The sequence below is a fragment of the Anolis carolinensis genome, chromosome 6 (assembly GCF_035594765.1).
Source record: "Anolis carolinensis isolate JA03-04 chromosome 6, rAnoCar3.1.pri, whole genome shotgun sequence".
NCBI classification, from domain to species: domain Eukaryota; kingdom Metazoa; phylum Chordata; class Lepidosauria; order Squamata; family Dactyloidae; genus Anolis; species Anolis carolinensis.
This window is the reverse complement of record NC_085846.1, coordinates 45,209,857-45,498,214: the sequence shown is the minus strand read 5'-3', so window position 1 is coordinate 45,498,214 and position 288,358 is coordinate 45,209,857. Positions and strand designations below refer to the sequence as shown.

Sequence of the window (288,358 nt, the reverse complement as noted above, 5' to 3'; positions counted from 1 at the left end):
TCCACTGGCCCAAAGTCAGGGGATATTCTAAATCAGTAGTTCTCAACCTTCCTAATGCTGTGACCCCTTAATACAGTTTCTTATGTTGTGGTGACCCTCAACCATAACATTATTTTTGTTGCTACTGCATAACTATTATTTTGCTACTGTTATGAATCGTGGTGTAAATATCTAAAAAGCAGAATGTATTTTCATTTACTGTACCGAATTTGGCACAAATACCTGATACACCCAAATTTGAATACTGGTGGGGTTGGGGGAGATTGATTTTGTCATTTGGGAGTTGTAGTTGCTGGGATTTATAGTTCACCTGCAATCAAAGAGCACGCTGAACTCCAGCAACGATGGAATTGAACCAACCTTAGCACACAAAACTCGCACAACCAACAGAAAATACTGGAGGGGTTTGGTGGCCATGGATCTTGAATTTTGGAGTTGTAGTTCACCTACATCCAAAGAGCACTGTGGACTCAAACAATGATGGATATTGACCAGACTTGCCACGAATGCTCAATATGCTCAAATTTGAACACCGGTGGAGTTTGGGGGAAATAGATCTTGACATTTGGGAGTTTTAGTTGCTGGGATTTATAGTTCATCTACAACCAAAGTGCCCCTTGAACCCTGCCAACAGTAGGTCCCACATAGAACCTCCATGACCAACAGAAAATACTGGAAGGATTTAGGAGGAATTGAAAGTAATTTAGGGGAAATGTAGTTCAACTACATCCAGAGACCACTGTGAACCCCAAAAATGATGGATGTGGACCACATTTGGCAGAAATATCTGATAAGAGGAATCTTGAATAGTGGTGGGATGGGTGGGATTGATTTGTCATTTGCAAGTTGTAGTTTCCGATGTGTACACTTGCATCCACCGCAACATGTAGATTTTGAACCATTTTAAGCCATTGCTCAGATGTCCTCGGAAGTGTTCAGATATATGACTCAGCTAACTGTGTACACTCAACCAAGCCTGCTCATTCCGGGGGGGGGGGGGGGGGCACTATCTGGCTGTAGCTGGCTCGCTGCTGCTTGTGCTAAAAGAAGGGAGAGAAGAGAGAAGGAATAGCAATATTGGGAGAGGGATTTTAGGAGAGACGGAAAAAGAAGAAAGGGAGAAAGCTGGGTTGATGTGAGTTTTCCAGGCTGGAGAGAAAGAGAAAGAGTTGCAAAAGCAATCTCCTTTTTTGGGGGGCAAGTAGTGGAAGGGGCTCTGTTTGTGCTAATCTAGGGCTGGGCGTTTGTCTTTTGTCTTTTTAATTTGAAATACAAATTATTGGCGGTGGATTTGTAGTTTGTGGAAATCAATATATCAATAAAATCTGTGTTTGGATAAATTAAAACGTCTTTTGTTAGTTTGCTTTCTCTATTATTATTACCTTTTTGTTTTGAAACACTATTCCAACTCTGCAGGGCCCCAAGCAAGAGCCCTACTCTTGTTAGAATTTCCTTCCCTTCCTTTCATATTACAGTAGAGTTCCGGTTATCCGACTTCCGCTTATCCGACACACCATATTATCTGATGTGCTGGCTTCTTGCCCCTCCCCATGGGTGTCCGGCACCAAAATTATGGAAGATTGAAATGAATGTTTTGCCTAAAATGATATACAGTAGAGTTCCGACATAAAGGGGCGGGCCAAATGACGGATAACCGGAACTGTTGGACACTAGGGAGGTCCTATTATCCAAGCCGGGGGCTTGGCAAGGAGAGAAGGGACTTTTGCACACCATGCATGGAGGAAACCCTCCAGGGGGTGCAGAGGGGGAAGTCAAACTCGAGAAGCACCATTTCAGCAACTTCTGAAACTTCTCTCTCCTGAGGCAGTGGGCAGGTGCCTCAAGGGAGGCAGGCTCCGAAGGAGAACTCAATGGAAATTTTATTCTCCCCGCACCTCACTTGCTCACCTTTGAGGAGCTCGGAGTCTCCCACCAGCTGCTCTGAGGCGGCAGACAGATCCCCGGCCTTCCCATCATCATCATAACCACATTCTTGAGAAGACAATCACAGTAATGAAATTCTAACTAAATTTGACCTGTGATTCATACGCTGCCTTTATACATGGAAGTACCATTTAGTTGTTGTTATTATAGTGTGCCTTTAGGCCATTATGGACACCTTATTAATTTTAAATCAATGACTATTGCTTTATTTTATTTTTGTCAATTTTATATGTCTGGTTTTAAATATGTTATTGTACTTTTTAATGTAGATATACTGAATTTTATATGTGGTGTGGCACCATGTGTGCCATTTGTAAGCTGCCTCGAGTCACTATGGGAGATGGTGGCAGGGTATGAATAAAATATTGTTGTTGTTGTTGTTGTTGTTGTTGTTGTTATTATTATTATTATTGGAAACACAACAAGATGAATCCACAGCAGACACTCTACTGCCTGTTGTATTAGATCACATGTTGGACACTTCCCATGTGTCTAGGACTGTGTGATGTATCAGCGAATAATGCGTGCAGATCCTAGTAAGGTGGCCTTCTGCAGCTGGCAGGTGGTTATTATTATTATTATTATTATTATTATTATTTTCTTGTTCAGAGGTGTGTTGCCATGCTTTTTCCCCTGAGTCTAAGGGTGCTTCCAGACAGGCCTCAAAATGTGGGGCTCGTTGGGCTTTTACTGGAGGTGTCCAAACAACATCTCCAGTAAAAGTGAATTAATTCGGAACAAAGCAGGTAACCCCTGAATTTTTTTCTGAATTGATTAAGATACTCCATTAGATCCAGGCCTTCCTGAAAGGCCCAGGTCTAATGGGATATTGGGCTTGTGGGGACTTACTCCTAGGTAGTCCTGGAACTACCTGGGGATGAGTGCCCATTGTCATCTCACTTCTTCTGGCTTCCAAAAGCCCAGAGGAGCGAGATGGCGGCCATCCTTTCTGCCAAAAACCTCCAAAACAGCCCTAAAAACTTGTAAAAGCGTACCGGGCTGCCAGTATCGTGGTCCTGGAGTCCACCTGGCATGTCATTTCTATGCGTCAGGACCACCGTAATGGCAGCCTGGTAAGTTTTTACAAGTTTTTAGGGCTGTTTTGATGGGGTTTTTTTGAGGTGGCCTTGCCACAAAATATAATATGCAGATTTGATAAATGTGGATTTAGTACATGTGGGTATGAATGAACTGTATGGAAGGGAATGAATGAGAGCTAATTTTGGAGACCCCAGTCTAAAATATTAAGTCCTGCAATGACCAACTGCCTGCTTGCTGAACTGTAATTAAAAGCTGCCGACTGTGATAAGAACTGTGACAGTGCTAAGAGAAATGTTTACATCTGTTTACATCTATCAACATTTGCTGACTTGCAAACCTTTACGGCAGAGACAATTGTTCTTTTCAGTTAAGGAAATGTTTACAACTGTTAAGAAGGAAGTCAACACAAGGCCAACACTAATCAAGAAGAATCAACATCTGGTCCAGGAAACTGAGATGGAGCCAGGATCATTTACAATTTTGGAACAACATCAGCAAAATATTGCTATATAAGTGACTTTATGGCAATCCAAAAATTGTGGCAGACCAGAGGACTCAACTTCACCCACCATGCTCAGTGGAAATGGTGTATGAGAAAGTGGCAGATGTGCAATGGAATGTAGTCTGGTCTGGTCACTCTGGGACTCTTTTTGTTAAGCGAAGAGGAAGGAGTGCATTTTGGCATCATGATACGTGTTTCAGGGAGTCAGTCCTGCTGTATGGAAAACAGGGGTCTGATCCTTGGCATGGTTACTAGGGGAAAAAGATGGTGTTTTGGAGTTCTGGAAATATTGATCCATTGGCAGACTTCAGGGAAAGCAGGGCCTGGCCTAAGCAGGTGCTTCTCCAAGGAGGGAGAAAGGATATGATAATATTTGGATGGATGCATAAAGATGAATGCCTGTACATGTGTGTGAATGCTGAGTAAAAATATAAATTGGGTTGCTTGTGAATCCAATGTAGTTGCATAGAATCTGTATGTCTAAATGTTCTAAAAGTTCTGATATATCCTCTCACACTGAAATTGCAATAAAAAGAACCTATGCTTTAAAGTTATTGAAAGGTTATACATAATAGCCTCATGGTATGGGGATACCCCACCGAAAAAGTCTATTTTCTTTTTTTTTTGGACGGACATGTGAATTTAAACTCACGTTTCAACGTGGGTTTGAGCCACGTCTGAAAGAGCCCTGAGAGGATGTGACTTGCTGAAGGCAACCTATTGGGTTTCCATGGTTAAGTAGGGATTTGAACCCTGGCCTTCAGACTAGTATCCCACACTGGCTCTCAAGTTTCACTTGAGATATGATGCCTAATACGGAGTGATAAATCTGAAACGTGAATCTCACAAATCTACTCAAGATACTGCTTGAGGAAGCAGCCCTTTCTTCATTTTTGTGGAAGTAAAATTCATAAGCTTACCATGCTCTGATAAAGAATTTATGTTCAGACACAGTAATGAAAAATAATTAAGCCCTTTCCTAATTTTCTTACATGTAATTGAATTTCATGGTACATGGAGCATTGTGAAGTTGCCTAACCGGGATTTTAGTAAGCTCAGGAAGAAATTTGAGGTAGGCTTTTTATAATGTTGCAATGGGAAGTCAAAGAAGTCACTAATAGCCAAGATACTTTTTTGAAAAGGGAGGGAGGTAGGGTTCTAAAGAATCTTCCCTAGTTTGTTTTCAACAAACCATTTGCAGGTTTGCACAAATCCCCTTTTTGGAATGATGCCTCACCCAATATCTTTAGTTTGCTGAAAATAAAAATAGCAGAAAAAATACTGTCAATTTGACTTCTTTAGCACTACTGACATTCCATTTACAGCTTGTGTCATCAGCAAATGATAATTCTTGTGGGATTTACATGCCCTTCACTTGGCAAGTCATCAAAATTGCATCCATTCTCAAGGAGCCACTTAAAAGCTGCCCAGGAAGTGATTTATATACACATAGGAACAATCTACATTTTCTCCCCCAAAATCTGAAGTGAGGCTTCACCTTCTGTTTTTATGAGGCATTTTAAGTACACTGATAAAATTTATGATTTTAAAGGAATTTTCAGGGGATCTCAATGTAACAACTTCAAAGCTAGCAAAGATATAAAATGTGATAGCTGCTTCCTTGGATTCCCTGACTTTCAGCTCTCTTGCTATGAAAATCAAAGTTTTACAGCCGAAGCTTCATCTTTCTTTTGACTCTGACAAAAATGACCTTGAATGTGGGCAATAAAGCAAGAGCCACAGGCTTTGGTACCCATCTATACGTTGATGACCTTTTGAAGTCCTTAGTAATTCAGTTTGGGTAGGCATAATATATTTTTACAGAACAAGACAGCCAACTGCAGTGTGATGAATATGGCCCCATAGCTGATTGTGATACTCACATGTGCAATGTCAAGTCCTGAGCTTTCCAAACATTTCGTGTGGGTGACACACGTTTCAAACATGCATCATATCTTATAATACCACAGAACAGGGATTAAAACTAATTTTATTCTTGGATATCCACACATTGACCAGGACATCTACACACTTTACACACTCACAAATAGTCTGCTACAAAACTGAGATCCCTATGTGATTGAGCAATCCTCATTCTTTCCCTCTTCTTCCTTCTTATAACTTTTAAATAAATTTCTCACGACCAGTTAAAATAAAAAGAATGAACACAGACTCTAAAATAAGAATCCCATAATATCCAACCGCATAAACCCCCATTCCTACCAACTGAGGGTAACAAATAAACTCTATCTCTTATTTTTTATAAAGATTAAACAATAAACACAGGCCTCAACATGGACAACCCCTCTGGTTGAAGTAGCTCCACTGCCTACAATTCAAAGTGCTTGTTATGACCTTTAAAGCTCTAGACCAGGCATGGGCAAACCTTTTTGCCTTTGGGCTACAAGGGCTGGGCCAGAAGTGTGGGTGGGGCCAGGAGGGGTGGAGTCGGGGGCTGAAAGGGGTGGGACTGGGGCTGGAAGGGCGAGGATAAGGCCTTGGAGAGGCTTGGACTGTGAAAGGCAAGGGGCGGGTCTGTGTCCAGGGAGACAAACACACTGTTGCCAATTGGTAATGCCATGTTTCTTTCCCTCGCTCTTTTGGGCCCCAGGAAAGCAATGGCCTGCCTTCCCCAGGTCCAGAAGAGAAAAAAAAACATGCCAATGTCAAGCGGTGGCAGCGTGTTTTTCTTCCCGGTTATTTTCTGGGTCCCAGGAAGGCAGTGGCCTTCCTTCCTGGGGCTCAGAGAAGGGAGAGAAACATGCTGGTATCAAGCATGCTTGGCAGCGGCATGTTTCTCTCCCTGAATGTTCTCTGGGCCCCAGGAAGACCCACCTTCTTGGGACTCAGAGAAGGGATAGAAACACACTGCTGTCAAGCATGCTTGGCAGCTGCGTGTTTTTTCCCTGGTTGTTATCTGGGCCCCAGGAAGGCAGAGGCTCACCTTCCTTGGGTTCAGATGAGGGAGAGAAACACCACTTTCTGAGACGGAGAAAAGGGGGAGGGGAAGAGGGGACAGGCTGTTGCTGGAGATCTTTCTGGCAGTGGCCTGTCTTTTTCTCTGCACTCTTCTCCGCCTAGGGAGAGGGCGGTCCAATACTTTCCCAGGCAGAGGAGGAGGAGGGGACAAGCCAAAGTATCCCCCTTGGCACTCTTCTCCGCCTGGGGAGATGGCAGCCTGCCTATTTCCCAGGCAGAGAAGAGGAAGAGGAAGGGACAAGCCATTGCATTCCCTTCTGCACTCTTCTCCACCTGGGGTGATGGTGGCCCACCACTTTCCAGGAGGGGAGAAGGAGAAGACACATGGCTGGTGAGAACTCAGGAGAGCACTCACCAGCCACATGTTTCTTCCTCAGCCTTCCTCTCAGTCTGGAGATGTGGACCACCTCTTTCACATGCTGAGAGGAGGGCTCAGGCAGACAGGGGCCAGACCTGAGACCCCAATGGGCCACATCCGGCCTGTGGGCCTGGGTTTTCCTGTGCCTGCCCTAGACGATCCTGGTCCAGCCTGTTTGGCCAACCCCTTGTATGAACCTGCCCTGGCCCTGAGATCTTCAGGAGTTGCCCTTCTCTCGGTCCCATCTCCATATCAAGTTGACTTGCTGAGAATGAGAGAGAGGGCCTTCTCGGTGGCTGCCCCTCGACTGGAACTGAATGGCTGCCTCCCTGCTGACCTTCAGGCAACAGGTTAAACCCTTTTTATTCAGGCAGGATTTTAAAGAAAAAGGTTTTGAAGATCTACAGGGGTTGCTGTGATTTTATATGCTTTTAATCATGTTTAATACAGTTTTTCTACTTGTATATTTTAAGTTGTATTGCAATGCTTTGCCTTCTTTGTTGTTGTAAGTTTAAAATTCCTTGCACTATTGATATTTCATTTTCTTTGGGGCAGAGACAATATTTTTCCCATTCATGTTGGAATGTTTATTAAGGTTAGAGATTAAAACCGATGCTATAATTCACACGACTGTTGAGAAATGGAATTGAACAATAATTTACAACTTGATGCAGTGCTAAGAATAGCTGCATTTGACTGTGGGCTCATTGCTTTGTGGCCTCCAAGTTATCAGTGAAAATGGTGAATGATGTTACAAGTCCTGAATTGCTGGGGATTTCTTTAGATGAATTACCAGCCATCAAGATCATCAACGCCTTTATCATCAATCAATCTTTCTCAAGTAAACCAGGTATTCATTATCTACTTATATATATTTATGTGTTTATTCCACATCCAAGCCAGAAGTCAACAACTCTTGCTTTATTCAGATATCTGCAGTGTTTTTCCTTCCTAATTAGACTATTATTTTAAAAAGAAAATATGGGATTTCCAGGGAACAGTGTATTAGGAGGCACTGTTACCACACAGTGGGCGTTTGTTTCATTAGCAACTCCAAAAGTAGCCTTTTGGTCATTTTTATGTTGCTCTTTTCTAATTGTTTAACTTGGCACTAACTACAAATCTCACAATCTGATAACAGAATAGTGAGAATTGCAATCCTAGAGATTTTGATACTACTCATTTGAGGAAGGCTGTCCTAAAGTATGGAATCTGACAACCCATTGAATTAAATTTGTTCTGTGATCTACAACCCCATCTACACTGCCATATAATATAGTTTGAAACTTCATTATATGATCAGTATAGACTCATATAATAAGGTTCAGTGCAGTTAAACTGCATTATATGAGTTTACACTGACCATACAATGCAGTTCCAAACTGTATTATATGGCAATGTAGATGGGGCCTATATCTCTCCTTTCTATCCCCATCAAGATATATGCGGCTCACTTACTTAAAGGGATTTACTTTTGAGTAGACATACATGTGGCTGTGTTACACTTTTTCAGAGGATGTGTATTGTATTAATCAAATCAAATTCACATATAAATCTGCAGAAATTAAGCTCACACTTGTAGAGGGCTGACTGTTTTTATCTCATGCATTTTTATTTGGAAACTAGAGATAACGTACCAGGTGAAGCTTTAGCAATCAAAGGGAGACTGCCCAATTTGAACCCTCTTTTGCAGAAGGAAGACTGAGTCAATAATAAGATAAATATTTAATGTCATGTGACAAATTGTGTTCAGCACATTACTACTATACCCCCACAAAGCAAAACCATAATGAATTAAAAGCAACAAATTACTTCTAAATGAACTATGACCAAGCTCCATCGTGGTTCATGCAGAAAGCCTCCATGCATAGAAGAGGCTGTCCATCTCAGACTGATGTTCTCCACATTAAGTGAAAGGCATCAGTGAGGGCAGCACCTTCCCTACTTTTTCTGTATTTACTTCAAGCAGATCAGAATGCTGGAATTGGGCTCTAATAGAATAGCAACGTTTTTCCCCAATTCTTTCCTTGTTGCCTAGCAACTTCTCCACCTCCTTTCCTGCATCTCCACACAGTTCCATTGCCATCCTTATCTTGACATGCCTCACTAAGCTAAGGAGGCTTTTTGAAATAGTAAATTTCTCCTCACCCCACTGGTTTACAAATAATGCTGGTTTACAAATTATTTGTACCGCATGTTTTTACCCTTTTAACAACAGACTGCTACTTTTGTCAAAGGGCTCATTATAGCATTAGTCCTTGGCAGGATAACTATTTTTCCTTGAGGAAAAGAACCTCTGCTACCATGCTTAATTTTTAGTAGACTGAAGGCAGCAATCTGCTGCTTCTTCACCATTTTTATTATTGCTTTTTTCCTCCCTGGTATTTGACTGCCCTCCAATCACAAAAACATTGATGTATATATAATTTCCTGAAATGTATTGACACTATTAATTAATTCAACTTGACACTACTTTAACTGCAATGGCTCAATGTTATGGAATCATGTGAGTTGTAGTTTTACAAGGTCTTTCAATGGGATGGGATGTTCTTCCAAGCCCCTCCGCTATGCCAAGACTGCCCCCAACTCCCATTTGGAAGCATCAGTTTGTACAATAAAGGGTTCAGAAAAATCAGGAGCAGTCAATACTGGAGCCTGGCATAGTTTGTCCTTCAATCCCTGAAATGCCTGCTCCTCTCGATTCCCCCAACTGATTTTTTTTTTGGACACCTCTTCTTAATCAAATCAGTAAAAAAAGCAGCGAGACTGGCAAAATGCGGAACAAATTATGATAATATCCTGCCAGCCCCAAAAACTGCTGGACCTCCCTTTTTGTTTGAGGTCTAGGCCAATGAACTACCTGATCAACCTTCTCTGGCACTGGTCGGATTTGTCCCCCTCCTACAATATAATCTATGTAAGGCAACTCAGTTCATGCCACCTTAAACTTCTTGGGATTAGCAGTAAGACCAGCTTGCCTAAGAATATCTAGAACTCTTTGTAAATGGACCAGGTGATCTTCCCAAGATGAACTAAAAATAGTGATATCATCGATATAGGCAGTAGCACAATCCTGTACTGGTCTTAACACAATGTCCATTAGCCTCTGAAAAGTAGCTGTGGCTCCATGTAACCCAAAGGGCATGAAGGTAAACTGGTAGAGCCCACTGGGAGTGGCAAAAGCTGTCTTATCTCGGGAGTCCTTTGTTAAAGGAATCTGCCAATAACCTTTAGTTAAATCTAAGGAAGTGACATGTTGTGCATTTCCCAGCTTGCTCAATAATTCATCGACTCTGGGCATAGGGTAGGCATCAAACTTAGAAATTTCATTTAGCCAACGAAAATCAATACAAAAACGTACACTACCATCTGGTTTGGATACTAGCACTGGCTGACTGCGCCACGGACTGTGGGACTCCTCAATGACCCCTAGTTTCAACATGGCCTTTACCTCCTTATTGATGACCTCTTTTAACTTTTGTGGCCATACTCTTCCTGGACACCTTACTATTTTCCCTGAGGTTGTGGATATGTGATGTTGTGCTAACTCAGTTTGCCCTGGCCTTGAGGAAAAAACGTCAGAGTAGGCTTTCTCCAGGTTTCTCAACTGTATGACCTGTTTGGGGTTCATCTGTTCTCCCAGATTAATGGAAGTGGTTTGTTCTACTTCTTCTACAGCTGGACCAAACTCCTCTTCCTCCAGTTCCACCACCAAGCTTTCTTGCTCCCTCCATTCCTTTAGCAAATTAAGATGAAAGATTTGAGTCCCACGCCTCTTCCCTTCTAGCCTGATCTCATAGTCTACAGGGCCCACTCTCCTAACCACTTCAAAGGGTCCTTGCCATTGGGCAAATAACTTAGCCTCTGAAAAGGGCAATAAAAGTAGAACCCTCTGACCTGGCTGAAACACCCACAACCTTGCCCTTTGATCATAGCAGGTTTTTTTGGACATCTTGGGCCTTTTCTAAATGGTCTTTCGCACATGCTGCAATATCAAACGAGTGGAAGAGGTTTCTTCTACCCAACCCTCTTTGACTACGTCTAAAATTCCTCTGGGTTGTCTCCCAAATAATAACTCAAAGGGTGAAAATCCCGATGAAGCCTGAGGTACCTCACTAATGGCAAACAATAAAGAAGGTAGCAATTTGTGCCATTCCCTAGGTTTAGTGCCCACTAAATTCCGGAGCATGTGTTTCAAGGTGCGATTAAACCTTTCTACCAAACCATTAGTCTGAGGATGATATACAGAGGTCCTTCTCGGTTTGATCCTTAATGTTTCCCAAATTTGATTCATAACCTGACTCACAAAATTAGTTCCCTGATCGGTCAAGATCTCTTTAGGGAATCCACCTTGAGCAAATATGGGTAATAGTTCTTTTACAATAGCCTGAGAGGTGGTGGATCTTAAGGGAACTTCCTTGGGATATCTGGTTGCATAATCTATTAACACCAGGATGTGAGTATGACTTCCGCTTGACTTCTCCAGAGGTCCCACCAAGTCTAAAGCAATTCTCGTGAAAGGCACTGCTACCACTGGTAGTGGCACCAGTGGGGCAGGAGCCCGGCAAACTGCCGCATTTTCTGACACTCCGGACAGGATTCACAGTACCGCTGAACCTCCTTATAGACACCCGGCCAAAAGAATCTTTGCAGTATTCTTTCTAGGGTCTTTTCCTTGGCCAAGTGTCCTGCACTAGGGATATCATGACCCAAACTCATTATTTCTAGACACAGAGCTTGGGGAATCACTAACTGCCTCCTTTCTTCACCTACTCCTTCCCTTTTAACCACTCGATACAGTAGATCTCCCTGCATCTCAAATCGGGGATAGATGGAATCTGCTGTTCCAGGGACCCTAGCCTGATTTCAATGCATAAGTTAAAGATGAGTCATCCAAGCCACTAATTGTGATCTGCGTACATTAGCCACATCCCCCACGAAAAAATTGTCATCCTCCAAACCCTTTCTCTCTTCTGCTAAACAAGAAAGCTCATTTTTATTACGGAATGGAATTAGACTGAACTCTCTTCTTCTAAACACTTCCCAGTGTAATCTGATGAAGTCCTATGTGTGAATGAATTGTCCTGAGCGTACTGTCTCTTGTTGTTTGTTTACCTCCTTTCTGTGTTATTGTGTGATTTATCTATCTGTTGTGGGAAGGTTATAGAGTAAAGTAGAATGAGCTATCATCATCAACTTGTCTCCACAGAAAGTACAAGTACAAGGAAGCCAGCCTCTATTTTTTTTCCTTCCAGAGAAAAGAGAATTATCCCACTCTCCCTGATCTACACAGCTCCCCTTCCTGCTTTCCTTGCTCTCTGTAGTTATGGCAACAGCTCATTAGAAAGATAAAGACAACTTTCTTGGCAGGGCTTCTTTGTCCAGCCCCTTGTAACTAATAGCAACCACTCATTAAGTCAAACCCACCTTCCTTGTGAAGACTGAAAGAAGAAAAATGGGCCATTTTTTAAAGGATTCAAACTGTTGGGGAAAAGTTCCCTCCTTTCACAAACTGGCAAGACACTGAAGCAAATCAGGATGACTATAAAGTAGGCTCCCTGAATTAGTAATAATAGTAAAACTTTATTTATAGGAATTACAATTCCTATAGTGTCATGGTTTGCAAAGGCACTGTGCTGTGTGTGTTAACTTGAAAATGAAGTGCATGAAGCCAATTGGCTGAGCCTGCAAAGATCTGGGGATTGATTTGATACTGTTTTTGTTCTGCTGCTGCAGAACCAGTTTGGACAAGTTTTCAGTTGCTGACTGAGTACTGCTTGGGTAGAGAACAGTGTGTACTCTGAGAGACCTTGCTATTTTGAGGCCTGTTTACTGCTGAGAAAAGAGGGATTAGAACCAGGACTGTATCATTCTCTGAAGCAGATTTGTGGACTGAGAAAGGACTATTTATGACTGTGGACTTCTGTAAGTGATCAGAGGGACCATTGTAAATACTACTATTTTTTTATCTCTTGGAATCAGTAAATTTCTATATTTTTGTTCTGTAAACCTGAGTGGCATGTTATTGTTCTGTGGCTGACTCTGGATCAGTTTGCCTATGCAGTCAGTGGTTCCCTTGATGTATGGTAAGAACACCTTTCCTCTTGGTGGATCTTTGTCTTTACTCTCATGGCTTGTTCTTGGCTTTACAGCTCTTCTGATGTCCATGGTGGAGTATCCATTGGCCTGTAGAGCCCAGTTTAGGTGGTTTAGTTCACCTTGGAGGAGGTGAGGTTTGCAGATTCTTTGTGCACGGCCTGTCAGGGCTTTGATTGTTCTTTTTTGACTGCATAGGCAAACTGATGAAGAAACACAACCTACAAACTATCTACATACCTACTAAGAAAATCCAACAAATGCTACGGTCAGCGAAGGACAAGAGGGATCCTCTCACCTCTGCAGGAGTCTACCGTATACCATGCAGCTATGGACAAATCTACATAGGGATCACCAAACACAGCGCCCAAACACGAGTCAAAGAACATGAAAGGCACTGCAAACTAACTCAACCAGAGAAATCAGCCATAGCAGAGCACTTGATGAACCAACCTGGACACAGTATATTATTTGAGAACACAGAAATGCTGGACTGCTCCAACAACTATCATGCCAGACTACACAGAGAAGCCAGTGAAATCCACAAGCATGTGGACAAATTCAACAGAAAGGAGGATGAAACCATGAAAATGATTAAAATCTGGCCACCAGTATTTAAAAACTCCAAGATCAGAACAGTAAATAAGGAGCAGCACTCTGAAAACAGGAATCAATCAGGGACAGCTAACGACTCTGAAGAAAGGACTCCCCCAGGCCAGGATGCAAGGCTGGGAAGGCCATTTAATGGTAACAAAGTTGATTTAATTACAACATTCACACTGGCCTCTAACAGACAAGAGTTCCTCCCCCCACCCAGGAACTTCTACAGATATATAAACCTTCCTTGCTTAGTTTCTCCATACCTCACAACCTCTGAGGATGCCTGCCATAGATGTGGGCGAAACGTCAGGAGAGAATACTTCTGGAACATGGCCATACAGCCCGAAAAACATACAACAACCCTGTGATCCCGGCCATGAAAGCCTTTGACAACACATTTATCACTCTTTGCCTATCAAGTTTCATAACATTTCACCCATCCACTGATTATTTGGGAATTTTCAAAGTTTTTTAAAACAACATTTTTTTAAATAGACTACAAGAATGATGTCTTCACCTCCCCCTCCCTCCTCCGTCAGCCCTGATTGGCTGAGAGGCACACCAATAGGTCCAGCTTCACCTCTCAGCAGGGCTTGGTCACAGTTACATCTGAAGACATCAGAGACTTAAGAATCGAAGGCGCATTTTGATTCAAATTCTTAATATTGGGAGGGGGGGTGAGCAGGTGGGTTGGAACTTGCTTCAAAAGTGCTAAACTTCCGAATTAGATCTGAATTTAAAGAAATGCTGAGCCAAATGCACAACCCTAACACATATATGCATATAAACATTCACTTTTATTATATATCTATATACAGTAGAGTCTCACTTATCCAACATTCTGGATTATCCAACGCATTTTTGTAGTCAATGTTTTCATCGTGATATTTTGGTGCTAAATTTGTAAATACAGTAATTACTACATGTAATGAAGTATGCGTTTTGTATTCATGTTTGTTGCGTTTAACTATGTGCTTGTGGTTTGCTTGGGTAGGAGACGGCGGCAGCCATTTAGTGGCTCTCCTCTGAGGCAGTTGCCATGGAGATGTGGGTGGAGCCATCTGCCGAGGGGAGGAGAAGTGAAGAGGTTTTTTAAAAGTGAAACCTCAGTCTGTGCTCTGATGAGGCACAGGGAAGATTGATTCCAGGTTGATGGGATCAAGGAGACTCAATTGTTCATTTTTAGTAGGTTTTAAATAAGTTTGGTGACTTATTTAATGTAGTCTGTGTCCTGGAAAGGCACAGAGAATCTGTGATAGTATATCACAGGGGTGACTGTGGTTTGAAGTCACTGGATAGTCCAAGTTTCAGACTTTGGGATCCAATCCCAGCTGTACTCACAGAGATCCATTGAAATAACAGTTTAAAAGAAGATAGAGGAAGAGGTTTTAACTAATTTAAGTAAAAGAAGTGATACTTTAGAGAGTTTGATTCATCTCATTCTAGTATTGTAACTGTTAATAAGAATACCTCTAAGTGAAACATCTTTTGTAACCACCAAGCTTGTGCCTGAATAAACTTGATATTGTTCTTTTTACATCAAAGCTTCTGTTGTCTATAGACTCCCTCAGCACAATTGCGCTACCATTTTAACACCGAATAAAGTAAAAGGCTTCCTCTGAGCTATTGGGTGGTTGAGCACTTTTATAATCTAAAGGTGGTGGCTGCATTTCCACTAGTCGGTGGCAGTTATCTTTTATTATTTGGGACATCTATTCGTTATTAATTGGGTCTTCTAGGCTACCCTCCCTTTACACTACATAGCATTACTGCGTATTGAACTACTTTTTCTGTCAAATTTGTTGTATACATGATGTTTTGGTGCTTAATTTGTAAAATCATAACCTAATTTGATGTTTAATAGGCTTTTTCTTAATCCCTCCTTATTATCCAACATATTTGCTTATCCAACATTCTGCTGGCCCGTTTAGGTTGGATAAATGAGAGACTACTATATATAGATATATAGATAAATATAGATTTAAGCAAAACGTATTTCACAAGCTAATTATATGAATATTGCTATTGGTTTTCTGTCCAAGTGAATGTATTATGAATTAAATCAATGGACATGTTCTAATGCAGCTTTTATTTTTCAAAACTCTACAGATTTGAGTTCCTTATATAAACCAATATATCAATTATCTCAGCAATCCTTAACATTAGTTCTGTAAGGTAAGTTGATATTATTATGCACATATTACAAATATGGGGCTGAGGCTAATAAAAGGTGCCATGCCACTTAGTTGTATTCAAGTTAGGAAATAATGCATTAGATTTCATTGATATTTCTGACAATGACCACAATGATAATTTTGTAATATTTAACTTAATGGGGACTGTCATTTTCCCCACAACATTAATTAATTTTGGTTTATTAACATTATGCCTGTTCATTATCTCCAGAAGGAGAGATTAATAGGAGGAAAGGATATAACAGAATTTGGATATTGCATCATCAATTACTTGTGTCTCAGGTCTGTGTTATTGGGGGAGACAAAATGAAGGCAGTGTCCCCAGATAAGAATTCTGTCCCCCAATAATTTTTCCTTCATTCCCCAATTTTCTAGTATTGCAGAGAGTGAATCAATGAAAATAATTCATGCCTAGAATTCTGATATTTGCTGTGCTTACATTTCCTTAGTAATTTATCTGTCACTTTTCTTTGCATATCTAAACTGTATTTGTAAGTGTACAGCTGAAGTTTTAAGTAACTGCAGTGCTGTCCACTTAGAGACCAAAGAAACATTTCTGGGATGGAATTATTATTAGAGGCAGTGATTTAATTTTTCTCTCACATTGTTATATCCCTGTTGACACTCCCAACACATTCATGCTCTTTGGCAACAACAGCCCAATGGCATTAAGCCCAACATCAGGTCTGAACAAAATGGCGAACTCCAAATGAATATTTGGTAAAGGCTATAAAGCTGAACACGAGATTTAAAACAAGATGGACACCTCCCAATATAATTGCAAGATTTAAACCCTAACATGAAGCCTGAAACAAAAGAGCCCCCCCCCCCCAAATACAATTAAAATTAACTCCAAGCATGAAGCATGCAATAAAATGTAAGACTCAGTATGTGATGACACAGTTAATGAGTGAAATTGCCTGTGCCTTCCTGGGGATGAGAGAGTATGACACCATCCAGACAATAATTCATTAATCATTATTTTAAAGGAAGTAGTTGTCTGCAACCTTGCTCTGTGGCTTTGCAATCATGACTAGAGGCTTGAGGAAAGAGTGTGACTCACTCAGGCAACAATTTATTAAGAGCTTATTCTAAGGCAGGGGGAGGGAGAGCAAACCTCTGCAACAAAATGTGCCTTCCTTGAGGTAGCTCAGGAGGGTAACTTGGCTTAGTGTAGCCACCCAAAACTCCAACCCAGCACTTATGCTCTGCTGGAAAATCCCTGCCAATAATTGCTAAGGGCAGAATCTGCCCAAATTGTAGGGTGTCTCCATGGGGCAAAGGCATAGCAATGGGAAAAGGGGAGGGGAGGGAAAGTAAGGAAAATCTCATTCCTCATTAGGAACCTGCCTTCTACCTCATGCTGAAGCAAAGAGCACAGCAAGCTGGCAGAGCAGTCTTAAGTAGCCTGCAGCTCCAGCCCTGTCAGCTGCCCCCACCAAGTCTGGTCTCCATCATGAGTGCCTTCAAATCCTCCCCACACTCCTTGGGCTTTGCCTGCCAGTTATGGGTGGTCCAATTTGGTTGCTTCCACTATATCGGCTTTTGCTGCAAGTAATGACAGAGTGAATAAATTGTCAAAATTTGCTTGAGTGGGAAGTGGGCAATATGCATAGTAATAGTAACTGCAAAACATGTGAGTGTATTGATGGGGTGACAAATTGAGTAGAGGACAAATGTGATTAGGAATCCATCTACATAGGTCTCACAAACTGGAGCCCTGGATTCTGCCCGCATTGCCTCGGATTCTGTGGAAATGGCAAAAGTCGTATCTTTGCCTTCTATGCCAAATTGTGCTGGTGACTTACCAAACTACAACTCCCATGATTCTGTAGCATTGAAGTATGACAGTTAAATTGGTATCAAACTGCATTCATTCTAGTGTAGATGCACCCATAAGAATACTGCATCCTATTTTCCAAAGGGTGGTTTATTTGGTTAAAAAAACTATAGAATGAAGATTTCTGCCTAAGAAAACTTAATATTAGTAAAAAAATTGTTGAAAGATAAATTCTTTAGATGGAGCAATGCCCCTGGGTTGTGTGAATAATATTCACTATCTTCTTGAACATTTTTGAAGAACAATTGTTTCCCACAAATATTGATTTTGGAGCACCATTTTCCCCAGTTTCTTTCTCCCTTCTTTCTGAATTAGGATCCTATTCAGTTAGGAGTCACACTGTGAAAAGTATTGTGTCATGGTTATGTATTATATAATTACATTATCAAATGTCAGTGTATAATATCACTAGCAGTCAAATGTGGGTATTTCACAATCCCAATGATATCTTTAACTACTTCCATATTTCCATGTTTGTCATTCACCGAATGCCTCCTTAAATAACCAGGTCTTAAGTTGTTTTCTAAAAGCTAGGAGGGAGGGGGCCAACCTGATTTCTCTGGGGAGGGAGTTCCACAGCTGAGGGGCCACTACCAAGAAGGCTCTGTCCCTTGTTCCTGCCAATCCCTCCTATAAAGGCGGTGGGGTGGGACCAAGAGCAGGGCCTCACCGGTAGATCTTAGTAATCTAGCTGGCTCATGGGGAGAGTTGTGTTTGGACAGGTAAGCTGGATCTGAACCATTTAGGGATTTATAGGCCAAAGCCAACACTTTGAATTCTGCTTGGTAGCAGACTGGCAGCCAGTGGAGCTGATGCAACAAGAGGATTGTATGCTCCCTTTACGTCACTTCGGTGAGCAACCGGGCTGCCGCCCGTTGGACTACTTCCTTCCGAGCAGTCTTCAAAAGCAACCCTATATAGGGTGTGTTGCAGTAGTCTAAACAAGATGTGATGAGAGCATGGATCACCATGGCCAAGTCTGGCTTCTCAAGGTAAAGGTGCAGCTGATGCACAAGTTTTAATTGTGTGAAGGAACCCCTGGCCATGACCAAAACCTGAGGTTCCAGGCTCAGTGATGATTTCGGGAAAATTCCCAAGCTGTGAACCTGTGTCTTCAGGAGGGAGTGCAACCCCGTCTAGCACAGGCTGTAACCATATACCCTGTTCGGCCTTACGACTGACCAGGAGTACCTTTGTCTTGTCTGGATTCAATTTCAATTTGTTCACGCTCATCCAGACCATCTTAGCTGCCAAGCACTGGCTCAGGACTTGAACAGTCTCCTTAGCAGCAGGTGGAAAAGAGTAATAAAGTTGAATCTGCATACAGGTGACATTGAAATCCAATCTCTGGATGATCTCTCTCATCAGATTCATGTAGCTATTAAACAACATGGGAGACAATATTGAACCCTGTGGGACTCCACAGGATAATGATTGTGGGGCCGAGTATGTGTTCCCCAACAACACCTCCTGGGAACAATCTCCTGGGAAGGACTGGAGCCACTGGCAATGGAGCGATGGTCAGCTTCTCCACACTGTCACTTTCATCCCCTCTGTGGCAGAAAACCAAGTCTAGTGTTTGCCCATCTCTGTGCATGGGATCAGATACTAATTAGGACAGACCCATGGTGGCCATGGTGGCCATAAAGTCCTGAGCTGCTCCCAACAGGGCAGCCTCTGCATGGACATTGAAGTCCCCCAGTACTGTGAGATGCTAGGACTCCAATGCCAGGCTCAAGATCACCCCAGCTAGCTCAGACAGGGAGACTGTAGTGCAGTGAGGTGGTTAGTACACTAACAGAATCCCTATTCTGCCCCGGTCATCTACTCTCAGACACACTTGAATGAGGTTGACTGTGGGATGGGGCACCTGTTCAGGCAACTGGAATCTCTATAGACCACTATGACCCCGCCTCCCCACCCTCCAGATCTCGGCTGGTAGTGCACGGAGTAGCCTGGTAGACAAAGCTGGAGAGGTTGACTCTCCCAGGCTTATTCAACCAGGTCTCTGTGATGCATGCCAGGTCTGCACACTCATCAAGAACTTAATCCTGGATGATAGCTGTCTTTCCACTTAAAGACCTGGCGTTAAACAGCACCACCCCAATCTAGAGTGATCGCTATCCTGGGTACCCAAGTTTACCATTCCAGGACTCAGTTTTCGGACTAAAGCATCCTCTCTCTTTCCCTACGCTGAATTAATTGTTTTGATCTCCCTTTCCCTCATCTCCCTTTCCCCAGAATTGTTTCTATGGGGGGGGGGGGGTGACCATCAGAACTCCCTCTTCCTACAGTAAAATCTCTCTTCCTACTCTTGGCCAATAGGCCAGCACTGGTTTTTTGCCTTAACAGCTCATCTCCAGTGTCCAAGTAATCTTCCCATTTCCCTGCCCTGTGACTTTGGAATTCAATGCCCCTTCCCTGGTTGGCTCGGCTAGGGTATAAAAGCCCTTGTTGGCTTAGTCAGTGTTGGGCTATCTGTCTTTCCTGAGATTATTATAGGGACTCTCTTAAAAGTAGTAGGAAGGAATCATAAATATCATTTGAAAACTATTCTAATAACTCTTCCATCAGATTTAAACATTGGGGGGGGGTATTTGTTGATGGCTCACTGGATATGTTGGAGAATTATGGAGGGGGGGGTAGTTGAATTTTTTTGGTGGTTGTAACATGTCTTCCTTGGGGCTTGAATGATGACGGGTTAGGTGTGGGCTTCTTTTGATTACTGTGGGAACCTCATGGATGTTCACAAGAAAAAAGAAGCAGATGAGTTTTGATACTCCATCCTGCTCCAAACATGAATTTCTTCTGATGTTTGAAGATAACTTCTGAATACAGTGTATATTGGATGGCTAACATTTTTGTAACCTTTATTGCATACTAAGAGAATTCATCTGTTAAGACTGCCAGACTCTCAGAAATGCCACTGAGCAGCTGCTGAATGCCCCCTGGCATAGTAACAGGAAGAAGCGATCAGAGGAACTAAATAGGTCAAGTATTTTTAGGTTTAAACCTATTGTTTCTCAAGAGGTGCTTCTAATAATAATTCTAAAAGCCTATCTGCATGCAATCTGAGGTAGCTAAAAGCCTCTTGGAATCCATACATCAGTTTCTATGATTGCGGCAGCCAGAAATTTGCAGATTTTAAATTCTCTTTAGGAACAGACATTTCAAATGAAACCAGGTGTTGCAAAAAGACCAGCTGCCAATTTTGATACCTTTATTTATTTATTTGATATGATCATCCTCAAGGAAGCTAACAATCACCAAGCCTAAAATCTCAGTTCTGAAGTAATGGAACACCTTGCATTAAAATGCAATACTTAAAACATATTCATAAAAATAGCAAAAAGCTGAGAATTATACTTTCACTGCCAACTCCTTTGGTTGTACAGTAGGCATTAAAATAAGACACCAAGATCTTCCAAGCAAGGCCGTCCCCAATGGAGTGGCTTAGGGGTTCAAACTACCCTTGAAATTTTTAGGTTAAAAAAACTGGTTTACGCATGAATTTTAACTGCTTAACCAAATTCCCATACTACATCTATGAGAAGCAAAAATTAGAATACCTCTGGATAGAGAGACCAGTCTGCTCCCTCCATTTTGGGGAAGGAACAGGCCAAAGTTACTTTTCTGCCTGGGTGGAATCCTGTCTGCCAACCACAAGAAGTGCCTTGTGTATAGTTTAAGTGCGATAACTCCCATCATTCCCTAACAGCTCTCTGGATAAAGAGACTGGTCTGCTCTGCTCTGGGTGATAAATGTCATTTCCTAATTGTTTTTGTCATAAAAACATTGGGAAATTTTATTACACTGCCAAAACTTTGTCTTTGCGCAAAGGACATTGTCCTATAAATAACACATTTTGGTTTGTTGAGTCTCTCTCCACCAATTTAACAAAGTTTCTACCACAAAATCAAAGTTTCTGGAGTAGAAGAACAATTTTCAAAATAAAGATAACCCAATGAAACAGGAAAAAACACTTTCAAACCAGGAACAGATTTTTGTTATTAAAAATGTTTTTTTAATAACAATTTTGAAAATTCTCCAAAAATCTGAGAATAAGTCAAACATGAGCTAATAGTGGTAAATGTGTTCTACCACTGTAGCAAATTTCATTAGGATAGCTAAAAAATGAGAGAGAGAGAAGTCCCTCAATTTTCCCCTTTAATGATAATGTTTTCCTTCATGCGCATGCGCATCTGCCATTAATGAGGTACATATGAAGAATTGGAAGTTTTGGAAAGTTTTGAACGTTTTGCCTTCAAAATTCGGAAATGACTTTAGAAACAAAGCGCCAGCACCCCCTACTTTCGAAGCGAGTTTGGAACCATTTTTTTTCATGGATCGCACATGCCTAATGTCCACCATTAATGCTTACAAATACTTACAAATATTCAGAAGTTTCAGAAAGTTTCGAACTTTTTGCCTTCAAAATACGGAAATTACTTTAGAAACTAAGTGCCAGCACCCCCTACTTTCGAACAGAGTTCAGAACCATTTTTTCCTGGATCACACATGCCTACTCTCTACATCCAACTCTGGGGGTTGGTGCTCATCTCCATTTCTAAGCTAAAGAGCCAGCATTGTCTGTAGACACTTCCAAGGGTCATGTGGCTGGTATGACTGCATGGAGCACCATTATCTTCCTGCCGAAGTGGTACCTATTAATCTACTTACACATGTTTTCGAACTGCTAGGTTGGTAGAAGCTGGGGCTAACAGCAGGAGCTCACCCCGCTCCCTGGATTCGAACTGCCGACCTTTCAGTCAGCAAGTTCAGCAGCTCAGCAGTTTAACCCACTGCGCCACCACAGTTATGTTTTGGGTAATGTTGTGATAAAGTCTATCACAACATAAATACACAAATCCTTTGGAACTGAAATATGTAAGAGTTGTGTTAGCCATGACTAGCATGTTGAGATCAGCAGAAGCTCAGAAATTACTTCTGCATACTTCTGTGCAATTTGATAGGTAGTTTTCAATAGTCCTCCAAAAGCAAAGCTGTGGGGATTTTCATCTGATAAGTGTAAATAGTATTCCAGGCCTCTATAAAAAACATTTATTTATTTGAAAATATATAAGAGGAGCAAAATAATGAGAAAATACATTTTTCGGCAATTGCTGGGACAGCAACAGGAAAAAGTAAAATATTTGCTAGGTTTATAGTTCAGAAGCATTTTATCTGTAATTTAATGATCAGTCCGGGATAATTTAACTTGAATATTATTAAGGAGACTTTTCTAAAGTCAACATAATTTGTTGATGATCGTAGTATTAAACATACACTTTTTACACTGGAGCATTATGTTATAATTGCAAGCTGGGTTGCAATTCTGGATCATTCACTGCTTAAGAAATGTTTTCAAACTGGCTATTTTATTCTGACATTCAGTGCAAATTATCACACTTTCATACTGTGCAATCTTCCCATTCACATTTACTCTGGATGGGTTTTCTAGCACTGACCATACACAGCTGTTCTTTGATCCTAAAGGGCATTCAGGGAGTGATTACCCAGCTGTTCATCCTTACCTATCCTTACTCTAACAGCCGGCGGATAGCAACATAAGGGAATTTGTCTTAAATAATCTACCAAAAATGTGGGAACACAAACAGCAGCTGCCATGATTAGTGCTCCTGATCCCACTTTATGCAATGGGATTTGGATTCAGTCTGGAATTTGTGAGGATCCCTGTATAACATTAAGTTTGTTTTGCAAAAAAAAACCTGTACTAGTGAGATGGGTGATTAATAATACACCTCTAGAGTACTGTAGAATCGTAAAGCCAATCCATATATCTATTTCATTGGCATTCTTGGGCTTCAAATGGAGTACAGGATATCCCCAAGTTACAAACAAGTTAAGTTCTGTAGGTTTGTTCTTAAGTTGAATTTTTATGTAACAGGTATGGGAACAGGTACATTTTTAAAGTGTAAATACAGTCTCTCTCTCTCTCTCTCTCTCTCTCTCTCTCTCTCTCTCTCTCTCTCACACACACACACACACACACACACAAGCTTTGGAATGGATAGCATAGGGAAAGCTTCAATGGGGACACCTTTTCCCCATGATAACGCTTTCAGGAGTGAATTTCCCTTCCTAGGGGTAGATTTCTCTCATTTCCTGTTGTCTCGCCCCCATTCTTAAAGATGAGTTGATTGTAAGTCGGATGTATGCAACTTGGGGACTGCCTGTAGTTCCAAACATGAAAAGACATAGATTGCATGAGGTGCCTCTTCTGGTACAATTGAGTTACAGTAGTCTCACTTATCCAAGCCTCGCTTATCCAAGCCTCTGGATAATCCAAGCCATTTTTGTTGTCAATGTTTTCAGTATATCGTGATATTTTGGTGCTAAATTTGTAAATACAGTAATTACAACATAACATTACTGCGTATTGAACTACTTTTTCTGTCAAATTTGTTGTTAAACATGAAGTTTTGGTGCTTAATTTGTAAAATCATAACCTAATTTGATGTTTAATAGGCTTTTCCTTAATGCCTCCTTATTATCCAACATAGTCGCTTATCCAACATTCTGCCGGCCCATTTATGTTGGATAAGTGAGACTCTACTGTACTGTATTTACCACTAAATATCACAATGAATTGAAAACACTGACTACAAAAACATTGATTATGAAAAGGCCGACTGCGTTGGATAATCCAGAACATTGTATAAGCGAATGTTGGATGAGATTCTGTTTTCCCTTCCTGGATGTTTCTAATTTCTAATATTTGCAATCTATGATTGATTTGTTCTATTGGTTGCATTTTATTCTCACCTGGTTTCACCACACTCTGTATATATCCTCTTACCTAGGTCTTCTGTCGCTTGCTGTTTTAATATTCAAGTCCTTCTTCTTCTCTTCTGTATGAACTTTGTCTTCTTTTGGCTGGAATTTGTTTCCTGGAACTCTTTTATCTGGATATATCTCACCTGTTTACCAATTTGTCTTCTCTTGATTCTCCCTTTATATTAGCCTAATTTTGTCTTTACCTTCTGTTTGGGTTTTTACTTCTGTGTTCTATAATTTTGCAGCTCTATATTGTCCTTTCTGCAAGTCTCACTCTTGCATTCCTTTCCCCTTCAAATCTCATTTGACTCTTTGTACAAGTTTTGCATTGTCTTACATTCTCTAAGCACTCTCTTGCTATCTTGGGGGTATTCTGGAAGCATCCCCCTCCTCTTCATGCCTTTCTCCTTATCAGATCTAACAGCTTTGTTTACAGGAGTTTCTGGAAGACAAAGCAATCTCAAGTTCAGCCCAGTTTTTTCTCTCTTCTATCCTTTTTCTTGTTTGAAGTGGTGGATTTTTGACTTTTTAATTTAGTTTAGTTTAATTTGTTTTCTTTTGCTAATCTTCTAGTGGTCTGAAGCCTCCAGATAAATCCAAATATTGTAATTGGATTTAAAGTCGTGTTCCATCCCATCTTCCCTTTGGATAGGGTCAGTTGTATTTAATCTATTTCTTTGCTTATTTTTGAGGAGCCTTTCCCCGATTTTCAAAGAAAATAGAGTCAACAGAATCCAAGAAAAGTAAGTGATACAAAAAAAAAATCTTTTGATTATCGGAAAATGTTTTAATAAAAAGAAAAACACCATATTATTTGCTTGAAGTCTCTTGATACTCTATAAATCTTTGGGGGGGGGGGGCTGCCGCATCTCAACAACAATGAGATAGCCTGTCTCTTCAAAAAAAGATGAAAATGTTTGTTTTGAACCAAAATTTTTAGTATACTCTCTTGATGTCCTGTTTTCTTCTTTTTGCATATTTCGTATGGTTAATTTCTAAATGAAAAGCTTTTTTGAGGAAAAAAAAACTTCTGCATGAAACAGGCCATCCTTGTTACAAAATGATGTGTTTTGAACATTTGCTATGGCTGTTTGATATCTCTTCCTGCCTTCTTTCAGTTCTTTCCTATAATCTCCCTTTCTTTTTCTTTGAAGCATTGTTAAATGATCTTAAAATTCTAGTGGGTTAAATAGATTTTGCTGTGAACTTAAGAATAGAAAAACCCTCTAACCAGAGAATAACAATGAAGTTTGATAATGGAATAATAGAGTTGGAAGAGACCACATGGGCCATCTAGTGCAACCCCCAGCCATGCAGAAAAAGCATAATCAAAGTATGCCTGACAAATGGCCATCCAGCCTCTGTTTAAAAGCTTCCAAGGAAGGAGCTTCCATCACACTCAGAGGCAGAGAGTTCCACTGCTAAATAGCTCTTACAGACAGGAAGTTCTTCCTAATATTCTAATGGAATTTCCTTTCCTATAATTTGAACCCATTGCTCTGAGTCCTAGTTTCCAGGGCAGAAGAAAATAAGCCTGCTCCCTCTTCATTATGACATCCCTTCACATATTTATGTATGGTTTTCATGTCTCTTTTTAACCTTCTCTTATGTAGGCTAAATATAACCAGTTTTTAAAGATGCTCCTCATAGTTCATAGTCTCCAGACCTTTGATCATTTTAGTTGCCCACCTCTGGGCACCTTTCAGATTGTAAATATGTTTAGTTACTGCTCTGCTCTGTAAAAGAATAGAAAAGGGCAAAGGGAGAGGTTGTGGGTGGGCTCATGCAAATTCCACACCAATGGAGAGAAAAAGGAGCACTGGTGTGCCTGCATATGGTGGAGAAAACACATATAATCTAGGATAAAATAGTCCCCAAATGAAAGCATTCCTTGGGTGGTGGGACGTAGTGTTTGGGGAAGACATTGGCAGGGTTTGGGCTACATGTTCATGGCAGTCACTATAACCTGCAATGTCAGTAGGAGCGCCTTTGGAGGCTTCTCAGCACTTGGAACTATAACTGTTTGTGGAGGCAGGAGGCTGTGTGTGTAAGTAGACACCTCTGCCACATACACACATACAGATTTTCACTTTTATTATGTGTATAAATTGAAGGTAGGAATATGGAAGGATTTTACTCCAAAACACCCTGGAGCTGAAATGTGTATTATGTCAATACCTGTAGGATCTACTGATAGGATCATCTGTTGTTTCCACTGATTGATGTAAATAATTTTAATGCATGTGTTTGGCTCATTGTTTCCCCATGGCTATTTGCAAAATGACAGATTTCCCCCACACTGAACATATGTATTGCATTCTGTCAATGCATATCTTCAACCATTGGCTGTGAATAAAGGGGAGGAAGAGGAGGAAAATCCTGTTTACATTAAAATAAAAGCTGATAGAGGTTTTCATAAACATGCATAATGGGACCCAGGCTGCGTGAGAAGAAATAGTGTTGCTAGAATGGATATGGTCATGAGACAGGGCTTCTGTAATTTTAATCCTTAACAGGTCATGGAGCAGATTGAGGGGCTTAGAAGTTCCATGAAGCAGGACAAATGTAACCATTCGCTCTCACTTTCCAAATGCCAATTTTCAACTTCGCTGGCGGAAGTGGGGAAGTGTGTGTGGCAATAGCTTTGTGGGTGACTCCTTTCTATAGATTCATACATCGCTAGTTGGAAGATGAAAGTCAGACTCTTTGATAGGTTGTTTCATAGACGAAGTCAGATAGACAAAGGAAGCTGAATGACACAGTGTTGAACAGAGTGGAAATTATATAGGAGTAAGAATTACAGTAGAGTCTCACTTATCCAACACTCACTTATCCAACGTTCTGGATTATCCAACGCATTTTTGTAGTCAATGTTTTCAATATATCATGATATTTTGGTGCTAAATTCGTGAATACAGTAATTACTACATAGCATTAATGTGTAATGAACTACTTTTTCTTTCAAATTTGTTGTATAACATGATGTTTTGGTGCTTAATTTATAAAATCATAACCTACTTTGATGTTTAATAGGCTTTTTCTTAATCTCTCCTTATTATCCAACATATTCACTTATCCAACATTCTGCTGGCCCGTTTATGTTGGATAAGTGAGACTCTACTGTATATATCCCCAAGATGATGACATTCGTATTTCACCCTCACAACCTCTGAGGATGCCTGCCATAGATGTGGGCGAAATGTCAGGAGAGAATACTTCTGGAACATGGCCATACAGCCCGGAAAACATACAACAACCCTGTGATCTGGCCATGAAAGCCTTTGACAACACAAATTCATATTTGGTTATGATCTTAAGGAGACAATGTATAGAATGTTTTATCATCAGTATTTAACTCCATAAAAATTGGCCAAAGTGCATGAAAGGGTTTCTAATGTGTGTTGGAAATGTGGAAGGGATGTTGTATTGTTTGTGTGGGACTGGTGAGAAAGCTAAGAAATACTAAAATCAAAAAAACTGTATTGTTGAAGGCGTTCATGGCTGGAATTACTGGAGTGTTGTGTAGTTTCCAGGTTGTATGGTTGTGTTCTAAGAGCATTTTCCCCTGACATTCCACCTGCATCTCTGGCTGGCACCCTCTGAAGATGCCAGTCACAGGTGCAGGAGAAACACCAGGAGAAAATGCTGCTAGAACACGGGTATACAACCCAGAAACCACACAACACTCCATCAAATACATTGTTGGATACCAAAGATTCTGAAGATTAATATTCAATTGAGATCTGAGCTGTCATTACTGAGAATAAAAGGTAAAGGTTTCCCCTGATGTTAAGTCCAGTCATGTCTGACTCTGGGAGTTGGTGCTCATCTCCATTTCTAAGCCGAAGAGCCGGCGTCGTCCGTAGACACCTCCAAGGTCATGTGGCCGGCATGACTGCATGGAGTGCCGTTACCTTACCGCTGGAGCGGTATTGAACTACTCATATTGGCATGTTTTCGAACTGCTAGGTTGGCATAAGCTGGAGCTAACAGCGGCTGCTCACACCGCTCCCGGGGTTTTAACCTGGGACCTATCGGTCTGCAAGTTCAGCAGCTCAGTGCTTTAACACACTTCGCCACCGGGGCTCCTTTTACTGAGACTAATGAAAGACCAAATGGGGAAGAAATGCAGAATTTGGAGAGGTTATATGATGTAGTAAGATATGGCCCCTTTTAAGGCCCCTTTATATACAGAAAGTAAAGACTTTCTGTATATGTTTTAGATGTCAATATTAATGTCTAAAATACGTAGGATGATTTTACATACGATTTGTTCTACAGTAGAACAGTAAAAACAAATATCACCTAAGTAAAATAAACATTAAATATTAAATAAACCCCCCCCCCCCAAAAAAAAAAGTAAGGTGTAAACACTAAACTAATCTGGGAATGTGTTATTACAACACATCCAATAAAGTGATTTAAAACCAGTATAAAAAGATTAGGACTAAGTACATTCTATTTATCTGGGAAAGGATAAATTCATATAAGACAGAGCCAACAATGGTAAGATGACTTGGTAAGATGGTTGTGTATTTCTCTCACATCAAAGGAATATGCTGTTGATGAGTCAAGGGTGCTGTGGTTTTAGATCTGAATCAGTTTTAAGGATTTTATTTTTAATAAACATTAACGTTATTAAATTATATGTAAATGCTTGTATATTTTTGGGTTTTTAATTGTATTTAATTTATTGTAAGCCACTTTTGAGTCATTTGTAGAGAGAAAAAGTGGGGTATAAATAAGCATCATCATCATCAGATGAAGAAATGGGTATCACATGGGATATACTTTATTGTCTGAAGATCATGCTGTTTGAGGCCCCTTCTACACAGCCATATAATCCAGATTATCAAAGCAGATAATCCACATTATCATCTTTGAACTGGATTATATTTGTCTACACTGCCATATAATCCAGTTCAAAGCAAATAATCTGGATTTTATATAGCAGTGTAGAAGGGGCCTTATACTTGTTTTTTGTTTCACCTGGACAGCACTGATCTTTTGTTCTAAACTTCAAAAAATAGGATTTTAACAGGAATACATAACCTAAAATGAGAATACTATAACTTTTCCTGCATGGGGGGTTGGACTAGATAGCCCATGTGATCTCTTCCAACTCCATTATTCTATAATTTTATAACTGATCCAGAGGTTTGGCCTAAAAATAATGATGAGGCATTTAGTTGTGATATTGTAGTGCCTGTCTGAAATAAGATATGGACATATGGTAGTTGCTAGAGCTGAATGAGAAAAAAAAACCTGCCCAAATTAGTAGTGTTTTGTATTGCTCAAAATGATCCCATCTTTTCCCAGCATGGGTTTCAGCTCATATGCATACAAAAATAATGTTAGCATTTTTGCATTTGGTAAAATACAGACATGTTATGTTTTTCTTACCATATAAAGTCTGTGATAGCACATAGAACATTCCCATACCTAGTAGCTGTGTATTTTGTTTTTATTGCTCACCACTAACATAGGGCATGTTTGGCCTGCAAACATGCCTTGTCAGATTTGCATAAATGTCACATTTATGATCAGATAATTAATGGAATTGAGATGACTGATAAGGCAATGAACCAGAGTAGTGAGGGTGAAGCACCTGTCAAAATGATTTATAGCATTTTGATTGGTCCTCCTCCTAACAAGGATCCATCACTATATTGATGGAGTGGATGAGGCAGGGCAAAAACTAATAAAGAAAGTAGAGGCAGATTTTCCATACCTTGCACATTTATAATCTAGAAAGCTAAATCCATTCTTGGTGAGTATTTGAAAATATTTTTTCTAACTTAAGAAAACAAGTAAACACCTGATACTTTAAAAATGTGTTGTAAACTTTTAAGTCATTAAATTGAATTATTGAATTAAGTACATTCTCATGGAATCAACAAGATTACTTGTATATCCATGGACTCTCACACACACCATTTCAAACAAAGTACCATTTGTTCATTTATCATGTGTTCATATGCCAGGATAAGGTAAAGGATTTCCTCTGAAAGTAAGTCTGGGGTCAGTGCTCACCTCCATTTCTAAGCTGAAGAGTCGCTGCTGTCTGTAGACACCCCCAAGGTCATGTGGCCGGCATGACTGCATGGAACACCGTTACCTTTCCACTGAAGCAGTACCTATTGATGTACTCACATTTGCATGTTTTCAAACTGCTAGTTTGGCAGAAGCTGGGGCTAACAACGAAAGCTCACCCTGCTCCCCAGATTCAAACTGCCTACCTTTTGGTCAGCAAGTTCAGTAGCTCAGTGGTTTAACCTGCTGTGCTATTGGGGCTCCTTTATATACCAGGATACTCAGTAAATATATTTTAATATTTTCCTAGGCCTATGGATCATTTATATTACTCTGCCTCAATAACACTATGTAACAAAAATTGAAAAAATGTATGTTCCTGGTTTGAAAGTGTTATTTCCTGTTTAATTGTGTGTTACTTATTTTGCAAGTACAGTAGAGTCTCACTTATCCAACATTCGCTTATCCAACATTCTGGATTATCCAACACAGTTTGCCTTTTAGTAATCAGTGTTTTTGTAGTCAATGTTCTCAATACATTGTGATGTTTTGGTGCTAAATTCGTAAATACAGTAATTACTAAGCTTGAGCGATCCATGAAAAAATTGATTCTAAACTTGCTTCAAAAGTAGGGGGCGCTAGCGTTTCGTTTCTGATGTCATTTCTGAATTTTGTCTTCAAAAATTTCAAAATTTAACAAAAATTTGTTAGTTTCAAAAGTAATTCGTTAATGGCGGATGCGCATGCACAGTGGCAAAAAAAAAAAAAAAAACAGCACCGGGGGGGACTTTACAGGACAGGACCATGCTAATTTTTTGAGCGATCTTCTTCAATCTTGGTACAGTGGTAGAATACATTTAACACTGCTAGCTCACCAAAACGTTTCCCTTATCTTCTGATTTTTGGCAAATTTTCATAGCTTTTATAATAAACCATTTCTTAATAATTGCAGAAATCTGTTCCTGGTTTGAAAGTCTTATTTCCTGTTTCATTGGGTTGTCTTTACTTTGAAAGTCATTGTTCTACTTCAAAAACTTTGTTTTTGTGGCTGAAACTTTGTTAAACTGATGGACTCAGGAAACCATAATGTGCTCCATGTCCCTTGCACAAAGACAAAGTTCAGGCAGTGTCATAAATTTTGCCATGTTTCTATGACAGAACCAATTAGGAAATGACATTTATCACCCAGGTACACCATCAAGTCATTCCTGACAGATGGACATCGGCCTCTAAATAAGGAAATCAGTTCCTGGTTTAAAAGTGCTATTTCCTGTTTCATTGTTTTCTGGAGCTGAGAGTGTGCGACTTGCCCAAGTGGGTGGCTGAGTGGGGAATCAAGCCACAATCGGAGTCCAACACTCAAATCTCTCCCTCCCTCCCTCCCTCTCTCTCTTTAAACTTCTCATACCTTCCAAGAATTCACATACCGTATGAAAGTTTGGTCAAGATGGTCAGAGGAGGGCAACTAAAATGATCTACGGTCTGGAGAACAAGCCCTATGAGGAGCGGCTTAAAGAACTGGGCATGTTTAGCCTGCAGAAGAGAAGGCTGAGAGGAGACATGATGTATAAATATGTGAGGGGAAGTCATAGGGAGGAGGGAGCAAGCTTGTTTTCTGCTACCCTGCAGACTAGGACGCAATGGAACAATGGCTTCAAACTACAGGAAAGGAGATTTCACCTGAACATTAGGAAGAACTTCCTCACTGTGAGAGCTGTTCAGCTGTGGAACTCTCTGCCGCGGAGTGTGGAGGAGGCTCCTTCTTTGGAGGCTTTTAAGCAGAGGCTGGATGGCCATCTGTTGGGGTGCTTTGAATGCGATTTCCTGCTTCTTGGCAGAATGGTTGGACTGGATGGCCCATGAGGTCTCTTTTGAAACAACATTTTTCTAAGCTAACAGAACGATGGCCACGCCTCTGCCTCCCTCCCTCTCCCACTCTGATTGGCTTAGCGCAAGGCTTCTGGGAAATGGAGTTTTATCCAGGCTGCTGCTTGCTTCATTTCCACTTAAATAAATGGAGAAAATTCAGAGGCTTTGTTCTCCTGCTTTTTGAAAGCTTTTGGGATATAATTTGCCTCAATCAAAGCAAACATTCACCAATCTTTGCCTATCAAGTTTCATAATGTTTGACCCATCCACTGATTTTTGTGGCATTGTGAAACAACATTTTTTTAAAACACTAGCAGAATGATGGCCATGTCTCTCCCTCCCTCTTCCTTCCGCTCTGATTGGTTGAGAGGTATGCCAACATGGCTTCTCCTCTCAGAGGGGCTACAGCTACATCCGAAGACATCAGAAACAGACAAAAAAGGTACTTTTTGATTCAAATTCGTAATATTAGGAAGGCAGTGAGCAGATGTTTCAAAAATCACTTCAAACATGCTTTTGAGCCGAATTTTAAACAAATTTAACAGACTAACGAAAAATTTGCTCAACCCGAGTAATTACTACATAACGTTGCCATGTATTGAACTGCTTTTTCTGTCAGTTTGTTGTAAAACATGATGTTTTGTTGCTTAATTTGCAAAATTATAACATAATTTGGTGTTTAATAGGCTTTTCCTTAATCTCTCCTTATTATCCAACATTTTCATTTATCCAACATTCTACCAGCCCATTTATGTTGGATAAGTGAGACTCTACTGTAGCTGTTATACACCAGAAACTTTATTTTTGTGGTTGCCAAAAACCATGTTGTATTGGTTGAAGCTCTATGAGATATTCATTGAAAATCTATAGCAAAATGTGCTGTAAGATGTCCCACAAAAACATAGGTTTTGCATTTTAATAAACCTTTCCCATGTTTTTATGACAGAACCAATTAGGAAATTATATTTATAACCCAGGAACAAAAATTGTGTTACATAGTGTAATCTATGTAAGGCTTTAAAGATGTTTCCTTAAATGAATTGTCCTTTCAATGGTTGTTATTCCAAATGGCTAAGCACTCCACTATTCCATTTGCATTGACAACATGATTGTTAAAATAAAGAGTAGACCATTTACATATTTGCATCTAAGGTAGAAGTTGAGTAAATCATTCTAGCTGTTGAACAGGAGGGAATGAGACTTAAACTGGTAACCACAATTGCTCTTATGACCTGCTCTCAGCTTGGTTTTCCTCCTGGTTGTCCCAGGGACATTCCTCCAGTTCTGGCACTATGGAGTTTAGCCACATGCTAGGAAAAGTCAGGGGATACTCTGGAGTTTTTCTGAACCTTCAAAATAACCCAGCAGCTTTGGGGCAATGTGGACTGTAGCAAAGGGCTCCATTTAGAACAGTCTTATATTGTCTAGCCTACATGGAGCTTCACTGCCATTCCCTTTTCCCTCAGATCACCAAAGAAATCAAGAATCATGTCCATGTTGCTGCCACTCATCGTTTAAAATTAAATCTACATAAATATTGAAGAATCACACTAATCAATTCATAGCCATTAAAAGGAAACACTATCTGATGCTACACACTACAATTTTAATTTAATGAAAGGCTTATTTATGGCCGGCTTAAACATTCATTCAACCTGACCAATGAACTTCATAAACTTGTGGTTGTCTCGATATTTGGAGATATTGTCTGGGTTCCAGGTGACATCCATCCAGGCAAGGATAATCCTTGGATCTATAATGGCCATAAAAAAGTCCAAGTACCTTCGATAGACTCGATTCATCCACTGCCAGATATTCTCCTCCCTCTGTGTCTTCTCTTGTTCTTCCAATATACTTTTGATCCAGTCTAGAGTATCTTGGATCTTCTGGATCTTCTTCAGTGTTCGCTTTCTCTTATATTTGGTGTGATGTTCAATCATCTTCAAAGCTTTGGGCTGTACTTCCTTTAGAAGGACATTAGTTTCCTCATCATAATCCCATATACAGGCTAAGGCAAGGTCCTCAGCAGCTTCCTCCCAGTGGCCCAAAAGCATATGTGCTTTTCCTCTCCATTTGTAGGCCTGGGCATCGTCAGGGTTGAGCTCTGAGGCCTTATTGCAGTCTCTAATGGCAGCATTGGGCTTTTGCATTTTGATAAAGGTGCTGGCTCGGTTGACATACAAGGTTGAGGAGTGTGGATTCAGCTTGATAGCCTCAGTAAGCAGATCAATAGCATTCTGTAAATTTCCTGCCTCTAAGGCTGAACGAGCCTCTTCTGTCTTCTGGTCAGCCTTGCCTTGCATTTCATTTGTCACGTCCAGGTCTTCATTTCCCATTTCTTGAGGATCATCTTCATCTGGTTTAATCACCCCATCTTCATCAATCTCTAAATCACTCTCATCACTGGTATGTTGCTCTGATAGCTTCTCTTCCTCTTTACCATGTCTCAAAGGAAAGGCTTCAATTCTCTGGAAGCCTGAAATAGTGTCTCCCATGCTTTCCAATGAATCTCTCAGGAAGCTAAGTTGTTTTGCTCTAAGGAGCGTTGGGTCCTGTTTGTAAAGATCAAGCAAGGCTTGAAGATCACCAACACTTTTAGGATCCATGATACCCTTTTGAAGCTAAAAGCTCCCTAAGAATATAGGAAAGAGAAGACTCACAAACAGTAGATGAATTACAACCCCTTCTATCACAGTAGGGGAAAGGGTTGCATCTCACATGTGTCACCCCATGTGGTCCTGGTGCTGTACCTAGCTAAAGTTGCAGAACATTAAAAACATCCATAACTATGACAGTTTGGTTTATGTCAAGGGTTCTGTTGATGTCATGCATTGTGACATCACTTCAGTGCTGGAGTTGAATTTCCAGATATTGATAATGTCATGACTTTTGATAAATTGTTGCATTAGAATGTAACCCTCTGCACATCTTTAACTGGTAATGGAATAAGTGTTTTAGAAGAAGTTGACATAGAACTTTATCATCTGTTTGAAACAGAGCTGCAGCAAATTTTAATTGGCTCAGTCAATAGATGATGCAGTGAAGGCTTCAGCTCATTGCTTTTTCTATATTCCCTAGAAGCTTATTAAAATTCCTCAGTGTGAAATCCAGCAATTCGGGGAAATACTAGTGAAAGGTAACTTGCCTGCCAATACCAATATTTTCTTAAAACACACAATGGGAGGACAGTATTATGTATTTTTTTTCAGAATGGACTCAGTCTTCGTTTATGAAGGAGTCCCAGGAAGCCCAAGAAAAATAATCACTATGAATTGAAACTCCATAATAGGAGTGGGAGGGTGCCACTCATTAGCTCCTAGCATACATTTTACATTTTTAGAAGCACCAGATATTTTCAGTTAACACTTACGGTAATCACATTGAGTAGGAATGTGACAAATGTTTGTTTACAAATATATGTATCATGCAGATACAACTGCCAGGCAGTTGTGATATCTGAAGTTCCCTCTGGAGAATACAACAAGAAGCAAATTCAGTTTCACAATATGCAAAATGGCCAAAGCTATTGTACCTGGAAATATATCTGCCTATAATCAGATTTCTTTCCAAGGCTTCTTGGCCTGCCAGTCTCAATATGAAATTACATGTCTCTCTGAAATATCCACATGCAAGCATGTTTCTTCTCAGCAAAAACCATCCTTCAGGAACAAATTCATAAATAACAAGCTCTTATTTTGAATATATTAGAGCACTGCAGAATTTGCTCTGCATTTTCTTGGACTTTTGTCATTTAGTGAACTTGGTGGCCATTTTTCCTTGTGCAATGACAATGACATGATGTCCTCATACAGAGATATGCCAGAGGGATTCTTTAAAGGTTTTCTTAATGTATCCAGCAACCACTGCTGAGTGAATAAAAACAAAAGGACGGGAAGAACATATAGCTCCTTTCCAACATTCATGAAGTCTTTTGAATTTCCAACTTTTGTCTTAAAAAATAACTGACTTTTCTGCAGATAAAGCATTATCTCAGTTCTACAATTTTCTCTTTTATGGTAACTTTTTTTTTAGATTGTATTTCTCTTTGGTCATTGGCGGTGCCCATATTTCTCTCCCAATAATGCCTCTGGGATTGAAATTACTTCATTAGGTAGTGTTGTCCATATTCAAATGTTCTTCAGCAAATGAGGAAAGGCACCAGACTGCAGCTTGCAGCTCTGACAATTCCCAAATAAGCTATTAGGGATGCTTGAGGAATTGAATCTTTTTGAATTCAGATACAAAGTGACTTGATCTGAGCCTCATGCACAATTGACTGGATCCGAAAATAGTTATCCTTCAGTTTTAGCACTTCTTCATCATATTTTGCAATGCAGTGCTGGGCTCAAAAGCAATCCCTCTCATATTTTGAGAGGAAATGTGTTTGGAATGGTGTACTTAAGAAAGGGAATGGTCACATGTCAAAAAGGCATGAAACTGAAACTCACAGCCCCAGAAGCAGAAAACCAGTTAACAAAAGCAAAATTGTTCAAGTCCCTATCATTCTGCCATCTTTTGCCAAGTCAATCCTGTAAATAAAAGCTTGACCTCTTCTGCACAAGATAAGGAGATTGTAATGATGTCTCCACCCTCCCCACTCCCATATTGAGACATCAGAAAAGAGAATAAGGGATGGACTGTAAGGAACACAGTTTGAGCTGTCACAATCTTCTTCAAATTCATTTATTTACAGTATTTATATTCCGCCCTTCTCACCCTGAAGGGGACTCAGGGCGGATCACATTATATACATATAGGGCAAACATTCAATGCCCATAAACACATCGAACCGAGACAGAGACAGACAGACAGACAGACGCAGAGGCAATTTAACCTTCTCCTGAGGGGATGTTCGATTCTGGCCACAGGTGGGAGCAGCTGCTTCATCATCCACTCTGACGGCACTTCCTCACTTCCTCATTCCAGTGTTGAAATTAGTTAAACTTGCCTCCCCACTTTTATAAGTGGTACCTTATTTCCTAATTGATAGATGCAACTATCTTTCGGGTCAGCAACGAGCAGGGGTTATATTTTATTTTTAATTGACTGGTGCTCGCCCCGCCACGAGCTGGCCTCGAACTCATGACCTCATGGTCAGAGTGATTTATTGCAGCAGCTGCTCACCAGCCTGCACCACAGCCCTTTCCCTCCCTCCCTCTGAATTTCCTTAAGTAAGGCAGCAAAACAGGGAATAGATAAACGTAGTGAGATAGTGGTGGCAACTTCCATTTGAAAAAAATACTGTTTTCATTTACAGAAATAGCCCTGATAATCTATGTAGAAAGAACAAAAAAGCAGTCCCCTGAGACTAACTCAATAGCACAAGCATTTGTGGGTACCAACCTACTTTCTCAAATGCAATGGCTGAGGAAGCGCTTTGATATCCACATAAACTCATGCTAAAATAGAAATCAGCCTATTTTTCTTTTTTCCTTTGCTCTCAAATATGAGTTACAGTTTTCCTTCTTCATCATCTTTTTTTCCCATCTGAATGGTGAGTCCAAGGGAGATGTTCAAGAGTTGGGAGGGTATTACCCAATGCTCATATTGTAGAGTTTCTATTTGACCAGGCTGACCAGATTGAATCCAGATTCTATGCATCCTTTCAGGTACCTGTAATTTGGGCCTAATTTTATAGGGGTTTTTTGATGGGAAGACATAGATTGGGTGACTATGTCTTTTGTGGCCAAATTTGGTGTGATTTGGTCCAGAGGTTTTGTTGTTTACACAATGGGAATTACGCACATTATATCAACATCATTGTGAATCTGGGCAGCAGGTGGTTGGTAACAGAGGAATCCAGAAGCCCCAGCCACCAGCTGATGCTTTGCCATCCCATGTAGTAAAGTGTAGCTGCATGACTTGAGTCTACCGAAGCCCTGTTGTTCCTTATGGAACATGAGGAGGCTTCCGTGTTGACATTGACAGTGTTCTATCATGCTGCCACCCTAGCTCACCCATGGATTCCCACTGAAAGTCACCCTATATCATCTGATGGGTGGCATGGGGCTCCATGGGTAAACTGGGGAAGAAGCGCTCTAGGACGCTTTTTTGTCCTGTGTGATAAGGCTGTAAGACAGAGCAAAGTTGGGTTAAGAACAAAAAACATGTTTACTCTCCAGAAGCTCCCATGTATAATGAAGACTGATGGCTAAGGTTTTGGAGTCAGTATGTTTTTTCCCTTCTAGTATAGACATGACCCTCAAGTGCACGAATATGTATTTAATTAGTGAATTATGTGCTTGCCAGTTAAATGTATAACTTTAAAAAATGTTTCTTTTTGCTAAATATTATTAGAAGAGTAAGCTTTCATTTATGTTATTCTCAATAATTTCATAACTAATTTTATAAAAGAAAGGAAAATATAAAAACACCTTCCTTTCTAAGTACAAGTTTATTTAGTCACAAGGAACTACTAGCTACCTTTCAAGTTAAGGCTTGTGGGTTAACTTAACTAACATGCTTTTCTTTTGGTATTTGTTGATGTTTACTGGATTCCAAATCACATCCAGGAATGCTATCATTACCCTGGGATCTAAAAGGATAAGAAAGGGTTTGAGATGTTTCTGACCTGTTCTGGCCATTTCATCCCAGGCATTCTGCTCTCTCTGGGTTCTCTCTGGGTCCTCTCCTTGACCTTTTCTAGCTGTACTTGTATACTCTTGAATTCTAGCTTTTGCTCATATTTGTGACATTTCTCCTTGAACCTCTGAAATTTAAGTAGCACAATTTGAAGCAAAGCATCCGTTTTCTCATCATAATCAAGTTTGCAAGCCATTGTGAAGTCTTCAGCAGCTTTCTCCCAAGATCCCAAGAGCATGTAGGCCTTCCCACGCCATTTGTATGGTTTGCTGAATTGTGGTTGAGCTTAAAAGCATTGTTATAGTCTCTGATGACAGCATTAGGTCTCTTCATTTTCACAAAGACATTTGTTCTGTTCACATAAGTGACACTAGATTTAGGGTTCAACTTGATGGCATCAGTGAGCAATTCAACAGCTTTTTAGAGATTGCCTATATCAATGGCCTCAAATGCATCCTCTCTCTTTTCATCTGCCTGATCCATCATTTCACTAGTCAGTCTCACATTTTCATCTCCTATTTCCTGGAAAATATCTTGGTCTGTTTCAATGATCTCATCACCTTAATTAATTTCAAAATTACGTTTATCATCATTCTTGCTGACCTTCTTTTCTTCTTAAGTGCTTTTCTCCCAGCAGGATCTAGGTAAGTGTGTAATATATTTTCCACATGACTCCTCAACAAAGACATCTGTTGGGATTCCCACAAGCCCAGGATCTTGGCTGTAGGCATTGACCAAAGCCTGAAGATTTTTCACTCTCTTGAGATCCGTGAGTGAAAGAGTGAATCTGGTAACATTTCCCATTAACAGTAATGTTTTCCTTAATGTGCATGCGTGACCGCCATTAACGAGGTACTTACAAAGATTCAGAAGTTTCATAAAGTTTCAAAATTTTTAACCCCAAAATTCAGAAAGGACTATAGAAATGAAGCGCTAGCACCCCCTACTTTTGAACAAAGTTTAGAACTTTTGGGAGGGAATCACACATGCCTATAGCCTAGCCCACATTTTACTAGTCTATTTGCAAGATGACGTGAAAATATAGATGCAATTTAAACTAATTATAGTTATTTATGGATGTATGGATGCATTTATTTAAAAATGGATATCCTGTTCTATAACATGAGATCACTGAACATGCAGATCTTCGTTTCATTCTGCATATCTCAGAGTAGGAAAAATCATTTTTGAACTGCAGTTCCTAGAGTCCCCTCAGTCAACTGACTGTGGGATCTGGGGCTTGTAGTCAACAAATAAATTTTTTAAGCACTAATAGAAATGTAAATAATGGGATGGGTATGTGTCCATGCAGGCCCCACCAGACTAGTGAGATTTGCTTCTGTGTACACTATTGTTTACCTATTGTGTGTTCTTTTTGTTCGCCTTCAAATGTTGCAATCAATGATAACACAGTCCAACTAAAGTAATCTCGGAGTGTTGTTGTATGTCTTTCGGGCTGTGTGGCCATGTTCCAGAAGTATTCTCTCCTGACATTTCGCCCACATCTATGGCAGGCATCCTCAGAGGTTGTGAGGCGTGGATAAACTAGGCAAGGAAGGAAAAAATATATATCTGTGGAGAGTCCAGGGTGTGACAAGAGTCCTTTGTCAGTTGGAAGCCAGCGTTAATGTTTCAGTTAATCGCCCTAATTAGCATTGAAGGGGTTTGTCTCTTGCCTGGGGGGCATCCTTTGTTCGGAGTCATTAGCCGTCCTTGGGGCTCCTCTGCCTTCAGAGTGTTGCTTCCCATCTACTTGAGAACACAGAAATGCTCGACCACTCCAACAGCTATCATGTCAGACTACACAGAGAAGCCATTGAAATTCACAAGCATGTGGACAACTTCAACAGAAAGGAGGAAACCATGAAAATGAACAAAATCTGGCTACCAGTATTAAAAAACTCAAAAATCAAAACAGTAGATGGGAAGCATCACTCTGCAGGCAGAGGAGCCCAGACAGCTAATGACTCTGAATAAAGGATGCCCCCCAGGCAAGAGGCAAACCTTTCCAATGCTAATTAGGGTGATTAACTGAAACATTAACGCTGGCTTCCAACTGACAAAGGAATCTTGTCACACCCTGGACTATCCACAGATATATATTTTTTCCTTCCTTGCCTAGTTTCTCCATGCCTCACAACCTCTGAGGATGCCTGCCATAGATGTGGGCGAAACGTCAGGAGAGAATACTTCTGGAACATAGCCACACAGCCCGAAAGACATACAACAAGCCTGTGATCCCGGCCATGAAAGCCTTCGACAACACATTAATCTCGGAGTCTTGATTTTAAAATGTTTTTGGGGTTATTTGGGGCACTAATTCAGAAAATTGCATTGAATAGATCACATACACTCTGGTTATATCATATTTTCTATGGGAGAACAGATGGCAACTGGTAGATAGTATATGTTTTGTATCTCAAAAGCTAGAACTGACAGGGGAAAACTGATGCCATTTTTGCAATCGGCAAGTCAAATATACTCAGAAACAGGGCTAACATTTGAGGCATCAAAATGTGTCTTGGACAGTGAAATGGGTAGGATCTTAGAGGAGGGCACAGCCAAATGGATAGCATTCTGAAGTGTTAGTACATGAAGAATTGTTGCAAGCATTTTTTTTACATTTTCAGTTCTATTGCTCTGCAGAAAATACAAATTTATAATCCTTTCTTCAAGAGGAACTTGTGGATACAATTTCACATAGCTATTACAGCATTCATAATCCACTTCAACAACATTTTTGTTCTTCTTTACCAATCTACTGCTGACCTGAAAAGTATAGTTCTTTGGAAAAAGAGTTTCCAAGGGAATGTCTTACATGAACTTGCTAGATCAGAATTTATCAGTAAGATTGATTTTTTATTCATTTAGTAATCAGTCAACTCTAGTTTATCTCTCCCATGACAGGTGTTAAATCACTGTCTTACAATGTTTACAATGTAACATTGCATAGAAATGTCACAGATGTTCCATATCCCTTGCATTTCATAGACATGTCACTCCACTAAATGTATTTTTCCTCTGCATACCTATGTGTGTTGTTTATCTGTCTATGTAGCTATTTAGTGACCTTCTATCAAATGAGGACAACACATCATATATCTGGTGGGAGTGAATTACTGGGTTTTTCTACAATAAATCTGCTTATGGGGCCTCACAACAAGGCCCATTTTTGTATTTAATATTTCAGGAAAACATATTATTGAACTATGAAAAAACTCATTGGTTAAAATTGATTAAACTGTTACACGTTGATTGAATACATGAGTTCAAATTTTCATTCAGCCAAGGAACTTGTACCATGAAACTGATAATTATCTTTCAGCCAATAATTATGCCTTCATCTAACCAACTTCACATAGTTATTATGGCAAATATACAACCCTTTCCATATATTTAGATTTCAGCATCCAGACATTCTTTGTACTTATCCTCATTCAAGCACCAATTAAGATTTAGTGTACCTTTCATTCTATTGCCTTCAGGCCTGCAAACAAAGAGAACAGGATGCTAAACAAAACAAAAAACATAAGACTGGGAGTTAGATGTTCCCAAGGACATTCTAAAACCTTAGTTTATGAAATTAACATGTTTGGCTCTATTATAATGTAGAAAATAAATCATAGAATCCGGTGAGCAGCATAGTTGTTTCAAAGAAAAAACATGATGTGTAAGTGAATGCCAAATGAAAAATATTTATTTTGCAATAACATGACTATGGATGTGAAGAAATACATCAATATTTACAACCTTGGCGAGGGGAAGAAAGTCCAAATAGTCCAAATATGGGATCCAATTACTGGTCCTGACCCTTTGAGGTTCATTTCTCAACCATAAAGGTTCTGTTAGACTACACACCCTGTACTACCAGACATCCATGTTTTCAGACCCCTTTCTCAAATTTGTAGTTCTGAATGGGTGTATCACTGGAGAAATCTTGTGGATAACACAAAACACTGGGAACATTTACGACGTTGGAATGAGGAAGTGCTGTCACAGTGGATGATGAAGCAGCTGCTCCCCCCTGTGGCCAGAATCTAACATCCCCTCAGGAGAATGTTAAATTGCCTCTGTGTCTGTCTCTGTCTCAGTTCTATGTGTATATGGGCATTGAATGTTTGCCCTATATGTATATATAATGTGATCCGCCCCGAGTCCCCTTCGGGGTGAGAAGGGCGGAATATAAATACTATAAATAAATAAATAAATAAATACGTATACTGTTCATGCTACCTTGTGGAGGTTGAGTAGAAGCTAGGCAGGCTGATTTATATTTGAAATTTATGCTGCTGGGACACTTCTGTGCTAAGACCGGGCTATAGCGCAACTGGTTAGTAGCCAGCTGCAGTAAATCACTACTGACCGAGAGGTCATGAGTTCAAGGTAGCCCGGGTCGGAGTAAGCTCCTGACCATTTTATAGTCTAGCTTGCTGTTAACCTATGCAGCCAAAAGAAAGTTGCATCTGTCAAGTAGGAAATTAAGTACCACTTTATGTGGGGAGACTGATTTACAATGCCATAAAATCTCCAGCAGCATGCGGAAGAATGAGGAAGTACTCCATCAAGGACTCGGTGTCACAAGTGAACAGTGAAGGGCTGCTCCCCCTGTGGCCAGAATCGAGCATACCCTTATGAGGCCAGAAGCTGGAATGTCAAATTGCCTCTGTGTCTGTCTATATATGTTGTATGTCTAATGGCATTGAATATTTGCCATGTATATGTGCATTGTGATCCATCCTAAGTCCCCTTCAGCATTAGAAGGGCAGAATATAAATACTGTAAACAAACAAACAAATAAATAAATAAATATTGTTCTCTCTTACTAAGAAACAAGCTACACTGCCCACATATGCCAATAATAAACCAAGCAGGGTACTCTGGATCAAAGCTGCCAAGTGTCCTGCAACTTTAAAAAAAAATAAGGCAAGGCTGCATTTCTCAGCCCTGGAAGGGCTGGAAGGCAAATGACCCCCATGCATCATGTGGATTCACTCCCACCCTGATTCACTTGGCCCATGAAGATGAAGTTAAAGTTAAAGTTTTGAAAGACCATTGCCAGGCTATGGAACTCCTTTTTCATTCTTTCACTCCCACACATTTTTATACAGGTATTTATTTTGGTTTCTATATTGGGTTATGCCAGAAGATGCTAAGAGCTGAGTTTATGTCATTTTTCTGTGGGATGCACTATGAACATGTCACCTGAGGATAGTGCATACATGGAACAAACTATGGACACTTCACCTAATGTGATGAGTAATGAATTATATAGGTTTCAAGGCAACTACACATGTCCAAAAGGATTATAATAGTCAGCAAATTCCATCGTTATTTAGCTCTCTTAGTTGTTTAAAATTCTATAATAATAATAATAATAATAATAATAATAATAATAATAATAATAATAATAATAATATAATAATAATAATAATAATAATAATAATAATAATAACTTTATTTATACCCCGCCACCATCTCCCCAATGGGGACTCGGGGCGGCTAACATGGGGCCATGCCCAGAGCAATACAACATAATAAAATATAGAAACAACATATCATAACACCATTTAAAAGACAATAAATAATAATAAACAGAACATCAAGAAATCAAAAAACAATAAAGCAAGGGCAGGCCGCGTGAACACAGAGATAAAACCCGGAGTGAGAGGGACAGAGGAGTACTCCACTATGGGCAGGGACATTTGGAAGGGGTAATCTAGAGGATAGATGTTCGGAGGGGAGTAATACGGAGATATATGACAGAAATTACTCACCGAAAGCACAGCGGAAGAGCCATGTTTTCAATTCTTTCCTAAAAGCTAACAGAGTGGGAGCTTGCCTTATTTCAGTAGGTAGTGAGTTCCACAGTCGGGGGGCCACAGCAGAGAAGGCCCTCTCCCTTGTACTTACAAGGCGAGCCTGGGATATAGGCAATGGTGATAACAGGGCCTCCCCGGATGATCGCAAAGAACGGGCAGGTTTATGGAAGGAGATATATAAACTGGAAAGCCATTACAGGCAAGGGATGGCAATGTGTTTTCTTGGTATGAGCTAACATTGTCCACTTGTAAACTATCTTTAAGACAACTTCTTCTGTCAGTCTGCTTTCTTCACCTGCATCCAAATGAAATTCCACAACACCACTGCAGTTAGAAAAGCAATTCTCATGTCTACCCTCTCTATTCTTTCACACAGCATTCTTGCTTTCACTTGTTACTATCACTTGTAAAAAAAAAAAAAAAAAAAAAGATAAGCCGGTGCCTGCCTAGCGCATCCCAGCAAGTCAGGGTCACTTGAAGAAAATATGAAATGCTTAGTAATAGAGAGCCAATCAAAATATATTGGGTAAGCATAGGTAAAGGTAAAGGTTTCTCCTGACATTAAGTCCAGTCATGTCTGACTCTGAGGGTTGGTGCTCATCTCCATTTCTAAGCCGAAGAGCCGGCGTTGTCTGTAGATACCTCCAAGGTCATGTGGCCGGCATGACTGCATGGAGCGCCGGTATCTTCCCGCCGGAGCAGTATCTATTGATCTCACATTGGCATGTTTTCGAACTGCTAGGTTGGCAGGAGCTGGGGCTAACAGCAGGCGCTCATTCCGCTCCCGGGATTTGAACCTGGGACCTTTTGGTCCGCAAGTTCAGCAGCTCAGTGCTTTAACACACTTCACCACTAGGGCTCCCATAAGCATAAGCATAGACCAATTAAATGGATAATGTGTTAACACCCATTAAAATGTGCTTTTTGGATTTCCGTAAAACAATAAAAGTTTGTGGCCCCATCTTGGGGGCACAGCAGTACTTTTCATGCCTAGAGTGCAACTGCTGCCATTTTCTTGGCCAGCACATAACACTTTCTTCAGAGAGATTAAACTCTTGGTGTGTTCCTTCCATGCCACCCTCCTGAGACAGAAGGGGACTTCTGAGAATGTACAAAGTGCATACCCCTTTAATATAATTCAGATTATCAAAGCAGATAATCTGGATTTTATCTGATAGTGTAGATGAGGCCCTAGTCAAGAACTCAAATCACTACACCATGTTGGCTTCCACTTCCAATCATTTCTTTTTATCTAATTTATTAAGATAATATCTAACATGCCATATTAGACATGACATTATATGGCTGGAATTTATTTACTCACAGCTAGAGTATATAACTAAAACAACTGTTGAATGATGTGACAACAGACAAGTTAATCCAAATGATTCAATGGTTCTATTCTAGTCAACTGTGAAAAACATCATAAATAAAATGATGGTAATGGTGATGATGATGATTCTCTCTTAAAGAGAATTAAAATATATACCAATATTTTTAAACATCTATTATGGAGAAAAAGACTGAAATCTCTCCTGGCCCTACTAAATTACTGGTCCTGGCTGACAGTCTGCACTCAGACCTTGACATGATTAAAATGTAATAATTTTGTTTTGAACAGATAAAATATGAGTAATGGTTTTTCTGAGCTAAATCTAGATACTCCACGTTGACATATTCTATACAGAAAAATGTATTATTTGCTTCACCATAAGCCTCATATTTAATTGTACATTGATCGAAGTTTGGCAAGCACTAATAATGAAGTGTGTTGCATTCCTTTAGTGGACTAAAGGATTTGTTTAATTCTGCAAGCTTTGTGTCAAGATCAATATTTATTGCATGTTTGTGGGTCCAAAAGAAAATAATTTCCTTTTAAAATTCAATTAAAAATACCCATAAAGTACTGTGAGGAGATAACCACTGACTTTAGTAATTGACTTCAAGATAAGTGTTGTAGAAGAACTGTAAAGCAAGATAATACCATTTTTCTTTGATAAAATTTAGTCTTTAATTTGTTCTGTGAAATGGATGATAAGGTCCTCTGAGATTATGTTGATTTTTAAAATGCATTGACTGGAAGGTAATGAAAGTCTTTTATTTATTTTGATCTAAATTCTAAAGGCAAGTCCCCAATGCCCCATTGGCGTCCTCCCTCTGCCTCCTTCTCTGAATTTCTTCATTTGCTTCTGATCACATTCCACTCTCCCAGCGAGGATGAGCCATTCTTCCAATATTTCTGGATTATTTCTTTGTAGCCCCCATTCCTGCAGATCAGCATGCAAGACCATTCTGAAATATTCCAGTTTACTCGATTCCAGCCAATCTCAAATCTTCCCAGCTATTGCTTTGAACTCAAAGCAATATTCTGAAACTAGCCAGGGCCCCTGGTGCAGCTTTCTGAGCTGTCCCTTGGATTTCATCGCAGCTAGTGTGTCTTGGATTGGCTCTTTAAGGCTTCCAAGAAATCTTGTCACCTCAGCTTGGGGGCTCTCATGTCGTACATTTGCATCAACCAGTCTGCTGCAGGCCCCTTCAGGTCTGCCCTCACAGCATAGATCTTGGCTCTTTCTGATGGGAAGAGAGCCCCATAGTCTTACATGTAATGCCTCACATTGATTATTGCAAAGAGGTTTAATAACGGCTGAGGTTCTTCTAGGCAAGGGGGAAATCTTTTTATCCCACCGCTGACACCAATTGCGGAGATTTGGAGGAGTTTCTATTAATTAATTATATTTATATTATTGTTATATATTTTATATCCACTGCCTGCAGTTAGTAAAGATGTTTTATTTAAAAGCTGACACCAGAGGTAAAGATGTTTATAAGGCGGCCTCCAGATGTTAAGGGGATTATCAACTCTTGCCACCACTATGGGATTATATAGCCCCTGGCTACTTAGAGAGGAGAATTTTAAATTTTTTATTTTTCTTCTTTCTTGTTTGCTTTTGATGGTAATATAGATTTCAGAGACTGAGATGTTAAAAAGAACAATAACACGTTTATTCAGGCACAAGCTTAATGGTTACAGTAACTTCTTTAGAGGCACTTAGATTAACAGTTGCAAAACTATATTGAGATGTTTCAAACTTTAAAATACTACTTCCTCCTTTACTGCTTTAACCTGCAGTCACCCTGTGAATTTCAATCACAGACTATCTGTTCCTTATCTGGAAACAGACTACCTTAAAATAAGCCACCAAACTTATTTTAAACTGACTCAAAATCACACATTTGAGCCACCCTGATCCCTTCACTGAGGATCAGTCTTGACTGCACCTCCTTAGGGCACAAACTAACTTAAAATAAGCCACCAAACTTATTTTAAATTGACTCAAAAATAAGCATTTGAGTCTCCCTGATTCCAACCACCTCAGAACCAGTCTTTCCCTGTAATTCCTCCGATTACAGACTGACCTCTCTTCAAAACATTCCCTCCTTTTTCTCCAAACGGCGGTTGGCTCCGCCCTCGTTACTATGGCAACCTGCCTCAGAATGCTGAGCTGGCTACCATCCCCCACGCACTGGTAACTCTAATACTTTCAAACATAGTTGAACATGACTTTTAAAATGCAATTAAACATGACATGTGTAAACTAAAAAAATCTCACTTCGTTATAATGATAAAATAAAAAAGCTGGCTTGGGATTCCATTAAATTTTACACTGAGCTCACGTTTTCCAGTAGCCATCAACATCTGGCTTCTCACGATCATCCCTGACTTGAAGGTCGTAGCTCCCTGCGGGTCTATCTCCTCATCTTCCTCCTCTGCGAACATCACATGGCCCTGGGGCTGCTGCCCCTGTCCTGAACGAGAGCCCATGCCTAGGCTCCCACTCAGCAATGGCCTTCCAGAAAGCCATCACTTTTCTTCTCATCTCATTTAGCTGGAATTAGAAGGTTTGTAGCATCCTCTCCATGGTATCCACCTTTTTCTCTAAGTGCTTGGTTCCCGAGGAGGGTTCCCCAGCTACCGCCCCAGTCACACTCGAAAGTACTTTCTTCTGAGTTGAACACAGGAGTAAGCCGATAGCTAGTTGTTTCTCACTCTTGCTCCCCACACTGGAAAGGTCCAACTGGAAGACAGCCAGTAGCACTTCTCTGGTGATGAGCTCCGCAGGTCCTATTGCCTTGGGACTCAGCTTGTCTCCATCCCCCATTGTGCATGGCTTTCTCACCATGTAGCCATGGGAAGATTGAGGAAAGTGATAACTGACTTAATTTCAGAAAATGGAAGCTTTTATTATTAAGACACACTCACAATGAAGTTAATTGGAAACAAAGTCTTTATTTTCCTTCTTGCCAGTATTCAAGAAAGTCAGTACTAACTTTCCCCTCCCCTTTCCCTGGTTTCTTTATTCCCATCATGGGTCAGTAATTGGGGAAATTAAATACGCATGGTTTAACAAGCCCGGTGACATTTGGGTTCTTGGAGGCTGGACACTAGAATAATTATGTTCTATACCACAGATTCATTACTAACATTACGTGAACATTCCTGCCCCACCCCTGCCACAATAAATATTTTTCTTTTGTTTTTAAAATCAAATGTGGGTATGATATTAATAATGCTTAGCAGAGTCAACTAAGTAAAGTGAACAATGTATGTGTCCAAAAAGAATACACAGAAGGAGAAGGAAATATCCTATTTGATGGGATCGGGTGGTGTGGAAATGCAGGGCTCATGGGATTGGATGGTGTAGAAATGTGGGACGAATCAGAATCTCATGAAGGCCCCCCAAAGAAAAAGAGGAAAATCCTAGGGCTCCTAAGCTAGATCCCTGTCAGCCAAACCTTTATAACAAGATGGTATGAAACTTTTAAGCTTCTTTTTTCTATGGTTTTAATAACCTTTACAAACTAAATGAGATGTTTAGTCTCCAAGAAAAGGATGATGACAGCCAAAGCATTTTTGTAATGAAATTCATTATGCATAAGATTAAGATAAGAATGTCATTCCATAATTTAGTTGGTTTGTGTGTCTCAGATTGGTTTGGAATCCATCTAGTTCTACCACCCAACCCTACATTTCAAAACTCCAAGGCTTCTTGAATCCTATGGTCTATCACTGAAAACCAACATAACATCTATAACATCCCTATTTTTCAGAACCAAATGAAATTTGTAATCCCTTTTGTGAGGTAAGCTTAGCAACTTTCCAAGAAATTGCTGTATGGCTAAATGCCGTTGACTCTTAAAAAAAATAATAAGAGAGAATTGCTGAACTTTAATATTTATTGGCCAAATTTTCATGAAAGTTGCAGAGATGGTTGCCTCTCTGTTAAAGCTTTTTCCCATTTCCAGTTCCTAGCAATTATAATTCTTGCTGCCGCAAAACTGTATTGGGCTATTTCTTTACCTTTCTGTGGAAAATTGTTATGAAATTGCATACAACATTACGGTTTCTCTTGTCAAAAAACAGAAAATGATATGGAGTGACTGATGGACTATTCAAGATGTTATGTCTATTTGTTTTTTTTTTTATAAAGGCAGCCAAATCACATAAAGTACAGTAGATGGATAATGACTATGGAGCATACAGTGGCAAAAGAATATGAACATCCAGCTTTTTCCAAATGAGTATTCAATGCCATCATCTCTCAAAGTCCACAAATGTCACCAAAAGTCTTTTGACATTCCTGGTCTGGGGAGGAGTATCTAATAAAATAGTATTAGACTGGATCAATTATATGATATTTGTTTAACATCCTGTCTTCAAATAAATGAGAAAGAGAGCCCCGTGAGAACACTGTATTGTGAGCAGGAGTGAGAACTGCCTACTTTCCCCCTTTTCAGGGGAAAACTGAATTTAGACTGTATTGTCGAAGGCTTTTATGGCCAGGGTCACAGGGTTGTTGTATGTTTTCCGGGCTATATGGCCATGTTCTAGAAGTATTATCTGCTGACGTTTCGTCCACATCTATGGCAGGCATCCTCAGAGGTTGTGAGGTCTTATCTTAATCTTATGCATAATGAACATGGCCATACAGCCCGGAAAACATACAACAATCCTGAATTTAGACTCTCCTCCACTTTTAAATTTTTTCATCCTTGGCAATCTACAGGAAAGGCAAATGAAACAAATAGAGTTCAGTTTCATACATAAGCTTGATTTTAAAGAAAATATATACATATTGAGATCTGTTGGAAAGAATCAACTTGCAAAACTAAATGATCCCTTCTAATACTTTCCCTTCTCCTTTTGTAATTTCTATTTGAGTCTACATAAAAATTATTCTATCTGTATATGGTATGGTATGCCATGAGTAAAGGATTCTTGTCCAAACTGGAGCCAATGTCTAGCTTTCTTGCCTTTAGCCTTTGTAATGCTTATTTTTTACTATTTTCTTAAGGCCCAGTGCATGCTATATATGTACTGAGCAGAATGTTGCACTTAGAATGAGGAAGCTTATATTTAGCTCCCCACTAAACCATAAAGTTTCTTATAAGCAGCATTGAGACAATCATCATCATCATCATCATCATCATCATCATCATCATTTTAATTTTATTTCTTACCCACCTCTCCTCATGGCTCGAGGTGGGCCACAGCACAGTCAAAAACACACAAATACTATAAACATTCTTCAAACACACATAGTAAAATGCAGTTCCATAAAAGATAGTAGCCATGTGCATTTTTTTGGAAGTCATCGTAAGTCGGATTTTTTTTGGATGTTTCAGACTTACAACATGTATTTTGACGTGCATGCACGATGTGCACAAACATTTAAGAATTTGATCCTTTTCCTTGGTTTGATTCTAAAGTTTCAGTTTCTTTGGATGTGCTTGTGATGCAGCAAAAATCCACAGCCCTGCTGAGAGGTGAAACCAAACTGTTGGCATGCCTCTCAGGCATCAGGGCTGATGGAGGAGGGAAAGCGAGAAGGAGCAGTTGCCATGTTGCCTTTAAAGAGCTTTGTGCATGTCAAAGAAGCTGTTTGCGTGCAGTGACTGGAAGGGAAGGGATTGGGTGGAGGAGGATAGCACGACAAGCAGGCAGGCAGAGAGAGAGATAAAACTTTGAAGAAGAAAGGCAGAGAGAAAGAAGACAGACAGACAGACAGACTCCTAATGAGTATGCATTTGTGTGTCTATCTGAAAAGGGATATTCTATTTGACCTGACATCACTTAAGATACATTGCCCTATATTATTCAGACAACCACTTCTCCCACATTGTGACATTAGGGTAGCCCACAAATAGGAATTGGGGGGGATCTGTCCACTGTTTTCTCCCACATTCCAATCTTTCCATTTCAGATTCTTTCAGTCCTTAAAAATTCTTTCAGGAGCCTCCCGTGGCCTAGGGGATAAAAGTCTCGTGACTTGAAGGTTGGGTTGCTGACCTGAAAGCTGCCAGGTTCAAATCCCACCCGGGGTGAGCGCAGATGAGCTCCCTCTTTCAGCTCCAGCTCCATGCGGGAACATGAGAGAAGCCTCCCACAAGGATGGTAAAACATTAAAACATCCAGGCTTCTCCTGGGCAAAGTCCTTGCAGACGGCCAATTCTCTCACTCCAGAAGCAACTCCGGTTGCTCCTGACACGAAAAAAAAGTCCTTAAAATTAGGTTGTGAATGTTGGTAAATTCTTTAAAAATGAATTCAAATTACATTTCCACCTTTTGAGGCATTTCATCTAAACACTTTCTCTGTTCTTCTTCCATGTCGTGAAACAATCAAGGATATTTAAAGCTGTGAAGATTTAGAAATGCTTCAGAAGTTACTCACCCACCAACTTTAATTAAATTGCATTTCATCTTGACTTGGCTTAAGCAGTGCAAATTCTTACTTTGATTCTGATCTTCCTGAATATAACATTCTTTGAAACCTCATAGCTTGTAGGAGTTGATGGCTTTAGTGAGAGTTTTAACACCACTTGCTTTTAGATGTTTCCAAAGGGCATAACATGTTTCAATCAATGTGTCTGAGACTCTACTTGCATTCATTTATTTGAATTATACAGAGTTCAGGAAAGGAACAGACTCTGAGATATAGCTGTTGTGTTTTCTGTAGATTAATTTATTCACTTATTTTGGCACAGGCCCTGTGTTACAGTACTACTTTGGCTCATACAAAGAGCTTACATTGTCTATATAAAAGGCTAATATGATATATACAGAGGCAAAGCTACATATTCAAAGGTTTTCTATTTTCTGGCTTATGGTCCCTTCTAATCTAATCTAAATCTATCTAATCTAAATCTAATCTAAATCTAATCTAAATCTAAATCCATAATAAAAGCGAAAACCTGTATGTGTGTATGTGGCACGGATGTCTGCTCACACAGACAGCCTCCAGCCTCCACAAACAGGCTATAGTTCCCAGGGTTAAGAATCTAGCAAGTCACTCTTTTCCACTGACATTGCGGTTACAGCAAGCGCCATGAACATGCAGCCCAGCCCCTGCCAATGTCCTTCTCAAATACTACAGCCCACCACCCAAGGAATGCTTTCGTTTAGGGACCATTTCATCTTAGATTTTGCTTTTTCTTCCACCACAGGCAGGCATCCCAGGGTTCTCCATTGCTGTGGAATTTGCATGACCCTGCACACTTCCCTTTCCTTTCCAATCTCTCTTCATAGCAAACAGAGCAGAACTGAGCTGCAACTAAATTTACTGGAGGAGTTGACTCCACATGCTGGAAATTGTAGTTCACCCTGCATCAAGTCAGAGCACTGTCACTCCTACTGGGGAATATAGAGGAGTTGTAGTTCACCTACACCCAGAACGCTATGAACCCAAATAATGATGGCTCTCGGCCAAACTTGCTATGCAGACCCGATATGCCCAGATTTGACTACTGGTGGGTTTGGAGGGGAACTGGACTGGAAATTGAGAAATAGTAGGTACTGGGATTTATAGTTCACCTGCAATGAATTATCATCACATTTGGCACACAGAGCCCCCATAACCAATACAACATATTGGACAAGTTTAGGAAAAAGGGAGTTATAGTTCACCTGCAACCAGATAAACACTGACCCCCACCGACAGTGCACTAGGACCACACTTCACACAGAGAAGTCTCATGACCTACTGAACATACTGCAGGTATTTGTGGGAAGGGGCCTTGATTTTGGGAGTTATAGTTCACCTCCATCCAAAGACCACTGAACCCAGCCAATGACGAATCTAGACCAAACTTGGCACACAGACTGAATATTGCCTGGTGTGCACACTGATAGATATTTCGGGGCAATTGGGCTGGGCTGTGGCGCAGCTGGCTAGTAACCAGCTGCAATAAATCACTACTGACTGCGAGGTAATGAGTTCGAAGCCCAGGTCGGGTTAAGCCCCCAACCATTAAATAGCCCAGCTTGCTGTTGACCTATGCAGCCCTGAAAAATAGTTGCATCTGTCAATTAGGGAAATTTAGGTACGCTTTATGCGGGAGGCTAATTTAACTAATTTACAACATCATAAAACTGCCAGCAAAACACGAGGAATGGAATGAGGAAGTACAGCCACTACTGGACAGTGAAGCAACAGCTCCCCCTGTGGCCGGAATCGTGAAGCTGGAAAAAAATGTTAAATGCCTCTGTGTCTGTCTATATATGTTGTTTGTCTGTTGGCATTGAATGTTTGCCATATATGTGTTCATTGTAATCCGCCCTGAGTCCCCTTCGGGGTGAGAAGGGCGGAATATAAATACTGTAAATAGATAAATAAATAAATTGCCCTAGGAATCTGGAAATTGCAGTATTTCACCCCCATCCAGAGAGTACTGCAGCACACCTGGTACACACGTCCAAAATGGCCAACTTATAATACTGGCAGGGTTTCAGGAGGGTTCAGTCACAATTCTGGGGATTGTAGTTCACCCACTCCAAACAGAAAACATAACATTAAAAGAGAAATAATACCATTCTCAAATGACCCGGGCATCGCCGGGTCCCCAAGCTAGTACTACATAAAGAGAGAACAACTGCAACATCTAGTAGAATCAGAAACAACTTTCTTATTTTCTACCAGGTCAAGGGGAGCCCTACCTGGGCCTACAATCTGATACTTTCAGGTCAGACGCTAGGGAAAGTTCTGGACATTGTCCCAGAATTTCAGAGGCAGCAATCTCAATAGAATGCATCTCTCCATTCATGTGGCAGGAGGAAAGGTGGTAAATGCTACTAAACATTAGGGAGAACAGGGAAGAGAAAGAAACACACAGAGACATACAGCTCCCTTCTCCCCAGAAGCATTTATCTTTTTAGCTTCACTGCAGTCCACAAAATGTGTATGTGCACACATGCGCACATGGGTTGCAACAGAAGCACAATTGGGCTCCTAATCACAAAGGGTTCAGGAACATTCATTCCAGTGGCACCACCGATAATCCGGGCTTGCTATGGATTTATTAGAGACTTATCTCTTCCCACCCTTATTTGATTTAGGTCTCTTAACACTCTTGCTAAGAACATGAGTTGGCATAGAACAACCCAAGGAATTAACTTGTCTAGAAAGTAATTACTGCAGGGAAGACTGTTGAGGAGAAGGAAGAGATAGAGATTTCATTTTGCAAACATGTGTGCCAGTGCTTCAACTAATAAGGTGCTTACAATGTAAATTAACAAAATACACATCTCATTATGTAATACATTAAAAGTAGCAATTTTAAAAAAATTGAAGGATGGAGAGATCTATAAAGCGAGATGAATAAAAAAAGGTTTTGCTGGATAGCAAAAAAAAAAAATGAAGGAAGGAATTAAGGAAGGAAGGAAGAAGAGAGAAGGGTGGCCACAGTTTATTAGTATTCGTTCAATACTAAGGTAACACATTATTATGTTATTGGTGGCCTTTCTGCAGACAAACCTGTTCAAAGAGCTTAAGCAACAAGCAAAGTAGATTTATTTTTCTTTATGTTTTAAAGATATTACAAGCTCATTAAGGGAAAGAAATATGCAAGATGATCAAAGAGAAAGCTAGACTTTTAAAATGAAATGGAAATAGCTGCTAATCAGCATACTTTCAAATTAGCATACTTTCAAAATGCAGGTAGCAGAGTCTTTCTAGATAAAGGCAGTCTTTGGAAAATGTGACGGATGATTGATAAAAAGAATCTGTAGAATATACTCATGCCTGTTCCTCCTTTTAATGGTACATATTTTTGACTAAATAAGTCTGGAGAACAAGATAGGCTTCCTTTTGATCATTGGAAAATATTATCATAACTCATGCAAAATGCAAGACATAAGCACTCAGGTAATGTATGCTAGGGAAGAATGTGCTTTCATTAAAAGGGAGAGCACCCCTGTGGATCCATTTCCAAAACACTTCAAACACTTCCTCACCCCCTCCAAATAACTTTAGGCAGTCTTCAGAGGGGAAAAAAAGTATCAAAGAGATCCTAAAAGGTATGCATTTGAGGATGGTGAGCTGAACTGAAATGCACTGCTGAGCTCAGATGCAGATGAAGATAAAAAGAATGACATGTTAATTTCCCCTATGTTAAGAAAATTGATGTATAAACTGAATTCATTTCTGCATTACCAAACAATAACTGTTTTCCTTTCTTCTCTTCCAATAGTACAAAAATATAATCCACACTTTAGTTGTATGTGTCAAGACAAATGTAACATAATTTAATGTCATAAGTTATTTAAAACAGGAATGGATTTTTATTTTTCTTGCCATTTTTCTTTTCCCTTACTGCCGTACTTACCACAAAATACCGAGATCTCTATAGGGAAAAGTACAGGTTCCTCTATTGTGACCCTATATTTTGCATTGGTGTAAGATTTTGGAGGAAGGAGTAATATACATGTTCTGTCCCAAAAGTAATGAGAATGATTTTTTTTTAAAAAAAGGAACTTACATAATATTACAGTTTTTGGGTTGTTGTATGTCTTTCAGGCTGTGTGGCCATGTTCCAGAAGTAGTCTCTCCTGACGTTTCGCCCACATCTATGGCAGGCATCCTCAGAGGTTGTGAGGTATCCACATGCCTGCCATAGATGTGGGCGAAACGTCAGGAGAGAATACTTCTGGAACATGGCCACACAGCCCGAAAGACATACAACAACCCTGTGATCCCGCCCATGAAAGCCTTCGACAACACATTACAATTTTTCCTTTCTTTGTGATTGAATACAGTGATTCCAGCATTGCTGCTACACTTCAAAATCGTGGAGGAAATTCCCTCTTGAGATGTTGTTCAAAGCCCTTGTTGCAACTGTCTGGACATGTTGAAGTATCTGAAAATGATGTGGGTTTTGAGCTTGAGGAAAAAATTACACCGAGTCAGGGTTGTACAGTGAGTGGGGAAGCACTCAGAAAAGCCTTCACATGACTCATATTCTTCTTCGTTCTTAAAGCTGAAGGATGCTGTTCCAGACTCCTCTGCATTTTTGCCCATTATGTTCTTTTCCCTTATTTGTTTTCCTTTTCCTATCTATATTTTATACATTTTAAGATGAGCAATACAATGTAACTCCTCACCCACGGAAATCTCTAAAATAAACAGATTCTCTCCTTCCCTTTTGCTCTTCATAAGTACGTTTCCTTTATCCGTTTTTAAAAGGTATTGGACCAAATCTTCTCGGAACGAAAATGGAACTCTGTATTTTGAATTATGGATTGAACCCAACTGCTCAAATCTCCCAAATTTTTCCTACAACTGAATGCAGGGGCATCCAGAAATGGCACCGAAAACAGAACAAATTTCTGATGTTTTGCACAAACCTAATTTTTATTTATTTATTTATTTGTTTGTTTGTTTGTTTATTTTATATCCCTCCCTTTTCACCCTGTAGGGGACTTAGAGTGGTTAAAAACAAAGGCACTTGCTCACTTCCACCTACCTCTTTTATTGCTATCAAAATGCTCAAGAAACTTTGTTTGCTTTCCCTACTTTATGTATTTCTTTTTTATTCCCCTTCAATTGGTGGGTGGATGGGCTCCTCTTTTCATATTAGGTTGTATTCTTATCTGTTATATATCTAGATTGTTTTAAAGGGCAAATAGTTTTTAATTGTTATTTATTAATACCTATAGTAACAGCGCTCCATGCAGTCATGCCGGCCACATGTCCTTGGAGGTGTCTATGGACAACGCCGGCTCTTCGGCTTAGAAATGGAGATGAGCACTAACCCCCAGTCAGTCACGACTGGACTTAACATCAGGGGAAACCTTTACCTTTGCCTATATTATTTTAAATTGTATTAAGTTGATAACTGTTTATTGTTTATTATTATTATTTTTTTGCTATACTATTTTTGTATTTCCTTTTTGTTGTAAGCTGCCCCAAATCCCTTCTGAGAGAGGAGGCAGGATATAAATAAAATGTTGTTATTATTGTTATTTAATAAGCAGCGATTTCTTTCTTTTCCAAGCTCAGTACAGGGATTGGGGAAGAGGGATTTTTTTACCTCCATTCCAGGCAAATTTTTAATGCAATAATTAAAAATAAACTTAAACATTAGAACGAATAAGCATCCTTTTTTGTATATATGTATGTTAGATGTATTGGCACTTTTTCACTAACTTTCATATCTCTCAGGGTTAATATACTCACACACTCATTTCTGATGCACTGAAATGACCACAAAAAGAGGCAACCTGATTGTTCATCTCAACAAACTTCCTTTCATGGTCTCTTTCATCCCACACCATGTCCCAATACATGTCATTTTTATTTAAAAACAACATCCATCTTTTAATTAGCCTGCCCTGTATGATTTATTGTATATTGGAAATTGATTTATATGTTGACGGTATTTTCAGCCTTTTGTTTAGCTGCCGACAACCATGGAAAAAGCAAATGATCTAATGTTTTTCTGTGAGCTAATGAATCACAGGAATGGGGGAAAGAAACCACTTAATGAGCATAAATTAAGATGAAGCCATAACATCTCTGGTTCATTGCTTTGTTAATTAGATTATTAAGCAGCATGGCAGGTTTTTTAAATAAAAAATGTTGGCCCCATCCTTAATTTTTTTTTATACTAGAGATGGAAACGTAAGATATCCATTCACCATTGTGTGTATGATTGCATGAATGCATGTGGACATTTCATCTGGAGTGTCATGGGGGGCATAACTTCTATGGGCAAATCCTATCAAATTGCATAACCTTTCAATCAAACTCTGTACTTTACAAGTTATAGCATTAATTTGCTGTTAAAGAAATAACAAGTAGGTGGGTGGCCACAGTAGAACACAGTAGATACATCCCATATGGACTACTGCAATGTGCTTTACGTAGACTGTCCTTTAAAAGTGTCAATAAATTGAAACTGGTCCAGTGCACGACAGCCAGACTGCTTGTTGGAGCTGACTCCAGGGAACATATCAACCCCCCTGGCTCCTGATTAATTTCCAGGCCCAATTTAAGGTGCTGGTTTTAACCTATAAAACCCCACACAGCTTCGGTCCAGGATATTTGAGACAGCATGTCCTTCCATACAAGCTGGTTAGACTCCTAAGATCGAGTAGCGAAAAGCTCCTCTCCACTCAGCAAAGGGACAGTCAACACTTAAAACTGTCTGGAGATGGCACCTTCCCGGGTGCAGCTTCAAAACTCTGGACTGCTCTGCCAAAAATGGTCAGAGCAGCCCTTCACCCTCTTGCCCTTTAGAAAAAAAATCTGAAAACTTTCCTATGTGGAAGAGCTTTTAATTAATGATGACAGAAGCCTAGGAACTGTGCTTTATAATAATACTAGCTTGGGGACCCGGCGATGCCTGGGTCATTTGAGAATGGTATTATTTGTCTTTTAATGTTATGCATTCTGTTTGGAGTGGGTGAACTACAATTGCCAGAATTGTGGCTGAATCCTCCTGAAATCCTCCCAGTATTATAAGTTGGCCATTTTGGACGTGTGTACCAGGTGTGCGGCAGTAATCTCTGGATGGGGGTGAACTACTGCAATTTCCAGATTCCCGGGGCAATTGCCCCGAAATATCTATTAGTCTCCACAGCAGGCAATATTCAGTCTGTGTGCCAAGTTTGGTCTAGATCCGTCATTGGCTGGGTTCAGTGGTCTTTGGATGGAGGTGAACTACAACTCCCAAGATCAAGGCCCCTTCCCAGTAATACCTGCAGTATGTTCCGTAGGTCATGAGGCTTCTCTGTGTGAAGTGTGGTTCTAGTGCATTGTCGGTGGGGGTCAGTGTTTACCTGGCTGCAAATGAACTATAACTCCCCTTTTCCCAAACTTGTCCAACTTCCAGGCTAGTTCCCCTCCAAACCCACCAGTAGTCAAATCTGGGCATATCGGGTCTGCATGGCAAGTTTGGCCAAGAGCCATCATTGTTTGGTGAACTACAACTCCTCTATATTCCCTAGTAGGAGTGACAGTGCTCTGACATGATGCAGGGTGAACTACAACTTCCACCATGTGGAGTCAATCCCCAAACTCCTCCAGTAAGTTTAGTTGCAGCTCAGTTCTGCTCTGTTTGTTATGCAGAGAGATTGGAAAGGAAAGGGCAGTGGGCGGGGCCATGCAAATTCCACAGCAATGGAGAACCCTGGGATGCCTGCCTGTGGTGGAAGAAAAAGCAAAATCTAGGATGAAATGGTCCCCAAACGAATGCATTCCTTGGGTGGTGGGCCGTAGTGTTTGGGAAGGACATTAGCATTGGTTGGGATGCATGTTCATGGAGCTCGCTGTAACCGCAATGTCAGTGCAAAGAGGTGACTTGTTGGCTTTTCAGAAGTGGAAGCTATAGCCTGTTTGTGGAGGCTGGAGGCTGTCTGTGTGAGCGGACACCCGTGCCACATACAGGTTTTCACTTTTATTATGGATTTAGATAGATAGATTAGATTTAGATTAGATTAGATTTAGATTGGATAGATTTAGATTTTATCTTCCTGGGAATTTTATATGGTTATACTCCTTTTAATGACTATTTTATGTTCAATGGAAACGTATGGGATTATTTTAATGGCTTAAATTTTATAATTCATGTTTAGCTGTTGCGGTAAACTGCTTTCGGTCCTCGGAGAAAGGCAATATAGAAATTTCCTATTAAATAAATAAATAAGTGGCATAAGAAGAGACTGCTGGATGCATCTCTGAATGTCTCTACACTTGATACCACTTTAACTGCCATGGGTCAATTTTATGGATTTCTAGGAATTGTAGTTTAGTGAAGCACCACCACTTTTTAGCACTTTTTATTTATGTAACATTCCCCATCTTCTTCCCAACTTCCCCCTTCCACCAACATGTAGGCCATGTCTGGATGAACTGAGCAGACACTTCCCACGACTGCTTTCTGAGATGTAGATACGATGGGCCACAATGGGTGCAGTAGGGAGGAGAATTGCCTCGTCCCTGGTTCTGCTGGATATACTATTTGATGCAATCCTTTGTCCTTACTTATTGTCCAGTCTGAATGTATTTTAGAAAAGAGGTCTGCCTTTGAAATGTGCAAAATGTTCTAAATAGATGTATTAAAAGGGATTCTTTCTGTTGCAGAATTGGCCTGTTTCCAAGTGGCAGTTATCGCAGTAGGAAAGACAATAACTTGTAGTTTAATAACATCTCTGCAGGCATGATAAATTGATCTGTGATTGGACCAATTAGGATTTCATGGCCTGAAGCCTTATGAATTTGTCAGTTCTGTTCAATTGTTTCCAGCAAAGTGACACCATCATATTGTTATTGTTACTGCTTTTGGAAGAGTGGGAATGAAGGAAGAGAAGAACCTAAAATTAGATTGTGTACAGACTGTGGGCAATTGGTCCTTGTCCAGAATCACTTTCCTATCCGTTGATAGATTCATGAAGCAATAGTTGCAAACTCATTTGTGGCTAGTCACAGCCCATTAACCACCTGTTCCCCTATTAAGCAACCTTCTTTATATAATGTAACTACTTAATTTTAATAAACCTTATCTGCTAGGCATTTCTCTTAAACAGAATGAGGAACTATTGTGACCATGCTCAATGGACCCAATAAACCTATTGTATTTTTGATATAACAGTTTTTGTGTGAGGCCAACAAAACCCTAACCTAAGTGAAGTCTCTGCATAGCACTTTTAAAAATCCTTAACTTTAGGATGTGGAAAATTCTCATAGTCGGAGATAATTCATAATAAACTATCACATCCTTGGAAAGGTTGCTTCATGCTGTGGAGTTCAGAGCACTCATCAATTTAAACCAGGTCCAGGGCCGGTCCAACAATGAGGCGAATTGAGCAGTTGCTTCGGGTACAAAACATATGTGGGCGCAGTCAAGACCGCTTTTTCTGTTGATTTCTTGTAAAACATGATGTTTTGATGCTTAATTTGTAAAATCTTAATGTAATTGGATGTTTAATAGGCTTTTCCTTAATCCCTCCTTATTATCCAACATTTTTGCTTATCCAACACTTTTATTTTTCAGTGATTGGTTTGGGGGGGGGGGGTGCCAAAATTCTGTTCACCTACACTTGAAAAATACCTAGGGCCGGCTCTGACCAGGTCTCAGATTTTCTTGGCAATATTTAGTAAAGGCTAATGTTTTTTCAGATGCTTTGCCAATCAGCATCATAAACTGAACTTCATCTGAGTAGTAGAAACTGGCACTACAGTTATACATTCCTAATTCACTTAAAATCAGTAGGAAGCCTAGCTTTACGTATCTTCTGAGTCTTCAACAGACCTACTGGATACATTAGCTTGGTAATGAAGAAGGGTGTGTTTGAATTTTGCATTATTTACAAAATGTTGAATGTTGTTTAGGCTTTCTCCCCAGTTCTTCAGGTAAACTTGTGTGTCAGTTGCGCCCGTACCTTGGGAAGACAGACCTGGCTATGGTGTCCATGCTCTTGTTACATCCAGAATAGACTACTGCAACGCGCTCTACATGGGGTTGCCTCTGAAAACTGTTCGGAAGCTTCAAATAGTCCAACAAGATGCAGCCAGATTAATAACTGGGGTGGCATACAGGGAGCACATAACTCCAATTTTATGTCAACTTCACTGGCTGCCTGTTTGCTACCAGGCACAATGCAAAGTGCTGGCTTTGGACTATAAAGTTCTAAATGGCCCCAGCCCAGTTTACCAAATGCATCTCTCTTTATGAACTACCGCGAAGACTAAGATCTTCCGGGGAGGCCCTGCTCTTGGTCCCACCACCATCACAGGCATGTTTGGTGGGGACGAGAGACAGGGCCTTCTCAGTGATTGCCCCTCGGCTATGGAAGTCCCTCCCTGGCAAGATTAGATCAGCCCCTCCCTCCTGTCCTTCAGAAAAATGGTAAAGACCTGGCTGTGGGACCAAGCCTTTGGGGCAGTGCAATGAGGCAATAACAAGAAACTTACTCTGCTGACCGGAGCCAGCATGGTATCCTGAGTTGGTTTAAACAGCTGATTTTAAAATAGATATAACTGATTGTAATATTTGTGCATATTTATAGTTTTTTATGTCTGGCATGGAATACTTGCCATCTTTATGTTGTGCTCCACCCTGAGTCCCTTCCGGGGTGAGAAGGGTGGAACATAAATGTTTTAAATAAATACATAAATACATAAATAAAGGTTATGTGTGCTGCTAATACAGGGAATTGGCAGTAGGGAACCATACAGAGCCTGCATCATGGAAGAGAATGAAGAAAACTATATAATGGTGGTAATGAATTGCCTTTTTATCATCACACTTACATCTTCCTCCTCCTCCATCTCCTCATCACTTAAATTCCCTTCTTCCTCCTCTTCCCATCTCTTCCATACAAACACTATTATAATACTGCTATTACTAATACACCAATGTATATTATGCCTTAAGGAGCAGTGTAAGTTTGTTTAAACATGGTAGCACTTGCCTGTGATGTGATCTTCAATAGCCTGATGACAGCAACAACAATGCCATCACAAACCCTCAATCCCATTCTTTATAAAAATGACACTTGTTAAATGAGCAACTTGAAACTTGTAGGCCATGTCAATATCACAGGTATAGACAGTAGGGATATGCAAAGCTTAATTTTAATTAGTAAATCGTATCTAATTTGTAAGCTTTGTATATACGAACAAATATGAGGGTTGAATGAAAAGTAATGCCTCTACCTTCATAACTCCTCAACAGATGGAAGTACTGGTATGCGGCAGGTACTGGCTTGTTCAGTAGACTCTCCCCTACTGTTCCATTTGGTGGGAAGCCTTAGCATTAAATGGTTGTTTTGTTAAAGTGCGAAGTATGGAGCCCTGTGCAGACGGTTGGTCAATGCGACTTAAGCTATGTGTAGTCATTGAATTCTTGACAGCAGAAGGTGTCACTCCAAAGGAAAAAGGTGTCACCGTCATTCTCGTAATGCGAGAGGAGTTCCTGGCAAATTTCATTTATGCGCTTTCATTTCAGGCATTGACTTAAGTTGACTTAAGCATACTACATTCTTTAGAGAGACAGGCAATAAATGATAACAACAGCAATGCCACAATTGCTTGCAATGCTATTTAAGATTTAGACAAATACATTACATCCAGCTTTAGAATCAGAAATTGATGTGGGGATAGCAAGCCCTCCTGTGTACACTAGGAAAATGGTTTAACTGATTGTTTCAAAAATCAGCACTGCAGAAGAGACATTAGGATATTTGGATTTAAAGGCAGAAAGTATAAGAAATGGCTTGTTTTGAAAGGATTCAAAGCTTGATGAGTGACTCAATCTACTGATGTGCATCCATAGGTAGGCCTTTTCCACCTCCAGATCCAGTCTATGCCTGTCCACATCATTGGAGATAGAGATCTTCTATGAGATGAATTTGTTCCTGAATGTTTTCAATTGTAAACTTCTGTGCATATTTTTGAAATTTTAGGGATAGCATGAACACACCCTGTCCTATACACAGAGGTGTTAGAAAGCAAGGGTTAGCACATATTTGAAATCTGCACATTTTTCTTGTGCACATGTTCAAATCTTCAAATTGTTTTTAATTTGTGATAGAAATAATATTCATCATTATTTTTTCCTGGGGGAAAAAAGATTCCTTGACACTTTGGATGAATAATAAAATGGTAAGAATTTTGCCACTGTGTTATCTTTTGCTCAGTATTCACACTTCCTGAAACATTTGGGGAAACAATTCTGTCCATAAATATATTTTATTGCATGGTAAGTGTGCAGTTTTGCAATAAATATTTAAATAAGAAACTGTTTCCAGACAGCCACATCTATTTTGAGGAGATAAAGAAAATAACAAAAGCCTCACTCACATACACTGCAAAAAAGAGCCGCCTGGCACAAACATAGTCATACGGTTTTATGATATATTATTGCTTTATTTTTTTGGGGGGGGCATAGTAACATTCAGGCTTTCAAGAATGATTTGAAAAGCAAAATCAATTGTGTCCCACTGTTGCTAGTTTATTGGGTGGTCAGAAACCAATATGCCATTTCCGTGTGTGTGTTTGGGGAGGAAGGGGCACTTTCCACTAGGTCACCAGAACTATCTATCTATCATTTATCTATCTATCTGGTTATCATCTATCTTCAGGTCAGTCATCCAAGCCCACCTCTTTTCTTATCATCTTGAAATAACATATTTTTAGAAATAGAAGATCATGGCATAAATAGTGATAGTATGATAAGTGATACCAATAAAATTTTTAATAATTATTATGTAAGATATGCCTGGACAAGAATCCAACTGATGGTTATGCCAGAAAATGCCACAATGTGTTTCAACACAAGAAACTTTTAAAAAGTTTTATAACTGAAATTGAATCCAGACAAGACAGAGGTACTCCTGTCAGTTGCAAGGTCAAATAATAATAATAATAATAATAATAATAATAATAATAATATCACACAGTCCTAGACACTTGGGAAGTGTTCGACTTGTGATCTTGTGATATGAAATCCAGCATATCTATCTTGTTTGCTGTGTCATAATAAAATAATATATTTATTTATTTACAGTATTTATATTCCACCCTTCTTACCCCGAAGGGCACTCAAGGTGGATCGCAATACACATATACATGGCAAACATTCAATGCCATTAGACATACGACATATATAGACAGACACAGAGGCAATTTAACATTCCAGCTTCTGGCTTCATTGGGGGATACTTGATTCTGGCCACAGGGGGAGCTGCCACTTCACTGTCCACTGGTAACACCAAGTCTTTGATGAAGTACTTCCTTATTTTTCTTCACGCTGCTGGAAGGTATTTTATGGTGTCGTAAATTAGTAAAATTAGTCTCCCCACATAAAACGGTACCTAAATTTCCTACTCGACAGATGCAACTATCTTTCGGGCTGCATAAGTCAACAGAAAGCTAGACTATTAATGGTCGGGAGTTCACTCCGACCCAGGCTGGCTTCGAACTCATGACTTCTCTACTAACCAGCTGCACCACAGCCCGGTCCAATAACAACAACAGCAACAACAACAACAACAACAACAAATATTTATATTCTGCTTTTCTCCTTCACGGGACCCAAAGTGGCTTGCGACATATTAAAATCATATCAACAGCAATCAGAATACATCAGTAATAAATAGAAGCATCATAAAATAAACAAATTAAGAGAACAACTACAATGTACATTCAGATTCATGTGGTATCATATCAAGATAAATATTCCACTTTGCTCCAGTTCATAACATGTATTTTTTGCCTCTCCTGATTAATCTTCTCTGCTTAAAAGTCTGTTTAAAACAGGAAGGTTTTTAGTTGGCTATTAAAAGAAGAAAGGGAGGGAGCTGTTTTAATTTCTTTTGGGAGGGTGTTCCACAGGGTCAGGGTGGCCACCGAAAATGCTCTCTCCCTTGTTGATGTCATTTGCATTTGCGATGGTGGTGGAAGTGAGAGTAGGGCTTTACCAGGAGATCTTAAAGAGTGGGCCAGTTGGTATGCACAAAATTGTGGCAAGGAAACAAAGCATAAAGTGAAGGGGCAGAAGCATCATTTTCTTCATACTGTACTCATTCCAACCTCCGTACCTCCCTTACTCTCCCTCCCTCTCTTCATGAAGTCAAACATACCAGGAATAAAAACCACACAAAATCAACTAACCCAAAGTTCCTCAATGCAGACAAGAGCAAAGTAGACAGAAATCTCCCAAAGCGGACAAGAACACAAGGCACAGAGGCTGCTGCCTTGAAGCCCTAAAGCCCTGTACTCTGGAGCTAGCACTCCCTCTGGCACTAGTTCTTAACTCAAAACACTGCACATATGTCAAAGAGAAACCCAGGTGAGTGATGACTCTTAACTCAAAACACTCTTAAGTTGAGATGCTCTTAAGTCGAGGTTCCATTATATACTATTATCTCCTGTACCACTGGCAGTATGTCAGTCGCTGGAAAGCATAGATTGACTTGATCCCTTTTTCACCCAAACACCACACAGATGAACAAGAATAGTAAGTTTATTAAGAAAAGAGTACCTAATGGAAAAACAGTTTCAAAATACATCCATGAGCTAAATTTCTAGAATCTTAACAAAATGCAGTGACCAACTCTGAATATGAATTCTAAAAATCGCCAACAGCAAAAGCAAGAAACTGTAATCTAAGGGTTGTTGTACTTAAATCAGAATTATGTCCAGAAGCTTGAAAACATGAACATGGCCATAATTCAAAGACTTGATTCTTGAACTTGACTATCATCCCAAAGGCTTGAAATTTGAAACAAGAATTTGCAATCCAAACAAGAGGCATGGAATTTAAACAGGAAAACAAGATACAGACCCAAGGACAGAACTTCTAACTTTGAGCTCCCAAGACAGGCAGTTTGACCCATGAAAATCCATCATTGATCTCTCCACCAAACATTGATTCCAATTCCTTAAGAATCCACCCGCTGGCGCATGACATCACGCTTTCTCACCCCTGGATTCCCTTTGTTTATTTTTCAGTCTCTGGGAACACCGTATTTGTTTCTGTTTTGCACTATCTCTTCTGATCTGTAAACCCTGGATTATCTGTAACCCTCCTGTCTCCTCCACACTCTTTTCAGAATGAATTCCTGATTGATTCTCATGAAAATCATTGCCTGTTTCCCCGACAACAGATCTACCCAAAACATTCCCATTGTTTCAAAAAATGTTTTCACTTTCCCCCACAGAAACCCCGGGCTCAACCAGAAAATCCTTGTCCTCATCCTCAGAGGCTTCACAGGCCTCAACGCTCATGTCTTTCTGGTGGGTTTTCTTAGGCAGATGACTGTCAATTGCATGAACAAAATGTTGAATCAGGTAGATCTTTGACCTGATTCAGCATGGCTCTTATTATGATTTTTATGAGAATTCCTTTTTAAATCCCCACAGACTCATGCTTTTAAACAGGAATAAGTACCATGCAGTCCCCCAGAAGCCATTCGAATACTTTTCTCATCATTCTTCACCATTTTCATCTATGTATTTATTACTTTTTTCAGCAATGTAAATGTTGTTATACAATTTATACAGCATTTTCCCATATATGACATATCACTATAGGTACAAAATGAAATAATAAAATGAAAAGATTAAAATGGACTCCCCCACCTCCCATCTCAAAGACACAGAATGAGAATAATATTGTAATCTCACTAATTTCTTATTTTAGACAGAATTTCTTATTTTCGTCATTCTACCTTGCTATCTGAATGTTTAACTCAATTTTCAAAACCTGCAAGAATTTTAACATTTTTTCTTTATAAATGATATAAATGGTCCCCTTTATTTTAAAAGTTTTCAATTGACTTCTCCTTTATCAAACAAGATAACCTATTTATTTCTGCCAGTCCATCACTATACTGGGTTGGGCTGCTGGAACTTGTGATCCAATAATATCTTGAGAGCCATATGGTTTCCACTCATGCATGAAACGCTTGTGCAAAGATCCCAGCATTTATTTGTCTGACATTTGGCAGGCTTAATTCCTTCAGAAGCAATGCCATGTCTGCTAATATTTTTGAAAATATTTACCTTTTAATTAAAATGGCACTTGGTGCTTACTTTTAAAATAATAAAAAAGAGAAATTCCAGCCGTGCACTCCTGACATTAAATCTTCTCTATTTAGTTGCCTAGAATTTGGCTGGATCAATGTAAATGTCATCTAATGCTGGCAAATATAAAATAGTTATAGCTATCCATTGATTTCCCCATGACTGCCATTAGGGAAATGTCTAAAAGCTTTGTGAAATGAGCCAAAGCAAATCTTCATTTTGGAACCGAACTTTAGCACAAGATCAATCTATCTGAACTGGGTTCTGACCCAATTTCGTTTTTGTGCGGGGAGTTATGCAACTTTATCCTATGGATACAATTCTACATTTTTTCCCTTATTGTGATGCTACCATCTGCTATTTTTTGTGAAATCTCAGACATCTAATGCTCACTAGATAATATGAGATCAGCCCTTGCTTTGGCTGGTTTAACCTCTGTCATTTTTTATCCTTTGTGCAAGCAAGATTAATTTATTCTATTTCTACATATGCTAATTGTTCCAAGTGCAGCAATGAGGGGAAGCAAACCATGAATATTTTAGTTTACCACCAATTTGCAGATGGATTTTATTTAGAGTGAGGGTAGAAGAGAGAGCATGATTTGAACTCTTATCAGCAGCTAAACAGGGTTCCAATAGATCTGGCAATAAGTTGTTTCTCAAAAACATTCCCAAAGAACCTATAAAGCTTGTTCCACATATAATATGTTGAGAGTGTAATCTGGACTCTATTCCTAGCATCTTTTGAAACTTTGAGCAAAACAGCTTCGTGCACTCAAAGGAAGAACATGAAGACTTAAATATGGGGCCCATAATAATGTGCTGTCAAAGGCTTCCGTGACTGGAATCATTGGGTTGTTGTGAGTTTTCCTGGCTGAGAAAATGCTGGAACACTCCAACAAGTACCATGTCAGACTACACAGAGAAGCCACTGAAATCCACAAGAACAGAAAGGAGGAAACCATGAAAATGAACAAAATCTAGCTACCAGTATTTAAAAAAACTCTAAAATCAGAACAGTAATTAAAGAGCTAGACTCAAAAAGCAGGGGAATTTCAGGGCCAGTTAACACCTCCCAACAAAGGATGCCCCAGGCAGGAAGAAGCCAGGCATTGAAGCTGCAAGACTTTTCAATGCTAATCAAGGTGGCCAATTGCAACATTCACACTTGCTTCAAGCAGACAAAAATTCTCTCTCCCACCCTGGATATTCCACAGATATATAAACCACACTTGTCTAGTTTCCAGCAGACCTCACAACCTCTGAGGATGCCTGCCATTGATGTGGGTGAAACATCAGGAATATGGCCATACATCCCGGAATACTCACAGCAACCCAGTGATTCTGGCTACGAAAACCTTCAACAACACAGAGAGTTCCACTACTGAACAGCTCTCACAGTTAGGAATGTTCAAGTGGAATCTCCTTTCCTGTACTTTGAAGCCATTGTTCCATGTCCTGCAGCAGAAAACAAGCTTGTTTCCTCCTCCCTATGACTTTCTCCCACATTTTGATACATGGCCCTCATCATGTCTCCTCTCAGCTTTCTCTTCAGCAGGTTAAACATGTCCAGCTCTTTAAGCCGCTCCTCATAGGGCTTTTTCTCCAGACCCTTGATAATTTCAGTCGCCTTCCTCTGGACACATTCCAGTTTGTCAACATTTCCCTTCACTTGCAGTGCCCAGAATTGGGCACAATGTGATTCCAGGTATGATCTGACCAAGGCAAAATAGAGGGGTGGGATGACTTCCTTGGATCTAGACACTAGATTCCTATTTATGCAGGCCAAAATCCCATTGGCCTTTTAAGATGCTGCATCATATAGTTGGCTCATGTTTAACTTGTTGTCTACAAGGACTCAAAGATCTTTTTAGCATTGGTTACTGTGCCCAATAGTAGGGAAAGCAAGAGGCAGAGACTATTTTTATTTTTGAAATTTACCAGTAGTTGCTGCATTTCCCACCCTCGACTTATACTCGAGTCAATACATTTTCCCAGTTTTTTGTGGTAAAATTAGGTGCCTCAGCTTATATTCGGGTTGGCTTATACTTGAGTATATACGGTACTCACTAAAGATTGCAGAAAAAAATTAGTTGAGTTTATCCAAATGGCCAAGCTCTGCAATGGCTTAAGGGGAAGAAACAATGAAGAATTTGTTAGAAAATGGTAACTTGCCTTTCGGTATTTAAAAAAAGAAGACAAAAATTGATTTTGAAATAGCCGCATGAGGAATTTAATAATGTAATGATAAGGATAGAATTGCGTTAGATACTAGTTCCACATGGCGTGGTGTCGGAAACCATGGTGGTTCATGGGTGGGAATGGGAAGATGGTGGGAATGGGGTAATAATATGTGTATCTTGATTGTTGAACCTCAGAGGTTCTGAGGATGCCTGCCATAGATGTGGGCAAAACGTCAGGAGAGAATACTTCTGGAACATGGCCATACAGCCCGGAAAACATACAACAACCCTGTGATCCCAGCCATGAAAGCCAACGGCAACATAGGGCTTTCCTTGTTGTTTAAAATGTTTTAAAAAAAAAAGAGGAAGAAAAAGGAAAAATACAAATAATCTTGAATTGCTGTGAGTTTTCCGGGCTGGATGGCCATGTCCAAGAAGCATTCACCTGACGTTTTGCCTGCATCTATGGCAGGCATCCTCAGAGGTTGTGAGATCTGTAGGAAACCAGCAAGTGGGGTTTAGATATCTGTGGGATATCCAGGGTGGGAGTAAGAACTCTTGTCTGTTTGAGGCAAGCGTGAATGTTGCCATTGGTCACCTTGATTAGAATTGAATAGCCTTGAAGCTTCAAAGCCTGGCTATTTCCTGCCTGGGGGAATCCTTTGTTGGGAGGTGTTAGCTGGCCCTGATTGTTTCCTGTCTGGAATTCACCTATTTACTGAGTGTTGTTTTTATTTGCTTATTCCCATTTGTAATACAATATTTTAAAACAGCAAAACTAGCAGCCTGCTACTGAGTATAACAATTTAGCACTGCACAGTTATAAATAAGATTAGAAATGTTACTTTCAATGGGCATGGAAAAGTTTCTCTCGCTTTAGTTTTTAGCTATATCAGGAATTGTTGTGGAATACTAAGAAAACCGTTCTGGTCTTAATACGTGACTCATCCAAAAACATGCATACCATACAGCTGGTTTCTTAACTGCAGCAATCATTCCTAATTATTCCTATACTTAAAGCTAAATATGACAGCTGTATTCATACACAGTAAGACTCACTTGCCAAATTATCTTACATTTGCAATCAGAAAATTGCTCATTTGAAAGTACTTCTTTCTTGTGAATGGGCCATTGATTCCAAACAGGATTCATGACATCAACATATGAATCAAATTAAGAACTGGCAGATTTCCCCTCTTTATTTTTTATTTATTTAATTGCAAGATTTTTATGTTGCCACATGGGCAGAGCCATCAAGGTAGTATACAACAAGTTTAAAAAAATAGGGGGGTTGCAATGTATTCCAATGAATAAGTGAACAATACTGCTAATAAAAAAACTTCAAAATGTAAGTTTAAGTTAGTGTGAGTAGACAATGGCATAAATGATGGTTCCAAGGGATCCCAGAACTTAGAGAGTCAAAAGTCTTCTTCTTTGTGTCTTTCAGTTTAGCCTCTAAAGCTCAGAACATTCTTTGAAGGACTTTTTTTTATTCCTTTCTGTTCCTTTACTGTTACTATAGATTAGCTCTGCTCTTCAATCTGTCCCATATTCTTTCTGATTCAACTAATTTCTGAAATCAGTTCCAGAAGCAAGCCATATGCAGCTTGCTTTGTCTTTGAATCCCTTTTCGCCATGTGCATCTTGTTTTGCCTATCTTGATTATCGATGTGTATAATTTCTTGTATACAAATAACCACACCCATCAAAATCCTGTTTCTGCTTGTGATTATGGTCACTTTCCACATTTGCGTGGTTTAGGGACATAAGACCACCTCAGAAGTGGAAAAACTGAATAAAAAACCCCTATTATTTTTACCTGAGAGAACATTTCTCTAGAAATTTCTAATTCTTCCAATACAATTCTATGGTCAACTTTTGCCAGAAGATGACCATAGAATCATGCTGTAGGACAGGGGTCCCCAAACTTTTTAAGCAGAGGGCCGGTCCACAATCCTTCAGACTGTTGAGGGGCCGAATGATCATTTGAAAAAAAATACGAACAAATTCCTATGCACACTGCATATTTCTTATTTGTAGTGCAAAACAACAATAACAAAGAACAATACAATATTTAAAAATGAAAACAATTTTAACCAACATAAACCTATCAGGATTTCAATGGAAAGTGTGGGCCTGCTACTGGCCAATGAGATAGTCAGGTTAATTAGGATTGTTGTTGTTGTTGTTGTGTGCCTTCAAGTCATTTCAGACTTTGGGTGAGCCTAAGCCTAAAATTAATTATTTATTTACTACCTTTATTTACTACATTTATATCCCACTCTTCTCACCCTGAAGGGGACTCAGAGCAGCTGTATGTACATACAATATATTATATTATTAAAATAGCACAATATTAGCATTATATATTACTAGATTGAACTATACCACTATACTGTAATATTATATGTAATATATAACATATAATTAATATTATTATATGGTATTATTATTAGTATTATATTGTATAGCATTATAATATTTTTATCAAGATTATATGTATATAAAATATATTATATTATTAAAACTGATATAAAAATATTATATTATAAAACTGAGGGCAGGGGCCAGGTAAATGACCTTCGAGGGCCGCATCCGGCCCCCGGGCCTTAGTTTGGGGACCCCTGCTGTAGGACCTACAAAATGTCTAGTGTTATCTCTCAGACACTGAAGATCCTCTAACACAATTCTATGGTAGAGTTTGACCACAGAATCATGTTTGAGGTCCTCAAGATTCCTAGGGAGAACATACCAGTATTAATCAAATACATCAAAAATTAAATCCACAAAAGTCAAACCTACAAGTGTGGAGGGCCAACTGTATCAGGAATACAGACATAGATAAAGGGAGGAATCTGGCCAATTTTATCTCTCAACTGCTCTGCAAATTTTCTGCTCCTAACAGGAGTGGCCCTAGGTTTTTTCACTATGTAAGCAAACCTATGGCTGCACGCGCCCCCCTGAAATTATGCCCCCCCTCCCACTTACCGGCGGCGGCGGCGCGCTCTCCAGCCGTGGAACAACAAAGGCTTCCAGGAAGGCCTCGCTTTCTCATGAGATTTCATGAAATCTCACAGAAATCTCGTGAGTTTTTTGTCTTTAAAATTGCTTGTTTATTTATATTTATAGTTAATTATCCTGTTATTTTGTTTTAATAATTAATTGATATGTGATCATTTTTGTACTTTATTCATTGTATTAGTTCATTGTGCTGTAAGCCGCCTTGAGTCCCTTCAGAGAGAGGAAGTGGGGTATAAATAATAATAATAATAATAATTATTATTATTATTATTATTATTATTATTATTATTATTTTATTATGACACAGCAAACAAGATAGATATGCTGGATTTCATATCACAAAATCACAAGTCGAACACTTACCAAGTGTCTAGGACTGTGTGATGTATTTTTGGATGATGCGCGCAGATCCCAGTAGGGTGGCCTTTTGCAGTTGGCAGATCGTAATTTTGTCAATGTCTATTGTTTCCAAATGCCGGCTGAGATCTTTTGGTACAGCACCCAGTGTGCCAATCACCACCGGGACCACCTGCACTGGTTTCTGCCAGAGTCTTTGCAGTTCAATCTTGAGTTTTTCCTTTTGTTTTTCGTCAATGCGACTGTCACCTAGGATGGCAACATCAATGATCCAAACCTTTTTCTTTTCCACAACTGTGGTGTCTGCTGTGTTGTGTTCCAGAACTTTGTCAGTCTGGATTATTATTATTATTATTATTATTATTATTATTATTATTATTTTATACAACTTCAGAACTGTGATTTCCTTTGCAAATTTCAAAGTATAAAATCCCAAAACTTTTCTTTATTGGTATGCCAGCTATAGTCTTTCCAAATGAACTAATCATAGTAATTTTGCACTAGTAACTCTCTGATTAGACTACAGTAGTGCACTCTTTGTTGGGCTGTCATTGAAGATGACACTAAAGTTACAGCTAGTTAAAATGCAGTGGTTCAACTGGCGACTGGAATATCATATAATCATATGTGCTGCCTGCCAATAACTGTCCAACTTGAGTTGAAGGTGCTTATGAACAAAGGTTCGTTTGAGGAAGTGCCTGCTTGAGGATTGAGATTTGCAGAATGCATTATCCTCTGTGACTTATTAGTAAAGTCAATGCAATATGACAACCATATCCATATGACCAGTACCAGTAGTTACATTTCTTTACAGCCTTTAAAAAAATAAATATAAATATTAGTATTATTTAAACATAAAGGAAAAATAGTGATATACAACAAACAGAGCACATAACATACTGAGACAATAATAAACAATAGACAGTACACATTTCTTTACATCCAACAAAATATGTAATCTCTAGACATTGTAGGTCCTACAGTGTGGCCCTATGGTATTATTTCACTAGAAGTCGTTCATTTCAGTAGGATTCCATATTATCCATAATTTTGCATATCTGTGTAAAGTCCAGGAACAAATCAACTATGGATGTAGGGTTTGTACTGTATAAAAGATGTAGAAGATGTCTTCTTAACTTTTGTGCCTCAACTGTGAAATGGCATTCCTTTGGAAGTCTGATTGGCACCAACTCTGACCTCATTTAAGTGTCAAGTAAAAAATAACTGTTTATTAAAGCTTTGGGTCTCACTTATGTACCTCAAAATATTACTGTGCATGGCTTTAAAATTATTAATGTTATTTTAACTTGTTACTCATATTTAATATGTTTTAGACTATCTACATTGTTTTTATTGTAGAAAAACGTTTAAATTTGTTTGCGTTTATTTTAGTTGCATGCTTTTGATATAGGGCAAGATAAAAATACCTTAATAAATAAAACAAATATTCCTCATTTTATTTGTATGCAGCTAGTTAGCAAAGGGCTCCACCTTTATGACAGGATGTGTCATATAAAAACAAATAAGTTTGATTATACCATTGTAAGAATGAAGGAGAGAAAGAGGACAGGTTATGGCTTAAGATGGTTTTGTCTTTCCTGGAGATCATGCAAAGGTTGCAAACTGGCATAGAACCAGAACTGTTACCTATGGCGACAGTTCCTACTGCATTATGACATGCACAATCCATTGCAGAGCTGTCACCAAAACAAACCAATTTCCTCTTATTGAAGGACAAAACTCATAAAGAGCCCCTGATTGCACAACACGATGAAACATATTTACCTCGGGAGATGATACCAATCCACTTCTGTGCCAGGATGATGTGAAATAAGTGATATCAGATTGTGGGATAGTCTTTCCCCCCGTCTCTCAGTAAATAAATATTAATTATATACTTACTAAAACAGATGTTGATTTCTAAAAATTATTTCAAAAAACTTTACAGAAGAGCAGAATTGTGTGAGGGCACATTTACATCCCTAACAGGGCGAATAGCTGTGGGACCATGGATTGCTTAATTGTCTCTCTTGCATGACTACAAAGAGGTATGGTACCAAGGGTGATTGGGTAAATTGATACATATGTGATTGTGGAAATACCACAGAATGATGACTTTGTGTCATGTAGTCCCTAATGAGGAAGTAGATCTTGACTGATGTTGAAGGGTTCAAGCTATGTCTTCCGAATTTGTGCTCGAGTCCAGGCTGTTTGATTAAGCGCATCTCCCCTTATAAACCAACTTGGACACTGCGGTCATCGGAGGAGGTCCTGCTCTCAGTCCCACCCCGGTCTCATGCACGGCTGGTGGGAATGAGAGAAAGGGTCTTATCCATGATCATCTCCCACCTCTAGAACTCCCTCCCTAAGGAAATAAAGATGGTCCCTTCCTTCCTCACTTTCAAAAAACAACTGAAAACATACTTCTGCTCATTGGCTTATGAAGAGAAGGAGGATTAGACAATGATACTGCCACTATATCTTTGATTAAAATCTGTTACCTGTATCCAAGCTTTGTTTACCCTGCTAGCCCAGTTAACATCTTTGGCAATAATCAACTTATACACCCCCAATGAATTCTGTCGGTTTTGGGAAACTGATGCTTCTGTTTGATGTTTTGTTTATGTTGATATTATTTATGTGATAGGTTATGTCTTATTTTAATTTTAGATGTTTTGTTCTTATATGTTGGGTTACTAGTTTTTTGCTATTATGTGTGTATTGGTTGTCGTAATCAGGCATTGAACGTTTGCCTTTTTGTGATTGGAATCCGCCCAGAGGCGGTCCAAAATTGAGGCGAATTAGGCGCTCGCCTGTGGCGCAGACCATGTGCAGGTGCTGTTGAGGCAGCGGCGGCAGCGGTAGAAAGCCCAGTCACCCTCCTGCTCTACCTCACTGTCTGAGGACTCCTCGTCCACCGCCAGCCCGTCGATGGGCCTGTGCGTGTGCGCAGGCCGATCGCCCAAAAAGCATGGTCGATGGGCCTGCGCACACACACAGGCCCATTGACGGGCGGGCGGCGAGCGAGGAGTCCTCAGACAGCAAGGGAGAGCAGGAGGGCGGCCATGCGGATGGGTGGCTGGGCCTGCCGCCAACGCTGCCACCGCCAATGCCAGCGGTATTTATCAGCAATTTGTTTGGGGGGATGCCAACATTTGGGAGGGGTGCCAAAATTCCAGTCGCCTACTCCCAAAAATTACCTTGGGATGGCTCTGAATCCTCCCTGAGTCCCTTCAGGGAGATAGGGTGAAATATAAATAATTTTTTATCATTATTACTATTATTATGATCAAGTTTATTTTTAAACAAGCATACATTCGTATGAACCTAAAATGACCACATATCTCCAGGACCCCTTACTGCCAAATGTGCAGTACTGTGATCCTGGAGCTCTTCATGTCTAAGATGTGCATCATAATATTTTTCTGCATTCATGCATGAGCCAACAACAGTAGATGTTAAGGAGAACAAATATATGCTGACTGTGAAATGGAACTGGAGGATTTAAGATCATTGCTATACTTTAACATCTTGATCAATGGCAACTTGATTTAGTTTTGTGTAAAGCGGTAAGTGGTTGATGTATTCCACCATCAGTAATTTGATTTAGCAGCAAAAAAGGTTGCCAACTTGGATTGTCAAGATTTAAGTACTCAAATAAATGAATGCAAAATTATTCAGATAGCTGACATTTTTTCTGAATGTAGTTCATTTGTTGCCATAGGTGTAAACTGTATTATTTCAGAACCTAGCAAGACATTTTACATAATCTTTTTGGAAACATGTTTGCTCTCTGATGCTAAATTTCTTGCCTTCACTAAAGCATGTCACTGCAGTCTAACTCAAAAGAAAAGCATTTTCTTAAAATTCATGTTTCTTAACATTGGAAACAGAGGAAATTCTTCTCAGACACATAATCTCAGACACATGCTATACACACATATTGACCTATTGATTTATTCAAAAGCAATAGGTAACTAGCACACAGAGATGCACAGACTTGGCCCACATTCACTACTGGAATTTACTTCCCAGTGGAATGTGTAGCTATAGGAATGAGCAAAATGCCCCCATAAGAAATGTGTCTCTGCACATTATATTTTTCTTCAGTCCCTAAGGTATTGTGGAGGCTGAGAAACTAAAAATGATTCGCATCTGGAACTCTTCCATTTGTTGTGCTCTCATTCCCTTGCCTACCTTTACTTCAGTGCCTAAACCATTTCTATATACACATTACACAACTGAAATTATAAATGGCCGTAATGCTGGAAGTTTAGTTTTACAGAATTTCTTATGGGGAGGGGGATTTTTCCTCCCTGTTGTTAAAGATGAAATAATAACTGAGTAGTCCGTAGGCCTGTGTGATCAATAAAAAAAAAATGTTTCAATACTCATTAATAAATTAGGGGGGCACAGAGAATGATTTTTAAAATGTTTCTAAAATATTGTTAGGGCTCTGTATCATAGTTATAATGATATAATGAATTCATTGAGTAATTGTGCATGTGGGGAGTCTAATCCCTTTTATTCTGCCAGGCAGGAAAAGCACAGTCAAACCACCTCAACAGATGCACATTCAGCCTTTGAAATAATAATAATAATAATAATAATAATAATAATAATAATAATAACAACAACAACAACAACAACAACAACAACAACAATAGGAAATCTGCTAGGTAAAGTTTGACATTACTGCCTCTCAACTTTGCCTACCTCACAGGGTTGATTCAACTCCGAACAATCATTTTTATTTAGAAAGTCCTTTAGAGAATGAACACAGAAAGGGGGGGGGGGGGGAGAAGGCGGCAACAAGGCGGTAAGCAGAATTCTGGGAAATGAAGTATGGGAAGGTCAGTACCTCTGTGGCAGAGAATTCAAAAGGCCCAACACTAAACTACATTTCCTAGAATTCTGCTGGCTTCCCACGTTAAAGTTCTTCGGTTTTCCCTCTCCAAGTTAGAGAAGTTACTTTTAAAATGGAAGTGTTGCATTGCCTCCAGGTCATCAGCACCAGAGAATTCAAAAGGCCCTGCTCAAAACTACATTTCCCAGAATTCTGCTTGTTTCCCAGTTAAATCAATGTGTGGTCATGTTGAGGCTGAGAAACATGATGTTAAGCAGCTAATTTTTTTTTAAATCAAATTATCAATATATTCAAACATATGGAGCTTTACCATGGTTTGTGGACAAATTGTACATCAAAAGAATTTGAAATGTGTATTCATGCAATATTAAATTTCTCATTTCATTGCTATTTCTCCATGTGTTTAAACTTTACATACACAAGAAAAATCAAGAAAAGTGAGGAAACACACAGAGAGACATCTATATACAGTAAAGTCTTGCTTATCCAACTTAAACGGGCTGGCAGAACGTTGGATAAGCGAATATGTTGGATAATAAGGAGAGATTAAGGAAAAGCCTATTAAACATTAAATTAGGTTATGATTTTACAAATTAAGCACCAAAACATCATGTTATACAACAAATTTGACAGAAAAAGTAGTTCAATACACAGTAATGCTATGTAGTAATTACTGTATTTACGAATTTAGCACCAAAATATCACGATGTATTTGACTACAAAACATTGACTACAAAAATGTGTTGGATAATCCAGAACGTTGGATAAGTGAGACTCTACTGTATATATAAATGTTCTGTCCATTTTTAGAACAGAAGAAACAACAAAACTCCTGGACTAAATCACACCAAATTTGGTCACAGTACACCAACATAGCCAAGGTATGACCAGCACTCAAAAAACCTTAAAAATGAACCAGAAAGACATTAAAACCTCCCAAAACTAAAAAGACATTACTGCGCATGTGCAACTTCCCCTGCCCACCGCGAAAGAAAAACAAAGGACCCCAAAGGACCTCGCTGGTGTGCCAGAGAGAGAGAGCTGCATCCATAGGCTACCTGTTTTTTGTTGACATACACCCATCGTGCAACAGTTCATCCCAACAGGCAACCGCTTCCTCCTCCAACTCAGTCTGCTCCTCAGAGAGGCGTCAATCGTTTCAGGGGTGCAGAAGGAAGGCGAGGGCAAGGAGCTGCAGGGGAAGAAGAACGTGTGAGTGGCTTTTGCCACCCCCAGGCCGCTCGGGAAGGGTGATATCATGCCGACTGCGATCCAGAAGGTGGGCTGAGTGAGGGGCTTGGCTGGGAAGCGGGGCAACCTGGGCCCATGAAAGGTCTCCATCGACACTGACTGGTTAGTGCAACTTGCAGCTGGAGCCATAAGACACAGTTCTACAAAATCTAGCCCTGAATGCGCCTCTTTGCTCTGTGGCTTCTGTCACCACCACCACCTTGGCCTCAAAGTGGGTCCTGGATTTCCTGTGTAATCACGTTTTTCAAACTGCGTTAAATGGTCAGTGCAGATGGGACAATGGCTTTCCCGAAACCCAGATAGCTGAGGCCCTGAAGGGAATGATGATGAGAGGAATAAACCCTTCTTTCTATGTAAATGGAGCCCTCCTTTGTTCCCTCCACTGAGGGCGCTTCCACATAGCCTTATCACCCAGAATATCAAGGCAGATAATGCAGAATATCTGTTTTGAACTGGGTTATCTGAGTCCACACTGCCATATAATCCAGTTCAAAGCAGATAATGTGGGATTTTATGGGCAACTTGAATACCATTGAATAGCCTTGCAGCTTCAAAACCTGGCTGCTTCATACCTAGGGGACTCCATTGTTGGCCAACTTGAATACCCTGGACTCTTGTCACACCCTGGACTCTCCACAGATATATATTTACCTTCCTTGCCTAGTTTATCCATGCCTCACAACCTCTGAGGATGCCTGCCATAGATGTGGGCGAAATGTCAGGAGAGAATACTTCTGGAACATGGCCACACAGCCCGGAAGACATACAACAAACTTGAATACCATTGAATAGCCTTTCAGCTAGGCAAATCCTTTCTAGGCCACTTTCTAGTAATTATATAAAAGATTTCAGATGCAACACACATTTTCTTTATTTGGGGTTCTAAAGAGAGTTCATCTTTGTAACACTACATTTTGGCAGCAAACTATAAAATCAAAAACAAATCAATGAGCAAACCGGAGGCTATAGCCTCTCTTTTTTGTATTTTTCTTCTTTGTACAAAATGGTGTGACTCAAATATTTAGTACCTTCTCAAATTACACAATAAAACAAAACATCCATTACGCTACCAATATCTCACATGAAAGTTCAATATAGGCCTGTAGCCTTTAACAAAGTGATTTATTACAACTTTTATTTTCCTGTCTTTTTGGAGCATCATGAATAACGCCTCCTGTCAAACATATTCTATTTTAGTGGTTTGTTGGGGGAGTCAATACATACTTTAAAAGTTAAGGAATAATCTCAGACATCAAATCCCAGGCTATGGCTCTTCTTTTTCATGTGTAGGTCCATCTTCTGGCTGGACACACTTGCTGGTGATGATATGAAAGTTACTTCAGTAAGGTTACCATTTAATCCACTGCAAGTTAATGAAAACAATAAAAATATGCCCATGGTACAAATGGCTTTCCCATCTTTAATGGGACCAAAATTATGTATTTTCATGTGATTCATATATAAGTCAAAGATTATTCTGCAAAGTGAAAGAGGTGTTTGTTTACCTATCCAGGCATTCAAAAAGGCCAGAAGTGGTGCCATGGCCAATGCTAGACGTTCACCTAATTTCTCTGCTACTTGCATTCAACAAAGTCATGTTGAAGCAGTAGGCTCCTGCTATTTCTGCTTCCCTTGTTATTGTGCCATCTTGGCTCAGAATCTGGACAACAGCAGCATCTGCCTCGTTCAACCATGGAAACCATGAACTTAGGTGATGGCAAGCCTCCTTTGAATAAATCTTACCAAGAAAACAAGGGGACATGAGAGAAGCCTCTCTGTAGGATCATGACACATCCAGGCATCCCCTGGGCAACGACTTTGTAGATGGCTGATTTTCTCACAACCAGAAACGACTTGCAGCATGCAACCAAACAAACAAACCAATGGACTCCTTCAGAACCAACTATGACAATAATCTCAATCAACATCAAAGGCATGTCAGCTGCCAAAGAATAGCTGTTTTATGAACTGTGCCAAGATAAGAAATGTGGCATGCTGTGTGTCCAAGAAACACACAGGGATAAACAACAGAAAGGACCAAAAGTTCCAGGAATGATCATAGTGGCAGAAAGACCACATGCTCAGTATGGAAGTGCTGCCTTTGTAAAACCAGGCCTCCAAGTCAGCAGTGCCCATAAGATTGAAAAAAACAAAAAACAATATAGAGGTTATAACAGTAGGGCTTAATAATATCACAATTACATCTATGTACAAGTCCCCAAATGAAGAGTTTTGTTTCTCCTCTCCTGAGAACTTTGATAGGCACCAAAGGACTGTAGTAATTGGTGACTTTAACAGCCATAGCCATGTATGGGGTTATGCTCAAGAGGATAAAAATGGAGAGGCTGTCCTTTCTTGGGCTGAATTGCATAGATTCGCTTATTCATGATAGTAAGCTCCCACCATCCTACAACAGTGGGAGATAACACCAAGGACATAACCCTGACCTCCTATTTGTGAGTGTCAGCATTGTGTAGCAATGCACTAAACCATCAATACGAAACACACAGTATCAACCAATAGTATGCCAATTGTTCCCAACTATAAGGCCTCAGGAAGTTCAATTTAAATGAAGATTCCACATCAGAAAGGCAGATTGGTCTAAATTCTCGGACATGTTAGGTGACAACATCATATCGGTCGCCCCAACCCCTAAGGAATATGAGTGCTTTACCAAAATGGTAAAAACCTGCTCACGGGCTCTATATTGAGAGGCTACAGAATACACTACCTTAAGGCCTTGACTCCTGATACAGCTGCCTTGTTGGAAGACTATTACGAGCTCCACAGTGAAAACCCATTTAGTGAGCAAACCCTTCAGGCATCGCAGAGCATCTTGTTCTCCATCTCTGAAGCCAAAAAAGAACAGTGGATAAAGCTGGTAACAGAAGTCGATATGGCTAGGAGCAATCAGAAGGCATAGAGGCTGTTAAGACAGTTGAGCAATGATCCCTCATAAACTAATACCCATGCCAACATAAAGGCAGATCAGATAGCACATCAACTTCTGAAAAATGGGAAACCCACCTTGCCACCAAGGCAGGAAGGAAACCAATAGTCAGACAACCAGAAAATCAGAACAGCAACTTTCATGAACATTTTACATCTACTGAATTGGAGGTGGCTCTCAATAAATGTACACATGGCAAAGCAGCTGGCCTGGATGATCTATGGATGAAACAAATTAAGAACTTTGGCCCAAAAGCAAGGTGCTGGCTGCTGAAGTTGATGTACAACTGCATTGCATCCTGTCAGATCCCCAAAATCTGGAGGAAATCAAGAGTCATAACCATACTGAAACCAGGCAAAGCCATAATCATCCAGAAAACTATAGACCAATGTCCTTGTTGTGCCATATTTACAAAGTTCTGGAGAGACATGACATTTTGCATAGAATTATGGAAAAAATAGACCCATGTATGATTCCACAGCAAGCTGGCTTCAGGAAAGGCAAAATCTGCACACCACAAGTGTTGAACCTGACTCAGCACATAGAAGATGGTTTTGAAAGGCAGCAGATTACAGAAGCTGTCTTCATAGAACTGTCAGCAGCTTACGGCACTGTAAATCATCTCCTTCTCCTGAGAAAAACTTATAATATCACAAAGGACTACCACCTCAACTGCTTCATAGGAAATCTGGTACAAAACAGGAGCTTTTTTGTTGAATTCCAGGGTCAGAGAAGCAGATGGTGAAAACAGAAGAATGGTCTGCCTCAGGGGAGCATGTTTGCTCCATCAATGTTCAACATTTACACAAATGACCAGTCACTGCTAGAAGGGGCAGATAAATTCATCTATGCTGACAATAGTGCCATCACCGCCCAAGAAGGGAGCTTTGAAATAGTCGAACATAAGCTCTCCGAAGCTTTAGGTGCTCTTATTGCCTATTACAGGGAAAACCAACTGATTTTTAATCCATCTAAAAAACAGACGTCTTGAGATCTGAGGATTACCTGGGAAGGAATCTCACTGGAGCATTGCAGCACACCAAAATACTTGGGAGCCACTCTGAACCATGCTCTGATTTACAAGAAGCACTGCCTGACTATCAAGCAAAAGATAGGTACTAGAAATAGTATCATACGAAAGCTGACTGGCATAACCTGATCACAACCAAACACAATGAAGACATCTGCCCTTGCGCTTTGCTACTCTGCTGCTGAGTATGCATGCCCAGTGTGGAACACATCCCACCATGTTAAAACAGTGGATGTGGCTTAATGAGACATGCCACATTATCACAGGGTGTCTATGCCCTACACCACTGGAGAAATTGTACTGTTTAGCCGGTATTGCACCACCTAACATCTGCTAGGAAGTAGCAGCCAATAATGTAAGGACCAAGGCAGTGACATCTCCGGCCAATCCCCTGTTTGGATATCAGCCAGCATGCAAATGTCTTAAATCAATAAATCGTTTTGTAAGATCTGCAGAGATACTCGCAGGAACACCTCAGCCGGTGAGAGTCAAAAAGTGGTAGGAACCTCAAGTCATGGAATCTGGAACCTCAAGTCATGGCTGATACCGAATGAGAGACTCCCTCCTGGGCACAGAGAAGACTGGGTGACCTGGAAGGCACTGAGCAGACTGTGTTCTGGGACCACAAGACCACAGAGCCAATCTTAAGAAATGGGGCTACAAAGTGGTGTCCACGACATGTGAATGTGAAGAGGAAACCACAGACCAGCTATTACAATGTAGTCTGTGCCCTGCCACATGCACAATGGAGGACCTTCTTATAGCAACAACAGAGGCACTCCAAGTGGCCAGCTACAGGTCAAAGGATATTTAGTATACAGTGTTGCCTCGCTACTTCGTGGTTCATTTTTCGCTCCCTTGCTGTTTTGCGGGTTTTCAATTAATAATAATGTACACATTTATTGTGGTATTTTCGCTGTTTCACAGGTTTTTGCAGTGTGCAAAAGGTTTTGGAAGGAGGTGAAGGGAGAAATAAAGGGAAGGGGGAGGGTAGGGAAGGGTTGCAAATAAAAAAGGGTTATTTAGCTTCCATTCTTCTTCTCTGCCGGTATACTGTATATTGTAACTGCTAAAATAAAGTATAGACTGCATTGTAGTAAGTGGTCTGTGGTTTGCTCTCCTCCACACATAGAATAAATATAGTGTCCCTACTTCACGGATTTTCACTTACTGCGGGTGGTCCTGGAATATAACCCCCGCGATAAATGAGGAAACACTGTAATGCCAAGTTTTTAACTTTGCATTTTTAAATACATTACAAATGTACCCTCGGTTCGCTTCTGACACAATAAATAAACCAAGAAAATCCTACAGTAGGATTCCTATGTCATAGTTAACATAATATTCCCAATACCGTGTTAGGCTGTTTTCTATGTCACTCTCTACCATATATAGAAGACTCTGCCATGCGTATAACCAAAAAAAAATGTGTGCCCCCCCTGCACCGTGAGAGGCATGGCCGCGCAACATGGGGGCGTGGACAGACCTGGCCCCGCCTCCCACTCTGTGCACCCTGACCCCGCCTCCTGTGTCGTGCGGCCACGCCTCCCGCACCATGGGCGGCATGGGAGGCGGGGCCAGGGCCCCACCTCCCGTGAAGGCCCACCGTCACCATCACGGGAGGCGGGGCCAAACCTAGCCCTGCCTCCCGCACTGTGCGCCCTGGCCCCGCCTCTCATGCTGCGTGGGAGGCGGGGCCAGGGCACGGTGGGCCTTCGCCGCTGCCTGGAAAGACTCCCACCGCAGCCTGGCTGGGCCCCACCTCCCGCGCTCCATGCCTTGGCCCCGCCTCTCGCACTGGCCCCACCTCCCAGGGGCTCGAGAGCGCCCCTAGGAACATGGCACCCAATGCGGGGGCGTGGTTGGCTTCCCGCATTGGGCCGGGCCTGGACCTAGCTAATTTAGGCACACTTTCACACCATTGCATTTAAGCATGCTGAGAAGGCACTTGACTACTATTATTCTACTCTTCGGACAGTCTTAGAGATGATAAGATCATTGGAATTTAATGGTAGCTGTGGGACATATCTTTAGATGATTTGATCTTTTGCTAGATTTCATGTTTATTTTTTCTAATTTAAATAGTATTACAAATCAGCACAATGGTTCCTGGAAAAAGATACCTTGTGATCAATTTACAGAACATAATACTTAAGTAATAATTATGTTGCAGTATCTCATGGATTAGTCCACTTTTTATTTTACATAAAATGTTGGCCCTTCAGTTAACTTTAATATATTCTGGCTGCAGTTCTTATGAGGTGCAGAGTAATCACACATTAGCCTTTAAAAATAATTTAAATTCATTTTAATACTCCTTTAAGAATCTAGATGAGAAAGCTGTAGCACTATGCCACTCCTTTGATCCTGCTTTTCTTACATTCAAGATGCATTTTTAAACTTTCTGAACATAAGTTTTGAACAAATCTTTCCTTTTCATTATATTGTTTTATGAGCAGGGGCTTCACCTTGCATGGATCACTTTGTAAAAGGTGTAAGATCCAACAATTTGCATTAATTAATTCATCCATAGCAATTTCTCAGCACCCACTAGAGTCCCAAGGTTTAATAATGGAGTACTACTTTTCACCTTTGGCTCACATTCTATCATCTAGATCATGAAATTAAACTCCAATTTATTGCACAAGCGTCATTTGAAATATGCCCTCTTGCTGCCTGCCTGACACAAAGCAGAATATATATATGGAAGACATACATTATTCAGAAGGCAATTGCAGCAAAAATGCAGAGAGCGATGATGACTTGCTTTCTCCCTTTCCTACCTGTTAATGAGCCACCTTTCATGAGCAACATATTTTATTGATAAACTGTAGCTTTATTAATATGCACAAACTGATTTTCCTTCAATGTGAAATTGTGAAGGAGGTTTGGAAGCTTCTGCATACATGAAAGAGCCAAGCAGATGGAGATCTGATACTTAAGTATTAATTTGACTAATATTAATTTGACAAATTGTGTGTTTTTTGTCTGTCAGTATCTGTCTATAATCATTTGTTTCTTTTTTTTAAAGTTCAATGAGATACAGCCAAATGGATCATATTAGTATGATTTGATTTAGGGCAAATAAGGATTACAAAAATAAAATATACTTCTTGGATTACCTCACAAATATATATATGTATAATGTACGAGGGTTGAATGAAAAGTAATGCCTCAACCTTCATAACTCCTCAACAGATGGCAGTACTGGTATGCGGCAGGTACTGGGTTGTTCAGTAGACTCTCCTCTACAGTTCCATTTGGTGGGAAGCCTTAGCATTGAATGGTTGTGTTGTTAACATGCGAAGTATGGAACCCTGCGCAGACAGTCAGTCAATGTGACTTAAGCAACGTGCAGTCATTGAATTCTTGACAGCAGTAGGTGTCATCCCAAGGGAGATTTATCAGAGAATGCAAGCTGTTTATGGCGATTGTGTTGATGTGACTACTGTGCATTGTTGGGCAAGTAAGTTTAAAGATGTTGAGGTGGGAACATCTGACTTGTGTGACAAACAAAGAGTTGGACGTCCTGTGACAGCAACCACCGAGTTTCACAAGCAAAAAGCTGACAGATTGATTCAGAACGATCGTCATATCACTCAGAGAGAAATTTCAAGCATTTCTATCCTGCCTTTCTTAACCCCGGAGAGGACGCAAGGCAGCTTTATACATAGGCAACTATTTGATGCCTTAAAAACAATATACAATTCAAATGGACATTAAAAGAGAATCATAAAATACATTACAACATTTTAAAACAGTACATTCACAATCAATCATGTAATCCATAAACATAATACCGGCAGTTCCAAAAGTCATTGCACATTATTCCATGTATGTTTATTTCACTAATTCTCCAAAGGCTTGGTCACAAAGCCATGATTTCAGTCTCTTACAGAAGATCAGAAAAGAGGAGGCTAATCTAATATCCCTGAGGAGGGAATTCCATAGTCAAAGGGCCATCACTGAGATCGCCCTGCCTCTCATCCCCATCAATCCCACCTGTGAAGAAGGTGGGACTGAGAGTAGGTCCTCCGCAGACGATCTCAAACTCTGAGATGGTTCATCCTCTTTTTATCCATCTGCAGTAACTTTATTTTCCAATATTTATCTACAGCCTCCTCTATCTTGATATTTCAATTATCCACTGCTGTATATAGTTTTTGATAAAATTCTTGGAAGACAGACAGCTTTTCTTTCATTGATATAGTTTCTCTACCCCATTTATCTCTAATAGAACATGCAATTTTAAATGGATATTTTTATATTTGATGTTTTTGACTATTTGTTTTATCTGTAATTGTCGTTTTAATTATGTGTTTGGTCTAGTGGTTGACGGTTATGATACCGCCCTGAGTCCTCCCCTCCCCTCAAGGGTTGAGAAGGACGAGATATAAATGTATGAAATAATAATAATAATAATAATAATAATAATAATAATGATTCCAATTATGTTCTTACTTATCTTGTCTTGTGCTGCTTTAGCCAGCATATTGGAGTTCTCCACGGCTGTGGAAGCAGCTGAAGACCTGGATGTGGGACCAAAGTTTTGGCCCATCCTAAGATATGAGTTGATATGACCTGATGGATTCTGTGGATTAATATGAAGTTGAACACGGACTGGCTCTGACTTTTGGCTCAATTGTACTGCCCCTGTTGTAACGGTCACACGATTTTTATTGTTTTAATTGGAATTTGTGTTTTATGTTTGGTTTTACTACATTTGTATTATATGTGGCATCTTAATTCTTTCATTGTGTAATATCGCTCTGGGTCCCCCGGGGAGAAGAGCAGTATATAAATTCATTAAATAATAAACATATGATCAAGTAGGCACTGAATTTAGGATATAATGCAAAATTAGAAATAATAAGGAAAAAGTGGAAGAAACTAAAATACATGTTATCTAATAATTTTAAAGATTATTTTTACAAATTGATGCTTAGACTACATTTAACCTTCCCCTCCCCCCAAAAATATATCAAAAATGCATAAAAGAACCAATAACAAATGTTGGAAATGTGGAGTTGCCAAATGTGATGGACTTGTAAAGTGGCCAAATTTTTGGGAGAAAAATCATGGGGTAATTGAAAACAATCTTAAGATTTGAATCAGCTTCAAATCAGAATTCATATTGCTAGGATTGTTGGACGATGAAATAAAAAAGGAACAGAAGACGTTGCAAAACATGTTAATAGTAGCAAGAATTCTATATGCTCAATGATGAAAAAGAGACATACCAACTTTAAAAAACTGGACAGTGAAAATCTGGAAACTACTAGAAATTGATAAGTTAATAATTTTGTTGAGGGATAAATCACTGGACACATTCTTTAAAGAATGAAAACCTTTCTATCAATCTGAGACTGTAGAAAAGACTATGTGCAGGTTTAGAGACATACACTGCTGGGATATTCATTTATCAATGTATAAATGATTTGTTGGAAATAAATAGAAAGAAAAATGCTGAACTATAGACAGACCAACAAAAAAAAAGTCAGGAAATCCTCTTTTAAAATTAAAGCATGTATGTAAATTGGTATTTTTGAATTTTAAAATAAAGTCAGTTCTCCAAAGAATGAAGTTGTTTAAAATAAGAACTTTGCGACAATAATATTTTAATTATATATCTTTTGAAGTGGGAAGTACATTTTAACTTCTTAACTTCATTATTTTAATTATTGTTTTTAGGGGGGAATGGGGGAAGTTAGTTTTAATAGACATATATAAGTCACATATTGGAAAATTGTGTAACAATACTTATATTGCTAAAAAAAATTAAAAAATACTTTGTCAATAACACCTTCCTCCCTTAAAAGATTATGCTTTCTGTTTCTACTAGTATTTTTTCCTGTTAATTATTCACATTTAAACCAACATAAATGCAGAACTTGGAATTAGCGCACATATAAAAACATCATTAGGGATAATCCTTTTAAGTACACATCTATGACTAAGTTATAAATAGCTTATGAAATATAAGGGAATAAAAATTCAGCAGACACCATATCCTAGCTTGCATCCCAGAATGAGAGACTAAAAATTTCCTTTAAAAAAATATATGGGGATGTTTATAAAATATTTATGTTATCTGTATAATGCTTTTAGTTAAAACAACACTATAAAAATTAACAAGTTCTGGGAATTTGATTTAATTTACATGTTCTGGGAAATTATAAAACCACATTTTATAATTTATTATTTGTTATTTCTTATTGCTTTATATGTAGTTGCCTAAAAACAATACTATGACAAGAATGTAGTATTTTAAAAATAAAATAATGCAAAAATACCATTACTTTTTTTTACATTGTTTGGAACTCTCAGATTCCCCCATTTTAAATCATTGCACTGATGTCAAAGTGTGGGCACCAGTGCTCCTATTCTTGCCATTAATCCTCTTGTATGAAACCTTGGTAACCTTGATTTTTTAAAAAATCATTTATTCTTCAGGGATTGCACAATTTTGATCTATTACCAGTTTGCTCTAGTTGTATTTTCTCCTTTTTTAGACCTAGGATTTCCCAATTATGACACAGCATGTTAATTTTGAGTTTTCCCTTTTATATTATAGATTATTGGAAATACCAGACACAATCTTCCTCAAAGGCCTGGAAGAATTTGCAAATATGAAATTGGGCTTTACTTTATAAATTGGTTATAATGATGATGATGATGACGACAACAACGACAACAAAAACAACAACTTTATTTTAAACCCACCCTCTCTTCCTGAGGGGACATAGAGCCTCTTGCAAAGACAAAAATGGCAAATATTCAATGCCATGTGCTATGACAAAAATTAGAAATAAAACAGAAATATCTAAGTGAACATATCAAATATCTGACAAATATAATAATAATAATAATAATAATAATAATAATAATAATGATAATATAATGACTTCAGTAATTGTGAAGTTTCTTTTTTATTAAAAAAATAGCTCAGAATGCGGAGGATTTCTGTAGAAATTGACAAAGTATCTTGCGTGTGATGGGGGTGAATATATTTCCATTTTGCTTAAAAATTTAAAGGAACAAAACATTGTGGTAAGAAGACAATTTCTTCCGCTTTCTGTTCCAAATGGGATGAGGTCTCAACTGCATGCCTGATTAATAGTAGATCTCCTGGAGTTCAGAAAGTGGCCTCTGAGTCCTATTTAAAGACTGGACTTGGTCCTTCCTCCGTGTAAAGTTGGTGCTCTGTCATTAAGCCATGGCCTTTTAGAAAAGGCAACAACTATATTAATTCCAACTTTACATATCTCTACCTGTTTGCAGTGTTAGATACTAAAAACCCTTTCCCTCTGGTGTGGACAAGTTATAAGAGATGGAATTTAACCACTTGATAACATTTACTGGGTATTCACTGCATGTTTTAACTAACTTTTCAATACAGAAATGTTCACATTACTACCCAAAATGTCTTTGATAATTACTCTGTTTAGGAAATTTTCAGAATCTGTACTTTTTGCATTTCCATTCATTCATCCTTCAGCTTTCACATGGGCTAGGGATATAAGATCCCCATCAGAGTGTAAAAACTTCATCCAAACAGCCCCTTGTTCTTCCCTGTGTGATAAAGTGAAAGAGACCACTGCTCACTCACCTGCTAACCAAGCTACAGAAGCCATGACCACACTACCACAGTTACCATAGCAGATACTTAAGCCTGGAGCCATGCCTCTCAATCCTCTGCCACCTCATTTTCTCCTTCCTCTTGTATGCAAGCAGCAGATCTGGGGGGAGGTCCAGGGTATTATGTAGGTGCTGTGTACCACAACATAAGTCTTTGTTTTGTTGGTGTATTTTGGTGTATGTGTGAAATGTTAAATCAAGTGTTTTGTTGTTGGAGTTTAGCAACTGTGTATTCCAGCATGCTTTTCAGCAGCACACGGGTTAATGGCAGGCCAGCTTGAATGATAGCCTGTCTAGCCAACAGGTCGAGCCTTCCAGTCTCAGAAGTGTGGACAGGACGTTTGTCATGCTGCTATGGAATGTGGGGAGTTGCCGGCAGAAGAGCTTTGCTGACGATCGGCAAAGAGAGAGGACATGCTTTGCCTTTGCTAGGGAAGCATGGGTCCTATGAGCGATGGACTATGTAACTGTATATAGTTTGTTTATAATAAAGCCTTAGAACCACTGTGATCAGCTGAATTACGACTGTGGTGTCACTTGTTGGTGCTGCTTGTAGCCAGATACTTAAGCAGTCTGATGGAAGATGGATTGGTGAGAGGCCTGGCTCACCAATAAATCAGGGTGGTTCGGAGCTAATTAACCCCCTGACACGTTTTACTTGGGACACTGGAAGCAGTATATGACTCTCCATATGTCAGTTGCCTTCAGATTATTCCCCAGTTTCTTTCATACCATAGTTTATCTCAGTTTCCTCCTTGGACCTCTTCACACACACTGTTGGAATAGCGAGTCTTTCCACTAATCGTGGTGATCCCGGTGACAGTCATCCAGTGGACATGGGGACCTGTCGCCTTGCACCCCGCAATGTCCTGGCTTCCCCGCACCTCATCACATGAGGGGAAGTCTCTTTAAGCCAGCTAATGCCATCTTTCCTTATGGAAGGAGAGGATGTGTCGTGTCATGCGCTGCCAGCAATTTTTCAGTGGTGGCAGGGTTTTGTTTTTTTGCACTTTCACCATGGAGCAGCCCCCGGAAGTACTTTTCTGGTGTGTGATGGGAACCAGCAGGCTTTGTCACAAAAGTGCAAAAAAAAAAACCGTCACCGCCGTCAAATTTCAGCCCGTGCGAAGAGGTCCTTTGTCTCCTGGTAGAATTGGTAACTCAGTACATTCAAGGGCTGGACAAAGGATGCCACTTCTGGCCAGGTAACAGTGACTAGCTCAGATGTCATATCTAGAGGTATCAACAGAGATAAGCACAGAAGGGAAATGATATTTTAAAATGGGACATGTGCTTGATATTTCTTTTTCGTTGGGATCGTCTCTGTGTGCCAATCTCTGTAATAAACTGTAAATATATTGGAACAGGAATAAAGATATGCTGCCAAGGGCTCTTGGCAGAAAAAATACACGGTTCCAGTGTGTTTGATTTATACAGAGACAGGAAAGAGCAGAGAGGCGCAACAGTTTTAAAAGTTCATGTTTCAGATTAAAGCTCAGGATCTGGAGGCTGCAGAATCCAGGGATCTGTGTGAACTCAAGTGCCTTTTTTTTGGAGGAGGGGACTCCTGATATCAGAAACCAGTGTGCTAATCTTGAACAGCTGTCAAAGTGCTATGAATTAACCTGTATGTTTGCAAACGTGGAATTTCAGGGGGGTTTGGGGGAGCTATCTCTGGTGACATGTTGCTGATTTACATTTTCTAGCATGAAGATAGCATACATATTAAGTCTTTTTCTGCTTTGCTCTAGCCTCCAAATTGTCACAACTAACAGATGCAATATTCAAGTAACCCTGGAAACTACCATCTAGCCCACAACAGACAGAAACATCAATATGGAATAAGTAACTGTAAGTTACACGATGTTACATAGAAATGAAGGAGGTGTAAAATCTGCTAAAAATTAAGGAGGCATTCTGTTTTTGGAGAAAAGAGCTTCTTCAGTGTGCAGTTTTGCAAGTACATTCAGGTTTATCTGAAACCTTTAACTTTGGGTTCTATCTTCACTATAGATTTTGCACTGAGCAGTAGCCTGGAATTTGACTAGACCAAGTAGTTATATAAGTTCTTAATTTGTATAAATCTTTCCCATACTTACGGATTACCAGGGCCGGCCCCACTATTGAGGCACCTGACGCCGCCGCCTCGGGCGCAGGCCCGGGGGGGCGCCGTCAGGCTGGGCGGGAGGTGGGGCACTGCCCTGATGGTGCCCCGCCTCCCGCCCAGTGCGCCCTGGCCCGTCTGGCCTTTTCTAGCTGGCCAGACTGCAGCGGAGGTCCCTGCAGGCCGCAATCGCGGCCTGCAGGGACCTCCGCTGCAGTCTGGCCTGCTAGAAAAGGCCAGACGGGCGAGCGGGAGTAGCGTGGGAGGCGGGGCCAGCTCTGACGCCGCTCCCCCCCCCCCCCCGCCCAGCGTGCCTTGGCCCTGCCTCCCATGCAGCGTGGGAGGCGGGGCCAAGGCACGCTGGGCGGGGGGGGGGAGCGGCGTCAGAGCTGGCCCCGCCTCCCACGCTACCCCCGCTCGCCCGTCTGGCCTTTTCTAGCAGGCCAGAGTTCAGCGGAGGTCCCTCCAGGCCGCAATCGCGGCCTGGAGGGACCTCCGCTGAACTCTGGCCTGCTAGAAATGGCCAGACGGGCGAGCGGGGGTAGCGTGGGAGGCGGGGCCAGCTCTGGACCCGCCCCCCGCCCAGCGTGCCTGGCCCCGCCTCCCACGTTGCATGGGAGGCAGGGCCAAGGCACGCTGGGCGGGGGGGGGAGTGGCGTCAGAGCTGGCCCCGCCTCCCACGCTACCCCCGCTCGCCCGTCTGGCCATTTCTAGCAGGCCAGAGTTCAGCGGAGGTCCCTCCAGGCCGCGATTGCGGCCTGGAGGGACCTCCGCTGCAGTCTGGCCTGTTAGAAAAGGCCAGACGGGCAAGCGGGAGTAGCGTGGGAGGCGGGGCCAACTCTGGCGCCGCCCCCCCCCCGCCCAGCGTGCCCTGGCCCCGCCTCCCACGCTGCGTGGGAGGCGGGGCCAGGGCACGCTGGGCGGGGGGGGCGGCGCCAACTCTGGCCCCGCCCCCCTCACTATTCGCCCTGGCCCCACCTCCCACGCAGCGTGGGAGGCGGGGCCAGGGCACGCTGGGCGGGGCCAGGGCGCCGGTGGCGGGGGCGCTTTTCAGCACCCCCGTTTCACATCAAAAAATATCTCCGGCCGGCCCTGCGGATTACCAGATTTCAGTTGCTCTCTTTGGGTTGTCCTCTTCATGTCCTCCAGAAATCCCACTGGAACTTCTAGTACACAATATAGATTTCTACATTGTATTCTTATCAACTTCTCCTCTTTTATGCTCCATATGCCAAGACTGTGGATCTTTATTTTGAGTCCTTGCTCTTTCATTGTTCAGCATTCTTTGAAGCTTTTAGGCTCTCTAAGTTAATGTTGGGTTCCAAGACATATAAGTCAGATCAAACCCTTCAATTGAAGAAGTTCACAATGTTAAGACAGGCTTACAATTAAATATAAGAAGATTCAACCTTTATATCAGCTTTTCTTCTGCCACGAAATAGGCAACTTTTAGCAAGACATCAGATCCAAGTGACAGCAAGAAAGGGGGGGGGGCTAATCCAGGTTTGTTGAAGAGCAAGTCCCTTGGATTGCTAGCATGTTTAATCCAGCTAAGGATAGTTGTCCTCTAGTCCAGTACAATATCCCATGGGAATGATTTTCATGAATCAAATCAGCCATGGAATAAGTTTAACAGGGGGCTTCATACTGAACTGGAGAAGCAAGATGATGGAGTTTTTCCAAAACCCCATATCATCTATTCCTGGTTTAAAATATATCGAGCAGATAGGGTTTATATTTCAGATCAAGAGAATGTCATGGAGATGATTGTCAAGGAAGAGTGCTAGGGTTCACTTGAAACTGGTGGAACAAATTGGGGAACCAGAAGCCTTCATTCTCTTGTGACAGGTATGTGGGAAAATTCCAGAAAGGACAGAAAGCAGCATTAATCTGATCAGCAATTCCCAAGGATCATTGCTGAAGTTGTGGCACCCATGGATAATATACTATTGGGAAAAACCTCATTCATCTCCCTGATTTTGTAGGGTCACATGTGGGAGCTACACAGGAAGGCCTCAGTTCTCACTTCATTGGCCATGACCCTGAGGTTGTGATTTCTAGGGTTTCATAAACAAAATGTTCACTAAATATTCATACAGTTTGGTTGAGATAAGTATTTAGATGCCTACACAAATATCATTTACAGATTTTACTATATGTTTCAATAAATATGGTTTTCGTTTAACCTTTTTACTTATGTCTTGCATTTTCATTTCTGATACCAACATCTGGATTGATATTGTTGGTACTCTGTGGACCATCTTTGCTATGAATTTTACCGTCATAGCCTCTTATAAATCCATTGGAAATAGATGTTTTCAAGCAGATTGTCATTGAACTGTAGTTTCTCCAAAAAGCCATTTTCCCCACAACCAGCAAAAATATGGTATGAGAAATGAAGTTCATAAATTCATATTTTTGTTGTCATGCCACTGTTAGGAAAGAAAATTTACAGATGGCCCCAGCATTAACCTCATACGAATTCACAGATGAAGATATCTGTCTGTAACTTCTATATTTCCTGGAGAGCTTAGTGATCTAGTAACAGTAAAAAAAAATGGCCAGGGGGATTTCACGTGGATGAGAGCTAGCTAATTTACTAGCTGCGGTCTTCTGAAGTTTTCCATTAAAAAACTTGGAAGGAACTACAGGTAGTTTAAGAAGAAAATGAAATATCAGAAAGAGTCCCCATCACACACACACTTCTAAATGTACTTTATATTGAAACTCTATGAACGTTGCATTTCCACTGCGATCAGAGGAATAACTTTACTATGTTCATGCTACGTTTTCCCTCATACAATGCACACCAGGTGTTGAAGTAGTTATGAAATTTCTGCCAAAAGGTCTGAAATGGTTGCCAAGTATTTTCTACCTGCTGTAATTTTACTGACATATCAGAGCATATGTCTTCAGTATAACAATATGAGCCAAACCTGGCAGGGGAGTCTCTTTTTTGCTGCATGAGCAAATAGTATCTCATCTTTGTATCCTTGTTCATAAGTCTAGAATTCCTGTTGTTTACATACTCATAGATGGACTATAAAATATGCCTGTGTGTTTTTATAATGATGTAAGGCTTACAAATGTGCTATCTTATGCAAAATAAGCAGGTTTGTTTTTGTTACTATTTTTAAAAGATAGAAGAGAGAGATGAAATGTTGAGCATATATACTCTAGCAGCAGGTTTAGTATGAGAATGAGCTATGTAGAAAATCCCTTGTTCACGTTTCACCTTCAAGGTAGCTGAAACTTTCCAAGTCTTGCTTTTCAATATGGCCATCTATATGTTTTGCATAATCATGGTAAATAAAATAAAATATGCAAATAAGAAGGCACATCATATTGGAGCAAGAATTTAAAAAATGGCAAATTATGTTAAACATGTAAAAGGTAAAGATAAAGGTTTCCCCTGACATTAAGTCCAGTCATGTCTGACTCTGGGGGTTGGTGCTCATCTCCATTTCTAAGCCGAAGAGCCGGCATTGTCCGTAGACACCTCCAAGGTCATGTGGCCGGCATGACTGCATGGAGTGCCGTTACCTTCCCGCTGGAGCGGTACCTATGGATCTACTCACATTGGCATGTTTTCGAACTGCTAGGTTGGCAGAAGCTGGAGCTAATAGCGGCCGCTCACACCGCTCCCGGGGCAAGTTCAGCAGCTCAGTGCTTTAATCCACTTCGCCACCGGAAATAAAAAAGCCAGGAGAAATAAAAGTAAATAGTATAAACCACAAAAAGAAGGCAGTCTAGGTCTCCCAAATATTAAATTATATTATCATAACCAAATAAGGTACATAGTAGAGTGTTTAGCAAAACAAGGAAAACTAGAATGGCTAGAAGGAGGAGATAAAAAATTAAAATGGAAACTAGAATATATTTTAATAGAAAATAAAAGCAGTCTAAAAAGAATTGGTATAGTGAATTAAATAAACCCTTTATTAAAAATATTTTACAAATTTGGAAAGAACACAAAATAAAATTGATTTATTTTGAGATTTCCCCTTTATCACCGATATTAATGTTAGAAAATTTCCCAATAATTTTTTTAAAAAGAATTAGAGGAAGAGTTTTTTAAAAGACAGATAATGAAAATTGGAGACTGGGATTTAAAAGTGATAAACATTGAAAAAGGGCAGGAGGTGTTCTATAGTATTTTATGTATTTTAATAGGGTTTTAATGATTGTAAGTATTTATTTTTAATAGTTCTATGTTTAATTCTATTTTAATGTTTATATGTATTAAGGTTTAAATTGTATTTTGTATTGTTGTTAGCATTGTTAGCAGCTTTGAGTCTCTTTTGAGAGTGAGAAAGCAGTATATAAATTAATATAACAACAACATTAGCAATCTGTTGGGAAATCCAGGTCTATAATAGTGGTCCTCAAAGCAGAACCTCAAAAGCTTAAAGTCCTCTCATATTAGGACAAATGAGAAACACCCTTTCTTAATCTTCTTGCCTTGCTGCCAAAAAACTCACAATGCACTGAACAAGCTAAGGTGGTATATTTTCATCCACTGAGTTATTTTTAGTATACGATATAAAGTATACGATAAATTATGCTAAATTTCACCATTGGAAAGGTTTTGGAACATAGGCATTGGCAGTTACTCAAAATGGTCTTGCTTACTTTTGATTAAGCTTCTTATGTAGCTTATTCCTTCTACCTCTTAAAACCATGAAACCAATATATTTAATATTTCCACACCTCAAATGGAATATGTGAGGATTTTAACTGCTTGTTTTAATATCATTAACATTTAATTCTATTTTAATATTTGTATAGCTTTAAGTTTTAAATTTTATTGCATTGGTTTTATTGTAGGCTGCCTTGAGTTTCTGCCTTGTGTCGCTGTCATAGCTGCTTTGAGTCCCCTTTGGGGGATAAAGCTAGGTATAAATAAATATAATTATTATAATTATAATTATACAGAGAAAAATCAGGGTATAAATAAACAGAAGGAGGAGAGGAGGATGAGGAAGATGGACAAAATTGAACACTTTCTCTAAATTGTGCTACATGTAGTTTATTGAAATTATCTCTGAACAGGGCTCCCAACAGGGCTTGGTAAGTATTTTGATATTATTACTAAAATTTAGAACTGAGTGAATTCAAAACAATCTTGACAGATTAGAGAGATGGGCCAAAACTAACAAAATGAAGTTCAACAGGAACAAATGCAAGATACTCCACTTAGGCAGAAAAAAATGAAATGCAAAGATACAGAATGGGGGACGCCTTGCTCGACAGCAGTACGCATGAAAAAGATCTTGGAGTCCTCCTGGATAACAAGTTAAACATGAGCCAATAATGTCATACGGTGGCTTAAAAAGCCAATGGGATTTTGGTCTGCATAAATAGGAATATAGTGTCTAGATCCAGGGAAGTCATGCTACCCCTCTATTCTGCCTTGGTCAGATCACAGCTGGAATAGTGTGTCCAATTCTGGGTACTGCAATTGAAGAGAAATGTTGACAAGCTGGAAGGTGTCCAGAGGAGGGTGACTAAAATGATCAAGGGCCTGGAGAACAAGCCCTATGAGGAATGGCTTAAAGAACTGGGCGTGTTTAGCCTGCAGAAGAGAAGGCTGAGAGGAGACATGATAGCCATGTATAAATATGTGAGGGGAAGTCATAGGGAGGAGGGATCAAACTTGTTTTGTGCTGCCCTGGAGATTAGGACGTGGAACAACGGCTACAGGAAAGGAGATTCCATCTGAACATTAGGAAGAACTTTCTCATTGTGAGAGCTGTTCAGCAGTAGAACTCTCTGCCTCGGGGTGTGGTGGAGGCTCCTTCTTTGAATGCTTTTAAGCAGAGGCTGGATGGCCAACTGTCGGGCGTGCTTTGAATGCGATTTTCCTGCTTTTTGGCAGGGGGTTGGACTGGATGGCCCATGAGGTCTCTTCTAACTCTATGATTCTATGATTCTATGAGTGTAGATAAAAATGAAAAAGTAATCATGATACTGAAAAGTGTCTAAATTTTACATTCTGGAAAAAAAGCAACCATTTTGTTTTACTTTTGAACAACTGAAATGTAAATTGTTAAAATATTTACAAAAGAGTCAAACAATTTTCTTTAATAAACTTTATTGTAAAAAAAAAGGCAAAAAAAATTCAGAACAAAATAAAACAAATAAAAAAGACAAAACAATTTATTTCAGAAGTATAAAATGAGCCCCGGTGGCGAAGTGTGTTAAAGTGCTGAGCTGCTGAACTTGCAGACCGAAAGGTCTCAGGTTCAAATCCCAGGAGCGGAATGAGCGCCCGCTATTAGCCCCAACTCCTGCCAACCTAGCAGTTCGAAAACATGCAAATGTGAGTAGATCAATAGGTACCGCTCCGGCGGGAAGGTAACGGCGCTCCATGCAGTCATGCCGGCCACATGACATGGAGATGTCTATGGACAACGCCGGCTCTTCAGCTTAGAAATGGAGATGAGCACCAACCCCCAGAGTCGGTCATGACTGGACTTACCGTCAGGGGAAACCTTTACCTTATAAAATGTTTGTCACAAGATGCCTTTTTTACAGTATTGAAGTACAGTATGACCCCCTTATCCACAGATTTGATATCTATAGTTTCACTTATCCATGTCTGAAAGAAAAAACTCTTCCCAGGAAGTATTAATGCACATTTTGAGCTTCTCCAAATGACTCTATCTTTCCATTCGAAGTATAGTCAAAATATTGGGTTCACATATCCATGGTTTCAGGTATCAATAAGAGTGTCTATGATTATGACGGTTATGATATGCCTAATATTGGCAAATAAAATCAGATTACATATTGCCCCACTTATGTTAGATATCTACTAGGTTTAAACTCTTTTTTTATACCTATAACTTGAAATAAACACCTCACAAAAGACATAAGCATAAGTACTGATCATCTGATACGCACCACTTCAGTAATCATTGCTAGCAGCTTTAAGAAATAATTGTTCCACTTCACCTCTGATGCACAATCCTCAGTATCACCCAACAAGTTCACAAAATCTTTTCATAAGACAGGAAGAAGTGTTCTTGTAATGATACTGTACTAACAAAACACCTGCTTGTCATGCCAAATATCCTGGAACATTATCTAATTACAAAAATGCAGAGTGCAAGCACATGAAAGGTAGAAGGCTTGCTAAATTTCAGAACACCCAAAACTAATTAACTATTGGGCATTTGATTGTAATGATTGATCCAAGTTTGGCAGAGCTGCGGTCATTTTAGCAAAGTGTATTAAATATATAAATACAACTCTGAAATACAATGCTACTGCTCCATCTTTGGCTTATGTGACTTTTATCCAAAAATATATATCAAGTCTGCCCTACTCTCTGTATTGAAGAAGAATGTGATAGGAATGTGATAGGATAGTAAAGCTGACCTTTCCATTTCATATTGTAGATGTGGGATAAGCTTTCTGGATGCTGTCTGCATTCCATTAGATAGGGCAATCTTTTAAAAACATGGCAGACCTCATTTCCAGTCTGAAGTTATTATAACCCATGAATAATAATTTGACTCATGAGAAATTGTGCTTTCTACTCAAGGAAGAAATTGTGCATGGTTAGATAAAATTAGTGAGACCACAGCAAACTATAAAAAATAATTCTGCTTTTTTTTTTCTAGCTAAGGTAGTAATAATTTGGGTGGGCACCCTTCTGCAATGTACTCTATCCTACTACTCTTGGGGGTAGGAGGATACTACACTAACTATTCCCCACCACAATCATAAACTTAGACCAGCTGAATTTCTTTCCTCTTGATTATCTCATCTTCTTCTTAGAAGGCACGATCTTCAGGTTTGCAGACGACACCAAACTGGGAGGGATAGCTAACACTCCAGAAGACAGGAGCAGAATTCAAAACGATTTTGACAGATTAGAGAGATGGGCCGAAACTAACAAAATGAAGTTCAACAGGGACAAATGCAAGATACTCCATTGAGGCAGAAAAAATGAAATGCAAAGATACAGAATGGAGGACGCCTGCCTCGACAGCAGTATGTGTGATAAAGATCTTGGAACTCTCTGCCCCGGAGTGTGGTGGAGGCTCCTTCTTTGGAGGCTTTTAAGCAGAGGCCATCTGTCGGGGGTGCTTTGAATGAGATTTTCCTGCTTCTTGCAGGGGGTTGGACTGGATGGCCCATGAGGTCTCTTCCAATTCTACTATTCTATGATTCTATGATACTATGATTCTCATTGGAAGGAAGCAGCCACAGCAATCCCTCCCAGGGCTTCAAAGCTAACAAAACAAAAGAGAGAACATGGAATTCACCTCCAGTTGCTGAAATCAGAAAACAATCTAATTACTATAATGCAATCAGACAGGAGCATATCTCTTGAATAGGAGCCTCCGGTGGCCTAGGGGATAAAAGCCTCGTGACTTGAAGGTTGGGTTGCTGACCTGAAGGCTGCCAGGTTCGAATCCCACCCAGGGAGAGTGCGAATGAGCTCCCTCTATCAGCTCCAGCTCCATGCGGGGACATGAGAGAAGCCTCCCACAAGGATGGTAAAACATCAAAACATCCGAGCGTCCCCTGGGCAACGTCCTTGCAGACGGCCAATTCTCTCACTCCAGAAGCAACTCCGGTTGCTCCTGACACGAAAAAAAAAATCTCTTGAATACAAAAAGATAACAGTAAAGACAGGAAAAGAAGTCTGTAAACTAACTTAGATTTTATTTTATAGCAGAAAAAATCCAGTTCTGGATTCAAATAAACTGTAAAAGGATTTGGTGGCACCTTAAAAACTATGAAGATAGTAGCATAAGGTTTTGTAGATTAAGCCTACTTCCTCAAAGGCGTTTAAGGGAGTAGACTTACAAACTCTTCACATGGGGCATCTTTGCTCCATTTTGCTGCTTTGTTGCATGGCAAGGATGGGGCCTGCCGTGCACCATCACAGAACGCATGCCAGCCCTGCTCACATTCCTCCCAAAGTAAGGTGGAAGTCCCAAAAGGCTATTCCTCTTCCATTACAAGTGTTGTGGCTCAGCAAATGGCAGGGGATTTTTCTGATGTTTCAGAGGATGAGGAAAATGATGGGTTTTAAAGTGAAGAAACTGCGAGTTATCAGAGAGAATTGCAGGTTGAGGAGGCCTTTGTTAGGTGTGCTGGGTGAAAAGGTGTCTCAAGGCTAGAGTGCAACAAAGGGGAGGAAAGTGTAGTTTGGGTAGCTCCAATTGAGCTACCTGCACTTTCCTCCCCTTTTCCCCATATGATGGGGGAAAGGGCAGCAGGGCAAGGCACGTTGCCACCCTTTCTGCCATCTGATGGGGACAAGGATGGGGTGTGATGGGGGAAGGAGGGAGGGCACACACAATGCCACAAGCCTCCTCGAGCACCTTTCTTTTCACCGGTAATTGCTGGCGGAACAGCAGAGCCCGAAAGGGCCGTGTGGGAAGAAGTCCTTAGTCTCCAAAAGTTTATGCTACCAACTTCATTCTCCTGGTTAGTGTCTAACATGCTACAAGGTCACTTGCACACTAGTATTCCAGATTAAACCAAAATTATCTGTTGAGTTTGTTTCCTTATTACTCTAAGCAGACAGTCATTTATCTCTTAAACAATCTTGATGACATGGTTATAGCTGATCCCAATGAAGCATCCAATGTTATGACTAGTGTTCATGTTTGGGAACAGTTTCCCTGAAGATTGTACATACAACTGCAGCAATCCTCTTACAGTATGCTGCTGCTATTGTTGCTGCTGCAACCTTTGAGTCAACTCTGACTTACTACTTTATCACACTAGTGCTTTAAAGCAGGCGGACCAGCATTTTTGGTGTCTTCTGATACCTGCAGAATTCTGGGAAATGTAGTTCTGAATATGATGATGTTTTTGTCAGCAGGTTAGCCTTTATGTAAATCTCTAGATTTAGCTTTAATTTCACTATTAACTCAAAAGTGCATATAAACCAACACCTGAGAGTTAGAAGCAACATCTTTTCATGCAATTCACAGTGTCCCACAAACAAAAGGCTAAGAGTAACAGAAGAAGCAGACCAAGCAGTCTGGAGATTGACTGCTGATGTTGATTAATTTTGATGAATAGATGGTGCTGTGTCCTTTTCTTGGAAAAATCACTGTGCTGAAGTGCTGATGTTAGGTAATTCATGCCATGCAATTAACTGTCTGTTACAATGGTGGCATGTATCTGGATTATCCATCAATCACCAACAAAAACAAGTTGACTAAAAAAAAATCTCTTTCACTTTTTAAAAAAAGGACCGAAATGGGCCCCAAGCTGTCTGTGTTGATCTTCTTTGTCTGAATTAATCTGTCCTTCCCCCAATTCTTGAATCCATTCCAAATGAGTTGACATATGCATATAGTACAGCTGCTGACTAAAAAGTTCAGTAATGTGTATGTTTACTTGGAAGTAAAGTTGGGTAAATTCGAAAGGCGTTCCATGCAGTCATGCCGGCCACATGACCTTGGAGGTGTCTACGGACAACGGCGGCTCTTCGGCTTAGAAATGGAGATGAGCACCAACCCCCAGAGTCGGACATGACTGGACTTAACGTCAGGGGAAACCTTTACCTTTTTACCTTTAGTTCTCCAGTAGGAATACTTAGATTGTAATCTGACAGAACAATTCCTTACTTCAATTATGATGGAGGAGTTATAAGTGCTATCTTTATAACAATATGTCCTATACTCACCCAGAATAGGAAAACAACATAAGACTTTGTATCTAAAGAACAACATTGACAATCACTCCCCAACTTCCATGGTGCTCAGCCAATCACAGGCTGGAGTGTGATGTCATTCTGAAGGGGACAAAGACACACTGGGTTCCAGGATTTCATCTCTGTAACAACAACATGTCGTTAGAAGTAGAGGCTGTTATGTAATTCAGTGCAATTTTAAAAATAATAGTTCTTTAGGAAGATAGATAGCTAGACAGACAGACGGGACTTCCCAGTTCTTGATGTTTATTCCACATTTTTAGGTTGGATTTAAGTCAATCTATAAATCTCTTTTGCTGTCCAACAATATTCCATTTTTGGTTATTGACTGAGAGTAACGTAACTGCTTTGGAAGACAGTGATCGGGCATTTGGACAATGTGACCAGTCCATCGAAGTTGATGATGGAGAATTATCGCTTCCATGCTAGTGGTCTTTGCTTCTTCCAGAATGCTGATGTTTATCTGTCTCTCTTTCCAAGAGATTTGCATGCTTTTTCAAAGGCAACACTGATGATTTAATCCAGGGGTTCCCAAACTAAGGCCCGGGGGCCGGATGCGGCCCTTCGAGGTCGTTTACCTGGCCCCTGCCCTCAGTTTTATAATATAATCTATATATATATAAAAGAGTGATGGCATCACGGCAGCGGACAAAACAACAAAAGTAAACACCCCGCAACCCCGAAAATTGACATCACAACCCCTCATCCATGCCTCTAGGTTGATACAACAAAAAGAAAAGAAAAATAAAGTCCTAATTAGAGGGAGAGGAATAATTGTTTTTATCCAATTGCTGCCAGTTAGAAGGCTAAGCTCCACTCACTTGGTCTCCTAGCAACCCACTCAGCCCAGGGGACCCTTTACCTTAACTACCACCAATTCCTCAATACTTTATTTCCCATACCACCATACTTCGCCACAGCAACGCGTGGCTGGGCACAGCTAGTATATTATATATACATATAATATTGATAATAATATTATAATGCAATACAATATAGCACTAATAATAATACCAATTATATATTCTATAATACATATAATATTACTAATAATATTACAGTATAGTGGTATAGTTCAATATAGTAATATATAATGCTAATATTGTGCTATGCTAATAATATAATATATTGTATGTACATATAATTTGTAATCCACTCTGAGTCCCCTTTGGGGTGAGAAGGGTGTGATACAAATGTAGTAAATAAATGCAGTAAATAAATAATAAATAAATTTTAGACTTAGGCTCACCCAAAGTCTGCAATGACTTGAAGGCACACAACAACAACAACAACAACCCTAATTAACTTGACTATCTCATTGGCCAGAAGCAGGATCACACTTCCCATTGAAATCCTGATAAATATATGTTGGTTAAAATTGTTTTTATTTTTAAATATTGTACTGTTCTTTCGTTGTTGTTGTTGTTGTTGTTTTTGCACTACAAATAAGACATATGCAGTGTGCATCGGAATTTGTTTGTATTTTTTTTCAAATGATAATCTGGCCCCTCAACAGTCTGAAGGATTGTGGACCGGTCCTCGGCTTACAAAGTTTGAGGACCCCTGATTTAATCTTTCCATAAGTCAAGAGTAACATTTGTAGACAGTTCCTGTTTCACAGAACTACAATAGAGCAGGAAGGACAAAACACTTTGGTATTTCTATGTCCTGATTTTCAAACACACTCTGCTTCATTTGAAAAAATGCACTTGAGCATTCTAACTGGAAGTCAGCTGTTACCAACTATGCTGTGGATTTTGAAAAGACATGAATAGAGGGTGAAAGGGAGAAATGTGTTGAGTTGACAAATGGTGCATAAATAAAATATGTATACATCGTCAAAATAAATTGAAAGGAACATGAACCTCATGTATTTTCAAATCGGACAGGATTAAAGGTTGGATCCAAGAGGGCTTAATAGGTTCTGGGGCACTCTAGCACTTCTGGATGACAGTATCTGAACACATTCAAGTTTGCTATTAGACCTGGTTTTTGAGCAGATACTGCCTTTGCCAAGTGGTAGTGTTTGTTACCCTGGATCTTATCACTGATTCTCAGAGCCGGCCCTAGGTATTTTTCAAGTGTAGGCGAACAGAATTTTGGCGCCCCCCCCCCCAAACCAATCACTGAAAAATAAAAGCGTTGGATAAGTGAAAATGTTGGATAATAAAGAAGTATAAAGGAAAAGCCTAGAAAACATCAAATTACATTATGATTTTAAAAATTAAGCACCAAAACATCATGTTTTACAACCAATCAATAGAAAAAGCAGTTCAATACATGGTAATGTTATGTAGGAATTACTATATTTGCAAGTTTAGCACTAAAACATTGAACAGGGATATAGGGCAGTGTGGACTTAGATAACCCAGATAGCCCTCAGTATTAAAAAAAAACCTCTAAAATCAGGACAATAAATAAAGAACAACACTCTGAAAACAGAAGAAATCCAGACAGTAAACAATCAGGGACAGCTAACTCCTCCCAAAAAAAGATTCTCCCAGGCAAGAAGAAGCCAGGCCTTGAAGCCACAGGGCCATTAAATGCTAATCAAGGTGATTAATTACAACATTCACACCTGCTTCAAAGAAAAGTTCTTTCTCTGTGATGAACCATGGGCCTTGTAGTCCTGCTCAGGACATTGTAATCCCTGATGAAGATGAAAACTTGGGTTTTTTACCTTCCCAGTCTGAACTGGATTCCTCTCAGCCAGATCCTTCCCAGGCAGATCTGGAAACCTTGCACCTGCAAGAAAGTTGTGCCCCAGAAGTATGTCAAACAACCCCAGAGCCTACTTCTCCCGTGTTCTTGCGCCGGGAGTTTTGTAAACAACAGAGAAGTTTGGATTCAGCTTCGCGCAGGAGTGCGAGGATAGCAGCTAAGAATGTTGCCAATTAACATTGGTTCTCGTGAGAATCTTTAAGGAGTTTAACATCTGGTCTCAGAGTTTAGCTTTCGTTTCTGATTCCCAGAGAACCGCTTTGGTGAGAAAGTTGGACTCTATATAGGTGTTTTGCCCGCGTAGCAACTTCGCGGAGTCAATTCGTCAGCCTACGGAGCGAGTTGTGTCTGGACAGCGCGCTCCGATTCAAGCCTCGCTTCAGCTCAAGCCTTGCCTTGCTATCCAGCCTTCGCCTTGCTTCCCAGCCTTTGTTTACCTACGGACTTTGCCTTGTTTCCCAGGACTAATCCTTGCCTTGTTTCACGGATTTTACCAAGTTATTCCACGGACCTTGTTCTTGTTCTTAGTTACCTTGTTCCACGTTCAAGCCTTGTTTCAAGTATCAAGTTATTTCCTAGCCACGCTCAAGTTTTATGGACTAAGGACCTTGTCATCTCCCCTCACTTTGCTTGGCAAAGTGAGTGTTTCGGTTATTGGATTACAACTTTGGACCTTAATATTTCTTATTGGACATTGCTTTTTTGGACTAATTCTGACCTTTCCTGAAGGGTCTAATTCTGGACTATTTTCTATACTTGTTTTTATTAACTTTATATATTCCTTCAATAAAGATATTAGTTAGATTCTGGCCTCTGTGTATGGTTATTGGTGCCTCTGCCGTCTGGGTCGTGACAGTTTGACTCCGCCACCCATAAGCACCAACTAACCGAGGCCAGGATGTCTACCGGAGCCGCGCCGGCTGGACAGCCGCTCAGCTACACCATCAGCAAGGACGAAGTGGACCGCATCCGTGACAGACTCAACGCGCAGGATGGAGAAATAAAAGGGTTGAGGGAGCGCGGAGTTCGCCTCCCGGCCATGGCGTTGCCTACCAAGTTTTCTGGAGAAGCTGCTAAGGTTCATGTTTTCCGCCGCCAGTGTCAAGCTTATCTAGAGGCCCGTGATGCCGAGTTTCCCCAAGAAGACATCAAGGTGGCGTGGGTCTACAGTCTTCTTGACGGACCAGCGGCTAGCTGGGCGACGGCCCTGTTTGATCAAGCCTCCCCCCACCTAAGTTCAGCACAACGCTTCTTGGATCACCTTAAGGAGACCTGGGGAATCGAGGACAATTTGGAGGCAGCCGGTCACAAACTCCGGCGCCTCCTTCAAGGAGACAGACCCATGTCTCAGTACATAGCCGAGTTCCGCGTGCTGGCCCACAACACCGGCTGGAACGATGTAGCCCTCAGAGGACAATTTCGGGAGGGTCTCAACATTGAAATGCTGGAAGAAATCTCCAAGGTGGATCCTCCCCAGACCCTCGAGGCACTCATTGATCAATGTTTACGGGCTGAAGTCATGATTGCCAACAGGAAACAATGGGTTCGAGGCCAGGGCGGTAGAGCCGGGGCAAAACCCCCCGCTCCCGCCAGTGTTCAGCCACGTCCGGTGTGGAGACCCCCGCCGCCAACCCCATACCCCAGAGGAGGCGAGGAGGTGCCGATGCAGTTGGGCAATGTGCGTCCCAGACTAGATGCCGCCGAGAAAGCCCGTCGTCAGCGCTTGAACCTCTGCTGGTACTGCGGGAACGGGGGCCACTTCGCCAGAGAGTGCCCAGCCAAAGGGAAGCCTGCCGCCCGTCTTGCGGCGGCGTCCTCCACGGAGTCGAAGGCGTCTGAGCCGACTGGCACACAGCCGGCGGGGGAAGCCAACGACCGGGTGTAGAGAGGCTCGCCAACCCGGTCAAAAAATCCATCCAAGAGCCGCCAACCGGGGTCCTGTTCCTTCTCGTGGTCACATTATGGTCAGCAAAAAGGGGACCCGTCATGATCCACGCCATGATAGACTCTGGAGCTACCAACAATTTCATCGATAGAGAGTATGCCGACTCTCTGGGATTACAATATCATGATTTCAAGAATGCCCGTGTGGTGCAAGCCATAGACGGCCGTCCCCTCAAGACGGGCCCCGTAAGCCAGTGGTCGGAACCCACCAGGATGTGGATAAGGGAACATATGGAAGAGATTTCCTTCTTTGTTACCGAGGTTCCCCATTTCCCTGTGATTTTGGGAATTCCATGGCTGACACTCCACGACCCTAACATCTCCTGGTCCAACAGAGAACTGCAGTTTGCTTCACCGTACTGCCAAAACCATTGCCTCGTAGCCAAGGTATGCCATGCCACAGACTCCGAGCCCATCATCACCTTGCCAAAGAAGTACTCCGAGTATTGGGATGTATTCAATGAGAAAGAAGCCGAAAAATTACCCCCACATAGACCTTATGACTGTGCCATTGACTTGGTGGAGGGGGCCCCGATCCCGCGAGGGCATCTCTACTCCCTGACTGAACCAGAGCAAGAAGCTCTCAGGGAATTCTTAGAGACAAACCTTCGCAAGGGGTTCATCAGACCCTCTCAATCCCCAGCCGCCTCCCCAGTGATGTTTGTGAAGAAGAAGTCAGGAGAATTACGCTTGGTGGTGGACTACAGAGCATTGAACAATATCACCAAGCGGAACAGCTATCCCCTGCCCTTAATCTCGGATCTACTGGACCGACTTCGAGGAGCCAAGGTCTACACCAAGCTGGATCTTCGGGGGGCTTATAATCTAGTTCGCATCAGAGAAGGGGACGAGTGGAAGACCGCCTTCCAGACTAAATTCGGATTATTCGAGTCCCGAGTTATGAATTTCGGTTTATGCGGAGCTCCCGCAACGTTCCAGCATTTTGTCAACGATATTTTTCAGGACTATCTAGACAGATTCTTGATAATCTACCTGGACGATTTTTTGGTGTTTTCCAGATCACAATCAGAACATGAGAACCACGTCAAAATGGTGTTGCAACGACTGCGGGATCATGGACTTTATGCCAAGCTAGAAAAATGCGCTTTTGATCTACAAGAGGTAGATTTCCTTGGCTACCGCATCTCGCCTCTAGGGCTTTCCATGGATCCAGCCAAAGTTTCAGCAGTATTGGAATGGCGGGCGCCAACTAACAAGAAAGAGGTGCAGCGTTTCTTGGGGTTCGCGAACTACTACCGCAAGTTCATTCCAGATTTTGCCCGCTGGTCCGACCCCATCACTAGCTGCATCCGTGGAAAGCAGCCTTTCCGCTGGACTGATCAAGCAGAGAAAGGGTTCCAGCAACTGAAGAAACTATTCACCTCCCAGCCAATTCTACAGCACCCAAATCCTGGAACCCCTTTTGTGGTGCAAGCGGACGCCTCTGATGTGGCAATTGGGGCTGTACTCTTACAACCGGTGGGAGATCACCTCCACCCCTGTGCCTTTTATTCTCGTCAACTAACCACACCAGAGAGGAATTACACCATTTGGGAAAAAGAACTACTGGCCATAAAGGCAGCCTTTGAAACTTGGAGACATTGGCTAGAAGGGGCCAAATTCCCCATTGAAGTCCACACTGATCATCGTAATCTAGAACATCTAAGAACTGCCCGCAAACTAAATCAGAGGCAGCAACGTTGGGCTTTATTCTTTGAACGTTTCAACTTCCAGATCCATTATGTGACCCCAGCTCAAACCAAGCAAGCAGACGCCCTGTCACGTAAACCGGAATACGCTGCAGGACGCAAGGAGACCTTTGAATCCCAACTGCTACAACCTGAGAACTTTGCCACGCTCACAGTGGGGAACACCAAATCCAGTCCCATTGGTTCAACTTCCCCTACTCCAGGACCCATCTGTGCTCAAGAAATCAGGGCTAGTCAGCAAGCAGATGCCTGGGCGCAGGACCAACTTCGCCAAGGTCTGCATTTTCCCTTTTCGCTTAAAGATGGGCTGCTCTGCTATAGAAATCATGTTTATATCCCACCCGGACCGGGCAGGGAAAAAGCGCTTCGTCTGTGTCATGACTGCAAACCAGCAGGACACTTCGGACTATTTAAAACCATGCATTTGATCCTAAGAGATTTTTGGTGGCCCAAGATCCGCAAGGATGTGGAAAAATATGTCAACACCTGCCCAGTATGCCAGCGCTCCAAGATACGAAGGGAGAAGCCCTCAGGGCTTTTGCACCCCCTTCCTACCCCATCTCGCCCATGGGAAATAATTTCCGCGGATTTCATCACTGACCTACCACCTTCCTGTGGATTCACCACGATCTTAGTGGTGGTGGACCTATTCACCAAGTTAGCCCATTTCATTCCCTGCGAAGGCCTCCCCACGGCCAAAGAAACTGCGGATCTATTTCTTCAGCATGTTTTCAGACTACATGGATTGCCCAAGAGTTTAGTCACAGACCGTGGATCTCAATTCACCTCTCGTTTTTGGAAGGCACTACAAAAACTACTGGGCATAGACTCTCGCTTATCTTCAGCTCATCATCCCCAAACAGATGGGCAAACGGAGCGCACCAATGCCACTTTGGAGCAGTATCTTCGCTGTTATGTAAACTACCAACAGGACAATTGGGCTTCTCTGTTACCACTGTCTGAGTTTGCCTACAATAATGGAGTTCAAGCTTCTACAAAAGAAACGCCGTTCTTTGCAAACTACGGTTTCCATCCACGTTTCTTTCCCCCTGTCATTGAAACTTCAGAAGTTCCCGCAGCAGAGGATTGGCTGCAGGAACTCACAGCGGTGCAACAACTTTTGCTCCAGCAACTGGACCAAGCCAAGGAGGACTATAAACGCCACGCTGACAAACATCGCCAACCGGGCCCCGAAATCAAGGTAGGAGATCGGGTTTTTCTGTCCACTCGCTTTCTGCCCTCCCACCGCCCATGCCGGAAGTTAGATGCCCGCTTCATTGGCCCCTATCCAGTGGTGGCGCAATTAAACCCCGTGACTTTCAAACTCCAACTTCCGCGTTCAATGCGCATTCACCCAGTGTTTCACCGTTCCCTGCTCCTTCCGGCGGATGGTGTGCGTCCTGATACAGACCAACCGGCCCCCCCTCCTGTTTTGATGAATGGGGAGGAGGAGTTCGAGGTTGAGGACATTTTGGATTCTCGCTTTCATCGCCGCCGCCTACAATATCTCATTGACTGGGTGGGTTTTGGGCCTGAGGAACGCTCTTGGGAAGACGCCTCCACAGTCCATGCTCCTGATCTAACCCGTCGCTTCCATCTGACCTATCCCACCAAACCGCGACCTCGCGCCTCGGGGAGAGGACCCCAGTTTGGGAGGGGCCCTGAGGAGGGGGATAGTGTGATGAACCATGGGCCTTGTAGTCCTGCTCAGGACATTGTAATCCCTGATGAAGATGAAAACTTGGGTTTTTTACCTTCCCAGTCTGAACTGGATTCCTCTCAGCCAGATCCTTCCCAGGCAGATCTGGAAACCTTGCACCTGCAAGAAAGTTGTGCCCCAGAAGTATGTCAAACAACCCCAGAGCCTACTTCTCCCGTGTTCTTGCGCCGGGAGTTTTGTAAACAACAGAGAAGTTTGGATTCAGCTTCGCGCAGGAGTGCGAGGATAGCAGCTAAGAATGTTGCCAATTAACATTGGTTCTCGTGAGAATCTTTAAGGAGTTTAACATCTGGTCTCAGAGTTTAGCTTTCGTTTCTGATTCCCAGAGAACCGCTTTGGTGAGAAAGTTGGACTCTATATAGGTGTTTTGCCCGCGTAGCAACTTCGCGGAGTCAATTCGTCAGCCTACGGAGCGAGTTGTGTCTGGACAGCGCGCTCCGATTCAAGCCTCGCTTCAGCTCAAGCCTTGCCTTGCTATCCAGCCTTCGCCTTGCTTCCCAGCCTTTGTTTACCTACGGACTTTGCCTTGTTTCCCAGGACTAATCCTTGCCTTGTTTCACGGATTTTACCAAGTTATTCCACGGACCTTGTTCTTGTTCTTAGTTACCTTGTTCCACGTTCAAGCCTTGTTTCAAGTATCAAGTTATTTCCTAGCCACGCTCAAGTTTTATGGACTAAGGACCTTGTCATCTCCCCTCACTTTGCTTGGCAAAGTGAGTGTTTCGGTTATTGGATTACAACTTTGGACCTTAATATTTCTTATTGGACATTGCTTTTTTGGACTAATTCTGACCTTTCCTGAAGGGTCTAATTCTGGACTATTTTCTATACTTGTTTTTATTAACTTTATATATTCCTTCAATAAAGATATTAGTTAGATTCTGGCCTCTGTGTATGGTTATTGGTGCCTCTGCCGTCTGGGTCGTGACATTCTCCCACCCTGGACCTTCTACAGATATATAAACCCCACATACCTAGCTTCCAAGTTCCTACAGACCTCACAATCTCTGAAGGCCCCAAAGGTGGGCTTGCGTGGTGCGAAGGTGGGTCTGCGCTGGCCGGAAGGCCCAGCGCGGCCGCTGGAAGGCCCGAAAGAGAAGGAGGTGGAGAGTGGTGCCCTCCTCCCAGGAGGATGGTGCCCCCGGGACGATGGCGCCACAGGCAAATGCCTATTTCGCCTTATGGTTGGACCGCCTCTGCTGATTCTAAAGGAGGTGTCCCCAAAACTTTTGCTTTCTGTTCAGCTCAGCAGGGCAGCTAATTATTTACACAAGCACAGTATATACAGGGTTTTACTCACAGCACAAGACATGCGGCTTGCACATGAAGCCTCTCTTATCAGTAGTTCCAACCTCTGGATATTATTTTAGCTTGACCAGAAGGTCTCTAATAGTCTTGTGCATTTGTATAAAATCGCTACCCATTTCTGATTGTTCCATTTGTATGACCTCATTTCTGTGTCTGTCTGCCGCTTATGAAACCAGCACCCATCTGAATGAGCTCTTTCATTTCACAATCTGAATATACAAATACATTTGTCCCATTGGTGGCAATGGGCAGGCTGCCCAGGCTCCCCTTCCACTCAGTTTCAAGGCTAGAGGTGTGAAAATCACCACACCAGGAGCACATATCTAACACTTTTAGCCCTCCAACTCTTACAAGGTTTGGGTCATTCCCCACATTTTAGGTTTTTTTTTCTTTCTATAAATAAAATCTCCTTAAATGATTCCCTCTTTCCCCGCTGGTCCCACCCTCTAACTTAAGGGCTTAAGATACCACTGATTCTGAGAGATTGTCCTCTCGATATGCAGAGGAGAACTGAGGTTAAAGACAGGGCTTAAGGTACCACTGATTCTGAGAGGTTTTCCTCTCGATATGCAGAGGAGAACTGAGATTAAAGACAGGGCTTAAGGTAAAAGATCTGAAAGTTTCACATTATGTTCATGTTTCTTTTGATTTTATTTTGATGATCGATACATATTTTGTTTATCCCCAATAATTTATGTCAACTCAGAAACTTTTTACACCAGGTGCCAAGTCTGGTTTATTTTAGTCAGCTCTGAAACCAGAATGAGCAGGGAATAAACCCCAAGACTGTTCAATCAGTCTGGATGAGCCATATGCTATGGGAAATTGTATCAAAATGTATAAATAGAAAAAAAAGACACTAACAAAACTGCATACAATTTTAAAAGTTTTTTCAGAGGTATACATTTTATATACTTTTTGTACTTGAAGCTTTCAGTATGCATGTCTCCCATTGTGCTAACTTTTGTGTGCATGTCTCGTAATTAGGCGTATCTGTAGGCAGTTTTCCATATACATTTGAAGGTGGTGGCGCAATGTGTTAAAGTGCTGAGCTGCTGAACTTGCAGACCGAAAGGTCCCAGGTTCAAATCCCGGGAGCAGAATGAGCGGCTGCTGTTAGCCCCAGCTCCTGCCAACCTAGCAGTTCGAAAACATGCAAATGTGAGTAGATCAATAGGTACCGCTCCGGCGGGAATGTAACGGCGCTCCATGCAGTCATGCCGGCGACATGACCTTGGAGGTGTCTACGGACAACACTGGCTCTTCAACTTAGAAATGGAAATGAGCACCAACTCCCAGAGTTGGTCACGACTGGACTTAATGTCAGGCGAAAACCTTTACCTTTTAACCTACTTTTTATACACTTGTAGTTTCATAAAAATATGTATATAAATATTTAGGCAGATTTTTTAACCAAAAATAAATGACTCATAAACAGGATAGGACAAATGTGTGCTTCAAAAAGGGTCTAATATGTAAAAAAACTGACACTGACAGGCCTACTAGGGAAGCCTTTCCCACATTCATATTCTCTCTCTCGCTCTCTCTCTCTCTCTCTCTCTCTCTCTCTCCAGCTGTGGTGGCGCAACGGATTAAAGCATTGAGCTGCTGAACTTGCCGGCTAGAAAGTTGGCAGTTCAAATGTGCAGGAAGGGGTGAGCTCCCACTGTTAGCCCCAGCTCCTGCCAACTTAGCAGTTTGAAAACATGCAAATGTGAATACGTACTGTCTTGGTGGGAAGGTAAATGGCATTCCATGCAGTCATGCCAGCCACATGACCTAGGCGGTGTCTACAGACAACTGGGAGTCTTTGGCTTAGGAATGGAGATGAGCAGCACCCCACAGAGCCGGAGATGAAGGGGTAGCCTTTACCTTTATCTGTGTCTCTGTGCTTCACTGTTTCAAGGCATTGAATGTTTGCCTTGTGTCTGGAATCTGCCCTGAGTTCCCTCAGGGAGATAAGGAGGAATGCAAATAAAATGTTCTTCTTATCATTATCAACCAGCTCCAAGATGGATTATAATGTAGAGAAGCACCGTGAGTCAGTGCTAGTTGTCTTATAGCTGGGCCAGTGGCAATGGATACTACAGTGGTGTCCAAACTGTGGTCTGCCAGGTATTTTGGACTTAAACTCCCAAAATTCCTGAACATTGGGCAAGCTGGTCAAGGCTTCTGGGAATTTGAATCCCAAACACCTGGAGGACCAAATGTTGGACACTACTTGATATTCCATATGTCATAAAATTTGTAGTTCTGCCTTACAGCAATAAAATGATTCTTGAAGAAAACCACCAAAGCTTTGAATAATGAATACAAGAGAGCTGGTAAAGAAATAAAATGATGCAAAAAGTCTGTGTCAGAAATATTGGGCCAGATGACCTAAACCATTTATAGTGATTTTATGTAAAACATTTTATTGCATGTTTAGCATTGTTTGTCTGAATTAATCCTAGCAGATAAGATTAACCTTTGAAATGTGTAAATTGATCTCTTTCCTTGAGCATCGTGTTTTTACTCTGCAAATAACAGCTGACATTTATAGATAACATAGCCAAGTAGAAATATTTCCCTCAATGTTTTTAATAAAGCCACTTGAAAGGAAGACTAGGAACCAGGCTTCTAAACATGCAAACTTTTTCACACAAGTTAATTATTATGTTGATCATGATTAGTATTTATGTATTATATCATAGAATCATAGAAACATAAAATCATACAGTTGAAAGAGACCTTGTGGGCCATCTAGTCCAACCCCTTGCTAAGAAGCAGGAAAATCACATTCAAAGAACCCCCAACAGATGGCCATCCAACCTCTTCTTAAAAGCCTCCAAAGAAAGAGCATCCACCACTGTGGGCAGGCTAATTTAACTTAATTTACAACACCATAAAGCTGCCGGCATGAGAAGAGCAATGAGGAAGTACTACCATCAGAAAGGACTCAGCGTCACAGCTCCCCCTGTGGCCGGAATTGAGCATACCCTCATGAAGCCGGAAGCTGGAAAATGTTAAATTGCCTCTGTTGTCTGCCTGTATGTTGTATATCTAATAATGGCATTGAATGTTTGCCATGTATTTGTGCATTGTGATCCATCCTGAGTCCTCTTCAGGGTGAGAAGGGCATAAATTAAATACTGTAAATAAACAAATAAACAAATAAATATGATGACATCAGATGGTAATGGATATTGAATGCAATTCTGTTTAAGGGAGAAAAGGCAATACAGACATGACATTTTGTAAAAGTAAAACATACCTTCATTTATTAATTGAGTGTGTTCGAATATGATGCTGAGGTCCAGGTTTGAGGTGTGTGAACACGTTCAGTGAATTTTAATCAGAAGGTGTTGGGGGAAAGCTTTACCTTTTCATTGTTTTTAATGTCTCTGGCAAGCCGGAGCTCATTTTTGTGCTTTAGCCTTGCAAACCTTTTCCCAACAGGAGTTGGTTATTCATTTGAATTCTTCTTTGGTGATCTCTCCTTTTCCACTTCTTGTGCATATCTATTTTGAGTCTAAGCCCAGTTATTCTGACTTCTTTGCATTTTAGCTTCTTTTAATATGGCAGGGATGTATACTCTCACCCTACCTATTCAACTTGTATGCAGAATACATCATATAACATGCGGGGCTTGATGAATCCAAGGCTGGAGTTAAAATTGCTGGAAGAAACATCAAAAACCTTAGATATGCTGATGATACCCTTTGGTGGCGAGGAGGAGGAGGAGCGAGGAGGAGCTGAGGAGCTTTTTAACCAAGGTGAAAGAAGAAAGTGGAAAAGCTGGGTTGCAGTTAAACATTAAAAAACCCCAAGATGATGGCAACCAGACTGATTGATAACTGGCAAACAGAGGGAGAAAATGTGGAGGCAATGACAGACTATATTTCTAGGTATGAAGATTATTGCATACACATACAGCAGCAAGGAAATCAGAAAATGTTTACTTCTTGGGAGGAGAGCAATGACCAATCTTGATAAAATAGTGAAGAGTAGAGACATCACACTGGCAATGAAGGCCACATAGTTAAAGCAATAGTATTCCCTGTCAGCTCACCACAGCCGCTCCTGAATGAACACACGAGACTCTCTGTGATATCACCAGAAACTTTTACTGTAGGAAACATGAACATCAAAAAAGCCAAGAATGGGAGGCTCCGGCCAACCATCCTTTATATACCCTCCCCCTCATTTGAAAAGTCTCTTCCCGCTCAGTAAAACCCCGCGCAAATTCCCCGCCAAGTCCAGCAGCCGTTTCTTCTCCGAGTCCTGAGCCGCAGGTGTCTTATCAATGTCAGTGACCCTGAAACTCAGAGCCACATCCAGGCTCTAGTAGCAGGGTTCTGACATGGCGTCCTCCTCCCCTTCGTCCTGGAAGGAAAAGATTAAACACAACTATTGTTCTCCGCTGTCCAGAGTTCCTTTATACTTTTTTAACAGGCTGCAATGGAATACCGGGTGTACCTTTCCTAGGTCCTTGGGTAGCCTCAGCTCATAGGTCACTTCGTTTATTCTTTTTGCTACCCTGAACGGCCCTATATAGCGTGGAGCCAATTTTTTTGATGGGAACCCCAATTTCAGGTTTTTTGTGCTCAGCCAAACCAGATCCCCTTCGCCCAATTTGTCCCCCTCTCGGCGCCTACGATCTGCAAAGAGCTTGTACTTCTTTTGTGTTTCCCGCAATGCCTCCACCACGTTCTGCCACCCTTGCTTAATTTTGGCCGGCCATTCCTTGTCGGTCTGGCCCTCTCCTTCCTTCCACTCGGGTAGCCTGGGGAAAGGTGCCACCTCCTGTCCGTATACTATTTCGAATGGGGCACGACCTGTGGCCGAATGTACGGCCCCGTTAAAAGCCATCTCAGCAAACGGTAGAAGGTCCGCCCAATCGTCCTGTCTATAATTGGTGTACATCCTCAAGAATTGGCACAGTGTCTGTTGGGTACGTTCGACCCCCCCGTTGGTTGCGGGATGAAAAGCCGAGCTCAGGTTCCTTTCTGCTCCTAACAGCTGTAAGAATTTTCCCCAAAATTTTGCCGTAAATTGGACTCCCTGGTCGCTAATTATTTTGTCGGGACACCCATGTAGGCGATATACATGCTTCACATACAAATCAGCAAGTTTTTCAGCTGAGGGGAGTTTTGGCAGGGCCACAAAGTGTGCCTGTTTTGAGAATAGGTCCAATATTGTCCAAATGTATCTGTGGCCTCTGCTGGGGGGTAGTTCGCCTACAAAATCCATGGCCACGCATTCCCATGGCCTCATGGGCTCCACCACCTTCTGCAATAGCCCCTGGGGCTTCCCCGGTGGTGTTTTTCCCTCTGCACATAATTCACACTGCGTGACGTACCCCCTGGCGTCTTTCCTCATTCCAGGCCACCAGCATTGTTTGGCCAACAGTTTAATAGTCCTGGTGGGGCCTAGATGACCCGCACCCTTGTTATCGTGGCACTTCCTTAACATTTCTCGTCTTAAACATTCAGGAATATACAATTTCTTATTTACAAACACCAAATCCCCACACAATTCTCCCTTTTCTTTGTTAGTTTGTAACCATTTGTCCATTCCATACGCTCGCTTCAACTCTTCCTCCCATATTTCTCCTCCCCCCGTGGAAATGGCAGTACGTTTGTTTTCTTTGGCCGCTTGTGCTCGAGTTAGTACTGCCAGGCCCCACTGCTTATCTAGGAACAGGCTCCCTTCAGATTCCTGAATTCCTCCCCCGTGCTGAGGCATCCGAGAGAGAGCGTCAGCGAGTATGTTATGTTTCCCCTGGAAGAATCTGAGTCTGAAATCAAAACGGCTGAAATATTGGGCCCATCTAATTTGCTTCGCTGATAGTTTACGAGGGGATCTTAGATACTGTAAATTTCTATGATCAGTCCACACCTCAAACGGTGTTCCACTTCCTTCCAGAAAGTGTCTCCAGCACTCTAGTGCTTTTAGAATCGCTAAGGCTTCTCTCTCCCAAATCGGCCAGTTTTTTTCTGTATCGCTAAACTTTTTTGACAGATAGCCACATGGCTTCAGGTTCCCCCCCTCGTCTTTCTGCAGCAGAACTGCCCCATATGCCCGGTCTGACGCATCGCAATGTAATACAAAGGCCTTAGACATATCGGGGTGCTGTAGGACAGGTTCCTCAGTAAAACGCTTTTTAAGGGCTTCGAAAGCTTCCTGGCATTCTATTGTCCATGTCAGTTTGGCCCCTGGGGCCTTCACTTTGGCTGTTTCTCCCCTGCCTTTAGTCTTTAACAAATCCGTTAATGGCAAAGTGAGGCGCGCAAAGTCCTTGATAAATGTTCTATAGAAGTTTGCGAACCCCAGGAAGGATTGCAGCTGCTTCCGTGTTTTAGGGGCTTCCCACCCCCTCACGTCTTCCACCTTCGCAGGGTCCATCGCCACTCCCTGGGAGGAAATCCTATACCCCAGAAAGTCTATCTGGTCTTTATTGAACTCGCACTTGGCAAGCTTCGCATACAGTTTCGCTTCCCTCAACTTTTGTAGGACTTCCCTGACTAGTTCTACGTGTTGCTCCTTAGTCCGAGACATTATCAATATGTCATCTAAAAAAATAAAGACTCCCTTGTACAACAATGGATGCAATACTTCGTTGATTAATTGCATGAACGCGGCCCCTCCCCCGCACAAACCGAAGGGGAGCACACGATAATTGAATAATCCGAATGCGCAGGAGAAGGCCGTCTTCCACCTGTCCTCTGGTTTGATCTGCAATTTATGGTAGGCCTCAATTAAGTCCAATTTAGTGAATATCTGTCCTTCCGATAACTGGGCGATCAAGTCCTTCACTAAGGGTAGGGGGTATTTATTTACAGTACTGATTGCATTTAGGCCCCTGTAGTCAATGCAGAGCCTCAGCGTTTGGTCCTTTTTCCGCCTGAACAACACAGGCGCCCCTAAAGGGGAATTTGAAGGCTCTATGAAACCCCTCGCTAGGTTTTTATCAATGTATTTTCTCAGTTCCTCCTTTTCCCTAGCTGACATCGGGTATATTTTTGCCTTGGGAAGCTCTGCTCCTGGGACTAGCTCTATTTTCACTTCAACTCTCCGCTTCGGTGGGAAATTGTCTGCTTCCTTCTCATCAAACACGTCCACAAAATCCCGATACTCTGGGGGTAATTTATCTGCCAGATCTGCTATTCTGATAGAGTCTTCCTCCCCCCTTTTCCCTGGCTCCCTCTCCCCTTCCTGGCCCCCTTCTTCCAAATTCATCCTGAAGATCATGCTCTTATCCTCCCAGTTGATTTGCGGGTTGGCCTGCCCCAGCCACGGCATGCCTAGTATAACATTATAGCTGGCTATTTGTGATATCACAAATGACACCTTTCCTTCCCAACTCCCTATCTTACACTTTACATCTTCGGCACTGTACTTAGCTAACGATCCCGATGCTGTGGATCCGTCCAACTGCGAAAAAGCTATTGGGGATTCTAGGTTCGTTCTTTCGCATCCCAATCCCTCGGCTAATTCAGGGGAGATGATGTTCCTGGAACATCCACAATCCACAAATGCTTTGCAGGTTGCTTGTTTGCTGCCATTTTCAAGCTGAATGGGGACCACTATCATAGCTTTGTCCTGACTTACCAACCCCCCCGAGTGGTGCCTCATCGGTGGTTCTTCCTCGGCGCGTTTCCCTGCCACGGCTCTTGGTTTGGGCGGGCCTCCGCCTTCCCCTTTTCTCTGCCAGCACTCGGCAGCCCTGTGGCCCAACCGGCCGCACACGAAGCAGCCACTCCTGCTGGCGCTCACGTTCCCTGTCGGCTCCGTTCTCCTCCCGGCTGGGGTTGATCCCTCCTTCCGGCTCCCCTCTTTCATCTGCGGCCGCTGCTGTAGCCCTCCTCGGTGCCTCCTCGCCTGGGCCAGCGATGTCTCGACGCGCCCCGCCAGCTGAATCCATCCGCGCAGTGTGTCAGGCTCATCACGATGCACCGCCCAGGAGAGGATCTCCCGCCTGAGACCCTCTTTGAAGAGTTCTATCTTTGTTACTGCAGACCATTCCGGCACCTTTTCGGCGAGGCATTGGAACTCCTCCGCATACTCAGATACCGACCTCTGCCCCTGGGAGACGGTCTTCAACTTCTCCCTCGCCCGGATCTGCTCCAGTGGATCTCGGAAATGGGTCTCCAGGGCCCCCATAAAGCGTCGGAGTGACCCCAGACATGGGTCGCGCCGCGCGTGCAGCTGAACGTACCAGCTGGCCGCTCCCCTCTTCAACACTGCACCAATGGCCCGTATCCGGCTGGATTCCGTTCTAAAAGTGTGAGCATTGTCCTCCATATAGCCCCTCACCGTGGTCAGGAAAAAATCCAGTTCAGAGGACTCTCCCCCAAACTCGATCCTTAGTTCCTCTCGTCTTGGTAGGGGTCCCTGTGGTGGCAATCCCCAATTCTCCGCCCGTCGCAAGCCCCCTTGCGGACCAGTGGGCCCCGCTGCTGCTTCTCTTGGCCCTGTGCCACGCCCGGCATTCGCCAGGGGCACCAGGGTCTCAGCTGGGAGCGTAGCTGGGATTCTCGGAGGTTTTTCCCCTTCGTCGTCACTCTCCTCCACCCGCGTCAGGCTTGGTTGGGTCTTGGGCCGGACGCCGGGCTCCTTTCGCATTTCCCTTCCCTTCGGTGCTGGGAGGTCTGCAAAGCCCTGGCTGCTTCCCACGCTCACGTCCCACATTGAGCCAGCCCGAAGTTCCCTTCCTCTCTCTGGCTCCGCCAAAGACGCCAGGCGCTCCATCGCCCTCGACATCACTGCCAGGGTGGTCTCCATCGCCGACATCCTCTCCTCCAGAAACACCATCCTTTGTGGGCCTGGGGAAGGTGAACCTTCCTCTCCTCCGGTGCTGTCTCCCCGCACCACTCCACGCCTCTGGGTTACCCCATTTGGCTGGGCATAAGCGGTGGATGACGCCAGGGCCGCCAGCTGGTGGAACTCAGCGTCCGGCTCGGGAGTGGCCCTTTCCGACCTTCCTCCTCCTGCGCTCAAGAGCTCTTCATCCTCCACTTGCATGTTACACCTCACCGCTACAGCGGGATGGTGTCCGTTTTCTTGGCTTAGTGTCAGCTCACCACAGCCGCTCCTGAATGAACACACGAGACTCTCTGTGATATCACCAGAAACGTTTACTGTAGGAAACATGAACATCAAAAAAGCCAAGAATGGGAGGCTCCGGCCAACCATCCTTTATATACCCTCCCCCTCATTTGAAAAGTCTCTTCCCGCTCAGTAAAACCCCGCGCAAATTCCCCGCCAAGTCCAGCAGCCGTTTCTTCTCCGAGTCCTGAGCCGCAGGTGTCTTATCAATGTCAGTGACCCTGAAACTCAGAGCCACATCCAGGCTCTAGTAGCAGGGTTCTGACAATTCCCTGTAGTAACCCATGGATGCCAGAGCTGGACCATAAGGAAGGCTGAGCGAAGGAAGACAGACGCTTTTTTAAAAAAAAAAATTATTTACAATTTTCAAAAAACAATACAGTTAAAGTGGGGGAAAAATACTTTGTATAGTAAAGTAGGAAAAGAAGGAAAAAGAGGGGGAGACAGAGGGGGGATTAAAAAAATTGAAGGAGAAAAAAAAAGAGGGGGGGAGGGTAATGTTTAACTTCCATTCATCTTCTTCGCGAATATTTTCTCTTCTTTAAATCTATTTCTACTATATTCCAAATGGAATTATTTTGTTTGATCTCCTTCTGTTCTTCATTTTTTTTCTCTTTTAATACTCTTTCTTACCTATCACAATTAGTTTAGTCCTTGCATATAGTCTTCATAGTATTTCCAATCCGTTAATCTTATTTGCTTACCTGTGACTTTCTTTAATAAGAGAGTTAATTTATCCATATCTTTTATTTCTGAAACTTTTTCCAGCCATTGTTCCTTTGATGGGGTTTCTTTTTGTCTCCATATTTTGGCATAAACCATTCTAGCCGCTGTTGTAAGGTATGTGAATAAGATGTCCTGGTTTTTGTTTAAATTCATGTCTGGATTTGTCATGCCTAATAGGTAAAACTCTGGTTTCTTTTCAAATTTTATTTTTAGGATCTTCTGGGATGTTTCATGAATCATACTCCAATATTTTATTACTTGTTTGCAGGACCACCACATGTGGTAAAAGCTGCCTTCATGCTGATGGCATTTCCAGCATTTTTTTCCCAAAGATAGACGCTTTTGAACTATGGTGTTGGGGGAAATTTCTGAGAGTGCCTTGGACCGCAAGAAGATCAAACCAGTCCATACTCCAGGAAATAATGCCCGGCTGCTCACTGGAGGGAAGGATATTACAGGCAAAGATGAAGTACTTTGGCCACATAATGAGAAAACAGGAAAGCTTGGAGAGGAGAATGATGCAGGGGAAAATGGAAGGAAAAAGGAAGATGGGCTGATCAAAGGCAAGATGGATGGATGTTATCCTTGAAGTGACTGACTCCATTTTGAAGGAGCTGGGGGTGGTGACAGTCAGCAGGGAGTTCTGGTGTGGGCTGGTCCATGAGGGAGAGAGAGCAAGAGAGAGCGAGAGAGAGAGAGGCACATGACATTTTTAGTTATTAGTTGTACAGCTCTTGTTAGAGTAGATGGAATACTGTATTTCTGGTCTATGTCACTTCTGCATGTGTTCAAATATAATTCTTAATTAATCGGTTTTCTTCTATGTGTCTGGCTGAAAACCAATCTAGCCAGGCAGTCAGTGTGGTGAAATGGTTTCAGTATTGAATGAGGACTGTAGGACACCTGAGTTAAAATTCCAGGTTAGCCCTGAAAATCCACTGGGTGATCTTGAGCAAATCATAGTCTGAGGCCAACCAGAAATCTATCTAATATTGCATTTCTGTTGTATGCATTTGTCTCACAAAATTCAGGCTGTGGGCATGTTAGCTCATTTGTTTACTGGAGGATCCATGAGAAGCAAGATAGAAAAATAAATGTGGGTTTCATGCCTTTTTGTGTATCTAGCTGTGCTTTCTTGTTGCATAAGTGAGATTCAAAGTCATATACTTCTGTGTATGAGACATTAAGAGTGAAGAATTTTGTGAAAGAGAAGTGTGGAGATTCTTTCTCTGTGTGTGTCTTTGTGTATATGCAAGAGGGATTTAAAATGTGTATGCATTTATTCATCTATGCTTGACAGACTTACGTAGAAGTGTGTATGTGTGTGATAGAGCCTTTTTCTAAGTATCTACATGTGGGGGGATAAGATTAGAATCTGCCTGTAAGAAAAATAATTACAGTCAGCCCTCCACATTTGCTGGGATTATGGGCTCAAGACCCATGCAAAACTGGAATAACATTGAAGAAAAATGCTATTTTTGTATCCAAGAGAACGCATTTCTATGAATCTCTAAGTCTTCCAGTGAACTTTATGGTCGAAGTTGACCATAGAATGATGTTGGAGGGCACAGAGATTCCTAGAGATTCCACAGAGATTCTTGGCAGAGAGTTGAATGGGATGGCCCACCATGTCTCTTCCAACTCTATGATCCTTTGATTCTATGACCATATTAATCAAATCCAGGAATAATTACCGATAAATCTGCAAAAGTGAAGTCTGCAAGTTTGAAGCATCAACTGTATATCATTTAAATTTACAATGCAATTATACATACATTTCCATGGAAATAAGTCCCACTGCATTCAATTGAGATTGTTGCCAGAGTTTGTCCTTTGATCATGTCTTGTTGTTGCTTGGCTTCTATCCCATTTTCCATCAGGTTGGGAATGTTTCCCATTTATTGAGTGGCCAACTATATAAATAGTTCAATGGCAAAAACATAATGCTAGCATCTAGTGAATAGATAAGCAATCCCACAACTCAAATGTACATTTTGCATATAATGCAAATTAATTTGCACATTTTGCCCAATTTCCTGGATTTGAAAAATTGAAATGTGGCAATCTTTTCAGCAATTTACAGATATTAAATGCAAAATATGAATTAAATGTATATGCCAGTATGCAAAGGCACCTACTTCCCAGCTAGGAATGTATGTGTTCACATTTGTGCAGGTGAACACAGTGATGTATGTATTGAAATGTATGTATTGTGAATGACTGTGATTGCCACTTAGTGCATGCAGTATGTTTTAATGATGCACCCCCACATATCCCCATAACATCACTTTGGGGCAAGATCTCGGTCTCAGGTTTTGGCCCAGAAATTTTGAATCCAGGGCTGTAAGCAAGGGGGGGGGGATTGGGGGTTCAATCCCCCCCCCAAATGTTTCAGGTTTAAAAAACCTAGTTTACTCATGAATTTAACTGGTTAACCAAATCCCCACACTAAGGCTATAAGAAGCAAACATTAAATAAGTCCGTTCAGAACTGCAAGCACCATCTCAAGCACATTGGGACAATTTATTCACACAATCATTACTTGCAGTAAGAGGTGTTATAGTGGAAGAAACCAAGGTGGCCCATCCATAACTGGCAGGCAAAGCCTAAGGCATGGGGGAGATTTGAAGGCCCTCATGAAGGAGACCAGACTTGGTGGGGGCAGTTGACAGGGGTGGAACTGCAGGCTATTTAAGGCTGCCCCCCCCCCCGCCATGCTCAGCATGAGGTAGGCGGCAGGTTCCTAATGAGGAATTAGGGCTTTCCCTCCTTGTCCCACCCCTCCCCTCTTCCAGATAGTAGGGTTCCCATTGCTATGCCTTTGCCCCAGGGAGACACCCTACAATTTGGGCGGTTTCTGCCCTTGGCATTTATTGGCAGGGATTTCCCAGCAGAGCATAAGGGCTGGGCTGGAGGATTGGGTGGCTTAAGTAAGTAGAGTTCCCTTCCTGGGTTGACTCAAGAAAGGCACATCCTGTAGCAGAGATTTGCCCTCCTTCCTTTTAACCCCCCCCCCCCAATCCCCTGCTTTCCCCTCTTTTTTTCTTTTCCTTTTCCTTTTTTACTATTTTTCTTTTTTTGTTTTTTCTCTTTTGCTCCCCTCTCCCCCCTTTTTTCTAATCCTTTTTTTCTTCCCCTCTCTCCCACCCCCCCTAGCGATACATTATATAATATTGGAATCCCAGTGTATAATTATTACCTCACAAGAGGTGATTGTAGGTATAGAACTACACAAGTAAGAAGTAGAATTAGTAGGAAATCTGGGGTGAAGGGGGAGATCTCCCGATGTTGTTTTTTTTCCCGTTGTCTGTTTTTTTTTTCTTTCCCATGCTCGTTTATTTATGTATGGTTTGTGAAATACTCAATAAAGATCATTTTAAAAAAGAAAGAAAGGCACATCATGTAGCAGAGGAGATTTGCCCTCCCTCCCTCTGGAATAAACTCTTACAGTAAAACCCCACTGGTCCAAGCCCTGCTGGTCTGAGCCTCTGTGCAATCCGAGCAGGTGAATGGGGATGGTCGCAAAGGCCCTCCCCGTTCACCTGCTCGCTGGCTGGCTAGGTGCCCCGTGCATGTTGCTAGGTAGATAGCAAGCTACCTAGCAACATGCACGGGGCACCTCCCAAGGGGCGAGCACCCTGTGCGTGTTGCTAGGTAGCTTGCTATCTACCTAACAACATGCACGGCTGGCTCCTTCGCCACGCCGGGTGCCGGTGCTGCTGGCCCCCGGCGTGATGAAGGAACCGAGGCACAGGCGGGCGGGTGAATGGGGAGGGCCTTTGCGGCCCTCCTCCTTCACCCGCTGGCTGGCTGGCCCAAACGCCCGCTGAAGGGAGAAGTTTCCTCTCCGTTCGGCGGGTGCTTGAACCCAGGGAAGCGCGAAGTGTGCCGCTTTCCGCTTCTCTGGGTCCAAGTGCCCGCCAAAAGGAGAGGAAACTTTTCCCTTCGGCGGGTGCCTGGGCCTGCTAATTTGAGTGATCCGGGTTAACCGAGATGAGGGCCGCCCGTTTAACTTGGATTACAGAGGTTCTACTGTAATAAGTTGTTGCCTGGGCGAATCACACTCTTTTGACGTCAAGTCATGATTACTAGGCCACAGAGGAATTTTGCAAACAACTCCTTCCTTTAAAATAATGCTTAATTAATTGTTGTCTAGAGGGAGTCACACACTCTCAGCCCCAGGAAGGCACAGGCAATACCACTCATTAACTGTGACATCACATACTGAGGCCTAGATTTTATTGCATGCCTCATTATAGGAGTTAAGCTTTGGCCTAATGTTAAGTTTAGCTCTTGCAATTATATTAGGAGGGGGAGCTCTCTTTTGTTTCAGGCTTATGTTAGGCTTTAAATTTTGCCATTATATTGGGAGGTGTCCGTCTTGTTCTAGGCCTCATGTTCAGCTTTATAGCCTTTGCCAGTATATTAGGAAGCCTTCATTTGGAGGTCTGTCTCCATTTTTATTTATTTATTTATTTCTGATATTTCTACCCCGCCCTTCTCCCCTGGAGGACTCAGGGCGGCTTTTAGACCATATGTTTGGCTTCATGCCTTTGGGCTGTTGTTGACTTAGGCTGGGGCCAATCTGGAGGGGGCCACGTGGTCTTCTCATATATCTGAGAAGCCCTCCAGGTTCTGCCTGGTCAGGCTTATGGCCTAATAAACTAGAAGGCATCAGATCTGGTCTGTTCTGGAAGCTGTGCAGTCATACAAACTTGCTGCAGAGAGTTCTAAAGGGCAGGAAGTTGGTGGGAAATGAGGTTTCAAAGAGAGGAGCAAAGAAGAGGGAACAAGAAACAAAGCTGCTGAGAAGGATCTTCATATTATATCTCCCAGAGAATCCAGAGCAGTGGTTCTCAATCTGGAGTCCACAGATGTTTTTGGCCTACAACTCCCAGAAATCCAAGCCAGTTTATCAGCTGTTAGGATTTCTGGGAGTTGAAGGCCAAAAACATCTGAGGACCTCAGGTTGAGAACCACTGATCTAGAGGGTTAGGCCCAGCATACTACCATACCTGTATACAGTGTTCCCTCACTACTTCGCGGTTCACTTTTTGCGGATTCACTGTTTCGCGGTTTTTCAATAAACTCTAAAAGACTATTATAAATCATAAAAAATTACAATTTACAGCCTAAGGAAGGGAGGAAGGAGAAGCCAAAGGGAGAGAAAAGAAACCCAAGCAGCAACAGGAGAAGGAGGCGATTTATCAACACACGATTGGTTGATAAAGACTTAAAATAGTGTATAACTACTAAAATAATGTATAAATATTAAAATAAATATAGTGTCCCTACTTTGCGGATTTTCACTTTTTGCAGGTGGTCCTGGAACCTAACCCCAGCAATAAGTGAGGGAACACTGTATTTATCCATATTTGTTGTGTCATGTTTAGTTTAGTTCTTATATTACTTGTATAAAAACCTTACATTACAGATTTTATACGTACTTAAGTATGTATAAAAATCTCTAAAAGGTCTTCCACTGCTTCTGCATAGAAACCCTTGTGTCTAGACTATTTTTCCAGTGTAATACCTGTGTTTTTGTGTTATATGTGAATGAAACACAAAATATAAAATAATGATATTACTGTTTCTCAGACCACAAATCAACAGGAGATCTTGAATGAGTAAGCCAGGCTATGTCAAACACTTACCTTTTTCAAAGGAGAGGTGAAGTAAAATCAGCCATAGTGAAACTCAGATTCCATCTATGCCAATCCTTTATTGCGTTCAACGCTAGCTTCAAACTGTGGCAGCCAGACAACAAACACACCCAAAAGTGCACAAAATAAAACATTTAATGTGCATTACTGCTCTGTATTTGTGTAATCACTAGGACTGTGCATAAATTTGTTTTTCAAAATGGGCTCAAGCTGGTTCGGCTATTTCAGGGGCTGCCATCTTTTTCCCAGCTGCAACAGATCAAAAAACGGATCAGTGGGAGCCACTAAATTCGGGACATCGATAACAGAATGGGGTTTAACTGGATTGCACACACCTAGTAATCACTGTCGGGGCCTCAAACTGATTCCAGGATTTCCTTTGTAATCATTTGCACAGCAAAACCACTTTTTCAATACCGGTTCAAACTGCATTAAATGGTCAATGTAGATGTGTCCCCAGTGGGCTTTCCCACTGTGAAATTTTACCAATTCTCTTCTTGTTACTCCTCAAATACTCCAGAAACTTCATTTCATCAGGAAACTTTGCATCAGTTGAGATGAAAATATTTGGCTGTGCCCTTCATTTGGATGATCAATGCAGAAAGAACATTTCAACATGGAAGCTGCATCCCTGTGAGAACATTGCTAGGCATACCTAAGAACAAAAACATCCATCTGCATTAAGTACAATGTGTACATTATTTCTTAGCAGGTCACATCTTCTATAAATTTAGAAGTGGAAAAAAAAGTACTGTAATAATTTTGAGTAACTGACGAACCTCAGGGATGTTGTACTATATAAATTAAAATGTAGGGAAGAGAAATGATAAATGAACCTGACTTCAAATGTAGCTGCAAGATCCAAGACCTATAAAATGTTAAGGGTTTCAAATGGAATTAATAAGTGGAAAACAAAGAGAAAGGAAACCTGGCTGGGTTGGACCACTAAAAGTTTCTGACATCCAAAGATGTAAATGCAGTTAGTTTCCACTTTAACTGCCATGGAATATTATGGAAACATGGGAGCTGTAGTTTTACAAGGCCTTTATCACTCCCTGCCAAAGAGTGCTGGTCTCTCACCTAACTACAAATCCCAGTATTCCCAGTAATCCCAGTAAAGCACCTTAAATGTATATTTAAATATAATTATGTATATTTTAGTGTATATTCTTAATTTTATTGTAATTTTTAATCTCGATGATTTTTTATATATATACACATTAGCTGTGCCCGGCCACGCGTTGCTGTGGCAAAGTGGTGGTGGTATTGGTTAAAAGTTGTTGTGGAATTTTTATTTGACGTTATATGTATTTTTAAAATTAATTTTATTGTAACTTATCTTTTTTATTTATTATATTTTATTATTTTGTTGTATTTTTTTTAGTTATTTTGTTATAGTATTTTATTGTATTAATTTTTTAGTGTTTTTTATTATTTATTATTGTATTATTTGTATTTATTTTATTTTTTATTCTTTTATTAACACTGGGCTGAGTGGGTTGCTAGGAGACCAAGTGGGCGGAGCTTAGCCTTCTAAGTGGCAGCAATTGGATAAAAACAATTATTTCTCTCCCTCTAATTAGGACTTTATTTTTCTTTGCTTTTTGTTGTATCAACCTAGAGGCGTGGATGATGGGTTGTGTTGTCAAATTTCGAGGTTGGGGGGCTTGTAATTTTGTTGTTTTGTGGGTCGCCGTGATGCCATCACTTTTTTATATATAGATATATATATATATATTGTAAGCCGCCCTGAGTCCCCTGATGGGTGAGAAAGGCAGGGTAGAAGTGATGTAATTAATAAATAAATAATATTCCATAGTATTGATAGTACATGATACTTAAACTAGCATCAAAGTGCATTAACTCTACAATGTAAATGCACCCCAAGAGGGAAGAATTGAGAGCTATTATGTGATAAATTTAAAAGCTTCCCCTTCAAATGGCAACTGTGGACATTTCAGAAAACAAAATATGGCATAGGATATGTTTTCTTTTGTTTTACTCTCCCTAACACCCACCCTGCCACTGTATAACAATAAAAGACTCTGGTTTAGATGAAGTAGCCTGCTCTCAAAGTAAGATTTTCAAAACTAGATACAGGTGAAGATTTTAGGAAGCAGAAGGAAAATAGTTGTTCTTTTCTTATCCCCGATTCCTGAATATTTCTTTCCTCAAAACTCCAAATGATTCTCCTGGAATCACAAATAAAATAAAAGGTTATCTCACAACTGTGTGTGTGATCCTCTTGTGGACTAGTAGAATTCAGGATTAGATTAACTGGCAGTAGGGAAGAAGGTTCTCACTAGAGGAAGGGATTTTAGATGAAGTAAATGACATAACTAGCAACAGTACCATCAGTAAAGCTATTCACCAGAATTTTGCTCTGAGACACCATAAAAGGACTTTCTAATCTATAAATAATTTTCATGTTCTGCTGAATAGATTTATTTTTATTACAATTTTGTCGACATACTTTTGTATTGTCAATTTTTCTAATGTGTTTAATATGAGATCTATATACGTGGCTGTTATTGCTGCCACTTCTCTATATTTCACTTTCTACAAGGAATGGATTGCATTGAAGAAGGAATTTCAGAATAACTTACAACAAACCTCAACATTTTTACTTGAAAACAATTCTTGAAATTGTTTGGAAGAAAGCAAATCTAAATACAACAGTTGTATATATCCTCAGATATTCAGATATAGAATATTCAGTGATGTGCACAGACCTGCCCTGTGGATTTTGGCAAGTGCATAAATAGTAATTATAACACATTTACTATCCCCTCTTGAATGTTCAGATAGCACATATAAAAGCACTTGGGTTTATTTATTGTAAAGTGCTCAGTACATGAATAAGCAAGCTACTCGTTTAGCTAGGAAATGCAAAGGCTTTGGCAGTTTTAAAAGTCTTTCTAAAGACTGCAATAATAAAAACCTTCTCCTGCAGCAAATTCAGAAAATGCCAATTTTCACACTAGGGACACAAGAAATATTATTCCATTTGAATCCACGTAAAGAAATGAGAGGGTAAGCAATCTCCAAGATTCTTGAGTGAGTTGAGTTAATAAAAAATCTCTTTCCTTGATAACTTACTTCAATCAATCACAGCATTTTTCTTTCTTTCCAAGCAAAGGGAGAATTATACAAAACACTTTCATCCCCAATAAATACCACAAATTAAAAGAGCAGTTGAGAATTAATTCCAACCTGTTAAATGGAAAACCCAAATAATTCACCACTTGGAGACCATAACAAATTTTAATGTGCATTTTTACAGAGTAAACAGAGGGTCACACTGCCATCTGCAAAGGCTCAGACCAGCAAAAAGTGAATGCATGAATTACAAAATCCTACATAGTACCAAATGGCAAATTAAAATGAGTGCTTTTTTGGAAAGGAAACAGATGTGATTTGGTGGCACCACACTGAGATAATTTTCAGAACTGGCTTGCAAGATGAACCGTAGAATGTCTATTCTGAAGTTATATCACACAAGTAAGCAATTTACAGAATTTAAGTTAGGTTTGCATATACAGAAGTTGCAAAATTAAAGAAAATACAGCAAAAAAGAGAACACACACACAAACAAAATATGTATTTATAGAAATTTTCATGTGCTCCACAAGGGTTGGCCAGGGCCAACAATTGCTTGCCACCATCAAACAGAAAAGAAATCCAAAAACAATGGGACAGGGAAAAATTAAATGAGAGAAGAATGCCTGGGAGAGGCTTCAACACTTCTTGAATGTCTTCCAGAAATCTCGTTCTTTTGTACAATAAGCAGCTTTGAATTTTTATTAGATTTCTCATTTAGAAAATAAATACTTTAAAAACACACACATATATATTTCCATCCATTGTCACAGAGATGTTGTATACTTCCTGTATGTCAGACAGGTCTCTAGTTGAGATTTGGGAAACAGAGAGTTTGGGTTCTTTTCTTCCTTTCCATTTTGAGTGGTACTTTGCCCCCAAGAACAAGAACAAATGTCCAGTTTGAAAGTACTAAAAATTTGTTTCCAACCTCTGAATAGTGAAAAGGAATTCAGCAGTTTACTTTTGTCAAACCAAAAAGGGGTAAGAGGAAGAGAAAATGTTGTTGACAAGTTGAATAATGTTCCACCACACAATTCCAATTCCAGAGATAGGGATACATTCCAAAGAAAGCATGAAATAAAGCAACTATATGGTAGCTTCTTCTCTCCTTTTTGAACATTTGTTTAGTATTTTGTTTATTTTTGTGTGTATGTCCCGAAGAAGATGCTCCTTTGTGTCGAGAGTTAGAGTACATTGGGTGCAGGGTGGTGGTTGGAAGTTAGGGTCAACTTTGCTGTCCGCTCCGTAGGTTTTACAGACGATTTGCTCTTTGCTTTAAGAAGAGAAAGTGATATTGGAAAAAGTCAGCACTTTTTAGATTAAAGCAAAGCACCCTTCACAAAGCCACAAACAAGAAGCAGGACAGAAAGTCCATGGCTTGTAGCTATCCTCGCACCTGCGGAAGAAGTTATAAGATATTCGCTCATCTTGCAGATTTCCAATGCTCCTTTATAAGGCTATTTAAACATATACATTTATATACGTAATTAGCTCGCCAGCTTGGCTCTTGTGCCCATGATTGTCTTGGCATGCACTGCAAATAATAACACATACAAAGTATTTCAGTCCCACAGAGGTGCTTTGCTTTGGCGTCTTGTATGAACCCCCCAACAGTGTAGTCCAATTACCATGTGGCAAAACAAACAAATTAAAACACCTTTCACCTCAAAGTATTTATTATAAAAATCAATCAATCTGCAATCAGTTTGTAAATACAATATCATAAGACAGCATCACTTATTTCACTAGAAAATACTCCAGTGATTCACCAGATGCTGTGGTAGGGCTATGCAATTCAAAATCCATCAAACTGAGCATAGCCCATAAGTGATTAAAGGTTTCTGAATGCCACCCATTTACACAAATTTGTTAGCAACAAAGTATAGTGTTTACAGTGAACACTGTAGAAAATACTCTAGCTGTACTCCACAAAAAAAATCATTCTGTTTAGCAAGCCCTGCAAATGCTGATTTATTATCAGTAAATGTTTTATTTTTATACCTATTTTTTATACCTATATACCTGGAGTCACATAAAATATTTTTTGGGTGGGAATGGATCACAAATGGGAAAAAGTTTAAGAAGCTCTGTTTATCGAAACAAACAGATTTTTGGAAAATATGGAGAAAATGTATTGAGTATATTTTTAATGAGGGAAAGGGGTATAAGCCAGCAACAGAGACAATGAAATTTTGGACTTGTGAAACAGTATGAGTTGGTTGGTCCCGGTGAAGGTGGTACAAAATAAGGGGAAGGGAAGAGGGGGAAAAGGTATAACAATAATAACGATAATAATAATAATAATAAATAAAACATGTATAAGTAGATAAAAAGGTGTAGTAGAGAGATATGTAATAAAGTTGTAATGGAAAAGTCTAAAACTAATAAGAAATATACATAAAGATGTTTTGATTCTGATTTTTCTTTATTGTTGGATTGCATACAATGTGATATGCCTGGGATACTGTAAAATGAGGAAAGAATGTATACTTATACATTTTGAATTATAAATTAATAATAATAATATTGAAAATAAAACATGTATAGGTAGATGAAGGGTGTGTAGTGGAGAGATGTATAGTGAAGTTGTAATGGAAACGTTAAAAGACTGATGGGAAATATGCTTGGGGATGTTCTTGATTTTTTTGTTGTTGTCGGATTGTGTGCAACGTGATATGTTTGAGATATTGTAGAATGAGGAAAATGTGAGCTTGTACATTTGGATTGATAAATTAATAAAAACAAATTAAAAAAGAAGCTCTGTTTAAGACAATCATGTCTAACAATCTCATCACATGGCTCAAAATAAGCATCCTAGGACTCTTAGAGCCAACTTTGGGAATGGAGCCCCACAGCAGCCATCAGATGACGTTGCCTATAGCTCCGCCCCTAACCAGGCACATTCCCAGCAACATGGGAAGCTTCCAGTGTTGTTCTGGCTCCAATTGAGCCAGCATGGGGCTTCCCTGTAAGGGCAACTCTTTCCCCACGTGATGGGGAAAGCGTTGTGAGAGGGAGCTGCGTGCAGGGCAACAATTCACCCCACTGCTCCCTCTTTCCTTGCCAGAAGCCAGGCAAAGTGGGACACTTTGCCTGGCCTTTATGATAAAATCATAAGAGCCTCTCACATCTCATAAAAAATATCATTTGCTATGTCCAAGCCCATTAACATGCATAACTTTGAAATACCGATGGATAAGGCATTTTGTATGCACAAAATATACATGTTTAATGTGACATGATTACAATACATAATGGAAGAGAATTATAGAAATATTAAAGTGTGGAAGACTCCATTAAGCCTGTGGCTGGGTAGCAGCTGTAGTGCCAGCACAGCCACAATCTTTTCTTTGTACTGATGATTGCAGGGAAAGCGTGATGGCATGAATGTCCAGTCTTGGTTTTTTAGTTTGAATTCTAAAAGGGCTATATAATGTTTAGTACTGCAAAGAGCTCCTTTAACATTTCAACTAAGACTCAGAGCAGATTCAAAGCCCTTCATGCAGGATATCATCAGCCACAACTATAACCCCATCTATCTACAATGCTATTATAATACAGATTGAGCTGCATTATAATGACAGTGTAAAGGTTGGGTTCTCCCCTGACGTTAAGTCCAGTCATGTCTGACTCTGGGGGTTGGTGCTCATCTCCGTTTCTGGGCCGAAGAGCCGGCGTTGTCCGTAGACACCTCCAAGGTCATGTGGCTGTCATAACTGCATGGAGCGCTGTTACCTTCCCACTGGAGTGGTACCTATTGATCTACTCACATTGGCATGTTTTCGAACTGCTAGGTTGACAGAAGCTGGAGCTAACAGCGGCTGCTCACACCGCTCCCGGGGTTTGAACCTGGGACCTTTCGGTCTGCAAGTTCAGCAGCTCAGTGCTTTAACACACTTCACCACCGGGGCTCCAATGGCAGTGTAGCTTGGGTCTATATGAGCCTTGCCTCTTTAGTGTAGATATGGGTGAATTCTTGAGTCAAGGATGAAGCTATTCTGAGATCACCGCTTTCTCAACACATAAACAGTTTGGTTTGTGATTGACTTATAGCCATACTTGACATAGCATGTAAAGATCAAAGTAAACTCCCCAAATCACTTCCAGCAAACTGTAAATTATCATTCTTCTTATCTTAACTCACATGGCTCTTTATCTTTGTATAGATATAAATGAGTGGAAAAAACCAATCTATTGATGCACAATTACTTTGCTTTTTTGAGAAGAACACTTTTGATCTTTCTGATTACTTTACTCCTTCACTCCTTCTCCCTTTACTTCCAGACCATTCCACTATTTTTTTACCATTAGCTGCTGCTTACATAATCATACTCCTGTTACCCTCACATTGCTCTGAATCAATCATTTTCATCCTATATGTGTGGAAAGTCAAAATGATAATAGTGTCTCTCCATAAAATTTTTGCGCCTCCTGAAATTTTCCTACAATCATCAAATTTCTTGTAGTGAAAATCATTCACGCATAGAACTCTTATATTGATGTTTACGCCAACCTACATATGATCTATTATGCACAGCCCTTTATCTCCTGGTCATATTTATGAAGGAGATATTTATTTATTTACTTATTTATTTATTTTGTTTATTTTGTTTATTTATATCCTGCTTTATCTCCCCATATGGAGACTCAAAGGGGCTCACAACTAGAAGTATTTCAGTACAACTTAAAATATATAATTTTTTTTCCATGTCAGGAGCAACTTGAGAAACTGCAAGTTGCTCCTGGTGTGAAAGAATTGGCTGTCTGCAAGGACATTGCCCAGGGAACGCCACAATATCTGCTTTGAACTGTGTTATCTGAGTCCACACTGCCATATATCCCAGTTCAAAGCAGATATTGTGGGATTTTCTGTTTTGATATTTTGGGATATAGGGCTGTGTGAAGGTCCCAAAGTTTAATCAATTTAAAAGAGAAAGTTATATAGTACTCATGCCATTGGCAAACTGCATCAAGATGAATTGATTGCTTAGGTTTGTATCTGAAAACACTGTTGAAATTAAACATGCATATGATTTCTAAAATTTCCTCTGACATTGAACTGATTCAACAACAACAGAAAATCCCTAACAGAACATAATGGAAGCCATGATAAATGTTTTGTTACAGGGGTTCAGGACTGGGCTTTTTTCTTGTTGTGATAGATGTTGGCAAAACCACGCAAGTCATCACGTCAAGGGATTGCAGCCAATGGAGTACATGACAGTACAGCAGCACAGTCCTTTATATGCATGGATAATAAGGCTATAATTTGAGCACTGAACTGGAACACATTTGTTCTATTCTATGAGCACCAGAAAAGCTTTTCATTTCCTGTGATTTTTCTGAACTCATTGAAAATAGATTTCCATTGCTTCAATGACACTCCTTGTAGCACCCTTTCCTTTCCTTTTCATCTTCATGTTCATTGGCCTCCTTTTCCTACAGATTGCCCTTGAATTTCATTGACTGTGATGACCCGTTTGGATTATTCAATGACGCCCCACTGATTATGTTAACCTTACATCTGCTCATTATAACCGACACTGCTAGCTATGCTGAGTTGATTCAGTTGTGGTTTCACTGGATGAAACTGGGAAATATGAGAATAAGAAACTTCTTGGGTGCCAATAATGATAGTAATATTAGTAATAGTAGTACAGTAGGGTCTCCCTTATCCAACATAAACGGGCTGGCAGAACGTTGGATAAGCGAAAATGTTGGATAATAAGAAGGGATTAAGGAAAAGCCTATTAAATATCAAATTATATTATGATTTTACAAATTAAGCACCAAAACATCATGTTTTACAACAAATTGATAGAAAAAGCAGTTCAATACACTGCAATACACTGCAACATTATGTAGTAATTACTGGCTACTAACAAATTGACTTCAAATAAAGATAGAATTGCATAAAATGAACTTACAGTAACAACATTGTAGGAAATTAAATTTGTAAAAACTTCAGTCCTTGCTGCCTAGAGAAACAGCTGTGGATCCAGGTGGGAGGCTGACTGCGTTGGATAATCTAGAACGTTGGATAAGCGAATGTTGGATAAGTGAGACTCTACTGAAATAATAATCCCATAATCCTCCAGAAAACCTCTTACACATAAGGGGAATTAATAGAATATGTCTCTGGAGAATTTACCTTACAAATGTTATATGTTTTTGTGTGGATTTTGATTGATCATCAGCCTATCCTAAGGTTTCATGGGCAGGATTTATCCAGAGGTATTTTACCATTATCTTTCTCTTTGGGCAGCTCTACACAAACCTTTTGTTTTGAAGGCCAATCTGGAGATGCAAATGACTGCCAGGCACCAGCCACTGTACAGACAAGACAATCCAGAGGCACTGAAACTGTTTTGGTACTGCCAGACAGCCACCCTTAGTGTTTTCCTTCCATTCTTTTTGTCACGGTGACCACTAAGGATGACATGGCTAGTGGTTGTTGCCTGGAGTGATGTTTGCTGGGTCCCAAAGCAATGTCAGGGGGGGGGGGGGGAAGAAGAATTTTGTTTCCTTTCCCCTTCCCTCCTCCAATCGCCTTTGCCAATGTCACCCCAGGTGACAAGAGATGACCAATAACCATGCCACTGTGAGAATGGGAAAATTGGGAATTGTGAGTGCCATCCTGTGCCCGCGGGTCACCTAAACCTGGGGAATATGGATAGCTGTGTAAATGATCACTGTCAATTCCACAAGTAACTCAACTGCTTAAATGGCCCCAATTCGTAGCAACCCATGACTTTAGTTAATGTGGTTCTTTAGACTGAGAGTGTGTGACTCATCCAAGACCACAACTGAATTTCCATGGTCAAGAATAGATTTGAATCCTGACCTTAGAAACTTTGCAGCCCTTTAACCACTGAATCAAGTTGATTTTCTGAGAATTAGTCATCTGGCTAGAGATTTAATTTTCCATTAATTTTCTTCTCAAACAAAGCAACAAATAAGATTAGCAATTTGCCCTGACTGCAATAATATCTTTAAAAACCATTTTCTACACAAAAGATAATACTTCTGTGCAAATCAACCTAAAACAATGTGTTGTTGAAGGCTTTCATGGCTGGAATCACTGAGTTGCCATGAGTTAACATTTAATGGCCTTGCAGTTTCAAGGCCTGGCTGGTTGCTGCCTGGGGAATCCTTTGTTGGGAGGTGTTAGCTGGCCCTGGTTGTTTCCTGTCTGGAATTGCCCTGTTTTTTTAGTGCTGTTCTTTATTTACTATCCTGATCCTAGAGGTTTTTTTTAATACTGGCAGTCAGATTTTGTTCAATTTCAATGGCCCCTCTATGTAGCCTGACATGGTATTGTTAGAGTGGTCCAGCATTTCTGTGTTCTCAAATTATATGCTGTGCCCAGGTTGGTTCATGTTCCTTGATTTGTGTTTGGTGGTCCCTATGTAGACTTGTCCACAACTGCATGGTATACGGTGGACTCTGCAGAGGTGAGAGGATCCCTCTTGTCTTTTGCTGAACGTAGCATTTCTTGGATTTTCCTAGTGGATCTGTAGATAGTTTGTACATTGTGTTTCTTCATCAGCTTCCCTATGCAGTCAGTGATTTCCTTGATGTATGGTACAACTACAAACTAACAACTCCCAATAAAGGATTCTCCCAGGCAGCAACCAGCCAGGCCTTGAAACTGCTAGGCTATTAAATGCTAATCAAAGTTGCAAATTGGAACATTCACATGTGCCTCAAGCAAACAAGAATTCATTCTCCCACCCTGGACACATTCCGCAGATATATAAACCTCATATTATTTAGTTTCCAACATACCCCTCAACTTCTGAGAATGCCTGCCATAGATGTGGGCGACACGTCAAGAGAGAATGCTTCTGGAACATGGCCGTACAGCCCGGAAAACTCATAGCAACCCAACCTAATACAATTTTTATGAAGAATAAATATCCAATCCCAGCATTTTTGTACAGGAAACAGCATTTTCTGCACACAAAATAATATTTATATGCAGTAAAATCTGTTTCCAGCATAGAAAATATTGTTTTCCATACAAAAGAAACATTTGTGAATAAATCCTGGACTGTAACGATTCTGCTCAACAGGATTTCTTGGCATTCCAAAATAAACATGGGTTTGGGGGGCATTTTTAAAGAAATATTTTCAACATTATTCTATTCTTCATTTACCCAATATTATTGTTTTAATGGTAACATAGGATTGGACCTGGGAGCAACAACACACAATTTTCAAAATAATGTGATCTTCATTTTACTGGCAGAAATATGAATCAGTTTTTAAAGCATCTTTTAATTGCATTTCATTCCTGATAGTTACCTTTACTATTATGTCCTTGTGTAGGGTTGACCCTTACTAACATAGGGCTTTAGAGAGTCCTTGTGGATATGGGGGCTATATAGTTTGTAAAAATGCTTTGTTTTTTATATTCTAGTGTTAGACAGGTAGGATTGAGTGACAAGTGTAGAAAGCTGGTTGGATTGAATTTGCATGACAATGGTAATTGTGGAGAGAATAAGAGTAGGAGGTGTCATTGAAATTATATAATGAACATGCAGATGAAAGAATCAGGTAGGCTTAGGCAGTGATAAGAAAGTCAACAGAAAGGGGTTAATGCATTCAGTTAATAAGCTAAAAACTCTAATTTAATTGCATTTACATGAGGGAGAGGAATTGAACTATTACCATGCCTACCAAATAAAAATGTTCCTGCGCAAAATCTGAAATATTATTACCACAGCAACATTAACAGCTTGTTGAAAATATGACTCTGAATAATAAGAAGCAATTGATGTCTGCAGCCTGGTGATAAGCACTATAACTATCTCATCTTTAACAGAGAGAATTGCTTTTCTGAATATAGTTAAGCCAAAGTATTATCACAGGTTTCTTTCTCAATACTCAACTATCCTTGCATGTATTATTTTGTATCAATTCTTATGTGTGTCATAATTTAGTACTGGGTCAGTAAAAATAATTGTATTTTTAAAATGCAAATATTTTAAGATAAAAGACTCTTTCTAGTTGTGTCAACAAATCCTAAACAGTAGAAATTACTGTGTCATTTAAATGTGAAATGTTTATATTTCTTGACCATTTTAAAATTCAAATACAGTAGAGTCTCACTTATCCAAGCCTCGCTTATCCAAGCCTCTGGATTATCCAAGCCATTTTTGTAGTCAATGTTTTCAATATATCGTGATATTTTGGTGCTAAATTCATAAATACAGTAATTACAACATAACATTACTGTGTATTGAACTACTTTTTCTGTCAAATTTGTTGTATAACATGATGTTTTGGTGCTTAATTTGTAAAATCATAACCTAATTTGATGTTTAATAGGCTTTTCCTTAATGCCTCCTTATTATCCAACATATTCGCTTATCCAAGCTTCTGCCGGCCCCTTTAGCTTGGATAAGTGAGACTCTACTGTATTAACTCTCATAAGGTGTCAGATACTTTTAGATACTAGCTATGAATCCTCTTTATATATCAAAAGTCAGCATTACAAGTTAAGTATCAAATACAGTAGAGTCTCACTTATCCAACATAAATGGGCCGGGAGAACATTGGATAAGCGAATATGCTGAATAATAAGGAGGGATTAAGGAAAAGCCTATTACACATCAAATTAGGTTATGATTTTACAAATTAAGCACCAAAACATCATGTTTAACAACAAATTTGACAGAAAAAGTAGTTCAATACCTATTAATGCTATGTAGTAATTACTGTATTTACGAATTTAGCACCAAAATATCATGATGTATTGAAAACATTGACTACAAAAATGCGTTGGATAATCCAGAACATTGGATAAGCGAGTGTTGGATAAGTGAGATTCTACTGTATTATGAAATATTATTTATCAAGTTTCCAACCTGGACTCTTAGAATCTTAAGAGGTTTTTCAAGTTCAGTAATGATGGAGAAATTTCCTCAAATTATGGTTTGTTCATGATTCCTGATTTTTCTCCCCAGAAAACAAACATATCTGGTATGCTCTTGAAGTGGACACACAGAGCTCACAGTAGGCTAGAAATTGGAAAAGTAACTCTCAGGCTTCCAGCCTGTGTGGCCAATGTCCATCATGGATGCTATTCCCTCCTTCTAACATTCAAACATTTATTTCATTATCCCCAAAGTGTCTAATATTAGGTTTTGGTTAAGATCTCTCTTTAAAGTGGAAAGGAGAAGAATGAGAGGGAGACAATTTTTTGTCAGAAAAGAAAAATTAGAAGAACCTAATTTTCCATGTACAACTCCTATGACAAACAGTAAGTTTTCCCATCCCCATTAGTGCCAGACTATTTTTTACTGAACTTAAAGTGAGGTAAAAAGAAGCGGTTTCCTTGCCCCAGTCCTCTACACTTACTAGGGCTTTAACTTCCACTGAGCTATTAAAACAAATGCAAACCCTCTCCATTCCTTCCATTATCTTCAGTTTTCCCCATCAATAAATTGAATTAATTTTCTCAATCAAGAAGGAATTTTAGATGGGTTGAGCCACGTATCTTTTATGTATAAGAGTAAGCTTGAGAACTACATTCCCAGAATTTCTTAGTTCATACTGATATCCAAGCAAAAGTAATCCAACTAATTGCAGGAGAAGACAAGTCCAATAAAAATTGATGGAAACTATTTTTGTTGCCAAATACACAGCCTCTAGAAGAAATTCTTTTATTATATATGTAGTTCCCAAAGGATATGCCATTAAATACCTTCTCCTTTATTTGTAAGTTTATATTCCTCTTAGAGATTGTTACAGTAAGTAGTAACAGGATCAGGTATATATGTGTGAAAAAACCTTATGGTGTTAATTATTATGAGCAACTGCTGATGTAGGTCAGCAAGCAAGCTTGGACCACACCTGGTGGGGTATAACTGTATGAGTTTTTAGAATACAGTTGGTGATGGTTATGCTGAATGTGCAATGACTGACCAGCAATGCTCTTTGCTATGAAGAACTGAGTAAGTTTGTTGAGTTTATATCATTTTTGATTTTGCAACTCTGTTGACAAGAGTAAATATTTCTTGTTCCTTTTTCCTCTTGTTTGTGTGTCTATTGCTTTGGACCTGACTGATATTTGCTTATGCATAAAAGAGATTTGTTCCAGTGGAGTTTCATGTCAAAAGTCTTTATATTTTTATGGTATTGCTAAGGTTGCGTAAATAATAACCACCATTTCATATATCGCCTGGTGGTGACAACTCAGCTTAAACTTTCTGAACATGGTTAGGCATCCAGGACCACAGCTAATGGGCAATGACTGAAATGCTAACCTGTTTATGTCTATTATGTTATGTCTTGAACACCTCAAGATAAGAACTATGCCTAAATCCAATTGTTAGTCCCAATTTAGAGTAGGTTCACTGTATCAAAGGTAACTTGGCAACTCAATGTCTATGTAGATTCAACTGATTCACTGGATTAAATGTAGTGTGGATCAACAACTGGTTGAGTTCACCTTATAAATGCATGTTCTCTAAAATACTCCTAGGATACTTCAAAGCAGAATACTCCTGACAGAATTTAATTGTTTTCCTGATTTATATGCAATGGGAATTGCAATAGACTTCCCAGACTTTGGTCCTATTTTGATGTATCTTTTGCTATGTTTCATGCACACCAATGGGATGGCACATAGGCCTATGGGAAAGGAAATGATAAAGACTGAGCAGGTACTGCCTACCATCTAGTGTAACTGTCTTGTCCATCTGGACCATTAAAAGCAGAACTCTTTCAGGAACAATTCAACCACCAAGAAGTATCAAAGGGGGTAACACAAAAAGAGGGAACTGTTCCTTTGCGGACACTCTGGGAGTATATGAGAGTGAGGGCCATCCTTTGTTCAACAGAGACCAGAGATTGTTGCCTGCTTTTACCTTCTACCTGTATATTGTATATTTAATTGATACTTTTTAATAGTTAATAACAGGAAATATGTGTTTCCCAGAGGTGGAAGGGGGTGCAAGCAGGATCCTCATCATCCCACCAGTATTTTAATTTTGTTGGATTGTAAAAACTTTCTTTCTTCCCAAATAAAACCTAAATCGGATGTGGGTTGTACTTTTCTCAATATGCACATATTTATGTTTTCCCATGCAATTTCCAAATATCTCATTATGTATAATTTTCAGAAGGAAGGAAAGAAGATCTCATTTGAAATGGATAGATCCATGTGAAGCTTTTTTAATAGACTTATCAGAGCATAAATGCAAGACATTTATATTAATCAATTCATGGAAATATGATTTCACCCAACCTTTTTCTTACTCTTAATGTACTACAGGACCTTCAGAAACACACTGGTCTTGCTGATCTTTTAAAGAAAATATTTTCCGTAAAGCTGGGGTGCTTCCCATATTTTCTTGTTTTGATCAGGGCTTTGAGCTGCAGTTTTATCCATCAGCTTCTATAACTCCATTTTTTTTTTGAGCAGGCATAGAGCTGGCTGCTGGTACTACTGCAGGGAGAATCTCCTGTCCAATCCCTTCACCTGTGGTATTTTCCACCACAGGTGAAGAAATAGCAGAACAGCCTTAGGCAAACAAGCAATTTAAAAGTTAAAGCTGCATCAAGAGCTGAAAAATTGACAATTTTCTTTCCCTTTCCGCTTTGCAATGCCATAAGCAGGCATCCTGAGGCCTAGGTCTGAGGCCTAGCACTTCTCGCGAGCGCCCTGGGGACAATGCGCCACAAGCGGGCGCTTACATTGCCGGCACTGAGTCCAAGCAAGAGATGTTTTCTTATTATGTGGCTTCAAGTCTTCTTTGACTTACATTGACCCACTCCTAGGGTTTTTTGGCAAGGTTTTTGACAAGGTTTATTACGTCACTTCATTGTCAAATGGTGAGTGAACACATAGGGTAAATCCCATTGATTCAGTGGGTCTAAGGAAACGTGAGGAAAGGTTGAAGAAGCTGGGCATGTTCAAGTTAGGGCCCTTCCAAACAGGCCGATAACCTGTCTCATGTTTACCCGAGGCATCCAGATGATGCCTTTGGTAAACCTGAATTAATCTGGAGTAAACTGGGATTTTTCAGTTTACTCTAGATTTTTTTTCGTGTCAGGAGCAACTTGAGTCACTTCTGGAGTGAGAGAATTGGCCGTCTGCAAGGACATTGCCCAGATGTTTTGATGTTTTTACCATCCTTGTGGGAGGCTTCTCTCATGTCCCTGCATGGAGCTGGAGCTGATAGAGGGAGCTCATCCGCACTCCAGGTGGGATTTGAACCTGGCAGCTTTCAGGTCAGCAACCCAACCTTCAAATCACTTAGTCCACTACGTCATCTGGGGCCCCCTACTCCAGATCAATTAAACACCTGGAAAGATCTGTACTTTAATTTAAGGTCCAAATCTTTCCAGGTGTGGGCCCTGTGGGGATACTGGTTCTGGCGCCTCCACTCCCAGTCTGCCATTTAGCCTCTAAACGTACCTGAGAAGCCTGATTGCATGCTCAGGCCCCTCCATTGGGAGCTCCTGGTGCATCAAAATGATGTGTTGGGAACTTGGGAAGGGGAAGGAGGGAGCTCTCAACGAAGGGGCCTGAGCATACAGCAAAGCCCCTCAGATAAGTTTAGGGGATAAATGGGGGGCTGGGTGCTCATTCCATGTCCCCTGGGTCAACCTTTGGTTGACCGGGGAGGGCATCTAGCCACCTCCCCAGGAAAAGCCTGGGGTTTGGGGTGATTGTGGGGAGGAATTGGGATATAATAGCCCAGTTCTCTTGGGATTTAGTAAGGGCCCTTAGTGAAGAGAAGACTGAAGAGTGATGTGATCACACTCTTCAAATACCTCAAGAACTGTCAAAGAATGAGGGGTGAGGGCAGGCCTGTTTCCCGATGCCCTAGGATGTAGGACCAGATCTAATTGTTTGAAGTTACAGAAGACTGGATTTTGACTGAACATCAGAAGGTCCTTCTTGACAGTAAAATCAGTTTAGCATTGGAACAATTCCCTAGAGGGTTGGCAAGATCTCCTTCTCTGGATGCATTCAAAAAAGGACTGGACAATGACCTGCTGCGGATGTTTTATAGCTAGAGATCTTCCATGTGGGAGGGAGTGGTTTGGATGATAGCTCATGAAGCTCCTGACATCTGTGGTTCTATGGGACTAACAACAGGATTTAACCCAAATTCTTATTCTTTTGTGAGTAGTTACATGAGCCAGAGAAGGCGCAAGAGAAGGGAATTGCATATGTTTGTTTGGGGGATAGCAGAAACTCCCAGCTTCTCCCCCCCCCCCCCCCCACACACACACCCCCCTAAGGATTCTGTAACCCTTTTTTCCTTTTTTCCTGAAAGTAAATTACAAAGTATAGAACAAAACAAGCCACAAAGCTAAATCAGTATTTTGAGTGTTTGCAGCTGAAACATCATGTTCCGCAAGTAAAAAAAGGAAGCAATTATGTGTCTGTTATGCTTGAAGAGAATGAGAAACCAACCGCTTCAAAACGTATGTCCTTTTTTAAAAGGAAGCAAATAATTTTAAAGGTCTTTCAAGAAAAGAGACCTGAATTACACACACTAAATAGCACTTCCATTAGAAATTCATTTGAAGAAATTTGCAAGATGGATTATTCTCTGAGGCTGACAGAGCATTGCTGGAACAGCCAGGAGATTTAAAGTCTGCTTCCTCAGTACAACCCTCAGACTACTTCACTATGAAAGAGTGCTGGAGGAGAGAGGAATGGAACCGTCATCCACCTTCCCAATGGAAAATGCTTCCATCCTGCCTCCATCTTCCATTTTGCTATCCATGCTGGCAATGGTACTGCCCTTTCTTTTATTCTGCTCTTCCCTCCCTTAACAGAAAAAAATAAAAGCAGACACAGCATTAGAAAAGCACATGAGGGCTGCAGAAAGAGAACAACATCATGTGGATGCCTGTTTCATTCTCTGTCAAGATCTTCCCTGTCTTTTCAGTTATATATTTCAGAGCCATCTGCTCTGAACTCATATCCCTTTCCCTTCCCAACAATTCTTTTCTTTCTATCTCTGTTTTTCTTTCCCCACCTCATTTGATTAGTTGGCTACCCTCCACATGATCTCATGCCTTCTCATTTCCTGTTTGCCATTATCCATCCTCTGATCTATATAATCAGCTATACCCTCAGATCATTTCCCCATGCATTCAAGAATGCAAATCTTTTTCCTGTTCCTATTTTCCTTAAGTATTCTTACCCATTTCCCGGGCTGTGGCGCAGCTAGCTAGTAACCAGCTGCTATAAATCACTACTGACCGAGAGGTCATGAGTTCGAAGCCCGGGTCGGGTTAAGCCTCCGACCATAAAAAAAAAAATAGCCCCGGCTTGCTGTTGACCTAGCAGCCCCGAAAGACAGTTGAATCTGTCAATTAGGGAAATTTAGGGACGCTTTATGCGGGAGGCTAATTTAACTAATCTACAACACCATAAAACTGCTCACGAGGAAAAGAATGAGGAAGAACAGCCACCAATGGACGGTGAAGCAACAGCTCCCCCTGTGGCCGGAAATCGTGAAGCTGGAAGATGTTAAAAAAAAATGCCTCTGTGTCTGTCTAAAACTGAATGTTGCTTGTCTATTGGCATTGAATGTTTGCCATATATGTGTTCATTGTAATTCGCCCTGAGTCCCCTTCGGGGTGAGAAGGGCGGAATATAAATACTGTAAATAAATAAATAAATATCATTTGCCATCCAAGGCCTGGGGCATAAAACAAACTTTTGATGTTTACACTTCTTCTCCTCTAACTCTTCCCTTAAATTTTTATCATATTTTTGTGCCGCTTGCACTCCACTGAAATTGCTCTCACAAAAATAAAAAAACTATGTGTTGTCGAAGACTTTCACGGCCGGGATCACAGGGTTGTTGTATGTGTTCTGGGCTGTATGGCCTTGTTCCAGAAGTATTCTCTCCTGATGTTTCGCCCACATCTATGGCAGGCATCCTCAGAGGTTGTGAAGTATGGATAAACTAAGTAAGGAAAGGAAAGAATATATATCTGTGGAGAGTTCAGGGTGTGGCAAGAGTCCTTTGTCACTGGGAAGCCAGTATTAATGTTTCAGTTAATCACCCTAATTAGCATTGGAAAGGTTTTGTCTCTTGCCTGGGGGCATCCTTTGTTCAGTCATTAGCTGTCCTCTGCCCTCAGAGTGTTGGTTCCCATCTACTGTTTTGATTTTAGAGTTTAATACTGGTAGCCAGATTTTGTTCATTTTCATGGTTTCTTCCTTTCTGTTGAAGTTGTCCACATGCTTGTGGATTTCAATGGCTTCTCTGTGTAGTCTGACATGATAGTTGTTGGAGTGGTCCAGCATTTCTGTGTTCTCAAATAATATACTGTGTCCAGGCTGGTTCATCAAGTGCTCTGCTATGGCTGATTTCTCTGGTTGAATTAGTCTGCAGTGCCTTTCATGTTCTTTGACTCGTGTTTGGGCAATGCTGCATTTGGTGGTCCCTATGTATACTTGTCCACAGCTGCATGGTATCCGGTAGACTCCTGCAGAGGAGAGAGGATCCCTCTTGTCCATCGCTGACCGTAGCATTTGTTGGATTTTCTTTGTGGGTCTGTAGATAGTTTGTAGGTTGTGCAGATATGGGTGAAACGTCAGGAGAGAATACTTCTGGAACATGGCCACACAGCCCGAAAGACATACAACAACCCTATAAAAAACCATCATTATAAAAATCTTCCCATCAGTTCTCAGACTTCTCCCCTCTCCTCTGCCCCAACCTTCTTTCATAGTATTTGCCAAATAAATAAAATAAGTATTTGTCACCAATCTTCCAGGACTCCTTTTATGCTCTCTGTCTCCATGATGCTAACCTTAGTTGGTTCTTTTTTAGTTTCCTACTTTGCCATATATCCTCCAAGATTCCCCTTATTCTCTCCATCATGATGATTCTAACCATAGCTGGTTCCTTTGTCATATTTTTCAATATCTATCAAGTTGGGTGTTTTTCCTTTGTTTTCCCTCTTGTTGTTTGGGTTCCCTCAGTGATCTGTTTTCTGTTTTTCTCTTTCTTTATACTTTTCCCATTATTAGGTTCATCAAATGCCATGCCCTTCAGAACCCTCATGAAGCCAATTGCTAAATCTCTCCACTCCCAAACTGTCACAACTGTAAATGTGAGTATAAAACAATTACAAGATTGAAAGTCTAGCTTATGTCATTGTTACTTCCTAGCAGGATGGCAACTATAATTTTTCTGCACAAACCCCCCCCCCATGAAAACGTGTGCAGAAAATGTCTTTTACTGCAAAGATTCTTGATGGTGTCCTAAAACCAAGGACTCCATCACACTAGAGAAGTGGTTGTCAACCTGTGGGTCCCAGGTGTTTTGGCCTACAGTTCCCAGAAATCCCAGCCAGATTAGAAACTGTTAGGATTTCTGGGAGTTGAAGGCCAAAACATCTGGGGATCCACAGGTTGAGAACCACTGCAGTAGAGCATCTAACCACTTTAAATCTGGGTCCCGTGTTCCTCAGAATTCTGGGGTTTGTAGTTTAGAGAGGGGTCTTTTCCCTTATTTATTTATTCATTCAAATAGACATACATTTGTGAGTGTTTGTTGCATACAGTGCAATACTTTCCAGCTATTAGTCTTTCATAATCATTTCTCAAATAATATATTTTCTTTAAGAGGTTACAGTCTTCTATTTAAATAGAACATATAAAGGTATTATAGACTCCAAAGTAATATCTGTTCTCTCCTTGTCTACAGTCTTATAGGTTCTCCTATGTACATGCCAATGTGAGTAGATCAATAGGTAGCAATCCGGCGGGAAGGTAACGGCGCTCCATGCAGTCATGCCGGCCACATGACCTTGGAGGTGTCTACGGACAACACCGGCTCTTCGGCTTAGAAATGGAGATGAGCACCTACCCCCAGAGTCAGACATGACTGGATTTAACGTCAGGGGAAACCTTTACCTTTATGTACATTTTATCTTAATTTCACATTGAGTTGTTGCATAATTGGTTGCCATTCATAGAGCTTTAAACTGCTCAGCCAGAGAGATCCTGGGTTTCAGTAAACTACAAACCCCAGCATTCTGCAGGAGACAGCAAATGAATTTAAAGTGGATAGATGCTCTAGTGCAGGGGTTTTCTACTTTAACTCCTATGATTCCTAACAGCAAGTAGGCTGTTAGGAATTGTGGGAGTTGAAGTCCAAAACACCTGAAAGGCCGAAGTTTGCCCATGCTTGCTCTAGTGTGATGAAGTCCCAAGCTTTCATGGATGTTGGGGAGCCCTCTTCCATTCATATATATTCAGTACTGCACTTCATTTTGTCTTTCCTATGCCCAAGATGATAGCGAATAATTGATGACTGAAACTTGTATAACTATTTAGAGAAATTCATTATTCTGCATATGATGTCTCTGTCCACATGAAAGAAATACCTTCCAGAACTCAGTTATATTCTCCTGTACAAGGCTCATAGAAATTAATTGCAGCCGTATAGGTATAAGGCAATCTAGTGAGAACTCTAAAAGCTTGTGTTATATAAAGCAAAAATTTCTAGAGGCAACAAAGATTGATTTAGAAAACTGAAAGATTTGTTGGGAAACGTTTACAAATTCTCCACCCCACTTGAGGTTAGCAGTTTGTTGATATGTAAGGATATGATTTATTTTTAGATGACAATTAGATACGTAACATCAGGAAAAAAGAGGAGCTTAATGTATCCGTAAAAGAACTGAAGAGACAGAAAATAGTCCATCAAAGACCTTTGTGTTTTGAAATGTGTTAGGTTTTCAAGAACAGAAATGATTTCCCACATCATCTTTGAAAACTATTCCTCTGCTTTTGGATATCTAGGTTCATTTGTATAAAGCTACCCAACAAACCAGTCCTGCTATTTGATGAAAATACTTTTTATAGATTTTTGATAGGGAGTTGAGCTATATAGTGAAGTGGTGAACCATCATGCCTTAGACTGAGGTTGAGTCATGATGAATTCAACATTAACTTCAGTAGACTACATTTTTTACTCTCAAGCCTCTATCACCAATACGATAATAGGTTTCCCCTGACGTTAAGTCCAGTCATGTCTGACTCTGGGGTTTGGTGCTCATCTCCATTTCTAAGCTGAAGAGCCTGCATTGTCCATAGACACCTCCAAGGTCATGTGGCCGGCATGACTGCATGGAGCGCCGTTACCTTCCTGCCAGAGCAGTACCTATTGATCTACTCACATTGGCATGTTTTCGAACTGCTAGGTTGGCAGAAACTGGATCTAACAGCGGGCACTCACTCCAGTTCTGGGATTTGAACCTGGGACCTTTTGGTCTGCAAGTTCAGCAGCTCAGAGCTTTAACACACTTCGCCACCGGGGTTCCTATAATGCTAATCTGTCTGGCATGATTGATAAAAACACCACAACAAGAAAGTGCTTAGAATATTCAAAGGCATTTATTTATTTAATCACTTAGAAGGACCATCTGCATACCAATTGGTTACATACGTGATTATATTTGTACACCTAACAATGTACTTAATGTTTTTTCTTCTACCAGTCCATTCTTTGACTTCATCATGTAGTCCCTGTTACAAATTCTTCTTATGATCTCAATAGTTTTTTTCCAAATTGAGTTAGGTATAGGTACTAAGAATGTCAATCAATCCATCAATAAAAAGTCTCACCTTGTATTTTTGCACAATGTTAAATGGGTAGCAAAGACTGGAATGAGTTTGTCTATAAAATATTAGCAGTGCATTAGAAAAAGCTATGAAATGTATGGTTGTACAGGGGAAATAAACACAAGTCTGAAGCCCTGCAGGAATGTTCAAGATGGAATTTGAGAGGCAATCAAGGCTCCTAAGACACACCTTGGATATGAGAAATAAAATTCCAACTGCTGGTGTGTATGTGTATTTGCAATTACTTCTAAAATTGGTTTATTGAATTTTAGAATGCTACCAGCACAAGGGTCAATGCAGCCACTTTACTACTTTAATCTATATAATAGCATCTGCTTTGAAGCAAATTAAATTTACTCTTCTTGTTTGTCATTTTGGTGGGATTCCTCAGTGAGCTTTCTTTGTATTTCATTTGACCTTGGCACAGTGTCCATTTTGCAAGATTTTAGCAAGCATTTTCTGCTTTTGTTATATAAAAGAAGAAAGAAATGGAATAATTTTCTTTTAATTTCTCTTGACATTAATAAAGATATTTTCCTAGTGCTGAGGCTTCTGGATTACATTCTGCTTCGGATAAAATGTATAGTAATTTCTGACAATGATTTCTAAAGTCAAGATTAACCTCTATGACTTTTGGTAATAAAAATACTGGATGAGATGGAAGGAAATAATAGTAGGATATGAAAGTAACACAATCTAAGAAATAGATGTATATGTAATGTGTTACTTTGGGAATCAGAACATGGTGATGCTCAATTTTGCAAATAATGTGATCATTTGTAATACCATCACATTTTCCCATGTAATGACTAACATTTACAGGCTATATTTTCTTAGCTTTTTTTGAAAAAGCAAGAACCAAAAAACCCCAATATAAATAGTACTGAATGATCCAAGGAGCAATGAAGGAAGTATAATTGCTAGAAGTTAAAAGCCATATTTTTCTGTTGTGCCTTCCATTCTCAAAATTTAAAAATGCTTTTGAAAAGAAAATCAGGAAAGAAATACTTCAAAAATCCCAACATCCTGTGGGGTAAAAGTGAGGGGAATTCTTTTATTAAAGGCACCCCGCTGCCCAAAATGGAGGTTCGGTATCCCTGGGATTGAAAAATTGCATTGCAGGCCACATGTAACCAATAGACTTCACTTTCCCACCTCAGTTGTAACATAAAATTAACATTTAAGTCGCATAAACAGGGCTTTGTAGTAAGTTACATAATGTATTATTTCTCAAACGTAACTTTTCAAGTTCAGAATATCTCATACGCTTAACTCATTAACTGAACTTTGGAGGAATCTCTCTTGAGACCTGTCTGAATATTTCTGAGGATCACTTCCATTCAAAAAGTTGAATTGTGTGTAATGTCAGTATAACAGTGTGTATAATATTACTAGCTTTGCCCGGCCAAGCGTTGCTGTGGCTTATGGGAATCATTTGTTGGTCAGGTGGAAAAGCCTTGCAGCCTCAAAGCCTGGCCATTTTCTGGAGTAGCTGGAGTAGCACCTTCAATCAAAGAGCTGCTTTGAAACCTGGCTACTTCCTTTGTAGGGGAATCCTTGTTTGGCCAGCTTGAACTGCACTGAATAGTCTTGCAGCTTAAAAGCCTGGCCGCTTCCCACATAGGGCATCCTTTCTAGGCCTGGTTGTATGGGACAGAGTAGCCTCATGGCTTCAGAACTTGGGGGTTTTCTACCTAGTGGAAATTTTGGTTGGCCAGGTTGAACAGCGCTGAATAGCCTTGCTGCTTGCAAGCCTGGCTGCTTTCTATCTTGCGGAATCCTTGGTTGGCCAAGTTGAATAGCATTTATTCCTCTCCCTCTAATTATTAGGACTTTATTTTTCTTGGTTTTTTAAATGTCTAAACACAGTCCGGATGACCATGTCTTTTGTGGCCAAGTTTCGTGGGTTTTGGTTGTTTAGTTTTGTTGTTTACCTTAAAGCAGAAACTATCAGAATATTTTTATATATATAGATAACAAGACACTCAAACTCTGTCATGTTAGACTATATTTTGGGGGGAAAATAACTTCATCTGGTTGGAAATAATAACAATAACAACAACAGCAACAACAGGGCTGATGTAATGCACCTTCATTAATTGAACCCCTTTGAAATTAGACAACTTCAGGGGGACAAAGCATGTGCATGTATTTGACAGGGTATATATCAGGATTTTTCTAGGATTTGCTCAAAGAGGATTTGTCATTCTCTTTCTCTGAAGCTGACAGAATATAATTTGCCCATTATTACCCAGTGGATTTCCATGGCTGTGCAGAGATTTAAACCCCTGTCTCCCAATCCAAAACACAAACTACTGCCTCATGATGAATTGCTGGTATGTTGTAGGTATCAACAATTTTCAGTGTTCAACTCTACAGTGCTAGAAATCAGAGGTACAGCAATCTGTGTTTGTGTGTGTAATTGAAATAGCCAGTTTACAATTTGGAAAGAGGCAGAGAGAGAGTTTTAAATGGGCCGAAAAAGCCTCTCACAGGTACTGTTGGTGTTTATACGGTAGCAATTTCCTTCCACTATAGTACATGCATATTTGAAAGCAGAGTGAGAACTGCAAAGATACCATAAGTTTCCAGCACTCTCCCATCAAAGGAAATGAAATCCTGCCCTTGAAAGTTCTCATTCCTCAGAAAACTAGGTAAGAAGCACTTCATAAATACATGAATAAATAGCAGTAGTGCATCTGCTATGCAGCCTTTAATCAAGGAAGCTTTTAAGTTTCCCTCTGAATGTTAAAAGATACTTAAAGCCCTTAAAGTAAGGATGGGAATTATGCAGCCCTCCAGACTGCCACTTTTATCACCCCATCCCCCAATGGTGAGGGATGCTGGCAGTTGCAGTCTGTCAGAAGCTGGACCGTTACATGATCTCTAGCCTGTCTTCAAGTAAGTGCCTGACATATTACTTCCAATGTATTTTAAGCAAACCTATAATGTTGATGATTTCAATTAACAGCAAGTGCAGGCATGTCTGGTTTAGACTGGGGTTGCAATGTATAGGGAAAAGAAAAGGTAAATTGCTGACATGGTTGCCAAGTTTAAATAAATGAAGTCATATTAAGGAGAGAGCAAAGTTCTTTTCTAAGGAGCCCCGGTGGCGAAGTGCATTAAAGCGCTGAGCTGCTGAACTTGCAGACCGAAAGGTCCCAGGTTCAAATCCCAGGAGCAGCGTGAGCGGCCGCTGTTAGCTCTAGCTTCTGCCAACCTAGCAATTTGAAAGCATACCAATGTAAGTAGATCAATAGGTACTGCTCCGGCGGGAAGGTCACAGCGCTCCATGCAGTCATGCCAGCCACATGATCTTGGAGGTGTCTACGGACAACGCTGGCTCTTCGTCTTAGAAATGGAGATGAGCACCAACCCCCAGAGTCAGACAGACTGGACTTAACATCAGGGAAAACCTTTATCTTTACCTAAAATTCTTTTATGCTGCTCTAGAGCCTAGGACATAGAGCAATGGATCCAAATGTCAGAAAAAGGTGATTCTACATGAATATTAAAAATAACTTGTTGATGGCAAGAACTGTTCAACAGTAGCATATGGTGCCTTGGAGTGTGGTGGAGGGCCCTTCTATGCATGGTGTAAAACCTGGAAGTAACTGGATTAAAAGGGGAAGTGGCTAAATGATGTTTAGCCAAAGTGCAGGAGGGACCAGGATAAGAGGTAAAACTCAGATGTTAAAAAGATGGACCGCTCCGGCAGGAAGGTAACGGCACTCCATGCAGTCATGCCAGCCACATGACCTTAGAGGTGTCTATGGATAATGCCGGTTCTTTGGCTTAGAAATGGAGATGAGCACCAACTCCCAGAGTCTGGCATGACTGGACTTAACGTCAGGGGAAACCTTTACCTGCATAATGGAGTGGATTTTTTTTAAAAAAAAAACAAAACAAAAACTTTCACCAGATATCCCCTGTCCACTTTCTATCTTGATCCGCTACAGAGGGCGGCTGTGTGAACAACAGAGGACCATATCCCGGGATTGATAGATCTGTGTGTAGACCTGCTGTCAGGTCACAGGAATTTTTGTCTTAGATTTAAAATATGGATTTTGGTGCTCTCTAGAAGCACCCAGAGTTTCCTTCTTTAGGAGTTTTTAAACTGAGGCTGGATGGCCATCTGTCAAGTGTGATTTGATTGCATGGCAGGGAGTTGAACTGTGATCTCTTCCAACTCTATGATTATAGAAGAGGTTTGATTTCCACTCTATTCTTGCAGTTATTAAGAAAAAAAGCCCTCATGAGGAAAATAGCAATGAAAACAACAACAATGCTTAATAAAGCCAATGCAGTTCAGAGCAAGGAAGGGAAGAATTGATTTTAGTTGGCACTCTTATTAATGCATTGTTATTGTATGTTTTTTTAAAAAATAATAATAATAATATGGTGTAGTTTTGAGATACACATTGAAAACAACATGCTCTTAAGCCTCAAGGCATGATTCTTAGCAGCAAGTATTGAGGATAATTTTTAATTTGTAGATTTGACATATTGAGCGGAAAACTTGTTTTCATTTATTGATTTTTCAAATTTTCTTTCTCGAACTTGATTGCCTCTCAAATTCCATCTTGAACATTCCTGCAGGGCTTCAGATTTGTGTTTATTTCCCTGGTACAACTATATGTTTCATAGCTTTCTCTAATGCACTGCTAATACTTTATAGACAAACTCATTCCAGTCTTTGCTAGCCATTTAACATTGTGCAAGAAAAATACAAGGTGAAACTTTTTATTGTTTGATTGACATTCTTAGTACCTATACCTAACTTAATTTGGAAAAAAAACTATTCATTAAGGACTAATGAGATCATACAAAAATAATTTGTAACAGGGACTACATGATGAAGTCAGAGAAAGGACTAGTAGAAAAAAAACATTAAGTACATTCTTGTTAAGTGTGCAAATATAATCAATTGGTATGCAGATGGTCTTTCTAAGTGATTAAAAAAATAAATGCCTTTGAGTATTCTAAGCACTTTCTTGTGGTCTTTTTATCAATCATGTCAGACAGATCAGCATTATTATCGTATTGGTGATAGAAGTTTGAGAGTAACTAAACCTAGTCTTCTGAAGTTAATGGTAAATTCATCATGATTCAACCTCAATCTAAGCCATGATGGTTCACCACTTCACTATAGCTCAATTCCCTATCAAAAATCTATAAATGTATTCTCATCAAAGAGCAGGACTGGTTTGGTGGGTAGCTTTTATGCAAATGAACCAGCAGGATATCAGACTAACTTAGATATCCAAAAGCTGGGGAATAGTTTTCAAAGATGATGTGGGAAATCATTTCTTTTCTTCAAAACCTAACACATTTCAAAACACAAAGGTCTTTGATGGACTATTTTCTATCTCTTCAGTTCTTTCACGGATGCATTAAGCTCCTTCTGTTTTTCCTGATGTGATGTATCAAATGTATCTAATATATTTGTCATCTAAAAAGAAATATCTTAATTGCAAAAAAATTGGAGCAAACCTCATGACATGTGACACCTCTAGCTTCCTACAATGTCTGCTGGCCCACAAAGACATTACTAAACCAAATCTTTTGTCTTTATGTGTGCAAAACTAGGCTGGTAGTCTGCATTGGGCTGGGTGGGACATAGGTTGTGAAGTCTGCTGTTGCCCCTCACCCTCAAGACTATCCTATTTGAAATTAATACAGTAAGTCACATTATGTTAAGTCTTGAGTCTCTAGGGAAATGAAGTAAGAAAGAAAAGAAGAAAAGCAGGAGGCAGGGAGAAAATACAGTAGAGTCTCACTTATCCAAGCTAAACGGGCCAGCAGAAGCTTGGATAAGCGAATATCTTGGATAATAAGGAGGGATTAAGGAAAAGCCTATTAAACATCAAATTAAGTTATGATTTTACAAATTAAGCACCAAAACATCATGTTATACAACAAATTTGACAGAAAAAGTAGTTCAATAGGCAGTAATGTTATGTTGTAATTACTGTATTTACGAATTTAGCACCAAAATATCACGATATATTGAAAACATTGACTACAAAAATGGCTTGGATTATCCAGAGGCTTGGATAAGCGAGGCTTGGATTAGTGAGACTCTACTGTACAACTAAAATGTAGTAGCATATTTTGATATAGGGACCCCTAGTGGCACAGTGTGTTAAAGCGCTGAGCTGCTGAACTTGCGGACCAAAAGGTCCCAGGTTCAAATCCTGGGAGCGGAATGAGCGCCTGCTGTTAGCCCCAGCTCCTGCCAATTTAGCTGTTCGAAAACATGCAAATGTGAGTAGATCAATAGGTACCGCTGCGGCGGGAAGGTAACGGCACTCCATGCAGTCATAACGGCCACATGACCTTAGAGGTGTCTATGGATAATGCCGGTTCTTTGGCTTAGAAATGGAGATGAGCACCAACCCCCAGAGTCGGTCACAACTTAACGTCAGGGGAAAACCTTTACCTAATTTGATATAATTCGTCTTACTTTGTTTCCTTATATTCCTAGTAACAATATTTGTTTAGGGCCTTATGGTATGTGGTATTGCAATTTATTCAAACTAGCTTTACATGCAATGTGGTCCATCTTGCCCAGGCCTGTCTGTTCTTGTAATCCTAGGGCAAAACTTTAAAAAGGAATACAGTAGAGTCTCACTTATCCAAGCTAAACGGGCCGGCAGAATGTTGGATAAGCGAATATCTTGGATAATAAGGAGGGATTAAGGAAAAGCCTATTAAACATCAAATTAGGTTATGATTTTACAAATTAAGCACCAAAACATCATGTTAGACAACAAATTTGACAGAAAAAGGAGTTCAATACGCAGTAATGTTATGTTGTAATTACTGTATTTACGAATTTAGCACCAAAATATCATGATATATTGAAAACATTGACTACAAAAATGGCTTGGATAATCCAGAAGCTTGGATAAGCGAGTGTTGGATAAGTGAGACTCTACTGTATTAGTAAGCCTTGAACAAGGAGATGGGGCTTCCAGATATGGTTTGTACATTTGAGCTGATGGATAAAAAACTATGAAACCTTTGCTTTAAAAGGGCCTCTGAAGAGCATGATCTTATCATACCAGGTCAATGGGGATTTTGATTTTCTTTTGGATGTGATGAGAACCAAGTGTTCCAAAATTATGAGATTGTGTTTAGCATGTTTCCTTATATCACAGTGGATGCAAAACTGCAGAGTGTATGATGAGGTTTTTTTCTCGTTCCACTAACATCATTATTTCCATCTTTCACTTTGTATTTAAACATGTTTCAAGATCGTTAACAAACAAATCCTACAAGATTTCAAAATACTCTCTCATACCTGATTGTGGGCTTTGTTTGGGGATTTTGGCATCTGCTGGAGGGCCGGAGGTGGGGCGTATACGTTGGCTGGCAGAGTTATGGATGCTACTGGGGATGGCTGCTGAGATGTTCTTGCGAGGCTTATCCTGTAGCCACATGGGAGACGCTTCGAAGGCCTGCATCCGTCGGGAGTGGCTATTTGCACTGACTTTGAGATAGGCCTGGGCTTTGTATTCCTGAAGGTCTCCGTAATTGGCATCGGTCACCCTGCACTCATACAACCCTTCATCCTTTTTCCTGACTTTTGAGATTTGCAGCTTGTGGGAGATATCATTCCCTTGTACTTTCACTGTCTGCAAAAGTTCAAGAAAGAAAGCATCAGGCATTACACTCAGCAGGTGCCCCAACTAATTTCAAGGTTCAATCAGAGTCTTTCTTACTCTGATTCATCTAACAGTGAACCTGGGATTTGAGGTTACTAAAGAAAAACAAACCACCCATCCACTAGCCACAGGTTTATGTCCAACTGAACTGTACATATGTGTGAGTTTGTCATGTGGCTTTTTGTGGAGGGAATGGGGAATAGAATGATAGTGGCATTATTGTAATCTGTTCTGAATTTACTTGAGTACAATGCAATGAAAAGTTAGGGATAAATATTTGAAACCTATGCAAAACATATTGGACATTGTATAAATGCATTAATAATGCAATAATAAAAAACTTTCTTTATATCCCACCCCCTCTCCAAAAGGACTCGGGTGGCTTGCAAGAAAATTTAATCATAACACATACATAAGCAAAAGCAAAAAGACAGGATGTTATAACCAACAATCATAAGCAGGTTAAATTAACATAACAGTATCACAAAAAATACACAGGTTAAAAATTTGTACTGGTTTTAAAAACATATTGCACCCTGGAGGCAAAACCAGTTAAAACAGAGGTAAAAGACCACCATCATATTAAATAGGAATCATCCATTTTTGAAAGCCTGCTTCCACAGCCAGGTTTTTAGTTCTTTTCTAAAGGTAGCTAGAGAGGGAGCCTATCTGATTTCTTTAGGGAGAGCATTCCAAAGCTGAGGGTCCACCACCAAGAAGGTACTTTCTCTTGTATCCACCAACCATGTTTGTGAGGGTGGTGGGACCATGAGAAGAGCTCCCCCAGAGGACCTTAAGGTCCAAATTGGTTCATAGGGGAAGATGCAGTCACACAAATGGGCTGGACCCAAACCGTAAAGGGCTTTATAGATAATAACCTGTACTTAGAATTGGGCCCGGAAACTCACAGGCAGCCAGTAGATCTGTTTTAACAGGGGATTAGTGTTCTCCTTGTAGTCCTCTCCTGTTAGACATCTGGCTGGTGGTGTTGAATTGAATGGGGGATGGTATTGAGCCTTGTGGGACTCCACAAGCCAAAGGCCAGAGGTCCGAGCAGGCATCCCCCATCACCACCTTCTGGGTCTGGCCCTCCAGAAATGAGCAGAGCCACTGCAAGTCCCATTCCAGTGAGTTGACCCAGAAGGATACAATATGATATGATATGATATAACATTTTGTTTGTATTTATTTATCTAGAAATAATATTCTGGAGTGGTTTTTCAAAGATGGAAAACCTTTACTTAGGATATTTGTAAATCTCATATCATAAAATCATAGAGTTGAAAGAGACCACATGGGCCATCTAGTCCAACCCCCTGCCATGATGGAAAGCAAAATCAAAGTATCCTTAACAGATGGCCATCCAGCCTTTGTTTAAAAATTTCCAAGGAAGGAGCGTCTACCACACTCTGAGGCAGAGAGTTCTATTGTTAAATAGCTCATATGGTCAGGATGTTCTTCCTAATGTTCAGGTGGAATCTCCTTTCCTGTAATTTGAACTCATTGCTCTGAGTCCTAGTTTCAAAGGCACCAGAAAACAAGCCTGCTCCCTCTTCCTTATGACACCCTTTCACATATTTATACATGGCTACCATGTCTCTTCTCAACCTTCTGTTCTGCTAGATAAACATACCCAGTTCTTTAAGACACTTCTCATAGGGCATGGTCTCCAGACCTTTGATCATTTCAGTTGCCCTCCTCTGGACACCTTCCAGCATGTCAATATTTTTAAAATTCTGGTGCCCAGAACTGGACACTGTATTTTAGGTGAGGTCTAATCAAAGCAGAATAGATGTGCACCATGACTTCCCTCGAGCTAGACACTACTTTTGATTCCACCCAGTATCTCCTATTGTCTTTTTAAGCTGCTGCATCACACTTTTCTCACATGTACTGTTGTCAAGCCATGCATCACCTATCCTGTATCTTTGCATTTCATTTTTTTCTGCCTAAGTGTGGTATCTTACATTTGTCTTGGTTGTCCTGGTTTGCATTGTTTTAGTTTTGGTCCAGCTCTCTAATCTGTTAAAGTAATTTTGAATTCTGATTCAGTGCTCTGGAGTATTAGCTATCTCTCCTAATTTGGCGTCATCTGCAAACTTGATTAGTATGCCCTCTAAACCTTCATCCAAATCATTAATAAAGATGTTGAACAGTACTGGGCCCAGGACCAAACCCTGTGGCACTCCACTAGTCACTGCTTTCCAGGATGAAGTGAAACCATTGATGAGCATCCTTTGGTTTTGGTCGCTAAACCAAATACAGATCCACATTGTTAATTTGTTTACTGTTTTTATCTCCAAATTGTAGAAGGGGATGTAGGGTTTGAGAGACAGGACCTTGTAAAATGCAAAGAGTACACAGTGGACTGTAAACATCATATGCTTGTTGTCAATATGATGGCTGAAATAACAGAAACAGTTTGGTGCAGGCAGACATCCAGGGAGGATGGCTCCATCCAACCTTTCACTGCCTTAATGCCTGCAATCTGTGCAGCAAATCAGATATAGCTATTGAAAACTGCTGATGGGGAAGATGAAACAGTATTTATGCCATTCCAATTAACTACTAATGATGGGATTGTGGCAATTAACAGAATTTTTGCAAAGGAGTTATTTTAGTAAGGAGAAGTTTTTTTTTCTGTTGAGCTCTAACAACTTTGAATTTTAGCAGCAATATTTTTGCTGGCCTGGGTATTAATGTACCCCAAAGCGAATGATCATTCCTATATTGATCAATCTGAGAATTACCATTCAGATGACTATATTCTCTGGGTATCACAGATCTAAAGTGAGAGTCTCCCAGTATACAACTCACACTTTTTCTCTGTTCTGAACAAGATCTTTGCAACATGTCCTTTTTTAGACATATGAGCATAATGCATATTACCTTTTAAAAGGCATTTGAATCAGCAAAATTTATGTTGAGCAACCTTGGTGACACAACATTTATTGCATTATTCTCTGATTCCCATTATTGTAATCTACAATTGTAATGAATCCTTTAAGAATCAAAATGTGGCCTGTGAGCACCCTTTACAAATCAATTGACTTTTTCAATAAGGCTGTTTTTAATTACAAGACAGTATTGGACCACTGAGCATTTAAACCGCCAAAGCCTACTCCAGGCTGTTAGTTGTGGCCAAGGTTTAAACTGCATAAAAAATGAGATATGTATAATTAGAATATTCTGCATTGAAATACATAACCAAATAGCATCTGTAGGGAGGAAGATTCAAATTTCCATAGGAATGGGGGGAAAATGTTGGAAAATATTTTTAAACATTAAAAATTATTTTTTCTTGTGTTAAGAAACCCTAATGATAAGAATTCTGGATTGATGAAAATCCAGTTCAGAGCTTATTCTACACAAAGTTTGCACATTGATGTTTTACGCAAAATGTTATTTTTCATGCAGAAAGTGCTATTTCCTGTACAAATATGCAAATTATGTGCAGAATATATTATTTATTTTAATATTATAATATACTTACAATACACATTTATAAACATGTACACATACACATACATAGATAACCCAACACCCACATTGCAGTTACCCCTCATTCCACCCCCAGTGCAGAATATTTCTTGAATCGGAAAGAGTTTTTAAAAACTTTATAAATGGAAAGTGAAACATCTGAAAAGATGTTTCCCTTGAGTAGTGGTAGTATCTGTCCTGATTACAGTATCTGCACTGTAAATCCCACTAGGGTCTAAGTGCTTCAATCCCTGTTCAGTGTGCCATGGACATCCACTTTAATCTCATTATATATTTATATGATTTGTTTCACTGTTGCTTATATTCATGTAAAATGTATAGGATTGCCACCTAAACATCCTTTTTTCATATGCAGTTTCCCTCTTCTGTGGATATTACTGCCCATTGATGCATGAGAAAGCGGGCAATGGAGAAAGAAAACAGCAGATGAAGGATCTTGTAAAGTGAGCAATAACAATGGCCAAGGGAAGTGAAGAGAGCAATTGAAATTTTGGCTATCCACAACAACATTGTCTTGGTACTCTCAATTATATTACAAATTCTGACTCTCAAATAGACATGGCATATCTCAGTGACTGAGCCAATCAGTTCAAGTGTGATGTCCAGAGAAGAGGACAACTGAATGCTTCCCTCTCTGTGCTAGTCTTCTGACCAGTGCCTTCTGTCCTTGCCATTGCTTTGGAGATGACTATTATCATGCCTCTGTAGGAGGAATAGTGTAGCAATACAATCTATGATAAATCCACTTTTGCATTGAAGATACAGGAATAGGGAGTCCCAACTAACCCAATCTGGCCCACACTGAAACTTTCCAGCACTGATCAGAGAACCTCCTTTTGATCTCTTATGAATGATTGAATTTTCATAAGCCCAATTTGGAAATAATGGAACTTCTTCACAGAACAGCTGAGCTGAAATGGCATGTCAGCTTTTATTCCATCATGGTGGACATCTTGATTTCTCAGATAGGTTGATGAGAAAACTTAATCTTCATCCCTGACAACATCCCATGTTAGGGATAAAGAGAAACCTTTCCATATGTCATCTGAGATATGAAGAAATCCCATTCTTTTTCTTAGGTGTGTAAATTATACAACCCAATGATACCACCAAGACAACAGCATCTCCTCATTTTAGCCAAAAAGCTCACCTTAAAAGTCTTAAGAATATGTAAATAAGTTGTTTCAGGGGGCACCAATCAAAAAGACTCTTCCACACACACCCTACTTAGCCAAAAGAAAGTCACTATAATTGATGAGACATCTGTTCTTGAATCATCATCATCATCATCATCATCATCATCTTGCCCTCTGCCAACTGCAAAAGGCCACCCTACTGGGATCTGTGCGCATCATCTGAAAATACATCACACAGTCTTAGACACTTGGGAAAGTTCGACATGTGATTTTGTGAAATGAAATCCAGCATATCTATCTTGTTTGCTGTGTCATACAATAAAATAATAATAACAACTTCATCTTGCCCAATCTCCCCATGGGGATTCAGGGCGATTACCCATAGTGGTAGCTGCAATAGTCTAGTTGCATCCATTCAATGCTTTAGAGGAGCCAAAAATCATCTAGGCTCCAACCTTTGCTTTAAATCAGTGGTTGTATGTGGGGTAGTTTGCATTAACGCAATGGAATAAACTCACAGAAACACAAGTGACCTACATGAATCAGCTGAGAAGCAGGACTTGTAAAGTGTGCATGTGTGTAAGCATAATGTGCACGGCAGTGTATCTGTGAGTGGGAATGCAATATGAGATATTCTAAGGATGAACCGTGGGAATGCTGTGTTTATGTCAGACAGAAGATAGGTGCAAAAATGTTGAGGGAAGGATGACGTTTTTTCTTGCTTTGCTGGCAGTGGCTCACATTTCTGCTCCTTTTCTTCACACAAAGCATTAAAATTAACGTGTTTTAGCAAGAGCTTACACATTTTTAAAGCATGGCCAAATGCCATACTGACTGGCTAGTGATTTTGAGAGTTGTAATCTCCCAAAATGTTATTTTTCTAAACTTTTCTAAATTTTAGCACTTGGCATGATGAAATTTACAGAGGAGGATTTCACACAACTTGCATACCTAAAGAATTCTAAGGAGAGACGGAATAATCAAATGCTTGGCAATCCACAATATATGGTTCCTGGGCTGTATTTCTTTTCTTGGCTCAAATTCTGCAGGTTTGAATTATTTAAAAAAACATACACAATAAAGCTCATCCCATGTTCTAACCCTGACATTTTCACCCCTCTCTCCTTTATTTAGTTTGCCTTGTGTTTCCTATAGATGTCCATGCCATTTTGAAAATAGCACTGCTATGTTATTTTAACTGCATTGCACCAACTAATACTGAAAGGAAATACGACCCTTGCATGTTTCCCATTTCTCGTAAAAAATTGAAAGGTTTATTTTTTGTGCTAGGCAAAACAGCCATTACAGCTGATAAAAGTTTGATGTGTGAATCCCAGAAAAGAAAGGGAAAAAAAGCTCTAATCAACATATTGAAAAACATCATCGTTGTTTTTGTTGTTTGTTTGTTTCTTCAAGTTACACAATTCTAACCTATGGTGATCTTAAAACAAACCTATCATAGGCATTTCTTAGCAGGATTTAATCAGCTGGGGTTTTGCCTTTCCCTTCCCCTGAGGCTAAGGGACTATGACTTCCCAAAAGTCTTGTGCCTTTTCGGAGAATCGCTATCCGTTTCTGCTTGCTGAAACTGGAAGCCTTCCATATCCATTTTCATGCACTTCCTGTAAACGGGTGATCCAGGGATTCCCTGCCTGGGATTGATTAAACCATTTGAGAATAAACCTCTCCATCAAAGCCGATTTAGCTGGCTGATTGTTGCCCCAAAGCCTTTCCTTCTTTTGGGGACTGATTTAGCTGTTTGTGGGGCAGGCGGGCAACCTTGTTTGGTGAACTGATTACATGGTCTAACATGCCTTGACATACATCATTTTCTAGAAATGTCAAATCTTGTCTAGATATTGGAACTGATTTTAGCCTGTTGGTTGTTGAAAGCCATCCAACCTCCTAATAAGGTTTTAGCTTTAGATATTTTATCTTGTGTGAAATTTATATTATGTGATTATGTTTGTATGGGTTATTTAAGTCTACTTCTTTGTTAATTTTTATCTGTTATTAAGTTTAAAGTCAGGCTGTTCTATATTGTTTGATGTATTTCTGTTTTGATGTAATTTGTTTATATGTTGGGTTGTTGTGTGTTTTCTGGACTGTATGGCCATGTTCCAGAAGTATTCTCTCCTGACGTTTCACCCACATTTATGGCAGGCATCCTCAGAGGTGTCTTTATAGACCTAATATTGCAGTAATAAGAATTCTTACCTACCATGGCACTACCTTTCCATGGTGTGTTTCTGTGAAGAAGCTATGCTGCTGGTGGCAGTGCTGTTGGCAGGGTCACCCATACCAGAAAGGCTTTTTAAGAAGTCAGATTAAATGTACCAAATAGGATCTCTCAGAGACAACAGCAGTGGCACCACAACTAACATTTGTTAGTATGATGCAGAAAGAGGCATAATAAACCCCTTTGAATGTATTTTTAATATCATAAAAACTTATGCTGACACTATCCAAAATGAAACAAGAGATAGTTGTAGAAGCTCATCGGTTGGATAGCACTCAATGATCTATTGGGGTACAGCAGAAAACAACATGCATTCTGTACATGAATACAAGGAGTAGTAATGTGATTATTGATGCAACAGAATTCAAGCTAAAAGGAAGTTGAACTGTTGATAAGTTCAGAGGTAAAAGGAAAGTCTAAAGCTGCCAACATATATTACAGGAATATGAGAAGCATTAATCAAGGGAAGCTAGTCATAGTAAAAAAGAAATGGAACATATAAATATTGCAATATGGGGTGAGTGAGTGAAAATAGACAAGAATGGGACATCTTAGAAATGAAAATCTAAGAAGAAATTGGAAGCATTAAAAGTGAGGAGAGATGTAGTGACAATTAAATTCAAACCAGGCTGAATAATATTAATAAAGGTTCAGGGAAAACTCATAAAACCATATTTCAAGTTTATACTCCAACTGTAGAAGCAGAAGGTGGGGAAAATGAAAGATCTGTGTAGAAGTCCAAGATAAAATTTATTACACACCAAAACAGGAATTATTTCTTATCATAGACAGTTGGAATACAAAATGGACAAGGAACAGAATCAAACATCATTGGAAAATTTGGCCAAGAGAAATTAAGCAGGATGATTGAATTTTGTGTGGCCAGCATTTTGTTCATTGCAAACACATTCTACAAGCAACCAAATATGTAACTATATGCATGGAGATCACACGTCTATTACAGAAATCAAGAAGGCTCTATAATTGGAAGAAGAAAAAGGTGATAAAGAAGTTCCATGCAAAACAAGACCAGGAACAGATTGTGGCACAGACCAAAATGTAGAGTAAAGCTAAAAAAAAAAAACAACACAAAACCAAAAGGGAATCTAAAAACTATCCCTGTATAATAGGCTTGCTCAAATAATTCGTTTTCCCCGTTTACCGTTATTGATTCGTTTTTTTCGATTGTTTTGAAGCAATATCGAACCTTGGTTGTCCACACGTCTGGATATCGCGGTTTCGAATCGCGAGAGGCCGTTTTTTCTTATTTCTTCGTTTTTTTCGAAAAGAAAAAAAAAGCTTTTGCAAAGCACCCAAACTCCTTTCCTTTTGCCCCTCAGCCAATGGGAGGCTCAGCCAATGGGAGGGGGTGAGGGGGAAGGAAGCCGAGGAGGAGGAGGAAGACGGAGGGGGGAAATGGCCGCCGCCGCCGCCGCCTCGCCTCAGCTCAGTGCATTAATTAATTGGGCCTTAATGAGCCCCCTTCCAAGCCAAACCCACCAGAGAAACACCCTCAATGCAAACCTTGCAACGTCCTTCTCTCCTTCTTGGACACAAAGGCAAAGGGAGGAGGCACTTCGGGTTCCCAAGCGACCTGAAAAGAGCCATAGAGAAAGGGAGAGCCAGTGCGCATGCTCCACCCTCCAAGGCACACAAGGGGGGAGTTCGCATGGGAGCCGGAAGTGTTGGGGCCTCCGTCCCTCCCTTGCTTTTCCTCTTTGGTCTCCCTATCTTGAACACAGAACACGCATGAAAAAAAACACACCATAATTTCACAATATATAGTTTAAATAACAAAAGGAAGAGGAAGGAAGAGGCCCGGGATGCGAGGGGGTGTGGGCCAGGCCCGTCCTCGGCTGCTCCCAGGGGCCCAGATTCGCACCCTCCCTCCCCCCAATACAGGTCTCCAGTCCATACCACGCTACATGAACTTGAATGGATACTGTGGTTGTGTTGTCGAAAGCTTTCATGGCCGGGATCACACTGTTGTGGTATGTATTCCGGGCTCTATGGCCATGTGCCAGAAGCATTCTCTCCTGACGTTTCACCCACATCTGTGGCAGACATAGAGGTTTTGACGTCTGTGCGAAGCTAGGCAAGTGGGGTTTATATATCTGTGGAAGGTCCAGGGTGGGAGAAAGAACTCTTGTCTGTGGGAGGCAAGTGTGAATGTTGCAATTGGTCACCTTGATTAGCATTGAATAGCCTTGCAGCTTCAAAGCCTGGCTGCTTCCTACCTGGGGGAATCCTTTGTTGGGAGGTATTAGCTGGCCCTGATTGTTTCCTGTCTGGAATTCCCATTTTCTGGGTGTTTCTGGGAAGGTAATGGCACTCCATGTAGTCATGCCGGCCACATGACCTTGGAGGTGTCTATGGACAACACTGGCTCTTGGGCTTAGAAATGGAGATGAGCACCAACCCCCAGAGTCAGACATGACTGAACTTAACGTCAAGGGAAACCTTTACCTTTACCTATACACACACACACACACACACACACACACACAAGCAGGGACTATATATATATATATATACACAATATATATCACACACACACCAATTTAACAAAGTTTCAGCCACAAAAACAAAGTTTCTGAAGTAGAACAATGACTTTCACAGTAAAGACAACCCAATTTAACAGGAAATAAGACTTTCAAACCAGGAACAGATTACTGCAATTATTAAAAAAAGGTTTATTATAAAAGCTATGAAAATTTGCCAAAAATCAGAGGATAAGGGAAACGTTCCACATTTTGGTGAGCTATCAGTGTTAAATGTGTTCTACCACTGTACCAAGTTTGAAGAAGATCACTCAAAAAATGAGGGCGGGAGAGCCCCCTAAGTCCCCCCCCTTCAGGCTGTTTTTGGGCCACCGCGCATGCGCGTCCGCCATTAACGAATTAATTTAGAAAATAACGAATTTTCGTTAATTTCGAAAAATTTTGGGGGCCAAATTCGTTATTAGCAACAAAAACGAAAAAACTGCCCCCTCTAGTATTGAAACGAGTTTAGAATCAAATTTTTCATGGATCGATCAAGCCTACTGTATAATGTAAAAATAATGTAAAAGTTTGATTTTCACAGTTAAGCCTAATTAACAAGTAATAATCAATGCAGAACAATAAAAGATGACAAGAAAAAAAAAACCAAGAGACCTCTTCCACAAAATCTGAGAAATCAAAGGGGGATTTAAGCCAAGAGTGGGAAGTGAGGAAGACCACATTACAAATGAACAAATTTAATTATGCTAGCCATGGGCCTAATTTTGCAAAATGTTAGTAGGGCTGTTGATGACAGCCCTACTAACTAGAAGGTCTCTCATTCACACGATCATCATAAATCAGTCAGTCAGTCAAAACTGACATAATGACAGATAATAACAAAGCATTACCATAGGAATTTAATCCCTTAGATGTTGTCTACAATAAAGCATTAAATAAGACAAACACGGATATAATCAGCTTGCCTCTTGGACATTGCCTAATGAACTAATCTATGGATATGTTAACTCCCTGAGAAATATTCAATTGTAATATTTAATTTTTCTCTTCTCTTAAAAATTTAAGGCATTTTGCATGGGAAATACTTCTCTATGAAACTCATAATTGGCATCAAATGGATATTTATGTTGTGCTTACCAACTATTATGGAAATTTATGCCACAATGATAAAGATAAAGAATTGAGCTTGATTAAATTCCACCTTGTAAAATATTTGCAACAAATGTGAATGAAGCAGATTTTACCCCGAACTATTATAAATCAGGAACTGCTCTCAGATTCTAGCAATCAGAGACATATATATCTTAGCCTGTATTAACACCGAAAACATACTAAGGAATTCTGTAGTACCTTTGAGACTAACTGGGAGAAATACATTTCTAAGAAATGTCTATGAATTCCATCACATTCCATCAGCTACTACTTTCACAAAGTTTTGAACAATTTCTGGGCACCTGAAGCCCCCACAAATCCTTAGAGGGTTGCACACACGGTCACACACACACCCGCATAAAAATGTGTTGGCCCCAAAGCTCTATAGGAAATGTGAGGAGGCACTTTCACATATTTGCTCCTGAATCACTTGAGATACCTTTTGAACCCAGGTGTCCTAAGGGCCATATGTTGCCTACTCTCCCTACCCATCCTAAACTTTACCAGGTCACAGAGTAGAATCTTATTATTATGTGCTAGCATTTTTATGTCTGTGCCATGAGATATGTATACTGGAAATTGTGGTGTATGAACATGCTTCCAGGGCATTGTGGGATGCATGAAATCGTGTGTGCATAGCTGCATAATCGTTGTGGTACCACAAGGAGAATTCCTTCACCAGCCTGGATTATCAATAGTTAGAGTCAACACAATACACCTATAATATCAACAATCTGTATAGATATTGTTTGTAGATCCAAGGGATGAGTATTGTTCCACATGCCAGGATGCCACATACTTGGAGAATAGGCTGTTTGGGACATTCTGGCCTGGCTGATGTTTTGAGAGCAAGGCTCGGAGAATCGAAAGTAGAGTGGAGACAAGGGGAACTGGTGTGAAAGAGGGTATAAAAGCCGCCCTGTCAATTGTGTGTTAGAACCGTCTTGCTCACAACAGGGCTTGTCCCGAGTCCCTTCGGGGAGATGGGGCGGGATATAAAAATAAAGTTTATTATTTTATTTTATTTTATTATTTCTTGCTTGTTTTCTGATGGTCAAGACTAAAGTCTATCCAGTGTTCCTGAACATTGTGAGCTCTGTTTATTCAGAGGGGCCTCAAAACCTGACACCACGAGCAATTGGGAATCTTTCTTCTTAAAGGTTTACTTAAATCAAAAAGGAAAACGCGAATACTTTACTTCAGGAGAGAAGCAGACACATTTTTACTGGGCATTCATCCATATAGATAGAGATAATTAGGAAATGGATTGCCTCTTTCAAGAAAATGCAAGCTTTTTACATCTAATTCGATATTTTGTCTTAAAGATATGGATAAAGGCAGAGTAAATAAATGTAATTCATAAGTCTACTGCTCATGGCTTTTAGATGGCTGTTAATTAAAAAGAGCAAAGCAAGTGAAAAACAATTAAGAATATAGCAGCAGTCTATATGTTGACACATACTTACGCTTATCTTTGTTCCATCATTGTCCAAATCCCTTTCTGGCAATAGCTCCACCTGTTGGAGAACAGACAGCTGTTTTTCAAACCGAGTCAAGACACCTCCAGTACAAAAACAAAGCACTTCCCCTCTCTCTTTTCAGTTGTTCGCTTGCTAGCCCCTCATGGCCTCCATCTGGTCTTAACCACAATATTGGTTATATTTGCTAAGGGCTGACCTTAACATCTGTGAAATATGATTTGGACCAAGAGGTTTTACTGGTGCAGATTGTCAATATAGATTTTCTTATGATAGCTACTGAATTGGCTAGGGCGCTGTTCTTGCCAGTGGTTAAAGATTGAACATCCTTACAGGGAGGGTGCTTTCATATTACTGAATTATAGCACTATGATTCTATTATAACTGCCATGGCAACATCTTGTGGAATCCAGGGACTTACAGTTTAGGGCGTTGTGCTAAGAATTCCCAGTCAGAGATATCTAGTGCCCTACAAAACCCAGGATACAGCACCCAGGATACCATAGGATGCAGACATGACAGTTAAAATGTAAAATAGTCTATCATTTTGAGGGTTAAAATACTCTTATCCACTGAATAGTTTTCTGATGCAATCATTCTAGGAGTCGTCTGGCACTAATATTTATTTAATTTATTTACAGTATTTATATTCCGCTGTTCTCACCCCGATGGGGACTCAGGGCGGATTGCAATGAATATATATATGGCAAACATTCAATGCCATCAGACAAACAACATATAGTATAGACACACACACAGGCAATTTTTAATATTTCCAGTTTCGTGAGGGTATGCTCGATTCCATCCACAGGGGGAGCTGTTGCTTCATCATCCACAAGTGACACCGAGTGCTGTACTTCCTCATTCCTTTCCACATGCTGCTGGCAGTTTTATGGTGTTGTAAATTAGTTAAATTAGCCTCCCGCATAAAGCGTACCTAACTTTCCTAATGGACAGATGCAACTGTCTTTCGGGCTGCTTAGGTAAACAGCAAGCCAGGCTATTTAATGGTCGGGGGCTTAACCTGACTCAGGCTTCGAACTCATGACCTCTCAGTTAGTAGGTATTTATTGCAGCTGGTTACTAGTTCCTTCAGTCTATGTGTCACAAAATGTGATTGTTCCCTGGTTTAAGTTGTCTTTTAAGGCAGGATGAAATAAGTTTATATATTATAAGCCTTTTAACAACTAATAGAAGTGGCAGCTGACTGGAATCCGCATCTTCAGAGGCAATATGTCACCAATTATCAGGGCCCTGGGACAAACAACAGGAAATACTCTTACTTTGCCTCCGGGCTTCCCAGGGGATTCTGGCCTGCCACTCCTGGGTTCTTAAGTAAATAGACTGTTGGTCTAATTTAGTCATGCTGTTGTGGTTCATAACTGTGACTTAAATTGGTTGGTCCAAAGAGAATACTTATCTAGTTCCTGTGTCCATGACATGAAATCTTGAAAACCCTTCAACACATTCTAATTATTATAATTATAATTTATTTATTTATTTATATCCCATTTTTCTTCCCCATCAGGGATTCAAAGCAGCTAATAACAAGGTATAAAACACACAGGTACTTTTAGGACAAAAAGGAAATAGACATAGTCAATAATAACAAGTAAAAAATAATAAGACAATTAAACCATAATAAAACACATTACAGATTAAAATACAGTCAGTACTGTAGGTATAGTTTAAAACTACATAAACATAAACTGACTCCATTAACCTTCCCATTGACACTTGTCGATAAGGTGTTGCACAGAAAAGTTCAGCCCCAGATGTTACTATGATGCCTATCACTCTTATATTAATCTTCAGTAAAGGCCTGATTCCAGAGAAATGCTTTAATCTGACACCTGAAAGTTAGTAGGGAGAAACCAGGATACACAACCGCAATGTATTCTGGTTTCTTGTGCTCTATTCAGCCCTTTTCCCTCCCTGCAGCCGTGTTGAATTAGGGCTAGCCTGTGAATGTTTCATAGGTCCCCCCCCCAAGCAAGAGATGTTCAGACTGGGCTCGTGGTCAGTGTCTTCCTTGGAAAGAGAGGCCACAACACCAGAATTGTCACAAAGCTGGGATTCTGGGATGGACAGTCCCCAAAGGGAGCTTTCCCCATGATCTGGAAGTTCTAGGCTATTGTGTCACAGGTTAGAGCTTTTATTTGCAATCATCTGCAGATTATGGTGACCCCATGGATTTATTTAGGTTTTCTGAAGCAAGGAATGGTATAGTTGGTTTTGTCAGTTCCTTTCTCAGAAAAATATCCTACAACACTTGGAATGTGCCGGCTGTCTTCCATCCAATACTAACCCAAACTAACTACTTTGTTTCCAAGATTAGAGGAGGTTTGGAGCCTTTGGAGTAAGTAGACCCTGACTCAACAGAACGAAAAGCAGTAGAACTGCCTGATCTTGGAGGCTAGTAAACAGGGTCAACTGCGGTTACTACTTGGACAGGTAACCACCCACAAATGTTACATGCTGCCATTCAGATGAAGGAACTAGCAAAACCACCTCAGAGTATTCCTTGCCTATGAAATTAGTGAGGTTGCCATAAGTAGGCAAACTAAGAGCATCACATGCCTTATTTAAAAAACTGGAGATTGGTCAATTGGGTTTTTTTATTATGTTGTTTGTGTTTAGGAGTCCATCATAATTCACAGGCCCAAACTGTAGTGTTTATGCAAATCAGAGAATCATAGAATTGGAAGAAACCTTATGGGCCATCCAGTCCAACCCCTTGCCAAGAAGCAGGAGAATCGCTTTCAAATCACCTCTGACAGATGGCAATCCAGCTTCTGTTTAAAAGCCTCCAAAGAACTAGCCTCCATCACACTCCGGGGCAGAGAGTTCCATTGCTGGACAGCTCTCACAATTAAGAAGTTCTTCTTAATGTTCAGGTGGAATCTCCTTTCCTGTAGTTTGAAGCCACTGTTCCGCGTCCTAGTCTCCAGGGCAGCAGAAAACGAGCTTGCTTCCTCCTCCCTATGACTTCCACTCACATATTTATACATGGCTATCATTTCTCCTCTCAGCCTTCTCTTCTGCAGACTAAGCATGCCAGCTCTTTAAGCCACTCCTCATAGGGCTTGTTCTCCAGAGCCTTGATAATTTTAGTTGCCTTTCTCTGGACACATTCCAGCTTGTCAACATCTCCCTTCAATTGAGGTGCCCAGAATTGGATACAGTATTCCAGGTGTGGTCTGATCAAGGCAGAATAGAGGGGTATCATGATTTCCCTGGGTGTAGACACTGTACTCCTATTTATGTAGGCCAAAATTCCATTGGCTTTTTTAGCTGCTGCATGACACTGTTGGCTCATGTTTAACTTGTTGTCCATGAGGACTTCAAGATCTTTTTCTCACATACTGCTGTCAAGCCAAGTGTCCCCGATTCTGTATATTTGCATTTTATTGTTTCTGCCTAAGTGGAGTACCTTGCATTTGCCCCTGATTTAACTTCATTTTGTTAGTTTTGGCCCATCTCTCTAATCTGTTAAGATCAATTTGAATTCTGCTCCTGTTTTCTGGAGTATTGGCTGTCCCTCCCAATTTGGTGTCGTATGCAAACTTGATAATCATGCCTTCTAACCCTTCATCTAAGTCATTAATAAAATTGTTGAACAGAACCATGCCCAGGACAGAACCCTGCGGCACTCCACTCATCATTTTTTTCCAGGATGAAGATGAAACATTGGTGAGCACCCTCTGGGCTTGTTCATTTAACCAATTACAGATTCACCTAACCGTAGTTTTGCCTAGCCCACGGTACAATCTGTTCCATGTTTTCCCTTTTCAGGTTCATAGGTGAAGAACAGGACCAGTAAGAACCGCTTTCCCACTCAGTAGGCCTTCCTTGGTTTTGGTCACTGTCTGGCAAGGAGTGAGGTAGACCTCCTCCCTGCGTTGGTCTTGAGCCATCTATTCACATATCTCATAGCACCACATCACATTCCCATTGCATGATGGACCATGTAGTGGTTTCTCACAATTACCTGGATAAGTGCACAACAGGTTCTTAAAATCATCTCAGGGACCATACTATGCCCAGAATCCTATCCTGGCTTTGTGTGTACACATGGGCCTCCAAATCCCCTGTTAAGTTCACGATGATGCCATGAATTTTTCATAGGGCTTTTTTAAACAAGAAATACTCAGTGGCTTTACACTGCTGTGAATGCAGCTACACAAAGGGCTACCCTTTTTTTAGAGGTTGCACAAGAGTGGCACCCAGGGTTGTGTGTTTTGTATGATACTCAGATACGCAACCCTTCTGAGTTTTAGAAAATCCCTGAAAACATGTGCCCAGGCTTTTGATGATTAAATGATAAAGACGACCCAGACCGACTTATGGTCACAGTACGAGGATATTGGATGAATGGACTTTAACTGTATGTTTTATATTTTTATATTTTTTAAAGTGTTGTAATTGGATTTTATTCATTGCTATGTTTTAAATGTGTGTAGGCATTGAATTGTTGCCAATTGTATAAGCCGCCCTGCGTCCCTTCGGGTGAGAAGGGTGGGATATAAATGTTGCAAATAAATAAATAAATAAATAAATAATATACTTGAATAATTTAGAAATCTGGCTGTCGATAAACTTCAGTGGACACTCAAGACAGATAAACTTCAGTGGACACTCATGGGGATATAGTTAATCAGTTAAAATTTATGAGTAAACCAGTTTTTTATTTTAAAAACCTGAAAATTTTCAAGGGGGGGTTGAATCCCTAACCTCCCCCCCCCCTTTGGCTACAGCCCTGCCTACTGACATGCAAGGTACTGGTTGTCCCTAGTGATTGTGCTTTGATAGCAACTTTACCCATCCTGAGTACGCTGTACTTTGCTGTGCGAATCTAGCAGGAAAAAGAGCAGCAATGCCTATACATACATACACACACACACACCTATAAATTATATTTATCCAAATTAGCACATGCAGAGCCATCTAATCCTGCCCCATGCCCTGAAGCAGTTGCTTGAATGTCAAGAGAAAGCAGGAGGAGGCCTTTCATGTGCATAATAAGTGCTTGCTCTCAAATGTCTAAGTGTGAAATTGAAGTATAATGACTTCAGATAAACTTTAGTTGACAACAGGTGATATCATTTAGTCAGAATTATACCTATTGATCTCGTTTATTACTTTATAAATAGGTGGCAAAAATATATGAAAGAGGGCATGGGCTCCTAATAGTTTCCTGACTTCCCTTTCAGCTCTTTTAGCTATTTGGGAAAGAAAATAGCAGCAACCCAGCAGGAAAGGGGGAAAAAAGTATATAATGCTGTTGTTTACAGAGGTAAAAACACTACAGAAAGCAAGTAGGTGAATTCATTCCCAGAAATACCTTCCTGTCAAAAACAATTCTGTATAGAGCATAACCAAGCAGGTCCAGAGTGTAGGTGCTCCAGGGATAGAGGGAATAGTCATCTGTGTTTGGGAAGGAGGGAATTGTTTTAGCAGAGGAAGAGAATGGTGATTTGATTGTCCCTGAATAATCACTCTTATAAATCTCCTACCACAGAGAGTTTTATCTCATAATGAAAGACAATTTGGATAATTATCTACTGGAAGGAGCTAACCATATCACATTTGCTATCATTGAAATTGACTGTGTAACTACCTATGAAGGAAAAACCTGGCTCTCTATTTACCCATACTTACATGAAATAGAAAGTTCACCTGTGGACAGATACCAATAATCAGTTTCAAAATGATGCAGAAAATTCTGAATGGTACTTGTTTGGCTACTTGATTTTAGACACTCCTTTTCCCTGCAGCTGTTGCAGTATGAACTATAGACTGTCTGGCTTTCAGCTCCATTCAGAATGGATCTGTATTGTTATCATCATGGGATTTATTTTGTAAATGTGGCTCACTCTGGTAATTTCTCCCACTAAATGATGTACGCATTCCTTGGAAAAAAAATAACAGGAATGGATGGAAGGTTAAGCAAGATAAGATACTTTGTCAGATGCTTAGCTCTGGTCTACAAGGAGATGGTGGTGATCCTCCTAGCTGTTGGAGAGGGCAAAGGAGATCAGGTACATGGCATGGGGTAGAGGGCATTAGACCATTATCTCTAATCTTGGATGAGCATAAATTTAATTTTGGATGAGCATGCCAACCTAGCTTGCATCGCTGAGATCTGGCTGGATGAAGGAGGGGAGGGTGAATCTCTCCCAATGTTGCTCTCAAGGTTTCAGTGTGCATCAGCAGGCAAGACCCAGAGGGCGGGGAGGAGGAGTCACAGTGATCAGGTGTCCTGTCCCACAGTCGACCACATTTGAGAGTGTCTATCTAAGGGTGAGCAGCCGGGACAGAACAGGGATTCTGTTGATGTACCATCCACCCCCTTGCTCAATAGTCTCCCTGCCAGAATTAGCTGGGGTGGTCTTGGGCCTGGTGTTGGAGTCCCAATGGCTACTTGAGCTGGGGAACTTCAATCCACGCTGAGGCCTCCCTGTCGGGAGTGGCTCAGGGCTTCATGGCCACCATGACAACCATGTCCCAAATGGTTTCTGACTCCACCCATAGCACTGGACACACACTGGACCTGGTCTTCTGTTCAGGGTGGGATGAAGGTGATGGTATTGTGGAGCTTCCTTTGTCATGGAATGATCACTACCTGGTCAGGTTTAAACTCACTGGGGCTCTAAACCTCTGCAGGGGTGGAGGACCAACTAGGAAGGTCTGCCCTGGGAGACTTATGGATCCTGATGGATTCCTGATGATACTTGGGGATTTTTCTGTCTCTATGGTAGGTGATTCTATTGAAGCTCTGGCAGATCTCTGGAATACTGAGGTAGACAGGGCAGTTGATGCAATTGCTCCTGAACGTCTTCTTTCACAGAGCAGAGCTGAATCAGCCCCCTGGAACTCCAGGGAGCTGGCAACAATGAAACAGGAGTAACAGAGACTAGAACAGTGTTGGCACAATGCAAATTAGTTTCAGAGAGGCAGTAGTAAGACCTCTTCTAAAAAAATCAGCACTGGATCCCACTCAATTGAGTAATTATCAGCCAGTGTCAAATCTCCCCTTCCTGAACAAGGTTCTAGAAAAGGTGGTGGCTTCACAATTCCAAAGTTTCTTGTATGAAACCAATTATCTGTATCCATTCCAATCTGGTTTCAGGTCTAGTTGTGGGACTGAGATAGCATTTGTCGCCTTGGTGGTTGATCTATAGGAAGAACTAGATAGGGGGAGTATGTCCATACTAGTTCTCCTGGACCTATCAGCGGCATTCAATACCATCAACCATGGTATCCTTTGGGGTTGCCTCATAGGGATGGGATTGAGAGGTACTGTTCTACAGTGGCTCCGATCCTTCCTGGAGGGGTGGACCCAGATAGTGGTGCTGGGGGACTCCAATTCAACCCCCTGGGCTGTAGTTTGTGGGGTCCCTCAGGGATCCATCATGTGCCCCATGTTGTTCAATATCTACATGAAACCGTTGGGAATGATTATCCAGAATTTTGGAGTTCGGTGTCAAATTTATGCTGACGACATCCAACTCTATCACTCCTTTTCACCAAAAACCAAGGATGCCATCCTACCCCTAAACCAGTGCCTGTCCGTAGTTATGGACTAGATGAGGGCTAATAAGTTGAAGGTAAATTCAGACAAAACTGAGGTACCCCTGGTCAATTGGAAGGTGGGTCAGGGTGTGGGGTTACAGCCTGTGTTGTATGGGGCCACACTCCCCCTAAAGACACAGATTCGCAGTCTGGGAGTGATCCTGGACTCACCACTAACCCTGGAACCCCAGGTGATGGTAGTGGCCAAGAACACCTTCTCACAATTAAAACTTGTGCAGCAGCAGTGCCCATTCCTTGACATGCCAGATCTGGCCATGGTAGTCCATCTCTTAGTCACTCCCTGTTTGGACTATTGCAACGCCCTTTGCATGGGGCTGCCTTTGAAGATAATCCAGAAGATCAGGTCCAGAGGTCAGCAGCCAGATTACTAACCAAAGCGCCATATCATGAGTGGATGACTGGCTGCCAGTCTGCTTCTGAGCTAAATACAAAGTGCTGCTTATTACCTATAAAGCCCTAAAGCCCTAAACCCAGACTAGTTGCAAAACCACATCTCCGTTTACAAACCAACATGGGCACTGCCGTCTGTGGAGGAGGCCCTGCTTTCAGTCCCACCCCCATCCCAAGTATTACTTAATAATTTTTGTTCCTTTGGGTTAGTTATAAGTGTTATATTGTGATATTTATTTATTTTTTATTTTATATGCTGTTTGCATGTTATCAGCATTGAATGTTTGCCTTTTTTAATGGAAGCTGCCCTGAATCCCCTTGGTGAGATAGGGCAGAGTACAAATAAATTATTATTATTATTATTATTATTATTATTATTATTATTATTATTATTATTATTATTATCTCATATGTAATCTCACTTGTAATTCCCTTCAAAGAGCTGCTATTTGCAGTTTTGCTAAAATAAGATATAAGGTGACAGGGCATTCTAGCAGTTCCACAGGGCATCCCTGTGGTACACCGAATGCCTGGTCTAGTCCACACCTGCTTGTTATTTATTTAGTTTAAAAAAAAATAGATTTGTACCATCATGACTAACCATGTTGATAGGAGCCTCCGATGGCCTAGGGAATAAAAGCCTCATGACTTGAAGGTTGGGTTGCTGACCTGAAAGCTGCCAGGTTCGAATCCACCTGGGGAGAGCATGGATGAGCTCCCTCTATCAGCTCCAGCTCCATGCGGGGACATAAGAGAAGCCTCCCACAAAGATGGTAAAACATCAAAACATCCGGGCATCCCCTGGGCAACGTCCTTGCAGACGGCCAATTCTCTCACTCCAGAAGCAACTCCAGTTGCTCCTGACACGAAAAAAAAAAACCAAAAACATGTTGATGTAACAGTAAGAGAATTTGGACGAACCTGTGAAAAAGCCCATAGCAGTGAATTTTCCAAGAAGAAATTACTATTGTATTATTATCCAGGAATCTGCTTTGGAAAGGAACTCACAAGCTCATCCTGCCATCTATAGGCAGAAAAACATCTCTTCCCCGTCTCAGGTAGCCAGTGCGCTATAGCCTGATTTAGGAGCAAAGCAGTTCAAATTCTCTTCAATGCCTGTCATTGCTGACTGTTGTACAAACGCAGAGAACCATTCCAAACAAGACAACAGTTCCATGTGTGTTTATTGCTAATTACAAAATTATGAAATGTGAAGCTGCCTGGACATCCAGAGATTTCATAGCATAAAAACTTTGCCAGATGGCTGAGAAGACTGAAAGGAGATAAATGATAGAAAATACTGGGAGATTTTCCTTCCTGGGACAAGAAGAAAAACAAACCTAATCTGAAACCATGGTGATTCTTTCTTGCCAAAAGAGAAAGTGAGCAGATTAATACAACAGAGTCAAAGGACGTCTGTGATGTTTCCAGAAATGGCAAATGCAGTAAATTGCTGCACGGAGTGTTAGCAAGACAAAAATTTGTTCTCTGTGTTTATCAGCCTGAAACAAACAATGGGGGTGGTAATGAGATTCCCTGAGGTGGCAGGATTACAGCAAGCAGTCTTCTTAATGGGAGGTCTTGTTTTCCAGTGACAGCTAAGGTTACAAATTAATTTGAAGCCATTCCTAAGATTTTAATCCTCATTGTACCTTATTCATGGAAAAACTGTTTCTTAAGGTGAAATATATATGAGCCATGCACATGAATTTACAGGGTTTTCAACAAAAATGAAGTGAAGGGTTCTATTTTCCCCAGTGGTGGCTGAATTTTTATCATTATCAGTAGCCTTTGGGGGGAAATTCAGCACTTTTTTGGACCCAAGATCCCCTTTGGGAATGCCAAAGGGACTGCAAACTGATACCTGAGTGCTCGTCACCTCAGCTGCCGGTTCCTGGTCCTCGGCTGCCCGTAGAAACCACCACTGGATTTCCAGGTACACTGAGGCAGAGCCACTCTGGAATGCACAAGACATCTCCACATTCTGGCCCTCAGTTGCTGTGATATTTCGAGGGAATTCGGTAAATTTGGCTGCAAAAGAAAAGCAGATCTTATTGGAATCTGATTCCCTCATTTCTTCTACATCTTCTCTCTCCTGTATCTTTCACCCAGTTCATTTCTCTTAAGATTTCAGTACTGAACATGCCTACATTGTGTTCGATTCCATCACATTCATAGAAGCTTATTTGCCAGTAAAATATATTTACACATGTGTTTTCTGGATATACATGCCTTGTGTATTAAGTGAGCCTAATTCCCAGATAACTGTCCCTAAGGTGATAGCCTTCCCCCCCCCCCCAATGTTACATCTGCTTTCATGATTTACCATGAATTTGGGGGGGATTTTGCTATGTTGCCTTCTACTGAATCCCACTACAGTATGTATGTATGTATGTATGTATGTATGTGTATGTGTGGTTTCTTTCACAGCTGCATGCATCAACTAATAATACTAATGGAACCCCCAACAATGAGAGTGTGTATTTGTATGTGTGTGTGTATATTTAAAGCTTTAGATAATTACATTAGCAATATAATCTAGAAGGCTGTATATCAGTAATCATAGGAATCCAGAACCCAGATAAGGTTCAATTCCAGAGAATTTACAGTGTTTCATACATGAGTCTCTAGCTTGTGAATTATAAGACACACAGAAGCTTGCATACTAAAATAGAAGCTTTTGCTTCTTCTGCTGGAAAATGTCTGAAATGTTTAAAGTGTAGATCAAAGTAACTGCTTGTTGTAATAGGCATTTTCCAGAATATTATGTGGTTCCTTCTTTATGTCACCCTCTCTCCTTTTGCTTGCAATGCCAAGCTAAGAAAATAACATATTTTAATCCAGGAGATTCACGAACTAGGAATACTTTGCATCTGCTGCTTAGTCCTAACATTCCAGGATGGTTCTTGCATCCAGTTTCACATAATACCAGACATGGACCATGACAGTTATATTTCAGAATATCAGAATAATACATATCTCAGCAGCATATAGTCCACAACCTCCCTCCCTTATGCACTCTCTATTTATACAGCGAACTTAAAGCCATGATCCGTTCCACCAGCCGTATGAAATCTTCATTCAGAAGACAGGCACTAATAACGATCCTTTCACTTTTTAACAGTGATTAGACAAGACAGAGAAAGAGGCAGCATTCACCAGTTTTTCTACTTTTAATTCTAGAACTGGTTACAGGTTGACAGGGAACAGATTGAAAGGGCTATAAGAATCTTTCATGCATATGTGTGAGATTATGTCATGGGGCTCACAGTTGTGGTATTAGAGGAGGGGGTAGGAAGAGAAACTGGCCTTAACAACTGAAATACTGGAAGCAGATATAGATTTTTGTTTTTAAAATAGGGGGAGTTCTTTTTCCTAGACAATAATATGTGTTTTCCATTTTAAACCTTCCTGTAGCATTCATACTGAGTGATATCTATTCATCGCATTCCGGTTGCCCCATCTCAGCCACAGTCACCTCCCAGTTAGATAAACAAGCAAAGGAAAGCTCTATAGGATTGACATTAAATGCAGGAGAAGGCTTTGATGGGAAGCCCTCCACCTCTGTAATCTGTTCATGCTGTTGACATGATCCCTTCCTGGCTGGATTCTGCAGAGCTGGGGGCTACTTGGAATGGGAGAGGTGCCTTCAGAGGATGATGGGAGGCTGCAATGGGCTAGTCTTTCCAGAAAGGCACAGCGAAACCAAGACTTGTGCATAGGGAGAACAGGGAAAGGCTGCCCTATTTAATGCTATGGGTAAATGTTCTCCCCATAGGTTTTGTGGCACTGGATACTGAATATAAGGATTGCAACACATTGGACAGCTATGTGCTCCCTCATGAATCTTTTGAAAAATAACATATATATATATATATATATATATATATATATATAAATGCACAAACAACACTGTAGCTCCCAGTAGCTGCTCTCGAGTTTGCAAACTGAACATAAGGAGAGAATACTTCTGGAACATGGCCACACAGCCCGCAAGACATACAACAACCCTGTGAACATAAGAGACTCTTTCTTATTCACTTCAGGAAAACTTCTCCCTTCTCTCTCCTTCCACCAGTAGTGGACTGGCCAGGATGTCATCTTGCCCAATGGCAACCCCCCCCCCCCCAAATAAGACAACATATTAACAACATTAATGACCTCACAACCTCTGAGGATGCCTGCCATAGATGTGGGTGAAATGTCAGGAGAGAATGCTTCTCGAACATGGCCATAACACACAACAACCCAACATTAATGACCTTTTAGTACAGCAGAGTCTCACTTATCCAACATAAACGGGGCAGCAGAACGTTGGATAAGTGAATATGTTGGATAATAAGGAGAGATGAAGAAAAAGCCTATTAAACATCAAAATAGGTTATGATTTTACAAATTAAGCACCAAAACATCATGTTACACAACAAATTTGACAGAAAAAGCAGTTCATTACAGATTAATGCTATGTAGTAATGACTGCATTTATGAATTTAGCACCAAAATATCACAATGCATTGCAAACATTGACTACAAAAATGTGTTGGATAATCCAGAACGTTGGATAAGTGAGACTCTACTGTAGCTTGAAAAATGTAATACAACTGGCAACCAATATTTTTAGACCCAGTTCGCCACTGGTTGAAGGCAAAGGCACAAAACAAGGCATCAGTTCCATATCCCTCACATCCTCCCCCAAACACTCCATTCTTCTAAAAAATATCAGAAGCAAGGCTCTTACCTTGAGAAGAAAGTCCCTCCTGAATGTATAATATCGACCAGAAAAGGAATCCAAGGTAAGCCCAAAAGATCCCCATGGTTCCAGAGGGGGGCTGGGAAAGTCACATCAAGAAGACAGTCACACGTCCCCGCAGGGAAAGGCAGGGCAGAGGGATGTTTACACCAAGGCGATGGGGCGCTGGAGGAGCCCTCCTGGCACCCTTGCCCGCATTCTCCTGGCAAGGCGGGATGGGGCACGGGCGGCTTCCGACGTGAGGGATGGAGCAGCGCAGAGCGAGAGGAAAAGAAAGGAAAGGCGGGCGGGGGGAGTCCAGATCCTGCCCTCGTAGCGCTGCGCAATTGGGCTGCTGGGGGCACCTTGCTCGGCTGCTGCTCCTGCGGCGGAGGCTCCTACCTGCCTCTTGGTTCCTTCAGCCCAGGCTGCTGCTCAGGACTGAGAAAGGGAGAAGATTGCTGGGCTTCGCGTCTCGCATTCCGATTCCCTCCCTCCCTCCCTGGGAATGACTGCGCTGACTGACGCCTTCAACGCCGGCTCTTCCAGGGCTTCCCCCCGCCTGCTGTCCATGGTGCTGAAAGAGGCGCCAGCCGGGGATGGCGGCGGAGGGCAGCCTCTCTCTCTCTCTCTTTCTGTCTCTCTCTTTGGGGATCGAGGAGAGAGTCTTCCTCCCGCCCCACCCCCGGGAAGGAGGTCGATGCAGTGGTTTCCCTAGTGCTGCTTTTCTACTCTCTGTTCTTCCTTCCTCAGCCAGAGGAGCACCCACCTCTGAGGGCCCTTCCACACAGCCCTTTATCCCAGAAAATCCCACATTATCTGAGTGTAGCCTTAGCTAAGCAGATGTTGTGGGACTTTCTGCCTTGATATTCTGGGAAGGGCCCTAAGAGAACATAACTCAGACAGACCAAAGATCCCTCCCTCCTTGAATTTTGTGTTTGTCAGTTTGGTATAATAATAATAATAATAATAATAATAATAATAATAATAATAATAATAATAATAATAATGAGGTTTTCTGGCATTGTATATTTCTGCCGCTTCTGTGACATTTCATTTGTATTTTGATTCTGTAGCCCACTTGTCGATGGATGTCCAGAATCAGCAGCATCCACCGTGGTCCTTTTTATCCTGGGCGACGACCAAGCCAGTATAGACTTTGTTTTGGTTTGATTCTCCATAATGCTAGTGGGTTAGGTGCTCTTAGTTCCACTCCTCAGCTGAGACCTCTCTGGCTTGGTTGGACCTGCCGGTAGTTACACTACCGCCAGCACAGCTCTCAGCATCATTGGAGCAGTTAAGCCCCCACCACCACCATGACAAAGTGGCACCTACCGGGGGGGGGGGGGGGGGGGGAGAGAGACTTGGCTATGGCTCATGAATGGGACTGTGAAGAAGGAGACAGAAGGCCTGATCCTTGCAGCACAGGAGCAAGCCACCAGAACAAATGCAATTAAAGCCAAGATCGAAAAATCAGCTGATGGCCCAAAATGCAGACTCTGCAAGGAAACCGACGAAACCATTGATCATATCCTCAGCTGCTGTAAGAAAATCACACAGACAGACTACAAACAGAGGCACAACCATGTGGCCCAAATGATTCATTGGAACTTATGCCTCAAGTACCACCTCCCAGCAGCAAAGAACTGGTGGGATCACAAACCTCCAAAAGTATTGGAAAATGAGCACGCAAAGATACTGTGGGACTTCCAAATCCAGACTGACAAAGTTCTGGAACACAAGACACCAGACATCACAGTTGTGGAAAAGAAAAAGGTTTGGATCATTGATGTTGCCATCCCAGGTGACAGTTGCATTGATGAAAAGCAATAGGAAAAACTCAACCGCTATCAGGACCTCAAGATTGAACTTCAAAGACTCTGGCAGAAACCAGTGCAGGTGGTCCCGGTGGTGATTGGCACATTGGGTGCCGTGCCAAAAGATCTCAGCCAGCATTTGGAAACAATAGACATTGACAAAATTACGATCTGTCAACTGCAAAAGGCCACCCTACTGGGATCTGCACGCATCATCTGAAAATACATCACATAGTCCTAGACACTTGGGAAGTGTTTGACTTGTGATATGAAATCCAGCATATCTTTCTTGTTTTCTGTGTCATAAAATAATAATAATAATAATAATAATAATAATAATAATAATAATAATAATAATACTTTATTTTTATATCCTGCTTCCATCTCCCCCAGGGGGACTCGGGGCAGCTCACATGGGCGAAACAAGCCCAATGTCACATATAATAAACAGTCATACATTAAAACCAATATAAACAATAAAACCATATAACAGCATAAAACAGGATAAAACAGCATATCAGAACAATGAGTCTGAGCATAGTGCAATATATAGAGAGGCAAAAATTATATAGGCTCAACGTAAGGCTCAGGATAAAATATAGGGTGATCAGGAAGACAGTAATCGCATTTAAAAATAAAATCAACAAGAGAGGGTGCGAAGGTTGCGACAACTACATCTCTAACTGGGGCTATTCAGTCCAAAGCATTTCGAAATAGCCATGTTTTGAGGTTCTTATGAAAAATGGACAGAAAGGGTGCCAGCCTGATCTCCTTAGCGAGGGAGTTCCAGAGCTGGGGAGCCACCGCTGAAAAGGCCCTCTCCCTCGTCCCCACCAATCACACCTGAGACGGTGTATGTATGTATGAACATTGTTACTGAGGACATAGGTTTCCCCAAACCTCCTGCTCCAATACAGAGCCATGAAAAAATACTTCCTTTTAATTCTAATTCAACCGTGTCAAACTCACTTTCATCAAGGGTCAAATCAGCCTTATGGTTGCCTTCAAGGGCCCTTAAATCCATGGCTGGACAATCTTTGGATATGGGGGGTCAACTATCTTTTTTAGCATTGAAAATTCAGTCCTGGCAAGCTGACAATAGTTATGTTTTGTTAGTCTCTCTCCCCCCCCCTCCCCCATTGATAAATGGAATATTAAAGCTACTTATGGGATTTCTTTCTGCCAGATTCTAAGAAATCTGATGACTAATAGGTTGGGGAATAATAGTCTTTCTTTAATATTCTTTTGGTCCAGATTACTTGCATGACTGTATCTCCCCCTACGAACCAGCGCGAGCTCTTAGATCCACTGGGAAGGCCCTTCTCTCACTCCCACCTCCATCGTAAACATGACTGGTGGGGACGAGGGAGAGGACCTCCTCGGTGGTCGCCCCCCAGCTCTGGAATTCTCTCCCTAAGAAGATTAGATTAGCATATTCCACAAAAAATTTGAAGACTTGGATGTTTCCATGTGCTTTCGAATAGTAGGTCCGTTTTATCACCATCTAGTCTTAACTATTTACTGCCCTAAGCATCAGCACTTTACCCTATTCCTGAATTTCATTGCCTTGCGTTTTGAAGTCCATTGTCTTGCATTTTTGCACATGTCTGTCTTCCCTTGTAATTTCTTAATAGCCCCACCATTTAGTTCTGATGCTCGCTGATTTATTTTATGAATGTAATTTTATTGTTATTGTTTTAATTATATATGCTGTTGTCATATTGGTTTATCTGTTAATTGGGATTGGCCCCTATGTGAACCGCTCCGAGTCCCCTCGGGGAGATGGAAGCGGGTTATAAATAAAGTTGTTATTATTATTATTATTATTATTATTATTATTATTATTATTATTATTATTAGGGTTCCATATTTAAAATCCAGAAGGAAAACTCCACAGATCAGAATGACCAAGTAACCAATAAATGCATGAGAAATTGGCTTAGTGAGTTTGCATACCTTTCTTTGCTCGATATAATTACATAGCACATGTGTTCTGGCTGTCTGGTCATATACACAATGTACTAATCTCTGTACTTGTGCTTATTCCCTAAAATACAGAATACAAATCAAGGTACAGCTCTACTTTGCTGAAATAAATATATGGACTTATGTGTGAATAGACGTGTCATGAATACTTTTTAAATATTAAAAAGTTTCATTTATTCTGTTTTCATTGAGACAGAGTATTATCACCGGCACTTTACAAAGAAAGAAGGTAGAAACACAGACTAGAGCTACATTGGTTACACAAACAAAGAGGATATTACATTTTACTTGACATTCAAACACATATAAACATTCATTCTCCATGCATACATTATCATCCCTGTTGAAAATGACAACCTTCTTCAAGCCTTCTCTAGTAATGTTTACCTATGATCTTGTTGCTTACTGTTTCCTGCATGTATGTTCTGGTATGCAGCTTCCTTACTCTATGGTTCCTGAGAAGTTATAAAAGGGGCTACAGATCATGCAGTCACTTCAAACTTTGACAGGCAGACTACTATAGACTACTTCAAACTTCAGATCACACACATGCTTGCTGTTGTGCTATAAAAGAATTATTTGAAACAGGAGGAATACGTTTTGTACCTGTGTATGATGAACACATGAAAGTTGTGAGTAAACCAAATCTGTTATTTTTATCAAAGTCTACTTCATTTTTGTCTTTTGAGTGCATGATATAAAATACCGTATATACTCGAGTATAGGCCGACCCGAATATAAGCCGAGGCACCTAATTTTACCACAAAAAAACTGGGAAAACATTGACTCAAGTATAAGCCGAGAGTGGTAAATTTCAGAAATAAAAATAGATACCAATAAAATTACATTGAGGCATCAGTAGGTTAAATGTTTTTGAATATTTACATAAAGCTCAAATTTAAGATAAGACTGTCCAACTCTGATTAAATCATTATTCTGATCTTCTTCAATGTAAATGTGCTTATGTATCCTTTTAATAATAATACAGTAAAATAATACATGTAATAATAATAATAATAATAATAATAATAATAATAATAATAAATACAGGAAAATAATACATGTAAGAATAAGTAGAGTAAAATAGTAAATGTAATAATAAGATCCGAGTGAAATAATAAATGTATTAATAATAATAAATACAGGAAAATAATACATGTAATAATAAATAGAGTAAAATAGTAAATGTAATAATAAGATCCGAGTGAAATAATAAATGTATTATTAATAATAAAAAATAGAGTAAAATAAATGTAATAGTAGCAACAATAATAGAGAAAAATAATAAATGTAATAATACCAATAATAATAGAGAAAAATAATAAATGTACCATATATTCTCGAGTAAAAGCTGACCCAAATATAAGCCAACCAGGACCCTCACCCGAGTATAAGCCGAGGGGGGCTTTTTCAGTCTTAAAAAGAGGGCTGAAAAACTAGGCTTATACTTGAGTATATACAGTAAGTTGTTTTATGGGAGAGTATATATTTTTGGGCACCGAAACACACTTCTAAGCTATGCTGTTTTTATGCACTGGCAAATCTTTGTTTTCCTAACAGATCAGAGACAACAGGTTATTCAGTCTAACTAATGAAACCGTTACCTTGTATAATCATATCTGGTTCTATACCACAAGGGAAGATTCTACTCTAAAGGGTTTTTTTGGCTCTTCTCTGAAAGGCCATGTTTTTCTAAAAAGTTATGACCTACAAAAAGTGTTTTTCCAAAAGTTTATGAATGCCATTTTCCAAAAACCCCTTCTTCCTGCTTCTGGAGAAGAGAACAAGATGTAGACCAGATCCCGTTGCCTGTAAATCTGCCATTATGTGAATATACCATCTTTCTCAGTCCCCTGGAGAGGTCATGGAGAATGGGACAAGTCCCAGCAGATTTGAGGATGTCAAATGTGGTTGCTGTCTTCAAGGTGAGGGTCCTCACCAATGCTTCCTCTTTATCCTGGAAAGAAGTGGCAAGTGGAGTACCGCAGGGTTCTGTCCTGGCCCCAGTTCTGTTCAACATCTTTATTAATGTCTTAGGTTGAGGGTTAGAAGGCACCATGATCAAGTTTGCAAATGACACCAAACTGGGAGGGATAGCCAATACTCCAGAAGACAGGAGAAGAATTCAAAATGATCTTAACAGATTAGAGAAATGGACCAAAACTAACAAAATGAAGTTCAACAGGGACAAATGCAAGATACTCCACTTAGGCACTTAGTCCTCATGGACAATAAGTTAAACATGAGCCAACAATGTCATGTGGCGGCTAACAAAGCCAATGAGATTTTAACCTGCATAATTAGGAATATAGTGTCTAGATCCAGGGAAGTCATGCTACGCCTCTAGTCTTCCTTGGTCAGACCACATCTGAAAGGCTGAGAGAAGACATGATGGCCATGTATAAATATGTGAGGAGAAGTCATATGGAGGAGGAAACAAGCTTGTTTTCTGCTGCCCTGGAGACCATGACAAGGAACAATGGCTTCCAACTACAGGAAAAGAGATTCCACCTGAACATTAGGAAGAACTTCCTCACTGTAAGAGCTGTTCAGTGGAACTCTCTGCCCTGGAGTGTGGTGGAGGCTCCTTCTTTGGAGGCTTTCAAACAGAGGCTGGATAGTCAAAATTCTAATGTATAATGATGGTATGTATAAGCTGTATTAAGATGTCAAAATATGTTTATGAATTTTCTTAAATATCATATACTTTACTGACCTGGGAGCCCCAGTAGAGAAGTGTGTTAAAGCACTGAGCTGCTGAACTTGCGGACCGAAAGGTGCCAGGTTCAAATCCTGGGAGCGGAATGAGCGCCCGCGGTTAGCCCCAGCTCCTGCCAACCTAGCAGTTCGAAAACATGCAAATGTGAGTAGATCAATAGGTACCGCTCCAGCAGGAAGGTAGGACAACGCTGGCTCTTCGGCTTAGAAATGGAGATGAGCACCAATCCCCTAAGAAACAATTCAAAGTGCTAGTCTTTAAAACCCTATTCATAGGTTTAGACTATCTGGAATATGGTATCACCTTACATGAGCTGAAGTTTTAAAATTCTCAGTGAGGGCCTTTTCCCAGTGCTTCTACCTTCCAGGCACATTTGGTGAGGACCCAAGAGACAGCTTTCTCAGGTGGTTGTTCATAGTCTCTGGAACCCTCTTCCTAGACTGTGCTGAATTTGTGTTGTAAAGTAGAATGAGTGCATTCGTTTTGGACGTGATTTGTGTCCTACTAAATAAAAATGCCTAACACTACGCTATCTAATCTATTGCTCCCTTCTACCTTTGTGATGGGCTGAAAAACTGTAACATTATTATTTTCAGCATCATTGCATTAAAGCTGATGTTCTCTATTATTCTCAGAGAGGTATATCTTATCTTCCACATAATCAGCATTATGATATGCCATTTAACACTTCCTCATCCATTCAAGTACACCAGAAGCAATCAATCACATATTCCTCTTTGGCCCTTCCAAGTGGTCCTCATAAACTATATCCCCTAGTCTTGCTTAACTACACTGAATTTCAAGACTGATAGTTATGTTCTCAGGGATGCTAGTAAAACCTCTGTCAAGTAACACACTAAGCGAAACTGAATGCAACTTCCTTGTGATGACTAGGAAGGCATGTGGGCACAATTATTTCACCAGCTTTATTATATCTCTTGCCATGTGTTCTTTTCTCATCACATTAAATATTATTATCACATAGGAATATTAAATAATGTAAGATAAATGTCTTTACACAGCTTGAACGGACAGACTCAGCTTTTTTTTTCTGTGATCTCCAATTCTAAATTATCCGCAACAGAAAATGCACCACAAATGCTGTTGGAGACATTCCCTGCCCCACATTGATTTGAAGGGAAAATTTAAAACCTCATTTCATTCATTCATTTCAGATGTCAAATTCAGCACAGTCCCTGCACACATTGTGGTGATAACATTATTAGGCCAACCAAAAGGGCATTAGGTGGGTTTTTGAAACCCACTGTCTTCATCAGACACATTTTCTCCGTTGGCTCCTTGCATGCTTTTTTCCATTTTATCCAATGGCATACTTCACCTGCACTTTCACACAGCTAATGAAAAACAAACATAAATCAAGAAAAAGAAACAGGAAGAATAAATCATAGCAATATTAATTAAATAGTCTAATTTCCCACCCACCATTAACACCAGGAATTTGGAGCAACTATAGTCTACTATGGTAAGACACAACTCTTCCTCCATTTTCATTGAAAAATGAAACCACTTTTTGAAGGGCTGTTTTTAAATCAACTTTTACGAAATACGGTGGTAATATTAAAGGAATCCAGACTTCTCTCTCTGATTTATGACATTACCAGCATCTTTTTGCAAAAGCCAAAACGCAACAGCAAGTGTTCTTCTACCCAAGCTGCTTCTGAAAACCAGATGTTTCTCTTACATTTTAGAAAGACCCTCAGCACACTTTTTATTACACTGATTTAAACACAAGTAATTTGTTCAGTTCTGAACCTGTGACTCATGTCACTGAGAGACAGGAGAAAGATGAACAAGATTAAGCATAAACTACACAAGACAGCATTGCTTGAAACACAAATCAGGGAATAGAGATTAAGTCACTGATGGATAGAAATCACACCCAAATTTTATTTTGGGTTTGATCTAGAATTCAGAGCCCCTGGATTATTAACCACCTGTGGCTCTGATCTTTTTGCCTCCTTGCCTCCTTCTACTAACTGTGGTTGCCTGGACACCCAGTACCTATGCTGGCCATGATATTTATTCTTTGACTTTCATTGCAGTAGTAGTAAGAGTGCAAGGGGTTTTAGCTCAATATTCCTATTGTGAGAGAAACTGTACAAGTACCAAAATGATCTGAACAAGAAGAAATGAGCACGTGGATCACTCTATATCAGAAATCCAAATTCTGCCCTAAATCCTACACCCACACATTGGCATGACACACATTGTGGGCAAACACATCAACTTTATTAAACAACATTTTTCATATTTTTATGCTGAAATGAAAAAAGACATGTAAGGGAATCATTTCTTATTTTTAGTATAATAGCATTTCCAGAAGTGTCTAGGAGGATGACACTATGTATAGTCTTCCACTGCTGTGTCTGTTTTTAAAAATATTGCATTTCATTTACAAGGCAGCTGTGAAGGGGTGAGAAGCAACTTTAAAGGTAGCTGGCTCTAAAATCCTAGTGCTCCCTGTCAGCAATTTCACAGTTTTTATCTGCTCTGAAGAAACTACCATGTCTACAAATCTATGTTGTAGGAAAAGTGAGGGACCCTTTTCCCAGGGCAAATCAATGGGAGCCACAAGGATTCACATCCTGAATCTCACTTTGGATGTTCGTTCCTGAATAAGTAAGACTGGATAAATAAATCAGTTCAGACCAAAATGTGATAGCATGTGCTGTATCAGGCCCTGAAATGAAATGTGGTACCCATGCACAATGCTAACAAAAAGCAATACTCTGTCACAAAGGTGGATATTGTTATGATGCTAGCCAGAGGGATTGAAATATACGTACAGAGGTGGGCGGAGTGGGAAGGGAAGAACAACCCAGTAAAGATCTGGTTCTGCCTGATTAGAAATGACAAAATGACCCTCTTTGTTCATTTTTGCCTTCTGTCATTTAGAATGGGTCTTATAACAATGTCACCTGTCATAATAACCATCAAAGCAGTGAAGAAAAATGGGTTTGAACCCCGATTTTTATTTCAGTGCCATTCACAATTATTAAAAGCTGTTTCCCTTTTACTTGGAAAGTCATGTGAACTCTGCTTTTAAAAATACATTCAGTTCTAATTGTAATTGTCTTTTTCATCTGTGCTTTTAACTCTTCTAGACACTTGTCCCTAAAAACAAACCTGGGTTTTTGCACTGGTAGTGAAAAAGCAACCCCCCCCAACCTCCCCCCACAAACCCAACATTAAGTACAAATTTAATCTTAGAAATTATTTTGAAGAACCACTATAAAGACTCCAGCATTAATTCAGTTCTGAAAATATTCAGACTTCTGAATAGACTTCATATGTAATTCTTGCTAAGGCATAAAAAAAACGAAAAGAGCATTACTTAAGAAGTCTGTTCTGAAAAGCAATAATGACCCACATACATGAGTATTTCCTGTGTATTTCTATGAACTTGAAAGTGCAAAAGACTATAATGATTTTGTCCCAGTCTTAAGTGAACAGAGTGTATAAATTTGCTTTGAATTCATGAATCATTTTTTTCTTCCCAGCTGCAAAAAAATGTAAGAGGTTGTGTCAAGAGAACTTCGCTCTCCTTTGTTGTTTTATTCTTTGGCAGAAATCCATCTTGCTAATGTTCCCAGGTCAGAGTATCACACATGAGCTGCAAGAGGTCAGCCAGTTTTCTGTAGTGTACATTTTTCCTTGAACAGATAAGATTTGTTTGCTGTCATTCCACCCCTCAACTCTTCCATTAGATGTCTACTCAAAATAGAACATTCCCTTTCATTTACAGTAAAGGGAGAACACAATATCTATCTTTCTGTCAATTTTCATGTTTGGCACACTGAATGTTAATTTTATGCGGATCTTTCTAAACTACATCAACAATGTTATTTGTTAAATGTAAATCTAGAAAAGTAAAAAATGTTCATAAAAATATGAATGCCCTGGAAACAGATGTGTCATAGGAAAGATCAGACCCAGAGTTTAGCTGGTTTTATATTTTCAAAGAAGAGAAGTGTCTCATCTGAAGGAACTAGCAGAAGAGATTTCGAAACCACTGGCAATCATCTTTGAGAGTTCTTGGAGAACGGGACAAGTCCCAGCAGACTGGAGGAGGGAAAATGTGGTCCCTTTCTTCAAGAAGGGGAAAAAAGATGACCCAAACAATTACCGTCTAATCAGCCTCACATAAATACCAGGCAAGATTCTGGAAAAAAAATCGTTAAAGGAGTGGTCTGCAAACATTTATCCACAGAGCACTGAACCCAGCCAACTTTGGATCTGCATCAGTCTTGGTACACAGAGCCAACATGGCTAACTGTGCATACAGGCGGGGTTTTGGGGTGATTGACTTTGGCTCTGGGAGTTGTAGTTCACCCTTATCCTCAGGGCACTGAACCCAGCCAACATTGGATCTGGACCAAACTTGGTAAACGGATCCAACATGGCCACCTGTGCATACAGGAGAAGTTTGGGTGTGATTGACCTTAGCTCTGGGAGTTGTAGTTCACCCTTATCCAGAGAGCACTGAACCTTGCCGACTTCGGATTTGGATAAAATTTGGCACACAGAACCAACATGGCCATCTGTGAATACTGGCAGGGTTTGGGGGTGAATGATCTCGGAATCTGGGAGTTGTAGTTCTCCCTTATCCAAAGAACACTGAACTCAGCCGATACTAGATCTGGTCCACACTTGACACACAGACCCAACATGGCCAACTGTTAATACTGATGGGGTTTCGGGATTTTCTGGAATTGCAAGGCAGGCAATGATTACAGGAATAGCAGTTAGTAGCCTTTAAAAATAATGTTCTGGAGTGTGTGTTTTTGTGTCTTGCTGATTCTGCCCAAAGCCAAGGTAATTTGTATTTTAAGGGCCACCACTGATAACAACTTGTTAAAAACAACAGATGATCGAGCGATTGCCTGGGGCTATAGACCCCTGCAGCTGCACAGTGTTATCAGCCATCTGCCAGATACTTTTGAAGACAGCTTCTCATCAGTTTGCTAGCAGTTCACCTAATCTGTTCACTGATTATGAACTGTTCTCCTGACCTTTTCCATAGAATGTGTGACTGGTTTTGGATATTTAATGATAAGTATGTATTAAAATGACTACAGGAAAATATGTTGTGGAATTATGCTCTTTTGGTAGCTAAACAAGCAAACCAATGAACAAATAGAAACTTATGAATGCTGGATGACATTTCCCCTGCCTTCACTGCCAAAAAATAACTTTGAGGATGAGAAATAACTCATCCTGTAGTATTAGTAGACATTTAATACTTCTAGTAAACTCCCTTTGATTCCATAGGGGTGCCAGAGCCACTTGGGATTTTACCATCAGCTGTTCCAAGCTGAATAAGTGTTCAGCTAGCTCTCAATCCCAGTAGGACACCATATGAGCTTTTGTCCAACTTGAAAGGGATGGTAGAAGAGCAGGGAAAACCCCTACAATTGATTTTTGAAGTCTTAAGTGGATGATCTTGTCATCCTTCTATTTCAACAATGCAGGCTGAAAGTGGCAGAAGTTGCAGTAGATCATTGAGAAAGAATCTCTACCCCAGCAATCCTGGTGGGCATTGGGCATTTTCCATTGTTTCAAGGGGGCTCTGATTGAAAATTTTAGAATATTTCATTTAGAGTACAGTCATCCAGCAATTCCCTGGCTTACAAATCACATTGATAGTCATAACTAGAATGCAGCCTGTACAACCTCAGATTGAATATGGGAACTCACATGATAGAATGCTCTCCCATGAGGGGGAAAAGAGTGATATTTTAATTAAATTGGCACATCAAGGAGAAGACTTGGTCAAAATCCTGATGCCTACATTTTTATATAGGCATTTTAAAAAATGGAGAGCACAGAAATGATGTGATTACTCCACTTTCAACCAGATGATAAAACATTGAGACAGGTTCATGAGTGAGTTTGTATCAGCTACTCAGATGAAGATGCTAATATTCTGGCAAAATCTGTATTCTCAGTATATATAAAATCATACTTCCTATAGCTTCTTTCCTTAGTCATCAGACCACTCCTCTGAGCATGACTTTGCTGACTGTGCTGACACTCTATCAGGTTCAAATTGCATCATTTATGTGTTTTGTAAGATTTGCTACCTACATGCCAGTTCCAAGAGAGGCATCCAGTGGAACTGCATCAATAGATTTATGATTTAAAGTTCAGAACTCATCTAATAGCTGTAGTATAATTTTGGAATACGCCTTTAGAGCAAAAAGTGTGATATATTTAGAATTAAATATTTGATACTTGAAAGTATATTAGCCTTTCAAAGCCTCTTAGAAGGCAGCTTTAGGCCAGTTCATGAAACTGAAACATCCTTGGTTGCCTTAGCAGATGATCTACGCCGGGAACTGAACAGAGGGAATGTGTCCCTGTTGGTTCTACTGGACCTCTCAGTGACCTTCTATACCATAGACCACGTATCCTTCTGGGACGCCCCAATGTGGGACATCCACATTTCAAAGTGAACCGACACCCCTTCCAAGAAATGCCTCCAACAAAGCTGCCCGACCTGCAAATGACTCTTTTTCCCAAACATGCCATTGTTTCTCAGTGTTCGAGATCTTTTTGGACAAATAGGTGCAAGGACTCAACTTCCCATAAACATACGTCTGTAACAGAACGGCTCCGTAAGCCCCTTCTGAAATGTTACAGTGAACAACAAAGGCTTATCCAATTGTGTATGGGTCAAGATTGGTTGAGAAGTGAACATGAGTTTTAATTTATCAAAGGCCTTTTGACACTTGAGCGTCCACAGGAACCTTGTGCCCGGGGACTTTGTTTTCCGAGTTTCTCTGAAGGGGACAAGGGACACCTGGCTTAATTTGATTCATAAATAGCAGTAGTGTGGAGAGTGGGTTTGATTAAATAAATAGTCTTTGTCTTTAGTGTTAGTGTTAAACCATGAGAAACACACACAGATCAAAGAAAACATGAAACATAAATAGCAGTTGAAAGGAGAGAAGCAGGCAATAAACAGGCCATTACCTTCCTTAGAAGGAGCCTCCGGTGGCCTAGGGGATAAAAGCCTTGTGACTTGAAGGTTGGGCTGCTGACCTGAAAGCTGCCAGGTTTGAATCCCACCCGGGGAGAGCATGGATGAGCTCCTTCTATCAGCTCCAGTTCCATGCGGGGATATGAGAGAAGCCTCCCACAAGGATGGTAAAAACATCAAAACATCCAGGCATCCCTTGGGCAACGTCCTTGCAGACGGCCAATTCTCTCACTCCAGAAGCAACTCCGGTTGCTCCTGACATGAAAAAAAACAAAACCTTCCTTAGAGATGCAAAGAAATCTGTGTGACTCGGGGAACACACACAAGCAAGTAATAAATGTTGGAGACAGTAGCCTTCGGTATAGGAATTAGAAATGGCATTTTGATGTAGTTTAATTTTAATCGATTGGTCCAAAAATGAGGCTTAAAAAGGCCCAGATGGTATATTGATATATTGAATGGTTGTAACTGGGACATTTGCTTTCCTGAACTGTTTTAATAAGCATCTGATCAAAAGTGCCATGTGCAGGATAAAGGGAGAAAAAGACAAGATGAAAGACAGAGATGGAAACGGAAGAATTTGGAAGGTGTGAAATGCCTTTAGAAATTCTTTAAAGTCCAACCAAGCTGTATCTTGGGGTGGCACTTCCTTCTTTTTCATACTACCCACAGTTCTTTGTTTTGCAAAATAAAGTCTGTTGTATCATCTCCTTGCCACAGAATCTATTTTGAAACACATGCTTCTGAGGTTTAAGAGTGCCAAGCCTTTTCACCCCCTTCTCTTTGGTCTTTAACAAGTTTGTCAAAGGGAGTGCAAACTCTGAGAAGTGAATGAATTGTCTATAAAAATTGGTAAAGCCCAGAAAGCCTTGAAACTATTTCCTGGTTTGTGGAGGTTCCCAAGCCAACACATCTTGTACTTTGGCTGGATCCATACTCAGTCCCCTCGGTGTTGTGCTAAAATTTGGAGTTCGTCTTGTTTATTTCCCATGCTTTGTCCATTAGTGTAAAGACATGTAAGCCCCTGGGACCTTCGCTTGGGCTGTTCATTTGGGATTATTGTGCTCTTGGTAATTGGTCCTTGTTGTGTTTATGCAACCCTCCATTTAGCCTTATGGCGATTGATTCCCTGTGGTCGTGGGTAAAATACTGTTTGCAAGGCTATTGTTCCCCTCCTCCAGTGGACCTAGTTTAAAGTGTACCTGTTGATGTCTGTGAGCAAAAAGGTGTTTTCCTACTTGTGTGAGATTCACCCCATCCCTTGCCAGTAGGCCATCCTCCTGGAAAAGCAATCCAAGTTTGAAGAAGCCAAAGCGTTCCTCCTGACACCATTTTCTGAGCCAGTTATTGACCTGTACTATTTTCCTGGTCCCTTGTAGGACCGCATCTTGCAACGGGGAGAAGGGATGAAAAGACCACATGTACATTACATTGTTTTAGCTTTGTTCCAAGAGCTCAAAAATCGTGTGTGATATTTTGAGAATTGTGCCTAGCAGTATCATTGGTTCCTATATGAATCAACCTGAGGAGGGGAGGGTGATGGGGCTTTAAGAGCCTGGTGAGCCTCTGAGTGACATGGTATATTTTTGCCCCCGGGAGGCAGCATATTTCTTGAGCCATCCATCCGGTCTGGAAATAATGGCTTCAGTTTCTCTGAGGAGGGAGTCACCTACTACCAAGACTTGTTTCCTTTGAGGAACGACAGTGTCCCTTTTGTGCAAGGTAGTGTGTAGATCTCCTGAAAAGTGTTCCTGTTAAAGTGGATTGTGTAGGTGTAAAGTGTTGTCATCCTCCTTCTTCTCAACACCCCTGGTGCATTCGTCAAGGACAATCCATTGAGATGTGTCCATTAGCTCATCACTCTCCCGAGTGCATTCCTGTTGTGACTGATCTATGATTGAGGATGGAGAATCTGCATGATTTTGTAATTAAGAGTGTAGTGAACCGTGATCCCAGTCAGGGCTATCCCCGTGCATTGATCATGGATGGTCCACTGAGTGGTATCTAGGTAATTGTGGTCCTCTGCAAGATGTGTTTCTTGATCAGATGTTAGTGGTGTAAGAATTTGGAATTTGTTCTGTAACTCAAGCTTAGCAGAAGTATTCTGAGGAGGCTGTCTGGTCCTGTGTCTCTTTCTATGGTTGACCTCCTTCCAAGCCTGAAGGTTGTCTACATTTGAATTGATCTCCCCATAGGGTTCTCTATCATATTGGGGTTGCTGCAATGTGGGTTGTGTATCTAGAACAGCATGGTATGCGGTGTCCAAGAAGAGCTCGAGTTCCTGAATATCCTTAAGGGTCTTAATATGGTCCTCGAGATGTTGGATCCTCTGTACCATGAGAAGGGAAGAGGAAGGAGTGAATTTTGGAGTCATGATACATGTTGCAAGGAGTCAGGTTCTGCTCTATGGAAAATAGAGATCTGATCCTTGGCACTGTTCTTAGGAAAATATGATGTATTTTGACATTTTGGAACTGTATGTTAGCAGGCCACATGGAAAGCAAGGCCTGCCCTAAGCAGGTCCTTCTCCAAGAGGGAGAAAGGATATGGTAATATTTGGATGTATGCATGAGGATGAATACATGTAGATGTGTGTGAATACAGAGTGAAAATGTAACCGCCCTTTGTTTGTTTGTTAGCAAATGTAACTGTAGTAGGCTGTTGTGGAATCCAATGTAGTTACATAGAATCTGTATATCTGTATGTCCAATGTCATTTTTTGTGTAAAAGTGTAAAAGTTCTATAAAAGTTCTGATATACCCTCTCACACTGGAAATTGCAATAAAAAGAACCTGTGCTTTAAAGATATTGAAAAGTTATTCATGACAGCTTTGTGAATATTAGGTACTTAGGAATATTAAACTCCCCTGGGAACCAAAAGACATTTGGCTGACAGTTGTTGGAGTGCTTAGAATCTATATGGAGAGAAAAGAAGAATATGAATTAAAATACATGATTTAGTTCAAGCTGCAGACTATCTAATGTGATTTGAAGCATGTATAGTATTATTTTGCTTATGCATTCCACTTCATCTAGGGAACAAGATCTTATAAATGTCCCAGTAAAAAGAAATTGGGGCTGCTTGCCTTAGGATTACATAAAAGGAAGAAAGTATGCAAATATAATAAACTGAGATTTGGATAGAAATCCAAATCTACTGGCCAAAGTAGGGAAAAAAATAGATTGAAACTGTCTGGTAGATTTTGTGATGTCTTCTTGCCTTATTTGAAGCTTGAGGGGAAACCACCCATATCATTCGCACTTATTAAAACTCTGTCCAAGCCTTACAAAGGAATGAGGCTACTGTCCTTACCTATACTCCCTCCCTCCCCAGGCACTGCATTTGATGATGAGCATTTTCCAGGCACTGCCTCTTCCTAACAACATGGAGAGCTGTGTGAAACTCCCTTTCAACTAAAATTTCAAACAGCCTTTGTTATCCGGAAAGTTCTTTCAGGTTCCACAGTTGTCTTTCATTTCTTAATTATGTTTTATTTCCAGTCCACTTTCTTATGTATCATTGGTGGCACCTAGCTGCTCTTCTTCTAATGAATAATTAGATTCTGATTGTGCTAATCGACAACTAAGGGGGAAACAAAAGCTATTGGGGAAACTATAATAACTCCACTGAAGACTGGTCAGGAAAATTTGGCACGTAATGCTTTAAGATAGACTGCTATTTTTAAAAAATCTAAAAATTTAAAATGTTTGTGAACTCTTTTTGCAAACATGTGTCAAGTGTTTATTGTGAAAATGCAATTAAACTACAAGTAAACATGAACACATTCCATATATTGACTAAATATCAAGTTCCTTTTCCAAATAATTATTATTTCTGTTCTGTTTTTTCTTGTTTATAATTATCTACTTTATTTATGTAGATTAAATTATGTCCATTGTCCATTCAGATTTGTCTTGATTGTTAGAATACTTGTGTGTTATTATGCAAATTAGTTTTAAAGTATAATGATAGAAAGTACTATTTCCTTCCATTTTTATAGCAGACCCATCAAATCAATGGGGATGACATAAATTTAGACCTGTCATGCAGTATCTAAGGTTGCATCTACACCATAAAAGTAATACAGTTTGACACTAGTTTAACTGCGATGGATTAATGCTATAGAACTATGGGAACTGTAGATTGATAAAACACTGCACTATTTATTAAAGAAAGCTAAAGACCTTATAAAACTGTTTCCCATTATTCCATATCAATGAGCCATGTCAATGCTAAGAAAGAAAAGGAAATGTTCTGAGTGCTTGGATTTCTTGCCAATATATATTTTCTGGCCCAGGACGCAAAATGTTAAACAAACCAACAAACAGAACACTGTCCTTATAATGCAATTCTAAACTCTAAGCACAGATGGGAAAATATTTTCAGTTGGTTCCATTAGTTTTCACCCCACAAAGTTCATGTGAGGTCAGGTTTTCTCATGCTTGACCCCTCATGAACTTCAATGGTTGTCTCGGGCAGTGGACTATGCAGGAGGCAGGAATTTGATACTCTGGATCTCACTCTGGAAGTACCTTCACCATTCCGGAGAACTGCCACTTATCTACACAGTTCTACATAGTTAGAAACAAACACAAAGATAATGGCTGCTGCTGCCCTCATGTCACTGCTCTGAACAGTGAGATCTTCTGAAAGGAATAGTTTGCTTCCTGGATGCTAGGTTCAGTGAAGTCTTAGAGCAGGGGTTCTGGATGATCAGTTAAGAGGGACAGGGGTAAAGAAAGCAGTTTGTCCTCCTTACTAGCCCCAGCAGCTTGTCCACATCAACAGTACTCACCAATTGAAACTGATCCAGTGTAATCCCACTCACAGTTGCTGGACACCTCCTTGTCGGCCTCTAGTCTAATGGCAATGTCTAACCACTTCATCACATTTACTAAATTTCACCGAGTCCTACACTTAAAATCTGGTAACTCACTGTGTTCATCACATTATGCTTGGGTTCAAGTGTAGGATGGAGCATTCTTTCTGTATTTTAAGTATGGGGGCCAGCATTCTTTTCAAACGTTTGAGAAGGTGGTGGGGAAGTGGATTTTTGGGGAATGATCCAGATGAATGGCCAATTCTGTTGTTGTTGTTGTTGTTGTTGTTGTTGTTGTTGTCGTCGTCTTCATGCTATGCTGTTCTGGAAGTTATAGATTTCCAAGCTCCATACCCTTCTCTTGGTGCATTTACAATATGGAATGAATGCCCTTGCACCCCACTTTAAATGCCAGGGCTCCATGTGATGGAGTCTTCCTGGGAGTTAAAATTTCCCAAGGTCCACGAACCTTCTTTGAGTGCATCTACACTGTAAAATGAAAGCATCTGGGCCTTATTTTAAATACTATAGCTCCACATGTTGTCCTGGGAGTTATAGTTTCCTTTCTGTGTGGGGCAGCTGAGAGAGGAGGGTAGAGTGCATCGCCACTTTCCCTTCCTCTCTCCCTCCTTCTCTGCTTCCTTCCTCAGAGGGGCAGTGGAGAGAGAGGCTAGACTCAGGGAATTGAAGACATGTAACCGTTGACATTGCAAAGAGAGGAGGGTTTTTCAACAAAGAATAGGGGGGAGAGGGATGGTGGGCGGGGCCAAATCTTTACAGTGTGATGGCAAATGAACTGAAAGAATACTGAGCACTGTTTAGATTTAACAGTGTGATGAAGGTAGGGAATCAATCATTTGATTTTCACACAAAGTATAACTGAGCTCTACTCTACCAAACACTTGACCTGATTCAATGTGATGAAGTGGCTGGTCAGCTCTTATACAAGAGATTTTATCTGCAAAATGATTCTTAAAGGCTACTGAAGGTTCTAGCAATGGACTCAGAGGGGATGGCACCTGGGTTAAGCCAAGCATCCAGGAAGCAGTATAGTTTATATAGCAGACTAGGCTTCTCAAAACTGTGGTTGCCTTTTGAGGCACAACTGGTGATAATGAAAGGCTTTCTGTGTGGCAGGGAAGATAAGCTAATATTGTAGCACCTGTTGTACTTAAATATTAGCTCATTTTCTAAGTATTTAAGTACAACAGGTGCTAAAATATTAGCTAATCTTCCCTTAAATATTATTAGTTCATTGTCTCAGGAGTCCCCGGTGGTGCAATGGGTTAAACCTGTGTGCCGGCAGGACTGCTGACCTAAAGGTCAGCAGTTCAAATCTGGGGAGTGGGGTGAGCTCCGTCTGTCAGCTCCAGCTTCCCGTGAGGTGACATGAGAGAAGCCTCCCACAGGATGGTAAAGCATCCAGGTGTCCCCTGGGTAACGTCCTTGCAGACGGCCAATTTTCTCACACCAGAAGTGACTTGCAGTTTTTCAAGTTGCTCCTGACAGGAAAAAAAAGTTTATTATTGATTTGTTTGCTGCAAATGCTTTAAGATGTTTTAGTATAACAGCACAACAATAACAACAACCTCAACAATAATTATATTTGAGCTAGATTTGGATCAGAATGTTACTATCTGTTAAAAGAAATCGGACTCTATTGTCTCACATCACCAGCACCATGATACTGAAGACTAAGAGTGGTGGAGAAAGTAGACTGTTAAATGGAATCCCACTGGAGATCATTTTAATAGTCAGAAAAGTTTAACGTTTTATTTAACTCCAAATCTTGTCTCTCATTTCTTCACTTCTCTGTCTCCCTATGATCAAGTCAATCATGCATGGGATGTACATCAGACATTCAAATTCTTGTTCATTTTAACAGCTGCTGGTGCTTTTGAATTGGAAACATGATGTGAAAATACAAATAAGAACAGTCAAAGCAATGTGCATCAATGAATCAGAATCACATCTGTTTTTGCAAATAAATTCCCCAAGCATGAAATACGACAACATAAGAAGGCACAAATATTACTGAGGGAATGGGGGAACAGGGAACAAACGGATTCTGAAAGATGGATAATGTGTGATACGCTGCAACATGTTGTAATGAGAATAATATCAATAATAATGATTATTATCTCACCATCTTGTATTCAGTTGCATCTTGTGTCCTATCACATATTGAATGTAACAGGTAAAAATTTGTCTAAAGGTCCTAGCCATATAAGATTAGAGAAATAGTAAATTCAAAAGTACAGGCTGGAAAACTGTTCCTTGGCATTTAGCCAGCTAAATTCAAAATAAGAAATAACCAATTTTCATAGCCAAGACCAGTAATTTAGTCAACAACGTGACACAGTGAACCCACACCATGGCTTTGATAAAGTGCCAGTAAACAAAGGAAGATGCCAAATGAGACAAGCAGAGTTAAAATGAAGCACAGTATACTTCTTCCCTTACTGGTTGAAGAAACAAATAAACAGATGCTGTGAATGTTATAAAAGTAGATTGATTACTGTGCTTTGAGGCAGGTTTGTTTGTTGCAACCAATCAAAGACACACAAATCACATTACCCTTTGCAACTGTTGGGAGTTATGTTCAATAAATGTGACTTGCAACCAGGCTTTTTAAGCAGGGAAATGTCTCCTGCCAAACTCTGCATGAGAGGCCAGTAGGGAATGGTCTCTCCTGGACCTTTGGCCATCTTGGAAGAAGATAAGCCTCATTTTAAAAGTGCTGAAATTTTCCTACAGATTCCATTACCTCCTGCTAGCAAGGGAATGGTTTCATTATTGCATTCAAGAGAGCAACCATTGTTGAAATATCTTGTTTAGTCTGGGAGATCTTGCCAAACCACCCAGAATGGTACATTTTATACTTGATTAGTATTGTTCCATATGTTGCAATCCTTTTGTTGTTTATTCCTTCAGTCGCTTCTATTGTATGCTTAAAAACCAGTTAAGATTCATTGGGAGACATTACCAATATGCTGTTTCCAAAATGCTGTTTCCACATAGATCCTCCCCAGAGGCGGTTCAACTGAGAGGTGAAGTAGGAGGTCGCCTGTGGTGCCATCGTCCCAGGAGTGCACAGTTGAGACCCCTGGGAGGATGGCACCACCCCACACCTCCTTTGCCTTCCAGTGAGTGCTGGGCCTTCCGCCCAGCGCTTCGATGAGCCCAGCGCTCACTGGAAGGCCTTCCGGCGGAAGGCCCAATGCTCACTGGAAGGCCTTCCAGTGATCGGAGGTAGGAGAGGGCGCCTCGCCCATCTCACTCTTCCTCGGCTTGGCGGGGCCACTGCCTGACTCGGAATGGGTCTCCAGAGACCCCACCAGGCCGTGGAGGCAAGAAGGCCTCTTACCTGCTGCTGGGGCCTTTGGAGACCCGTTCTGAGGCAGATGGTGGCCCCGCTGAGCCAAGGAAGAGCGAGATGGGTGGGGCACCCTCTCCAACCACTGCGCATGCACCATGCGGCCACTTGATGCATGCACAGTGGTCGGAGAGGGCACCTCGCCCATCTCGCTTTTCCTAGGTTCAGCGCCTGCGGCCTTCCTGTCACCACCGCGGCTGCAGCCAACGCTGACGATGTAGCCTTCCTGCCAGGGTAGGAAAAAGAACTCTGTTTGTTGGAGGCAAATGTGAATGTTGCACTTGGCCAGCTTGATTAGCATTTAATGGCCTTGCAGATTCAAAGCTTGGCTGCTTCCTCCCTGGGGGCATCTTTAATTGGGAGGTTTTAGCTGCCCCTGATTGTTTCCTGTCTGGATTTTCCCTGGTTTTTTTTTTAATTTTTCAGTGATTGATTGGGGGGGGGCACCAAAATTCTGTTTGCTTACACTTCAAAATTACCTTGGGCTGGCTCTGATTCTCCCTACCACCATTACCATCACCACCACCCTCCGGCATTCATCATTTTAACCACATGGAGCCTCTTCTTTTGAATTCCCCATAGGATAATATTAAAACTGTGTTCTGCTCCACACAGGGATGTTTCCTTCACCTTAGGTTACACCCTACAAGTTAGGTATGGCCAAGGAGGAAAGCTGACTACTACTTTGGTTTGGTGTAGAAGAGAAAGCAAACCACAGAGAAAAGCCAGCTGTTGGGTTATATAACTAGCAGAAAAATTCCCTTTAGATTGTAAAGGACTGAGGATTATCTACATGAGCCAATATTTGTCTAAGTGTTCCATAAATCCATGTGGGAGTAGTGGTCAAGGAAAGACAATGGCTTGGGGTCAGCCATCTGCCCGTAAAATATTTATTTTATTTATTTACAGTATTTATATTCTGCCCTTCTCACCCTGAAGGGGACTCAGGGCGGATCACATTGCACACATATAAGGCAAACATTCAATGCCATAACATAGAACAGAGACAGAGACAAACGCAGGCACGGGCTGGCCTCGAACTCATGACCTCTTGGTCAGAGTGATTTGTTGCAGCTGGCTGCTACCCAGCCTGTGCCACAGCCCGGCCTTCATCGGAATAATAAATCAATTTAAAAAAAAGTGAAAATTGGGAAACTCCTCAGTTTAAAGGTAAGACATTTTATTTTTCAAATGAACTCTGCTAAATCAGTCTGTCCACTGATTTTAAAGAACTTTTTTCAATTTAACCACATGTGATTAATCTAAATCACTTTCATATCAATGAGACTTATAAGCAATAAGCAAGCACACTTGTAAAGTGAAATGTTGGTCCTGTCAGAGGAAACAGGCAGGTAAATAGGATCTTGAAAGTCTGACTTACTGGGTATGAGGGCAGAGGGATCATTGGTGTGTCAGAGTTGAGAAGTAGTTTAGGGAAAGGGTAGTGGGTTTTTTTTAAAGGGGGAAGAAATAAAAGAGGAAGCCAGCCAGCCTCATTGATGGAGTGGAGGTTTGTACAAAGTGGCCTGCAAAATTGCCAGGCAAAGGCAGCCTTCTTTTCCATCTTCAGCAATATAATTTCAGGCTTGAGCCAAATGAATATGTAATGCCTTAGAAAGGACATACGTTTCTGCTTTAATGGATGTAAACCATGTATATTATCATTAATTTTGAATGTGAGATATGTAGATTGAGATACTGCATGTTTTCTTGTATAGATGGCCTGCCTGGTGTAATGGTTTGAATGTTGAATTGCAACTATGGAGACCAGGCTTCAAATATCTGCTCAGACAAGTTTGATAATGTTTGGATTATCCCCTGATTTTTAGGAATTATTGGTGCTGAACCAAATGCACCCCCACACTTCTATGGAGCATTTGTTCCATAGAGATGTGGGAAATTGGGAGAACAATTTAGCTCATCCACAAAGCCATGCCACTCAGATATAGTAATATTTCTTATCCAAAATTCTTGTTTTTCTGTATGTACAAGTCATTCAGCATGAGAAGTCTTCAATCACAGTGAACTAACATAGCTCCCATAAGGCACTGTCCCCTTATTTTAATAGAGATGGCATGGCTTACTATCATAGAAAGTCATTGCTTTCTAATAGTGTTTTGTTGTTTAAATATAAAAGCAAAATATACCCACCACTTAATAAAATTTAAATTAAAAGATTACATTAAATTAAAAGATTAATATTACAGTGGCTCTGGTCCTTCCTGGAGGGTCGGACCCAGAAGGTGGATCTGAGGGACTCCTGTTTGACTCCCTGACTGGTGGCAGGACAAAAAAAATCAGTTCTAGACAAATATTTTAAATATTATTTCAGTATTTAGCCGAAGGTCTAGTAGAGACAGAGATCACTTGTCCATGGTTCTTGGAACATCTAAATAATTATGCTTTCTCAGGAAAGAAATGATAGACAATGTTGAATTGCACTGTGAAAATCATAGTTATTTCTGTTGTTCTTTTTCCAATGCAAGGCTTAAGATGACATTCTTAATTTCAACCAGTTTCCCCCACTCCATGGCATCTACAGGTTATTCTAGTAAGACTGAAAAACAAGGCAAGAATTTAATGACCACCCAAAGTATGAAATATTGAAAAGGTCAAAGGAGTGTAACTCACTACAAAGATTCATTGAATATAAATTAAGCATTAAACACCTGATACCTCATTCTCATGACTGAGTTGTAATGAGAATGGAAGATGGCAGAAAATTAATCCCTTCTCATTAAAAAGGTTGTAATGGGAATGAGGAAATCAGTTCAAATGTAACTTATTCTCATTATCTTCTTCATGAAGGGTCTTTGTGGTCTTCTTCAGATGTCATAGTGATGAACATTTCTGTGCTAATAAAACATGAAAGTGCAGAAAATGTAGTTGCACTGAGTCAAATTTACATGCTTATGTCTTAAGTTCTCCAATTAAATCATGTGAAATCCATGGCCTTTTTAGTTCACTGCATAGTAGTTCTCCAGCTATATTTATATTTTAGTTTTCCTATTTATTGTTAAATGCATAATGGGTTTGTGGTATTAATAGATTGCTCCTCCAGATTTCATATACTATTGCAGGAATATGCAAAGCGTTCACTGTTATTTTCAACTAGCTTGGGGACCCGGCGATGCCTGGGTCATTTGAGAATGGTATTATTTGTCTTTTAATGTTATGTATTCTGTTTGGAGTGGGTGAACTACAATTCCCAGAATCATGTGCTGCAGTACTCTGTGGATGGGGGTGAACTACTGCAATTTCCAGATTCCTGGGGCAATTGTCTCGAAATATCTATCAGTATTAACAGCAGGCAATATTCAGTCTGCGTGCCAAGTTTAGTCTGTGTGCCAAGTCTAGATTCGTCATTGGCTGGGTTCAGTGGTCTTTGGATGGAAGTGAACTACAACTCCCAAAATCAAGGCCCCTTCCCACAGATACCTGCAGTATGTTCAGTAGGTCATGAGGCTTCTCTGTGTGAAGTGTGGTCCTAGTGCAGGGGTCCTCAAACTTTTTAAGCCAAGGGCCGGTCCACAATCCTTCAGACTATTGAGGGGCCGGATTATCATTTGAAAAAAAACCAAAAAAAAAAAAACCAAATTCCGATGCACACTGCACATGTCTTATTTGTAGTGCAACAACAACAACAACAAGAACAATGCAATGAAAGAACAATGCAATATTTAAAAATAAAAACAATTTTAACCAACATACATATATCAGGATTTCAATGGAAAGTGTGCTCCTGCTTCTGGCCAATGAGATAGTCAAGTTAATTAGGATTGTTGTCGTTGTTGTTGTTGTTGTTGTGTGCCTTCAAGTCATTTCAGACTTTGGGCGAGCCTAAGTCTAAAATGTATTTATTTATTATTTATTTATTTACTGCATTTATTTACTACATTTGTATCACACCTTTCTCACCCCAAAGGGGACTCAGAGGGGCTTACAAATTATATGTACATACAATATATTATATTATTAGCATAGCACAATATTAGCATTATATATTACTTTATTGAACTATACCACTATACTGTAATATTATTAGTAATATTATATGCAATATAGGATATATAATTAATATTATTATATGGTAATATTATTAGTGTTATATTGTATTACATTATAATATTATTATCAATATTATATGTATATACAATATATTATATTATAAAACTGAGGGCGGGGGCCAGGTAAATGACCTCGGAGGGCCGCATCCGGGCCCCGGGCCTTAGTTTGGGGACCCCTGTCCTAGTGCATTGTCGGTGGGGGTCAGTGTTTATCTGGTTGCAGGTGAACTATAACTCCCTTTTCCCCAAACTTGTCCAATATGTTGTATTGGTTATGGGGGCTCTGTGTGCCAAGTGTGATGCTCATTCATTGCAGGTGAACTATAAATCCTAGTACCTACTACTCCTGAACGTCCAGTCCAGTTCCCCTCCAAACCCACCAGTAGTCAAATCTCAGCATATCGGGTTTGCATGGTAAGTTTGGCCGAGAGCCATCATTATTTGGGTTCATAGCATTCTGGGTGTAGGTGAACTACAACTCCTGTATATTCCCCAGTAGGAGTGACAGTGCTCTGACTTGATGCAGGGTGAACTACAACTTCCACCATGTGAAGTCAATCCCTAAACTCCTCCAGTAAGTTTAGTTGCAGCTCAGTTCTGCTCTGTTTGTTATGCAGAGAGATTGGAAAGGAAAGGGCAGTGGGCGGGGCCATGCAAATTCTACAGCAATGGAGAACCCTGGGATGCCTGCCTGTGGTGGAAGAAAAAGCAAAATCTAGGATGAAATGGTCCCCAAATGAAAGCATTCCTTGGGTGGTGGGCTGTAGTGGTTGGGAAGGACATTGGCAGGGGCTGGGATACATGTTCATGGCGCTTGCTGTAACCGAAATGTCAGTGGAAAAGAGTGACTTGCTAGATTCTTAACCATGGGAACTGTAGCCTGTTTGTGGAGGCTGGAGGCTGTCTGTATGAGCAGACATCCCATGCCACATACACACATATGGGTTTTCGCCTTTATTATGGATTTAAATTAGATAGATTTAGATTAGATTAGATTAGATGTTATCAAAAAGTGACTGCATGGTAAGAGTCCTGTCGAGTCATTACATAGTGTACTGTATATACCCGAGTATAAACCAACCCGAATATAAGCCAAGGCTCCTAATTTTACCACATAAAACTGGGAAAACATATTGACTTGATTATAAGACAAAGGTGGGAAATGCAACAGCAACTGGTAAATTTTTTAAAAACCCATAAAAATAGATACCAATAAAATTACATTAATTGAGGCATCAGTAGCTTAAATGGTTTTGAATATTTATATTAAACTAATTTAAGATAACAATAAGACTTTAATAAGATAAGACTGTCCAACTCTTATTACTTAATACTCAAGTATGAGCCGACCCGAATATATGCTGGCCAGAACCCTCAGTCAAGTATAAGCCGGGGGGGGGGGGGGGTTCAACCCTAAAAATGGCTGAAAAACTTGACATATACTCAAGTATATACGGTAACTCCAGTTAATACATCAATTTCCCCCTTACGCAAGTAGTTTTCTCTTCACCTGCAGCACAAAGGGCCAGCTTAAAACATGATGCAGCTCTGAACCATCTTGATTTTCTCTTGCCTTCTCCTGTAACCATAGGATTTGGGCAACTGGGCAGGAGCCAGTTTTTGTCCTTTCGCACTCCTTAGCAAGCTGTAGCACTGCATTCCTGTTACATGTGGCTTCAGGTTTGGGTCAAGTGACATAAAGAGATGCCACGTAAAAGCCAGAGAATAGGGTAAATAGAACATAATTTGATAGATTTGAATCCAAGAAAAGAAATTCCACGTAAACATTAGAAAAAACTTCTTTACTGTGAGAGCTGTCTGATAGTGGAAAAGACTGCTTTGCAGATTGGTGAACTTCTTCAAAGGCCTTTATACAGATGTTAGATGGCCATCTCTCAGAAATATTTCATTTTTCTTGATGGTGATTGCACAAACCACAGAGCACTGATCTACACTAAGGGCTTTCTTTTGTGTGCTTTTGGGGGCATTTGTTGTGTAGCCACCATAGATTAAATCTAGCTTTGAACTACTTTATGGGGTCAGTGGATTTTATGTTCCTCCTGCATTGGCTTAAGGAATAAGGCTCTTCATTCCTCTCCTGTTCTGCAATACAGAAATAGCAAGGGATAATTGATTGGTCAAATTGGGACTAAGCTAATCAATAATCTTATTAATTGTATAATTAAGTCACAGCAGATTCAGTGAGATTGGAGAAAGAAGTTACAGACTATTACAATATATTAGAAAAAAATTGGATTGGATTAAAGAAGATTAAGTTACATAGCATTAGATACTGGGTTATTGGAAGTAATTTATCCTACCAAATCAACATATCACACTGTATTTGTTTGAGGGGAGCTGAGTGAACTGATTCCCAAGGACCAGAAGTAGAAATGGGGGAAATAGTGGCACTGCCATCATTAGAATCAGAATCAGAATAGCTTTATTTGTGGGATTGTCACCATTAAAGTATTTGGTTAATAAAACATATTGTTGCTACTAATGAAAGTCAGAGTGGAGTCATCAGCATAAATCTGCGGTTATAGTTCTCAGCTCAAATGGAAGTGTGTTTGTCCATTGATTGAAGAAAGAGGTTCACCTGAATTGTCCATTTCTTTTCAAATCAGTCCAGGTAGTTTATTAAAATTCTAGCTTTTGGTTCATTTCTATTTGTCATATAATCATAATTGTTATGCACCATTGTTGGAATGATGCAACCCCTTGCTAGTTCAACTCCTTGTTATATAGGAATACCAGTACTCCCTGAGACATGGCCATTCAACATTTGTTTAAAACGTTAAATGAAACAGAATCCATCATCTTCTGAGATGGTTCTAATGTTGAGTCAAAATTGCTTTTCTGACAATTTAAAATAATTGGTTCAGATTTTATCCCATATTGCAGCAGCACACAAGCTTGTTCTATCTTCTGCATGATGCCTCTCCAAATATAGATGACAGTCATATCATATAGAAGCTGCACACCTTCCTAGAACTGGAAGACTCAAAGATAGTAGTGCATGCTCTGGTAACCTCAAGGTTGGCCTTCTGCAATGTTCTGTACATTGGAATACCTCTGTACCAAGTTCAAAAGCTCCAGAGTTCAAATATGGCAGACAGATTGGTTGAGGGTAGGAGTGATCACATTATACCTACATTAAAATCACTCCACTGGTTGCCAATTAGTTTCTAGGCAAAATATAAACTGTTGGTTATGATCTTTGAACCCCCACATTGCTTGGGCACAGGTTACCTATGGGATCACCTTCTCCGATATAATCTACCCTGTACACTTAGGTCCTCTGAGAGACATTTACCTCAACCAGTCAGAACCCCATTGGTAATTGTCTCCCAGAGGACCTTGCCATTGGCCACCCCAAGATTGTGGAATGACCTGCTAGAAGAGTTTTGACAGCTACATTAAAACACTGTTAAAGACACATTTCTTCCAACAGCCCTACCCAATCAATTTTAAACTATGAATTTTAAATTTACATTTCATTCGTATAGGAGTTTTAATCTTTGTTCCATGTTTTTAGTATATGTATTTTATGGTTCTTTGTTTTATCTATGTATTGTAACTATGTTGTATTCCACCTCAAGTTGTGAAAAGAGGCAGGTATAAAAAATGTAAAAACAAACAAATTATATCATTTCTCATACCATCCTCTCTTCTCCAAGCTAAGCAAACCACGTTCCCTCGGGTATTCCTCATAGGTCTTCATTTCCAGAACTTTTGCAACCTTCATGACTCTCATATGGGCATGTTCTGGCTTGTCACAATCCTTCTAAAACTGTGGTAGCCAGAACTACATGCAGTGTTTCAGGTGAATTCTGACCAGAATACAAAAGAGAGAGAAACTACTTCTTTAACTGGATCTGACACTATAGTTATGTTGATGCAGCATAGTATTACATTGGCTTTTAGTTGTTGGCAAATCACTGTTGAATTCGCTAAGAATTTTTATTGAATATGCATTTCCCCAAACTCCTAGTTTCTGTTTATATGTACTACAATCAAGCAAAGTGCCATTGGTTTTTTGTTTGTGCGACCAGTTTTCTTACCCAGATGAAATACCTTATATATATATACATTGCTGAAATTAATGTTGTTATGTGTGGTTGGGGGCATGTTAAATGGGGTTCTCTGCTGTTGCATTAGTGCTAAGCTAGATTTTTATCCTTCTCCTTTCTGTGATCCTGACTTGTTACTGTTTAGGGTTCCTCAACAAATGTGTGCAAACAAATGCCCCCATGCAAATATGGGAGATATGGTTTGAGTGTGGAGATTAAAACCATTGATAAAGCCGGGCTTTTCATCTTGGGAAAGATTGAAAAGTCTTTTGAGGACTTCATATCCAAATTTAGTGCCGCAGTCCTTTGCAATATGCATTGTGATTCCCACTGAACTTATTTTTTGAATACATACATAGCAGTTTATGACATACAGCATGTGCAAAAAAAAAAAAACCCACGGACTACCCTATCGGGATTTCAGAATGCATTTGATACCTCATGCCATCACATTGAATTCCTTAGGTCTGCTTGAGCAGAAAATAGAATACTAATTTGAGCGTCTATAAAAATGACAGATTGTTGGCTTCTATTTTTTATTGAGAAACCAGACCACATTGATTTTTTTCCATGCCCACTAGTAACCTTTCATTAATTTCATTGGAATGTTGTCCCACTACACCTAGGACTTCAGGAAATAACCCCACAATCATTACAACCACCTAACAATGCCTCCACACACCTAACAACGGAGTAACACCAAAGGTCACAGAAGTTGCCCAACTCCCTTTTTGGTTCTCCTTATGGAAATCCATTTAGGCTGGCTAATACCCATTGCTACCAATTGTTTCAGCAGCAGGGACCATTGTCTTCCCCAAACTGGGGAAACTACCATGATTAACATCAATTACCTCAAGCCCACCTGCATTCTTTCCTTCACAGACTCCATGAGAGATTGAATGAGCAATGGCCACAAAACTTCAAACTGAGCAATGATAATTTATTAAATTTCCATTCAAACCCAGAGGCCCATCATCAGCAAACACAAACAGCTTGCTCCAACCAATCAGCCTATAGATGCTAGCCTGCCACGACTTGCACCAATTGACACTCAAGGCAGCAGAGGTCTTTTGTTTCAAATTTCTGTCAAAGTGCTATAAATATTTCTGCATGTCTGCACTGGGGCTTGTCAGTTCTTTGGAGGGCTATCTCAGCTGACATCCTATCCAGCCATTGAGAATAATGCCTCTGAGTTTGCCTTCAGCTCATCTGTGTCATATCTGGTTCTTTGGAAGCTTGGCATTCTGGGCCCTGAGCCCATGGTTTTGTGGAGCTGAAATTATATAACATATATATAACATTCTGTTAGACACAAATAAGCCTAAAGCAGCTTATGGGCCATGTATGCAACAATATTCCCCAATGCGCCATATTTAGAGGCCCCTCGAACCCCTGGGGGTTAAAAATATTTTAACCAAAAAATTCAATTTTTAATGTTAACTGCTATAAAGTGCCTACAAGATGCATTTCCACGAAGTTTTGTGGGTCATCCCACCTAATTTAAGTCCAAAACATGGTGAAAATGTCCTCACATCCCATAATAGCATTTTGGATTATTTTTAGGAGCAGATGCAGCCCTTGTAGGTCTCCAAGGATGCTAATACAAACTATTAGCCTTCCATTGCTGTTCTAAAGCTATTTAGAATACTTACCAAGGGCCCTTTTACACTGCCATATAAAATCCAGATTATCTGCTTTGAACAGCATTGTATGTCAGTGTAGACTTAGATAATCCAGTTCAAAGCAGATAATGTGGATTATCTGCTTTGATAACTTGGATTATATGGCAATGTAGAAGGGGCCCAAATTGCACTTCATCATGTATGTTCATGATACTTACACAGAGACACAGTTAAGGTAGGCTAACCTGGACAGGGAGAACAGATCTATCTATAAAGACATGTAACACAAAAAGTTCTGAATATATATATATCTAATGTAGCAGTCATCATCGTATCGTAAGTGGGTATTAGACCTGTACATTTCATCCTGCAGAAAAAGTTATCCATTTTGGACATTTACAAAAATATGATGTCAGTTCAGTATTTGAATTGACTTCTATCTGAGCAAAAAAGGTAGATTTTGAGGTTTCAGAGAGATTGTGTTTCTTCCTTTAGGCACCAAAATGCCCAGTACATGCATTGAATCCTTACAACAACTCTGAAAGATAAATCAATATTATTGCACCCACATTCTCAAGAAATGTGGTGCCTGTTGACAAGAAAATAAATGGAGGCTGAGAGGTAAGATTTCCAGTTCCACTAGGTTCTTAAAAGCATTTGCCCTGCTATGTTGAACTGAGATACTTTTGTAACCACCAGATGTGTTTTTTTAATGGCAATGACTGGTTGGAGAAGCTATTGGACTCCGAGTCCAGACCTACACTTCGCTGGGTTGCAATGCTTCACTCAGTGTCGATTGTTTTCCATTTTAATTTTTCAAATTGCTAAAGCAACACTACTGGGGAAACAACATGACTATCTGCAACAACAAGGTAATAATTGTCATTGCATTGCCTAAGAGCACCGTTTTATGTAACATGAACACAGTAAGTTCTATAGCAGTAATAATACTACGGGGGATGTTCAGAAAAGTCATATTGTGAATGTATTTATTTATTTATCTTATTTATAACCCACCTTTCTCTACCCCGAGGGCGACTCAAGACAAACGACACTTATACAGTGCCTTAAGGCATAAAAAATAACCATGAGATAAAATTGGATTAAAATTAATACATACTTCATAGTATAATTAAAAGTATATTTCAATGTTAAAACATGTCATCCAAAAACAAAGTCAAGGCCGTTCCATGAACTACACCTCACAGAATCTCCCAGCACACCCATAAGAGTAAGTTTCCAAGTTCATCACTCCTGCTGCCTCATGTTTAAGTTACACCCAGTTATGTCTTAGAGTTGGTGTAAGAACTATTTTTTCCCAGTGTCTTCTTCAATGGCTGCAGGAATCCTTACTAAGTTGCTTCCCCTTTCTGAAGTTTTTTTCAATTCAAAATACATGAAAGAGGTTGAACTCAAATTGTATTATTAATAGTGTTGTAAGTTGTTTTAAGGGAGGAAAATGGGATATGAATACAATATAATAGCCCTTTGATGAATTGTCACCTTTTCATAGTGAGGGAGCTTGTGTGTTCCAGTGAAACTCTGGTCATGTTAGAATCATGTGCTCCCAGTGGTGGTGGATCTGGATTCAGTCATTCTACCTCAAAGTCTAAGGCAGTTAAGCAGTCTGGCAGTTGTATCCATGACTGAACAGCCCTATTTAGGACCAACTCTGCTCACCCCATATAGGGAGGGGGCTAGAAAAGGTGCCCTAAACATAGTCTGCTTCTCACAAGAATCATGACAAGCACTTTTTAAATACTTTGTAATGGGTTGATTAATATGCAAACTATATTGCCTGCATATTTTTAATTCTTTTTAATTCTTGGCCTCTGATCTTTAAACCAGTAATTTCCTTCTCTTCTCTTATCCTTACATTTAAAATTTCTAGTCCCATAATAAATAATAGTAGGGATAGAGGGCAGTCTTGTCCCTTTTTGTATGTCAATGTTGGCCGTTTATTTTTAACCTTGGCCTTTAGTTAATGAATATAGCCCTTATTGCCCTTTGAATTGGTGGCCTACTTCAAATTTTTCTTGCACCAAACAATAAACCAAATATCTCATAAAGTTCCAAAGGTGACAAAGTCCAAGAACCACCAGGAATCACAGATTCAGCATAAGTCCACAATCAGGAGGATATAATTAGTAAGATTTGAACAGAAGTACATGAACAGGAACATAGAAAACTTCCAGGATATATTAAATCCAAAATCAAAGTTTAACCAGGAACAAGAAAACTCAGGCTTAACTTCTCACTCTAACACAGAATTGCCCCAACTGACCTTAAGGTAAACAATTTGTTGCTAAATAGACACCCATGAAAGCATTCCATTTCCCATGAATTTCTTTCACAACTTTTCCATGTAATCTCCCTGAACAACGCAATCTATTTTTGGCTCTGTGTTGTCGAAGGCTTTCATGGCCGGGATCACAGGGTTGTTGTATGTCTTTCGGGCTGTGTGGCCATGTTCCAGAAGCATTCTCTCCTGACGTTTTGCCCACATCTATGGCAGGCATCCTCAGAGGTTGTGAGGATGCAACCTCTGAGGATGCTTGCCATAGATGTGGGCGAAACGTCAGGAGAGAATGCTTCTGGAACATGGCCACACAGCCCGAAAGACATACAACAACCCTATTTTTGGCTCTGATTTTCAAATGAAGACTTTTGTTGATCTCCGTAGCTACATGTGGGTTCCCCTGGGAACCCTCCTTATCTCTCAGCTCCCCTGAATGCCCTTCATTTTCTTAGCTGGTTGTCCTGGTTGTCTCACAGAGGGAACCATCATTTCCCAGACTTGAGTGGCCATCACTTTGTGCCACAGGAAAGCTCACAATTCTCTCTAAATCATCAGTTAAACCATCAGCCTCTGGTGACTGATCTACAACAATAGTAGAACATAGGATAAAATTAGTCTTTTCCTCTCTGATGTTACAGCTTCTTGCCAAAATATCCCCTGCTCTCCAATTAGACTTGAAAAAAGTCAATTTTTTTCTTCAGCTCTTTCAAGCTTTTTTTCGTGTGTTGTGTGACACACACTGATAATGATGTTGAGGATGTGTGCTGTTTGATGGTGGTAATATATAAAGAAAGGGGGTTCCTTATCTTCCATTTCCCCAGGAGTGGTACATCCAAGAAACTACTTGACAGTGGAGTCCACTTGGTCAGATGATGCTCTTGTTAGCTGTCCTAAATATTGCTTCAAATGGCAAAATTTGTCAAAGCACAAAAACAATAATTCCAAAATTCAACTAAAGCAGAAAGAAAATAAAGTAGAAGACAAAACAATTTTCTAAAGCTGACAAGAAAACTAAATATTTTTCTAGAGCTAACAAAATGTATATTTGCATTTAAAACCTATTGAGATGAAACAGAGCATGCAATAAGGACATATGGGCAGGTATGGGACTAATACTTTAAACATGAATTTTAAATGCATGAATAATGCTGAAAATGTGTGATATTTAAAGTTTTCATGAGAGTAAATTTACATAGTCCAGATAACTATATTTGCTATACCTACTTTTGGCTTTCATTAAAATAATGACAGTGTGACAAATAAAAACAAATAAAATTGATTTTAAATGCAAATATACATGACATGAAATCTCTCTTTGTATAATCTGGATTCAGTACCCATTTTTAATTGTTTATCTTGAGAAATAGTTTAAACAACCAATTGGAATTAATTTGCCATGCAAAGTGTTCCTATTAAAAGTAAATTAAATGTATTTTGAGAATCATCTTTTAAAGTGTTTCTCAGATAATGATTTCTTCATCCCTCCCTCGTGGAACAATGATTAATGCTGCTGATTTTTTGCCTCTAGTTTTGCCAAGGATAATTTCAGAACATAAAAAACTACGCAAATGATATGAGATACATATAAGAAGTAATTTTAATAAAATTGTTAAGTTAATTTATTGAAGGATAATTTTAAAATTAAATACTTGAACAAAGTTGAGCAGAGCCTGAATTGTAATTCTTCACATACTTTAAGGAATATATTTAGTAATGGGGAACCACTAGCTTAGGTGCTCTGAAATGCACAGGCATCTGATCAAACAAATCAGTAATGCTTGTGATTCCCATGGTAGATAATATTTTAGACTTTAAACAAGCTATCCAAGGTGTTGAACACATGCTCCAAACAGTTTCAGCCCTGTTAAACAGCCTTTTAAAACCTCTCAGCAGATTGAGTACAGCTCTGACAAATAAGCTAAATCAGGGGTCCTCAAACTTTTTAAGTGGAGGGCCGATTCACAGTCCCTCAGACTGTTGGGGGGCCGGACTATGATGAAATAGTCCAAAATTAAGATTGTTGTTCTGTGTGCCTTCAAGTTGGTTCAGACTTAGGTCAACCCTAAGTCTAAAGTTTAGGACAGAGGCCAGGTAAATGACTGGGGGGGGGGGCACATCTGGCCCATGGGCCTTAGTTTGGGGACCCCTGATCTAGACAATCTCATAAGACCATAGGTGAGCAAAGAGACCTCCAAAGACCATCTAGATGGTCTCATAAGACCATAGGTAAGGAAAGGGATCCTCAAAGACCATCTAGATAGTCTCATAGGTCCATAGGTAAGGAAAATGACCTCCAAAAGCCATCTAGATGGTCTCATAAGACCATAGATAAGGAAAGGGATCCTCAAAGACCATCTAGATGGTCTCATAGGACTATAGGTAAGGAAAGTGACCTCCAAAAGCCATCCAGATGGTCTCATAAGACCATAGATAAGGAAAGGGATCCTCAAAGACCATCTAGATGGTCTCATAGGAGCATAGGTAAGGAAAGTGACCTCCAAAAGCTATCTAGATGGTCTCATAAGACCATAGGTAAGGGAAGGGATCCTCAAAGACCATCTAGATGGTTTCATAAGACCATAGGTAAGGAAAGGGGCCCCCAAAGGCCTTCAAGATGATCTCATAAAACCATAGGTAAGTAAAGGCCTCCTCAAAGGCCATCTAGATGGTCTCATACGGCTATAGTTAAGCAAAGAGACCTCCAAAGATAATCTAGACGATCTCATAAGGCTATAAGTAAGCAAAGAGACCTCCAAAGACCAGGTAGACTTAGGTCAACCCTAAGTCTAAAGTTTAGGACAGGGGCCAGGTAAATGACATTGGAGGGCCACATCTGGCCCCCGGGCCTTAGTTTGGGGACCTCTGAGCTAAAGTCACCACTACAAGTTAGGTAGCAAAAGGAATCTGGATAATTTTGAAATCTGCAGAAAAGGAATCTGGATAATTTTGAAATCTGCAGAAAAGAAAATCAGAATATTTTCCCCAGACAGAAGGTTGAGTATGTTTTCCTGCCCAAATGTGCATCTACCTACACTTTGAATAAATGTAGCTTAACACCACTTTAACTGCCATACCACAGTGTAGTTTGTTGAGGCACCAACACTTTGGCAGAGAAGGCTAAAGACTGTAAGAGTTGTAGATCAAACTATAACTCCTATGATTCCATAACATTGAGTCATTGCAGTTAAAGTGGTATCAGGCTGCATTAATTCTACAGTGTAACTACATCCCTACTGGTAGCATTAAACAATCTTCTTTGTTATTAGAAAAAATGATGCACTGAGATACCAGCTGAAAATAGTTCATAGATATGGTCTGATTACTGCAAAATAAAGTAGTGTGACTCAAAATGTATAGTTCTACTAATCCACTATAAAATTCTAACCACTTATTTTATAATCATGCTATTGCCTCATATTAAACCAATATATTGTAATCAAGTATGATCCCATGTATTGGTGCCAAGGCAGGTATTGTTCTAGGGGGCTACATGTAAAATTTTATGTTCATCTCAATTGAATTTCGTTTCATCAGTTTTGGCTTGATCTACAAATTTTACAAGGGGCACATTTAATTTTAAGTGGGATGTAGTGGTTTGAGTATTTAACTGGGATAGTGGGAGACCAGGGTATGAATCCCAGCTCAGACATATAGACCCATTGGGTGACCTTGAACGAGCCACGCTCTTTCAGGTTGCATCTAAACTATAGGATTATTGGAGTTTGACACCACTTTAACTGCCACAGCTCAATGCTATGGAATTCTAGGATTTGTAATATTGTGAGACACCAGCACTGTTTGGAAGAGAGGCCTATCATCCTTGTAAAATTTCAGCTGCCATGATTCCATAAAAATGAGCCAGGGCCAAATGGTATCAAGCACTCTTAATAATGCAGTGTAGATCCATCCTCAGTCTCAGAGGAAGAAAATGGCAAACCCTCTCTGAAGAAAACTTGCCAGGAAAACCCCATGATAGGTTCACTTTAGGGTCACCATAAGTGAGAAATGTCTTAAAGTCACAACAGCAAAAAGCTTTTTGTTATTTATTACTTGTCACTAGGAATGCTATGGAAGGACAGGGCTAAATCTCCTCCTATCAATTTTTAAACTAAATATGCTGGCGAGGGGGAGTAGCATCTATTTATAAACTACATTATCCAAAATATCAAAGCAAAAGCTGTAAAATGATTTCTTGAAACCATGCTAAAAAACCTGTGACTGTTTTTAAAGGTAATCCATTATTGCATTGCTGTAGGCAGATCTTAGAAGATAAACTTCCCTTTTGACGGCAGAAGATCAAAAACCTCAGCTAAAATGCCACCCAGAGTTTTTACAAGCATTTATTTTTAACCTAATTTAGTTAGCTTGTTTTAACAATTTTTTCCAGGTTTGCTAGTGCTAACTTCTTACTTAATTTTAATCTTTTAAAAAGTGTTACAAGTTAATTAATATAAATAAAATTAATAAAGTAACACATTTTTAAATGCCCTGTCATGGTATATTTGTGCTTTGATACATTTAAGTGTCCAAACCACTCTTTCCACAGTGGGACATTGGAATGAAACAGGTGGCTCAGGGTTAGTTTTCATCTCCTTCATCTTCTCCTCATCATCACTGCCACCATTTTTTCTATCTGCAAGGTAACTAGACAGGCAATGCCATAGGATCTCAACTAACTGTTGCAGATAAAGAAACAAAGGATGGTTGTTACATAATTTCATCTATATAATATAGATGAAATTAAATATATGCTATAAATATAAATTTAGCCAAAGTTAAGGACTTTTAAGTGCTAGAGTTCAGTCCGTGGTTTACTTTTCACCTAAAATCAATAGGAGCAAGCATTGCTTAAGACTGCTTTTATTTTAACCATTTTTAAAATTAAAAACTTTGCAATCCAAGGACCTGATCAGAAGTGCAAGTGGAGAAAAGAGGGGGAAAGCGGAGGGAACTGTCCTCCTTCACTCCCTACCATCTTTCCCTGTCTTCTGGGATGGCCTCTCATCTCATGTGGTTTTCTGTGGTTTCCCCTTGGTTTCCCCACTTCGTCTTTGTATTTCTCAATGAAGAATTGGGTAATACCTAACTTCTCCAAAGCCATTCTGGGCTGTTTCTGCACAATGCTGAAACAGAGCTCCACAAAGTCCTGCTGGAAGTTGCCCTGCATCATTGATAGGCTCTGTAGGGCTCCATTTTGGCAAAATGCAGAAACAAGAAGATGCAGAAAATATTGCATCTGATAAGGTCCCAAGAAGCCAGACACTATGGTTAACAATTTGTAGAACACCAGTTACCAGCCATTTCTCGTGAGTAATGAATTCTGGATTCTGCTTCAATCAGTTATCTGTGTTTTATTCCCAGAAGAGGGTTTGTATCTTTCTAAAAAGGGTCAGGAAATATTACACCTGTATTTACAGTACAAAAATGTACAGCATAATGACTTTGATAAACCTATTCCTGCTGACAAAGCTTTTTAATCATGAGAACTTTAAATGCGGAATCTATACAATTGCCAATAGCTCTAAAGAGTTCATTTGTTATGACAGAGAAATATGGAACAAGATTAACAAAATCTTCCTTTTAAAAATTGACATTACGACAAATCGAAAATAATTCAAGTTGATGTCTCAAAGGCAGATCTCATTGAAATTCTGACACCAGCTAGAAGTCACAGATCCAAACTATTCCTTTGTTCCCACTTTCCTACTAATCTACCTTCAAGTTTGATAGAAACTAAACTGAATATATGTAAAAACTGCAGATGTGTCAGTACTGATTATACAAAGATCTAACAAAAAAGAAAGAAGTTTTATGTTTATTTGGTGCAGTAAAAGGGCACATTTAAGAATGTTTCATTTGCCAGATTTACAGGAGCACATATTTGCATAAAAATTACTATTCCCATTTGCCAGCCTCATGAAGTCAAAGCTGGTCCACAGATGTACAAAATTAATCAAAAATGGGACAGCTGAATCTCATTTACTTATATAGATATCGAAGTTGAATGCACATCTGTGTGTGTGTGTGTGTGTGTGTGTGTGTCGGGGGGGGGGGTGTCTTGTGAGTCAGTCACCAAGTTATACATCAACATGTATACATATATTTAGTAGATTTTCTATATCATTACTGAGAAATTGGGGACAAAACCCAGATGTTTAAGCATACAGCAGAAAGAAATACTTGTCTTCAGATGGTAAATAAGATGTTGCAATATCTTATTCCAGATTAGGAATCCCGTTTTCAAATGTTTTCCCATGTTAAATAAAAAACAATATTTGGGAAGAAAAGCTGGGGCAACAGCCTTGTGACCAGTACTTTACCCATGATCACAGGGAACCACCAAAATGCTAAATGGAGGGTTGCATAAACATAACAAGGACCAAGTACTGAGAACATAATAATCCCAAATAAACAGCTCAGGGGAAGGTCCCAGGGGCTTACATGTCTTTACACAAATGTACAGAGTATGGGAAATAAACAAGATGATCTCCAACTTTTAGCACAACACCACACTTACAAAGTCATAGGCATCACTGAAACCTTGTGTAATGACTCCTATCACTGGAATGTAGCCATTGAGGGCTATAACCTCTTTCACAGAAACAGAAGAAAGGGGAGAGGAGGGGGAGTAGCTTTATGTGTCAAAAAACAGTTATGTCTCAGACGAGATGCAAGACTGCAGTCCAGGAAACCAGCTTGAAAGCATCTGAATAAGAATCAAGGAAAGTGGGACCCAAAAAGATCTTGTCATGGGTGTCTGCTACAGCCTCCGAATGAAGAACTCGATCAAGCCTTCTGTCAACAGTTGACCAAACAGGCATAAAGAAGAGATATAGTAATCATGGGCGATTTCAACTATCCCGATATCTGCTAGAAAACAAACTCTGTAAAGAGTACAAAGTCCAACAAATTCGCTTGCCTTGCAGACAATTTTATGATCCAGAAGATAGAAGAGGCAACAAGGGGATCGACTACTCTCCATCTGATCCTAACAAACACGGAAGACCTGATCAATGCAGTTGAAATGGTTGGATCCTTAGGGACAAGTGACCATGTGCTCCTGCAGCTTGTGATACAAAAAAAAGGCTGAAACTAAGGCAAGCCAAACCAGCATTCTGGACTTTAGGAGAGCTGACTACTGAAAAATGAAGGAAATACTGAGCGTCATTCCATAGATGCCAATACTAGAAGACAAGGGAGTTAAGGATGGATGGGAGTTTTTCAAAAGTGAAATACTCAAGGCGCAAATGGAAACACTGCCAACAAAGAAAAAAATAAGACAAGTGCAAAGAAGCCTGAATGGATGTCCAAAGAACTTTTAACTGGGCTAAGACTTAAAAGAGACATGCACAAGAAGTGGAAAAGGAGAGAAATCACCAAAGAAGAATTCAAACAAATAACCAACTCCTGTAGGGAAAAGGTTTGCAAGGCTAAAGCACAAAACGTGCCCAGGCTTGTCAGGACATTAAAAACAATCAGTAGAAAAAAGAAGAACAAGGAGGCGATAGGGCCTCTGCGAGGAGAAGATGGAATAATGCTGACAGAGGATAAGCAAAAGGCAGAAATACTTAATGCCTTCTTTGTCTCAGTCTTCTCACAAAAAGAAAGTAGTCCTCAACCTCAGCAACATGGAGTCGACAGAGGTTTAGGGGAAATCCAACCCCAAATAGGGAAACAAATCACCCAGGAATACTCTTTATTATGATTTAGAGCAGGGGTCCCCAAACTAAGGCCCGAGGGCTGAATGCGGCCCTCCAAGGCCATTTACCTGGCCCCCGCCCTCAGTTTTAGACTTAGGCTTGCCCAAAGTCTGAAATGACTTGAAGGCACAACAACAACAATCCTACTTGATTATCTCATTGGCCAGAAGCAGGTCCACACTTCCCACTGAAATCCTGATAAGTTTACAGTATGTTGGTTAAAATTATTTTTATTTTTAAATATTGTATTGTTTTTTCATTTACCAATATTGTAAATGGAATACTGTAAATGAATGATATGGTAATAATATAATATATTGTAATAAAAATATTGTGTATACATATAATATTGATAATAAATATTATAATGTAATACAATATATAATTTATTTATTTATTACAGTATATCTACTCCTGCCCTTCTCACCCAATAGGGGACTCAGGGTGGCTAATAATAATAATAATAATACAGTATAATAATATTGTATAATATAATAATATTAATTATATATTATATATTAAATGTAATATTACTAATAATATTACGGTATAGTGATATAGTGCAATATAGTAATATATAATGCTAATATTGTGCTATGCTAATAATATAATATATTGTATGTACATACAACTTGTAAGCTGCTCTGAGTCCCCTTCGGGGTGAGAGAGGGTGGGGTAGAAATGTAATAAATAAATAAATAAATAAGTAATTGTTGCTGGGGTTGTGTTTTTTTTTTTTTTTGCACTACAAATAAGACATGTGCAGTGAGCATAGGAATTTGCTCGTTTTTTTTTTTTTTCAAATGATAATTCGGCCCCTCAGCAATCTGAGGTACCATGAATGGGCCCTCCACTTAAAAAGTTTGAGGACCCCTGATTTAGAGGAAGGGAAGCTTTGGGTGACACCTGTTCCTCCGTCATGACCTATTTCTTTGTTGCTCCCTCCAAGTTAGTTTTATTGCACAAGATTGTAGTTTAAATAGGTTAATAAATGGCCCTTTGTTCCATATTTTGTTGTCTGATTTCTTATTACATCGTGTTACTTCAAATATACACTGTTAATTTTCAGTATCTCTGACAGTTGTAACACCTTCCTTTACTGAAAGCATGGGATGCAGTCTCTCCTTTGCTCTTAGCAGACACATGACAATGTTCTGCCATCTGCTGGACAAAATTTGCAGCACGACCTGGTCGATCTTGGCCACTCATGTCAGTTTGTGATGTTAACACAAATCCTGCAGACAATCAAAAAAACAGTTTCCCCTACAGGCACGATTTGGCCCCTCCTGGCCAATCTCTGTCCCAAAAGACTCCCTGTCTGCCATTCCTGTGCTGGGATTTTTCTTCCTTTTAAGCAGTCTGGAAACCACTATACATTGGCTGTTCTCTGGCAAAATATCCAGCAGGCTTTGACTGGGTTCGGTCACTTAACCAATTACAGATCCTCTTAATAGTCACATTGCCTGGCCCATATTTGACTAGTTTGTTTGCAAGAAGGTCATGGGGGACCTTGTTGAAGGCCTTATTGAAATCATGATATGCCACATTCACAGCATCTACCAATCTTGTAACTTATCGAAAAAGAGATAAGATTAGTCTAGCATGACTTGTTTTAAAGAAATCCATGTTGATTTTTAGTAATCACTGCATTCCTTTCTAAGTTATTGAAGACTGCCTCCTTAATGATCTGCCCCAGAATCTTTCCTGGTATTGATGTTAGGTTGACTGGATGGTAATTGTTTGAGTCCTCTTTTTTCCCCTTCTTGAGGATATGGATAACATTTGCCCTCCCCCAATCTGCTGGGACTTCTCCTGTTCTCCAAGGATAAGTACCCAGTTGATGACAAGTGCAATCCACACAGAATAAACAAGAGTTGGAAAAGACCTCAAATGTCATTTAGTCCACCATTCTACACAGTTCAGGAGAGCCACAGAGAAAGCTTTTTGTTCCCCACACCCCAAAACACTGTACTCATGGATATATCAGTCAATGCAGTTTAAGCACAGAGAGATCTATAAGAAAATAATATTTGATGGAAAGTCACATTCTAATTTTCTACTCCTTGACTGAGTCAATAAGAGAGAGCAGAAGGTGAGCTGTGTTTTGCGAGATCCTCCATGACTTGTTGACTTATTTTTGAAGACATGTTTTGAAGGTTTTTGTTTATTTTTGGCTATGTGCTCTTCCTGAGCCCATAATCTAAGAGACTGCCTTCTGCTGAATCACTGACATGCTTGGGGTGGAATTAACAGTCACTGCTTCCTTAGACTTTGGACTTCAATCTCTGAAAAGAAAGCAAAAAATGGGCCATTTGGGTGTTTCCCTTGACACTTTGACTGTATGTGAGCTTTGTTAAAGGGTTATGTGAGAACTTTTGTTTGTTTTTGGCTCTCTTTCACTAGCTCTATATAACTGCTTGCTCACTCTGTAGAACTCAGTCTCTGAAGGCCAGCAGCATGTACAGTCATATCAGTAAAAATTATTACAGCCTGAAAGGGGTGAAAGAAATAACTGCTTTGAGGCAGAAGGATCTTCTTACAAAAAGACCTCACTGACTACACTTGCAGCAAGTGCAAACCAGTGGCTCTCTTAGAAGAGGTAGGTGCACTGCAACTTCATGCGGAGAGTCTTCAAGACACCAGAATGCTAAATCTCAATTGAAAGCAATTCCATGGAGGAAATAAAATGGGAAACAAATGGAAAAACCAATGTGGTTGCACAGTAAATTTGAGGCAGCAGTGAAATATAGAACACTAGCTGTGCCCGGCCACGCATTGCTGTGGCGAAGTATGGTGGTATGGGAAATAAAGTATTGAGGAATTGGTGGTAGTTAAGGTAAAGGGTAAAGATTTTACCTTACATTAAGTCCATTATAAATGGGTTATATAGCTGTGTGGGCCTTGAGTCTACACTGGCATATAATCCAGTTAAAATCAGATAATCTGTATTTTATAGGAAGTGTGGAAGAGGCCTAAGTGAGGCCTAACTCTGCCTGTCCCCTGGGCTGAATGAGTTGCTAGGAGACCAAGTGGACGGAGCTTAGCCTTCTAACTGGCAGCAATTGGATAAAAACAATTCTTCTTATCCCTCTAATTAGGACTTTATTTTTGTTTTCTTTTTGTTGTATGAATGTAGAGGCATGGATGACGGGTTGTGCTGCCAAGTTTAGTGTTTCTGGGATGTGTAGTTTTGTTGTTTTGTCCTAGGCTGAAATTTCATTACCCTTTTATATATATAGATGTATAAAGAACAGGAGGTAGAATAAATCACAAAGGAAGAATACAGATCTGTAGCCCAAGCTTGCAGGAATAGTGTAATGCAAGCTAAAACTAGCTGAGACTGGCTTGGCAAGCTGGAGCAACAAACATGTTTTTGGTTTACCCAAATATGTTTGAAGTAAGAAATGACAACTTGACCTCGAACATGTGACCCCCCCCCCCCGTTGAAATATTTAAATGAATTCAGTGCTACTGCAGCTGAGCATTCCGCAGGTTAACACAGCTTCAATTTTTATAATAAATAAACTATTAACATCCGGAGACCTGAAGATAGTCGCAAATCGCTCTTCTAAGGTTTTGCAAATGCTTGCAAACGATGTTGGCAAGGAAGGTTATGGCGACTGCGGTGAACTTCTGCCCAGGTCAGGCTCCCTCCTCCTCCTCCTGCCACACAAGGACAACAACAACAACAAACCCAGACTTACCGCTGCTGGGACCCGGTGCCTTGTTGAGCTGTTGATACTCTTACCCAAAGTGGCAAAGCTCGAGATTAGGAAGCTGGGCACACCTGAGTCCGGGCGGCTTTGTCCACACCGCTTTGCCTGTCTCAGTGGGCTGACCTGGTTTCCCCCTGAGCCGCAGTGATGGGGAAAGGCGAGGATCAGGCAACATGGGGAGGGAAGGCAACATAGCTAGCCCTCCAGGATTCCCCAAGGGGAAGAAGCCCTCCGAGGTGAGCCCATGGCGCCTTCCCTGACATCCCGGCGCCACGAGGAACAATGCGCAGCTGCAACTGCAGGAAGGAGTGACCAACTGGTTGAAGACGCAAGCAGGAGAATTTCATGAGGAAGGAATTGCCAAGCTCATTCATCGCTATGATAATTACCTAAATTTGAATGGGGACTATGTTTAAAAGTAGTATTTAAGTGTGGCTTTCAACTGCATATAATAAATATTTTTTCCTATACTTCGTTCATTTGTAATTCCAAAACGTAATCTACTTTCTGGATAACCTCGTAGTATGGTTATATGCTGTGCATTTGAAGTACTGCGCTCAGTTCTGGGTATTTCATTTTAAGGATATAGATAAAGAAAATTCAGAGAAGAGTGATGAGACATGCAGAACATGGAGAACAAAATTTATGAAGAGAGATTGAAGGAGTTGGGCATGGTCAGCACTGAGCAGGTGGTTGGACTTGATGATCCATACATCCCCTTCCAACTCTATGATTATATTTCAAAATGAGCACATACCATACTGAAAATTTCCTCTGTATTTCTGCACTTCAGATCAACCTTGTGAGTCACTTTCTGTGTATAAACCATAGAAACTACTTTTGTACTGTGATTCTGTTTTTAATGTCAATATGCAATTCATCTGATCCATGTTAACATATGGCTGTTTCTACGGTACCATAATAAGAAATCATACAGATTTGCTTGTCATGATTTCTGTCATTTTCAAAATTTGTGTTTAGTGGCATAGACTTTAATGTGCCCATAACAAATCTGCCCATAACTCTGTTTTTCTTTCTTTAAAAACACAAGGCAAATCATGTATCTCAAAGGAAACCTATTTTAAATATGCTATCTACTGCCTCTTTGGTTTTTTTTACAGCATGATAACAATTATATCTTTATTCCATATTTTACAGCAGATTCCATTTAAATTATTTGGATGTCTTTTGGTTAAGTATGGAATAATATCACCAGTTAAAGTGATACATAAAGCTGTTGTAATAATGTAAATAGTCTATGATCAAGCCGTCATGGTAATTCTTCTAATGCCAGAAGTAGTAGTGTCTCTTGGGGACATTTTCTATTAGTGTAATTAGATAAGGGGCTATACATTTGTGCCAGACATATCCGCAAGCAAAGCAGACTACTCTCAAGAGATATGGGGTTCATCTAAACTGATGTGAGTGCCCTGCAAATTTGTCGGAAGGGAATTTTAAGATTCCTTTGGATTTTTAGAGGGGCAGAGAAGACAGCAAATTGCACTTGATTTTCCCCATGGCATTCTGTATTTGCAAAAAAGAGCAAAGAAATAGAAAATTGACAGGATTTTCATTTTGTGATTTAAAGTTCTACCTTCAAATTAAAGAGAATTATTTTAACAAGCTCCTCACATCCCCATGTTGTTCTGAGGAACAGTAATATCTCAAAGCTGTTCCATTCCATATGTTGTTCTTTGATACTGTTCTTTCACATATAAACAGAAACACTAAAGTTTATGTTAAATGGCTAATTAATTTCCAAAGGAGAGTTATTGGGAGTAAAGTCATCATGAAAGAAAGGCAGTTTAAGACTTATTTGGGGCTCAATTGGCAGAAGTAATACTAGGGCTTTGGGTAGAAGAGCTATAATGTCATTTGCCATTCCCCTTAGACTCCCCTGATCCTTCTGAGTTTACTGTTTTATTATTTATTTTCTAAAACGTTACTATTGGGCCCTATCATACCAGATCTCTAGGCAACATACAAATACATTCAATTTAAATAATATGAAACAATGCAAAATTCTGAACGATAAAAATGCTCATTTTTAGAACAATTATAATGAAACTTGCGACAGTGGTAAAACACATTCCCCACTCTTAGCCCACCAAATTTCAGAACATTTTGACAATCCACTACTTTTTTTAGGGAATTTTAAAAAATTATGATTTTTTTAAAGAAAACAAGAGCTATCTCCTTGACTTAGAGAATGATACAAGGTAACAGTGGATCATTCCCCCCAACTTTCAAAAATATTCATACATCTACCAATTTATGGCTTTTAAATTTTTTGACAAGAACATTTTTTTTTAAAAAAAGTCACAACATTGGATGTGTCTCATATTAACCAATAGAAGAAACCAATATCAACCAGTTCCTCATTTTCTTAGAATCCTACAGTTGGAGGGGACTCTCAAGGGCCATCTAGTTCAACTCCCTTCTTCCAGGCAGAAGGGCACCATCAAAACTCTACTGACAGATGGCCATGGTATGCAGTCTCTAAATTAAGAAATAAATTGTTAACATGCCTCTAAATTAATTAATTGGATCAAACCAACAGATTAATTTTAGAAACATGATGGTACCACTTGATCTCTTATGATTGTAGATTACTACAAACAGCAATATGATCTAATCTTGACAGATCAGTATCAATCCATGCTTTTGAGCCAGCTGAAAATGAAGGACAGGAGAACATCTGACTAGTCAGTCCATCTGGTCCCAGACTCTTGTTACATGGGTCATGCAACTTCAGATTTCCATTTGATGAAGGATTTGGCTCCAGAAACTTGTCCCCAGAGATCAATACGTCTATGACAACTACTAGTGAAGGGGCAAGGGACACCTATTTAATTTGATTGAACTTGATTAATAAATAGCAATAGTATGTAAAGTGAGATCGATTAAATAAATAGCCTTAGTCTTTAGCGTTAGAAGGAAATCTGCCTTAGTCTTAGTGTTAAGCCATGAGAAAACATACACAGGAACAGGCTCACATAAACAGAACAAAGAAAGCATGCACCAAATGGGACAATAAACAGTCCATCACCTTCTTTGAAAGTTGAAGTATTTTGGCCACATCATGAGAAGACAGGAAAGCTTGGAGAAGATCACGATGCTGGGGAAAATGGAAGGAAAAAGGTAGAGAGGCCGACCAAGGGCGAGATGGATGGACGGTATCCTTGAAGTGACTGGTTCGACCTTGAAGGAACTGGGGGCGGCAATGGCCGACAGGGAGCTCTGGCGTGGACTGGTCCATGAGGTCACGAAGAGTCGAAAACGACTGAACGAGTGAGATGACGACACCTTCTTTAGAGATGCAAAGAACTCTGTGTGACCCAGGGAAGTCACACAAGCAGGCAATGGCAATAAATCCTTAGCGACAGCAGACTTAGATGTAGGAATTAGAAATGGCATGTTGATGTATTTTTATTTTGATAAATTGAATTGGCTTTCCTGAACTGTTTTGATAAGTGTCTGATCAAATGGTGCCATGTGCAGGATTAAACAAGATGAAAGGGAGAAGGGGAGTGAGAACAAAGATGTTGTAAAGCGAATTGTATCTGCAAAACTATAAGAAACCTATGTGAGATTTCATTCAGTGTTCCGTTCCCCTTCCACACAGCCACCCACAGCTCTATTTGCAAATAAATCTGTATTTTTATCTCCTCTGCCTCCTAGCTCCTTATTGAAAAACTGGGACTAGGGGGTTTCACATGGTTTGCCTTCTTTAAAAAGGGGCATCGCTTCTGATCCTCTTCACCTGCATGCCATTCAAAGAAATGTAGAAGTTTGCGGATTGCAGTAGATTAGCTTTGATCATTAGGTCAATATCAAATCTGTCCCCCCAAAAAGGAAATTTGGGGTGGGGGAGACAACCCCTAAGATGACCACAGCACAATTGTCAGATTCTGAGGCCCTTCTGAATAAACACAGCACACAATGTTCAGGGACACAGGATACACTTTATTCTTGACCATCAGAAAACAAGCAAGACGGTTCTAACACACAATCACCATGGTGGCTTTTATACCCTCTTTCACATCAGCCCCCCTTCTTCCCACTCTACTTTTGATTCTCCCAGTCTGGTTCTCTAAACATCAGCCAGGCTAGGTGGCCTTATCAACTCTCCCTCTCTTCTCCCTGCATTCTGACATGTCAGAATAACCTAAATGGCCTATTCTCCAAAGCCAGTCTGTGGCATCCTGACATAACTCATTCCCGAACAAAGCACCACTTGCAGGGCCAAGAGGAAGTTGTGTCAAGCCAACCCTGACTGGGACCACCTTCCATCTGGAAACTGATGCCCTCACTGTGGAAGAACATGCGGGTCAAGAATAGGGCTCCACAGTCACCTACGTATCCACTGCCAGGGCACTACACCTGGAAGACAGTCATACTCAGACAAGGGATTGCCTAAGTAAGTAAGTAAGTAAGTAAAGTTAAGTATTCTGAATAGCAACATCTTCATGCACCTAGGAATAACTGTTCTGAGGTCAAAGTCTGCAGCCCATGTAATAGCAGGACTATATTCTTTATAACACTGCTTGATAATATGAACAACCTAGGTCATATGATAATAATACCACATCCTGGAAAATATTGTTGTATGACTGACAAAACATTTTAAAGGATGACTCATTTGCAGTCACTGTCATTTTTATATCAGCACAGCTTGAACTGGGCATCAGTGGAGTGTCCATAGAGTGAATACTTTCTGGCATTATAATTCAATGAGATTCAGTGCAGCAAAAAGCTGTTTGTTTTGCCCTGATGGCGAGGGTTGTTTTTGTTTCCACAGTTCAAGTCAGGGTGAGGATTACTTATTTTCAGATTCCAAAAACTGTGACCATTTCCAGATCGCTGCCTGTATGTTTATATGTCCCTTGCCTGCGCACAATATCCTCCAGAAAAATATGTTGGCTAATGTCAATTGAAATGAACTTTGAAAGGACAATGTTGCCAAAGCATGGGGCAAGGGGGAATGGAAAGAGAAAACAGGATACAGAAAAGAAATTTTATTAAAGAAATGTGACTTGAGATGTCCCTGGATAATTTCTCTTAATGTCAGAGGGAGATTTATGTTTCTTTGCAGTTTCTCCTGAAGTGTAACAGGAACTAGAAAGAAATGGTAAGAATACAGGATACTGTGCACCAGCATATTCTCTGTCGTCCCCCCCCCCCCCCATAATATGCAGACATAGGAGCCCCGGTGGCAAAGTGTGTTAAAGCACTGAGCTGCTGAACTTGCAGACCGAAAGGTCCCAGGTTCAAACCTCGGGAGCGGTGGGAGCGGCCGCTGTTAGCTCCAGCTTCCACCAACCTAGCAGTTCGAAAACATGCCAACGTGAGTAGATCAATAGGTACCGCTCCGGCGGGAAGGTAACGGTTCTCTATGCAATCATGCCGGCCACATGACCTTGGAGGTGTCTATGGACAATGACAGCTCTTCGGCTTAGAACTGGAGATGAGCACCAACCCCCAGAGTCAGACATGACTGGACTTAACGTCAGGGAAAACCTTTACCTTTTAATATGCAGACATCAGGGCTTGACAGAGTTCCAGTTCGGTCAAAGAAGTTCTGTCCTAAAAACCATCTTGAGCTCTTCCCTCACAAGCAATTAGAAAAAAGATGTTTAAAATAGTTTAAAATAGCATCCGTAGTTCTGTTACTGTACTTATTTCTTTTTTCCACATCTCCATTTTAGCTGAGCTTTCATTCATATTGGTTTTTGAAACAGCCTGGCCATTCATGTTCAGAAGGGTCTGGGATCTACCTCGTCCACCAACAAGAGCTTACAAATGCAGGCTGGTAAATACCTATACGGTTCATTACCTGTGCTGAGTAAAAATTGCTAGCAGGCAACCAGGGAGAAAAGTGTACAAGGGTTTATTAATGTTTTCCTTTTAGGCCATTCATAAAGGCAAGCAGTTATCAAATATGTTTTATGTCCTGGAAGCATTTGTAGATTGAACTAGAATGGCAAAGGTGGGAAATGATATTGTAAGCAGAACATTGTGGTTTAAATTTTCAACCTTAACATAACAGAGTCAAAAAATTAACCCTGACTTTATAGATCTGACAGACTGAATGCAGGGTTGTTGTATGTCTTTCGGGCTGTGTGGCCGTGTTCCAGAAGTATTATCTCCTGACGTTTCGCCCACATGTAGGTGAAACTTCAGGAGAGAATACTTCTGGAACATGGCCACACAGCCCGAAAGACATACAACAACCCTCTGATCCCGGCCATGAAAGCCTTCGACAACAGGCTGAATGCACGTTAACAAATTCGTCACAAAGGTCCATGGATTTCCTACACATCGTGGTTAATCCATGGACTCCTGGTGGGGGAAGGGGACATGGAGTAGACATTGCTCCATGCCCTGCATTGTGGGGCATGCCTTCCCCCTCGTCTCATGGGGGGGAGCGTCACCACCTGGCTTCCCGTGTTGATGGTAAGGGAACACGGAAAGGCTCCTGTGTTGCCGCAGAGGAGGCGTGCACTGCTTCCTTTCTTCTTTTGGCATAGAGCCCAACTGGAAGTCCCTCTGTGTTGTCTAATTGGCTCTGTGTTGAAAGTGGAGAGCGAGTGGCATATGATCGGCAAATCGGCCTGGGTGGTGCGTTTCCATTCACTCGCTTAGCCAGGTGTTGTTGTTGTTGTTGTTTATTCATTCAGTCACTTCCAACTCTTCGTGACCTCATGGACAAGCCCATGCCAGTGTTCCCTGTAGGCCGTCGTCACCCCCGGCTCCTTCAAAGTCAAGCCCATCACCAAGGATAACATCCATCCATCTTGGCCTTGGTTGAACCTTCTTCCTTTTCCTTTCATTTTCCCCAGCATCATTGTCTTCTCCAAACTTTCCTGTCTTCTCATTAGGCGGCCAAAGAACTTCATCTTTGCCTCTGATATCCTTCCCTCCAGTGAGCAGTCAGGCATTATTTCCTGGAATATGGACTGGTTGGATCTTTTTGCGGTCCAAGGCACTCTCAGGATTTTCCTCCAACACCACAGTTCAAGTTCACAACCAGGTATAGCAGTTCAATTAACCAGCACTACAAAATTATGGAACCAATTAATAGAACTACAAAATTATGAAACCAAAATGGTGTAGTAATTTGAGCATTGGTCTCTGAAGAAGACGGTTCAAAGCCATACTCAGACAAAGAAAAACACAAAGTAACCCTGGACAAGTCAGACTCAGCCAGCTTCAGATGAAGGCGAAAGCAAAACCTCTCTGAACAAATCTTGGCAAGAAAACACCATGTTTGGGTCACCTTACAGTCACCATAAATACAAGACGACTCCAGTGTACATTGCAACAAACAAAACTATTGGCCAATAATGAGCTGTGAGAAGGTATGCATGCTCTCAAGTTGCACAAAATTTTATTAGAGTACAGTTTATAAAACAATATTAGATGATTATTAAAAGTCAATAAAAAACATAGACAACAGGGGTTTTAAAAAGATTGTTGGCTCCTGTAGTACTCAGAATGAGTCATCAATGCTTTCTTTTTTCTAACCAATCTCTAATGCCTGTGATGTCCTACAAAGTTCAATTTTATCACTGAGATCGCTCAAAATCTATACGATGCCTTTAGGAAAGGTTCTGGAATTAGATGTCCCTAGTATGCAGATGATGCCCAACTCTATTGTTGTTTGTCAGCTAACACTAAGCAATCAGTGCCCTTGAACATCCCATGTTTGATAATAGGAGGATTTTTTTATCATATCAGAAGTGACTTGAGAACATACTGCAAATCGCTTCTGGTGTTAAAAAATTAGCTGTCTACAGAGACGTTTCCCAGGGATGCCCAGATGTGTTACCTTCCTGCTTCTCTCACGTCCCTGCAAGCTAGAGCTGACAGATGGGAACTCACCTAGTCTTGCAGATTTGAACTGGCAACCTTCAGGTCAGCAACCCAACCTTTAGGTTAGCAGTCCAGCCGGAGCAAGGGTTTAACTTATTGTGCCACCACAGCTCTGAAATAAATCCTGACAGGTCAAAACAGAATCTCTTCTGTAAGGAATAGGATGACATTTGTGCTCCAGCTAGTATTGTTTCAGTATTCAGTATTCAAATGGGCTGGTCCATATTTGACCACTTGAAATACTCTCCAAGGAAATTGATGAAGATTCCATTATAGTGCACTTAGCTTTGCATTAGCCTATTGCCATTAAAGATTTGTTTGCATCTGCCATGCTGTATTGTGTTTACTGTCTTGTATTTTTTAAAGACCTTATTAAGCTTTTATAGAAAGGAATTAATCATGTGATGTGCTAAGTGTATGAATGCCATACATTTTAAATTGGAAATCTTTCCTTTCCCCCCATTATTTTTACCATAATCTAGTTTTTATTCCAACAGTGCAGTCAATTGAAACATTATCTGTCATGAACAAGCCAAAGAAGAAGAGTTCAGCTCTTCTAGTTTATGTTAAAAACCAAGCTAAGTGCATGGCATTTAGTTTCTTTAGTGATCTGTGAAATAATTACACATTGTTAGAGTCTTTTATGAGCATGGCTTATGTGTCCAGAAATAAATTTTATGGCAGTGAACAATAGCAACATTAATCATTTTGTTGACTGTTTCTTTATTGGCTGCAGATGTTTAGCTGATCCCTTACTATTGTCTCATTTAACTTTTAACGACACTTACAAATGTCAGAAGACTTTTATCATGAGCAATAGTAACCACAATATCTCAAAATAGTCCAGTAATTGTTTTGCAAGCAGATTTAGAAAGTCACTAATGCTGCCTCTTTCATTTCTCTCATATATAGGACTCAATGATTGACTTCACCTTGACTTGAAATGCGCCTTGAATATATATTTATATTTGTATAATTATGTATTTTAATACAGGTTTTCTTAATGTAATTTTAATTTAAATGAATTTTAAATGTGATGGCAACTTGTCTGATATATGTAATTTATATTATATTGTAAGCCACCCTGAGTTTATACATCAGTGTTCACCATTGATTATAATGATGATGATGATGATGATGATGATGACGACGACAACGATGATGATGATGCTGATGCTGCTGCTGATGATGATACTTTATTTCTAGAATGTCCTCTCTCCCCAGAGGGACTCAGGGTAGATAACATACATATAAAAAAGCTAACATTCAATCCCATACTTAAATCACACAATATCCAAAGATGAGAATTGTTCATTAACGGACCTTTTACAATAAGAGAATTCAGATTAAGATAATGAGAGATACAAATACAAGGAAAACATAATTATACCCATAAAATATAATTGCACAAAAGAATATTCCCTGAACAATTGAAACAACCAAACTGCAGAAGGTGCCAAGCATTAGTTGTAATTCAAAGTACACCATAGCAGCCATAAAGTGCAGATTGTGGTAGTCCTAGTCTTAGCAAAATACTAGCAGGAAATTGAGATGCGATAAGGACATAAGAATTTCACAAAAAAGCCAGTGGTGTGTGAGTTCATACAAAAATTGACAAAGAATGAGAAATATTACCATCAGTGGTGTATTGATCTATCAAAAGCCTTTCAGCTTCACTCCAAACAATTTGCCTTAGGCATACAAATGGAATGAATTCAATGTAGAAGTATAATTAAAATCAATATATCTCAATTTTGGGCATTTGGATAAAATATTATCTCTTACATGTTTATATTTTCTGAGAATGCTTAGCCCTCTAGGCTGTATCTAGCTGCCTTTAGTTTTTCCTGCCACTATCCTGTGTTGAAAATTATATAACCGGGATTTGGAATATGTCCCTGAGTGAAGTAGTTCTAGGGTTTAAACTGAACATACACTTCTGGGCTGTTAATTCCCCCAGTGGCCGATAGAGAGGCTTGAAAAAGCTTCTTGCTTATGCTGATTTTTGAGCTTTATCACATGGAAGGCAACCAGCATTTCACCTAGAACATCACCCTATCAGTATATGCATCCCACTATCTGTTTGCCTTCCCCCTCCCCTGATTCTCTCATCCCTCATTAATTAATAGCTCCAAATCCTGCTATGTTAATCCCACCCAATGAAGCATGATGCACTTCCTGTGCATGCCTTGACTGGAATAGATGCTTCAACAACCCCCTCTCTACAAAATGTGAATGTGTAGAGCAGCTGATTGCAAAAAAAAAGTAAGACATTATTCAGCTATCCAGAATGTGTAGGGCACAAAAAGGATCAAAAAGACTTCCGACGGTAACTGATTTATAACCTGAAAAAAAAAACCCACTAACAGACCAGGTGCCCTGTGTGAATACAAAGATGGAGAGGAATATGAAATAATTAAGTAAAGAATTAACTAAAGCCTTGACTACAATAGCCCCCGGTGGCATAGCGGATTGAACTGCTGAGCTGCTGAACTTGCTGATCGAAAGGTCGGCGATTCGAACCTGCTGTTAGGCCCTGCTTCTGGCAACTTAGCAGTTTGAAAACATGCAAATGTGAGTAGATCTATAATTACTATTTTTATGGGAAGGTAAAGGTACTGCATGCAGTCATACCGGCCACATGACCTTGGTGGCATCTACGGACAACGGCATCTCTTCAGCTTAGAAATGGAGATAAACACCAACCCCAAGAGTCGGACATGACTAGATTTTGTAGCCTTACAGCTTCAAAGCCTGTCTGCTTCATACCTAGGGGACTCCATTGTTAGCCAAATTGAATATCATTGAATGGCTTTGCAGCTTCAAAGCCTGTCTGCTTCAAACCCAGGGGAATCCATTGTTGGCCAACTTGAATACAATTTTAATTACTCTGATTTTATCTGCTTGGATTTTAATGTATTGTCCATTATTTTATTTTGTGTATCGTTGGAATGTTTTAAGTTTTTGTCAAATATGTTGTATCATTGTTTCGGGCTTGTCCCTGTTGTAAGCCACCCCGAGTCCCTTCGGGGAGATGGGGTGGGATATAAAAATAAAGTTTATTATTATTATTTAATGTCAGGGGAATACCTTTACCTTTCCTTTTGACTACAATTGGAAGGAACATCAGAGGGGATATTCATTCACTTCAAAATGAAATGAAAGAAGTAAAGTAGAGAGTCCAATCGGCAAAAAGAACTGCCCTGGCAGCCAGAAGAAAATTGAAGAAAATGAAGAAAAGATAAACCAATTAACAAGATGGATGGCTCAACAAGAAGACAGACTGAGAAGGCGGAACTTCAAGCTCTCTGGAATCTCCATGGACGTGGGGGCGAAAGACTAAGAAAAAAAACTGGTGAGACAGTTTATATGTTTAAATATTGTAATTAGTGAGCCAGATAGCGAATGTGCTCACATATTCTATAGACTGAGTGGGAGTAATGGACAACCAAGAGAAGTGATTATTGCTTTTGTGATGGAGAGAATGAAGGACTTTGTTTATAAGGAGCTTAAGAAGACAAAAGACTTGCAGTTTAAGGATTGTAAGATAACAATGAAACAGGACTTCTCTCCAGAGACAATCCAAGAAAGGAAAAAAGGGCTCTCTTCACCCAGAGACTGTTCGAAAAGAAAGGGATCAGATTCTTGTGGGACTATCTCTTCACAATTAAAATTGTCAAGGCTGGGAGGAGATCTAGAGCTAGAAACCCAGAAGAAGAAGAAGAAGAAGCAAGAATGGTGGTCCAACTGGGAATTTCAGCAGAAGCAGACTCTCAAGAAATGCAGAGCAATTTGGATGAAGACCCAGAAGAAGGATAAAGCCAAAGTCTTGAAGGACTTTAACTTCAAAAAAAAAAAGGGGGGGGGGAGTTGATTGGGGAGATCAAGGGTGGAGTTAAATCAGCCACGGGCAAACCTTTTTGCCTTGGGGCCACATTGTGGGCTCGATTGGGTGGAATGGGCCTGGGAGAACCTGGGAGAGGGCAGGGCCAGGAGGGGACACATCATCCTCAGATTGTCCTCCTGACATGTTGGTCATGGGAGTTCTGTGTGCCAAGTTTGGTTCAATTCTATCGTTGGTGGAGTTCAGAATGCTCTTTGATTGTAGGTAAACTATAAATTCCAAAAACTACAACCCCCATATGGCAAAATCAATCCCCCCAACCCCACCGGTATGTGGGTGTATTGGATATTTGTGCCAAATGTGGTCCAGTGAATGAAAAAACATTTTACATATCAGATATTTACATTAAGATTCATAAAAGGAGCAAAAATTGCAGTTATGAAGTAGCAAGAAAAATAATTTTATGGTTGGGGGTCACCACAACATGAGGAACTGTCGCAGCATTAGGAACGTTGAGAACCACTGATCTAAACTTATGATGAAAATAGTAGAAAACTATACCATCTAGCTGTTGGAGTATGGTTGTATTTGTATGAAATGTAAATCAAGTGTTTACTGCTGATGAGCTAGAGTGTGTATTTTCAGTAATGAAATAGTTAACAGCAGGCTAGTTTTGACTGACAGCCTGTTGTGATTGTTATGACCTATCAGGATTGATTTCCTGCCTTTGAGGGTTGGAACTTCCTCTGGACAGAGGAATGTGTGTCTTATCTTATCTGTGTGTTCGGCTTGAGCTTTTCGCTGGAAATGGACAATGAATGCTATGCTCCGAAGCCGGGAAATGTAACTGTAAATATGTAAATAAAGTTTAACAACAGTTGGATTTACAACTGAACCTCCGGCTGCTGGAATTCTGTTGGCCAGTGCTGTTTCTCCGCAAGAGAAGTCAGCCTGCGGAAGAAAGGGGGCGGGGAGACCAGAATGATGATTTTTGGAATCCACTCTGCTACCCATCATCCCCTGACACTAGAGTCATCTTCTGGCAAATTCAGATACTAAAAAAATTAGAAAAAAATACTATCTACTGCCCCCTAGTGTCCAGATCTTGAAAATAATAGAAAAAATACTATTTAGTGCCCATCCTGACCAATTCAGATACTGAAATTAATAGGAAAATACCATCTAATGCCCCCTAGTGACCAATTCAGATAATGAACATAATAGGAAAATACTAACTAGCACTCCTATTGTCCAGATAGTTGAAATTAATAGGAAAAATTATATCTAGCGCCTTCTAGTGGCCAATACAAATACTGAAATTAGTAGAAAAATACTATCTAGTGCCCCCTACTTGCCAATTCAGATACTCAAAATAATAGGGAAAAATGCCCTAGTGCGCTTCCCAAAGCCTCCTCTCCTCCCTCCACAACATGTAAGTGGCCAGGCGCAGGCCCCGAAGCCTAGCGGGCCCAGAGAATGAAGCTGAGAGGAGGCGGTGGGTATGTGCCCGGGTGCACGTGCATGCGTGCGCACCCCCGCCTCCTCTCAGCTTCATTATCTGAGCCTGCTAGGCTTCAGCCTGCGAGCAGGCCCAGACCAAAGCTGAGAGGTGGGGGTGTGCGCGCACGCATGCAAGCATGTGAACACACCCGGGAGCACCTCAATGGCACCCCCAACAGACTTGCGCCACAGGCAAATGCCTAGTTGGCCTGGCGGTTGAACCGCCTCTGCATATAGGTGAACTATAACTCCCATCAATCAAAGTAGGAGCATTGCTTCAATGCTGGTATTTGTTGCTTCTCTCACCACCCCAACATTTGTCCACCTGTCTTCCCAAGAAATTTGCAGGATTTTTTGTAGGCAAAGCTGATGAAATCATTCCTGGTTTTGAGTGTGATGTTTGTACAGTGCACGTTTCGCAGAGTATAGGACCAGAAAGATCATAATGAAAACACTTCCTACACCACTACACTATGTTGCAAGCATCCATGGCAGTGGTACCTACAATTCATTTATCCACATCCAACAAAATATGTCCTCTCTAAGCATTGTATAGTTCCTCCAGTGCAAGTCTATAGTATTTTTAGACAGATGTCCTCCATTCAGTTGGTGTTATTATTACCTATGGCTCACATATAAACACGAAGCCCAGAAATATATTCCCTATGGATCAGGTGGTCATACTGAACCCCAATGAGATTAGAGTCTAAACATGAAATGAATTTGTATTTCGCAAAGCCTGGGGACAATTTAATACACATTATTTGAAATAATTTTGTACTTGAAACAAAGTCTGTGTACCAAAGCATGTGTACCACACAAATGTAAAGATGTCACGATTTTGGATTTCATGTTTAAGGATCCACACTAGAGGGTGCTATTCACAAATGTTTATCTTCAGTTATCACTGAAATTGTTTGAATTATTTTTCAGTTCCATTGTTAAGGGTTTTATTTTTCAATTCAATTTATAATGAAATAGGAAAATAAATTAAAATCAAACAAAAGCATGAATCTAAGCAAAACTGGGGGATATTAAAAGATCTTATAGGGTGATAGGGAAACTATTAGGATGATGTGATCTTAGGCATTACTAAATGCTTCTGAGATGAGAAGTCCTAAGAGAGAAGTCCTGTGGTATGAATGTCAATCCTATTGAAACTTTTGAAAATCTATATAATGCAGGATTGATTGAGGTCATTGACAAAATCACTCCCAAGTATTCTACTCTACCAGTTTGTGCTGAGATCACATATACTTGATGTCAGAGATCAGTCAGACTACCTGCATAACTAGTTCCATTGCTTTGTTCATGAAAAAGAACTAAAAAAAAATCCTGCCACACTGTGACAAATACTGGACCAGAATCAGGCTTTCCTTCAACTCAAGTTAACTCCTGGCAAGATCGGGTTAAGGTGGCCTTGCCCAGTGTTACCCCGGATCAGCTCATATAGTTGCCATGGAGTTGATCCATAATATATCTACATGAACCTAAGTGGTCAGTGCAGATGTATCCACAGTGTCCTGTGTTTTCTGTGGGTTTTGACACTTTTAGAATCCCCAGACCGAATATTTTGGATTCAAAATTAGAATATAAATCTTGCTTGTGGAAGACTCCTGATGCAAAAAATTGTTTTTCAAGTAGACTCCCTGCAATGTTTAATATCAAGAAAAACTGAAATTTTGAGAAACAGCAGTGAGCTATTTACTTGGCTTCTGTGGTTTCTTGTTTGTTTGTTTTCTTTTAGTATTTATTTACAGTATTTATATTCTGCCCTTCTCACCCCGAAGGGGACTCAGGGTGGATCACATTATATACATATAGGGCAAACATTCAATGCCCATATACACAGACAGAGACAGACGCAGAGGCAATTTAACTTTCTCCTGAGGGGATGTTCGATTCTGACCACAGGGGGGGAGTAGCTGCTTCATCATCCACTGTGGTTGCACTTCCTCATTCCAACGTAAATTAGTTAAATTTGCCTCCCCACTTTATAAGTGGTACCTTATTTCCTACTTGATAGATGCTATCTTTCGGATTGCTAGGTCAGCAACGAGCAGGGGCTATTTTTTATTTTTTAATTGACGGGTGCTCACCCCGCCACGAGCTGGCCTCAAACTCATGACCTCATGGTCAGAGTGATTTATTGTAGCAGGCTGCTCACCAGCCTGCGCCACAGCCCAGCCCCATAGATTACCATAGATTTTTGGTAATCTATGTCACTGTTTCTTAAACTGTGGATCCAAACCACAAATGGGATCCCCTTAGCTTAATGTTGAGGTCACAAAAATTGACAGCAGTAAAAGGTTTACACCCCCCATTTACACAAATCTGTTAGCAACATGGAGCGTTTACAGTGAAGTGAAGAAAATGCTCAAGCTGTAATCCACAAAAAAGCAGCTTATTTAGCAAACCTTACAAATGCTGATTTTTTCACAGCAAATGTTTGTTTATAAACCTATTATATATATCTGTATACCTGGGATCATGTAAACATTTCTTGGACAGAAAGGGGTTGTGAGTGGGAAAAGGTTAAGAATTCCTGATTGATGGGATCCCCTAGGTTCCTAGGGGTAGAAATAGTTCACAGACCTGCTGCAGTTTCCACCACTGCTCCAAAGGGTCTTCACCTGAAGCATCTAGCATCAGCTTTCCTGCTACAAGAAATGTTTCAGCTAGAAAATATCTGTCCTGATTCATCAAAGCAGCTGGCTTGATGCCTTACTCAAAAGGATCCTAACAGTGAGGTATTGGCAGAGCAAGCAAATTGTAGAGCTTCCCTGGCCATTCATCCCTCATGACAAAGGCTGGAACTGGAAAACAGCTGTGTTTTCAGCTCAATATGACCTAAGACACAAATTGTTTGCTCTAAATTATCTGCTCCTTCCTCACCCATTATAGACCTGTTGCCGTCATTGTGATGACCTCTGAACAATACCCCTTACCCAATAAACTTCACTTCTGAATTTACCCTATGGAATTTCTCAAAATGGAAGCGAAGATTTATGTCCTTCCTCCTGAGACACTCCAGATCAGACTGATCCAAGGCTTAGTGTCATTTAGAAAGATATCCTTCCCATCAGCAAGTAATCTTCTCAACGTCAGTTTACTTGGAACATCTATTAGGTTTCTTTCACGAAACAATCATCCAAACATTGTAGTATGACTATTAAATTATTTCAAATATATTTTAGACATTTTTTTTAAAAAAGTCACACAGTGTATAGCATCTAGATCAGGGGTCCTCAAACTTTTTAAGCCGAGGGCTTAACAACAACAATCCTTCAGACTGTTGAGGGGCCGGATTATCATTTGGAAAAAAAATACAAACAAATTCCGATGCACACTGCACATGTCTTATTTGTAGTGCAAAAAGCAACAACAACAAGAACAACGAAAGAACAATGCAATATTTAAAAATAAAAACAATTTTAACCAACATACATTTATCAGGATTTCAATGGGAAGTGTGCTCCTGCTTCTGGCCAATGAGATAGTCAAGTTAATTAGGACTTTAAACTAGATCCACTGGGGGAGGGGAACAACAGCCTGGCGAACACTATATTACCCACGACTACAGGGAACCGCCAAAAGGCTAAACGGAGGGCTGCACAAACACAGCAAGGACCAAGTATGGAAAGCACAATAATCCCAAATAAACAGCTCAAGGGGAGGTCACAGGGGCTTACATGTCTTTACACTAATGCTCAGAGCATGGGAAATAAGCAAGACGAACTCCAACTCTTAGCACAGTAGCACACATACGATGTCATAGGCATCACTGAAACCTGGTGGGATGACTCCCATCACTGAAATTTAACCATTGAGGGCTATAACCTCTTTCACAGAAATAGAACAAAAGGGAGGGGGAGTAGCTTTATATGTCAAAAACAGTTACGTTGCAGAAGAAATGCAAGATTGTAATCCGGGAAACCAGCTTGAAAGCATCTGGATAAGAATCAAGGTAACCGGGTGCCAAACAGGCACAAAGAAGAGATATAGTAGTCATGGGCGATTTCAATTATCCCGATATCTGCTGGAAAACAAACTCGGCCAAGAGTACAAAGTCCAACAAATTCCTCACTTGCCTTGCAGACAATTTTATGGTCCAGAAGGTAGAAGAGGCAACAAGGGGATCAGCAACTCTTGATCTAATCTTAACAAATGTGGAAGACCTGATCAATACAGTTGAAGTGGTTGGATCCTTAGGGGCAAGTGACCATGTGCTCCTGCAGTTTGCAATACAAAGGAATGCTGAAACTAAGACAAGTCAAACACGCATTCTGGACTTTAAGAGAGCTGACTTCCAAAAAATGAAGGAATTACTGAGCGGCATCCCATGGACGCCAATATTAAAAAACAAGGGAGTTAAGGATGGATGGGAGTTTTTCAAAAGTGAAATACTCAAGGCGCAAATGCAAACAGTGCCAACAAAGAAGAAATATAAGACAAATGCAAAGAAGCCAGAATGGATGTCCAAAGAACTTCTAACTGAGCTAAAGCTCAAAAGTGACATGCACAAGAAGTGGAAAAGGGGAGAAATCACCAAAGAAGAATTCAAACGTATAGCCAACACCTGTAGGGAAAAGGTTCGCAAGGCTAAAGCGCAAAATGAGCTCAGGCTTGCCAGGGACATAAAAAACAACAAAAAAGGTTTTTTTGCTTACGTTGGTAGAAAAAGGAAGAAAAAGGAGGCGATAGGGCCACTGCAAGGAGAAGATGGGGTGATGGTGACAGGGGATAGGGAAAAGGCAGAACTGCTTAATGCCTTCTTTGCCTCGGTCTTCTCACAAAAAGAAAGCCATCTTCAACCTCAGCAACATGGAATGGACGAAGGATTGGGGGAAATCCAACCCCAAATAGGGAAACAAGTTGTCCAGGAACACCTGGCCACTCTAAACGAATTCAAGTCGCCAGGGCCAGATCAGCTACATCCAAGAGTATTGAAGGAACTAGCGGAAGTTATTTCAGAACCACTGGCAATCATCTTCGACAGTTCTTGGAGAACAGGAGAAGTCCCAGCAGATTGGAGGAGGGCGAATGTGGTCCCTATCTTCAAGAAGGGAAAAAAGAACGACCCAAACAATTACCGTCCGGTCAGCCTCACATCAATACCAGGCAAGATTCTGGAAAAGATCATTAAGGAAGTGGTCTGCAAACACTTAGAAACAAATGCGGTCATTGCTAATAGTCAACACGGATTTACCAAAAACAAGTCATGCCAGACTAATCTGATCTCTTTTTTCGATAGAGTTACGAGTTGGGTCGATACAGGGAATGCCGTGGATGTAGCGTATCTAGATTTCAGTAAGGCCTTCGACAAAGTCCCCCACGACCTTCTGGCAAACAAACTAGTAAAATGTGGGCTAGACAAAACTACGGTTAGGTGGATCTGTAATTGGCTAAGCGAACGAACCCAAAGGGTGCTCACCAATGCGTCGTCTTCATCATGGAAAGAAGTGACAAGTGGAGTGCCGCAGGGCTCCGTCCTGGGCCCGGTTCTGTTCAACATCTTTATTAACGACTTAGACGAAGGGTTAGAAGGCACGATCATCAAGTTTGCAGATGACACCAAACTCGGAGGGATAGCTAACACTCCAGAAGACAGGAGCAGAATTCAAAACGATCTTGACAGACTAGAGAGATGGGCCGAAACTAACAAAATGAAGTTCAACAGGGACAAATGCAAGATACTTCACTTCGGCAGAAAAAATGGAAATCAAAGATACAGAATGGGGGACGCCTGGCTTGACAGCAGTGTGTGCGAAAAAGATCTTGGAGTCCTCATGGACAACAAGTTAAACATGAGCCTACAATGTGATGCGGCAGATAAAAAAGCCAATGGGATTTTGGCCTGCATCAATAGGGGAATAACGTCTAGATCCAGGGAAGTCATGCTCCCCCTCTATTCTGCCTTGGTCAGACCACACCTGGAATACTGTGTCCAATTTTGGGCACCGCAGATGAAGGGAGATGCTGACAAGCTGGAAAGCGTCCAGAGGAGGGCGACTAAAATGATTAAGGGTCTGGAGAACAAGCCCTATGAGGAGAGGCTTAAAGAGCTGGGCATGTTTAGCCTGCAGAAGAGAAGGCTGAGAGGAGACATGATAGCCATGTACAAATATGTGAGGGGAAGTCATAGGGAGGAGGGAGCAAACTTATTTTCTGCTGCCCTGCAGACTAGGACACGGAACAATGGCTTCAAACTACAGGAAAGGAGATTCCACCTGAACATCAGGAAGAACTTCCTCACTGTGAGGGCTGTTCGGCAGTGGAATTCTCTCCCCCGGACTGTGGTGGAGGCTCCTTCTTTGGAAGCTTTTAAGCAGCGGCTGGATGGCCATCTGTCGGGGGTGCTTTGAATGCGATTTCCTGCTTCTTAGCGGGGGGTTGGACTAGATGGCCCATGAGGTCTCTTCCAACTCTACTATTCTATGATTCTATGATTCTAGGACTGTTGTTGTTGTTGTTGTTGTTGTGTGCCTTCAAGTCATTTCAGACTTTGGGCGAGCCTAAGTCTAAAATGTATTTATCTATTATTTATTTATTTACTGCATTAATTTACTACATTTGTATCACACCCTTCTCACCCAAAAGGGGACTCAGAGTGGCTTACAAATTATATGTACATACAATATATTATATTATTAGCATAGCACAATATTAGCATTATGTATTACTATATTGAACTATACCACTATACTGTAATATTATTAGTAATATTATATGTAATATAGAATATATAATTAATATTATTCTATGGTAATACTATTAGTGTTATATTGTATTAAATTATAATATTATTATCAATATTATATGTATATACAATATATTATATTATAAAACCGAGGGCGGGGGCCAGGTAAATGACCTCAGAGGGCCGCATCCGGCCCCCGGGCCTTAGTTTGGGGACTCCTGATCTAGATTTTACAGAACTGTTCGTATTCATTTGCATTTTCAGTATTTTTTCTTGAAAACAAGATATCTCTGAAAATAGTTCATGCATGCGAACTCATGAAGAACAATTAGGGGAGAAAATGACAAAGGGATGTGTATCAGTGGGATCTCAGAGGTGCGCATTATTGGCCTTGAATATTGCTAGGGAATGGGATGGACTTCCAGTTATACACTTCCATGTGCATTTACACCTAAAGATATGGCTTCTGCCTGTGTTTTTCTCATTTTCACTTGTAACACATCTGTATGCTGCCTGACAAAAAGTTAGTATAACTTTGTAAATTTAAAAAAAGCTCAATGGATACTGTTTTCCAAAAATAATAATTTTATTTCAAAGAATAACCACACAGAGTAATATAATATGTATTATAGGAAAGAAAGCAATGAAAATGGGCAAACATTATCCATCTAATTGTTTGTTGTTGAATCAGTTCTTGAACAAAATGATTTATTCAGATTACAGGACATATAGGGATTGAATTTGCATGAACAAACCAGTATAATTCTGTAATAACTGAGCAGCAGAAAATATTTCATCTTAACTACTGTTGTATATTATTTCAGACAATTGTTTTTCTACCTAATTATTAATTCAAAGGATACCTAAACAGAAGGCAATAAACTCCAGGACCCTAATGAAAAGAAGATCACCATAATCTGCTCAACTAAGATCTTTAAATTATTATTTTCATTACTGTAAACAATGTTAAGTTTTTCTCCCTAGTGAACTGTATATGTGAGGATTTGAAGCTGAATTATTACTATCATTTATAGCCTCATCTACACTGCCATATAAAATACAGAACTGGATTATATGGCAGTGTAGATCTAGTTTATGTCAGAAGTAGGCAACTGTGGAAGATTTGATTTTTCAGAAGACCTTGGAAGGCTGTGACATCCCATACATGGCACCTGAAACCACAAAAAAATCAAGAGTTTTTTGCCCCCAAGTACTTTCAGGTACTTTCTACGAAATATGGAGGACATTATTGCCCTTCCGGGGCCATTTTAATAACAGGAAATAAACAGAAATAATATTCACTTTACCAATCCCTGCTTTATGTAAATTATAGCTAGTAGACACAGCTGACCCAAGGCATGAACCAGATGTTAATATCCAGTGAATTTAATGGGACTTGCTCCCAAATGGGTATCAAATCCAGTGTTCATTTTGGTTACTCTAGGGACCCTTCTACACTGCAACATAATTAATTTCAAAGCAGATAATCTGGATTTTACATGGCACTGTAGAAGGAGCCTAAACTTAATGTTCAAATGTCAAGTTAACTTTAAGGCAATGTGGAATTGCTTTTTATGAAATCCTGGAAATCAGCTATACCCATGGTGTCGGATGACTGCTCTATTTAATTCAAGATATAGTGTCTCATAGGCCCCTTCTACACTGCCCTATATCTCAGGAACTGATTCCAGATTATCATTTTATCCCAGATTATGTGGCAGTGTAGACTCATGTAATCCAATTCAAAGCAGATAATGTGGATTATCTGCTCTGATAATCTGGATTATATGGCAGTGTAGAAGAGGCCTGAGGCCCGTTCCAAATAGCTGAATACAATCCTACATTTTCTGCTTTGAACTGGAATATATGGCAGTGTGGACCCAGATAACCCAGGTCAAAACAGATATTGAGGAATTTTCTGCCTTGATATTCTGGGTTATATGGCTGTGTGGAAGGTCCCTGAGACTGTTGCAGCTATCAAATTGGGGTTCCAAATATTCAACCCCTTCTGCGGAAGTTGCACCCTTCGTCCATGGAAAAAACTCCAAAACAAACTGTCTTTTAGTAAAGAAAGATTTATATAAACAAAACAGTCCTTTGCTTTTATCAACAGCTAAAACAAAGAGTTCTTATCTTCAAGCTTTGACCTTTCTGGTTTCTGTCTTCAAACTTCTCTTCAGCTTCACTCCAACAGCAACACCATCATCGTCACCATCACATTCACATTCACATTCACAAACTCCAGATTTACTCAGTCTCTATTAATAGCACTCAGTCTTTAGCAGGTGTCTTGATTGCTGCTGGTCAAACATGGATAGGACATGATTCTTACAAACACTTATCCATTTTCACATAAGAAATGACCTAAATAATATAAAACTCTGACAGAGACTTATGACAGACAGGAATTATTTGTTAGCAAGGAACCTGTGGCTTCTTGCACTGCTCCCTTGCTCAGTTTTAGCCCCTCTGATAATCTTAAATAACCATTTGAATTTTAACTATCAAATTTCATTTCTCTATGGGCCCTTCCGAACAGCCCCTATATCCCAGGATTTGATCCCAGGTTTTCTGCTTTAAACTGGATTATATGAATCCACACTGCCAGATAATCTAGGATAAACAAAATACCTAGGATCAGATTCTAGGATATAGGGCCTGTCTGGGAGGGCCCTAAGTATCCATCTTGCATAGCTTCTTGAATCTTATCATTCTGAGCACATTACTTCCATCATCCAGGCAGGACAGTTAGGGACTGTTTCTCTTTACATTTACAGTATAAATGGAATCACAGCTGCTTTCTTCCAGCGGCATGCAATACACCTCTTCAGATATTGCTGGTGCTTCTTTCGAGCCCACTGTGCCATCTGGATTGCCATAAAAAATGCAAAAACGCCAACTAGAAAGGAGGGAAAAAAGGACCCCAGGGCTGAGTATCAATGCCAACATGCTGGGGCAGCTATTCTTATCACCACCATCCTAGAGTGAGAAATCTAGAGTTGATACCCCTGAGTAAGGAAGTGTCCATATGGAGAAACCGCGATTTTTTAAAGCTCTGTCAACATCCTATAACCTTATTATGTTTTAGAGCCAAAGCAAAAATTCTTCTACAGAGCAGATCTCATATAGTTCTGGGTCTCTACTCAGTTATTTGCTGAAATGTAGAGTAAAACTAAGGATTCCATCATCTCCAAATTGCACTCTGGAGATTGCACAACATCTAAGTACATTAAAATAATCCATCAAAACTAAATATGTTTGAACCATTCTCCCCATAGTGAAGGAAAATTAAGTTCATGTTTATTCTTCATATTTAATCTTCTACCGTATGTCAATAAATAGTAACTATTTCAAATACATTTGCCTAAACCACAATTTAGTCCCTGTGGAATAGAAGCTGTATAGTTTGAATTACTTTGTCATTTAGGATGCCTTTATTTCAGAAAAGGGATGTTTCAGAATAGATTTATTTTTTCCATTCTGTTGTGTCATCATAGTTGGAAATAACAAAAACAAAATACCATTTAAAATGTGTTCATTCGTTTCAGTTTAAAATATATATGTTTCAGTTTCTTGGGGCATTAAAGAAAACCAATAGTAGGGAGCTAAATAACTGCTTATTTTGTTATTGCATGCAAGAACACAATCCAAAAAAAATTATCACCAGTGGGAGCTACTGTGAGATTTATGTGCAATTTTTGATGCTTGGTACAAAATAGTACTTGTAATTTCTGTTTTCAGGGGGGGAAAATTCTGAACTGTTCTAATAATATTCCACATGAAGCCTTTTGCAGAAGGGAGTAGTAGCAAATTCAAAATTCCATCAATAGCAATAGTTTGTTTAGTTATCTAATAACTTGCTCTTACCTGGAAGAGTTTGTGTCATCACTGTAAAGCTTATCCAAGACCCAATCTGTCACAAAGAAAAAAAAGTGTCACTCCTCTGAAATCTAAATAGTTGCTCTCTGATATGTCTTGCCAGCTTTCCTTTTAGTCTGATCAAACTATTTCTTTGGCTACTGGGCTCAAACTCAGCTCTTCAAGTGTCCTTGACAGATTCATTTCCAACAGTGATAAACCTGCTTTACTCACACTTTCCTGAACAGTGGTGTCTTGACAACTAAGTAGGCAAAATGATCCCAAACCACTTGTTACTGAGAGTACACAGAATGGTTGAAGTATTTCCAATTTAGTTCATTTAAGGAAAAACAGGATGGCACCCCCAAGAGCCAGGGTGACTTGGCATACAATCTCATGCAAAGAAGAAGAAAAAGAAACAAATCCTAGGGAGCACTCAGTGGAATCTACAGAAAACACTGAGATAGCTCTTCAAGTGCTCACTGGATGACTGTTTTTATTTTTCACTAGCTTGGGTACCCCACAATGTCTGGGTTATATGAAAAAGTTTGTTTTTTGAAATTATGAATGGACCCATTAGACATTTATCCAGACCCATGGCTGATGGGGTTTGCAGCAGTCTCTGGATGTGGGTAGAGGTACTGAAAATCCCATTGTCCATGGTCCATCCTCTCTCAAACCTCACTGGGATGTAAAGTGGGTCATGGGGATTCTCTGTGCCAAGTTTGGTCCAGGTCAATTGTCAGAGGGGGTCCGTTTCTCTGTAAATGGGTGGAGACACGACAAATCCCATCATCCATGGTCCATCCTTCCCCAGACCTCACCAGGATGTAAAGTGGATAACGGGTGGGTGGGGGGGGGGGGGTCTAAATTCCAACTTTGGTCCAGGTTCATTGTTTTTGGAGGTCACAGTGGTCTATGGAAATGGGTATTTCCACAGACAACTGCAATCCCCATCACCCATGGTCCACCCCCCCCCACTCCTCACCATGTGCATCATGGGGGGTTTGAGTGCCAACTTTAGTCCAGGTCCGTTTTCTGTGGGGGTCGCAGTGGTATGTTGAAGTGGGTGACAGTGCTGCATAATCCATAATCTCTGTGGCCCAAGGTCCTTCACACCTCACCAGGATGTAAAGTGCATCATGGAGGATCTGTATGCCAACTTTCGCCCAGGTCCATCTTACGTGGGGGGAGGGGGTTGAAGTTGTCAGTGGAAGTGGGTGAAGGTACTGCAAATTCCTTTCTCTATGGCCTATTGTCCTGCAAATCTCACCAGGATGTAAAGTGCATCATGGAGGGTCTGTGTTTCAAGTGTGATCCAGGTCACTCATTGGCGGGGGTCACAGTGGAAGTGGGTGAAGATACTGTGAATCCCATTGTCTAGCGTCCCCCAAAACACTCCAGGGCATAAAGTGTGTCATGCAGTATCTGTGTGAAGTTTGGTGCAGGGCCATCATTTGTGGGGGTCACAGCGGTCTTTGGAAGTGAGTGAAAAAACTGCAAATCCCATTGTCCATTGTCCATCCTCACCCAAACCACTCCAGGGTATAAAGTGGGTCACATGGTGTCTATGTGCCAAGTTTCGTTCAGATCCATTATTCATGGGGGTCACAGTGATCTTTTGAAGTGGGTGAAGGTACTGCAAATCCCATAATCCATGGCCCATCCTCTCCCAAAGCTCACCAGGACTTAAAGTGTATCATGAGGGGGGAGGGTGTCTGTGTGCCAAGTTTGGTCCAATGTTCTATGGAAGTCAGAGCCTCGACCAGAAAAATATATTGTTGCACCACCCACTGCACAGATACATTCATACAAAAAATCACTTTTATAACTATTCTAGCTTGGGTACCCAGCGATGCCTGGGTTACTTGAAAAGGCCATAGTTTTTTGGATATTAGGTTTGGTCATATGCTACACTATTTGTTCAAAAAAAACCTCAGTCTTTGCTTTTGATTTTTTATGAATGCTTCCATTAGAAAATGCATAAGATTGTGGGTGAACTACAATTCCCAGAAATGCTGGGTCAATCTTTCCTAACCTCTGTCAGTATTCAAAGTTGGCCATGTTGGGTCTGTGTGCCAAGTTTGGTCCAGATCTGTCATCATCTTTGTTCAGTGCTCTCTGGAGAAGAGTGAACTACAACCCCCATATTCCAAGGTCAATCAGCCCCAAACTCCACTAGTATTCACAGTTGACCATGTTGGGTCTGTGCTCCAAGTGTAGTCCAGATGGGTTCAGTGTTTTCTGGATAAGGATGCATTACAACTCCCATATGCCAAGGTCAATCATCTCCAAACCCCACCTGTATGCACAGTTGGCCATGTTGTGTGCCAAATTTGGGGCAGAACTGACGTCGGCTGGGTTCAGTGCTTTCTGTATAAGGGAGAACTACAACTCCCATATGCCAAGAAAAATCACCCCCAAACCTGTACCACTGAAGTCACAGCTTTTAGTATAATATCCTACCAGGGTGGGAGGTATATTGAAATTTAGCACCTTGGTATTACTTGCTTAGCTTTGCTGAAGTGACAAAAAGAAAAAAAGAATACCTCATATGTATAGTTTGGACAAGAAACCAATGTGAAGAGCCATGTGAAAGGATTGATTGACGGACTTGGAAAAGAGGTTAACTTCCCTTTAGGAAAAAAAAGAAAAAAGAATAATTTGAGATGAGAGATTACAATAAACTTGTTATCTGCTATTAATTTTTATTGCCCATGGAGAAGTTATCCTCTACATAACATTCATGCTTCATTATGAGTTTTAATTGATTTCTGTGTAATAACTAGTTGCAAAGTGTCTTAATTTGAATAAATATGGATATAGAGTGTACAATGCGACATCCATATCTCAATTGTACTGTTAAAATTAGCTAATTAGTTTATTTTTTAAATGGAGGAAATTTTGCCACTTCAAACATTGTCTTGACTTGTTTTATTCAATATGTATAGCTAAGGACAGAATATCCCATGGAACAAAGTAGGTATTTTTCAAAGAAGGATTTCTTGGGGCAAGATTTGTTCAGAATGTATTCCAAAATCATTCTGTGGGTTTCCATGGCTGAGCAAGGTTTTGAACCCTGGTTTTCAGAGTTGTAGGACTTCATCACACACAATAAAATCAGTGTTTCTACACATTTAAGAAACAGAAACCCACTGTGCCCTTCACAGGACACAAGTTTCAATTGTGGGGATGAGGTATTTTACCATTTCTTAAATCGTTGGTTTTTCCAACGATCCCTAAGCTGGTTGGCAATTAACTTCTTTTCAATTTTCCACATAGAGACGAGCAAAATGGCCAATTTCCCTGTGTGATGTTAATCCCCCTTGCACACTCTTGTTGCCCGCTTGTATATAAAATGATGATGCTGTGGGTGGGAGGAGCCAAAATGCCAATTTCCCCAGATCGCCACTGCAGAGGCTTGGGGAAAATGCTAATTTAAATCCACTTCCTATGATCACCAATGCAAAGGCTCTGGGAAAGATGAGGGTTAATTTAACACCACTCAGTACAATCCAAGGTGAGGTTTTTTTAAAGATAAATAAAATTCTGGAGGGACAATGGGAGGAAATCTCAGTGCAAATGATTCCAGGCAAAGTGCCGCCTTAAGAAAGGTGCTTCTGTTTCAGTAGAAGGGGCTTGAAAGCAGTGCTGAATGCCTATTTTAAAAAGTGTGCTGGTATCCTTGAAATGGGAGGAGTCATCGCCTACCCATGTGATGGGAATTAAGCGGATGGTTGAGTTAGAAGCTGACGGAGAAGATTAGTGTGATGGGAGTGAGTAAATTCTTCTTTAAAGACAGAACCCCACTTTCTCTCATTTTCTCCAGCTCTGTGTGATGAAGTCCTTAGTCCAATGCTCAAACCACTATACAAGGCTGACATATAATCTCTCTGTGTGTGTTATTTTATGAAAAAAATGAACACTCTATAAAACTAAAATTCATTAAAAGACAAATTGTAGAAAATTAACTAACAAAAAAATATTTAAATCCCATTGCAGTAAATTGTTAAAACCCTGGTGGAATAAGAGAGCTTTCACCTGTATGCTCTCAACAACCTTAGAATTTAAACAGAATCTTAAAGGGAGATAGGATCTTTCAAATGAAATATGTAATAGCTTGGGAGCCAGCAATCAAGAGGTAAGAAGTAACAATGATCCCCTTGTCCCATGCTGCCACTGCCTCCTCCCTGTTATAGCTCCTTTTCAGTGTTGCCTTCACCACAGCACAACACAGTACAGCAAATCCACATTCTCCCAACCAAAAAGGAGGAGGATGGATGGTGATAACAATCATAAGAGAAGGGAGATGCATTTTTTCCACACTGAAGGGTTAGTAGAGGCATTGCTTCAATGATCTTCATTCTCCTTATTCCCTCTTTCATGTCCAGGACTTGGAGAGTAGGATAGCTGGTGGCTGGTGGCTCTGGCTAGCTTGCAGAGCAGGATCTTCACCTATTTACTAGGGGTGTGTAATTTTCCATTAGTTGCCAACAGTCATATCAAATTCATACTTATGACATGATATCTGATGTGCGGGCATGGCCTGTACCTAAAACTGAAGAATCGAAACTTACCCAATACTTTTTCATTTGAATTTTGTAAATCTTAGAAGCCTCCAAAAGTCAGTTTTATTTTTATTTCAAGAAAGCAAAGCAAAGTCTGCATTTCCTCTTTAAATTAATGGCCTCTCTCCATTAGAAGAGAGAAGCAGCAGGATGAAAGCAGAGTTTATTTATTTATTTATTTATTACATCACTTCTACCCCGCCCTTCTCACCCATCAGGGGACTCAGGGTGGCTTACAATATAAACATACACATTAAAAACAGTTGTCATCAAATTTAAAAATCCATCAAGATTAAAAATTACAATAAAATTAAGAATATCCATTAAAATATACATAATTATACATTTAAATATACATTTAAGGCGCTTTCCATGTTCATGTGGGGTCTGTCAGTAGGTCATATGTTCTTATCTCATTTTTGCTGTTACTCATGCTCAAATGCCTGGTCCCATAACCATGTTTTTGTCCTCTTTCGGAAAGACAGGAGGGAGGGAGCCTGCCTGACTTCAATGGGGAGGGCGTTCCATAGGCGGGGAGCCACCACTGAAAAGGCCCTGTCTCTCGTCCCCCCTTTATCAGGGTCTCCACTTGTTCAAAAGAGTTTCCTGGGAAAGAGACTGAGAAAGCACATAGTTCTGGGAAATGTAGTTTGGGAAGGCGAGGAGCCCTATGCCAGAGAATTCAAAAAGCTCTGCCCTAAACTATATTTCCCAGAACTCTGCTCAGCATCAGAAAGCCCCAATCAGGATAGGGGAGAGATTTGTCCCTCTGTAGCAGCAGCCAGCCAGAGTTCCAATAAACAGTTGAATCTGAAAAAAGGAGGACTGACTGATGCCCCTTCTACACAGCTGAATAAAATCCCACATTATCTGCTTTGAACTGGAATATATGGGTGTGTGGATTCAGATAATTCAGTTCAAAGCAGATATTGTGGGATTTTCTGCCTTGATAATCTGGGTTATATGACTGTGTGGAAGGACCCTGATTCTAATCTGTGTGCTGGGCTGGGAAGAAATCCCTAAATGGAAGTTCTATTGGTTAATATGAGAGACATTCAATGAGATAGCTGTTCTAGTTTTTTTTAAAGGTTTTTGTCAAAAATTTGTAAAAAAAAAAGTTGGGGGGAATGATCCCCTGTCATCTTGTGTTATTATAAAGCAAATCCAAGAAGATAGTTATTGTAGTTTTTAAAAATATTGTTTATTCCCCAAAATTTTTGGAAAATTCCCCAAAAATGTGTGAATAACTGAAACATTCTGAAACTTGATGGGCTAACAGTGGTAAATGTGTTCTACCATTGTAGCAAGTTCCACCCCTATAGCTGTAAAAATGAGGGAGAAAGGAGACCCTGAAGTTTCTGCACTTGCACAATTACTATAATGAAAAGTAACAAAATTTCATTAATCTCATTATAGAAACAAAATTTTTACTAATGATACTTTAGGAACACTTTAGAAATTAAATGCTGGTTCCCCTAGTTTTGTCATGACTTTTGAAACATTTTTTTATCGATCACACATACCTACGATTTACCAGCTAGCCAGCAGTCATTCTTATCCACTTTTCTATTTTTATGCAGGTAGTTTATGTCAAAAACAGAACAAGCAAAGAAGCTGTGACAAGCTGACATTTTTTTAACAATGAGAATGTTCCACTCTACACAAAAAAAGAATGCTAGGGGGAAATGTCATAGGTAAAGAGCTGAAAGACAAGCTACATACCTGATTGATTTTGATGGACTACAGCCACATTGATAAAATGATTCCCAGCTTCACACATCTGCAAAATATGTCACATATCAGTAGATACTTGGATTTTCATTGTACAATTGTATATGCAGGTGGGATTCAGTGACATGGGGAAAATGTAACAAACAAAGGAAATCACAAAAACTCTTGTTCTTATAAAAATCATTTTGATAAGGGCAAGGGAGCTTCCACCAAGACCGTAGATATATATATATATAAATGATTTCTTCCAAGGGTACAGCCTGGAAAAAAAAATAACAAGATGCTGATTTATGCAGTTTCTTGAGTCTGTGGGCCCATCCAGACAGCTCCTTTAATGAGGGACTTCCCGCATCAAAAAGGGGGCTGTTCCAATGACATTTCTGGAAGTCACAAATTAATTCATCACAAACTAGAAAACCCTGGTTTGTGGTGAATTAATTTGATAGTGGGTTCATTTCGTGCCTTCCTGCAGTCCAGACAGATGTCCCACAATTTTACAGGCTAAATTAGTTCGGAAAACTGTGAGGACAACAACACCCACCCCAAAAGCCCACTTAACCCCTTTAAAAAGTAAAATAACTTACCCGGCTGGCATTTCCTTTCTGCCAGCCCTCTCCTGGCGCTTAGGAGTGACGTGCCAAGAAAAGGGGGGTGGGAGAGGAGGAGGAAAATTGCTCCTGCCCCCCCTCTCTTGGTGCATCAGTTCTTTTTTGATACATTTTAAAGGAATTTGGGGAGGTTTGGGGAGGTGGTTATGGTGTCTGGGTGTTCTCCTGGAAGGTACCGGGAGAACATCTGGACACCCAGCCACAAAAGCATGGGCTTTTGCGGCTGGTGTGCAGACTACAGTCCGCCCCGACCCGGGTTTTTAAAACTTGGGTCGAAGTGGACTTTTGCGCTGTGTGGAAGTACCCTGTTTCTGACATTTTTGGAATATGTAGATTTTTTAAAAAATTCAGTAATGCTTACGTTCATGTCAATATGTTTAGGATTCAAGCTTTATAATCTGGCGTACATAGTTATGCTCGCAGAGATTTGGACTGATCAAGATAAATACAGGTTCTAAGGGCTCTTCCACACAGCCATATAATCTAGAATATCAAGGCAGAACAACCCACAATATCTGTTTTGAACTGGGTTATCTGAGTCCGCACTGACATGTTTCCCAGTTCAAAGTAGAGAATGTGGATTTTTATTCAGCTGTGTATAGGGGCCTCAAGCAAATACTGATTTCAGTTATAGACTTGGCACATACCTGTCCATCTTAATTGTCACGAACTCTCAGTGAAGTGTCCATGGCATGCTGTTACATTTAGCAGATCGTTATTTGTCATTGTGGATTATACAATGGGAAGATCTACTCTATGGTCTAAACTTGAAATTATGGAAATTATATTATAAAAGTAATGGATTCCTTTAAAAACAAGGTGTACTCAGCAGAAGCAAGCATTGCTTCCCCTGAAAGTATGTTGACAGTTGAACAAAAAATGAAAGTTCTTGTCTTCAATCTCTCATTTGAGTAAGTATTATTTTCTTCCCCAGTTCCGGCTACAACGAGACAGTACTCTGTAAAAATATGCAGATTCTGACATTTAAAGTTCAAAGGAAATTTAAGCGTTAAATCTAAGGAGGAAGAATCCCTTGAGTTTAGTGACAAAGCTGTGGGAAACTATTCAAATGCAAGTACATAAAAGGTTAAGGTTTTCCTTGACATTAAGTCTAAATGTGTCCGATTCTGAGGGTTGGTGCTCATGTCCATTTCTAAGCTGAAGAGCCAGCATTGTCTGTAGACACCTCCAAGGTCATGTGGTCGGCATTGCTGCATGGCGCGCTGTTACCTTCCCACCAGAGCAGTACCTATTGATCTACTCGCATGTTTTCAAACTGCTACGTTGGCAGAAGCTGGGGCTATCAGTGGGAGCTCACCCCCTCCCTGGATTTGAACCATTGTCCTTTTGGTCAGCAAGTTCAGCAGCTCAGCAGTTTAACCTGCTGCACCACCAGGGCCTCCGGTGTAAATGTAAATATATTTTCTATTTTTTAAAAAAAAGTAATAACTGTATAATCATACTCAAAAGTTTAACTTTTTTTTTACTTTATATAGAGCCTGGAATTTTGCATGGTCCTGTCAACATATACACTAGAAGTTTCTCATCTGAACATTTTAAATATATCCTCTTAATATTGATATGCAAAATTACATTCCAGAGAAATATTTATTATTCTTCCACCTCTTACCCATACATACCAGAAACACAAGGGCAGCAAAAGTAACTTGCTTGTTCCCAAATGCTAGAAAACATAATGAAATCATGCGTTAACATGATCTGAACTCTATTTGGGTCTTACTCGTGGGTACATGCATGCAGTAGTGGCCCTAGGTAATTTCGCCTTGTAGGTGAACCTAGTGGCCGCGCCCTCCCCAAAATTGCGCCCCTCCAAGGCCCCGCACATAACTGCCATTTTGGGCGATGGGACTCCTCTGCGTGGGACAGGCGGCTTGTCACAGCGCGAGCGAGCGAAGCTCTGCGCATGAGCAGAGGAGTCCCATCACCCAAAATGGCCGATGGGACTCCTCTGCGCATGTGCAGAGCTTTGCTCACTCGCTCGCACGGTGATGTAGGGCATGCAAGCCGCCCGTCCGCGCGAGCAATGGAAGCCCTGCGCACAGGAGTCCCATCTGGCTCCTGTGAGCAGGGCTTCCATCGCTCGCATGGACGGGTGGCTTGCGTGCCTTATGTCACTGCGCAAGCGAGCGAAGCTCTGCGCATTCGCAGAGGAGTCCCATTGGCCATTTTGGGCGATGGGACTCATGCGCAAAGCTTCACTTGCTCGCTTGCGCGGTGACGTAAGGCACGCAAGCCGCCCGTCCACACGAAGGATGGAAGCCCTGCACACAGGAGCCAAATGGGACTCTTGTACACGTGCATGCACATGCAGGGCTTCCATCACTTGCGCGGACAGGCGGCATGCATGCCTTAGATCACTGCGCAAGCGAGCGAAGCCCTGTGCATGTGCAGAGGAGTCCCAACGGCCATTTTGGGCAATGGGACTCCTGAGCATGTGCAAGGCTTCTGAAGCCGAAAAAATGATGACAGGCGAAGGTGGCGCCGTGGGGGCACCACGTTTACATCCTGTTGGTGTGCGCCAACAGCGGCCGCTTACTTTGCCTCGCCATTGGACTGCCTCTGCATGCATGGGCCTTGTTCTGCATGGTAGCCTCATTAATCTCTGATTTTTCTGCACCTCAAAAGCTATTATGAGTTGGACCTCATTACTGCTAGCTATTTGATTCCTACACATATCTCCTTATAACATCTCAGTACAAGAAAACTAAATTACTAGTTTGCGTACGTTATATTACCTCAAAGCAGACTATACTCATCAATACTAAATCGATTTGTTGGTTTTAAATCACTTATCAATCTATGACAACTGCATGAATTTCATAGGATTTTCTTATGCAAGGAACACTCAGAGGTGGTTCACCAATTCCTTTCTATGAAATATATCTAACATCTGACATTTATTAGGGAAAATAGTTTATAAAAAATCAGTGAGTATTCATATTGGATCAGTGGAGGAAGCCATGTTTTCCCCCAACAATGCTCCTGGAATGATGTTTCATTATGATCATTCTCAGATGCATTGTGGGGTGATTTGGCCACAGAAGAGAGTAAAAGGGATAATGCTGGTCTTCCACTACAATTTAAACTAGGAGGTGAATGTGAGAAGTTTGTGCTGCAAGCGTCTACAAAAGTTCAATTGCCCATCTAACTGTGGTTCGTAGTTTTATTCTGTTCTTGGCCATTTCATTGAATATCAATTGAAGATATTTATACGGCTCTTAGTATACTTACATGGAGGAGTATACAGTGGATGATTGATATAGTATGCGATCCAAGAGGTGAAGCCCCAATAAAAGGCACAACCCTATAATGAAAACAAAAGAAAACTGTAGGGATTTTCCTGTTTCATGTAACTTCCTTGATTGAATCTGTCCATCTGGAACGTGGTCTTCCCTAGTATTTTCTACCTTTCTGTATTTTTTTTTTTTTTTAGAGAATCGTGTTTTCTCATGATATGGTCAAAGTGTGGGAGTTTGGGGATTTCAGCCTTGCTGTGCTCTAGGACCCATTTTTGACAGTCCACAGTATCTGTTGAACTTTTCTCCACCAGCATCACATTTCAAATTGATTGATTTTTATCCTATCAGCTTTTTTCACTGTCCAGTTTTCACAACCATGCATAAAAATGAAAAATGTAATGGCATGGACAATCCTAACCTTGGAGTACAATTTTGAGAAGATTTATCAGCCATACCAATGACAATTGGTTTATTTGTTATTTAATATGTCATCACTATAATGCAGAACATTCATGGTGACATTCAAGAGGGGTTACTTCTGCCTTTCCTAGGGGTCAAATTGTTAACAAGACAAATCTGTTTAGTTGGTCTGACAAGCTCTATTTGGTTTCATCTCTTAAAAGTGATATGTTATATTTTCTTAGCAGCAGGCATGTAGCTGCGGGGTGGGGGTGGGGGGGCTTGAGGGGCTTCAGCCCTCCCCCTGAAATTCTCAGGGTGGTCTGCGAGAAGGCCTTACATTTATTATTTGAACTGTTATGTTTATTCATATCATGATCTGATCACCATGCTCAATACATCCCATATGCATGGAGGTATTGGGATAACGATACAAAAGGTTTGCTAGAGTAGACCCTCTCTGGCTCAGACTCAGCCCCCCCCCCCCCCCCGAATCAAAATCCCAGCTCCTCCCAAAACAAAATCCTGGCTACGGGGCTGTTTAGCAGACTACATGATATTCTGAACTGAAAAGTCTTTAGGAACCAAACCAACCATATTATACGAGGGCTATCCACAAAGTAGGTTACATTTTGGAATTAAAAATGAACAAAGTATAGGAGAAAACATTTTCCATATGCAGTTGAAATCCACACCCAAATACCACATCTGACGTAGTCACCATTCAATTCTAGGTACTTACCATAGCGATGAATGAGCTTTGCAAATCCTTCCCCACTAAATTCTGCCGCTTGCACCCTCAACCACTTGTTTCCAACAATGGGGGTGTGTGGCTGGCAACGCAGCGTTTTGGCAACGCTGCGCAGCTGCAGAAAGGGCTGACCAGCTGGTTGAGGATGCAAGCGGCAGAAATGTCTAGGCCAGGGGTCCCCAAACTAAGGCCCGGGGGCCGGATGCGGCCCTCCAAGGTCATTTACCTGGCCCCCGCCCTCAATTTTATAATATAATATTTTTATATCAGTTTTAATAATATAATATATTGTATATACATATAATCTTGATAATAATATTATAATGTTATACAATATAATACTAATAATAATACCATATAATAATATTAATTATATGTTATATATTACATATAATATTACAGTATAGTGGTATAGTTCAATCTAGTAATATATAATGCTAATATTGTGCTATGTTAATAATATAATATATTGTATGTACATACAGCTGCTCTGAGTCCCCTTCGGGGTGAGAAGGGTGGGATATAAATGTAGTAAATAAAGGTAGTAAATAAATAATTAATTTTAGACTTAGGCTCACCCAAAGTCTGAAATGACTTGAAGGCACACAACAACAACAACAACAATCATAATTAACCTGACTATCTCATTGGCCAGTAGCAGGCCCACACTTTCCATTGAAATCCTGATAGGTTTATGTTGGTTAAAATTGTTTTCATTTTTAAATATTGTATTGTTCTTTAATTGTTATTGTTGTATTGCACTACAAATAAGACATATGCAGTGTGCATAGGAATTTGTTCGAATTTTTTTTCAAATGATAATTCTGCCCCTCAACAGTCTGAAGGATTGTGGACCGGCCCTCTGCTTCAAAAGTTTGGGGACCCCTGGTCTAGGCACACAGCAACTGCAATGCACTCCTTTTTGGAACAAATTACAAAGAGTGCACTATTTATTTATTTACCCTATTTATACCCTGCCAATCTCTACCCCGAAGGGAATTCAAGGCGGCTTAAATTAAAAATTAATACATATAAATTTTTAAAAATATTACATTCCGTGAAAATCACGCCATCCAAAAATTGTAGTCTAAAGCCATTCCATAGTCATAGTACATATTATACATCTATTGCACTGTGCTATTATCTGAAAGCTTGATCCCAGAGCCAGGTCTTTACTTCTGAAGGCTAGGAGGGAGGCAGCTGATCTTATATCGCTAGGGAGGGAATTCCATACCTGAGTGCCACCACTGAGTAGACCTTGTCTCTCATCCCTGCCAGTTGTGCTTGCAAAGGAGGCAGGACCGAGAGCAAAAAATATTTTTTTGGTTTTAGGATTTTAAAAAATGAGATGCACATTAGATTTGATGGCACACTAGATTCAAATAAAAACAGTAATTCATACAAACATTCTCCATCCATCTGCCACTGGCCTGGCATGTCTGTCAATATTTAAAACACAATGTTTTTGCCTATGCCAGGTATATATACATTATATAAAATATAATATATAAACATTTATTGGGATTCCACAGGAAACCTTTGCTTCAAAAAGGGCTTCATGGCTGAAAAAGTTTGAGAATCCCTGGCCTATCCCATCTGAGCCACTTGGAAGGGAAGCATATAAATGTAATAAATAATATCTTCCTTGCTTCTATCTTTTCCTTTCTTTTTTCACCTATACAATTATATTACATAATATATTGCGTAAGAAAATTACCTTGATCATATTCTTCAGGGGTGTATGTCCTTCTGAAATCTTATGCACAAAAAGTGTCTCCAGAAGACATCGGACATAATGTAAACAATGACAAGCACAGGCCAAACTGCAGAAATAACAGTAAAAAAAGAAGCAAAGATGAAAGAAACACCACAACTTTTGATACAACTATATTCAACGTTTAGGTACTGTAAAATGCCTTGGCTATAGTAGCAATTCAAACTGTGATTTCTGTAGAGGGGTTGAGCTGAACACAAGTCAGAACTCTCTTCTGTAAGCTAATTTCTACATATCTATTGACAGAACAGTGCATTGGCAGATCTATTATTCTGGATAACGCCTGCCAGTAGAACAGCTGGTGAGGATGGGACAGGGCAGAGAAGGGATGAGATGAGATAATTGTTCAGTTATACCAGTTCCAAATATTTTCCAGTCATAATGCTGGCATAAAATTCAGCCAGGGAGAGGATAGTCCTAAATAATTTCCAGCATATGTAGGCAAGAAAGGGTTTGAATTCAGCCCAACTTCAGCTGTCTAGTGGCCATTAGCCATTTCCGGTTAACTAGAATTCTATTTTGAGATATATCTCCTCCACGAATTCATCAGATAGCTTTAGGCAAGCTATATGTAACCTGCAATTTTATGATTAGTACTATACTGAGCAGCATCATTTTACTAAGGTAAATGTGAAATATATTGAATACTAAAACATTTTTGTCTTGTTTGAAGAAATTTTGTCCAAAATAAAATAAAACAATGTTTCAATGTTTTCTTAAATTCTTCTTCTTCTACAGGGAAAGCTACTACATCAACAATTACTTGGAACTAGCATGTTCATACTTAAGATGAAGAATAGCAGCCGCCTTACTTATAAATTCTCATTGGAAACATTTTGTGCTATCATAATATGATAATGTGTGTCAGCCAATGATAAAAGGTATGTTAGCATCTTATATCAGGAAACAATAAAAAATATTGTAGCAGAGCTCTGATACATTTTTAATGCTGTAAATCTCAGACTGATTTTTATCAACTGGTAATCCCTAGATGTACAGTGAATTGCATTGGACACCAGTTCTGAACAATAAATTGACATGATTCCAACTGCAATTCAACATCCACTTCATGTAGTGTGACTTTCCACATGTGCAGATATACCATGCGAGCACTATGCAACTCTCATGCAAAATATCAACACACTGCAATACTTGTACAGAAGTAGGTGCTATCATGCAATGTAGTTCACAACTGCACATCGTAAGATGGATGACTGCAATGCATAGAATAGGATGGGCGAACATAATGCACAATAGAAGATTGTGCAACTGTGATGTAAAATATAAGACAAACAACCATAATTGAGAATATAGGCTGCATAACCACAGGGTAAAGTATAGGATACACAATATAGAATATACAACCACAATACACAGTATGTATGTGCAATATGCAATGCATAACTGCAACACACAATGTGCTATGCACAAGTGCATTTTCCAAAGACAAGACACAGAGGAACATGCTTTCAGCATACCTCTGCTTCCACCATTATTGGTGGTGACTGTTTTGTCTATGCATGACCAGTGTTCCCCACTGGATGCCAGCGATTCTGTAATAAAACTGTTGTGGCAAACATTTGTCATGATTTCTTTCCTGGATCCTGATTCCCTACATGTTCTGGGGTTGCATGATAGTAATGTCCCCACTATTTAAAAATCCCTTCCCTTCTTTTCAAGAGACACAGAATGTGCGCAGTGGCTGCAATGTGAATATGATACATGCAGCTCCAAATCATATAAAGCTTCGAATTGGAAGGTTAATTCCGAAGTGCCAAACCATCTCGGAAACCCCTTCGGATCTATTGTGAATAACGAATTTATAACGATAAACGACTTTTTCCGAAGATTTGCTCATCCCTAATACACACACACACACACACACACACACACACACACACACACACACATATATATATATATATATATATATATATATATATATATATATATGCGCAATGCTCCAGAGAAGGTGAAACATATGTTTTCTATTTTGCTAATCATTTTGGCAGACTCTAATAGAATGGTCAACCTATGCTAAAGTAATCCTACATCAAGAGAGGTCATGTAAGTGGAAGTACAAGTATTTATAGATGCAGGAGACTTTCTGCCTGCCCTCACAGCCATCTGCTATTAATTAATATACTAATCACCTACATTCAAATGACTGTATTAATTCAAAATGATTCTCTGGACCAACTGGAAGATCTTTAGCTCAAATAATGCAAATTATTAAGGATTTCTGACTCCAGTTATTCCCCAATAACCTTCAATAACTTACTTCCCACCCTATAAACTATGGAATTAAGAGCAGATCTCTGTGCAGATGGAGGGTTTTTTAATTTTTGTTATGGTTCTCAAAATGTGTCTGGGCTCAGAATTTTACACTCCTGGGTGCATGTGTTTTGTACTCTTTTTAGTGGATTTCAAAGTTCTGGAAGGGAGAAAAAATCAGAGTATAATCCACAATTTCAAAGTCTTCCCACAGCTCGCATATGTTGCATTGTAAATGAATCAAGGAATTAACTGAAATGAATTGCATTTTGTTCAGGTCTTATAAGTGACCTCTTATGACATAAAACATAGCAGGTAAATATAATGATAGTGATAGGTCATTATGACTCACACTTGATTTTTGTTCTTTCATGAGCTAAAAGCTATTGAGAAAATAATATAATGTATTTGAATCCCAAATGCAGTAGAAAGAAACATCAAAATTCTTTACTGCTGTGTCATACTGTATTTTGGCACTTATTTCCTTTGCCTTTACAATAGTCTGTTAACCAAACCATTGTTTTCCATTGTCTACTTGTTCTGGGTGTAATAATTTATCGCAATCCAAATGTCAAACCCAAGTAGTTTTAGCCACAAATAGTTTTAGTTGCAATAGAAATAAAAATGTGGTAGACTGGATCATTTTGAAAAAAATTAAACCATTTGAACTTCAAAAAAAGATAGTTATAACACTAAGAGTCATGATGAACCAATTGTTTCATCTAAACCAACCTCGGTTTCACTTGTATGTTCTTTTGAGCCTGACTTTGTGTTCATAATTATAAAAAGAGAGATATTTCAGCAAAAAGCAGAGCAGAGTTTTTCTGCAAAGTGGCTCTTTTTGTAGCGTGTTTAGAATGGCATATTAAGTCACAGTGATGGGAAAGGATGAATACATTGTCACCAGCAATGACTTCACAGAAGCAGAAACCATGCAGAAGTATATTTGTAGAAAGTTGTAGTTTGCCAGGATCAATTACAATCCCAGCCATTGTGTGACACTCACATTAGGTTTATGAGCCCAAACACATCACTTAACTCTTACCTTGCAAAATGGAGGTTGCAGGTTACATCCCAGAGCCTACCATACACTACATTTATTCACAGAGGCCCCGGTGTAATGATGTTGTCGAGTGTGGAGTGATGCATAGTATAACCCAAGCCACACATTTGGTTCCATTCTGCTTGAAATCAGAAACAATAGATAAAATAGCCAGCATGCAACCATTTTTACTCACTGGACAACAGGATGGCGTAAACTTCTTGCACTCTCCTTTGCATCATAAATACTCGAGAGACGAAGATAAAAGAGCAGATAAATTAGAAGAGGACCAATATATTCAGTTAGGAAAACCTTGAGGAAGAAAAATAATAATAATAATAATTTAGAAGCACAAATATTGTATTCTTTATTAGTCTTAAAAGTCATCAGGGCAAAAGACTCAGATAAAGAAGATCTGAAATTAAGAATCTTTTTTTTTTAAGTCAGCTTACTGTCACAAATATAATAAACCTGGTTATTCATTCCAGATACAGAAGACTCATTAAATCAATAGCACTTATGTAGATATTAGGGGTATGCAAATCTTCATTTGTAATTCATTTGTTGTAACTATTTCATAAGATTTGTATATACTAACTGATATTAAGAAACATGGGGGCACCCACGCAAAAACTTACAAATCAAACCCAATACTTTTTGTATAAATTCTGTAATCCTTGGAAGACTCCCAAAGTCAGTTTAATTTTTAGTGCAAGAAATAGAGGTGAAGCCAAAAAGGCTGCCATTCCTACTAAGATGTATTTTAAGATGTTTATTTCTCTGGTTTAATGGTTTTAACTATATTGTTCTGTCTGTTTTAATTTTTGTATTTTGAATTCCTTGTTTTCTGGACTTGGTCCCCATGTAAACCGCCCCAAATCCCTTCAGGGAGATGGAGGCGGGTTATAAGAATAAAGTTATTATTATTATTATTATTATTATTATTATTATTATTATTATTATTATTATTATTCCTCTTTAAAGGAGCTGAGCAAGCTGGGAAGGAGACTGAGAGAATGTAGAATTCTGGGAAATGTAGTTTGAGAAGGCGAGGACCCCTGTGGCAGAGAATTCAAACGGTCCTGCTCTAAACTGTATTTCTCAGAATTCTGTTTATATCCCCAATGTCTATCTGTAGCAGCCAGAGTTCTAATAAATTATTGAATTTGCAAAGACAGATAGTAAATCTGTGCTAGACTGGTAGGAAATCCCTAAATGGAAGTTCTGTGGGTTATGTTGTGTTGTGTGTCATATATGTTATGTTGTGTGTCAAATCAAGGAGATAGCTGTTGCTTTAAAAAACATTTTGTCAAAAATTTTAAAAATTCTCAAAAATCAGTACATGTGCAAATCTCTTTGAAACTTGTGGGGGAGGAGGATGATCCTGTTACCTTGGGTCCTTCCAGACAGGCCCGAAATCCCAGGACCACGATACAGACCGCATCCAATTTTGGAAATACTTTAGAAATTATTCCCTTCTCACCCCCAAATTTAGTATTGAAACAAACATTTTTTTTCACTGACCACGCAGGCCTGGTAGATACTAACCTACCAAGATCCCTTCCACACAGCCCTATACCCCAGAATATTAAAATAGAATATCCCGCAATATCTGCTTTGAACTGGGTTATCTGAGTTTACACCGCCATATAACCCAGTTAAAGCAGATAATGTGGGATTTGATTAAACTGTGTGGAAGGGGCCTAAGTTTCCCTGGTTTTCTAGTAGGGTCACTCTCAAAGTGTATTATATATTTTTTCCTTTTCCTTTTTCATATAATATGCCATCTTTCCAATGATTTTATATTCTAACTCTTGTAATAACTTTTTACTTATATAGGGTTTTATTCATTATATTACTTTCCTCAAAAACTTCTAATTGTTTTCTTTTTTCTTTTAGTCTCTCAAAGCCTTCATGTCCCTTGTTTTTTTGTGTAAATCCTGCAGGATTTCTATTTCTTTGATTCTCTTATCTTTTTCATCCCACCATCTCCTTCTGAGAGTTACCTCTAAACTTATACAATATCCTCTTATTACAGCTTTGCTTGCATCCCATCCAATAACTTTAGTTACTTGTCCTCTGTCATTAGTCTCGAAATACCTGTTTCTTTCTTTCTTTCTCATTTCATGTTCTTCCTCTCTACTATTTAGAATTGTATTATATCTCCAAGCTCTTTCTTTTATCTGTTTCTAATTTTACTTTCACTCTTAGTGGTGCGTGATCTGACAGATATATAGGAGGAGTTTTTGCCTCTAAAATCAGTGACTGGTTTGTATTTTTCACCAGTACATAATCTATTTTACTATATATATTATGTCTTCCTAGGTAATATGTCCATCTGTTAGGCTCAGGTTCTCCCTCTAATAAATCACTCATATTGTATTCCTTTGTGTTTAACTTTCTGTTGGTATTTTGTCCTGTTGATACTAATTCCAAGTTGATACAATTCCTCTTGTGCAAATTTATCCACCTTGCTAAATACCTGTTTTATGTACCTTTTAAATATTTCTTTGGGGCATAAATACAGACCAGAATAATTCTATTTTTTCCTATTTTTCCTTTTATCATTACCCATCTCTCCTCTGAGTCACTTCTTACATTTTCCAGTTGGAAGTTTATCGTATTTTTTAATTATAATTGCCACACCACATACATTATTCATACGTCTCAATTCATATATATGATTCCACATCCTATCATTAGATAATGGGGTATTATCCCTTTTCTTATGACATTCATGCAAATAAAAAATATCAACCTTATTGTCTTTAATCATTTTCATCACTCTCGCCCTTCGTTGTGGAGTTGATAAACCATTAACTTTATATGACATTATTACTAATACCCCCAAAATAAGATTTTTTTTTACATTTACTGTCCTGTAGTTTCGTTTCCCTATTTGTTTGTCTTTCCGCCCCTCCCTCCCCCTCAGAGTCCAGTCTTCTCCCTTCTTCCATCGGGGGAAGACCTGAAAGAGAACTACATCTGTTCTCTTTCATTCCCAGACTCCACCTAGTGGCCACATTGCCCTTCTCCAACTTTCCCCTCCCTGCAAGTTCTTAACACCATTTATCAAAGTTCCACTATTTTTAGATCGATCATTTCTTATGTCTCCATAGTGGATCTTGTTTCCGTTTTTCTTGTCTTCTCTCTAAGCTTGTTTTTTTTTCATTTATCTTAGCTGTTTTTCCATGGCCTTAATTTTTTCCAGATCCATCTCCTTCGGATTTTTGAAGCTCTTTTCTCTTATCCCTGAATCCCTTCCCTGTCCTTTGCACCTCTGACAACAAATAGTGTCTGAGATGAACATGACTCTTAGACAGATGATGTTTATAACTAAAGATTATCTCTGGTATTCATGGAACTAGAAATTAAGGAAAACATTCCTTTCCTCCTTCTTTATTTCTGACACAAATAGACAGATGACATACAGAAGCATACTACGCATTCAGTACATTTTGTATCAGTTCTGTTTGGACTCTTTTGTGAATACCCATCATGGCCTGATTTATTGGTCAGGAAACTAAATCCAGAGCTTTAGATAATATACAGCACAGCTGTTTTGCTCATAGTTTCTCCAGACTTTTAAAATGTACTTCTCTCCTCCTTTAACCAATGTTAAAAGCATGCTTCAACTATTTCCTGTTCTTGCCACCAGAATAATTTAGCTAAATGTTGTCCAATGTCAAATTTTGGATTATTTAGTCCCTCTTTATACAATGAATGAATATAGAAGAAAGGGAGCCACTAAAGATGCATAAATCAATTTGGATGGATATTTCCTGAAAGGTCTATTGAACATTTTGGGTATCTTTTGTGAACGTAATACAGGCAACAACTTTGGATTGTATCTGCAAATCTAATCAGAATAGTTTATCATTTTGGAAGATGTCTCCGATATACAGCATTTTTGAAGAAGAACTCCCTAGTTTTAAGTTAAACTAGGGAGTTATTTTTCAAACACCCTGTAAAGGGGTTTATCTGCTAGGGAAGAAGGGGTGCTGAAGCAATAAAGGGAAACTGTTCTCCTGTGGTTTGAGCTTTGTTTCTTCTATGGTGTGGAAGCTATATGTGCTAATGGAACTGACATGTGGCATTTGTTGATTGATCCATTTGGATTTTTAAAGTCAGGTTTGATGATGAATTGTAAGAACTTTTAATTTTTGTGATGATGGTAGATAGATAGATAGATAGATAGATAGATAGATAGATAGATGATAAATAAATAAACAGGTTTTGTTTCATCTCAGATATTGCTATTCATTTCTTTATTGCTTTCTTGATACAAATATTTGAGAATGAAAAAGTGAGTGTTTTTAATTAGCTTATACAACATGTGTATGTGACATTCCATCACAACAGGTGTGACATCAATGATTCATTTTGCATTTGTTTCGTATTGTATAGAATTGGCATCAGCTATCATGGCTGCCACCATGCCATAGCTGGTTTTAGGGTGAAAAATAAAGTGAAATTTTATGTAGAGAAAGATATGGATTCAGAGAGCTGAAAACATATAAAAAATCCCAGGAAAACAATAAACTCGGCACTTGTGGAATTTTCAGCTTTCAGGGGATTGCAAAATCTTAAATCAATATTAATTTCAATTCATATAATTTCCATCAGTGTGCAACAAGCCTCAGCAGATTGGGAGCTTATATGGAAATTTAAAAGAAATTGAAAGGAAGACCAAGAGAACAATAATAATATTAAGCTAATACACAATGATTGAGATCCTATTCAAGGAGACAGGGCATAACATTCCACTAGTCAGAATTATGCTATCTTTCCCCTTTCTCACCTCTCTTTTTTCTACACCTCCCTCAATGTAGTCATGTAGAGTTGGAGGTGGTTGAGGGAAGCTGACTATTAAAGCTGACAATTTTGATAGCTAGACGCATACTAATTTTGAGATATCTGGAGAAGCCATAGAAAGACCTAAACTAGAGGAATCCTGCATCATCATGTATCCAGTTATCAGAATATACAATGGCAATTCTTGATTGTCCCCCACTCTTCCCCAGCCACTACCTGGTCATATTGAGGGAAGGAGTATTAGGGGAGAAATTGCATGAGGTGGCATGAATTCCTTCTTCTGAAGTGACAAAAACATCACAAAATCATGGGCATAAATTTGATTTAAACCTACACAACACTAACAGGATGCCAGCTGGCATGTGTTTGTGTGTTTCATCAATGTTGCACTTACAGTTGTCCAGCTCACTTGCTGACCCATGTCTGTGAAGTACAATGTAATGATAGAAGAAGCTGCAAGGCTCTTTATGTTGATAGAGTCTTTCAAATAGGGCCCATCTGTAATTACAAAAAAAGCATAAGTAACATGTAATTTGAAGTGAAGAGTGTTTCTGTGCTACTTCTGCATTATACATGCTTGGCAGTATGAAACCGTTGAGCAACCTTTCTTGCAACACTGCAGTTAATGGTCAGTGTAGAGAGAAACCCCCAACCTTGCTTGAAGACTTTAACAAAATCAGGGATCTTTTGAGTGTTCTTCATAATACAGGCAGTCACTGACTTATAAACATTTGACTTACAAATGACTCATAGTTAAGAACAGGGGCGAGACAACAGAAAGTGAGAGAAATCTACATCTAGGAAGGAAATTCACTCCTGAAACAATTATCATGGGAAAAATGTCCAAAAAATATAATGTTCAAATTTGATAAATGTGGATTTAATATGTGTGGGTATGAATGAACGGAATGAAAGGAATGAATGAATGAATGAATGAGAGCTAAATTTTGGAAACACAATTCTAAAAGGTTGAGGTCTGCAATTGCTAAATCATTAACTACCTGCTTGCTGAATTGTAATTAATAGTTGCTAATGAGAACTGAAATGGTTGACCTGCCTAATAAAGTGTGATAAGAACTGTGACCGTGATAAGAGAAATGTTTACATCTGTTTAGGTCTGTCAACATTTGCTGACTTGATGAACTTTTGGGGAAAAACAACATGTTTACATTGCCAGAGACAATGGCCCTTTTAAGTTAAGGAAATGTTTACAAGATTTCTTTATGTTAAGAAGGAAGTCAACACAAGGCTAACACCAATCAAAAAGAGTCAACATCTGTCCAGGAAACTGAAATGAAATCAACATTTTCCAGGGTGGAAGAGGTCTGTCAGTAATTTACAACTTTGGGACAACATCAGTGAAATATTGCTATATAAGGGACCTTATTACATTCCAAAAGTGGAGTTATCCACTTGTCATGTTCTGTGGAGATGGTATATGGGAGTGTCAGACCTGCAATGAAAATCAGAATTCTGTTTTAGGGGGCTCACACTGAAAGGTCATGCTACAGCAGTAGGGCTTCATCAGCAATGTTACATCTCCTGATGGAGAATCTCAGCTGTTATATTTTTGTGGAAACGCATCATATTTTGTACAGAAATTTTTCTTCTGTGAAAAATCTGCTTTGTTGAATATTTACCAAAAATGTTCCCAGAAGCAAAAACAAACAAACAAATAAAACACCAAAAACCTAAAAGACCAAATAACCATTTTCAATAAGATATTTTGACATGTTGAGACTTCCTCTTTTTTTGCCAAGAACAAGAAAATATGAAGTAGGAAACCTAATATGCCCTACCATCTCTTCACTTCTTGGAGACCATAGGACAAAAGTAGCTATTTACTAGGCCAATACACATGATTCTCATTTTTTTCTTGGTGAACAATATTGAGGTAAAGTGTATACTAACATGTCCCATGTTGCAACCTATGCAAGTATATTTTCATGAGAGTGCTCTAAGTTGGTTATAGAAGTTTCACTCTCATGTACAAAAGGAACTCTTCTTTCTTTTCAGGGAAAAATTATGTTAGAATATCTTGGAAGGAAAATTAATACTTACTGCGTTCTAGTCGCAAGCCTACACGAGATGGGGACCACTGAGGACCTGCTCATAAAATATGGAAACAATATATTATGCCAAAATGCATAAAGAAAAAGAGAAGAAAATCTGTTAATTTGACAGAGTCTGCTTTATACATTGCAAGGTCCTAACAGTACATTAATGATGACATAAGCAGTGAGTTGGATCCAATCCATCTAACATTAATCACAGCTGTTGAGATGAATGAGATTTGATTTGACTTAGCCTTATGTCCTACTGATTTCTTCGTGTTTGCTCTTATATGACTAATGATACAGTCTTAATTCAAAGATGTGCTGGTTTTAAGATTAGAATTAAATTGTTCCCTCCTCTGTTAGCAGACCCTTCCAGGAGAGATCTTCTGATCTCTGATCTTCTGGCATAAAGGTCTGCTGCTATAACTGTTCTGCCAGCTAGCATATGGCACATTCTCTCTACTATATATTTCCATCTAATAAAGGGCTAAAATTGATTTTTTTTCCTTTAAAAATATTCATGTTCTGTGGAACTGATGAACAACTTCACACTTTACATTTTAAAGTGTTTTCTCAATCAAAGTAATTACATCAGTGATAAAATATTTGAAAAATGTAGGCTGAACAATTATGTTGAGTATCCACATCTTTGTTAAAGCATATTGATTCAGAATATTATCTCAGATTCTCAGTTGATTGCCCAGCTTCACCATTTGCAATATCCAATTTTTATAATGTGGGAAATTTGAATAAGTTGTAATATAATTGAAATAAATGGTCTGGTGCTTTTCTATGGCTAGAGGATCAAGTGCCACTGCTGAGAGATCTTAGAGACACTATACAAATATAAACATTACATTCATTTATGTGCCACATATACCTTATACACATAGCCTGAAGGTAATTTTATACACAATATTTATAATAATTTTGTAAATTTTGTGTGTGTGCACTGAACCATCAGAAAGCAAAGGTGTCACATTCTCAGCCACCTATGTAGTCAATTTCAGATTTTGATTTATTTTGGATATTGGAATTCCAAAAAAAGGGCTGCTTAAGCTGTACCTCAAGGTTCATAGGTATACACAGTTTACATTTTTTTTCTTTGAAAGTATTATGTGTACGATCCTATTACAACTTTTGCCTTTAATGAAGAGTAGTGGAGGGATTGAGGTTTTCATTATTTTGTAAAATATATATATATTAAAGTAAGGAAAATTAATAGTGATCTTGTCAGTTTGAGCCTCCCTTCCTCAAGAACACTGAAACTGCCAGAAGCCTTGTAGTCAGGTAGCAGAACAAACTGGTTACATCAATATCCAGGGTGCCAAGGGCTATTGAGCAGACGTACTACCTCTATGTCAGTAAGAAGAACTTAATATTATCTTACCTTGCCCACCGAACATGGACAATCCTTCCTTCCTTTTTACTTTCACACATTTTGTCTTATTTTGTGTTCTATTTAGCACATTGTGTCCTCTAACACTATAGTGCTATATATTTTAAATGTTGCTTACATTGCCCTATAATTGTTGTGAGAGTTTTGGGGAGATAATTTGTGGAAAGATGGATGGATTAACATTTCTTACATTACAATTTACAGTATTATTTACCCATAGAATTTTGACCTAGAAAGAAAATTGAATTTCACCCTCTTGCCTAAGAAAATGGTAATAAGATACAAAGATGAAATTAGAACAACAGAGATCTTAGTACAAATCCAAGAACAGGAGCTGTCCCAAGAGAAGAATATGTAACTCCTCCTGGACACTTCTGTCTTTCCTTCATCAAACACAGTCTATGAAAGGTTGATAGATCAAGACTTTTAAATAGGAAAGGCCATCATAAATGTCACTTAAGGTGGATAGGAATCAAGTGTCTGAGAATTCTCAAGAACACTTCTGAGTAACTGTAAGAGAGATAATTATATCATTTTGACAGCCTTACATTTTGTTACCCCACAGATTAAAAAAAAACCTGGAAGGGAGTTTATCCATCTGGATTGTTTTCCCTGAGAAAAGACAAAAAAAATCCAACAACAACCCAAGAGCATCATCTATGCCAAATGAAGCAATAAGAGAATTTCCTTGGTTTCTTTGGGTTCGAGTTTCTTAAGTTCTATCCATAGCCTCTAAAACAACACTACTGACCCCCACCCCCAATTCTTGGTGTCTTTGTTTTTAGCCCTTTTTCTGTGGTTATTTGGGGCACTGATTCAGAAAATTGGATTTGATAGACTGCATCAACTCTAGTTGCTTATATGGTTATCGTGATTTTTTGTGGGCAAGCAGATGAAAAGTGGTAGATGGCATATGTTCTGCATCTCAAATACTTGAGCTGATGGAGGAATCATCAGGTCAAATATACCCAGAAAGAGGTCTAACATTCGAGGAACCAGAATGTGCCCAGTATAATCAAATATCTCTTGTTCAAATTAATGGGAATGAAATGTACTTTCCTTTGGGAAGGATATTAGAGATAAAGATAAAGTACTTTGGCCACAATGAGAAGAGATAATGATGATGGGGAAAATGGAACAAAAAAGGAAGAAGGGCTGACCAAGGGCAAGATGGATTAATGTTATCCTTGAAGTAACTGAAGGAGATGAGAGTGGTGAAACCAAGAGGTCTTGAAGAGTCGGAGCGACTGAACAAATAAACAACAACAGCATGATAGACTAGACCACCAGGCAAGCACAATCCAGTTACTTCAGTTCACCAGTGGAGATGAGCAAGGCCAATTGAGTGACTAGGGAGGATTGAGTAGTATGGTTTGAGGTAGAATAGGCTTGGTTTGTTCCAGGGGAGAGCCTTCATCATTCAGGTTATTGCTGTTTTACAGGCAATTCAAACTTATTGGCCCAGTGTAATATTTGTATGGTCTGTAATTTTATCAAGGCAAGATTGGTGGTGTGAGGGGGATCTGTGTAGATGTACATCTATTTTTTTTTCTATAAAACATGTACTTGTCTATTTGTCCTGGTGTTTTAACATTTTCACTGTGCCTAATACACTCACATGTCAGTATTCCTTCCACACATGTTGTTCTGGGGCCCCTCCTGTGGCCCCTACTACACATATAAAATCCAGATTATCTGCTTTGAATTAGATTATATAGCAGTGTAGACTCACATAATCCAGTTCAAATCAGATAATGTTGATTATCTGCTTTGATAATCTAGATTATATGTCTGTGTAGAAGAGGCCTGAGTTCTTAGACAACTCAGAAAGGATTTCTTTCCCATGCAAAGGACAGCCAGATACTTACACACTTTGTGAAATTTATGTTTTACATCAAGAAGTGTTGATGATGGTGGTATCTGAAAAGGGAAAGGGAACAAAGATAAGAATAGATAAACTTTTTATTTTAACTCTGCTATGCTTTTGAGGCTTTAACTGACCACACAGATACATAAAATGCTAAAACATTTTTATTTCAGTTTAGAATCACAGACTCAAAAGGGCCATTTATCCAACCTCTTCCATGGAAGAACACATCATTAGAGCATTCCTGAAAGGAATTTCTGTAAGGAGGCTATCTAAACTCTATTTTAAGAATTGGCTCCTATATGCATATGTGGTGGGACTGCAATAAAGTACAATTTTTTTTATAACAAGGTAAAGAAGGAAATGGAAGAATGAATAGGGCATAAATTGGAGTTGAACAAAAAAGGATTCTTTACCCAGAAAGTAGATAGAAAGGACAACATTAAAGACTGAGCTGGAATTATAAAATATATGACAGTTGCACCTAGGCAACTGTGGCATTGAGCTGGAAAGAGCACAGAAAGTGGGAAGTTAAAAATGGTTCATATATTTAGTAGATTTTATGCTCTAGGATTACATCCTTGAAAGGAGAACCAAATATACAATAGGCCAATACAGGATATACAACTTTTATCTCCATAATAAAAGTGAAAATATGTATGTATGTATGTATGTATGTATGTGGCTGGGGTTCCCATTTCTACAGACAACTATGAACCCCATCAATCAGGAGCCACCAAAGGCCCTTCCACCAATGAACATGTACTAGAGCCGCCAACCCCTGCCAATGTCCCGCACAAATAAAATGTTATGCCTGCTGAGTAGATTGTTTCCCCCTTTAAGCTTTTATTTGCAGAATTTCTAAGAATATCAACTGAATTGGATAGGACAGTAGCAAACACCATGAAAATGAACAGATTTTAACGAGTCCTTAATTTTTATTCTCCTTTTCTTAGTTGAAAGATCTAAAAACAAAATATCAAAGTGAGTGTGTATTTAAAATACAATCAGGTTTTGTAATTAGCCCACTGAACATTTGGAAATGTTTACTAGGCTGCTCTCTTTATTTCTAAAATAGCAAAAATTTCATCCGAAAGGATGAAAGTAAGCTTAAGAGATATTAGATTTATACTTCAACATACATTGTTAACATAAGAAGAGCACAGTACATTAGATTTCTCGTTGTCTTAATAGACAATCGAGTGCTTCTACAAAAACCACATACACAACAGAAAAGCAAAAATCTTCTTTTTAACTCAATGACTCCCAGTTATATTATTTTAAGATATATTACCTCTAAACACAGTTTCCTTAGAAATATAATTGTTTGAGCTTTATAAAGGCTTGTAAGAACATTAATTTCATACAATCAGAAGAACTTATTTGTTTGAATCAGGTGAATATCTCAGAAAAATTAATCCCAAATCTAAAAATACTCTTTTTAACCTGGGAGAAAACCTCTAGAAATCTAGGTCCACCAGTAAAACACTATGGTCAACGCCCACCAGAAACTGACCATAGTTTTGTGCTAGAGGATCTAGAGACAATATTAATCAAATTCATGAGTAGTAAAATCTGCCAAAGTGAAACCTGAAAATGGCCAACTGTAGTTTGCACAGAATTAAATAAGAGATATGTGGAATCTTCTTACACCATTGGATTGTGGCCTTTCATCCCAGCCATTATATATTAGAGCCTAAAGAAATCATGCATTCATGAGATTCAGTAGAACGATTTCAGAATTAACACAGCAGAAGAAAAATAATTTAAGAAGATGTTGTAGTTTTTTTTCTGAACAACTGAGCTATGAAGCTGGACATCACTGGATTGAATTTCACCTCTTCCACAAATTAAGGTGGTTTTAGGCAAGCCACTCTTTCATAGCATCTGTTTTAATCAATAACAACAATCTGCATAAGCAATGATTTTAAAATTACATTAAAATCAGGGCTTAATATAGCATAGTTAGGTGGGATTATGGATGAGTCAATCTATGTGAACAGGCCCGTAGCCAGGTTTTTGATTCGGGGGGGGGGGGGGGGGGGGCTGAGTTTGAGTGAGAGAGGATCTACCCTAGCAAACCTTTTGTATCGTTATCCCAATGCCCCCATGCATATGGGATATATTGAGCATGGTGATCAGATCATGATATGAATAAACATAACAGTTTAAACAATAAATGTAAGGCCTTCTCGCAGACCACCCTGAGAATTTCGGGTGGGGGGCTGAAGCCCCTCAAGCCCCACCCCCAGCTACATGTCTGTATGTGAATGTTTCTTACTCATGTTTGCTGCTTAGTCATGATTGTGACACTATTGCTATAGTCATATCTCTACAACTTGCTTTGCCAGACATTAACTTCTAGATCTATCATGCCATTGATGAGACCACAGGTGTGCACAGGTGAATGATGTTTCTATCAGGTCTAGAAATGGTTGGGCCAGGAGAAATTACTACAGTTATGACCGATTGACACTACATCCCATAGCTCAATGCTATGAAATTCTGGGATTTGTAATTTTGTGAAATATTTTCTCGATTCTGTTAGAGAACTCAACAGACAACAAACCCAGCATTCTCTAGGATGGAGCTATGGCAAAGAAGTGTCAAAAAACAATAATTTTTCAGTGTGGGTAGTAGTTTAGTTAAGTATACTTAATATACTGTTTATAATTTTGGCTAATATATATACCATAATAATTATCAATTATATGAGTGTATGTGCTGTTTTCTGTTTTTATTGTGTTCTATGACAATATGTTTTTTGCAAAAATAAATCTTCAATAATTTTTCTTAAGTCCTCAAAAGCAAATTTGATTGAAAAAACATGCTGTCATGAGCTTTATGTAATTCCCAGAAAGATACATTGAATAAAATATGTGTCTTTCATTCTCACATGCAAGAATAAATTAAGTCATGTTTTATTGTTTTCTATCCCTAGGATCAACTGAGCCATGCACATACATAGTGGTATGTGTGACTATACACTGTTCTTGTGACCTATGAATCAGTGTGTCAGAAATGCCAAGCTAAATGTTAGGAAGTTCAAATTTCACTTGTGTCATGAATTCACATAGTGGTCTCAGGTAATCAATGTAATCAACCTTTTCAACAACAGGATAATAATAATGAATTACTCTGGCCATTGCAATGAGATAGCTTGTGTGAAGCTCAGTTGAACTTTTTAAAGTATGATGTAAATGTGTTATTCTTATCCATTGACCCGAAATGGCAGGATAGAATACATGGGGCAGCGAGCCCATTCAAATAGCACTGGCTTTAAATAAGAAGATCCAGGGCATTCACTTGGGAATATGTCCCTCTGAAAATATTAAACTCTACTGTTGCATAAAGATGCATCAGGTTATAGTGATACTCAATCACATGCTGAAAGTGAAAACAGAAAAGCATTTCAACTATCAGTTGCTACCACAGATTCAGATGTTACATATCATAAGACACCAAGCAGTAGTGTTGAATAACAAATATGTTTCATGGCAAATATGTGCAGTGGATGACTTTTTGGTTGCAAAGTTAGCTTGATCTTTTTAGCATCAATATAAATAGTTCTGCAGATTCCCCTTTAAATCAGGAAGCAAGACTCAATTTTTTTGTTGAAAATTTAAATTAATTTATAATCCACATTAGAGTAAGAGACTTCATCTTGGGAGACACAGTACAGGGAGCCTATAGAAGAATGCATCCCAGCTTCAAAAGAACGTGGTACACCGAAGTCATCTTGATTTTGAACTGTGTCTAAAAATCACAACATCACATCAAAGTGGAGGTGAAGATAATCACGTAAAAACCTCAATGATTTCATGGGAAAAGATCTAGGGAGAAGTTTGGATTTTGACATTTGGGAAAGCCTGTGGAACTAAGGCTTCAAATTTACAGTGGTGACTTCAATTAGAGACAACTTCTGTAGAACATTTTATATAAGTTGTCTCTAATTGAAGTCATGTTATAACAACCCCAGTTCTCTTAGCTAAAATAAGATCCTGTTGGAGGTGTAAAATAAAGAAAGGGACGTATGGTGGTCTTGTGAATTGATGCAGGTCTATTTGAAAAGAATCATAAAGGAAACAAATAAAATGATCCACAACAAAGTTTTAAAAAAAAAGGGATGAGCCTATCAGGGATATTCAGGGATAGATTAGAGCAGCTGGAAAGAGAAATCTGCCAGTACAGCTTCGTGACTGCACACATTACGATTGCCAAAAAATTGGAAGGGTGAGAAAATATTAAGCATTAAAAATTGGAAGAATAAATTGTGGGATTACACACAGATAGCCAAGATTTCTAGCAATTTGAAATATAAAAGTCATGAAACTTTTGAAAGAAACTGGAATCTGGCCTTAGCATACTTGACAGGAGTTCATAAGAAATAATATCAAGAGGAATTTATTGAGCTAGAAATACAGAGGGTGAAATAAAATGTGCATAAACTCTGTGTGGTTCAGTGACAGAAGCCAGAAGACAGAAGGTGGTGGGTAGCACTGGGTGGTGGGTTGTCTATGTATGTGTATATATTTGTAATGTATATTGAGGTTGTATTGCAATTTTAAAATAAAAAATATTGTACAAAATAAATCCACATTGAACTGTGCAGAGATATGTCTACAAATGTTGTTTTCAGATTAGTATTTCTATGCAAACAGTTATCTATGCTTTCCAAGGATTGTCGGGATGAGTCAGTGTAACCTGTAAAATGCCTTGTAGATTATAATAAAGGAAAAGGTGGGATACAAATAAATAAATAAAATGACAACAAAAAAAAAAAATCCATGGCAGGAAACTCTCCTCTCTAAATGGAGTTGAGTTAATGATTTAAAATTCTTGTTGCAAATAAGACCATTTTTATATTTAAAAACTGCAGAAAACTAAATAATTGGCATTGAATTTATATTTTACTAGCAACAATGCACAATAGATTAATTCCACAGCATGCTGCAAAACATTATCTTCCCCTTCATTCTCTTGTACACATATAAACATTCACGTGCACACACACACACACTTACCTTGTCCACTACACAAATCTGCTTTTTGCTTTGGGCATCAAGCACCTCCACTTCGAGATAAGTTATTTTTGAATGTCTTTGAACAGGTGGTGGTCTCAAGTGGCCAGAAGAAAGTACAAGCTGAGACAAGCTGAAGAAAGTTCTCATGTCATTGTGGGGTGCAGGCACTGCAGCTCCATGGAAGTCTCTCTTGTGTTCCGGAGTGCTGGTCTTACGTCTCCTGAACATGGCTGGGACAAAACACTAGGGCATGTCATGTCAAAAGTTGATAACTCCAAGGGGCAGCGTGGTGTTCCTGCCTCAGTTAAATACAAGTACTGGCTGATGGAACATGAAAGGTCAAGTGGCATTCTATTTGAAGAGTCTAAGTTTTATATAGCAGGATTGGAACAATGACTTTCTAATCCGTGACTATATTTAGCCGACTATTGTGATCTGCAGTATTTTGAATTTTAAATGTAATGTTTGAAACAACATGTTCTGTTCAGTTCCTTATCTTGGTTCCCTAATAATTGCAAGCCAGACTCTTTTTTAAAAAAGCTCTGAAGAAGTGATATGCAATGAAATGTTATCATTATCTATAGAAACTGTGTGTGAAAACAGATCCAATTATGAAAAAGCAAATCAGATGTCGTCCATGTGGGAGTTGTTTCTCAATGCAGAGCATGTCTATAATAATTTTAGGATGCCTGTGAATTAATCAGTTGTATATTACTGTCAAGTATTTTCAAATATTCCAGCAAGCCAAAAATACTCTGGTGTAGGTGGGTATCTTTGTAGTTCAATTGCTTCATCCTGTCATTTAATAGCAATGGAGGAAAGGCTTTTTCCTTCTCAACATTAGTCACAAACACATGCACACAATTACTTACTTCATTTGGGATCAAGCCTCCAGTCTGGCCAATGACAATACATTCAATATTGAACCAGTTGTGCCTCCTGCTGGCATCAGCAGGAGACACAAAATAGAAGGTTCAAAGTAAAGTAGTCAAAAGCATCTACAACTATATGTACTTCAGTGATATTAGAAAAAAGTTCTGGTAAACAATGACACCATTGCTTCTCCATTTTGCCCTCCATTTGTGCCTCTTCAAATTCCACAGCACTACTGGTTACAGTTGACCTCCAGTTAGCATGCTCAAGAGCCAGGACTTCCCAATTCTCTGTGTTTATGCCACAGTTTTTAATGTTAGCTTTAAGCCCATCTTTAAATCTCTTTTCTTGTCCACCAACATTCTGTTTTCTGTTCTTGAGTTGGGAGTATAGTAACTGCTTTGGGAGATGGTGTTCAAGCATTTTGACAACATTGCCAATCCAGCAGAGTTGATGGCATAAGATCATTGCTTCAATGCTGGTGGTCTTTGCTTCTTCCAGCACATTAACATTTGTCCGCCTGTCTTCCCAAAAGATTTGCAGGATTTTTAGGAGGCAACGCTGGTGGAATTTTTCTAGGAGTGATGTCTGTAGACAATATACATTTCACAGGCATATAGCAGGGTTGGGAGGACAATAGCTTTATAAACAAGCACCTTGGTATCCCTACAGATGTCCCAATCCTCAAACACTCTCTGCTTCATTCAGAAAAATGCTGCACTTGCAGAGCTCAGGCGATGTTGTATTTCAGTGTCAATGTTGACTTTTGTGGTGAGTTGGCTGCCAAGGATGGTGAGTTTTGTGCCATTAAGCTTTATTTCTGACATTGCAAAGGGATTGACCGGTGACTGCTGGAAGATCACTTTGGTTTTCTCTGTTCAATGAGAGGACGAGCTTCTCGTATGCTTCTGCAAAGGTGTTTAGAGTGGCTTGTAGGTCTTCTTCTGAATGTGCACAGACTACGGTATCATCAGCATGTTGTTGTGACCTTGGTTTTGGCTTTCAGTCTGCTGAGGTTAAATAGCTTGCCTTCTGTCCAATAGATAATTTCCATTCTGGTGGCAAGCTTCTCATCAATAAGATGAAGTATCATTGCAACAAAGATGGAAAATAAGGTTGGGGTAATAACACATCCCTGTTTGACACCTAATTCCATCTTGAATGGATCACTCTGGGAGTTATCTGTCCAAGACTGTTGCCATCATATCAATGTGGAGGAACCACAGGATGCTCCAAAGCTACAGTGAGCTTACTAAATACTATATAAAAAGTTCTATCAAGCTGAAATCAGGGCATTTTCTTTTTGTTTTTCTTTTGCACTTCATTATCTTACATTAGCTGTATTGGCATGAATAATATAAAAGAATTAACCAGAAAAGCCATAACTACAACTTTCAGAGATCTCTTGGTGGTGCTTGGAATTTTCAGAATATCTCCCTATTTTGCCTTATGTATGTATGTATTTATTATTTAAAAAAACAATTCTGAAGCTGTTATTTTCCTCCCTCCCACTCTATTAAAGTTGTTCTTGTATTGTATGCATACATTGGCTAGAGATGGTTTCTGCATTGTCACAACTTTTGGGGGCAGTTGGCAAGGACCTTGAAGTACTAGTGCCCTAAGGCATTGGTAACATTAAGAAGGTATTTCTTATGGGATTTGGGTTGTATATGCTGGAAGTAGGTCTGGCCCTAGCTACAGGATCAGATACTTTATGGCACACCTTGGTTGCAGGGGAGGACCATCCATGGGGGTGGTGTGGGGTGGGGTGCATTTACATTTTTTTACGAGGCTTCCAACAATGTAGTATGCTCATCAATTAACAGGCAGGTTGGTCAATGTCTGGATCTGAGACCCATGTGATTGGGCAAACCTGATGTAAAGTTGTAACTAAGTTCTGTGTGTGGTTTCTTGGTCCTGTGGAGTAGACTTGCCCCTCAACACACAGCCTATTCCACATAATCTATCAAACCTATATTGAGTCAACATGATTCAGTGGTTAGAGTACATTTTCTTTTTAAAATGAGTTTGATATCTACTCCTTCCAGTCATTCTCAGTACTTTAGTCTACCAGCAGAAATGAACACCCCCAGCAACCTAGCTGATATTTTTTTAAGCTTCCAGTTTTTTTGATAATTTTCTTCTATATTCTGTGATAAGTTTCATTATCACATAATATTTGGGGAACCACCTCTCCTTAATCCACACAAACACGCATACAGACATACACACACACACTTTTGTTCTGCCTTTTGGGGAAATATATAGTACAGTAGAGTCTCACTTAGCAAAGCCTTGCTTATCCAAGCTTCTGGATTTTCCAAGCCATTTTTGTAGT

The 288,358-nt window shown here is 40.1% G+C and overlaps 3 protein-coding genes, 1 long non-coding RNA gene and 1 pseudogene across 9 annotated transcripts; 1 reads left to right on the top strand and 4 right to left on the bottom strand.

Moving 5' to 3' along the window:
* Positions 1-33,841: 33,841 nt before the first annotated feature.
* Positions 33,842-35,044, bottom strand: LOC100558961 (putative protein FAM10A4). Its single transcript, XM_003226096.4, has one exon. The coding sequence runs from the start codon at positions 34,859-34,861 to the stop codon at positions 33,902-33,904; it is 960 nt and encodes a 319-aa protein (XP_003226144.2). The 5' UTR covers positions 34,862-35,044; the 3' UTR covers positions 33,842-33,901.
* Positions 35,045-38,634: 3,590 nt separating this feature from the next.
* Positions 38,635-48,479, bottom strand: LOC100559155 (hsc70-interacting protein-like; annotated as a pseudogene).
* Positions 48,480-132,738: 84,259 nt separating this feature from the next.
* On the bottom strand, positions 132,739-185,237 carry vstm2a (V-set and transmembrane domain containing 2A). Of its 4 annotated transcripts, none has more exons than XM_003226095.3 (5): positions 184,613-185,237; positions 181,739-181,905; positions 171,877-171,927; positions 159,518-159,851; positions 132,739-133,986 (listed from the first exon to the last, which is right to left on the bottom strand). In XM_003226095.3, exons 1-5 carry the CDS (start codon positions 184,686-184,688, stop codon positions 133,910-133,912), a joined length of 705 nt encoding a protein of 234 aa, XP_003226143.1. In that variant the 5' UTR covers positions 184,689-185,237; the 3' UTR covers positions 132,739-133,909. The 4 variants fall into 4 exon arrangements, with proteins under 4 accessions (XP_003226143.1, XP_008117000.1, XP_008116999.1 ...); XM_008118793.2 differs by having other exon boundaries at positions 132,739-133,863; positions 181,754-181,905; positions 184,613-185,235; XM_008118792.2 differs by having other exon boundaries at positions 132,739-133,863; positions 184,613-185,232.
* On the top strand, positions 143,474-165,868 carry LOC134299848 (uncharacterized). Its single transcript, XR_010007085.1, has 3 exons — positions 143,474-143,551; positions 149,611-149,693; positions 163,738-165,868. It is a non-coding gene; the product is annotated as an uncharacterized LOC134299848 (long non-coding RNA).
* Positions 185,238-201,569: 16,332 nt separating the features above from the next.
* Positions 201,570-285,884, bottom strand: tecrl (trans-2,3-enoyl-CoA reductase like). 3 transcript variants are annotated; one of them, XM_062983742.1, is made up of 12 exons: positions 285,148-285,883; positions 280,125-280,176; positions 276,862-276,906; positions 275,195-275,298; positions 270,182-270,297; positions 266,613-266,718; positions 263,738-263,810; positions 262,126-262,169; positions 259,869-259,926; positions 256,128-256,213; positions 253,588-253,633; positions 201,570-204,450 (listed from the first exon to the last, which is right to left on the bottom strand). In XM_062983742.1, exons 1-12 carry the CDS (start codon positions 285,373-285,375, stop codon positions 204,440-204,442), a joined length of 969 nt encoding a protein of 322 aa, XP_062839812.1. In that variant the 5' UTR covers positions 285,376-285,883; the 3' UTR covers positions 201,570-204,439. The 3 variants fall into 3 exon arrangements, with proteins under 3 accessions (XP_062839812.1, XP_062839810.1, XP_062839809.1); XM_062983740.1 differs by lacking the exon at positions 201,570-204,450 and adding an exon at positions 250,288-252,017 and having other exon boundaries at positions 285,148-285,884; XM_062983739.1 differs by lacking the exon at positions 201,570-204,450 and adding an exon at positions 250,288-252,619 and having other exon boundaries at positions 285,148-285,878.
* Positions 285,885-288,358: the final 2,474 nt, after the last annotated feature.

Coding starts and splice junctions, on each gene's coding strand:
- LOC100558961 (XM_003226096.4), bottom strand. CDS start 34,861: ATGGATCCTAAAAGTGTTGGTGATCTTCAAGCCTTGCTTGATCTTTAC.
- vstm2a (XM_008118792.2), bottom strand. CDS start 184,688: ATGGGGATCTTTTGGGCTTACCTTGGATTCCTTTTCTGGTCGATATTA. Junction 181,906..184,612: donor GGAGGGACTTTCTTCTCAAG/GTAAGAGCCTTG, acceptor TTTCTTTTGCAG/CCAAATTTACCGAATTCCCT. Junction 159,852..171,876: donor ATGATGGAACAAAGATAAGC/GTAAGTATGTGT, acceptor GAACTTTTGCAG/ACAGTGAAAGTACAAGGGAA.
- tecrl (XM_062983739.1), bottom strand. CDS start 285,375: ATGTTCAGGAGACGTAAGACCAGCACTCCGGAACACAAGAGAGACTTC. Junction 275,299..276,861: donor AGGCTTGCGACTAGAACGCA/GTAAGTATTAAT, acceptor TTGTAATTACAG/ATGGGCCCTATTTGAAAGAC. Junction 270,298..275,194: donor AGCAAGTGAGCTGGACAACT/GTAAGTGCAACA, acceptor TTCTTCCTCAAG/GTTTTCCTAACTGAATATAT.